Genomic DNA, 275,842 nt, shown 5'->3' on the forward strand with positions numbered 1-275,842 from the left:
GTTCGCTAATGTCCACTGGCCATTCGTTAATTCTGGCAGTCGGTGTCATTGTACAGACTCACAATAGCCCCCCTTTTTTTTTCTTTTCTGTCCACGTTTGCATGCAAAAAGAGAGAGGAGGGGCCCTCCTTCGCCTGACATGAAGTATCAGTTTTTCATTTCCCAGGCCTGCCACATCAACACGGGGAGTATACTTGGCCGTGATGCAAAGAGGAGGAACAGAAACAGTGTTGAGCCCAAAAAACAAGTAAGAGTCGACCACAGAGGAGAGAACTGGAAGGATGTGCCGGCCCATTTGACTAAATACGCTTCTTATGATGCTGCAGTGGCCTTTTGACTCCACGGACCCACAGTCGCTTTTCATAGTTTCTATAATATAATCGATTTGTTTAAGGTGTTTGTCATAAAGGTAAAAAACCTTTTGGGGGGGGCGGAGACTCATCTTTCCAGTGAGGTGAACCAGCTTTCGCTCCAAACAGATGGACAACTAAAGAATTAAAAGTTCCAACCAGAGAAGAATTTTCTCTGCCACATGCAGCAAATCCCTGAATTTGCTTTATTGTGTCATCAAGTGAGCACTTTCCAGCCTCCGTGTGCCACAGACTGGGTTTACTGGTTATACTTAAACTGATAATGGCAGTGACCGCCCACATCTGAGGCAGAATATGCCTTTCTCTGACCCCACAAACCCCCACTGACTCTACAAGACTACACATAAGATGCACCTGGGGGAATTGGAACCTGTTGGTGAACCACAAGTTAACCAAAAAGCAGATTAATGGTGTGATGATGCCATTTTTTCATCAGGAAATCATGAAGCTCAGCCAATCAGAGGCGATAATTCCCCAATCCGCACACCTCTCACGCTCCCTCAACATGTCAGGACACTAAAGAATCTGCATTCCTGCTCCAGGGCAAGAGACCAGCGCTAAAACCAGTCTGCTGCCTTTATTTCAGCCACAGCAGAACTTTCATTGAGCCCACAATGCAGAGATGATCATCACCCTCAGAACTGCTAACACAGTTTTCTATCTCCCTCTCCCTCTCCCTCTCACTTCATCCTGTCTCTACCTGCCTCCTGCATTGCTGAAGTTCTTTATTTGACTTTACTGCCCACCCCCACCACAGTTCTCCTTTTAACATCTTTAAGCAGCAGGAGGGAGCAGAGGTTCCCAGTTCGGAGCTATCACCCTTGGGCGTCCTTCAGTGGAGTTCAGGCATTAGGGTTGCAGCACTGGGGTCAGACTCCACCTTCTTCCACCCTCCAAACCCAGCCCAGTCCCACCCAGCATGTCCCTGCTTTTCTTTTAGCAACATTTTCTTTAAAAAAAAACAACAACTTTGTACCAAGACGTTCAGTTGCCACTGATGAAGCGCTGCTGAATAAATGCAGCATTGCTCTGAGTGTCAAATAAAAGCTAGAAACGTGAAATACTCCACCTACTTCTTTCATTCTAAAGCTCCAAATATGTAGCGGAGGGAATGCTCATGTTTTTTTAACATTACCAGATACTGTTGAGAAAGAAGTTAAAGTAAAAGCACAATGGCAGCAACAGAAAATCAGCTGTATAAATGAAGGAAAGTGGAATATCCTTTAGTTCGGTCCTCACACCAATTCTTGGAGCATCTGGATTCACTTAGAGCTCTACTGCTGGATGCATCATGTTCAGCTCTGCACTCCGACTTTGGCTTCCCAAACCAAACCTTATGAAGGAAGAATGAAAACTCTTCTGACGACTTCCACGTTGATGAAAAACGAGTTTATTCAAAATCTGGCATAAGCTTGGTTGGATGGTTTTTGTCACCAAACCCTAAATTGATATTTCAACCTTGTGATATTTTAAATCTTCAAAGTGAAGGCTTTGAGACAGTAATTCACATTATGTGTATCTTTTAGAAGAATCATCCTACAAAATGTTAAGCAGTAGGTACCATTTAAATCCTTCTACAGTGACATTTGAAACCTTCAGTTTTAGAGCAGACAAATCAAAATCCAGGAGGCTTGAGCAGCGTGTCAGGGGAAAAAGAGGGAGTGTTTAGTAGTGGGATGCAGCCCAGTGCCTTCTGGTTATTGTAGTTTTTAGCACTGATGTGCTGCTCATCTTTGAGATGCTTATTTAGGTACGATTTTTATTAAGTCTGTTACTAGTGCAACAAAGAGTGTGTGTGTGTGTGTGTGTGTGTGTGTGTGTGTGTGTGTGTGTGTGTGTGTGTGTGTGTGTGTGTGTGTGTGTGTGCGTGCGTGCGTGTGTGTGTGTGTGTGTGTGTGTGTGTGCCTGTTAAAAGGGAAAGTGGGAAAGGGAGCTTGTTGCTGTATAACCTCCAGGGCAGTACAGGCCAAAACAAGTACGCCACTCTTATCGTACCTAAAGGGTCGTACGTTTCTATATTTCCTCCACCTCCACAACCTACATGAGCTCTATCAGACAGTTGTATTAATGAGTGTGTGTCCACCTTTTGATACATTACCCTCACGACCTCTTTTTTTTTCATTCTAAATCTTGTTAAGACTTCCTCTTATTTATAAAGCAGCATAGTTGAAGCCTTAATTGATGTAGTTAGGAACATGCTACAATTTTGAATTCCTTCCAGCTGGAACACTTTGGAGGTTTCATCTGGGCAGTCGCAGCGCTGACACGGCCTCGCCGCTGACCTGGAGTGTGCGGGTACGACCCCTGAGGGAGCAACATGCCGTGAGGCTTGTCCTCAGACCCAGCAGAAGTCAGAAAAACCAACCTCTTCTGATGAGAGGCAGCGTTCACGGGAGGATCAGGAGAGAGCCAACGGATGACAACTCAAACCGTGTCCAGTACGTGTGGATCTGATTCTGCACCAGGCATCAGGAAGGGCTTCAGCCCACAGCCTTCTGGATGAATATTTCGCACATCTGCGTTAAGTGACTTAGTAAATATGTAACTTGTAAAGATCAGAACCCGACCAGGTCCCAACTAACGGTGGAACATTCATGCAACGCTGTGAGTGCTGCAATACGTGTGTGCTTCGAGCTGAAGCTGCCAGCAGCAGTCCCAGGAGGTGAAACCAACATTTCCCTTCTTGATCATTACTTGATCATACTACTGATCATATTATTGATCATGCTATTTAAAGGTTTGCCTCAAGAGCCTCACAGGTAAATCCGATATCTTTAACTCCCCCAGTCTTGATCTGTACAAGGGGAAAAAATGCCACATAAACACAACACCGTGCGATGAATATCCAAACCATGTGTTGAAGACTCAAATTCGTTGAGAGTTGGCTCCCCAGCCACAGAAGGGCCCCCTCTAGCGCCCCATTCGATAACACCCTCCAGCATTTAGGTTCAAACCAAACCTCCCAAGCTGACCGTCCATGTAAGCAGAGTGAGGTGATGACGAATGCGGATGCTTAGTCACTGAAAAGGGGGGGCATATTCCTACAGGAGAGGAGGGGGGCTGACTTTGAGATGAAATGTGAGAAGTGCGGATCATGTCTAAAGCATCCACTGGAGGAGGAGCTGCAGTGGGACCGAGCAGATGGGAGTGAAGGAGCAGACCTCAACTCTTTGAAACAAACACAATTCCTCTCAAAGAAAAGGCCAGATTTCCTCAGTCTTGGTTCTAAAACACGTAAATGGTGGAGCTTGTTCTGTCTCCCTTTCAGCCAGTCTGCTGCATTCAGAGTGTTGGACGAGGCGCGTCCTTCATGCCAGAGTTGAGATCTTTAAACCAGGAGGTCAGAGGTCAGCTGTTTACTGTTGCCAGGCGCAGACTGAAGTCGATCAGTCTCTCAGTGGGAGATTTCTTTATTTATTAATGAGAAAATGTGGCAGGGTTCCATTTTCTTCCCCTTTTTCTCTGAGCCTCTTTATTTATTCTGCCTCCGTCTCTCAGATCTTTCGCCTGTCTGTAATTGTAAATCACAGGTGCGAAACACACTCCCAGGAAGTATCAAAAAGGGAAAATGAAAGGGCTCGGTTGTGCACGTTCACTTTCCTTCAATCAAATAAAACACAAGATTTGTGCCTGAGCTTCTGTCTGTCTTCAGGAATGTCTCAACCTCCCTGATAGCTAAGCCAGAATTTAGCCACTGGAAGTGGCTTCAATACATATTTGTCTTAACAGGTGACAGTTTCCATTGGGAATATGTTGGGAATATGCAGACATGTGGAGCAGGTGACTTAGATTACAGCATATTTCAGGCAAAAGGTAGATGAGACTTGCTCCACTAATAGTTGAGGGCGGCAGGACAGAAGAGGAGTTCAAGCGAAAGGTGGATTTTTTCATTTCACCTGTAGGTGCATCTAAAACTGGGTGCTGTCTTCAGACTGGGACTTCCTCTCATCTGAGTTTTTGAGGGCCTCCAGATTAAGAGCAGCTGCGGCTGCTGGCTGGGCTGGATCTGTGGGAGGCTGCAGCAGGCCAGCAGGGAGGAGCTCCAACATCTGGAAAAAGCAAAAAGCTGGCTCAGACAGAGACGAGAATCTCTGAGCCAACCCTCTCGCTACAGCGCTTTATGCTTTATAAAAAAAAAAAAGAATTTCCAAAGTTGTCGGATTGGCCTGGAATCTCTAATGTAATGTCTCTGTAAAGTCTTCACTTGCTCTGAGACGCGGGGCAGAGCGGACGGCTGGTTCAGGACTCGACCCTCTGGGCCTCCCCTGATGTCAGAGCATGTCTAAACATGTGGGAGCCACGAAGAGGAAAAGATTGGGGGGAGGTTTGAGGTGGCGCTTTTGTTGGTCAAGTCATTCTGCCGCTCCATTCAGCCATTTTGCTTTCTTAAAAATAAGGTTAAACACTGAAAAACTCAAGATTGTGGTAAGGTGGCAGCTGACAGGTAAACAATGACACACTCTGTTTTATCCAAACAGCTAATTTTAGCTTACCTCAAATGAAACGTGTCAACCACCATATTTACCAGTTATTCAGAGGTTTTCTGATACTAAAGGGAAGTAATGGTGATTTGAGCAGAATCATTTTAGCGTCAACATCGTTCTCTGAACTTCCACTTATTCAAGAGTACTTTATTGATCCCTTTAGGGGGTGTCCATCAGGGAAAAAATTATTCTGATCAGGGCTGTGGGGATGCTGGGGCTGAACCCAGCAGTGACTGTGTGAGGTGCAGGAAACACCCTGGTCACATCCAACGACACACACACACACACACACTGAGCAGCAGTTAGGAGTCTCCAATCAAGCTAATGTGCATGTTTGGGAGGGACCTGGAGCCTGGAGAAAGCCTGTGTGGGTGCTGGGAAAACCCATTGACTCCACATAGAAGGACAAACCACATGTCCAGCAAATACATGCCGAGATTCGAGTCTATTTTTAGTCATTCTCTTCAAATTTAATTACCAAAATCCATGATCTGCGTGGCTGTTTGCACATCAGACCACCAGCAGCAGGCAGAGTTCAGGGTGAGCTTGTACAGCTCAGGGATGGAGCGCAGCAGACGGAGAGCTACTGGCATCCCACTGGCTGGCTGGACAGAAGGGGCATTCTTCTCCGAGGATCCCCTCGGCCCTCTCCGACAGACCTCAGTTTGTCAGTTAATCTGCCCAACGTTTGCTAAGGAAATGTTCACTTAGCACAGGAAGTCTGAGGTTTCACCGCACACATTTGATTTCAACAGTTACTCAAACAAATCTGAGGTTATTTGGGAGGTCAGAACAACATAGGTGGGAAGTACAGATCCCAGAGGGGATTTACAGTCAACCTGATAGAGAAACATCAATGAATCTCCTAATACACCTGATTCAAACCCCCCCAGAGTGGACTAAAGTTGCATTTCCTTTTAAGGAGATAACAGTTAAACAACTATATTGGGATATTATCCCTGTTAAAACTACATGTATCCATTCAAAAAGGTAGAGTGTTTAAAGAAAGACAATTTCCATTATTCATTTTACACAGTACAGTAAAATTAAACAGCAGAAAACTGAGCAATGTAATGTTTATTTTAAGCTTAATATATGGGTACAACTACAAAAGCATGCGCATATCACAAAAGTTAGATCAAGCACAACTCGTACGAGCGTAATATCTCCTCAGATGTGTCTTCAAAAGTGATGACGGGGAAGAATCCTGCTAATCTGAGCCTCTTCTGGGGTCTTTGGCACCACGCACGTGAGGTCGAGCTCACTCACTCCAGCTTCTTAGCCAACTGTGCCATTTCCTGGGCTTTCCTCCTCTTCAGCTTCTTCTTGAGGAAGAGCAGGTCGATGTAGACGATGTGATTCAAAACGGCGGAGGCGCAGAGGAGGCCGCCGTGCAGGGCGCCGGCGATGCCACAGCTGAACACGTCCTGACCTGGAAACAGACGCAGAAACACAAGCTGCTCAACCTGCTTCTTGCTCCAGAAGAAAGGAAGGCGACACCCACGAGCAGCTTCTCATACCTGACATGTAGAGGTTTTTGATGGGGGTGTTGCACCTGTTCCGAGCCACGGCCTCGGCGTGGAAGCGGTCCAGGTTGTGCTCGGCGGAGTACATGGCTCCGCGCTGGGCGCCCAGGTAGTGAGCGTTAGAGAGTGGAGTGGCCACATCCTGGAAAACCAACTAAAAATAAAGCAATATAAATGTTCAGTCCTTCCGTGATCACGCAGTGTTTTGCTGTGATACGTGCATTGACAGGTCAAGTGTCCCACCTTGTCTTTGATTTTAGGGAACACAGTACAGGCCCAGTCAAAGAGGTTTTTAGCAAATCTCATTTTGTAGTTGTAGTACTCGTCGCCCCTTTTGCGCACTGTGGTGTCCTTCCATTCCTCAAACCATTCATACTTCACCATGGTCAATATGGTCATGCAGGATTTCCCTGAGTCAGTCACAGGGCAACAGGTTTTGGAGTGGTACTGAGCACTTTTATAGATTGGTACTTTATTTTTGGTCATAAACTCCACTATGTAGCTGAGCATTAGTCTGGGGTTGTACCAGGGTGTCTTATCTTGGCCTCTGGGTCTTTGGAGGACGGCATTGTGATGAACATCATTGGGATATTGTCTGGTGCTTCCTCTTTGCTCAGGGAAAAGAAGTGTTCCATCCTAAAAATGACAAAGATATGCCTGGAAACTTTAGACTTGATTTTTTTTTTTGGTTGTTTTTTTTGAAGACTGCATTAGTTTGGAATTTAAACCGTGTAGCTTAAACCTGATCACGTGTGCCACCTAGAGGCCAGTGATACCATCTCCCAGTTGCTGGTTCAGTAAAGCACACATGCATGTTCATATATTCACATATTACATATTAAAGTGTAAAGAGTCAATCATTGCCGATTTAACACATTTATGTCTATTTCTGTTTAGGTTTTCCCTCCCGTTTTCAGATCTATGTTATTCCTCGAGCAATAGCACCCCCGTGTGGTATACAAACGCATCTGCTACTACTTACGACTTGTCCATGTCATTATTCTTGAACATCCAGAAGTTGGTGGACGTGAGGCCGAGCTCCTCTTCCGTTCCATCAAAGCCAGAGAAGATTAAAAATGACCCTCTGGCGTGTTTCATCATGTTCAGCCTTTCTTGAACGTCTGGGCATCAGAAGGTCCGTCATCAGTTTGAGACTAATTGACTGTTTAATGTTTTGAAGGATCTGTGTCTCACCTGGCCTGTCTTTAATCTCAGGGGGAAGAAGGGTCTGAAAGGTGGTGAAGATGCCACAGTTTGAAACGACCACGGGCGCATGAACCGCCACCTCCTCCGTACCTTTCCTCACTTTCACACCTGTCCAGAGGAAAGAGCCCAGTCAGGGAAGAAGCATCTTCATCAGCTATGAGATCAGCTATGGAGTCAGTTCTTACCATAAGCTGTTCCCTGCTCATTTACCAGGATCTGAGAGACGGGAGCCCTGACCAGACAGTTTCCTCCATATTTCTGAATGGTGCGGATGATGTGGAACGGGATCTCACTGGCCCCGCCTTTTGGGTAGTAGGCGCCTCGTTTGTAGTGATGAACCAGGAGAGCGTTAATCAGAATGCTGGAGTCCTTGGGTGGCACCCCTGAAAGAGCATATTTGTCATAATGAGGTCTGAAAACCTGATTTTTGGACTCAATCATGCAACACGCTCGAGGACCCACCATAGAACAAATAAGAGAACATGACTTGAAGGTCCTTGTTTGTGGTCAGGCTGTTCATTAGGTCTGTTGCACATGTGCCAGAGAGGCGGAAGACTGGGGAGAAGAAGTTGGCAATGCCGGACTTCAGCAGGAACAGAGACACCCACTGCGGGATGAGCTTCAGCGTTGCCAGGTAGTGGGTCTTCTTAGCTGAGGTCTGTTGGATTAGGAGGTCTTTATCAGACACTGATTCATCATCTCAGGCAGACCAGTCAGGGGCACCTTCATAATTTGGAAGAACGTCTCAATGGCTTCGGTGTCTTCGGGGAACTGCTTCAACAAATGCTGTTTCATCTCAGTTTTCCCCGAGAGGACGGTGTACTCGCGCATCTCCTCGCCGAGGCCGATCTGAATGGTGTCGAAGTGTTGCCGCAGCTTCTGGAACTCCAGCTGGCCCTCAGAGATCTGGTCGAAGGCGATCCGCAGCAGGCTGTTCTCGTGAAGCTGCCCGATGTAGTGGAGGCCTGGAGGGGAAAGAGAGACATAACCTAAATATCCAGTCTGTCTGGTTCTCAGGTGACTCACTTGGATTTAATCTCCAGCTGCCTCTTAACTCGGTTCCAACTTTAACGTTTATGGCGTTTTATTGTTCTTCCTGCAGAGGGCACTCGTGGCGAGTCGCGTTCCCTGGCAAACGCCCTTACCGACGTCAAACTCGAAGCCTTTCTCGATGAAGGTGTGGCAGCAGCCTCCCGCCTGGTCGTGCTGCTCCAGCAGCAGCACTCTCTTCCCCGCCTTGGCGAGCGTGGCCGCCGCCGTCAGCCCGCCGATGCCGCTGCCAATCACGATCACGTCCAAGTTCTGGGGCACCTTATCGAGGCTGAAGCCTGGAAGAGAAGCTCATAAAGCTGAGGCTTTATCTCGAGCAGGTCCAAAAGAGTTACATAAGACCGTTACGTGAAGGTTTGAAGGTCAGGTTGGCCCGACCTCTCCGCCGTCAATGTGCGGCCCCTGAACCAACTCCTGTGTCTCTGTCATGAAACTGACTTTATGTCATACCAATTAAGATAAGGTGCACAAATTAACAATTGCACAATTATTACTTCACACTGTCAATTTAGATAGGACCAAAACGGATTTACTGTTGACGTGTTGACAGTAAAGTGTCTGTTTTCTTCTGTTTTCTTTTGCTTTTCAACAACAGCTGCCTAAAAATGAAGTAAATTTGAAGATTAAAATCACACAGACTCTGTCATCTTACTTTGCTTTAGGACTTTATCCCTCTTCTTCTGGTCGAACTCTCGAGGTCCAGGAGGTCTCAGCGACTCCAGTGAAAACGGGCTCCGTTTCCCAAACAGGTACCAGTACGTCCCGCCGACCCATATCACCACGCAGGCCAAGAGAACCAAGAGCCACATTGTCGAGTCTTCTACTGCAGCTGCAAAACAGTAACGACCACGCCTTAAATACCATGCCAGGTGTCCAAGGTCGAGGGAAGAGGAGGCTGATCTAGATCACTTTCCTTGTCAGTGAAAGCTGTAAAGATAAAGTGACAAAAGAGCATTTTGATTCGGTTCACGTCTCAGCAGCAACGCTGACCAAATAACATCTTAACGCCTTTACAGTTGTTGATATCTCCTTTGAGATGCGCAATCTGTTCAGGTGACTCGAGTTCAGGTTTCGCGAGGGTTTTTTTTTTTTTTACTATTTGGGTCACAGCTGCGGGCAATCATGCCCGTGAGTCGCTTCGCCCCGCGCACCCGTTGCGCACCTGGACACTAATGAGCCCCCTTCTTAATCCCCGGAGGCACAGCTGCTCCCTGCCAGGTCGTTATTCGTGTTCCGGTGACTTTCCAGCGTATTCCTGTTTGCCTGCCTGCCCGGTTCCGACCTTGCCTGCTCCCCGGTGAATCCTGCCTGCTGTCGGTGTCTGACAATAAAGCGGTGTTCGGCCTAACTCTGGTCTCGCATTTGGGTTTTTGTCTGGTTCGTGACACTTTTGGCTCTCTTTTAGTCACCTGCAGAGGGGTGACGGGAGCAAGGGGACTTCTTCCTGTGGTCTATTTTAAAGATTTTGTGTGCAGAAGAACCGGATATTTGTGCAGACTCTCCCGCTGAGGACTATAATTCATTTAAGCAATGCCTCCGCGGCGAGCCGAACAACGCCTCAGCCACGGTGTGATTAGCATATAATGGCCTGAAGTGATTAAAATAATTAATGAGAATAGACGATATCAAGTCGTTTAATTTGAGCGGAAATAAAGTAATATATAAATTAAAGTTATATAATATTAAAGTCTTCAAGGTACTTTATTCCCATTTTCTCTCGTAATAAATGTAAAGTATCTTAATTAGGCAGCTCTGGCAGTTGAATCATAGCAACTTAATTAGACAGCATTATTTCATGCTCGGAGCTTGTTGTTGATTTGTCAACAGGCGCAACACAGAGAACCAATCAGATGGCTTGATTTCACCTTTTTAAACCTGCTTTGATGTGAATACCTGAGGCAGGTTCTTTCATCCCCCTTTTCACCGCGAACCTCCAACCATCGCCAGAAAAATCCCTTGTCTTTATTGAATGAAACATAAACAGAGGAAACGATACTGAACCAGTACTTTCATACGTCTGCAGGTCAGCTGATCTGCTCGTGTAGTAAATTGTATCCTGCAGGCATGGACTTTGTGCTCAAGGTAAATAATCTAGAATTAAATGTTTGTTTGGCAACGACACACAATGGATTATAAGCGTGAACATGACAATCACTTGATTTCATTTATGTGCTCTGAGTATAAAAGTTTGGAGACACCTGGATTAAATGAGGGTTTAATGACTGATAAAAAGGTTGGGGGCCATTTCAAAGTCCTAGTTTGTTGAGAAATGAAAACGGGAACACGTGGTGAACCTGATCAATCTTAAATAAAGACACATTTAATGTTTCATTCTGAATGAATCTAAATAATGCTGCACAGCCACGTGTTACCCCTTTTTCATTATCTGAAATGCGCAACAGCTTCATTTTCCCCTGTCGTAAAGGAACTTACTTAGATAAAGCAATTTGTGTTTATCTGATAAGACAATTAAGATAAAGACTAAACTATGGACATGCGTGTTTTTACAACAGTCCAGCTATACAAAATATTATTTTATGTCAAATGTGATAAATGAGCACTCTGTTAACATAATTGCATATAATTTATAGATATTTAATAAATTCTTAGATTTTCATCAGTAAATTTTCTATCTTGTAGTCATTGGACCTGCCCGAGGTTTCTTCCTGGTAAAAGTAAAAACCACCTCTCGCTGAATGAAAGACCTTAAGACACTATAAATGTGGGGTTTTTTTTGGTAAAGCTAACTATTGTGTAAATGAAATCCTGCACTTGCTATAATTTATTCCAATGCTTTCATGTCAGTCTCCAGTAGTCCGCTCAGATGTTTAAATGCTTTAAGAGTCCCTGAATTTTATATCTAATTCTTTTTTAACAGACTTGTGCTACAAAAGCTCAAACGACGTACGTTTGCTGTGGCACCACCTGAAAATGATTCTAATTGGATGCGGAGCTCAGAATGGACGCAAGGTTGAAGCTGCAGGAAGAAGCTTATAGATTTGGACGCAGGAAGCAGCTCTGTGCCAACAAGCCTCTGTGGCTTAAATCCTGTTAGGAATCAGGCTAAGCAGCTCCCGCACGACTCCTCTGACTTTGCCCGCCTTTGTTCATCTGCTGATGAGTCTGGAATACTTGATAACACGCTATGTGCAGGTAAATCCTGTAGATTATTGACCAGCCACGATGACACGAATACGCAGTCTCAGTGCAATAAAAGCATCATATGTTTATGTCTAACAAGAATGACAAAACACGATTCAGGCCAAAGCTCCATACCGCTAGTTTAATTTAATCGTTACAAATCCACAGGGTGAGGGGTTTGGGAAGAGGACTATGGTACATTTTCTTGCCGGGGAACTCCACAGGAACAGTGTAACTTCCTCCCATATAAAACCTTGTGCCTTTTCCAGGGGCGTCTCTCTGCTATGTTATTGTACAGCCTCCCTTGTCTCCTTTGTACGGGTTCTTGTCATCTGAAACACCTTTAATCAGAGGATCATTGGGTAACCGCTCCTCAACGAAAGCAATGGTTTCTGCACAGTTTGCAGCCACCTGTTGTTCAAGAAGAAGGCAGAAGCAAAGTCAACTCAAGCACATCTTAAATATGGAATTCAAACTTTTATGCTCAAACATTCAGCTTCCAGCAGCTGAGCCACTGACTGCTGTTCTTGGAGTGTTGACTTCTTTCTTCAACTGGTCCAGCTCCATTTTCAGGATTTCCTTATCTGACATATCCCGGGCCATCCTGGCTGCAGGTGGACATAAAGAATCGCTCTCATTGTGGTAAATGTCCAAAAGGCTTTCATTTTTAAACTCATTCTTTGAAATAATTCCTTCAACTCTTACCTGTTGAATGGCGGGACTCCCAGTAAGCAGAGAAAAAAGGTTGGCTATGAGCTCATCAACTGGTTTCCGTCTTCTTCACCTGCTTCCTGCACTGTTACCTGCACTGACTGATCTGTGGCGTCCTACTGCTCTTCATCCCCTGCTGATCCCTGCTGCTGGCTTTTGGGTGAGGTCGTCACAGGATTGGACCTGATGTCACCAATCCGCCGTGATGGGATTAAATGAGCAGGAGCCGTGACCCCTGAGCAGGAAGGAGGAAACCAGGGGACAGATTATTATAATGCTGCTGAGAACGTGAAGAGAAAGTGACCTATTCGGGCAGAAGTAGTACAAATGATCATTGCTTCTTGATTTAGTGACCTTAGAAAAGTTCTTCTGGCTCCAAGGTCGTACAAATTAGTTTTTCTTACAGTACAAGACTGGACAGGCCAGACGTCTTTTGAACCAGGGCTTCTTCATTTGAGTTTTTTTTTCCAAGTTCTAAATCTGTGAAAACATCAAAATGCAGGACTAACAGTAAATTATTTTTGTTGTTCTTTGTCTACTAAAGTGTCATGGAAGGAAGCGGAAGTAGTTTCATAAAACTGGGGCCAAGTCCTCTGCATTGATACCCACCAACTGACCTATAACTCATTACAAGCTCCTGATCCTTGACTAAACCACCTTCAGGGCTCACATTAAGCCATTTTCAGAATCTGGGCCATAGTCTCATCCAGTTAGGAGTAAACGTAGACAAGTCACATGGGGCTGACTTTAAGTTTAATATAATGACATTCTATTGGGTTCCTGTGTTCCATGCCAATCTCTTTTCATTAACATCCATCTCTGTCCAGCAAGCTATTTGTATTGAGGGTTGTCTCTTCAGTGATTATTGCCAGAGAAATAACCTTGAGAAATTTTACTATACATCCACAAAACTATTTAGGTTCCTGTAGTTTCTGAATAAGACCTACAGCCAAAATAGCCATTATCACCTAAATAATCATTCCATCCATATTTTTGTTTTTCGCTATAATTCTTCATCTTTTGTTATATTTTTTTACATAAAAATGTAAATAGGTGAAAAGGTAAAACAAAAAGTGCTGTATAAATTGTCATTTGTGACTGCTTAATTCATTCAACGGTGTGTAGTTCTATAAGTTGACCAGCAGATGGCAGTGTGAAATTAGTCATGCCTACAATAACGATCAACGTTCCCGCCCACTTGAAGCTGTCAGCCAATAGGACAACGTTACGCCGAAGCAGCATTTGATTTCAAAATAAGAGCATTTACATTTTCCTCATTGATACATTTTCTGTAAGCGAAGCACATTTAGTTTTATTTTGACAGGTGACGCGCGTTTTTAGCAGGAAGTTGTTAAACGTTGGACAAACCGTAGTCGTCGATTCACAATGGCAGCACCCAGTGGGAAGCGGGCTTTAAGGTTTCTCAGCCAGCTTGGAGCCTTTATTCTGACCCGGGTTGGATTTTGGAATTGTTTCAGTATGCTGATGCTGTTCGCTGAGCGAGCCGACTCAAAAAGGTGAAAATTAACATCGTCCGTGACAACATATTGAACGTTAGCTTGCGAGCTAGCAGCAGTAAAACGCAACGTCAACTTGTGCAAATACGGTCCAAAACTATGAAAGGATTTGATGCGTCGGTATCAGTTGGAATGTTGACATCAAGTGTGCCAGCAAGACTTTCATTTTAGTGCATAAATTAATTTGCAGTGAAGTGAGAAAAACTCTAAAAGTTTCAGCCATGTTGAGGCGAATTTGCAAAATCGCCTCAATTGGCTGGTTTTTAATCACATTCAGACACGAGTTGAGCTGTAATTTTCATTTCTGCTGCTCATCTTGTTTTAATCTCTTGTACTTGTCAGTCTCTTGTGGTTTGGTCAAACCTCCACACCCCTCTTATTCTGTAATTATACCAGCTGCAGAGAAAAAGGTTCCACCCAGCGTCTTAGATGCAACATTTAGGGGTTTTATTACATCTCGTTTTCTAAATGAAAACCTCAATAATTACTTCTTATAATCAGGGACCTGCTACTGAATGATTGTGCAAAACGTTTCGCTTCAGAAATAATCCTGATGGGGTACATTGATTAAAATGGTATACAACAGAAAACTAAAAATGTAACATTACTGTCCTGTATTAAATCTGCTTTATTTCATCTCCAGGAAGCCGGACATCCCAGTCCCATACCTGTACGTAGACATGGGGGCTGCGGTGCTCTGCTCCAGCTTCATGTCCTTTGGCGTGAAGAGAAGGTGGTTTGCCATGGCTGCAGCCATACAGCTGGCTCTCAGCACATATGCATCATACGTAGGAGAGCAAGTCCACTATGGGGAATGGCTGAAGGTGAGCCACCATTTGTGGCTTCAAAATGAGGTCTGTGTCTTTCGCGTAGGTAATTTGTGCCGCACCTCCCTGCAGGTACGGATGTATTCCAGAGCTCTGGCCATTATTGGAGGCTTCTTGATCCTGGCCAGTGGGGCAGGGGAGGTGTACAGACAGAAGGCTCGCAGCAGATCTCTGCAGTCCACGGGGCAGGTTTTCCTGGGGGTTTTCCTTATCTGCATGGTGAGTGTTTTCTTTTAACGCTTTATTAATCGACTAAATGAAAGATGATACGGAATCTTGGGAAACCTGGTGCCTTGCCTTTACAAATCAAACCAAGACATCGATTAATGCCAAACAAAGAGCATCCCAACTGCTGCTGTTCCAGTTTATGGTGCCGTTTTTATTAAAATTCAAACCTGTGCAGGGTGTTTGTGAGAGCCAGCCAGGTAAACAAGAGGAGCGATGATGAGGGGGGTTATTTAGGCAGACCAAAAAAGAGGCAGTGAGGTCGTGAAGTCGCATCTAAAATTCTCTGTACCGGGTGGTAGAGCAGTACATGCAGACGTGCCATTCTTCCTCATTAATAGTTGTAAAACTAGATAATGAAGTATGTAACAGCTCTGAAGAGGAGCAGAGAAAGAGCTCTCTATCTGATGGTCTGGGAGGGGATTTACCAACGTGAGAGCCTTTAAAACTGAAGTGAAATGAGTCCGTTTACCTTCGACCACACACGTCATCAGGTCTCAGATGCAGTCCCTCTTCCCCCCACTAGGTGTACTCCCTCCAGCACAGTAAGGAGGATCAGCTGGCCTACCTGAACCACATCATGGGAGGAGAGATCACCATAATGCTGCTGGAGGTGCTGTTTGGAGGGCTTGCTTTGGCGTTCCTCTCGGGGTGCTACGTCCGTCTGGCGGCTCAGATCCTGGCCGTCATGCTGCCCCTGGTCATCCTGCTCATCGACGGGAACCTGGGCTACTGGCACAACACCCGGAAGGTGGAGTTCTGGAACCAGATGAAGCTGATAGGACACAACGTGGGCATCTTCGGTGCTGTTCTGATTCTGGCCACCGACGGTTAAACTCTCTCACCTTTAAAGGCAACTTTGTTTTTAAAGACTGACGCGTGTGAGCAGGGTGAGATTGTTGGCCGCCGATCTCTCAGGATTCCAAACATTTAAAGTTGGCTGTTGGGTTTAGGCGCCGATGAAGGTTCTTCCTATAAGTTTGGCACCTTCGGAAATGGAAAGGCAGGAGCTTCGGTTCAAGCGCTTTAATTTATTCAGATTCGCGTTTACATTTTGTCTTGTTTTAATTTTTAAGTATTGATCTCGTGCAACGGCAGAAACGTGCTCTTCCAAATAGAACCTTAAATGGTCATTTTTACAGTGGGCTTTTGTAAATAAAGGGAACATACAACTCCTTAAGTGTTGCCTATTGAACTGAGCACTGGGGGAGTTTCAAGAAATGAAGCTTTTTTTCTTATCTGGAAATACTGTCACCATTTTTGAAACGCGACAGTGCGCAGATGTCAGATAATGCTTGAATATTTGAAACGATTCAAAGTGTAAGGCTGCGTTTGGACGCTTTGGAGGCTGCGTTTGGACTAATTAACAGGCGAAACAGCGCCACACAGAGACGGGAGTGGGTATTGCAGGCGGTAGCTGGGTGCAACGGCAATGAAAAAGTATTTTATCACATTCTCAACATTGTACATTTACAACTACGTTCACTTCATGAATGTTTGGGAGAAAAAAAACCTTTTATATGCAGTTGCTTGAATTGTGCCTGATTGCAGGTTAAATAAAGATGTTAATCTCGCTGAACTTGTCAGATGTGCGTCTGCCTCAACAGTGAAATCTTTCCAATAAGTTTCAATAAAACGTGCGCTCGGTGTCTGCTGGGACTGGATCCCAATGGCAGCATCAGTGGTACCCCTTCAGTCCTCCACCCCTGGATCTGAAGGAGCAGGGGTCGGGACAGGATTTTCCATGCTTTGCTGGATCCTGAGCGGCAATGGACCCGCCGAGTCTCGATCCAGGACCCGGGCAGCACCGAGGGTAAACAGGAAAATCTGTTCCGAACCTTAAGAGCTGGGCAAGAGAAGGAGCTGGGACACCGGTCAGACACAGCACCGCGGTGGCAGGAAGTCAGTCTGGACTGGATGTTTCTGCTCAGATACGTTTGGGAAATTTCAGACCAATTTGATCTTTTAGAAAAAAGGGAATGATTCCATTTTCAGCTAAAAAAAATGTTGAGATGATCAGACTATTGATCGGTCAATGAACGAGTCCAAACTGAACAAATTAAGACAAACTGGTGCTTTTGGACCTACTTTAATGAGTCATCACTGAACAAATTAACTCCAGATTTGGTTTAAACTAAATAGAAACCATTCTGTTTCAAAGTTTAAAAACTGCATAATTGAACAAAAAGAACCCCTCTTAATCGCAGGGCTTCAGCTGGATGCTCAAAGAGCGATGAAGCTCCTCAAAAATCAACAAAATGTCTCAAATAATAAATCCCCCATGATAGAAAATATACACACACACACACACACACACACACAGGTGGGCCAGAGGCGACCTACGAGTCCAGCTTTCCTTGCATCCGTTTGCTTTTGAGTCCTCCAAAAAGTTACAGTATTACAGTCAGAATTTTTGTTAATTTTATTTTAGAAAATGTCCTTAAAGTGTGGCATTTCAAGTCACATTTTGTTTTAAAATACAGAAAATACAGACAGTAGAACATGGATACAGCAAAAAAAGGAAACGAATGACAGAAAATAAAGCTAACAAGCTTTTCTGACTGCTCTAGTTTTCTCTTTCTGAAGGCAGAGGGAGGAGGGCGGAAAAAGAAAAGGTTTCGGGGATGGAGGGAGCGGGGGCAGAAGGAGACAAGTTAGTTAAGGAAACTATGGTTGCTTCAGGGTTCATGTTTAAATTATTCTTTATAAAGTCTAATTTAAGATTTAATCTTTCCTCTCTTTTTTTGTCTTTTTCATTAAATGGTATTTTGATCTTCGGGATCCGGGGCCCTCAGCTCCTCCTCGTGGTCTCAGTCTGAGGACAAGGAATGCCGACGTAAGTCTGGCAGTGGGAACGGAACCACCGTTGCCTTCCTGACCGGCCGACCCGCACCGCCAACTCAAGAAGATAAAGTGGAGTCCTTCTGTGTTTGCTGTGCTTGTGAACGTTGCATGGACTTCTGACTTTCCACATCTCTAAAATGTTTCTCAACCTGGAAGAGTCGAAACAACAACCATCAACCATCAGCGATCCACCATCAGGCCCCTCGCACACGGGCAAAAACGCTGCGCCCAATTAAATCACGCGTGCGGTGAAACCGTGGCGAGGAGTCGACGCCCACTCCGGTGTGATTGGGCGTCGTGGACCCAACCCTCCCGCTGCCAGCAGGCGTGCTTAAAGGGATAGTTCACCGCCGTCGTCCTCGGGGAAGCAGGAAGTCCGACCACAGGTGAGATAAGGCGCGAATGGTGGCGTTTTATGTCAAGGTCAGGAGCGGCGGGAGGCCTTTGGCGAATAAACGGCGACTTAAAACGACACGAACCTGCAGCCGTTCAGGGTTTTACAGCGAACGACGCCTTTAATTCAAGCGCCCGTCGGGAGAAGCTCGGGTCATTCCTGATGCAGCAGCCTCTCGCGGCGTTCCCCGTTAACAGCAGCGGATTCTGATCCGCCGGCGCCCGCTCCCGAGGTCGAAGGTCGACAAACAAAAACCAGCGACATTATTTCCGTGTGAGTCACGCCGTCCGCTGGCCCCCGTCCAAACATTCCTGACACGTGAGCGTGCGCGCAAATGTAAACTTTTAGGATCGCAGCTCGGAAGGCTGGAGTTCGGAACGCTCGCGCACGGATCGGTCGCCGCCACGGAGCGCATTAAAGCTGCTGGCGTCCGTACGGCTGCGCTCACGCTTCGCTCCTGTCAGCCTCGACGTTTAAAGGCCCCATTCCCGATCCGGCTCGGCTGTAAAATTCCGAGGAACCTCCGCCTGGTTTTCATCAGGATCAACGCAGACTAAAACCGTCAGTGTGATTAGTTACAAACACATCAGCGCATTTTTGCTGCTGCCGGACGGCGTCAAACGTTCCCGAGGTTCCTTCCTCCTCGCGTGGATTGTTAATAAATCATCGGAATATCATCCTTTACAAATGAAAATCTGACGAATCGGCATTTTGCAGGGACTTTGAACCCCGCCCGGGTGATTAAACTGCGTACTTACTATTTTGCGTACATGACTTAAAGCGCTTCCCTCTTTGCCTTTGCAGTTTTCAGCTTGGTAAGGCGGCGAGATGACGACGTCGTCCATCACAATAATGTTCTTCTCCTGCCATTTACAGTCTTTGATGCTGCGGAGAAGAAAAACAGAACCTCGTCTCATCCCCTGTGAGTTCATGAGCCGCGCACGTGCACGTGCGATGCAAACATCAACGGCTTTACGAGGACCCACTGGCTCCATGTGGGTCCCAGTTTGGAACCAGTTAACAGACTACAAACATGCAAAACTGGTTTAAAAAAAAAGACGACAGCTCGGAAAAACCTGGAACTGGTTTGGTGGCGAACCCGAGACCCGAGGGTGGCGTCGGGATCCGAGTCGTGTTTATGTTCCTTTGTCAACATAAATGTTGCCCGGTCGTCTTTTATTACGGGACGGTGGCACGAGGCTCTGGTGGAGTTGCAAGTGTTTGGCAGGTGTGGCAACAGATCATTCAACTCCACGCGAGACAAATCCGGTCCAGGTTTTATCGGCCCGCCATTTGCCTGCATGAGAGCATCTAAGCTCTCAGCTTTGGGCCCGAGGACCGACCCCAGCTCCCCGTCCGGGTCACAGCGTTACTCATCCAGGACTTTGGCTCAGCTTCACCTGTAGTGTTGCACCACCTCCTGACTCAACTGTAGGCTCACTCATCAAAGCATTCCTTTCCCACAGACGTGGCTGTGACTTAAATACCGACGTTCCCTCCTGGGGACGAGCGGCGACCCAACGAGGACGGATCACTCACGTTTTGTGGATGGTCTGGAATAGCTGCTGGCCCTCCACAGAAACCCCAGCACTGATTGCATAGGCTTGCGACAGCTTGTCCTCCTTTTCTGACCGTGCTCGATTGGCAAGCTGTTGAAGATGAAAGAAAACGGAAGGACGGTCGTCACATCAAGTGCTTTTGAAGTAGAAACCAGAGTTCTATCCTTTTAAAAACCTTTTAAAACTAGAATTCAAGGGGAATTTCAGGTTGATTACAGGGCCGACAACTGCTGGTTGATACCACCGTGTGTGTAAACTAGGGCGATTCAGACCCTTTTGAAGATGGAAACTGACATTAACCAGTAGTAACCAGGAGCGGATTATCGTATAATCACATTTACTTGTCTGAAAATCTAAGATATTGGCAGATTAAAGCATTTTTTTGGTTTTTAAGGATGACCGTAGCATTTAAGGGTTCACACCTTTAGGGGAGCCAGACCCATATTACACAGAACAACTGTGTTTCTGTTCCATACAGCAGCTTTATGTTTTAGACATACACACACATACACACACAGCGGGTTTACCTTGCTAACATTCAGTGATGCTAGTGGGGGTGGAGTCTCAGTGTGGTCATTTATTATGTCCACATCGGAAACATAGGCTAAGTTGATCAGGATGACGTCGTTGAGGTTTGGCTTACCACTGGAAGAAGCACATTCTTGGGAGGGTTAAGGAAGAAAAACAGGAAGGTGCAGCATTAAATGAGCAATTCCACCTGAACACCACGAGTTAGCCCGAGCAGAGAAGGCCATCGGGCCAGACACCGACACCCGATTCTGAATACACGCGCAGAAACTTGGACACGGTTACAGCAAGACCCCAGGTCTCAACCCTGCTGCTTCTCAGACATCATCTGTCATATTTGTAAGATTCTAAAGACCGTTCACACATCTGTAGGACAAATTATGATCTCTGCCCTAATTTTCCCTGAGTGACCTTTGACCTTTTGCCCTCATGGTGAGAAAATATTTAAGACCCAACACGGGATAAATGCTTACCTATTAATACAGTGGCAGCCGGTCTTTGTAACGGTACCAAAGCGGCAAAAATGACCACTTATTGGTGCTTGATACACTATTTCTAAAGGTCACTGTCATAAATTTCAAAGGCAAAGCCGGAGTAAAAATAAATACGTAAATTTAAACCTTTGCAAATGGAGTAAAATTATAAATCAGAATGGAAAGCTTCCAAAGCGACAGAGAGGCCTAGGATGCTACATAAATGACCCGTAATAGGACCTTTATCCACAGCCTTCAACCTTGTCACGGCGAGGTCAAAAAACCCATCGAGACACGAGCGGGTTTCGAACCCTCGCCCATCCGAGCCGCAACGTTCATAATCCCGATCACGAAGGGGTGCAGACGTCGGCCGTCACCATGCCACGATGCCGCTCCCGTCCCGTCCCAAACCAGGCCCAATTCCACCAAAACACCCCGCGTTTGTCGCCGAACCCGGGCGACGGACGCTGGATCGCGACCCAGCAGAGCCCCGGGGCGCCGACATCGTTGCCTGACCCGAAGCCGCAGAGTTGTTAGCATGTTAGCGGTTAGCAGCTCGGAGTAGCGTGGAAGGGCGCTGGGTGTCCATTCATCCCTCGGACGAACCCCCCCACCCCCCATCCCCGGGTCTTTTCGGTGGCCCCGCGAACCCGACTCAAGCAACGTATGGGAGCCACCCCGAAGGACCCGGAACCGGCCGAGCCGGAACACGCATCGGGTTTGTGGCTGCGAAGAGCGCACAGCCATGATGCCGTGCGGGCAGGCGCTGCAAGGTTGGGGTCCGGTACTACAATGAGCGGATTCAAAACACATGCACTTCCCTGCACGCGTAGCCGAGCCGACGAACTCCCCGCGACGCCGCCGAAACCCTCCACAAGCCATCGACGGCCGCGCATCTGCCCGACGAAGGGAAATATTTAAAGAGGCAACGATTTTTACCCCGGCTACAATCAATTACGCCTGCGCGGAGCACTGTTTGACATATTTTCGGTTACCCTACAGGCCCTTGCAACCAGGCAGGCCAGCGGGCCGCCTGCAGCGCCCAACGGACAAAGGATACTCAGAGTTAACATCTTAGACTGGTAGTCGAAGGCGACTACTTCTCCTTGCAGACGTTGGCCCAAGCATGTGAGGCAAGAGACATGGCTCCCGACGCTGAAATACTCCCCCGGTCCAGGAGCCGCCATCTTCTCCGCCAGGAAACCGGAGCGCCTGCCTTACGTAAAATGACGCGATGGCGTATTGACGAAAGCCGGGCGTGTCCCCAAATACGTCCCGATATTATAATTTATGCCGGCATAACAATTAACACAGGCGGAAAAAAAAGACACGACACACACCTGCATTACGCGCATTTGTGTTTAAATGAGTAATTAAGGTGGGCGCACGTTTTGGACATTGTCTTTTACGGCATCCTTCACAATGTACTGTCAAAGCCCGCCATCTAGTGGTCGCACGGCGTACTGCTCATTACCTGCAGCTCTTCTGAAGTTCATCACAAATCCGGATTTCATTTTGGCTTTTTTGTAGTGGGTCAGTCCGGAAAGAAAGGAGAATGGAGTCGGTGTACACCCAAGGCATCTGGTTCGCTGAGAGTCTGCAGCAGAGGACGATCGGCTATCAGAAACTGTGGCTAATAATCACCCAAATTGGAGATCCAAAAGCAGCCTTTTTGCTTGTCTTTCCTCTGACATATTTCATCAGCAAACGAACTGGGACTGCGGTGCTTTGGGTAGCAGCTGTATCAGAGTGGCTGAACCTGGTGTTTAAATGGTAAGTGTTCAAACAAATAAACGCAGTTTATAGATATATGCGTATAGTTTGTACACTCATAAAATGTTAATATTTGATAATGAAAACACATATGTCATGCAAAGCTTATTAGACTGCTGACGTTCAAAGTATATACATGTGTCATATTTGATTATTTGAATGTGATGTTCTCTGTTTTGTTTTGGTTCTTTTAATATTAATTGCCAAATAGTGACAATGGCTTTTCCTGTTGGCAATGATGACGTTGTGCCAAAGATACACCATTGAGGAAAGATGCTCTACTCTCCAACCTCGAAAACGTGTGTTCGCGTAAAAATATCTGCTAAAAATAACAGGAGCCAACAGAGCAAACTTTTGCAATCACGTTTTATTTATGTTTACATCATTTTTTCAGAAATGTGATTTTTCTTTTTTAAATTTAAAGCGTGAATAATAAAGCCATGAATGGAAACAAGGCCGGAAGCCTGACTCAGATCGTTCAAATATGTTTAGTGTGAGCCATCTTAACCTACCTTCAACAATCTTTGGTTACAGTCCAACGGCCAGCGCTGTCCGGGTTGAAAATTTAACACCGGAACTCTTTTCTGACATTATACATTATACTACATTATACCTGTACATTATACTACAAGTATTTTTTTATTATTATTTTAAACTATAAATGAAAGATGACGTATTAATGTATCTCTCAACCCAAAATTACCGTATTAAAAAAAAGCGAAGATAATGGTCCAAAAAATAAAAGAAAACACGGATTACTTTCATGTTGAAATTCCTCAGTACTGTTTATGGCTGATTCTAGTTGGGGTACAATTATGCATTGTATATATTACAGAAATGTACACCATTTAATGTTTTTTTTTCTTAATCTCAGGATGCTTTTTGGAGAAAGGCCATTTTGGTGGATGGGCGAATCACATTTATTTGACACCGTGCAACCTAAAGTTCAGCAGTTTCCATCCACTTGTGAAACAGGTCCTGGTGAGTAATTATGGCAGCAATCACTAATCCACAACCCATTATAGCAAATAAGGCTAATAAAAATGATATTTCTGTCTCAGGCAGCCCTTCGGGACATGCCATGGTGACGGCGGCAGCCTGGTGGGTGATGGTGTCCTCGCTGGGGTCATTTCTGTATTTGCGTACTCAGAGGTGTGCTCATCGAACACAACATATTTGCTCATTTGTCTTCAAAATTGTAGAATTAAAAATCCCCCCAAAAAATAGCAAAGCTCTATTTTTGGTGTCTCCTTCCCTCCGTCTCCAGTGTGGTGTTATCAGCTGTTCCCTACCTGCTCTATGTTGGCATGTTGGTGGCTGTTGGACTCTCCCGGATCTTCATCCTCGCACACTTTCCTCACCAGGTCATTGCGGGGTCCTTAGCAGGTCTCAACTTTGTAACATTATGCAAACATATCCACATATGTCGTGAGTTGGTGATTAAAACCATCATTATTCCAGGTTTCATCCTGGGGATTATCCTGAGCCGCAGGGTCCCACAAGGTCGCTCCCTGCTCTTCATCGGTATTGTTCTGCTGCTTGGTACCGTCACCCTGCATTCTGGACTCCAGTGGCTGGGAATCAAGCTCTCCTGGTGAGCTCCCTGTTTGATGACATTTGTTGTATGTCATAATATGTTCTGCAAGGTCAGAAAGTCCTTTAAACCGCTCCACAGGTCCATTCCTTTGGCCAAGAAATGGTGCAGTCGTGCAGAATGGATCCGAATGGAGACAGCCCCCTTCTCTGCCCTGACTCGAGACTGTGGGGCTCTACTGGGTTTGGGTCTGGCCCAGTGCTGGAGGCCTTGCGGATGGCCCTTGTCCAGGGCCCCACGAGCGTTGTCTCTGGCCATTTCGTCCATGGGGCTGTACCACATTAACCGCCTGCCACTCCCGCTTCAACCACAGGGCTTCTTCTACGGCTGTTTCTTGCTGAAGCATCTGCTGGTGCCTCAACTGGTCATGGTGCTGGTTCCGGGCCTTATTTACCTTTTCACCCCCAAAAGGAAACAGTGATGGACACCACAGTATTAGAGGGGGGGGGGGGGGGTTCAGTTGTCCCAGTTCACGCCGTATTGAATTTGATTCCTTTACATGCAGGTTTGGGAACTGAGGCCACACGTCCTCGTGCTTTAAATGTTTGCTTTGTTTTTCACACGATCACGTTTATGTCCAATGAGCAAAACTTTCGGTCAGAACTTAACAGGGGTTTAAGAGTTTGGGGTGGGAATGCAGCCTAAATGAGCTTTGAAAGGGCAAACCACTGATTTATGATGTTTTTGTGGCCATAACAACTGAAAAGGTCTCCGAATCTTCAGATTTATCTTCCCTTGTCTGCAGCACATATAAACACGGTGTCGTTTCATCAGTCTTAGTTTCTGCTTCGGTCGTCCATGTTGACAACTTCATGCTGTCTGATGTGAAAAAGTGATTTTTTAACTACAACTATTACCATCACTGCTGATTCTGAATATTCACCACAACCACCCTGAATGTGTCCAGCTTGTTACAATGTTGCATTGAGACTTGTTTATAATGATTGTATATGATTTTAAGGTGATCCTGGCATGTTTGAAAACAACCTATTGAATTAAATCTCTTATCAATTCTAAGTCAAACAGCATGAAAGGAAATGTAAAGATGTGACGTGGTTTAATTTAGAGACCAAAAAAAGGCAGGACAATTGAAATGATCTGAGGTGTAAAGTCAAAATGATGGTCTAGAGAGTGAAAATGAAAGATTTTTGATGTGTAAAACTGTCCTGATATCTAATAAACCAGCTGCTGTCTATTTTAGCATTTAAATGAACAAAATAAAACAACATGCAGGGTTGTTTTCTTTCCCATTTGGTAACCATTTATAAATAAGTTCTTTTATCCTTAATACACAGGTTTGGCTGTACAGATTACAATCAGTTATCATGAGATAAAAACACATTCTTTTTTATTGTTTTTAATTAAACTTTTTATCACAGCGATCTGAAAGCTCACATTTACAGACAAGAGAACTCCGCTCAGCAAGCAAACACGTTTAAAATCAACAAAAAGAACCTTTCGCTTTTGGGGAAAAAAGAAAAATCTGGGATGTGGGTCAGAACAAGCGTCTGGACCCTCCGAGTCAGAACACTTCTATACATGTTTCCACTGAAGCTCATGGAAAGAATAACAACATGCATCAGAATATTTACAGCAAACTAATATTTACACTCATTTTGGAACCATTCAGCCCCCCCCCAACCCCCCTCCAATAGCCTCCATATAGAAGTTTTCTTGAAATTAAGTATAATACAATTTATACCTTCATTTCTGTAAAGATAAGTGGGGCATCTCTCTGCTAGCGTCTGAAACGGAACCAAACAGAACCAAAAATTTAACGTTACAAAGAGTCTGTAACTGTCCCCACATATACAAAGAACCCGAATATTCTTTATTCCACCTGCTTTTTCCTCTCTGTTTTTTTTTTTTTTTTTTTGCAATGATATTTCGCAGCGTGTGCAAACCCAGTGGATCGGACTGGAACCACTCCACTTAATCGGCCTCGACTGACCCCCGAGCTGGACTGTTCTGTAATTACAGCTTGTGCTAGAAAGGCTCAACATCTTCAGCGGCGATTGCTCTTGGTGTCGTCATCCCTCATTTGTACAGCGAACCATTCAACAACAGCGTCGATGACAGCCTGCTCAGAGGTCTGACTGATGTCTCTCTCTCACACACACACACACGCACGCACACACACGCACAGTCCAGATTCAACAATTGTCGCAAGTGAAGTACATAAAGTGCACCCTCGTGAGAACTCAACAGGTGTTGTTTTTAGTGCAGATGGTGGAGTTGAAGAGCACAGAGCTGTGTGCAACAGTGTGATGCGTTTGCTTGCCTTTACCCCCCCCCCCCCCTCCCCCCGAGGAACGTGCGGCGGCACGGCCTGTGGAGGCGGGACAAAGGCGAGCTCCGATGTCCTGATATGGACTTCTCTGCATGAACGTAAAGTCCCTGTAGCCTGAGACCCAGGACGCGGCCGCTGGGACCTCTGGTTGCAGAAGGTGATGGTGGAGCGGAGTCAAGGTCGTCTACTGACCACAAGCAGCAGTGGCGTTTGGTTTTTGACATCGTACTAAGGCATATCATGAGGTCAGTGATACAGTAATGACTCTACAAAGAAATATATAAAGATCTGAATATACATGCCTGAGGTGACGTGTCTGGATTAACCGACAACAATTAAGCATAAATATGTGTATTTCTGCATGAACAACTTTGATTTGGGTTTTAGTTTCAGGCCATTTTGGGGGTTGAGTGGCAGAGAATAGTTACTAACCTTATTCTGTTGTGAGGAGGATGTGAGGAGGTGCAGCTTTTCTGCTTTGATCTCATCTGCATCTAGGAGCTGTTACCCTAGAACAGCATCGACTGTGTTAGCATTAGCAAAATAACTGTAACTACTGTCATGGTGTGTGTGATCTATAGATACAGTGTATTGTTCGGTCCCCTTTTAACGATGGAAAATGAATATTCAGTCCCCCCCAATCATCAACTTAAAGTTCTGCTGCATTTTGACGCAACGGGGGCAAATGTGTAGCTCAGAGTGGGGCATTTGTTCTCTTCCTTTCCCCTGATCATTCTTCCACATGTCTGACCGGCGGTGGGACACAAAGGCAAGTTAACAGAATACAATTCCAACACAAACTAGGCTTTGTTTTATTTCTATGTACAATATGGAACTTATTATATTATAAATATTGTTATTTTTCTCTAAGTACTGACTTGAGCCACCTGTGTTGTCTAAGCGATGTACAGTATCGAACATATAATATTGTCTTACATAGAATAGAGCCTACTAGCGACCTTGGTTAAGAGCACACTTTGAAGAAAGAGAAGGTGGATACGGAGTCCGCAGAGAGAGTCCGATGACTGGAACGCTCACTGTGTTCAGCGGTGGGAGCGTTGTGCCATCTTGGAAGTGCACTGGTCTCTGATTCCGTCCTCAGGACCCTCCTGTTGTCCCCGCGTGTGGAATATGAAAATGCCGTCTTCTTCTCGCTGTCAGTGGCTGGCGTTTGTCAGTAGCTCGTGGTGTGTCGGCGCAGGTGGGGTCCTCTCTGACTGGACTGGCGTCCCGCGAGCAGAAGCTGGTGGGCTCCGGGATGATTCCCGTCTCGCTTCCGCCAGCCAGTCAAAGGGCGTCCATCACACGTTTGACTCCACGAAGGGTCTCTTTGGTTTGATGGGGGAGGTGGGGCCCTGGGTCCGGGAGTCACGCGAGAGCTGGCGGTACATGTTGTCCTGGTAGGCCTGGGCCACGGGCAGAGTCCTCGCCACCTTCACGTCCTGGTAGGTGGGCACCTGGCTGACTCGCTCCAGGATGTCCCCACTTCCGCGGGATCCGTTTGTTAGCTTGCCCAGCGAGGGGGGTGGGGTCTGGGAGTAGTAGTCCTCTTCTATCAGGTGTCCATTTTGGGCGTTATTTGTCTTGTTGTAGTAGGCGATATTGCCCAGCGAAGCGGGGGGGCTGTAGGTGGATCCTTGCTGAACTAGCTGGCCGGGCGAGGTGGGGCTGATGGCGGAGTCCATGGAGGTCATGGCCCTGGACCGGGAGGGCTGATGCAGGTACTGCTGAGTCCGCGCGGTCTTGTCTATGACGCCCATGAACGGCGTGTTCCGAGAGCGCGTGGCCTCCCCCTGATACAGCCCCCCGCCGCCCTGGGAGGGAGAAATGGGGGAGATGTCATCGCAGGTGCGCTCGTAAGTGGCCTGGAGGGGGATCTCCATCTGCTGAATAGAAATGGAAGGCCTGAAACTTGGAGCTAAATTTGTGGTGGATCCAGTCGAGATGTTGTTGCTGGAGGGCGAGAACCGGAGGCCGACGCTCTGAGAATGGATGAGAGGTCTGGGGGCCGTCACGTGCTGCTTCATCTCAGTAGTATTGGCACTGATGGGGCGTCTCGCCATATGGGGGATCTCGGGGGAGCCCAGCTGGCAGGGGGGCACGGCGCCGCTGCGTTCCAGTACGTGCTCGGTGACGGGGTAGTAGGCGGCCGACTGGCTGCGGCTTATCTGAGGCGTCTGGCTGTAACGGATGCCCCCCGGGCCCCCGCTGCTGGCGCGGTAGGCTGAGGAGGGGCGTTGGGGTAGCTCATCCTTTAACAGGCTCGACTCCATAACCCCTCCTCGGCCACCGTGCTGACAGAGGGCCCCAGAACTGAGGCTGGCCTGGACCTGGGACATGGACCGTCCATCCAGCGATGGCTGGTACACGAGTCGGCTCTCCACATCCACCGACCCCCCTTGGTAGCGGCCCCCCATGGAGTGACCCATCTGGCCGCCGTAGATGCTATTGCCCATCACGCTGGGCTGGTTTGTGCGGACGATCTGGGCTATTGAAGGCTGAAGACGAAGGCCTTGGGCTTGGTGGTGTTGGGAGGACAGAGAAGGCTGTGAGCTCAGCTGAAAGGAACGCTGGCTGCTCATTTTAGAGAGGGGCGATTTGGGTCTCCCAGGAAGCTGCTCCGTCTGATAGCGGACTGGGGACCCAGACTGGGACCGATAGAGACAAACACTCTCCAGCGGAGGACTTGATCTGTACTGAGCGGCCCGACGTAAAGGGGATGGTGGTGGGCTCTGGTGATCCATCCCCGGACCCCCAGAGCCCAGGGGAGGTGGGCTGAAGCTGTAGGACTGCTGGTGCACGGGGGAGGTGTGAGGCGGGCTGTGTCGGTAGTGTGAATTCTGATGCGTCGGGGACAAGGAGGGCGACGTGGACTGGTACGTCCCCCGAGTTGGAGAGGACATGGAGGAGGACGTGGGATGGTATTCGTAAGGCGGACCCATGGGCGATCCTCCCGTTAGGTATATCTGATCCGGATGGGTGGGAGAGAGAGGCGGGCTCTGGATGATAGGGAGGCTGGAAGGATCCGAGAGAGATTCGGGTGGGGGAAGACCCACCGTCATGGCCTCCAACTCCTGCTCCAGGTAGTCCTCGTCCTCAAACAAGTCTTGGACGGGCTCCATGTCCTCTAGACGGGGTTCCGGGGGAGGGGGGAGAGGCATGGCCAAAGACAGCGACTCTTCCTCCTCGGGAGGAGGCGTAGGTGGGGGGGAAGGGGGAGGTTCCAGCTCCAGCTCCTGATGCTGGTGCTCCTGCTGGCTGAACTGGTGGCACTCCTCCTCCACCCGCTGGAGCAGCCTCTGGATCTCCCGGTTGTTGGGGCTATGCTTTATGGCCTCTTTTAGGTCCTCCAAGGCTTCAGGAAATTGTCTGAAAGCAGCAGGATGAAAGTGCAACGTTCAATCAGGTGCTACAAAGAAGGAGAACTCAGTTCCACACCTACTTCCTGTTTCCATTCTCTACTTTTAGCTTCATATTAAACTTGTGTCTTTACTTTTACCACGGTACTGTGACCAGAGTCTGAACTTACACTATAGTTTGGGATGGATCCGTGTTTTTAAAAACAAGCAAACGCTAAAAGCTTCCAAAGGTATTGAGATGAGCTTCCAGCTTTACCTGCTGCTACGCTTGGCTCGCGCCCTGGCGTAATAGGCCTCGTAACATTTTGGTTTCAGTTCCAGTGCCTTTGTAGCAAATTCCTCAGCCATCCCAAAGTCCTGCAGAACGCAAAGAAAACACCTAAACTCAACACCGCCAACGGTGCGTGGTTGCCATGGTAACCCAGGAGAATTAGACAAATCTCCGAAGGCGGCCCGGAGGACTTACGTTCATTTTCCTGCGACATCGGGACAGGTTGAGGAACAGCGATACTTTTAGTTCCCTGAACGTCTTGAGGTCCTCGCTGAAGCCTTCGCGTGGGAACTTTTTGAGAGCATACTGGTAACGTTGTGCCGCTTCCTTCACCTTCCCCTTCTGTTCCACAGGAAAAAGACTAATAAACATCCCACTAGATGACCCCCCCACGGTATATTGTCATAACTAGCAGCCCTAAAATAAAGACCAAGGTTATATTTGACATTTAATAGACAGTTAATACAGCAGATTTGTAGACGAATGTCTGCAGTCTGACCTTGTAAAAGCCGTCCCCCTCCTCGATGAGTTTGCTGAGTAAGATGATCATGATGTCGGGTTTGGAGGTGGCCATGGCCCATGTGGCCGGACCTGCATCAACACAGGAGGAGGAGGGATGAAAAGGGAGGATCCGAGAAACGAGAGACAGAAAGTCGGAGAAAGAAGAGAGCAACGCAGGAATCACCACACACACACACACACACACACGCACACACACACAGTAGAAACAGGGATGAGCACAACTGTTGGGATGAGTGATGGAGGAGAGATGAGCGATCCACTGCAGAAAAAATATTAGAAAACATTTTGACAGTATGGAAACACCGCTGTGCTTCATGTGTTTGGACCGAGTTTTGGAATCAAATGACCTTCTCAACTTATAACCACATTCTAAAAAAAATAAAAAATACCCGTTGAGTTTTAAAAATGAGAAATATTCGCTTTGGACTAAAATAATCATTAACTGCAACCAAAACACAGTTGAGAAATACAAATGGCCACATATCCCAGACCAAATTATGTGGCACAGAATTAGGAAGAGGACAAAAAGCAGAATTATGAGTTAGACTTTTGCATTTTTGAGACCAGAAATAGAAAAAAAATATCTGAAAATCGTTAGAAATGGTTGAATTTCAATTCACTCAACCTAGAGTGACCGCTGAGCCATAACATATATTTAGTAAAAGCATAATATTGTGGGAAGAGGAAGGGACCATGGTAACAATGAGGAGGGGACCTTGGTAACAATGAGGAGGGGACCATGGTAACAATGAGGAGGGGACCATGGTAACAATGAGGAGGGGACCTTGGTAACAATGAGGAGGGGACCATGGTAACAATGAGGAGGGGACCATGGTAACAATGAGGAGGGGACCTTGGTAACAATGAGGAGGGGACCATTGTAACAATGAGGAGGGGACCATGGTAACAATGAGGAGGGGACCTTGGTAACAATGAGGAGGGGACCATGGTAACAATGAGGAGGGGACCATGGTAACAATGAGGAGGGGACCTTGGTAACAATGAGGAGGGGACCATGGTAACAATGAGGAGGGGACCATGGTAACAATGAGGAGGGGACCTTGGTAACAATGAGGAGGGGACCATGGTAACAATGAGGAGGGGACCATGGTAACAATGAGGAGGGGACCATGGTAACAATGAGGAGGGGACCATGGTAACAATGAGGAGGGGACCTTGCACAGGGAGACACAAGATAAGTGCAAAACATAAAGAGAGAGAAAAGGGCAAGCAGGGGTGCAGATGTGGACTGTTCACTGAGCTGGTGGGGGTGCTGGGGGGGGGGGGGGGGGGGGGGTGGATGCTACTGTCTTATATGGCATGAGACATCTGAAGACGGTCGGTGCACAGCTGGGAGCGGTTGATCACCTCCGTCTGTGGTGGTGGTTGGACAGAAGAATCACAGACACATGCGATCGTATGCTAACTGACAACCATACAGCTGTTACTGGGGGGGGGGTTCCTCATGCATCTGTGGGATGGAAGGTACACACCTCTGAAGACAGGCTGGAGGCCGGGCATGCTCTTGTTAACCACTTGGATATTACAGTCCCGCCAGGAATTTGCAACATCATGATCACAGCAATTAAAGGAAATTGACGCAATCCCAGAGTGTCTCTGCACAAACTACGGTCCTCGTCTCAAAATGGGAGGAAGACGTTACCAAAGTCACATCTGTGTTGGTCGGTCCACCAAAACAAAAGACAGTTTTTGCAAGCAGCGATAAATCCACTGCATCTCAATTAGCCTGGGTTACCATGGCAACACGCAGATTTTCAACCACAAAATACACAAAGGGAGGCCAAAATGTCCAAACAACAGTCCGGACTAATCCCCCTGACAGAGGCGCCTGTGTCCACACGCGCCGACCTTCAAGGACGCCCATCAATGTTTGGTGCAAAGTTTAAAAAAAAGCAGCCACATCTAAAAAAAAAATCAGAGCATGTACGACCTGCTCAAGTGTTCCTGGGGCGATAAAGTTGGAGCAAAATATCACAATTATAAGAATTGTGTGCTCTGATCACGACGAGGCACGAGGCTGACACCCGCAACGCTCGAATCTGGCTTTTGGCAAAAAAAATAAAATAAATAAAAAAGAGTGCGAAACAATGCACCTTTCAGACTACAAAACTGCTTTAAAAAAAAAAAAGCAGCAAAAGTTTCTCCTGTGGGTTTGTCATTCTATAATGTGAAATGCATACATTTGTGACCACATTCATTACAAAAAAAATTGCAAAATCCTGGAGGGACTGACATTAGCATCTACTGCTACGCAATCGCAACCGAGTCGCTGTCTGTGCTAATACCTTTTGTGTGTTATTATTTGTCAGTGTGGGAAGGTTTTTGGTAGCTAAGCTGGCCTGCTGACACTTAGGACGACACATACAACACAGAGAGAGGAGATAGAGCTGTCAAAATGCCTGGTGGGGTGAGAAGTCGACAGCCTTGGCTTTACCTCGGGGCCGACTGGGCAGCGTCTGACATCCTGAGGCCGAAGAAAGAGGCGGAGGGGTGAGGGGGAGAAGGAGAAGGTGGCGGAAGATATATAAGTGGTGGGGGGCACAGGGAAGGGGGAGGAGGCCAGAGTTGTCAGAGAAGTTATGGCAGTAGTGATGAAGGAGAAGTGAAGAAAAAAGGAACACAAAAAGCAGCAGTGAGACGCGCAGATACAAAAGAAAAGGAAAAAAACTGTGAAAAAACTACTACGGGCACTAATAACAACCTGTCTCTGAGCAGAGGAACAGAGAGAGAGAGAGAGGGGGAGACAGAAGCAAACAGAAAGCAAAGCAGGATATTGCAGCAGTAGTACAATAAAAAGAAACACACATTGGAGCCATAAATAGCTGAGAAGAAGCAGCAGAATGCAGCATGAGAGGGGGTGGACGACATACTGGAGCAGGAAGCTGTGAGCTACATGGAGACACAAACCTGATTCCATGGCTGACTGCAGTAAAACGCTACAGTGCGCTGGGATGACTTAGAAGGAAGTGCCTATTCACCCCTTTTCTCCATTCACAGTCTATTTCATGCAGCTCATGCTTCAGCTCTAGTCTGTGACCTTTTAAGTACAATCTCACACCGAATCTCATTTCGCGGCGGGCAAATAACCTTTGATTACGACACAAAGGGACGTGAGGTTTGCATTCAGAAGAGGTCCTTCTGCGAGCCCAACAATAGCCTCTTCACTCTGTTGACCTGCAATCGTACCTATCTTGGCTCCTTTCTTGAGCAGCGCCACCACCACCGAAGTGTTTCTGCAGCCCACCGCCCTGTCCAGGGGACGCATCCCGCTGTAGTCCACGTGCTCGATCATGGCCCCGTGGTCAACCAAGAACTGGACCTGAGCAGACAAAGCATTGTGACAATGGCGTTCACCTGTCAGATGAAAGTTGGACCCACATTGTGGGTGGAGTTATTATTCCAGGATGGCGTTCCCACACCAAGAACTCACCACCTCAGAGTCCCCGTAGAACGCAGCCAGATCCAGAGGGGTGCGGCCGTTCTTGTCCGCGTGGTCGGTGGCAGCACCGCTCTCCACGAGGTAGCGGACGACGGGCAGGTGACCCTTCAGACAAGCCCAACTCAGAGCGGTGAGACCCTCCTTATCCATCAGAGACAGAGAGGCTTCTGGGAAAATCAACACAAAGCATGTCAAAACAACAAACCGCCCATCCGAGTATTGACTTTTCCAGTTTATTGACTCTGTTCCGACCTTGAGCCAGTAAAAACTCCACAGTCTCCAGGTGTCCCTCTGAGGCGGCCATCATCAGAGGAGACCGGCCCTGTTTGTCGGCCATGTTGACGTCTGCACCGTGCGATAGAAGCAGGTCCACGATCTGAAACCAGCAGTCGTGGTCGTCAGTGACATCTGATTTTATCCTCAGAGCATCCAAACAACGTCAGCTATAACCAGACTATTTGACAGGATCTCTGCATTTCCTGCCCGTGCGTTCACAGGAGCCATGTGACCGACCTGCCAGTGTCCCTGACGCACGGCGCTGAAGAGGGGGACGATGCCGCGCCTGTTGGTCTGCGCCACGGCCGCACCCTGCTCCAGCAACACGCGGCAAACCTCCAGCTTCCCCCGGCCCGACGCTGCGGTCAGAGCTGGACAGGTGGAAACACACCGGATCAGGAGACATTCGCTCATTTCATGCATCAAAAAAAAGTGTATCGATTAAAGCACGTGGATGCGTTTGGATTGTGATTATCATAAATACTGGAAAGAGCCAGAAAAATACGAGCCTTCCTTTTTCAAAGGCAAAGTGCCCCGTGATCCTTTTTCAAGTGATTCTTGAAAAGAGCAAAAGAGCGAAAAGAAAGGACGAGGAGAGGAGAGAAGGAGCTGCGCCCTTTAAACCGAGGAGCAAAGACCTTTCAAAAGACGTCTTCCTGAATGTTGTCATTAAAACGGGAATCGGGAAATGAAGAGAGATGTCAGATATCAGCCTCTGAGTGACTGAGGGGATTGCTCCCATGTCAGGGCTTTTCCCACTGACACTGGACATTTAGAGGCTGATATTGATCCCAATAGGTGGATATGTGTGAAGAAAGATATTGATATATGTGTCGACAGCACAATGAACACCGTCCACATCAACCACTATACATACTAAAATGGAAACCTCCATTCCTTCATTTGCTGTTTCCTGGCTTCCCAATTAAGGAGGAAGTTGTTCTGGTTTTTATGCTAATGCACCCGCTCCTCTAAGGGACAATTATTGATTATCCTCATCTATAACAGCGTGACTGAGCGCCAAAGTAAATACAAATAATGGATCAAACTTATTCAGCTGGCTGTCTAGTTAAAATGGCTCCCGTGACTTCACTTATTAAAAATATTTGTTTGACAAAGCTGTTATTAAAGGAGCATTTGCAAGATTGCTTCTCAACTCATTTAGCAAAATGTGAGGCTACATAATGATGTTACGTATAATGCGTTTACACTTAGCCAGACAAATTATTGTAGGAACTGGAAATACTCTATAATCATCTTCTGGTTTATTGAATAATTGAGCATTCAAAACTCCTCATACCTGCCTGCATCAAAATCGTTCTGTGCTTCTTTATTAGCACTGAGATGCACTCATCAAAACACTCTTTGGGCGCTCAAGCCGCCCAGGCTGAGCCTACAGGACAAAGACAGTGAACGCATCACGCCAACAGTCAGCAATCTGGACCACCACCAGAGAAACAGCTGCACACACACGTGCCGTTGGCGTCACAGCGCTGCAGAAACCACGTTGACAAGTTAAAAACTGGTTTTATCCCAACAGCAGCCGGGACCACATAAATACACAACGTATCCCCTCTGGCACAATAACCTCCGTTTATATGACCCATCCGATAAAACAGCTCATCTTCCAGAACATCCCTCCTCTCAGAGATGAAACCACGGCTGAGCGAGACTCCTCTTCTCCTGACAGCGAGAAGCAGCTTTTTTTTCCTACACCCTCCCTGCTTTAAACGAGGTTTCAGAGCATTAACTATAGTGATACATTACATTTCTCAACAGCAGCCCACAGGGCAATCAAACTTGTCATTTCCCTGAATCGCTCTCATCCCTCCCCCCACCCCCGGAGCGAGCCCAGCCCTGCGTGCGCGCTGATGACACCGCCGCACTGCCATCAGCACGTGACGCAGCAGTAGCTGCAGACACACGAGAACGGGCACTGAATCCGCACTGCAGGGCTCAGACTCGCCAAACAACCCACAGATTATCCACCGTCCGAGATTTCTGACACCTCCACGAGCCACCGAGCATCTCCCATCGTCTGTCAGTGTCTGTTTATCGGGCTTCTGGATAAACGAGCACTCCTACCTGTCTCCCCCCACAGGGTGTCAAAGTTATTGATCTGAATCCGCTCCACCTCCTCTTCATCTTTCTCAGGCAGGTTCAGCAGGTAAGACACAATCTGACAGAGGGGGGAAATCAGCACGGTAGAGATTAAACATGTCAAAAGCGAACAAGCCATCACATCCCATTACAAGTCATCTCTCGCGGCAAGTGGGATTTAATAATGTGATGTAAAAGGCTGAGCTTAAAATGATTGATGGTCTTCATTAACAACTACATCGACAGTCAGGAGTCAGTCAATCAGCTGTAAGAACAAACTGGCTAATTGCTTAAGCCTTCCCAGAGCCTAATTAGCATCATACATCATACACTGGTCTTCATTTCTCTTGCTTTTGCTTGTGACGAGCTTTCCCTATTCCATCCCTCTTTGCTCTAAACCTCCAACTTGTACAGACTTATTGGAGTTTTTACTCTCTCTTAAGAAAAAAATCTCAAAGAATGTTGAGCTTAAAAGCAGAAAACCACCAGTGTTGAAGCTGATATTAGATGATTCAATAGCATGGAGGCTACCTCTGTATATCCCATACTGGCAGCAGCGATGAATGCCTGCTGGGTCGCCTGGCCCTTGGTGAGGCCTGCCTGCTGCTGGGTTTGAGGTGACTGCTGCTGCTGTTGTCCCATTCCCCAGTCACAATGGATGAGGAACTTCACCACCTCCATGTGGCCCCTCAGGGCTGCGTGAACCAGCGCGCACTGGCGGTTCTTATCCAGGTGATCCACCTAGTGACGGCAACATGGTTCGTGAGAGAAAACAGACTTCTAGCTGCAGCTCCTCCCCTGTGCTCCACGCACCTTTGCTCTCCTGCGGTAGAGGGCGGACACGATGGCCATGTGCCCCCCCGCGGCGGCGTAGCACAGCGGCGTGAGACCGCTCTCGGACGGAGCGTCAACAGAGGCGCCGAACTCAAGCAGCAGAGACACCATGTCCATGTAGCCCAAGTGGGAGTGTACACACAGGACGGGGGCGTTGTTCAGCACCTCCGTACGGTAGTTCACATTAGCACCTCCGAGCATCAGCAGCCGGCTCACCTGACCACACACACAAACTGGGTTAGACTGGAAAGCACAGGTCATGGCTGAAGGGCGTATAGGCGGAAATCAATAATACTGGGGCAGCAGAGCAGGAGACACGTGAGGGTGTGGAAAACTCTGGCGCGGACTGGAGTCATAATAATGAATTTAGGTTTCCGACATCCTCCACCTGCTGGCCAACCCCAGCCAAGCTCAAATAGGATTTTCACTATTGTGCTGAAATGGAGGCTGAAAACGTAATTTTGACAAAGTGGACAACATAGTAAACGAAAGTGTATTATTTCCCAAGGCATTTAGGCTCGGAAATGGAGATGGAATTGGAAATATTGTTGATCACAAAAGAGGAAAACATCAGAGGAAGCAGAAAATGAAGGAAGTTCTTTTGATGCTCTCAAAATTCCCTGATATTCTCGATATCTCCGTCCCGAGAGAAGCTTCCTTAGAAAAACACGCTTCAGCAAGCAAAACACTTTCAGAAAATGTTGAAGTTTTACCTTGATGTTGGGAGTGTAGAGGTTCCGAAGTGAAGAGAGAGCCGCCGAGAGGCCCTCCGTGCAGTACGATACCCACAGGCCTTGCAAGATAGACGAGGAAACCCCGACTTTCTTACTGAGACCCTTGAACGGAGACAGCGTAAATATTCATTACTCTGCAGCCAGACCACAGCCGTGTGGGGGCGTGTGAGCGAGGACAAATCATGGTATACCTTGAAGATATGTGCTTTGAGGATGTGATGGCCCAGCTCAATCGTCTGCTGCCTGTTCAGCTTCTCCTGACGGGAGAACCAGAAGGCCAGTAGAGTGTGTCCGCTCCTGCGGAGGGGAGAAACGGGCAGCCTTTCAACGCTGGGGAATGACTCACCAGGCCGTTAAGTTGTGCTGCCGTCAGCACGCTCGGTGCAATCACATTTGCTTTTATTACGGGGAATAAAACATTTACAGGCTGAATAAACACAAATGCTGTCTGAAAGAGGAGTGCAGAAAAAGGATGGCCTCAGAATATGTAGCAGCAGGTGGCAGCAATAACAGCCATCATTTATTATAGCTGAAGTACTTCACTCTTAAAATGCGTACGTGGGTTTGGGAGGGTGACGATGTAATTGTATGTTATGGATGTAATGAGGTTTTCTTTCCCGTTATATCCGTATTTTCTTGACAACCACCAGAAATTTAAGAAATTTCAGCTATTACAGTGGATTGTTGCTGAGCTTTCTCATACGTCAGAGCCGCGCAGGAACAGAGGAACACAGCCTTTTGCGTGTTTATCCTCCACAAACTGTGTCTGAAATGGGAGATTCCCGCCCCCGCTCACCTGGGATCACACAGGAACTTTGTCTTTTCTCCTTCTTCTCTCCAGATCAGCCACTCCCTGAAGGAGGGGTGAACAAACATCCTGGTCCCATCCCTCCTCTTCACCAGGAAGACTGACAGGTTGTCGACGCGCTGCTGGAAATCCTCCCAGTCTAGAGTACCCTGCAGCCAGGAAAACAAGGATTCACATGTTTCCCAGCCTTCTGTCTCCTCCCTTCCTTCAGAACAATTAACCACCAAGGGCTCTCTTTATTCCACATAAACCTGCGATCTTGTTCTTATTTAATGCATGTAATAATTTCAGCTTGCACTAAATACATTAATCGCGACATCTTGGTAATCACTTTTATGTAATTTTGCTGATGTTACGCTGGCGTGTTGGTTCAGAGCTATAGTGTGCAGCCTTAAATATTTGAGATTTAACCATAAAAATGGAACAAATTTAATAACCTTTTCACTGATAGAAGTGCTCAATGGATAATATTTTCCCTGAACTGCTGTTTTAGCTCAAGGATAAGATTAGCATGGCACAACTTTAGCGGATATCTGATGCATAAATTGCTCTTTGCACCAGAGGCTTAACTCTGATTTTGGTTTTCTTAGACATTTTAGAATGGCTACCTGCAGTGAGCCAGCATTAATGGCCTGATAGATCTGCTCATCAGTCAGAGGATGAAGCGAGGCCACGGCCACGTTGAGCAGAGGCAGCGCCCTCTCGAATGAAGACTGGGTGGGAAAACGCATGTTGCACTGCAGCAGGTAGACTTCTGCCAGGTTGACTGGCACCACCTGAGGAGGGGGAGGGAGAGAAGAACGCAGTTCTGCTTCACATCCACTCAGAATATGAATGCGGCACATTTGTACAAGCGCCGGTGCCACGCGGCCTTCCTCGGGAATTCGAAGGTTTTCCGGACGCAAGGCTGAATTCATGAAATTAAATGAAGCAGCTGGTGTCAGGTAAAACGTTTCATTATGAAACGCACACTCCTACAGCATCGTAGCGGTGTTGAGTGTGACGGTCATGAAAGAGCCACCATACAAAGAATATCAGAATGATCAGAGTTGGCTTTCAAATGAGGCCTCTAGTTTCTGTTTATTTCCTCCCACATTTTAATTGCTGATTCACCACCATTTTAAAATATCTTTACCTTGTAGCTGGAACTTTTGAGGACCAGATAGCCCTTCTCGATGAGGTCAAAGGTGAGCTTGAGGTACAGGTAGGAGCCCTGGCTCAAGGCCTTCAGGTGGGCGCTGAGCTTCCCAAAGGTGGTGTTATCCATCTTGCCATTGAGAGAGATGTTGTTCTGGATCTCCGGGCTGCTGTGGATGCGGTGCAGGATGTAGCCCTGCAGATCCTGGTCTATGGCATCGTTCTCCTCCAGGCCGTCCAAAGAGATGCGGTGAAACGGCAGGTCGCTGGTGATGTCCTGAGCATGGACAAAGGATCCAGTCAGAAGCTGGTTTTTAAGCTCTACTGATACACACAACTGCTCCTAATGAATGACAGGTCAAAGGTCAAAGGGGTGACCTGTCTGAAACCTGTGTCCTCTACCTGTAATGTGGTTCTGACTGTGACCACCAGTTTGAGCCAGGGAGGGAACCTGTTGATGGTTTTGGTTAGGAAGGACACAATGGTGTCTCCGTAGTCTGGCTTGTGAAACTCAGCCTCATTCAGACCGTCAATTAGGATGATGAGGTCCTCCTCGGAGATGATCTTCCTCTCTGGAAGGGAAAGACGCTCTATTAACGAACACATATAATCAGCTACTATCTGCTCACCAAGAGGCAAATATACCTATTTTTTTATGGAGGGAGGTTTTTTTCCTCTTTGAAAAGAAAAATCACATGAAGCTCTAATCTTCATTAAAAATGAAAGCTTTTGGACTGTACGAGATGTATAGATGGAGGGTTGGGGGGGGGGGGGAGTACAGTGTTCTCAAAACTCCTCTAGGATGACCAAGGATTTGAGTGAAGGAATAAATTGGACAGTGAAGGTCTAAAAAGATATGAATAATATAGTAGGAAAAGCTTCATGGATGATTGTGGTGGATGAAAACCTCTAAATTTATAATGAAATTCTTTTTTTTCCCCTGGAGATGTTCCACTAGACACCTCTAATATAATCAAGGTTATGATCCTGACCAAAAGAATCGAAGGATACAGATGTGTGGGTGAAAATATCACTGTTTGCAATGGATGATTTTAAAATGCGCTCTATGTTTCACCTTTATAAAGTGCATCCAGTGGCTCAAGGACACCTCTCCTGAAGGAGGCCAAGGGGTCCTGGACGCAGGAGCGCAGACTAAGGATACTCTGCAGGTGTGGCTCCCTCAGCAGCTGCTCCCTGTAGGCAACGAGGTGTGGCGAGCGGCACAGCAGAGCCGCAACGTTGTGCACAAACTCTGGCACCAAGCAGGTGTAGGCGTTATCCGCCTGGCAGTAATGGTACGCCACCACCTGGGGGCGACAGAGAGTTGGTGGAGGTTTGGTTAGATAACCTTTTACCCATCTCGTCTTCACAAGCTAAATTAAATATGATGTAGTTTCAGACAGCATTGCTAAAAAAATATACTACAAACAAAGAAAATTGTATTAAGAAATTAAAAACAGGAAAACAAATTTACGCGACCCTGCAAGAACCTTCCTTTTCTGAAAAAACGACCTCTAAATCTAATTAAAATGAACCAATTTTGGTCTAGAGTCGAACATTGTGCAAAAAAAGACATTCATGCTAAAAAGTAGACAAACAAAGTAAAAATACAATGACAACAGAACATTTATGGTAAAAAGTCCCCAGTCAGATTAGGGCTGTAAGGAACTACAGCTACAACTCATTCGGGATTGAGTCAACTTCACGGTGGGTGATTGCAGTATAATGGAACATAATACTTCTCGTTTCACCGCATGCTTCAGCCATTAATAATTCATTGCTTCCGGTCGCCGGGAGACTCAGGTCATGCCTGCGCTTACGTGCTGCCACAAGAGTCAAACACGGTCTTGTGAAATGTTTCTAGAAACACCTGAGTGGATGAATGGAAAGTCTTCAGCTGCCCAAACTGTCGAGAGCAGGGACTTTTCTGAGGGGTTAGGCGACAAAACAAAAGCAGCAGGTGTGACCGAGCGCTCTGGGACTCAAAGATCACAAACTGTTTGACTTTTTAGAGGCGGTGGCAGCGATCAGAGGGCTCAAAGGAAAAAGGGGATGGGGAAAAGACCAATCAAAAATGGAATGCTAATTTTTGGTCACAGTAGAATAAGGGGCTTAAGAACAAAGGGGGGTGAGAAAGGGAGTGAGCTTAATTATTAATGCACAGAGTTAACAAGATCTAATAGCTTGGCTGGGAAATGGCTTTCTGGAGGTATAAATATTTCATAAGGCTCCCTGGCAAAGTTGTTTTTTCTTTTTTAAACACATCTGCATAATGCATCAGGCTGGGACCAGGGATGCAGATGGCTGAAGCAGCCGAGGGAAGCAGAGGGGTGAGGCGCGACAGCAGACATCCATAAGAGCAGGAGAGGGAAAAGCATTTAGGTTTACACCAAAGACTGATTGCAGGGTAATCCTTCCAGCAACGATGTTTTCACAGACGAGCAGAAAATATTGAAAGGACTTTCACTTATGTCATTTGTTTTGCCCATGCTCTGAGGCAATTCCACAGAAGCTAATTATGATCCTATCCCAGAACCTGTGTTGGAACTAACTGGGAAAAGAAGACACAAAGCGGAGCCATTAAAATTATCTGGCAGTTCCTCAGTTAAAGGAAGACTGAAATTTTCACACAACAGAGAAATTAACATCAGTAATGAAACGGTAAAAGGTCTATTTAACAGCTACTTATGCAAGTGGAGCACAAATGAGACCCTGAAAAGGTTCAACCTTTGATGTGATTGTCAGTCTTCACACGTTGGAACCAGTCTTCTCAGTGTTATCTACATATATATGTAAATTAACTCTTACTTCAATGATAAGATTTAGATTACAAATTATACCACAAAATGAATCTGCTTTGAGTCATTTGTGGGGGGGGGGGAAAACCACTCCAAGTTGAGTATCTCCAGACTTGTTTCTGCAGCAGGTGGTCGAAAGAATAAAATGACGTGATGAACATGTGAATTAGAGGGAACTTGAGCCATTAAAGCCTGGACACAGTCACAGGTGTATGTGGTACCTGAGATGCCAGCCTCCGCATGGCTTCTTCCTGGCGCCGCCTCATCTCCGGGGTCCCGGGACAGCTGCCTCCTCCCAGGGTGCCGTGAGTGGGCTGAGGCTGAGACAGGGGGAACCCCTCTCCATCTGGACATGGGACAACACAACGCGCTGGCTGTTTAGCGTCGCACACTCACAGAACTATTTCACCCTGTTCCTGCACGGCCTTTTTAAAAAATGTCTCCGGTTATTTTAAAGGAACTATAGAAAGATTGAAACCAGATACGGGAGTAAAAGACTGCTTACGTTTGGGTGAGGCCTGGGGGCTGTCGGAGGCAATCTGTCTCATACGGGTACCGTGGCAGCTGAGTGCCACAAGGCGGGAGATGATGGCGGTCTTGCCAAAACCAATATTGGCCACCACCGCCACCCCGCGGCTGGTGCTGCCGCTGGGCCGGTTGAGATGGGCATCGATCTCTTGGAAAAGCCACTCGCGGCCCGTGAAGACGGAGTCCATGGTGATGCTGGGCACCTCGAACAGCAGAGGTTTGAGGGCGATGTCTTGGGGCCGATAAGGTGCAAAACGCACTGGTGGGTGAGGAGAATGAAAGGTGATCAGAGGTGTTGCACAGAAAAACGCAGGGAAATGCCCCCGCACACTCCAGCAGGTGCATTAACCTGTCATTGGTGTGTGTGTGAGGGGGGTATTTCTCCCCGTGAGATATACCCTATCGAGGGGCTGCACATAAGATGACACAGATAGCCCCAGGAGAGTACTCATAGCTCTCGTTACGGTCACATTATAAAACTAGAAATGGAATAATAAATTTCCTATAATGCTGAGGGCAACAACATGCGGCTTCAAAAAGAGGGAGTGCTTAAAGAGTCCAGATTGTTGCGCTCAAGGCGCATTTGATTTCAAAAGAAAAGCAGGGGAGGGACTATTGCTGACTGTTTATTTTAGTCACTAGAGGGAGTCATTAAAGTGACGTTCTCTAGAGGTTGGGCATCTTTTCCGCACAACATATGGACTATTAAAGACTAATGGGGTTAAAATGAATCTGATGAGAACTTCTGAAGCTGTGTGATAAATTCACTGTAAATTGGAGTCCAGTTATTCTGGCTGTCATGTCCCTGGTGTCGTCTTTAAAACAGATTTTAGCTCTGAGAATAAAAAAAAACCCCTCTCTTTTATTCAGTTTGCAGTTTCTTCAAATGTTATATTAAGATCTGATAATTAGGCCTCATTTAGACTATGAGTGCGATGTGAATAATCCAAACACTATGCTGGCAAGGGTACGACCCACTGGGTTAGAGCACTATAACTTGCAGTCATGCAAGTGCAGCGGCTGCATGAAGGAGAACGAGCCTGTCTGGTGCAACAAAAGAAATTTAAAATAACTTACGTGACTGGGATTGCCAGGCATGGGTGTTATTAGCAGAAGCTGAAACAAACCAGCAAGCCAAAGACAGAGAGACAGAGAGGAAGAGTAATGAGGAAAGCAGTGAGAGCAGAAGCAAAATAAAACAGGCAGCAGTGTTTCAGAGCACAAGGCAGCGCACGGTGAAAGCAAAACCAGTCGGCAGCTAAAGCATAAGCACAATGTGATGTCGGGAATATGAGTGGATCCACCACCAATGACCGAACGATCCAGATAAACGCACACAATTTCATAGACTACTGTGTGTTCCAAAATACTCTTTCTACTCAAAGTCAGGACATTTTGGCTGGTCCTCAATGTCAAAGGACTGTTTGGGGGTCAAGGCAAGGTTTTAAGGTAGAGGTTTGGTTCGAGACAGGGGGTTAGTAGGGATAGTTAGGGTAGAGAGTTGGCTAATGTATTTCATCAATCAAAGTCCTCACAAAGATAGAAGTACAAGGAAGCATGTGTGGGTCTGGCTCTCGCAGAGACAGAATTCCTAGATTCAAGTTTTTGTGGACAGCCTGTGGAACCTTTAGCTTTAAACCTAAGATTTGGTTCTTTTAGAGCGGTTAAATTGAACCAGATTGGTGCAGTGAGTAATAGCTGCCGGTCAGATGCCGGCCAGTGCAAGAGTTCATTTCACACTCCGCAGCGTATGAGCAATAAGCACAAGGTGACTCAGAGCTTTAGGAAATCTGTATCATACATCAGTCCGGTCTGGCGTTTCGGTGCATGTGCGCTCATTTTGTGCAGGTAGCGTGTGCAGTAAAAAGCAATGGGGGCAGCAGGGAGGGGCTGTGAGCTCTACGTCTTCTGTAAGCGACTCCGGCGTGCTGATAAGAGCAGCGCCACGGAGCATAATGAGCTGATATTACTCTTTGAGCACCTTCCCACAAAGTGCTGCTGCAAGCAGGATTTCACTTCCTTTAATTTCTCCCATCTTGAATGCTAATTATAAGCAGTGAGCTAACAGGAACACAACAGTCTGGTTAAGAAAATGTCCTTTTTATGCAATCTGCAAATACCTGGAAGTGGATAAAAAAAGCATCCATCCTTTTAAACTAGAAGAAAATCCAGTATGTTACAGTGCTCAGTGCAATAAAAGTGTCATCCATATTCCCCGGTCGGATTATTCTAGTACTAAAACAACAAATGCTGTGAGCAGAGGGACACGGCGCAAGTGTCCTTCCTGTAAATTACAAACTGACTTTTGAGGGGGGAAAAAAAGAACCTGACGCAACAATGGTGAAGGGAAAGGAAAGAATTCCTTCCGCTAACAATAAAAAGAATAAAGCAGGAGAATAAAGACCCACAGCTAAATTCTTTTCAGCAACACTAAATTATATTTCGGAGTGGCAGAACGCCAAACATGTCTGAAATGTTCTATCCATCCTTGTGGAATTACTGAACACACCCTCGCATTAGTGGCTACATTCTCCAAATGACAGGAACCATTCTGCTGCGCCGTGTTTGGGATTACTGGAAAGAAAACATGGCAGCCATGTTGTCAACGACGGGCCAAGGGAGTTGTTTCCAGGAAGAATGAGGCGAGCGTGTGTGTAAAGGACGGATGGATGGATAGTTCCTCATAATCCGGCCCGTAACACCCCCCTCCCAGGCAATGCTGAGCCAGGTATCTTTCCAACTCCCCTCCCACCCTCACCTACTGCAATCCAAACGCAGCCAGACAGAGTGCGTCTCAAACGCTTTAATTATTCACCAGGTGAGGATGAGTCAGAGTGGCTGAACAGCCTTGAGAAGGTGGAGGAAGATGAGGAGGAGGAGGAGAGGAGAGAGTGTTGGCAACAGTGGTGGAGGGAGAGCGGTAATGATTGGGGGAGAGAAATGGTTTGGATGGAAATGTCTAAATTCCAAAATCTGTTCTTCTGAAAGTACAGAATATATGAAACAGCATCTTACGTAATTCCTGTTCTGAATATCTTATATAATTCGTACTGAAGGCTTAAAGCAACACAATAAAGCACAATATATGCAGATCTTCTAAAACCCCCTTATAACTGGAAGCTGTCATTAGACAAACTGTATTTACCGAGTTTGTGCCACAGCCAGGAAAAGGAAGCCAGCCAATGTTGAATGAAACGCAGAAAATCCACCCAAATGGAGCTATGTATCAAATCCTAAAGACCATCGGAACCAGATTAGGGCACTGGTTTCAAAAATGGGAGAAACGGCAGATAATGGCCAGATAATCATCTGAAACTCAGCGTTGTCGGCTGCTTTATTGCAAACATGTGGATGCACTGTCATCCACTTTGTGCCCTTATCTACCTCATTGGGCTGCTGCAATAAAGACTTCTGTTTGAGCCCACATTTGGAGATAATTGCTCCTATAAACACGACCCAATCATATCGATGCAGACGTTTTTTTAACCGACGTTTACTCAGGCTGCCTTTGTTTGCTATTGCCCATCTGAAAGATAGAGATCATTAATATGTTGCACTGCTACACTAACGGGCATAATTAATTCAATATCTCTGGGTAAACAAAGTAAAAGCATTTGTTCAATTGAAACAGAAGGACGAGGAGCCATATCTGACCTTTGACCTGAGAATTTCAGTCAGTCTAGTTCAATAATCCATCTTTCAGATTTAGTTTACATAGAATCACAATCCTAATCATCCATCTTGAACTATCCCCGTGGCTTTTTTAAAAGATTAATTTTACTTTTCACCCCTCTATTGCCAAGGGTGTGTCTGTACACACGGCCTAAAATGGTTGCACTTCCTGTTACCGTGTCCTGCAAACCATATTTGGACGAGTATCCTGTAGCCTTTAACGTAGGCGGATGGTGTGTTAGAGAAGCGAGTCGGTAAACCAGTGGAGACCTGCGGCGCCGTTTACAGGAGGATTTAAAAGACAATGAGTGGTAATACAATGACTTTATTTTCATGTGCATCATTTGGTGTCTTAACCAGGAAAAAAACCCATCGGATTCTGTAGGAACTGCCGGTCAAGGAGTGTATGCAGGAGTAATAAAACCCTGTGGAGGCCAGCAGAACACAATAAAGCAAAGAGGTAGGATGAGGGGAAAGAGAGTGAGAAAGACAAACGGTGGGAAAGTGAAGATAAACGAGACTTAAAATGTGTGTGAGCAGAGTGTGCGGTTGATTTTTTTTCCTGCCGAACGGATAAGGTGGGTGGTAAATCTTAGAGGTAGGCAGGCAGGAGCACAAGGAGGTCCATTACAGTCTGACTCACTCTCCTCAAAACAGCAGCACAGCTCGGGCCCCCGACGACCCACATCAAAACAGCTTTCAGCAGAACCAACAAAGATGGAGACCCAGGTATAGCCCACGGTCTTCCTGTCCTCCCCTCACCTGCCAGTCTGCATGCGGCAGTGCTTCATGTAAAGGCAGTGACTTCAAGTGTGGACTTTTTGTGGATTTACTTGGTTTCAATGTTGTAAGTACAGTCTTGTTCAGCACCAAAAGGGCCTTCAAAAGTACCGAACCTCTGCTTTTAGAGCCGCGCTAATGACAGAGAACATTTCACAGCTTATACAAGCTTACACTGAAGGCAGCAGTGCCACTGACTCTTTAGGCCTTTAAAAACAACCAACAATCCTGGAGGGATTTGCCACAAATGTGGCTTTTACTTCAGCGTCGAGCCATGAAAGGGTGACGCGTCTCCTCCTGTCATCAGCAAGGAAAAACCCTCTTCTCCCAGTTGGCCTGCTCCCATCCCGTCTTGCTCTCCTGGTGAATCTGCGGTGCACTCAGGGAGGCTGTGACGCTGATCCAAGGAGGCAGAACGCATGTTAGAATGTGGCGGGCTGCCGTGTAAACACACTCGGCTGCCCTTGACGGGGAAATGCTGAAACAAAGGGGCACTGACTTTCTGTTTCTTTCTGCTTCTCTTCCAATCACCCATCCAGTCTTTCACTCCGCTCCTGTCTGCCCCCGGCAGCTGACGCACACTACATGCCCTCGCAGTAAAGTGGGGTCAGGTGGTACATTTGCATTTACTTGCAAGTCGGAGGGCTACAATTACGGTGCTCATTACTGACTAAGTGACAAAGGAAGAAGCAGAAGGGGACGTTTACTGTTGTGACATAAAGCCATTTGGTGAGGAGGCCGAGGCATTTGCCGCGTCCCAGACTTGAACAGTGTTCAGCGGAGCGCACGTTTACAGTCAACCTCTGAGCATTCAGACAAAGTTTTGGCTGACAAAACACCCATTGTGTACTCCTCGGCTATCTCTCACTCCTCTATTTCACACTTGAGGACACAGCAGAGAGCAGCTGACAGTTTAGAACGTGGAACCACCAACAGCTCAGCAGCATCACCACGGTGACGTGGGAACATACTGAAGCTTTTGTGTACAGGCAGACCCGAGCCGGTAAAACACACACACTGCGTATTAGCCGCCGCTGATTTGCTGTGAGGTTTTAAAATAACCGCTCATGAGTTGTGTTGCTTGTGGGAGGAAATCAGAACAACGTCCTGTCGTTGCTCCTGCTCTGGGAAGCAGAACGTTTGAATCCAAAACACCCTTTTCAGGTCAAAGCAAACGTAAAATGTGTGTAGCAGATATCTGTGTGGAGCTTGTTTTGGTACTGCAGGCAGCAGCTCAGATTAGGTATGTAAGAAAAATCTGTCTGTCGTGGATAAACTGCGGAGAACTTTAAACCCATAAATAATCTGAATAGAAAAACAAGAGAAACTGTCTTTTAAGATTGACCCCAATCAGAAAGAAAAGTGGAAGTTTGGTAATTAAAAAGTTTTGTGTCTTTCTTGAAAGATGGTGAGAGGATGGTGGCCATGACTTGCAGCAGCTGAACAGTATCATAACCAAATAAATACAGTCTCACTCAACAGTGATAAAAAAAACGATTCAATAAACACGCAAACACACGACTGCGTCACCTGGCGCAGCTTGTGTCTCCGCGTGGGGAACTAACCTCTCAGGTCCTGCCCGGAGCGACACGGCCCACAGGTGGTGCTCTGTCTGGGCATGCGCAGTGAGGTGCGTAACGGTGTGTGTCTCTGCTCATCCAGGTACGCCAGGTCCTCCAGGTGGGCTGAACTGGTAGCTGCGCAGACAGAGAGCAGAAAACGAATGAATTGCCAACACGCGTGTATATGTTGAGGTTAAACACACAATACAACACACACACGACACGAACACACTCATTCTCTGGACTGGAGGCCGACGCTTTCATATTTGCCACTGGTCCTGTCCCAGAATTCCCTGTTCTCAGAGTCTGTCACCATCTCATCCGGGCCCATCTCAGGATTAATTCCGACAAATGTCTTATTCATGGAGCGAGCGCTGTCTGACGCTGGCTGCCGATTGTTCGCACCACGCTGCGTCTCCAGGGCCAACGCTCGCAACCCGTGAGTCATAGATGAGATCTGCCGCCACCAGTGCGTGTAAGTGGGGGAAGCGCTTGTTCCACACACCTGAAACTGGACGTTCATTGCAATTTACAATGAAAACAATGAAAACAAAGACGTACCCGTAGATAATGAAGACCAAAAAAAAGATCTATCTGCAACCTGTGATGGGCAGTTACAGGAGAAGCAACAACTTGGAACCCAACGTTTGCTTTTGTTCTCTTTCCAAATTGAGTTTTGGCTGTCTGAACATTTGGCTAATGGCATTTCTTGGTCCATCACCAATCTCTGAAACAGCAGCTGCGAGCACCAAGTTGTCATCGGTGGCAGAAATGAGCCATCATTCTATTTGTTAGATGTCACACTGATCTCGTCTGAAGCCGCTTTCTTTGAAGCGACGCTGGAATATTTCAAAGTCAAATTCATTTGTTTGCCGTTCGGTGCGCCTGGCCCGGCATGTCTCCGCTCACTTGGGTCCTGTTTTTCTTCAGTCACCCCTGGAATAAATGCATAGTGATGATGCTGCTGTCCTGCTACTGCGGGTCAAACAGTGCTGCAGTGCTGCTCAAGCCTTTCTGAGTCACACCAACCATCGAGACAAAAACAATCCACATGGGGTTCCGCAAAATGGAGGAAAAATGGCAGCTGGGAATGCCGCAGGCTCAGCCCTGATGGGACCGGGAGTAATGGTCATCCAACTGGGCTGAACGTAGAGAGTGCAGCAGCTTTAATCTGCTAATCTGACTCGAGCCTACGTGGTCTTCCCGCCTTAAGTTCTACTTTTCCTGCATGTAAAGACTCAAATCTTTGCCCTCATCATATCTGCAATGCAGCAGGCTGCCGGGGATCACGACAAACTCCGACTGCACACGTGGTGAAACAGCAAACAGGGAAAGGAAAACCTCCCTGGAAGAGTGGGAAAACGGACACATCGGGCTCTTCCTGCTCTTGACGCTGACAGCCACGCAGTTAAAGACTGGCTGGGCTGCCATCCAGACGCCGTCATACTATCAGCTCGGGAGCAGATATGAGGGGGCTGCTGATGCTCTAAATGCCTCTCACTTCTCTGCTCATGTCCCCCAGCGATGACTTGAGGTGATAAAGCGGAGGTGCTGCTATTTAAACAATACTATTTCCGGGTATTACACATGAGCAGAGGTGGGATTAAGGAGAAAACCAAATCAGGATCAAATGGAAATCAATTGCTCTTGTCCGCCCCGCAAATTGAAAAACGTTATCTCGGGTGAGCTCTTATCCAAGTCCTGCGAACTCAGACTCGCCGAATCTCTGGTTCTTTTATGCCTTTTTATACTTCATAGAGTTATTACAGTTTCAGCGGGGTTTGGTTCAAACACATTTAATCGCTCTCTGCCTGTTCTATGGAAGCAGAAAAGTTACTTTTGTTGCATGGTTGGGTTGTAAGTTTTGCTTTTGCGGTCAGCTCAACCTGTGTCGAACTGTAATGTGTTTCTCCGCATGATTTTCATGCTTTTAACAGTCCAGACTTTTTACTTGCAGTACACTCTGTGGCTTTACATGATTGCTGGTTTGCCCTCTGGATGTCAAAAGCAGAAAGCTTTTGCTTGATATTGTTGGTATTGAACCAACTAAATGGCAGAGCAGTGATGCCGCTGCGTCTGCATCTGCTTCCCAAGTCCCCCTCATTCACAGGGGCTAGACCACTTAAAATGGAATTTTTAGGTTTTAATTTGGATGAGTTATACTCATCAATATGCACTGTGTCATGTGTTGAGGAAGGTTTTCCTGCAGACTTCATACACTGGGCTGTTTGCGACCGCTTTTCATTGCACGTAAACCAAAGGACGTCTTCAGAAAAAACCCTTCATCAGGTGTTCCTCATTCTATCCGCGTTCTTCTTTTCAATCTGGTGAAATCTTACAGCTTGCTCTTGAAAAGGCTGGTGAAGCTGGTGAGCACGAAGCTGAAGGTCACAGCGACAATCCATTTATTTTCTCTAAAACAGCTAAACTGTAATATTTCTAAATGTTATCAGGCTCTAAATGTCAGTTACCCACCGTACCCAGAGTGACGTAACGCGCTATCAACGGAGTTATTACTCAGCAGCATCGGCACCGTGAAGAGAGCTCCTGGCGCTGGTTATCCCACCCTGAGCTCGACCAACACGGAGCTTCATTAAAGAGAGAAGCAGGCCTCTCTGCCCCTGCTCTCCCTCTCTCTCTGCACACATCAAAGCGCGTCTGGGTGACTCTGGGGGATGGAAACGGTGAACGCCTCGGGCTTTGATGTGCCACTGCTGCAGCCGATCCTCAGCCTGCACTCGCCTCCCACCCCTACATCGTCTAATACGTCTTTGCGGAAGAGAGACAGAGGGATTACGAAACTCTCTCACGTCCCTCTCTCTCCCCGCGCAGAATTCCCGTTCTCTAAATTCAGAAGCAGCGTTCCTTCACCCGTTGGTTGCGTCATCCGCGGCTCACGGTACGCCTTCAAAACAGGGCTGGGACCGTATCGGGAGTGAATCCAGACAGTGGAGTCAAACAGCAGAACATGACCAGCATAAAGAGAGGGTCAGAGCTGCAGCGACACGCCTTGTCAGGCATATAACAGCATTTAGGCCAGAGTGTGTGTCTACAACACAGTGCACACACACACACACACGCTTCTACTCGTGGGAGTGAGAGGAGTGCATAATAAAGCTCATTGTCTCTAACAGCCTCTCTGATGCTGAGAACAATAAAACAATCAGGCCCATTAGGACAGTCTCACTGTTCTAAAACTGACATTTTTTCCACTGATACTTTTAGTTGTACTTGTGGGAACATTTCTTTAGGCGTCTGTGGCCCACACTCTCAAATACCAGGTCTCCTCTGTGATATTTCTGAAGCCGCAATATAAAAGAAATGTATAATTATTATTATCACCATTCTGTTTGTGGGTTCGGTCTGCAGCAGAGGGCTTTGAGACTTTAACAAAATACCGCTGCAGATTTCCAGACATTGCATGTTTTTACTTTTTGTTTTTTTATGTAAAGACTTTTGCCTCTTTGCTGACCTTATATGACCTTCCTTACATGTCAGAGTGGTGGAAAATATGACAGAGTAGTTAAAGTCATAGAATTAGAATTAGAGGTAGTAAAAATCAAAGAGAAATAGTTCTTTAAAATAGCTCATTTGTAATACTTCCACTGCTGGTACAAAACCATTCCTGAGGTCTACAAGGAAAAACAGCATGAATGGAGGAAGGAGAAAACATTAAGGAATCAGAAATACAGTTTACATTTGCCAGGGAAATGAAAAAAGCTCAACTCTGACCGGAGAAGGAGGGACAGGAAGGACGGAGGGACTCACCAGCCACAGAGTTAGGGCGGGGCATGAGGTACAGAGGGATGGAGTGGGCAGAGTGGGAGGACATGCTCTCCAGGTTGCGCTCTGGGATTTTGTTGAGGCTGTAGGTGGAGGCGGTCATGTTTTCATCCACCCTGTACAGGAACGAGTCCATGCCTGATTTCTGCGAATGCCACTGCTTCAGGTTTCCCCGGGAGCCCTCGCCGTATTTCCCACCTCTCTCCATGTTCTCGGAGTAGCTGGTGAGTGTTGCTGCAACACATGAACAGCAACCATCATCCTCTCTCACTGGCTTTGGGAACTGATTGCTGACGTACTGGCGGAAGCGGAGCCTTTGTCTGGTTAAACTGTAGGTGTTGTTCCAAAAACAATTCATCAGGGTGTGTTTTATCACTCCTGGGTTCCTGCTAACAATGTGAGATCAGCAATCAGCTTTCAGGGGCACTAGAGGATTTTCATCAGATACATTTTCTCCTGCAAATCTTGCTGCGTTATTATCTTGACCTACAGAGAAACACATGGTCCTCCACACAAAATGCAATTCTATTAAAAGCTCAAAACTATTAATTTTTCCCAAAAGAATGGTCTGTCGGGGTCAATTCGTATTCATTAAATAGATAAAATTACAGCCGCAGATCACTTTTTAAATGAGAGAAACCAACAGGGAATAGGATCAGCCTGTATTAAATGTCTCACCGATGATCCCGCTGTCTCTGCTCTCCAGGGTCGAGGTGGGACTGGTGACAGAACCGTAGGCGCAGTCCTTGTTGCCAGTCTGGCCAGGCATGGTGGGGGGAAGGGTGGAGCAGGGGCTCCCTGCAGGGGGTGAGGCAGTGCTGCTGGTCAAGGTGGAGCAGGGGCTGATCCTCTGGTTCTGGCCCTGGCGCACAAACAGATCAACACAAACAGTTCAAAAAGAGCAGTTTCAACCCAGCAACGTGAATCATTTGACTGGCGGCTCACCAGTAATCCCAGTGGCCTTCAACCACCCCCATGACTGAATCTACACAACTGTCGAGTGTTTATGAAATATCTAACAAAGTTGTTTTTTATTGGTTGTTTTTGTAAAAGAAAAGACCAATAATCATCATTACATTCTTTTTGTATCCTAAAAGATGCAGCATTTTAAATGCTTTAGTTAGAAATGCTAAGCTTTAGACAGCGTATAATGATAGTTTAATTAATGCTGCCAGGCTCCAAGAGGTATAGACAAAGTATTTTCAGGTATCCACAGAGGCACTTCAACAAACACGGACACAAGCATCATACCTAAAGGACACATAGTATCTGAAGTGTGCAGAGGCAAACGAGACAAAGTGGCTGTGCTGCATATGTGGAAAACACGCATCAACCCGGTGACCCTCCTTAATGGTGATGTGGATGAGTTCAGGTTCAACATCGGGGTAAAAACAGCGAGTGAAGGAGGGGTGAAGTGGCGCTCAAGGCTAAATCTAGTCAGGTTTAATCTGTAGGAAGGAGACAGAAGGACACACCAAGCTAATACACACACCCACACAACTGCTCAGCGGGGAACGGTGCTGAATCTAGCAATTGTTTTTCATTATTGATTAATCTGTCGTTTATCTGTTGACAGCCTTCTGAGGCTCGCGCTCCGAAGATAGACTGAGCTGCCAATTAATCTTGGGATAGGGGGTTTGATCCCTGGGTCCTTGATCAAGACCATTGATCTCTAATTGCTCCCAGCAGCAAACACATCACAGCTCTACTGCCAATCCTGTGTGAGAGCTGATGGAGAAGGCACGTCGGGGAAGACTTGGTTAGAACAGGTCGGTGGTGAAAAATGCTGATCATAGCTGCAGGGAGAGCAGATAACATCTCCAACCTGTTTATTCTGAGTGAAAACAGCACACAGTCTGAGTGATGCTGTTAGATAATGTACACAGCGAATACGAGATAACTTCATACGACAGATCTCCTGCTTTGACCGCCAAATACAGCCCGTTGAAATGCTGATACTCACCTTGATCGAGCGCAGTTCATTCTACCTTTTCAATTAACGTGCTGACATTTGTTAACTAGTTCTAAATATGAAGCACCCAAGGACAAGACTTTTTTACATCACCTGTATCGACTACAAACTCAAATCAAGTTCTATTTCTGGTACCTTTTAACATAAAACTATGCAGGTTCTGTGAACATCAATGCAGGATATTTGCTTGTTTACTACATTGAGCACATATGAGAAATACCCTTCAAAACATGTATAATAAAGGGTCTGCAGAACACATTATAATCACAACAGGTTTGTTTGTGTGTTTGTTTGTTTGTTGAAGGCGTTCTAAAAAGGCAGTGTAGCTTTGTCACTGTTACCTTACAAACAGGAGAATAAAAGCAAAACAACTCACTATCCTCCACAGAATGTGACCTCTGCCCTCTATTTGTGAGTGAGTGAAAGAAAAAAAACAGCGTTTTGACAGGTATTCTCTCAGTCATCTTTGCCCTCTGCTCCTCTCTTCGCTGTCACGTTTGAAGGAACTGGAGCTAAACGGCAGCAAACGTCCACGACATTAAAACAAGGAGGCCGTGCAGCTTAGTCTGCCAGGGAAATGAACTTCAGCTCGTGTGGCCCAACTTAAATGTCACATGAGGATTTGGACGGAGCTCTAACATTGCGTCTACTGAGGGCAGTGAGAGCACGAGAGTATAAAAGGCAATTAACCGCACGCTCTGCTAGTTTAAGGTCACCTTGTTCTGTCAGCTGGCGAGGTCTGGCAGCAGCTAATATGGAGATTTAACCATGTGGGATGGAGGATGAATGGTACGGCTCTAAAAGACAGTCCCTGATGCTCGCTGGTAAGGACGGAAAGGACAAACTCTGAACCTTCTGTAAACATCGAGATGTGAATTTACTCCATTTTTGCAGTTTACTATATCAACTGCAACTGAGTCCTGAGGCAAGATTAGTCAAATTTGGTGGGTAATGAATCAGACAAATTAGTATTTGATGTTCTTATATCTAAGCAGAAAAGTATTTGGACTGTGAAATTACAACCTTTTTAACAACTGTCATACATGACACTTGTTGTTAGCTATTTGTTGCAATGAATGCCTTCAAACATATTTTCATTAAGGTAAGTCAATCATTTTTTTGTCCAAAAAGAGAGCTCAAATCACTGCCCAAACATGCCTGACTGTATCTAAAATAATAACTTTCCAGTGTGAGCACAGTGCAGCAGAATGTAACTATGATTCACGTACCTAAAAAAGAGGCGCTTGAATAGACCTCTCTCAATTTATACACCCCCTCTCCTCCAGAAGCACTCGTATCAAGCAGAAAGAGTCAGTTCGCTTTCAATGCTAACCTCATGCTAACTGCTCATCCATACAGCTCATATCCAGGCCTGCTTCAGCAACAGGTTTGCTAATCCCTCGGGTCCTCGCTTCCCCGTCTTTAGCGACTGCTGCTAACGGAGCTTTGATTTAGAAACCTCATACATGTCAAACGGAGACAGCGGGCCATCAGTGGAGCTTCACTTTGTTTCACAGTTGTCAAACTCGCAACTTAAAAATTGCTCAAACTGCCAAACATCAAGAAGAACCTGCGGCTGGGGCTTAAAGAAGATTCGCCAATAAATTAGACTGTTTGTTATATTTTTATTATATAGATGTTATATTTCTGTTTCTATGCCAACAGACTTCTCTTTTGATCTAGAGGTGAAGGTAAAATCAGAATCCAAAGGCACCGTGAAGGCAAATGTCAAAACAGATCAAAAGACATCAGAGGGTTTTTGTCTAAGATCTCTGGCGGTCGAAATGTGCAGAAATGACATAATAGCACAAGAGCAAAGAGAAAATGTTAATAAAACACCTACTACTGTTTTGGCAAATACATATAAGCACAGCTGAGCTCAAACGGAGGTAAATCGGATAAATCTGCCATTATCCTGTGAATGTTACAGTGGGAGGTTTGAAATAATGTCACGCTCCATTTATCTCCACACACACACACACACATATAGGAATCAACACTTAGATCAGCCTTGAGCGTTTTAGCACTATCGATGACATCACCGATATCCTGATAATCACACAGGATCAAGGTTTGTTTTAACGTGTGTCACTGTGTGTGTTTGTGGGGTGTTGCGCTAAATTGTCTGACTGAAGTAAACGCAGGGGTTGAGCTACAGACGTGACACAATAACGCAGATACCAACCTTCACAGCGTTATTCTTTTCACTCAGTAAGAAACTGGCTCAAAATGTGGAGAAATGGGACAATTAGCAGCATTTGCTGCGACCAGAACACATTTACTGGAACCCAAAAATGACCGTATTTATTTGGATATGATTTAAAATTGAATTGAATATAGAGGCAAATGTAGAAAGAGACATCACAGGATGAAAAAGCAACGTCAGGAGTGGCGGAGGGCACCATTACCTGTCTGGCCTCAGGTTCCTCCATGCTGTACTGGGTGCCGGCTGGCCCCTCACTCACTTTGTCTCCCAAAAGAAAACCGAGGCGCGTCATCAATGTGTTGGCTGCCTCATCCACAGACGGAGGGGGGCCCAACTCCTGGCTCGACTCCCCTGCAGGGGCAAAAAGAAAGGCGAGGGCAGGAGAAAGGGGAAGGCAGAAGATGTTAGCGCAGGGCAGAGGCAGGTAACGAAAACATCCTGTGAGCTTTGCTAAACACACAGCCTGTCGGCTCCACCACAGACGTCCCAACACACGCAGGCACGCCACCTGCACAGCATACCTGAACGTCCCAACACTCTTCTTTGCATCACACAAACATTCCAACCAAGCAGGTCACCTCTGCTGAGAAGCCTTCTAACACCACGGCAAAAATCCTTCAAAGCACAACGAGAAGATGTTTACAAAAGCCTCCTTCCACGGCGACGAGTAAAAGCCCTCCACGCTGATGACAGCTCCTTCCGCACCACTCATCTCCACTGCAGCTTGTGTGACGTAATGAGATACGCCCTTCACCTGGGTGTGTGTGTGTGTGTGTGAGTGTGTGTGAGAGAGAGAGAGAGAGAGAGAGAGAGAGAGAGAGTTCTCAAGATAAAATGCATGTGAGTCTATCTTTATGCAGTTTACAGAGACTTCCCAGAGAGAGTGTGAACGCCTGCATGCTAATCAGATGATAAAAACAACAGCGCAACACACAGAAACACACACCGCAGCGAGACACACAACAAAAATTCCCTTAAGGATGTCCTCCTTGAGCTGTGCTGCCTGGTTGCTACACGTTTAAAACAAGGCGTCGTTGCTGGCACTCTGTTTTCCAGTAGCACTCTGCAATTATTCCCCGGAGGAGCTTTCTGCCATATCAGGTTTAATTAATTTTCACTTTGTTTTTGGAGTGTCACTCTCAGCCAGGGCTGCCGATAACTCCCGTAGAAGGAGTACAAACAGCTGATTAGATGTATAAGCCTCTGAATTGGCCTGCTCATTAATGACATGGAGTGCACGAGATGGCTGGTGTTTAAATACACAGCAGTCAGGCAGATTATGGCAGTTTCGCCTCCCTATGCTGTTTTCCTGCAGGGCAGGTTGTACCAGAATGGCAGGTAGCCCTGACGGCAGCCATTAGACAAGAGCAGGCTCCACATCTCAGGACAGACAGCTTGTCTAAAGCCTGTGGCCGCTTACTCAGAGGGACAGACAATCTGAGGCTTGGAGTCCCCTCTCTGGGTAGGGCGCCGCACGGTTCCGTATTAGATTAGCTCCAAGTATTGGAGCCAGTAAAGAAGACGGACATTTCAAGATGCACAGCTAAATTGAGCCAAATGGGAATGACATGTTACTAAAGTGCTGCAGCAAACTATAATGAGGCAATCACTGGATAAATAAGGTCCAAAACAGCTAATTACACAGCAGATGTGATGAGATGGATATGGCAGCTCAGTAATGTAGACACAGTAAGGCAGCAGAGTATGAAAGCCCCAAGGTCAACAACACCCCCCCCCCCATCCCTTGAGGATAATTGTTCAATGCAGTAATGTAGAAGGTGTAGGTCAGAAATCCTGCTTCAGCTAACAGGAAAATTAATGAATGTGCACTTATTAGCGGGAGAAACTGACAGGAGAACAACGCTTAGACATCAATTCAACTTCAACCAGTCACCTAACGGCACATGCATACCAAAAACATGACCCCTAAATGGCTCTGAAGAATCCCAAACCAAACTAAACACAAAGGCAGATATCAATGGTATGTTTCTGTGCAGTGGGTTGACGCGAGCACACGCCACACAGTTCGGCCGCGCATTGGGAGAAAGTGGAAATTTGTTCATTTCGCTCTCTGTGAAAAGGACAAATGTCTCCGTGAAGACTTTTGCACCGTATGTGCGCTGCATGTGTTAGCGGTAGCGTCTGCAGGCCTGCTTGTCTGGGCACGCGGGCAGCGAAGGCTTCCCGGTCGACACGCTGGTGGTAGTAAGTGCTGAATACATTAGCGCTGATTAGTCAACAGCTCTTGAGGGGTTTTGTGGACGTGACCGTGCACCACTCTCCTTCCAGTCTGCCTGTTATTCATCTACTTAGTATTACTCTCTTGCTGGTCATCCTCAGAGCCGGTTACTGGACGGCTGGAGACGGACAGTTGCATTTTAACTTTGATCTGCACGCGGGAGTTACACACAATCTCCCAGTCATACATGGCGACCATTGTGGATGTGTCCAATAGACGCTTGTGTTTCGTCTGAATTAGTGGCATCTGTTTCAAACGTTCCGCAAGATGTACCCATAACTAACGAGGCCCTTTCAAAGGGGATGCATATATAACAATATTGCCAAGCTGTCCACTGATCATGTTACAGAATATGACAATCAGACACCAAAGCGATGCGGCAGATTGAGAAAAAACTCAGAAACACTTAGAGAGCCGCTGGGTAAATTTACAAGATAAAACTGAGGAAGATCAGCCCAAAAAAACCTCATTGTGGGTTTTTTTCCCCCCTCAACCAAGCCCAGACACTCTCTCTCTCGCTCTTCTACATCGGATTCCTGCACTGTGAGGGAGACAGATTGTTGCCATAGCAACTATATTTGCACGCAGCTAGGAATGCGTCTCTGTGCGAGCGCATCTGTTTCTCCCTGGCCGTCCACAGCTCAGACCCCGACGCTGCGAGAGGGGTCGGGAGAAGCATGTGCACTGCAGGCAGGGGACTGGACGCACCAGCGGACGGCGTCAGAGACGTCCAGGCGAGACAACACCAGCCATGTGCTGCCTTCCGTCCCCCACCTGCAACTGCACCATCACCATGACCCCAAAGGTCAACAACTGACTCCTGTGGACGGTATTTAAGAAGGTGAGGTAAAAAATTTTAAAGAACAATTTACAACAAACAATTTAAAACATGAGAAAACATAGTGAAGAATCAGCACACGCACGCACACGCACGCACAAGCAAAGCTTCGCACATCATCCAGAAACCAGACACCGGAAGGTCAATCAAGAGATAGGAAGAGAGCACATTCCTCATGAGCACAGCGGTGGTCTTATCTGTACCACAACATCCAGGGGTTTATAAATGAAAGCACACTGGGACTCACTCAGGACGCTGGGGCTGTGCGAGGAGGGGCTGATACGATAACAGGCTGGTGGATCCACGGCTGGGAACCATTAAAGACAGGCTTTAAGAGCGCTGCAGCATCACTTCCTTTCATCTTTGTTTTGTCATCTCCAACGGCTTTGATTTTTGGCATTTTCAGAGATCACAACTGGCCACCAGGTGGCGTTTCACAGAAATCTTCCTTTGATTTGTAAAGTTGGCTGTGTTCCGCTACAGATGAGGGCAGATTGCAAAGGTACTGTTTTAATGGTCTTAACTCTCAATGCTTTAATGGTCTTAACTCTCAATGCTGCAGCCTTAAAAAAACAAACAAAAAAGCACTCACATCCCACCTTTGTGCTACACGAGCTTTTAAAGCTTTCTCTCTAATTTTAGAGGCTCTCTCACAAGCGCCGTGGCCCATAAGAATCAGCTGATACCTGGTTCCCCGCAGGCAAACAGGCTCTGTCAGCAGCAGATCACCGACTGGCGTGTGATCAGATGTTTAAGTCACTGCCCCGCTGCTACTCATGCAAGTGAGGTCTCGTTAAAGGCTAAGATGTCCATCTGTCCACCACGGCGGTGCGAGTCCTCACCCGGAAAAACCTCATCTCTTCTTAATGCTGCATCTCCAGCTGAAGCTCTTACAGCACAGGCGGGATCGGGTCTGTCTGGAACCCCCTTTTCCTGCCTCAGTGGTGCAAGAGATCAGCACCTAAATGTTACATTTGGCTCATCATAACTCCTCATAACACTACTCTCTGTTTCACAGATGTCTAGCCTGATGAGAAAAGGAGGGTTTTTGTTCATCCATGAGACTGGCTAACAATGGCATGTGGCAAAAATATAGTCTACAAACTATCTGGAATTGGAGAAAAATAACCAAAAAGAAAACCCCATATTTCTGATATGAAATTCTATATATTCTAACGTTCTACACAACGAAGAAAGCGAAGACACGGCCACTGTAAACAATATATGAACTCTAAGAAAGAGTGACCCCGTAGTTTTTAACACCACGATTTACATTTGGCCAAGCAGACAATAGATCAATAAATATATATTTACATCGACAATATCTGTAGCAAGAATAGCAATAAACAGTCGGTGGAAGAAGGGAACCAAAGGACAAATATATGTTCATCCATTCAAGTTTGTGCTCAAACCTCTCACCATTACTGTGCAGCTATAATGAATCTATTAAGATACACGTTTCTCCACAGACATCACCTACTTAGGAGTCCCATTGAGCAGAAGCTCAGCAGAAGAGGCTGGCAGACGTACAGCGTTGGTAACACCCTGTCCCCCATTTTCATTGGACAACCGTCACCACATCGCTCGTGTCTTTAGCCGGCCTCCTCGGCGTGCAGCCTTGTCCTGTCCACCCAACCCCAGGGACACGCATGTAAACTGACACTGCACTTCTCAGTAGCAACAGGAACGGGAGCGGCAAGATCAGAAGGCAGATATACGAGAAAGAGAGTTTAAAAGCAGGACGGTAAAGAAGAGGATGTGAAATCTGGAAGGTCCACAGGATTACCGAGCAACTGCCAACTGAGGACAGAAAACAGAGACTGACAGAATCTGTGAAGAGCAGTGAGACAGCAGAGGAAGAGGATTAGAGACAGAGAGGGAGGAGGCAGCGAGGATGTGGGCACCGGGGTTTCAATAACGACCTCAGTGATGTCACACACACTACCCAAAACTCACCTCTGAGTCAAAGACATGGAAGCAACCCAGACAAAACAAGACAGAATTAAGAGAATATGCTAAATTGGTTGTAAGATCTTAATTCAGTAATCTCTTAAGTAATCCCCTGGATATAAATGCATCCTTACATGTTAATTTGATAACCACACGCATACGTGTGCAACAAAATCCAACTGTGCAAATTGTGGATTTTTTATTTTATAATCCACCTTCAGACATGACTTTATAGAAGTTTTTTTTATATAAGTTTAAATGCATAAATTGGGGGGTTGCAGTAGGCAGTTATTGAATGTTGTAAATGAATAAATATCCCGATGCTGAAACACGTAGCAGCGCACCACAGAACGAGGTTCTCCTTGATCTGACTCTTTCCTCTGTCAATGAACTCAAGAAGCGATGTGGCCGCCTGGAAGGAAAAAAAAAACTTACCCCGGCAGTGTGTGTCCAGGTCTGGATTCTTGGCAGTGGTGAAGGTGTGTGTAGGGGAGCCAAGCTCTGATTGTGGAATGCGAGGGCTCTCCACAAACTTTGCTTTCCGCAGAGGGGCTGGGAGCAGAGGACACACATGCACACACATAGAGAAGAAGACAACACACATATATATATATATATATATATATATATGTACACACACACACACACACACATGCGCACACACAGACAGGCCACAGAGTTGAAGGAAGAGAAAAGAGAGGGGCGACAGGGACAGGAGAGAAAGAGCTTGTGAACTTGCAGCAGCAGCAGACTAATAAAATGAAAACATCCATATGCCTTTCTGGGGCGGCTCAGTGTTTGGCCTGGGTGGAAACAGCGCTAAAGCACAGGTAAACATGCAGCACAGGTAATCAGGTGGGGGGTTAGAGCGGCGCAGGGCTGCGTCCGTGCTCGGCCACCGCCCGAAATGGAAAAATCGCCATCCTATTTCTGTCTGTCGGCGCCGAATCATCTCAGATCAACTCATTCACTGAAAACGAGGAAGTGTGATAACTAATCGTGTCATGTCGATGAGTCCGGTGTCATAATCGCCACCAAGAAATGCTAACGAGCTCCATTTTTGAACATTCTCGCGCCTTGACTCGAGCGCAAAGTCTGAGGCACCGGCAAACATTGGACAACACGTTTGGAGGGAGCTGCGTGTTGAAAAGCCGGGGGTTGGTGTTTGTGACAGGATCTTATTCTGGAAGCTCCGTCACAACGCGAAGATTTAAAGCACATTTGCCCAGATTGGCTTCCACAACCATGAGTGACTGAAGCGGTGCAGATGGGTCTTTTACAGATAAACACTCGAGCATGTGCCGACCTCATCCGCAGGAGCAACTTTGCAAGAACATTGCAGGAAAATCGGTCCCTGAAGCAGAAATACTGCTACCATGCTTCCCACACGCGGTCTTGCAGCCCACCTTTCATCTTTTCTCAGCAGCAGATGACTCCAAGTTACAACAATATTAGCACCCAATGCTAAGCGCACAGTTTAAAATTCCTGCTGTGACAGGCACAAAAAAAAAAAAAAAAATCGACTCAAACCCGATGCCCGTCTCATCAGTTTGAACTTTCATACTTGCAGCGGTCTAAGTTGTTTTTAATTGATTCATCGCTCTTTAAAAGGGTGCTTTAGCACTTTTATTACGGATGTCCGAATCCATCCAGGAAGCAGTCGGAGTGGGCCGAGCAGCGAGCGGCAAGCAGCCGTGGAAACATATGCTCAAGCAACAATGGCTGCACAAAGAACAGGCTGCTTACTACATTTGTTTGGGGTTCATGTTACAGCTAATTCAAGAACAGGGTGTGTATATGTGTGTGTGCAGAGAGTGGAAATGTCCATCTGTCTCCTCATTCTTTGTTCCAGTTGAGGTGAGAACAGACAGAAATAGATCATATGGCAGCAGCCGTATAGATGTTTTGGTCAAAGCTAAAGACAAGATAAAGCCTTTGAGTGGCTAATGGAAAACGCTAAAGAGTTTCTGCCTCAAGGGAGCCCTTTTTCTTTCTTTTTTAAGTTGCCATTTTAAAAATAATTTTCCCCATGTTTCATTCTTATCTGCAAAGGGACTAAAAAGTTCAGGCTTTCTCTTCAAAACGTAAACCTTTGAGGAACTAAGACTAAGTTCAAATTGAGAACCAGTGAATTCTGATCAAAATATTGGAATCACATGTGGTAACAAACATTCGAAGGTGTAGAGGGGATCTGGATCATAATGGAAAACCTTAATAAGCCCTGAACAGAAGTCTGTGTGAGTCTGGGTGGACATGAAATATCATAAAACAATAAAATGTCAATGATGAGGGGATTCCCAGCACCAGTCTCATGACATCACGAGAACAAAACTGCTCTACAGGATCCTGACAGAGACGTTAATTCTGTTAAAAAAATGCAAGATACGATATAAATAATGGATTTCGCAACTTGCCGACAACCTGAAGCAGATTTTAACATATTCTGTGCACAAACAGGAAGTAATCCACTTTGACATGAGGAACTACAGGATGCGAGTGTGTGTGTTGCGGTGTCTGGACGGTCTGGACACGTCTCCACTCACTGAGGACATGTAGGACGTGAGCCAGAGGACAACGTTACATCGGGAAACTTAGAATCTGAAGGAACCGCAGCGATCCTTCACTGGATGAATGTAACGAAGCCAAATATCTGTAAAGTTTGCCCGTTTGGTGTGTCGTCATGTGCAGGCAAGTAAAAATAGAGTCAAACAGAGTTGGAACCGAACATTTTGATCATATTTGAAGGAGTTGGTTTCATGCTGCATTCATCAGCTGACAGGACAATACTTACATCCCATGTAGCGACTGATCACAGAGTGCATTATAATTAGATGCTGCCTTTACTGCTCTTTTTCTAACTGCAAGACATCAATCACCATCTCATTGGCATTCAATGAAAATATATGGTTATTTACGATCAAAATGAACCCTAAACATATATAAAAACCCCATATTTCTTCCCATATCAGTAGTTTTACACACAACTATTGACACCTGTACTAAGAACAGTGCTTTAATGTCTACATATTTTACAGGTTTACTTTGCTGGCATGCTGCCGCGTGGGGGTTAATCCTCAGGATATCGGTTTTTGGATAGATGCGGCTGTGGTGAATTGGATTAGAGTTTATTTTCGGTTTTGGTCTCCCTGACCTCACCTCTGCGAAATGGTGAAGTGAGTCTCGGTCTATTGGAGTAAATCCTCTCCACAGTGCTGCCTGCAGGAGACTAAATCCCAGGGAGTTCTCTCCTGCAGCTCTGTTGTCACACGGTGCCAAGCCAGGCCTGGGCGGCAGTGTGATGGATGGCAGCAGGCAAATCCACTCGTCTAATGAGCTTATGAATAAATGTATCTAGTCTAGTGTGTGCAGATGCAGGCATTGTGACACAGATATGTGTTACATCCTCTGGTGTATGAATATGCATGCGGCTGTGCACGCGTGTACGCCTGAGATTAGTGTGAAGCGGATGCCTCGGAGCTGTGATGGTTAATAAGTCGGGGGGGGGGTGTTAAAATCTGAAAATGCTGATCTGTATTCCTGAGACTGTCAGCACGTACATACAAAGCCTTGGGTGAAATTGCCACCGCAAGCGTGGAAAGAAAGCAAGTCAATATTATGATTCAAATTCACGTATGGAGCTGGCTGCGCACATGAAAGAGGTGCCTCTTTTCAGGCCCCCCAGACACAACCTGAGCTTTCAACTACTAAATGACAAGATCTGAATATGAATTGGAGGCTGTACACATTCTCATTTCTCATTTGTTGCAGATTAGAGAGTGATAGACGGTACCAAGCATCGTCTGCGCCACTGTCTCAGTTACATACGACCTCAGGCGTGCGCTCAGACAAAGACACATACGCCCACGCATTAACACAAACATATACTGAAACATGATGTGGGTGAGCACATACATTCCTAGCTGTCTGCTGGCCGAGCCGAGCTCTACAGAAACCAAGCATGCATCCCCGGTCACTATGGAAACAGCAGAGCATCAGGAAACCATCAGTTTTGTCCACCTTCAGTGAAGGTGGCGAAAGCGCATGGAGAGAGACGAAGGTGATTTTGCTCAGAAACACCAGCTCAGAACAACCATGTTCACATAAAGATGACCGCCAGCGGCCTCACAGCCCTCCGCTTAGCATTCAATCCACAGAAGTTGACATTCAACGGATGGATGGAGCCGAAGGCCTTTGTCTGCAGAGGTCCAGAGGGCGACGAAGGAGCTTTTCAGATAGAATGTTCACAAGAACATACATTAGCCATATATGCAGAATAATCAACCCAGGATGAGCTCGGTGCCCCCCAGTTTTACTGAGCCTCACTGTGATGAATGTGCATTAACACTGTCTGATTCAACTGTGAAAAGGGACGAAAGGAGCCGAATTAATGTGAAAAAATCAGGACATCTATTTTTTACTGCTTTGAAGTCAATACTTTCTGTCCATGGGGAGCTTGGCAACGCTACAGAAGTAGAACCACCGATGTGAGTGAACATTAATGCCAGTCTGACAATGAATTCTTCTGACACGTTGCTTAATATTCATGTTGATAGTCTTTGTCTACAACCCAGAGTCTGTTCCCAGAGCGTATGCACCGAGCTGGATGATTCCGGGATGATTCCGTGCAGTCATCCGGCCGACTTGTTGGACAAAGCGACGCAGACCAGATGTTGCTGTGCAACAAAAGCGAGGCATTCAGTCACATCCTGACGGTCAGCAGCGAGTGCACGTCCATTAGCCAAACTGCTGCTGCTTCTTTTATGTATGTCAGCGAGGGCTTCCATCATTACAGGGTTGGGAGGATTATCTGGGGAAGGTGAGGCTCAGGCTCAATTTAAAGACCTGGAACGAGGACCTGATTTCAAACTGTTTGGTCTCTTCTGCTCTCCGATATTCTCATATGAAGTTACTGGGCCTGGATTGGACCTTTTGGACCTTTTCCCCGCAAGAAATCATATGTGGGAGAAGATTTGTACAATATCGACTGGAAAGAATAAACTAACAACAATTGCATTTTTTTTTTTTAAACCAAAAAATATACATTCAACGCCACATTCTTATGTCAAATCTTTTACCAAATCAACTTTATCTTCTACTCGCCCTCATATTTCCATGACATCATTGATGAAGCTCCTATACTGTTCACAAATGTTGCTCTCACAAGGAAAACAACAGATTATTCTAAAAATAAGCTCTCATGATTTCACTGCAACATCTTTGGGTTTTAATCCCAGTTGTGTGTGTCCTTATGTTGCCACTGCAAGCTTTTCTGTGCAGCTGTCTACTCCAGTGAAAAGCCCTCAACTCCCAGAGGAGCTCGTCTTCATGACTCAGCTCTACAGTGGAAGCACAACACATTCTAACCCGGAGCTGTTCAGACACTGCTAAAGTCCTTTTCCCCCAGTCGGGCCCTTTTTCCGGTAGAAGTGAAGTGACGGTGTGACTGTGAACATTTCAGGGAGACATGAGGGAGGGCCTGCACTCCGGAGGCCAGGGACTAATTAAATATGATACCACCACAGGAAAGTGAGAGCAGCATAATTGACACGATACAGTCCTCTAATAATATCAAAACTGGCTTGACCTCTGTCCTAAATGGAGTTTAGCTCTCTAGGGATATACATACAGACCCCCCCCCCCCACAAACTCTTATGAAAAAGGAGCAAGTTGAGGGGAAAAGTAAACAAACTTTGCTTCAAACTATACATTAAACAGACAATAGTGACACATGGCTTTTTCAATCACTTACAGTTTTAACATAGAATGAAAAAATGGCATAATTTTAGACACAAGTTGTAATCACATGATGCTGCATACTGTCATTGCTAGCAGAGTTGGGATGCGAACCAATACCTCACAGTGGTTCTGTGCCCAGAGATGACTGATCAAATGCGCTAACTGCAGGCTAACGAGAAGCAAACGCTAACGCTGGTGTTGCCGAGCAGTCGTGTAGTGTGTGTAAGGTTAACAATGCACACACACACACACACACACACACACACACACACACACAATACCACAAGTCCTACTGCTCCATGTATATCACGGAGAGAACTGTTAGCTCGGCTCTCCACTTGTGAAAAGTAGTGAGGTGTTATATGTAACCCACTGTTCTGTTTTGTAAGCAGATCATTATTGGGCTATTAATAGTGCACTGTGGATTTCACTTTTCAGCTCCCCCCACCCAGAAGGTACGGTAGGCCTACAAAGCACCAAGTAAAAACACATTGAGAAGCACTAACACAGAAAAAGTAACTATTGTTCATGAAAGGAGAATAGATTATTGTGCAGAATATATTGACCAGAATATAGCAACATAAATATATTCTATAGAGAAAGATATAACTTACTTATCTGCATTGATAGGAGACTGTATGTAATTAACTAGAAATGGACCAAACATTGTTCCCTGAGGGATGCCACAGCCCAAATCCTGCATTCTTTTAAAAATAAATTAAAACAAACAAAAGGCCAAAACGTCCACCCATTCCCCAAAAATGTCAGTTATGTTGGTGTTAAATACTGATCTGTCATTATATCAGAGCTCTTTTGTTGTTGTTTTTTAAAATTATTTTGACAAGCTAGCTCTTTATGAACCACAGAAAGGCTCATGCTTACAATAGATTCCTTTAGAAGAAACATAAGGAAGAAAATTAATGGTAAGCCTATAATTTTGGGGGTTGGCTCCTTCTGGAGCTCCTGATCAGGAATATAAGGCAGCCGCAGTTGTTTTGAAAAGGCTGGATATAAAGTTGAACAGCATATTGATGGCAAAGACAGCAGACTCAGATTTGGTAGGAGAGGGAATGAGCGTGGAATATTATTACACGTGGCCCACCGAGCACGGCCTCCCCGTTACATATCCAACCATAAAGTTAGCCAAGAAATAAGAGAGCGAGAGGGAAAAGAGAATTGTTGCTGCTGCCAAAAAGTTAAAAACACAAAGATTCTTCCTCTATCCTTTACGAAGACAGCAGTGCCATCAAAGCCTGATTTATAGCCACCTACCAGAGGGGACACCCACAGACCTGCAGCCATATTGTAACTAGTGCACCCAGACTATAATTTACTGGAAACTGAGATCATATTGATCTCCAGAGGCATCACCGCCACTCATACCTTTCGAAGGCCGCATTTTGGTTTTGGTGACACCTTAAAAACTGGCCAGACGAAGTGGAATTTGAGACCTCCTTTAATGTTGCTTTAATAACGTATCCGGAGCTCACGACTCAATTGTCTGACACACTGGAGAGATTGCATGGGAGACAAATTGGCCAATTATATGAATCAATATGACTTTGAACCATCTCAGAGTAAGTGGAGTCAGAGTTGGCCGAGTTTCAGGTAAGTGGGTCACATCAATTACTCTCCATTTAAATCCAGGCTTAACCGATGATTCTTGTGAAGACGTGTGAGATTTTGGGCAACGAGACGTTTCCAGAAACCTGGAACTTTGGGTTCAAAGTTATCACAAAAAAAAACAAGATTTGTTTCTTTATGCACACTGGAACATATGATGATGATGTTTTATTTACATTGTCAAATATTAATTTAATGAAGCCTGGCCTGACGCCCTGTCTGCCCTTAATTTTCGTCCATTGACTGATTCTTGCTGTGCAAAATTCAGCCAAAGACATATTTGTTTTTGGACTTAACTCCTCTACTTTAACCCAACCAGGAGGCTGGGATGTCTGCTGACCCTTATATCCTTGGTTGTGCTTAGTTTATTCAAAGATATTGAAGAAAATAAAGTCAATGAGGAGTTTCATTTTTAAATCAGCTTCATAGCTAATACGTAGAACACTTCTATCGGCTTTATTAGAAAATAAAGGGTCCCGTGGATCGGGAGAGACTTCATTCACTCTGGCCCATATCCCCCCAGGAGGGATCCTAAACTCTGTCACCTTGGGCACAATCAATGAGACTACCGAGCCACCCTGAAATCGAAGTACGTGGCGTCGCTGCCACATAGATTCTCAGAGGTAGCTCGCCAGACTGGTCTGCAGGTGCGAATGGTAAGTGGTGTGAAAAAGTGGCTCATCAAAAACCAGTCACCTGAGAACGGCAATAACAGCTGCTGATGAGATGCTTTTCTGGCAGACGGTGTTATTGAGACATTTTGTTCCCTTCGCACACCAGCTTGCCGTCCCCTGGGATAACGGCAGAGCGGCAGGCAGCCTGCAGCACAGAAACCGAGCAGAGGAACCACATCCCAGCGCATGAAGATTCTGGAACACAACAAGACACTGCTGCTGCCCCTGACTGCACCAAAAAACGCCACATACAGTCACTGTACTCTGAAAGTGTGGCACACAACAACAGGAACAAGCACCATTAGCCACCCACAGCCTGTGCTTAGACACACACTCAGAGACAACTGAACGCTCACCCACGCTGACGCATGAAAAACAGCAGCTCTGCACAAAAAACAACATAAAAATATATCAAAAAAACCAGAAGGCTTTATCGCACTGGTTGATTCACCGCCCATTGAGCCTACACTGCTTTTAGAGCAGCTTTTAGAGCAGCTTTAAAGCGTCATTCCGCGGAGACAAAACACTTTTCCTCGCACCTATACAAACATGACCCACAGCAGCCGCCGCAGCAGCAGCAGCAGCAGCGGCTCTGGCCGAACACGAGGTGAAGCAGCAGGTGAGAGGAAAGAGGTGGAGGGAGCACAGAGGCAGGGCAACGAAACAAGTGAAAGAGGGTGTGGCAGAGCTCACCATTCTCAAACCAAATCTTGCATTCCTGGCGGCTGGAATACTCCACCAGTTCCCCTCCTCCTTCCTCCTCCAGCACAAGCAGTCTGTCCTCACCGAGTGATGACCAGTTCATCAAAAAATGAAAGAAAAAAGAAAAAAGAAAACGGGACGCGAAAAAAAAAAAAAAAACACCCAAAAAGAAGACGTGGAGGACACAGTTGACCTGCGTCTCTCCTGCTTCTTGTTTTTCCTGGGAGGAAATCTCCACAGGTTTCGGGGCTGATGCTGCCCGCTCGGTTCAGTCGCAGTAACTGATACAGAGTCAGGACGATGGAGCAGCGACGGGAGGAGCGAGAGGAGGAGGAGGAGGAGGAGGAAAAGAGAGAGAGAAGAACGAAGAAGTCGCTGCGGGACACAGAAGAGGTGACACCTTTGCTTTGCCAAGAACTGAAGGTGACAGAAACCATTGACGGCAGCAGAACGAGAGTTGAAAGAATAGAAAACGTCCCCAGCGAGACGGAAGCGAGCGGCTCACTCGCCTGCGCGATTCTGCATTAGCGTTTAGCGTGTTATGTATAGATGTGAGAGGTGCTCTCTCTCTCCCTCTCTCTCTCCAGGAACAGGAGCCCAGGTCTCCAACAGATGAATGGTGCAGTGCTGCTGTTGTCATGGCAACGGTGGAGGAAAAAAAAAAAAGAGGGGGAGGAGAAGGGTGGGTACTGAGGGAGGAAAGAAAATGGCATAAAAAAGCGGAGGGGGAGGGAGGGAGGGCGATATCGGGGAGAGACTTTTGGCTGCATGTGGACGTTTCAGATCAAAAGTGTGGAAAGACGAGGTATCGCAGCAATTCCGATACTCTGCCTTCCTCCCGGGCTCTGGAATTCCCGCCTGTCCTTGTTTTACCCTTGAAACTGTATTTGTACAGCTGCAGCCATGTTTTACGGCTTTTTAGGGGTTCACACCCACGGGGGCTGGGGGGTTTATTGTGTGCCGTCTTTGTCGGGGGGTTGATATCTGTGGTCCCGCTGCTTCTAAAGTGCTTTTTATTAATCTCCTCCAGTCACACTTATTTCCCCAGGGTGATGTGTGCAAACGCCATTTACAGCCTGTTACCAACAAGCTGTAAATGACGTACAGACAGAGGTCAAGGTTTTTGAGCTGCGGGTGGCAGTCTGGCAGTGCTGGAACCTGGAAAGACTTGGAAAAAAAACTTTACATTTTCATCCGTCACGTGTCATCAGGCGCAAACGGCACCATCCTGCAGCATAATCTAGTGATGGCAAAGACGAGGTGGCTGCTCACATGCCTGCAGGGACCGTATCTTCTGGACTATATGTCGCTCCGGAGTTTAAGTCGCACTAGCCAAAAATGCATAATAAAGAAGAAAAATAGATATATAAGTCGCATTTTGGGGGAAAATTTATTTAATAAAATCCGAGACCAAAAACATACATTTCATCTTGAAAGGCAATTAGCAATCCATTTGCATGGATTAGCAATAGCGTTACGGTATGCTAACGTAACAAATTCAGCTACATGACCCACAACGAACTGAGTACGTGTCTGCTTTGTTAACGTAACATAATAACAGTTATTTAGATAACTATAGCATAAAGAACATCCGAGCAAGTTTACCAAACAATCAAGTCTAACTCCATAGACGAAGCACCGCTTCTTCTTCTGCGTCGCTAAAGGAACTCGTTCCTCAGTACACGCGCCTAGAGCGCCCTCTGGTGGTCGTCAGTGTGAAAATAACGAACATGTGAAATTCTGTAATAATGTATTTATATAAGTCGCTCCGGAGTACAAGTACCTCCTGACAAACTATGAAAAAAAAGTGCGACTTATAGTCCGGAAAATACAGTAACTGCAGGACAATAAGATCACGACAACAGGCAGACAAGCAGGAGGTATTTGTTGCTGACTTGTGTAAAACTCTAAAATAGTATTTTTGTTCAAGTGTGAACTGCCGTCTGAGCATTGTTATATACTTGCCTGAAGGTATAAAAATATCCTGATTCTCATTTGTGCTAAAGACAGTTTTAATAGGATTATGTGCAGTTTTATCATTCTGAGTGTGCCAGCTCTGTCGAACACAAACAATGTTGATTCTTTTTAAAATAATAAGCCAATGCTTATTATGTACCAAAAAATGTAGCATTAGACATAAAAATAACAAACAGCACATTGAACCCTTAAAATGAGTTTTGGAGCCTTTATTGTTGCTGTAGTTTTCCCTCTGTATGAACCCTCGACTAAAAAAATCCATTTTTGTCAATGACTTTAATTTCCAACACATTGATTTCCTCTTGTTCTATAGTCCATTCCCATAATGTTATTATTTAAAAACATGCAGGATTAGCAGAATTTTAATTAATTTCAATCAATGGATTTGCACATTGAAAGAAACACAGTTATAACAGTATGTTCAATAATAAATAGATATATAAGAGCCAAATCTCTTCAGGATGCTGCATGTCAGAACAGGTTAATGATGCTTTTACTGCCATTTTTGTGTAATTACTTACCGTTAAAAAATTAAAAACCTCCTGCTTAAACAGTTTCAATATTCTTGATAAAGAAAATATGCTAATCGAAGCAACAACTCTGAATTCTAAAGAGATGAGTGTAAACCAAACACAGGATCATGAAATATCAATTTAATTCTAACAAGAAAAATAAAGTGAAATAGTAATACAATTGTACTGCATATTTAGGGCGAACATGTGTTCACAAACAAACAAACAAAGCTCCAGCCTTTAGCTGGAGCACCATAAAAAGCTGAATTTATGTGTATTTTCTTTATTCTAGACCGGATATTGTCCAATTCAATTTCTTCTGACATAAAATAAGATATTTTTTTTAGCTGTTCTGCATGTGGCTCATCAATACTGTCAGCAGAATTTAATAAACCCAACAAGCCGCCTCACAGTCACATACTTTCACACACTTAATGAAGAAGGGCTGTGATGACTGGGGAGACTGAACTATGACAAGAATCTTTATTGCTGCTCTGTATCCACCTGCGTCGAGTGTTCCTCCTGAGAACATTTCACTTCTGTTTCAATGGCCTCTCTCCGCTTAACCTTCACTCTTTGTTTTTCACCTCTGACGCTGGAGCCACAAGTGTCAAATAAAGGCAGAATAATCCATAAAAGATTTTCAGTCTTCAACCCCGAGCATGGAATGGAAGCTGAGATGTTGTAAATGTCACCGTTCTTTCCAAACATGGCACGGAATCCGCACGAGCACGGCGAGACGGGATCAAGGAAAACAATTAAGACACAACGTGTCAACCTTTTTTTTGCAAAAACAGGCAGGGATCATTAAATCCCAAAGCACAATGCAGTCCTGGCTTGTTATTAAAGGTTAATTAGGTCAGTCAGTTCTTCAGCATGTGTATTTTAAAGTATTAAGGCTGGATTAGAAGCTCTTTTTTAATACTTAATGACGAGGAGGTTTCTTATGGGCTGGTCGTATTGCAGCATTTAGGGGAACAAATATAGAGTACAGCATTTCTGAAATGGAGTGCAGGAACATTTACTTGGAGCACATTTTGATGGATATTGTTATTTTGCTCCTTTTGCCGAATAACAACATTATTCACAGAAACTTATGAAATGTTTTGCTGTAATTTTTCCAGCCGATTCTCTTTCGGTAATAGCAGGTTTTATTTCCCCAAACCCCCACAGTAACAGCTCTCACCGAGGAAGAATAAATTCTTAATATGTACGCGCAAAACATTGTAACAAGTGGCCCTTTTGCTGCCACAAAAACACATAATATCCAACCCCAACACCAGCAGCAGGACTGAAATACCCACTCACAGCCAACTCTGCTAACTCTGTAGCTCAACTGTCTTAACGTAGATGCTTAAGAGCACCCACACGATGAGCTAGGAGACATGACAGAGCAGTGGTGCACCATGCTAAGTCCAAAGCATCCACAGTGCAGCTGATGAGCTTTGCTCAGGAACGATGTCGGCAACTCGTTGTTGTGTCAGCATGGAGGGAGAGAAATGAGGCAGCACAATTAAAGAAGCTTGTTCTTTGGAGTTTTTGTCTAAATATATAGAAGTTTCACCTTTACGTAAAGCTTGGAAACTGCAGTGAGACAGAAACCCAAAGAATAAGCTCGATTGATTGATTTCTACGATGAATTAGAGGAGTATCATTTGTGGAAAGACACTTGATGGGTGTTGATTGAGGAACAAATAAGCAAACGATGATCACGGCTCAGAACAATCAACCACTGAGAATATCGTGGTAAGGATGAGAACGGCACTTTGTATTCTCAGACACTGATGAGTTAAAAAAGATGGATGGAGATGAAAGAACAGAGCTGCTGAGAAAACCTGTTTAATGAGAGCAGGAGGCCGAGTATCCCGACGTGATGCAACCAACTGAGCGAGAAGTCGAAATGGAATGGAAATGTGTGGAACTTTGGAGTCAGACAGCGTGCTCTGAGCAGACCCAGGCTTGGCAAACACTCCGCGGAACAATCTCTGAACTGTGCTGTCTGACCTTTAGACAAGCGAGGAGATTAAAAAACAGACCTTCAGGGTTTACCACTGTCGAAATCTAAATCAATTTATCTACGGTAAACACAAGCCACACATCAGTTATTCAATATTCGATATTCAATCAATGGTAACCTGGTCTCAAGGCGGGTCCAGACTGATGTCATCGCAGCGCGCCCGCTGCCGTCTTCCCCGCTCTGTCTCGTGGATTCACCCCTCGAGCAACTGCGGCCCCTCGAGTGCCATCGTGCAGGCAGAGGGGATTAAATCAAAGACTCAATGATTCTCTAAAAAGGTCAATGCTTTCATCGCTGTTTTCATTCCACCACAACCTTGAGGTTGAATAACTCAGGTCCATACAAACACCCCCACTCTGCCTCCCCGAGGCCAAACAGAGGAGAGCAAAGAGACGCTGGCTGAAGGGATCAAAGGGCTGCAGCCTCTACCTGCTGCTGATGCTGCTGCTGGCTCTCTGAAGCCCTCTGCTATGGGAGGACTTCTGGCCTCTGATGCCAGCGCAAGCACACGAATGTGGTACCGTCAAGCTGTGCAGGAAGTGGTGCTGAGTTGAATTAATTAAGGGGTGAGAGCGCCTGGGTGTGCAGCACTGAGCGCAATCTGGCGTCCCAGGATTTGGAGAGGACACAGGTCTTCCAGGGCTGTAGGGCAAAGTCGTGGCCTGAGGAGCCCCCCCCGGAGGGTTGGGCCTTCTCTTGAGTTTGTTGCAAGTCATTTTTCACAAGAAGGAGGGCCTGTAATACAGAAGCTCCTGCAGAACACAGTTTCAGTCTGTCACTGTGAGTAACTTCATCACGCAAACGCAATCTTGACTTCAGGAAGTGTGACTAAAGACACTTATCAGGAAGTCTCGCCAAAATAAAGGGCGGATTCGTTCACCTCTGTGAGCACCAACACAAGTCAAGTGACATGATTATGAGCTTTAGCAGGAGGTATTGGGCCAATCAAAGACAGAGGGGGCAGAGCTGACAGGAGAAATGATAAACTGAGGTGACTGTGCCAATATAACTGAGCCAGTCATAGTGTGACAGATAGCAAATAGCGCAATGCTAATGAGGAGAGCGCTGTCCATCACCGTTATTATTTAACCATTAAGTGAGCGCTTTAAAGACCTGATCCACACACAGATTCATTTGATGATCTCACCATCTGACGCCACACCTGACCGCATCGAGGTTAAAATAACCCCAATGGAACAAAGCGTCCCAACAGACAGCAGAGAGAAAAACAGAACATGTGATTCTTGGTTCTGTAAGCTCCCCCAATAAGGCGCTCTGACTGTTGGATCCCAGCACCCACACAGAGCCACTTTTAGTACCACAGCTCACAATGAACAGGGAGAACGGAAACATTTTTGGTGGCTTTCCTCTTTAAAACCCACACTCTGGATGACCCGGCAGAGTGGATAAATCATTCTGTATGATGTAAAACACACACTCTCACACTCACACACACACACACACACAACAACCCAGAGATCCCACAGCATATCGGACATGGGTAATGATGTGAGCTACCGTAGCTGAAAGGCTGGTGCACCCTAGTGGTGGCTACCGAGTCAGGCTTGAAAATCCTTCACACCCACTCTGTGGAGGTTTGTATGGCTACCTGGCAAAGCTGCAGTGTCAATATTTCACTTTGCAATATGAGACGGAGCGCTAAGCCTCTGCTGTCGGCGCTACCGTGGACCAAACCGCATCTTCCCCCATAACAACAGCAGAGGGAACATGACACGAGACCTCTAATCCGGTTAATGGGGAGATGCGCCCATCTTCCACGTTCCTTGAATGTCTGAGATGAGTGTGGACGGATGTGGAGCAATTAAAGAGGGCAGAGACGACCACAGCTCACGGCCCTTCAGTTGTTCCTGGAACTGTCAATTAGGAATAGCGTGCAAACAGGAAACTAGACGGCGCTGACCCTGCTTCGCAGAACGCTTCTGATATCCACTCCCCCTCACTTTGTGCCAGAAAATTCTCTCTGTGCTCCCATTTCTCTGCCTACAGTAGTACAGTGAAGAGTTTCAGGAGGTGTTGGTACAGCAAGTGTTTGGGGGAGGACAGAGACAAGCAACGGAAGTTTGTACAGAACAAATCCAAACACGTCCAGCCCACAATATCTGCTGGCTTCCTGTCAGATGGTTCCTTGTGATATGTGATATTCGGCTAAATTGGACTCCTTCTACGTCACATGACCGCGGGGCGTCCTTACCTGTGAGTTTCTTGACAGGCTGCAGCCGCATGCTGATGGTTTGGTGGGTGAGCAGCGGAGAGGAGGGCAGCGAGCGCGACATGCCCTCCATAATGCGAATATGCTGCATACCCTCGGTCATGGAGAACGGGGGCACAGCGTAGTCCGGATCAAAGGCACAATCACTGTCTATGCTGCCACCTGCAGGATGGAATATGGGAAAGGACGTAGCATGAGATGCTTTCTCTCCTAAACTTTAGATGAGCATCATGCAACAGTGACATAATGCAGCGATATAAGTTCAAAGTTTCAGGCCTTTTTCATGTGGGGCGTGGCCAATAAATGTCAAGGCTATTCCTGACACACATGGGGCTTGGTTTTTGTTTCAATTTAGGATGACGCTATCAGAAAATCATCATTAAACATATTAATTACTTCCGTTATTGTCGGGAATATTGGTTTCTGTATGTGAAAATGGTGCAGGGGTGCACATTGGGGTGTCCCCGAGCTTGGTGCTTCAAAAAAACTTGGGAGAGAATCGACTTTACTTTATAAAATGTAATTTTTTTATTTCTCTAATCCAGGATGTTACTAAAGTTTCTCTGTTTTGATTGTGGGCAGTTTCTGTTGGCAGAAAGTGTGTGTTACATCCCAGTCTGGGTTCTGGATCCTGATACCAACAATATTGAGTGTAACAAGATTGGCCTGACCTAGAAGAGAGAACAGCCCTGGAGGCAACACGTGCTGTTTACTTCCATTGTTGTAAGCTATACCCAGCCCGACCTCTGGAAGTCAACAGGAACTCAACAACAAACCTTATTTTACAGTAATGGAGGTTCTTCTAAGCAGCTGTGCTTAAATAACTCAAACCCGGGATGAATCAAGACTACAATACATTGTGTTTTGTTTTGTTCTTTTTTAAAAAAGGGCTCAGAAACAATGGGCAGAAATTACAGATGCAGCAAAAACAGCCAACGCTCAGCACACAACCCCCACTTTTCCTTTTCCAAAAACCACAAATTATGACAACTGGAGGTTTTCTTTCCTGAGGACAACATCACACATGCTGAGCCAGATGTCTGTTAGCACACCATGCTGTCTCAGACTGACCACTTCCCCACAGACAGAGCTGCAAAATAAAGTGGCCAAGCAATAGCTTTGCAGAAGAAAGCTGGTTGAACATATAGACATAAATGAAATGATCAGCTTCCAGCCTGCGGCACACCCCAAGGAGCATCACCCAAAAAGCATCAACAAAGATCTTGAATGCATGTATAGTGCACCCTTCTGGTATTTTCTGAAAAACACTAGAGCAAAGTCCAAACCATTATACCTGCTGTTGGATGCAGGATGGAGTAGGAGTAACAAGGGAGAGATGATGGGGTTTATTATAAACGAGGTGACAGATGCGTATAAGAGCCACTCTTTACCTCAGAATAAGCAAGAACACCTACTCATCAAGGTGTTTGGATCAAAACAACCACAGGGAGGGAAAAACAAGGCAACGTGAAATTACAATTAGCCCAAATACTTCCTGCAGAACACTGGCGTTCCCGACCTTGACAAATATCTCCGGTTTTGTACAGCCTAGTTCCACTGGAAGTTACTCTGCCAGGCACAGCAGAGCGGCTCTCCTCCGCTGGCTACAATCATTACACGATATCTGTTCCCCTGTAAATGAGTCACCTGTGGCTTTGTGCTATGGCAAATCTAAGGTGAAGAAATGGAGTAAAAATCGAAAGAGGCAAATTTAAATTGGGACCACAGCGCTCACATGATCTTTCTCATCAAATGTCCACATGTTTACATGTGTAGAGCATTTCCATATTACATATATGTGAACAGTTCAGTCCCACTTCAGTACACTCACTGACCGCACGGTCCCAAAAGGCAAGAAAGTGCTTTGAAAACTTTTCTTACCTTGGCCGAAGTGGCTGAATTGAGGGTCTACACCGGGTGAGCGCGGGTCTGCCAGGTCCTCGCTCCCACCATCTGCGGAGGGAGAAAAGAAGGAGAAAGACAGAGAGTGAGCCCGGCGGTCCTGGCAGTGAGGCGGGGAGTCGTGTCCCAGCAGCAGCCCCACATCCTGTCCTCCCATCAGCCAGGTGTGAGACCGGAGGACCCCCAGCAGGCTGCTCACACACAGACCCTCCACACCCTTCCTCCTGTGGCCCAAGTGGCCCCTGATGGTTGCAAAAGGGTTCCGCGCCACCAGGCTCCACTTTCTATGCCTGCCCATGTTTAGACTGTGAGCCTCTATCTCTAGGGCAAGGCCCCGCAGATAAGGAAAGCGTTTACATTGCAACCGTTGTTGCATGCAGGAGGTCCTGGTTGGTATAGCTGACTGGTGCAGCGGTTCAGTGAGCGAGTGCTAAATCAGTGGGCGTGTCCCAGGAGAGATCCTCATACGTTAATGATATGAGGATCAATTACGCCCAGGGGAGCAGGCAGGCAAAATTAGCCACAGTAGATGGAGCTGTGAGGGGGGGGGGGGGGGCATCACTGGGCAGCACAGTGTCGCTGGGGGATGTTTTCATAATCCTGTTCTAATGTGAATCTATGAACAAGCAGAGGAGGAGAGGAGGAATGGAATAAATGATACACGCTCAGCCGAATTATCTTAGATGCTAATAAAATTAAAAGTACATTGCTGTATTAAATCAAGAATTCACTCAGGGACCCTCTGTGTTTGGACAGATCAAAGATTGTTGACTTGAGTACAAAGGCTAGAAGGAATTTTAAAGATGTTTTATGTTTTGGCAAGTCCCGCATTGTCTTTGATGATGGCGCTCACCCAAAGCCCAAACAGACTCTTCAGTACTATCTGAGGCATCGCCGGTTCAGACCGTGCTTGCTGCGGCCACACAGCGGGCCAGACCGGCTCACTGGCGAAAAGATCAAGCTTGTCGATGGATGGATGGCGTAAGCCGGGGGGCGTGATCTGGTGAGAACTGGGCCGGCCTCCGATTGACACTGATTGCGGGAGGGAGTCATCCTGCACTGGATTTTCACTGCTGCTTTTCTGACCTGAGCCACAGTGTCGGAGTGAGTAGATTAACGCCTGAACCAAAACAATAGGTGCAATTTATTGTAAAATAATCATTATTAATATTGCCAGTGTTTGCTGATGAAAATATAGACCCTGCCAACACTTCAACTCTGACGCTTCTTGTTATCTGAGTTAGCAGAAGCAACCAAGCCTCCAAAAATAGCTTCTCACTTCGTGTACCCGATGAGCTGTTTCTCTGAGTAAAATCAATGTCGTGACAATCAATAGAGGCTTTGAAGGCGCTGCTCTGCAGCTAAAGGTGCCGCTAGCGCGCTGTGCTGCGAGAACACGTATGTACATAAAGAGTGTGATGTGGGGTGCAGAGAGCTCAATGCTAATCTGAGCTGTGATGAATTGAACACACTTGTTATCCTGTGAAATATCTTATTAGCGCCTTGCGTGATACTTTCAGCAGCTTGAACGCATCAGACAAAATCTACATGCACTGTTCAGGGTTAATAAAATTGGTGAATTACAGATGGAGAAGGGAATAATTCCAAAAGTTGAAGGTACATGTGGATTTCTTTATGCATTAAACATTCATGAACAAGGAGAGAGTTTAGGGCTGCAGATTTTGCTGGACAGGAGGGAGCTTTTATTTCAGTGCCATAGATTGTTCCTGTCGTATAACCTTGGTGGTTTTATGGCTCTATCCCTTGAACCACATCTCTATTCTGCCTTTGAGAATGAGTCCAATTCTATTCTTCCATGTAAATTGCTTCCTTCTCTACATTGATGGCAGCAGAATATGATGCCACAAACATGAATGGCCTAACAGGCACAAAGTACAAGCACCTACGGCTGAAACGAGCACTCGCAATGGGAATAATACGGGACAGATTGAGCGTTTCGACTGTTAATATAGGTAGCAGACCTTCTCCGAAACGATAGACATCACAGTGCTCCTGTCCTGAGCTGTGCAGGGATGTCAAACCAGTTTCTCTGACAGCGATCTCAGGGAGGATGTCTGGTAACTCCTCCGTCATTACTGGTCAGACACTCAGGAACCTGCTGCCTGTGCTCACGCTGCTCGACCTGACATCCGCTCACAAATGGGGCTTCGGGTGACAACCAGTCGTCTTTGTGTGAGTGCTATTGTTCAAGTCAGCGGCTAAAAAGTATTCATCATTTAAGGTGATTCAACCAGAAATGATGGACCAGGAAGAAAAATGACGAGCAATTTTCATCTCTAGATAATTGATTTTGTCAGGAAGCGGGAAGTGACGGGCCGGACCTAGAAGTGCAATCCATGCCTGTCTTTCGCCTTTTCATCTCGGGGAGAAGAGACTGCGACGGAGCCATGTAACGGAGAACAATCCTGAATGTTAGGAGCCTGGAGAATTAGATCCTTCAGCTCAATGACTTCGCTCGGTGACAGCGCAGTGATTCAAAGTCTGGTTTAGTCAGATTCTGCCTTATTTCTAACCTCTGCTGATTACCTCTGCAGGGCCCTAACACTGTTGCCTTGCCAACGTGCTGCCACTCTTGTTTCTCACCAGGAAGCAAAACAGGACCCCTAATTAAACACCTCAAGTCCCCGATTCTGTCCAGCTCACAGCTAGAATTCAGAATTCAAATAAAAAGTGTGATACTGATTATAAGTACACCCATTTCTTATTAAATTTCCAGCGAGGTAAATTCTGTAGTATCTAAATTCACTATCAAATCTGAATCTAGGGTGAGGGAAAACATATAGTCAGTAGTCAACTTGCAGCCAAAGCAAGTGATGCCACTATGGATCAGATGGAGTCGTAACACGTGCACGGATTCTCCAGGGATAATTACCGAAAAGGGAGATTTCATTTCAGGACTGTTTGACAGAAAAGTTTTCAGATTGGGAAGAGTAAAATGCCAAGCAGTGAATCATGGCTGCGTCCTGTGGAGAGCAACAGTCGGGGCTGCCAAATTACAGCTCCCAAGGCTGCTGGGAGAAGAGGCTGAGATGTGACGGCTCCAGCACCTTTGAGCAAGGACACCTACTTAAACTGCAACTCAGAGATTACAGTTTGTCCACGTGTAAACTGCATCATCAAGTCACGCAAAGCGACTGAGTGCTTCACAAACTGTCCCCGAGCAAGCTGTAATTCCTATTAAAACTAATTTATGCAGATTTCAACGACATTTAGAGAAGAGTAAACACCTAATGAATGAACCAATGAACAGGATGTGACATTAGTGCAACACAAAGGTGTGTTTTAATCTCAGGTTGTTCCAAGAGAGCTTTCAGAGGTGAAGCCTGTGTGAGACTAACAGTCCACTTCTGGACTCTGGCTTTGACCTGCGGCAGCTCTGAGGGGAGATGTGGCGAGGGGAGCGTAGCAGGACGGACAAATCACTCAGAAAAACCAAAATGCAGCAATAGGTTCTACTAAATGATTAACTGGTCATTTCGATTTCAATCTGAAATGATTCTTGCCATAATCTCTGGCTAAAACCATCCTTTTTAAAGTGTTATTTGTGAGCTAAACTTTTGTTTTGTGATGGATTAAGCATCATAAAAAGAGTGAGGAGACTGTGGACTCTGTGGCTGGGAGTTTTACCTCCAGCTAAAAGCCACGTTACTCTGAGGAAGGATTAAGTGCAGCATTTATGAGCACTCCCAATAGAGGAAAGATTCTGTTACGGACGTCGGTTGTTCTGGGTCTGTGGGGAGAGCATAATGCCGGTTTACTGAGCAGAAAAGGAGGTTGCCTGGGAGTAGAAGATCCAGCCAAGACAGCAGTTTCACAAGCTGTTAACTGCATTTGGGACAGTGCCCATATTAGCTTTGATTTAATATATGTGCCCTAATATCTAAGAGTAGAGAAAGGGAACCAGAAAGAAAATGACCACTTCAGTATTAATGCCTAACACATTCTGCTCCAGTTGTTCACTACTAAAGTTTTAAACAAGTACATTTCTCCAAAGCAAGTTAACAAAGCAGTACAAGATATCCCGGCATGTTAGCAGGACACCAATCCATGAATCCTGCATCGACCGGTCAAATCTGAACAACTGCAACCAAAAGCATGTTAGCTACCTTTGACCAAAACCAACATTTAGCCATAATCTGTTTATGGTCATTAAATATATGGTTTTGTTTTCTGGCAATCATTTTAAACCCTTTTTTTATGATGCTTATCACATTATTTAAAATGTAAAATATAAAACAAATACAGAATAAATATAAAATATAGAAGCAGCACGTGGTGTTAATGCCACATAAACTACAAAAGGTGGGACTTTGTAGCATAATGCAGTCAGCCACTAGAGGGTGATCAAGATGCTTGGATCAAAGTTTGGGGAGGACTCCCATCATGCATCTGTACATACAGTCCACATATATAAGATCAAAAAAACTAACCACCAGATTAGCTATATTTGCAGAAAAACAAATAAAAACTGTCCTCCGATGTTAACACACAACGTAGATGAATGATGGCGTTCCACTTTAGCTCCTCCCACCTTTTAGAAAAAGCCAACTGCGTCTGACCCTGGCCACCGAGGTATACGTGGAGGACAAGGAGCAGCACGACGGCGGCGGCGGGCCAGCAAGGTGACGCATGTGTGAGCGGCCGAGTGCGTCAGGATCTGGCTGACAGCAGCGCTACTCAGCAGTGTCCTGGACGGACGGATGGATGGATGGAGGTGTTGGGATGGAGGAAGTAGGGAGAAGCGGAGAATGTGAGAAAGAAAAGAAGAAAAGAGCGACTCCCACACTGCCATCCGATGCCGAGAAAAGCTGTGTCGCAGCACCGAGTGGGTGGGCTTCATTTAAAGAATAAAGCAGTCGGTGAAAAATAGAGCCTGAGAGAGGGGGGGGGGGGGGAGAGAGGGGTCACACCAAGCATCTCCTACCTCCAGTCTGACACACCACTGGGGTTACATCACTACGCAGAGTGAAAAGCAGCAGCAGTAAAAATAACCAAACGGAAATGGAAGAGCTGTGGGGATGAAAGAGAGAAGGAATAAGAGCAAAGAAATAAAGAGCCTCTTCTGGTCTGTCTGAAGATGTACGCTTTAATGTTAAATCCTCAATTTCATGTATACTTGGGTCTCTCCCGAATGACCCAAAATATCATTTTTATTCAAGCAAACGGAGGTTCACAGGTAAACGCTGTCTAGCTGCCTATAGCTAACTCCTCACACAGCGCAGCCATTCATAGACCCCAAAAAGTCCGGTGAAAGAAACTAAAAACTAAAAGCCAGGATTAGGACAAAAGACCATTTTCATCTAGATCTTGTTCAGGTCTTGGTCCAATCTTGTTCAAAAACGTCTGTTTAGGTTGAGAATATGTGAAAGGCCACAGCAGGAAGCTGCATATTAAAATCATTATAAAGTCAACACGGAAATGGTGCTTAGGTTGATGTATTTAATATATTTTTTAGCTTGTTTGTCACACGTATTGAATATCAGTATCAGTAATACAATAGGAAAATCAGCGCAACTGTACAAACATGGGATTGGAAACAAAATGCCTCATTTGTGAACTGGCCTTCAGACAGTCAGCTGCTGATGAATTTCCTGCCGGCTGATTAATTAACTTTCCGAATAAGCACGCATTCTAAGTAAATCCCGGTTTGGGTTCTTCTGTTGCTTTATTTCAGCTAATCTCTAAAGCCCAGTCTGCAGAACCGGATCAGCTCCAGCTCTCTCCGACCTCTGGCTGTCTGCACCGAGCTGTGGACTCCTGCTAAGGTCGCAGATGCTTCGTTCTGTGCTAACATGTCTAATGACAAAAGATCAAAATCCTGAAAAATGCAGACAGGGAGGGGAAAAGACACAACATTGCTCATTAATTGGACAGTATTTATTTATATTTGTTTAGCAATGCAGTGAATGGCAGAGAAATCGTTTAAAATACAGCAGCTTTAATGGAAATTCTGCCGTATTTAAGTGTTTGTACAGCTCAGACATGTAAAAGATGTCGTCTGCGCCTCACCCTAGCCTTAAACTGGTTCCCAGAGGATTGTTAAAATGACATTATGGGACTTAAGAACGTTTCTGTCAATCATTGCTAACATACTAAAAAGCTATTAGGGCCCCATGAAGGAATACGTCACTGCTATTCTACTACAAACTCTGCAGCTAGTTAGTTCGCATTTTTTATCAGTTTCTCTCGGAAGCACAGATCATAATGTTATAAAATCCAAAGAAACCTGCCTAAAAACACAAAAGTCCACAGAAGCAACCACAGTCACAGGCTAAATTAGAAATTAGGCTTGTATAAAATGCTTTGTCCCTTTTGGGGTCACATGTGGGTCCACTATGAGCATTTGTGCCTTTGGTACCTTGCTCAAGGGGAACGCGGCAGCGCTCTGAAGGTGTTCTGGCACCTTCTCCTACTAACTGAGCACCTTCTGCTTCTCTGCCCAGTCCCCCAACAGTCTGAGCTTCCACCGCCTGTAAATTATCGTGTATGTATCGCAGAACTTATTTACCACTAATAACAGAGTGATTTTGCAGCTTTGGGGACAGAACTGGCTGAATGCCCTCATGCTGTGTCTGCCTGAAATCATCTTTAACTCCTCTATCAAAGAAACTCAAATTCTATCTGTGATGTTCTCCAAATGTCAGGAGAATATAGATTACGATAGAATCACAATCAGGACTTTTAGACGTTTAATCTGGCCATGAAAGAAAAAGAGGGAAGAGCCAAACACATGAAAAAAACATGTGTCCAAAATAGCCTAGAGCAAAAAAAGTGAATCACAAAATGAGCACAAGACAGAAACTGGCCCAGAGGCAGACAAGCCAAGCGTCATTTTGCTTTTCTCCTCATTCCAAAGCAAACAGAGCAGACCAACCCTGGTGTCCATAGTGACGGCGGTGGCAGGGTGAGCTGAAGCCTAAAGACGACAGAGGACGACCTCGCCGCCGTGCCCTCGATCGCGGCTGCCTCTTATTCTTACCCCGCGGTTGCCCACAGAAGTGAAATAATTCATTCTGTTCTGTGCCGTGAAAACACGAGAGTTGAAGCTGGAGTCACACGCACAACATGGCCACACACCCTCTCAACTGCAACAGAGACGGGCGAACAACACACACGCGGGCCTGAATTATGAAATCCACATTAAATATAAAGAGGAGACGGCAGCCGCACAGCAGACAGACACACGGACAGAGAGCAGTAGGCTACGCTACCTAGCTGCATATCTTTAGCATGAAGTAAACTGACCCTGTTCGCTCACAGACTAAAGGATTCTTTCAGAAATAAAAGAAAAAAAGAAAAAAACACAGCGACATTAAAGACAGAAGTGAAAAGAGTGAACAGAAACCGCTCTGACAAGCCAGCGGGATATGGGTCAGTGTGTGAAGGAGAGAAGAATATTGTTTTTCACAGATTCAGCACGATGTTCTTACTGTACATGAATTTTTCACGCGCACTTTTCACATGATTCCGTTGACACGTTCGTGTCAGCTGCACAGCTGCGAATGTGTGAAGATCAGAATCCAATTCCAATTATAACTTTACACATATATTATTTATTCTGCCAGCTCCGGGGAATATATAATGAGACATGCACATTATATGAATCCTCTCTCCAATCTGGTGATACGTGTGGCTAAGAAAGCAAAGTCAACACGAAATCTGAGAATCTGAAACACAGAAGAATGAAATCAGGCTGAAACAATCACATAAAAGCCAGAGAACCTGAGAACAAACAGATGCTAGAATCCAGTGACGACTACAGATGCACGTGCCTGCCTGCCTGCCTGCGTGTGTGTGTGTGTGTGTGTGTGTGTTTCAACACCACGTTGCTGCAGCTCTTGTGAAGTGAAGACACACGATCTTCAGCAGCAATAAGGAGAACATGAAGAGCTACAGTTTCTGGGCTGGCCGACGCACCAGAATGCCTCCGCAGATGGACCCACTGAGCCCTGCGTGGACTTAAAATTTAAAATTAAAAAAACGGGCCAACACCGAGTAACTTCACAGCTCACAGCCAAATGTGCAAACTTGCTGCGTTGTAAATGCATGATTCTTTTTGGGAGAGCTAATGTGTCGGTGTGTGTGGTAAGCAGGGGAAAGGACTCAATACAGATACATTGAAGTCTTTGAGAAGGAAAGACAAGTGATGTGAATTAGCACCCGTAAGATAAGAATAGGCTCGTGATGAATGGGAGGGATGAGTGTCCAACGACAACAGAAAGAGGATTTGAGGGTGATGAAAACATGGAAGCAAATGGACTAATGAAAAGAGATGAAGGAGGAGGAACGCTGCCCTCTGGAGACAGTCGTTTATGAGATGATGAGGAGAAAATGGACATGGGGGGATGTGGAATGAAAAAAATCAAGAGGATGGGGAAAGCGAGGGGGATGGAGTGATGAAGGCTCATTAGCCTACGCACAGCTACACCCAGCCTACCCTGATCTCCTGTTTTATCTCACTCTATTCTCTCCCTTCTTTTGTTCTCCAGAAATATCCGAGTGGGTGGGAGAGACAGAGAGTGCGAGAAAGTTACAGTAAGTGATGACAGAGTGAGGGGGAGAGCGACAGAGGAAGGAGCAGACTTGAAAACGTTCGACGTCATTTCAGATTTCTATCTGGTAAACTGATCTTCCTGAAAGCCCAGTAACTTTGTGTGGAGAGCGCGGACGAGGGAAATATACCTGCGGGGCTCCCTGCAGGCTGCAGGCTGGTGCCACGCCTCAGCGGCAACAGGGAGCTTCTTTTAGAAGATCAGAGCACTTGCAAGTCTGGATGCTAATGAAGCCTCAGTCTTCATCACGTTTCCAACCTCCACCCATCCATCTCACTTCTGTTACTCGGGGCGACGTCATTGTCATAACGAAAGTTAAAGAGTGGCAAGCAAAGACCTAACGGCGACGATTTGTAAAAAGGTAGAGCTCCAGGATAAGGTCTCAACGTTATACTGCACAATTTGGATCCTTCTTGTACACAAGAACACACGAGAGAAAAGGATGAGCAATTTAACGCTTATTTATTGAACCAGTGTATTGATTTAGACTGGACTTTCAAAGCTCACCCCCCAATCCCCAGTCACTGAAACAATGACGCTCTCCCTTCATGGAGCCTCACAACACTGGAAGATAATATTGGAGAAGGAGCAAAGAGACTTGGGACATTTAGTGAGATGTTATTACTATTCCCAGTTAAATTGTGTGAAGAAGATGACGACTCACTGAGAAACTTGATCTAGACTCACTTGTCTGCCCGACACACACTGACACACACACACACACACATCCAGAGCTTAAGGTGTGGCACCATGCTGCCAAGAAGCTGACTGCTGCGAGAGCACACTACCAGGGTCAAGGTGACTGAGCAGAGCAGCCACGGGGAAGCAGACGGAGGGATGGTGGGACTGCTGGGAGCAGTCCCAGGAAGGCAACAATGCTCTTAAATCACACACTTCAGGCTGCTTCCCGTTAAAAAACACACATGCTGCCCAGACAGCCCCCCTCCACAACACCAAAACACCTCCAACATTTAACGAAGGAAACCTTTAGGATTAATTAGCAGCGGAACTTTGATTCATCCACTCATCCATCCATCCATCCACGCACTCACCTCTGTCAGCAGAGCAGCTCGTCTGCCCTGGCGATAAAAATCCTGCACCATAGTAGGAGGAAAAAGGGTGGGCGAGAAGAAAAAATAAAGCAGGGAGGAAAAGCGGAGAGAAAGGGGCAAGAGATGGAGAGGGAGGATAAAAGGGAAAAAGGTGGAGAGAAAAAGAACGGCCCAGACGAGCAGAGAGCTCTCCACATATGAGCGGCGAGGGAGGGCGAGCGGCAGGTGTCAGTACACATACACCGACTGCACACACAGACACACAGGCAACTCTCTCTCTTCCTCCTCCTCCTCCTCCTCCTTCACTCTGACAGCAATAATTCTCTCTCATCCGTCTCCCTCCCTCTCCCCTTTCAGCTGGGGCAGAAGTCCTTAACTCTTTCACAGCCAGTGAAAAGGACGGATGTGCCTTCACACACGCTCTGCTCCGACGTCTCCTTTCCCCATCGCTGCTCCCCATTGTTGGGTTTTTTACTGCTCAGAGTGACTGTAAAATTGGAATTTCAGGGATTTGCACAAGTGAATATTTCAATCAGACAAAGCAATTGATCTGATTGCCTGTAGGGGAAAGGAAGTAAACACACTTTTGACACAATTGCCTCAGAAAAGAGTTGCTTCTAATAGATTAGGCAGATAGGAGTAACATGTATTTGGATCTGCCTGTCGGGCCTCCTGGTGGATTTGGCCGTCTCCTGGCCTACACAGAGCTGCCACCTTCTGCCCCTTCTTTTTGGGATGAGGATGATGCTATACAGTTTACTTTCTGTAGGAGCTGACACTTTTCAAATTAAGAAAAGCCTCTTTTTGTTCAGGCGCTCGAAGAGATCATTCTCATTTCCGTGCCAACGTTGCCGAGGTGTAATGGGGGTCCAGGTTGTTGCACCTCTGAGATGGCTTCGGGGTTAATGACAACGTTTCATTTTTCTGCTTGAATCCAGCCGAGCAGAACGATGCGACAAAGCTGGGATGTTTGGTGAAAGTGTCGCTCAAAATGGTGGATTTTTCTGCAGCTTGTAGTCTAAAGGTTAATATTTAAATTTGGACATCATTTCATCATGAAAGTGACAACTGAAGGGTGTAGATGTGTCTCTCCTTCCATCAAATTCAGCTTTGGTCGCTGCCCAGAATAAACAACAGTGGTCTATTAATAAGACAGATTTGAAAGATTCTCAAATAACTTTCGAGCAAATTAGAGCGTGTACATTTTCTGAATTCGAGGCATCAAATACAGGTGAATGAGTAAAGCTGACTTTGTCTACAGAAGCTACTTATTCGACTTTAATTTACAGATTATTCCACACAATCCAATGATCATTAATCATAAGACTGATTTAACAATAATGAATAAACATTCAGGGTTATCCAATAAACAGTCCAAAAATATCTTTTTCATTGATTTAAGGTGAACAGCTGTTTGGCCGTCATTACAGGTAGAGATACGGACAGGGAGCAACGTCTGTAGAGCTCACAGGGAAGTGAAACACCTCTGGAGAAGCTGCAGAGCAAGCGCATCTCTAAACCATCAATTACCCACCCAAGCAAACAGGGAAGGACGAGACCTCCATGAAAACCGACCTTTCCTAATTCTAATACACTAATGTACTGAAACATCACCAACGCACCAGGACGAAAAGCCCAAGATCTGTTCCCTCGCACAATTTTGTTAAAAGTTGCATTTTTAAAATTAACTTTTGGTTTTTACTCGATTAGCACGACCTTCAGAAATGCTCCTTAATCTGAACTGTAAAAAGCCTAATGGAAAGCGTGGCGATGTGCCATCCTGGTACAGTTTATAATCAAAAAGTGTATTTGGAAGTCCTTGGAGGAAAGAAAACTGACTTAAGCTATTTCTTTAAAAATTATTTCATCAAATATGAACGTCAACCCATTCTCCGTGGTGGATCGTTCCATGAAAAACTGGAATTATTTTGCAAAATTTGACTAAATAAATATTATTCCAGAACAATTTATAGAACTAAGGGAAGCAACCATTAAAAAAACTCTGTAAATATTCACTTATATTGTATCAGTTCATCAACGCTGCCAGCAAAAACAGTAAAAGCCACAACCATCCAAACAACTCTCACAATAATTTGCCCAACAACACGACCACTGGGGGCAGAAATCAGAGGAGGAAGATGGACACGCTGAGAAAAGAGACGTCTTAATATTGACGGCGTGGTCAGAGATTTCAGCAGAGATTAGAGCCGTACCACTGCTCAAAACCTGTTCTTGGCTTCATAAAAGAGCTTAATGGTAGAGACGGCGCCACGGGACGCGGGGACGCTTTCCATTTAAGTGTCGCTACTTATGCGCAGCGAGTGAAATTGGGACATCGGGAGAACAGTCAAAGCCCAGGACAATGCCAGTGTCATTGGGATATTAGAGCCCCTGCTGTGGGCAGCACGCAGCTGATGGAAGACGCTAACGTGTCGTGCTGGGTTCAGACACGCTTCATATTTATGATGGCGGTGGATCCAGGAGACGTACAGCGAGACCGGCTTCGCACCACCTTTTGGACATGGGAGCATCGGTGCACAAAGAAAAAAAAAAACTTATTGAGGAATTGGATTTGTCACTTTATACTTTGACATGGCAGGAGGGTTCCTTTGTTTGGATTGTAGCTAAAAGAAATCTACTGCCGCGTCGCTACAGCAACCATTACGAGCTGTTGTCATGGAAAAAGCACAGGTGAGGCTGATTAAGTCTTCCAGTAATTGTACTAAAGATGGCTGTGGTCCAAAGACAAAATGGAACGCAGCCCTTAATAAACACATCATTTACAGCTGTGGGTCTATATTAATAGCATCAAATGAAGATGCAGATGCTATTAAGTGTTCGTAATCCTGTTCCTCCCATCGTCCAAAAGCCAAAGCACCAGTCAAGCCAGCCACGTTTTTGAGGTCACCTGTTGCTATTAAAGAAGGCAACGAAGATTTGGGCTGGATACTGAAGGACTCAAAGGAGGTATTACAGTGAAGGCAGCATGGGCGGATGTGACAGGACTGGTGCGTGAAGTGGTGCTGCTGAAGCAGAATGATGGAGCCATAAGTGCCTCCCACACTTCCTGAGACAGAAGAGCACCTCAGCTGACTCTTGGAGCCATCATCGAGCAGCACTCTTGACACCAGATATGAATGGTCTTTGACCCTTGACACCTTTTTCGCAATGCTGCGGTTGCTCAGAGACCAGGCCACGGGAGCCTGCTGATTAGGTTGCTAACGTCTGGCTCCTTTAGCGCCACCTGATCAACGGATAGATGAACTCTGACCTCAGGCAAGACAGGGAAAAACTTCTATACTGTGTTGATTCCCTTGTAAGCTGATGAAACCACAGAAGAGATAAAGTCTTCGAAGCAGCGGCTGTTTTTAACTTTGTGGACCATCTGCACGCCGTGCTGTGGAGTCGACTTTATAAATGATAATAAGCTTTCCAGACAGGACTGGAGAATGCACAAGGCAACCCCCAGGGGAAGATGAAAAATCCTGCAACACCTGATCACTCAAGCCCTGATGAGGAAAACAGATCCTGCATTTATTTACACGACAAGACAGAAACTTCAGTACGACGAGTAGCTGTTGCCTCGGTCTGGGAAATAAATGTCTCCAGCTGAACGTAAATGATGCGTTACAACAAGGTTGTAGACATCACACTGTTGACCGCGTTAAACAAAGGTCGGCAGCTGTCGGCCATATTGATTCAGTGATTTACTGTGTGGTTTCCCGTCAATTTGCATGGACAACAACAACAGCGTACCGAGATGCTGAGAACTGGCACTGGAAAAGGAAACATTTGCACTGATGAACCTGAAAGGATTTGTATGCAGTCCACCGTCACTCTTCATTCCCCAATTCCTTCTAGCTTCTATATTATTATAGCTAAAGTGACCTTTGCTTTATAGGCTGTTTAACAGGCAAACGCTTATTGAAGTAAGATCCCGCAGTGCATGGAAACTGCCCAAAGGAAACTACGTAAGAATTGATTGTAAATTAATCTGCACCCAGATGAACAGTTATTAGCTGTTTCACACATCTAAAAACAAATTCTATTGAATTTAAGGAGTAAATAAGGAGCTCTTGGCACATTCCTCTGCAGGAGAGCAGCAATGTTCATTATCAAAAACCCGGTCAGCTCAAACATCCACGTTCATTCAGGTTTTCTCCTTCTGGGCTCATTAATACAGGGAGGAAGGGAACATTCTGTGGAGCAGGAGGTGCCAATCTGTCACATTGTGGAGATCAGCCAGGCTCCACTCATGTTTAGCTTCTGCTCTTCCTGCTTACATCACTCTCATTGGCGAAATGATGAATTTCTATGCAGTAAACGTGTGTGGCAAACATAAACGGCAATATATATGTAAATGTGCATAGGCTGTGCATGTGTTCCAATTACATGTATCAAACTGCAAACCCATCACAAATGGTGCATAAAGATCAAAAAAGACCCCAGACAAATAAATAAGAGCATTCAATAACCACTGATTGCTACAGATGTGCATTAATAAGTTTTGTAGTGGCTAAATTATTCCACATACAACACAGCGAAGTGATGACTTGTTAAACGAGCCACTTGAAAGCTCCACTGGCGGCCTATGCACAGAACTATGGATATTACGTGGTATTTCCACTTTCTTTATATACAGCATTGTGTGGGTGGTGGAAGCTAATCTAAGAGTGAGAGAAGGGCTGCGAGAGAAAAGAGACGCAACTACGAATGGTGTGGTCTGGAAAATCAGTCAAGAGTAATTTTAGCACATCAGTTATACAAACAAGTCGGATCAAACCTCCCACAGATAAATAAACATCACAGAGATAAATAAATAGACGATATATCGCATATATATCACTGCTGCTTGTGTCACTCCGCTATCGGTCCAGACTCAGCTTGAAGCGTGTTTGCTGATCTGATGATCTTTAATTAGATTTCTCACCACACTGGAAAATGAGCCATCAATTACTGTGTTGTGATTAGGGGCTTCAATTTGATTCCTGTCAAACACCTTCTGTCTTAAGACTCACCAAATTACCGGAATGTTATGGAGTCTGAAGGCTGGAATGTTGCTGCTGGTGGAGGAGATTTACATCTTGTGCAGCTCCTCAAACCTGTTTGAAAATGTACCGGCGATCACAAAAGTCTAGGGAGTGCCTTGTTTAATCTAAAACAATCTAATTGGGATCAGTTTAAAAACGAATCACCCGTAAACGGATCCAAATTTAGACCAGTTTAACTTGCAACCGAACGGATTTGGATTTTTCCCGTGCGAGTCCGCGCGGCACCAGTGTACTTTATTATATTTTACAACCAAGTCAGCCCAAATCTCCGAATGCATCTGAAGAGGAATGTGTGTAAGATGCATCTGCTCTGCTGCCCATCTTTCACGCTGCTCATTAGTCATGCAACAGCTCCCTGTCCACATTCCCACAAACCCTTTCAACCCCATTTCTCATTTTCCAATCAGCCACTGCCACAACGTGTAATTGCAGTGTCAACCTGCAACGCTGTTTCAAGTCAAGAAGCAGTGACTGTAGCAAAAAGAAGATGGCAGTCTGAATCTTTTTTTTTTTTTTTTCGGGAAAAACAAATGCCTTTAAACGCACCTAAATTGGTTAAGCTGGAAGGTTCACAGATGGGACGCTCTTTATCTCTGCTCTCCAGACAGGAGGAGGTTGCACATGGAATCGCCATGGGCAACCGTAGCAGTGAGGCTCAAACAAAAACCTTAAATACAAGCTGAAGTTCCATTTGAGTCTTAGCAAAAAGGCTTGTATCAAATATGTGAACGGCCAGAAGCTGGACCGCTTCACACATGTTCCTCCGGTCGACTCACTGCGGAGTGGCTGGATTCATGGCAGCAGACACTGAGGCTAATTCAACCATCATTCATTCTAAAAAAACAAGGCATAGTTTCCACACGATAATAAGATATTAAGATCAGGATAACACAACAGTTTGCCCTCTACGTTCCTCCACTGATGACCCAGGAACAATATTAGTAAATCTCTTTTGCACCATAGCAGGATATACTGTACAATAAGATGCACCTGTAAAAATATAGGAAATTCTAAATAGAAATCTAAAAAAGCCCCATCTGGTACTTGATATTGAATTATATTAGCTGATTATTTCCATACAAATAACACCCTGAGGACAAATTGCCTGAACAATGTACTTTCCTCAGATAAAACCAGCCAATTCCCTCAGTGCGCCACAGTCCAGATAAATCCATCCAGCACTGTCACAATCACAGCAGCTAATCTGCTACCTAATTTAAAAAATGTCCCATGCTACTTTAGGAACTTGGGGCCTCATGCAAATGTCCCCTGCACACATCAAGGGAGTCTGTGGTTCTAATCTGTGGTTGTCAGATTAGCGGGAATATTCCCAGTCAAGACGCTGGGATGCCTGAAGCGCCGCTGCATCGAATGCCAATGAGGAGGGCCTGATCTCACCAGCTCCCATCAGAACCAGACCAGATCCAGCGTTGCCAGTATGTGCACACAGAGGGAGCCTTGGAGCCAAACCAGCCCTCTCCTTTCTAGTGGAGGTCTGAAGCAGACAAGCTGGGCTTTCCTGAGCGGGCACAGCACCGGTGTGTTTAACCTGCATGTTTGCATCTCTGTGTGCTCCCTCTGGGTTCAAACGTGCATGTACGTGCACCACTTCACAAACCTTAAATAAGAAGGTCTTAAAATCTGCACATGCTATTGATAAAAATCCCCCTCAAAATGTCCCTGACTCAACACACAACGATATTGACACTTTCCAACAAAGCCCCCTTCACACTGGTAGGACGGGGGGGGGGGGGGTGTATTGTTATCCAGAAGGTACAAATGTGGTGTTTATTGATCATCCTGATTGTTTGCAGATGAAGGTTTTAAACAGTCAATACACACTGAAAAATAATTTGCAACCGTGATTGTTTTCATCTTTTTTTTGTTATTATTGAATCGCACTTTATTCAATAAGAATCCTCCAAAGCCTCTAGTACCGAAGTAGTTCCAGCAAAAACAGTTTATTCAGAAGAAAAGAATTCAGAATAAACCAATGATGTTTTTAGTCCACTGAGGAACAACGAATCTCTGAAGATCAAGCGGACTTTGTGAAAAAGAAAATAGGGTTTTTATAGAAGTGAAACATTATTTTCTCCTTAGAGATACATCAATAAATATCTATGTGGTGAGCGGAATAAAGGTAAGTTAATTGCCATTTTTAAACTGACAGAAGTTTTAAAATGATGACAAATCCCCCAATATATAATTATTTACAAATCCTTTCTTACGTTTCCATTAAATAAGAACAATACATTGATACACAAAGAGCTTAAAATGTGTTTCAGGGACGCTGATACAAAACATTCAGATATTTCAAGCTTTAAAAAGTTCATTCATCCTTTCAAATCAGGTTCTTGGCTGGACAAAGCAATGGGACGGCGCTTTGTCACGCTACAATGCAGCTTGGAGAAGCTTTGGGAGAGCGTTAGGAGAGCAGAGGTTGTCATAGTGGCCTGGCAATAACCTGAAAGTTATTACATTCAGCTAAACGAGAGCTGCGCTGTTACCAAATGAACACTTCAACCTCTCCCCAGCGACGCTCTTGGTGGTGACATCAATCAGCCCTGCTCCTCCGGGCCGATGCTTCATGAGGTCTGACTGGTTGTAATGTGACAGAACTACAGGTATCGTGTGGCTCAGGTGAACCAGTGACAGGATTTAACGGCGTAATGGCTTTTAATCCGCGCATCAAAAACGAAAATGCGTTTTAGAGGCGCGCACTCCTTCTGTTGTTGTGCCACGGCTCTTCCAAAAATAAACACTGAATGAATGAACCCCTCCTGTGCGTGGATAGGCGGTGCGTCACTGTTTGCAGGCGGCATCAGTAAACAGACTCACCACTGCTGCGACTCTTGCGGTTGGCCTTGCCCCCCGTCAGCAACATCTTCAAACTGTTCCTAAACATGACTGCAGCAGGCGTCCAGGACTTGTCTACAGAAAGATCTGTGGGGGGGGGGGGGGAGAAGAGAGAATTGCATCTCAATGTTTTGAGAGAGTGTCAGCTGTGATGTACAAATTACATTTCTAATAATAGACACCAGGAGTTAAAAGCACTGCCAAAGCAAAAAGCCAGAGGAAAAAAAACATTCTTAAATCTTGTAATTATCACCTCTAAAACGGTATTATCAACACATCTATGGCAAATTCATAAATCTCAATGTATGTGTGTAATAGTGGGGGTCAAACTAGCGCGCAGCATTGGAAACAAAGGTTGTACCAGCATTTCTGCCCATCATGATCCTAAACAGCACAGGTCTGTTTGCACTCCTCAGTCAAACACTGTCAATCCGGAGAATGTGGGGAGCAGGAAGCTGCCTCTGCCGGAGGGGAAGAGACAGTTGATATAGTAACACCGGTTGCCATGATACTAAACCAAACTCCGAGGTTCACAAAAGCTTTGATTGAGATGAATTGGCAGGAAGGTCAAAGAAACACACACAATATATTTCTGGCTTCGGTAAAGGCCTGGGTGACGTTGCAACGTTAGCTCCAGCTGTCCAAAGGCAGCAGGAACTGTGACGTGAGCAGAGAGTCTTTAAACTGTCAGGGCAGAACAACCACAGTCGCATTAGAAACCAGAGTTTGATGATGGCCGGCCGACTTCACTGCACAACAAAGTGTGTTGTTGGTGTCGTTGTTGCAGCCTGACGGAATCCTCGACTAGTTGTTGAAAGGCCCTTTAAATATTGATTCTTCACCATATAAATTCTGAATGAATAATCTTAATGATGTCTTCAGACACAAGCCAGTAGGTGAAGTTAGGTATTGACTAGTGTTCTGTATTGATCCATTAGCAACCCACCACTGTGATGCAGTAAAGGTTGCTTTGCCTGGACCTTCCCAGGGGTCCGGTCATTTCGCGTGTGGTCCTGAACTTTAATTAAAAAGTTTAACATTCAGATTCTGCACCACTGTTTTTCAATCTCGTACAGCAAACTGAAATAAAAAGGGGATGTTTGGAAGTCGTCTAAAAAGACCCACGCTAGCTAGCTAGCAGGCTAAAGCCCTTTGCTGTCAAGAGACTAAATGTAACTGGGAAAACTGTAATAAAACAAGCACAATGTGTCAGTTTTAGAAGTCCAAGGTCACATCAGAATGGCCCTTTTGGCGTGGATGATATACACATTGTTCTATAGAGCAACATTAAGTGGAGGATTTAGTCCACAAACGGATTTACTGCCAGCAGATAAGGACTTAAACCAAAAGACTGTCTTAATTATATTGAGCAGCTTGCTTTGTTCCGCTAATTCCTCCCCTCAATCTCCCCACCCTCCGACCCCCCCATTGTACACATATCTCTGCTGCCTGCTGTAGCTCCTAAAAAGCACGGCAGCAGATGTTCTCCATTTAATGATTCAGCAAAAAACCAAGGGATGAGCTCCAGCTGAGGACCCAAACAATAAAAAAACGGGGCGACGTGGAAAACGAATCCCTTAAATAAGGTCCAGAATAACACGGAAAACGGTGGAAACAAATGACACCAATCATTCACCAGCTATTAATAAGTTTTGCTTGTTTAATTTTGTTAATAAATCCACAGGGTCTGTAAAGCTTGAATGTAATGCAGCTAATAACAATGACCCCATTAGGCTGTTGGAAATGTGGCGTTACGTCATTTTTATTATTGTGTTGTTTGCCATAAACTCGGGGCGTATTTCATAATTCTACTGCTCATAAAAAGGACATCCTAGCTCGTCTGCCTTTACCGATCATTTTTGACCTTGTCTGCAGTCGTACCGCCGTTTTCGGGTTCACTCAATCACACACTATGAAAACGGCTCCTGATGCGAGTCCTTGAGGAAAGGCTGACATTTGTCCGCGAAAATTTAGCCCTGATCCTGAAATAATTGTTCTCTACACGAAGAGCCTCCAAGCAGTTCAAATCAGACACGTTACCAACTTCTGAAGTCACCGTCTTGGCAACTGAACAGAGCGTGTTAATTGACATTGCTATTGACGTCACACTGCTTTAACTTGGAGAAAATTAACCTAAAAATCCACCAATTATACATGAGGGCACAAAACTCAACGTGCAGCTTTACAATCCTAGAAGGAAACAGCTCGACGGACGCTGGTTTTCTCCCAACAAATGACGTCCCAGTAAATGTGAGACTCTAGTCTGGTTATTCTACTCACTCATTAAGTTGCATAGCTGAGGAACTCAATTATAGGGACGATTTTAACGGTCTATTTATCTGATCTTCATCCAGATCTGATCTTCATCCAGATCTCTACACCCCGTTTATGTGATTGTTTGTGTTTGTACCGGTAATGTGAACAACAGAACATAATTAGCTTACAGCTAAACATCAACAACTTTTTATCTTTGTCTAATTTTTTATTGGCCTGGGAAACACTGGCAGGTTTAAGAGGTTTATTAGGAGGTTTTCCATTCTGAAGAGGGAAGCTAAAGCTGTAAATCCTAAAAAAGTAAAAGTTTGCCTGCATTTTGTATCTTCAAAAGTCATGAGAAAGTGTCTGGACCAAAGAAAAGATGGAGCAGAGAGTTTAAAGTGGCAGAAAATTTAAATACCGGGTGAGGTCTCAAACAATTGTCCATAAATAAAGTACTTGGGGAAGTGAACAAGGACGTTCCATCACTGCCCATACGTGCGAACACTCCAGTGAACTTGTGATGGATCTGACTGGAACCTCTCAGATGTGGGACATCAGGAGTTAATAGCCAGATTAATCACAGCGATCGCTCCAGCTGCTTCGCACTATGATGACACAACTGATCTCTCCACCGGGTGGAGGGGGAGACGAAGCGCATTAGTCACCGCAGAAGCAGCGGCGCCGGTTCACGGTGGTTGAGCGATGACACACGCCAGGTGTGATTTGCTCGCAGCAGATTTTTCACAGGGCGAGCGCGCGGATTGTGGACGCTCGCTGATCATCACCATCGCCCAAGAAAAGTAGCGAGATTAAGGCAAACTGAATATATGGAGTAGCCAGCTGTTATGTAATTAAAGGCCACACTTCATAAACGCAGATGTTTGGCCACTACACCAAACAAAGGATCCTTAAAGGACAACGAAGGATGAGCGAACACAGTAGAATTCCCCCGTTATGGGATAAACAGTGTTTTATCTTATGGTATTTATTGATGGATACTGCAAATCTACACCTACAGCCATAACTGTGTTTGAACAATTGATTTAATATGTCGGGTTTGTACACTCGTATTTGCTTTAATGACTTCAAGAATACCTTTTAGCTACGTAAATCTTCATTCAAGAGCAGTAATGAGGAGCGGGCTTTCTGACGCAATATCATTGATATTAATCATCCAGCCTTTCTGTGACAGGATGTAGACAGAGGTAAGAGAGCGTCAGATGGCAGCGGGTCACTTCTATTTGCATGCGCAGACGTCTCGAGCGATTGAGTCAAGGCCATGCAAGAACATCTCCGCACAATTCACCATAGCATCACCTCGGTATAAATTATGAGCTGCGAGCATCTTATTATGTCTGTTCAGGTTTGCCCGGAGGCTAGGAGGCATTCTGTGCTTACAATGCTAAATCAAATTCATGATTCTAAAAGTCATGATTTTATAAGTAGGCACTGCAGCTGAGAATGAAGTACTGAGGACTCCACAGTCCGGGCCCATAAATCTTTTTCTATATGCATAGTGGTGCGCTAACCAGGCAAGGCCGGAGCAGTTTGCTAGCTGCTAGAGCAGAAAATAGGGGAAGAACATTACCATCCACTTGTAGGAGGCAATCAATGTATGCAATCTTAGAAAACAGGATACTGAGTAGGCAAGTAAGCACGCATGGACTGACAGGGTCGCCGTAGCAAGATAACCAAGCCCTCAGAAATCTCCCATAGACACACAGCAAAGGCAACGTTTCATCAGAGGGTGTACACGCACACACGCGCACACACAAACCTTTCATTCCCACTCTCTCTGACCCTGTGTACCGGCCTTTGTGAAGGGAAGCCAAGAACCAGCATGCTCTCACAGATAATGTGCGTAAGCGGATGCAGGCCTTCTCGGGCTTTTCCACAGCTTGGCCATAATGCTCCTCCACCATGTTAGGAAGCACTTAAAGGCACATTCACCAGCCCGGCGTGATGGCCGGCTTTTATCTGGGGGACCAAAACAGCGGCGCACTTGTTTGTTGTGATGACATACTAAAACAGGTTGCCAATTTCCTAAAGGGACACACAAAGGCGGCTTCAAGGTCTCAAAAGCGGGGCAGAGAACTTAATATTTATTTACTACAACTGCTTTAAGAGCCTCAGTCATTAAACCTTATGATCGGATGATAAAGGATTATCTTACCTTCCCCTTCTACGTTTAAAACCTTTCTATACGATGAAATAAATGATCAAATCAGAGCTCCATCCTGCTTTTCTCTCTTAAAAATACAATGAATCCAGCTGGGGGCAGGTGCTCTAAGCCTTGACTGAGAAGCACCATTAATTAGAGCTTTCTCTCCAATCAATAAAGTATCCTTTAATGGGGCCAGCGATGGCAAAGGCCAGTTTATCAGGGCAACCACTTGCATTTATCTCGTGTTACAACGGGCCTTCAAATTAGAACTCATGTGGGAGGAAACCATGCAGACCTACTCATGGAATTAGCAAGAATGCATGTTTCCCATGGGAGCGCTGTTACTGTGATTACCTGTAACACAGACTTATAGCAGCCATGGAGCCGACAGGGGAGCTTTAAACTGGCCATATAGTTTATGGAGTTGAAACATAACAGTCATAATATATATCAAATCAGCAATAAATATAAATGAAGTATGAAGGAAGTGAAGTAATATTGTTTTTTTCCCTTCTATTGGATGGCTGTAATTGCTAAGGGTCTGATAAAACCAGCATAGCAAAGGGCTTTGATCTCCTATGAGATTAAAAAGAAAGCCTTCCAAACTAATTATCTAACAAGGCACCATCTGAATAAATGCAAAATTATGAGAGCAGGAGTTACATTTGCAGTTTGGGGAAGGAGGGTTGTGTTAAAATGAATTAAATTAACAAAAATACAAAGAAATAGGTGGATGAGCAGCCTTAGGAGTCAGCTTGATATTAAAATGATAAATCTCTCATCAACCAAAGCATAATGAGTTGCCACAAAAGCAACAGCTGGAAAATGACAGATGAAATCCGCCTGGGAACAACTTTCTTGGAGCAATTACAGAGGAACTGGACGACGTGATTGCAGAACATGAATGTCAGCCTGTTATCAAAGCAGATGAAAGCTTCCATTGATTTCCTTACTTACTTCGACTTGCTTTTAGAGTTCATTAACATAAGTTACCAGAGTCGCCGGTGCAACTGTTCCCTCAAGTGAAAGAGGTTTTTCCTTCTTTTTGTCCAACCTCAACACTAAACAGGAACAGATCAAACACCTCTTTCCTGTTGGGGAACGTTCAGGGGAGCAGGATTCCATTAATCACCCAGATATCAATAACGGGAGGCGTCAGGTCACGGTTCAGCAGGTGAGAGTTCCACCAGGTGATCCAGAAACCATTAAAGGTTGCCATTTTAATCCTGCCAAGCAGATTATTTATTAATCTAGATTAATGTTCCTGGGTCTGCATACATCAGGAGGTAAATGATAATAGCTGTATCCTGATAGGGAACCATTATGTCACCATAGAACTAATTATTAAAATAGTCTCCCAAACAATAATTTGTAGGGTGTAAAATACATTTAACAATACACAATCTTTAAATGACTGAACTGTAGAACAGAACAGAACAGAACAGAACAGAACAGAACAGAACAGAACAGAATAGAATAGAATAGAATAGAACAGAACAGAACATCCACTTGCTTGACATTCAATGTGTGTCTGTTTCCCAGCCAATAGATGATTCAACAGTTTGGGACACAAAAGGCCAACTTTGTTCAAGACCAGCCAGCAACACCAGATGGTCATCCTCCAGTTTGGTGCCGTCCTGCTTCAGGAGATGCACAACAATCAGAATGTCTTGTTGCTTCTAAAGCACAATACCACAGTTAGGAAAATCCATCCAAAGTCTGCTGACAATAAGCAATTGACTCAATCTACTCGATTGCCAAACCTGGACCACTGCCTCAACGTGTGTAGGCAAAGCTTGTGCTCATCTAAACCTTCAACCACCAGCTGTCGATGCAGAAAATGAATGCGGCTTTAAATACCTCCTCCACTTCTGCAGGCTGCTGCTGTCGCACACTGAAATCCAGTAATTCACCCACTCCTCGCTGACACTTGAGCCGTCTCTACATCTAAAGTCATCGCACCATCTGCGACCTCAGGCCCCAACAGTCCGATGCTAAAAAGCACAGGAGACATTTGCTGCAGGTGTCAGGTTACCAGAGTCACACACCCGCGTAAAATAGCCAATTTCCACAAGCCTGACCGTGTCTAAAGTTTAAAAGTAACCATTATGCAAGTAGGGGCCATCAGGCTGTGGGGCTGAGTTCATGTCTTCCTTTGTACCGACGCAAAGTTGGAATTAATTTGCTTCTTCACGCCGACGTTGCCCACATACATCTGAGTAAATGATGTGATATGGTTATGTCATCTCCCTGTGGGGGACAGACGTCCTCCTACGCAGGCCAACTGGCACACACCTTCATTAGCAGACCTGTGACCAGTTTAATGCAGCTCCGGCAGCCCTCTCACATCCGTTCAGACCTTTTCCTTCAAAGGAAAATGACTGCAGTAATATGTCGGCCTCAATCAGAGTCTAGAGAGCCAAACGAAGGTGGACCTCGTTCATTGTTCCTTTATTTTCCCCCGTGTTCTGGCCAAGCCCGAATAATGGGATAAAACACCACGAGTCGTGTCGTCAGGTGAGGAAATTTCCCGACCATGGGTGGAAATTAATCAACAACGTGCACAAACACAATTTGGTCTCAAAGAGATGGATGGGCTTTTTTTTTTTTTTTTTTTAAAGTTCAGTTCAGTCTCTTTTCCAGAAAAACACATTTGTCAGTGATTATTAAAGAAGTATTTTTCCTTGCAGACAGAAAAACAACAACAGAAGCTGAGCAGTGATGTTAATACGTTGTGAATGTGCTACTTTGATGCTGCCTGGCTCTTATTTTGGCCACCGCTGTGAGAGGGAATATGGTGGAAAGCTTGTCGGGGTGGAGGTATTTGCAGTTTCCTCGTGTCATGAATTCCAATATAAGAAATACCCACATGCACTTGTTCAGAAACAACAACAATCAAGAGGAGCAGCCAAGTCAGGCATCAGTAAAGACTAGAAAAAGCTGAGAAAGAGCAGAGAAGACATCAGGATTCCTGTAGTGATGGAAGCTGTGACCCCCGAAGCAGATCAGTGCAACAGCATGTGAGATCTCTGTGCAGAAGAGTACAGTGCTGGGGCTCAGATCAGCTCCCAGGCATCTGGGAGAGGACCCGGAGCTTCAGGGATACGGAATGTGGATAAGTCCCGAGATAATTGCAGCCACACAGAAAGAACACACCGGCGAAGGAGGATATAACATTATTTATATATGACGATATAACATTAGCTCCATGCCGCGGAGGGGACTATTCTTATTGGTCTGCCATTTTAGCAACACATGAAGCTAAATGATGCTGCGAAAGGTCAAACGGTAAATATTGTGCACACAGAGAGGGATGTGGAAACAGTTCGATTCATTCTCTCTCCCTCCCTCCCTCTCTCCCTCCTTCATCCACAGACCTAAGTGCTACACCTGCTGGCCATTCGGAAGCGCTGCTGGTTAGAGAAAAGATGAGATGGATGGAAAGCCGGTCCAACACGCAGCCTTCCATCCCTGCGGCTGAGATATGACGCCAACATGGCTATCGTGTAGCGTGTCAAGTAACAGGGAGAAAAACATTTCTGCTGAAATCCTCGCAGAGCTCCTGTTATGCCAGCAGCTGCCTGATCCGCTTCGTACAAACAGACTGGTGCTTCAGGAAAAAGGGCTGTTTTTGACAGGCTGCTTAAAGGGCCAAGGAGAGTCATGACATAAGGAGGGAAGGTCACTCTGCCCGCGTGAGATAATTAAGGATGACACGTGTGCACTTTTGCTTTCGGACACAATCATTTTCAAACCAGCCAGCGTCTCCAGTCTAGACAGAGGATGAAATTAAATTCTCAAATATGAAAAGGCTTGGGCGGTATCTCCTCATTTCCTTCACTTTTCTTCTTCTAGGGCACTCAGTGGCAATTGGGAGGCTTGGGTTTTATTCTCTGGGCTCACTATTCCAGACAAAAAAAGTTCACAGCTCAGGTTGGGATCTAAAAGAGAATTACTGCACCTATAAAAAAGTATTTAACCCCGTTGCCTTTTATATTGTTTTAGGACGTGGTGTAAATTTAATCACACTGATTAAAAGTTAGGTTTGACCTACGAAGTGCACAGGGCGTGGCGTGTTGTTTTGTGAATCCTTCACCATGAAGTCTTTGTGTTCATGGGAGAAGATAAAAACTAGACTATATTTATCAGTGAGGCACATGTAATGATCCGAAAGGCAGATTCAGATTCCACGGCTTAATATTATAGTAACTCCGTGCTATTAAAACTTTGCTTTATATTGTGGTTGCTTTTATTGCTCAATAGGGTGTAACAGACAAAAAAAACGGGAATTGCCATCAAGTGAAGAGGACCTATTTAATTATTTTAAGTGTAGCTTTGGCCATTTCTGTGTGTGATCTTTTTGCACGTCCTCATTCTTTAATCATCAAACTGTTTGTGGAATTACAGTCTGCACATTTAAATGCAGACACAGCCGAAGAAGAGGAGCCATTTGGACAACATTGATGTTGGGGGGGCCCCTGTGCCACATTACCCGTCTCAATATGTTGCTGCCCAGATAGTATACAATAGAATGGACGTGTCACCAAGTCTGACACCAGATTTTTAATTTGAGGACAGCTTTCATCACAAGGGTTCCACTTGAAAATGATCAAAGACGTACATTATGAGCAGTAAACTGAAGATGAAGGATATAAAGGACCCTTTCTGTACAGCTGGTCTATGCCCGACACACGTTTTCATACATGTGGTCCAATTTAAGGGTCAACTGACTGATGCAACATCAGTCCACATTACAGCCGCAGTGGATGCAAGACAGAGTAAATGCTCTTGGATTACGTTGATCGTTATATGGAAGGCAGAAGCAGAATTACCGTATTATTACAGTTTAAAATTTGTTATCTTGGAGTATTCTCTTCAGTTTTGTATTTTTGCTTCTTCTCCCCAACACTAGAATATTGGCTTTGGCGAACGCTGGCTTTTTAATTTTCAGATCTTCATATAGTTTTTACGTGGTTGTGTGTAGGCTGATGAGAGATTAGTCATATTCCCTCAAGAGCTTGAGAAGAACGGTCCAGCTGAATTGCGCAATACCTGCATTAAAATATCACTGAACAGTAACATGGTTTTGTTTTAGCTACACATGCATGTGCCCACACATGAAAACATGGGACTGAACAGAGTTGAAGGCATCATTTGCCACATGTAGTGTATTTTTGAGCATATCTCCATTTCTATGGTTAATTTGCAACAACCTATTCTATAAATACAGCATTTTCTTGTATTATTTGAGCCCTCGCAAGCCTGGTTAGAGCTCACAGCATGTTCCTATCTATGTGCAGCGCTGTGTTTCCTTGCCCTTGGCTATTGTAAATCAAGACCAGACGAGTGAACAATAGGCTTAACGTGGCTGCTAAGTGAAGTGAAACCATAAGGGCATTCCTGTGTTGCTGTATTTCATAAACTTTGAGAGTTATAAAAGTTCTCATCTGAAATTATCTTCAGAAGGGCACTCGAGCGGGGAGTCTGGAGCTGCGTGAGATAAAATCCAGCCACACATTTGGAGCAGAAAGGCTCCCCATGAACCCTGAAGACTTCACCCAGAAAATAAGGCCGCACCATATGTTCTTGAGCACTTTTCGCTATAATGCATCGATTTTCTAACAACATCTTTGACAACGACGGATTCAGAATCAAGGTTTGTTGTTGTCTGGAAACTGAAAAGCTACAGTTGGGTAAAGTAAAGGAACACAGCTTAAGGGCAATGCTTTGTGGCTAATAGCTGCTAACCGATGACAATGGACCATACCAAGAAATGAACTAAAGCTAGCAAGAAGCAAAATGTAAGTGACGATGTAAGCTATATGTAGTTAGTAAAGGATGTCAGAGTGCCACTGAAATGAGGCTATACTTGTATTTATAGCCAACACATTGTTGTGTAGGTGAGAGATGCACGTCGACCACGTTGTTTATGTTGTAATGTGCTGTTAATGAGGCTGCACCCTTCTGTTCTGCTGCTCCTGTGATGCAAATATCAATACATATTTTATCAACCTTATTAAGCCCTTGAATGAGAAATAGAACTCAACCCTAAAAGAATGAATGAATAAAGTTCAATTTCCTTTCAGAGGTTCATGTGATGATGTTTTTAGTGCCTGTGACGTAAGGAAAACCACCAGACCTTCAGCAGCTGGATGCAGTTTCACCAGCACAGGACAGGAATAGAGCTGATCAATAAGGTGGTGTCATCCACACAGACCAAGGTGGAGATTGGAGATGGCGCATGGGTAGCTTGACTATGTCAAAATGTTACCCATGATGCCATTTGGGTCTGACCAAATGGGATTTTCCTCAACCCAGCCTTCATAAAGACGTTAGAATCTCACATCCGTACGAGAGCCACTGAGAACCTGCAGTTTTTTTCATGCCACCAGTAATTAGACAGGTATGAAAATGTACTTGAACCGGACTCGCTTCGCCTGCCACAGATTAATCTTTCTTTCTGAATGATGTATTGTTATTGGCCTGTATTACCATGTAAATCACCACATTCCCTCTGTGAAGAACATTATTGTTCCCTGCGGATTAACGTCACCTCTCCAATTTCCTTTTAGCTCATCCAGAGTCTGTTTCCATGGGAGATGTGAATGCCTTTAGGGTGGAAAGAACTGGATTTAAGAGTGGAAAAAGGAGCACCTGAGAGGTTTCAGGAACATGTATCATTTTTGAAAAAGCTTTTGCTTTGGGGGGGCCAGAAGAATCTTTGATCTATCCACAACGCTAATATTTCATTAGCGATTGGTTGCCTGCTTTAAATGTCCGTCATGTGTATCGTGTTATAAATAAAACTTTCTTTTTTGCCCAGACTCACTATTTATTCCAGAGAGCGTGCTACAATAACACAAGATAAGCCGGCAGTGTGACTTCCAAGGGCAACGATACCTTCGGGGTAGCTATGAACCTGGCTCTGAGGAGATGGAAGCTGCGTGGGCGGGAGAGAAAAACATCTTAAATTGCTTGCTCATCCAGTTCCACCACAAGATTGCTGTCAGTTTGGACAGACGTTTGATTGAAAGCACAGATGGGACGGTGGGAAATGGAGACCCAATTAGCTTGTTAGCTGGCCAATGACCTCTGCGAGCAATTGAAGGGTCCCAATAAAGCCTCTGACAGTCCAGCCATTGTCGCCGCGTGTGTCGATCCCGTGGCCCAGGCGCTGATATAAGGGCTAAGTGATGTGACCCTCGCAACTCGGAGCAGAGCACCCGTTCAAGCCTCGCCACAACGTGTCACACAAGCTTTTAATTGAAAGATACTTATCATAAATCATTCAATTAAAAGCCTTTTCACTGTTTTCATGGCACGTCGCTATTATTTTCCCTTTGTTATGGCGAGTAATCCAAGCGCTCAGTGGATGAGGCAGTAAATACTTTACAGTACACACAAAAGAAATTAATTATTTTATCTCAGTCTGGTCCCAATTAATTTCACTTAAAGAAGTCGTCTGCCCTAAAATGATGTCCCATTTGTATCAGTTAGAAATGAAACACATTTAATTTAGATGGTTGCTTTTAAAACGCTGGTGTACTTTACATTAACCTTGGAGTTTAATGTAATTTAAAGAAATAAAAATGCTATTATTATCATCTATGTATTCAGCAGTGATGTGACACAATTGACGTTTGTGCTGTGCACGTTTGTTTCCACGCATAAGATGAGGACGTATGATGCTGCACCTAAAGACCATCAGGAGATCCGTGAGGTCTGCCGGGTTCCTGAGTGTAAATAATACACAAACAGGAAGGATTTACGGGAAAATTGGATGAAATAAGAATGAAGGGGCTTTAAATTTGAACTAAGAGTGAACGCTGTAGGTGAATTACCCATGAAGTTAGCATCATTATTTGTGTAATAACCATCAGGAGTCAACAACGACTGCTGAGCCAAATTTGGCCCATTTTGCCTGAAACATCAGGCCACATGAGTTGAAGTCACTCTGTTTATCCATGTGGGGTTTTGGTGAAAGCTTTAATAGCATTAAAGGGATCTCTATCGCGTCTTTAGAACTGAAGAATGACCTGTTGATGACCCAAACAAAAGCTTGAGGTTAAATTTCAATTTTATAAGTAAAAAATAATCATTGTGCATCGTGCATGGTAAAAAATTGATATTTTGAGGGCCTGAATTTTAGGCGGAGAATCTCAATTTTTAACCCTAAAGTTAGTCTAGACCTCCCTGTCTTAGAAGCCACACTCTTTCAACTCTTTGTGTTTATTACTGCATTCAGTTTAGGGGGAGGGGGGCAGCTGTTAACTGGCCCAGCTGCCAATGACGGCTGGGCCAGTTTAAAGCAAAGGCGTTGAGCTCGTGCATTACTGATTCCTAAACGAATTCCCACAGAACCCCAGAGGATCAGCGCACATCAGTGTTTCCCTCTGCATCTGCAGCAGAGTTTTAATCCCATTAATTACGATAAATACTCTGATTCAGGCTAAAAGGAAAAATGAAATAGTAAAAATCAACTTCATTTGAGAAAAGTGGGGAAGTAGAAATATGCAAACTAAGTTTGATACAATAAAAATGTATGTTTTATTTTCAAAGTTATATTAATTTCTAAACTAACTTTCAGTGGGCAGTGTAATGATGCTTATAACTATATTAAGGTAGATTTTATTTTGGCAGCCATCATTGAACCACATATGTTTTGCCAGAATAATAGAAATAAAGACCTTATATGTGCCTGTAGATGAGTTTTTGGTTGTCAGAACCGATTCCTGGGGACATTTTCATTAACGTCTTTAGCTGTCTGAGACCGCGGTTGGTGTCTATTATAAACAAAACTCATGAGCAAAAGCTGGCGCGTGTGTGGTCATACACCCAAGATGACATTTTCAGTCTCACTAAAAATACATCTGTAACCCAAATGACAGGACGAATATAGAACTGCCCATAACTCAAACAGTTAAAACCTCTTGGCAATGTTGTTATGTATAATTTTCTATATTGGCAGCTTGAGTCTGGGTTTAAAGCCAATGCTGCTTCCTCAAACCACTGACTCCAGCGCTAATCGATACATCCAGCTTCAAAGCCTTGGAGTAGAAAAATGAGACCGAGCAGCATGACAATTAGACTAGCAAGAGGCTATTACACACGAGCTGGAAGACTGTCAAAGGTTTCCCCATGAAGGTGGGTTAACCCAGCAAGTCAAAAGTTGTTTTCCTTTTCTGCCGCTGCTATTCATCCTGAAGCCCACTGTGCTCGGTGCAGTGACCAGAACGAAATCCCTCGGTGGCTTCCCACTTGAAATCCCAACAGTGTTCAATGGAATGCATGACTAAGCCTGAGGTAGCCCTGCTAGGAATTGAGGCCACATCAATGTGGGCGAGAGTTCTGTGTGTGAAATGCATGCAGAAGACAGAGGGTCCACATGCATGGCATTCCTCTGTCTTCAACCAACCACCTTTAAAGTGTTAAGAGATCGAAGGGTGCGGCTTCTATTTCCGTACTAATGTGCCCCCGCCGACCTGATGGTACAAGTTTTTGGGTCCATTTCAGAAACTTGGAAAAACAAACCATCTTTCAATCCCGACATTTCTGACTGCATGTCAAAACACGGCCCGTAAAGAAAGCCGGGCAAACATGCAAGGATCACGAAACCCTGCAAACAGGAAAGCAGCGAGATCGGAGCAGGAAGGACAACACGCCCACAACTCAAACAGAATTCATCATCTGGCCTGTGAGCTGGATTTCGTCACAACTGGCTGTCAGTGCTGGCATCTGTGGGCTTAAGCATGTCACATTTGACACAGCTCCCCTCCAGCAGCTGAGGGCTGCTGCTACCCACCCACACCCTTCACTGGGGAGCAACCATTTCCCTCAGATCCCCTCCAACAACTTGACAACACTGATCACTCTCGTCAATATCGCCTCCAGCTCCCGGAGCCTGAAGCATCTGGCTGCTGCAGGCGTGAACGACAAACTCTCAGATAAAGGTATCAAAAACCTGACGCGTGCACGCTTTGTACACGCGTGCTGGGAACATGAGTGGTTGGACCACTAATGGACGGCTGCTAGATGCACGGCTGCACTCAGGACACTGCTGACGCTCGATCGTTTGGACCACGTTCAGAGGTGCAACGTTCCTCCAACACCAGAAGGCAACGGCGCGTCACAATTTGTCGCACGTACGCTTTGATACCTTAGAATAAGAACATTATACGCCCAAAGGCGCTGTCATGTTTCTGCATCCTCACACCAGTGACCAACACAGGAGCCCTGCCACGTCAAATGCACACGGCTGCACGCCGGAGGGGACAAGGCCGCCTCCGGTCGCTCCAGGAAATTAGTGAAGCGTCTCTGAAATGATGTCCGAGAAAATCCTCCATGGCAAGAGGGGAAGGAAAATGACAATTCACAGCTCAAACAAAACAAATTCCTCCATCACTCTCTGAAATGTCAGAGCTGCGGACCTTTGAACCAGTTTATGCTATAATTATAATTCACGCCACCTCTGAAGCGAAGGTCACAAACTGTGTCTCTATTGTGCAGCAGCAAATTGGTGCGAGTGGAATCTCAGAGGAAGAAAAGAGCCACTGTCGTGCGCTCAGAAGGCATTTTAGTCAAACCAAAAAATAATTAGAGTCCACACTTTGGGAGCACCAGCTCGCAAGCTGTTGGCCTCCTTTTCAGGAGACAGAGGGAGAGTTTAATGGGACTAATCATACAGAGTGTTGAATTGACATATGCAGCTCACAGCTACACACATGGGAGCCAGCGCCTGTCACTCTCACAGTGGCCCATCAGCCCTAAAACTGATCAACTGTGCTTAACTGAAGCAACAGGTTTGGGAGACTGAACAGGATGTTTAGGTATAACATATGTGGGTAGCACAATTCTAAATGCTGCTATTGAGGCTGTGAGCAACCTTTGGTCCATCATCCTATTAAATCTTTCTGCCTCCCTTCAGTTTACAGCAATATAGAAGACCCCCACTCCCCAAAAAAGTTCTTATGAAATAACTCTGGATCTATTTCAGAGCTAAACAACAATTTCATGGCTGGCCGGTCTCAGAGTAATTACAGATGGCCCCAAGCCAGCACATCGATCAGCGCTCGGGACATTTCTTAGAAATAAGACTTTTTCTCTGACAGACAGCTTCTTCTTGCAGACGCGATGACACCTTGGTAGAAGAAAGTTCCAAAGAAAAAGTTTGGCTCCTGGTGATAATTTCACTTTGACTGCACTCCACTTTCCCACAGCCTGAAAATGATTTGATTATATAATCTTAAACTTTTCGTTCTCCGGGGTGAACCTTTCCTGGTTTGTTAGAACATCTGCCACGCGGACAGAGTTATATTTAGCAATTCTGCTGAATAATAAACAATTGGAAGATTATTTTCAGAGATAGCAGAAGCTTTGTTCTTAGTTTCACATGCAGCACTCCTCACCAGCAGAGTGACGCATATTTTTAATGGTGTCATTTTAATAATCATCATCAATTACACTTCCTCAAAGACGGATGAATAAAAGATCAACATAATTCAGCTTTGAAAGCTTTTCAGGATTTGCTTGTGTTTGGATGATGGTCCTTCAAACGATGAGCTTCCGCTGATAAAACATTTACCAACTGTCATCGTGGCTTTGGAAAGGTCAAGAGACGACTCACCATGAGTAGACGGAGCTCAGGTCTTCGCGTCCACCTCTGACGGCAGCCAGGTGCTACATTTCGTTGGGCTGAACCTGGCTAACGTTCTCACTCCAGAGGGGGAAACCGACAGTTCTCTGCGAAGACAAGCACAGAGGGGAAAAAAGGTTAGCTGGAGACTCGCGGCCGGGAGAGCCCTGTGGTGACGCACAACAGAGGAGGTTTGGTGTCTGGCAAACTGAAGAGACTGTTGATCTTTATTTTCTGTCAGAGAATAACAAACGGGGGTCGATGATGCCCACAAGATTTTGGAGCGTGGACAAGGGCCGGTTGTCAAAGGGCAGACAGTAGACAGTTGTCACCCTCCTCAGGGGCGGACCTGACACAAAGCGCTGCTTTCAGAGATGCCAGTCCCGACTCAGTCTGACTAAATGTGTGATTTAGTGGCCAGTTAGGCACTGGAGCAGAGGCGGGACTGAATTCTGCTGTGTGGGGGACGCAGATCATGTGGTAAACACTGTGACAACGGGGCAGGGAGGGACGTACAGATGTTCAGCCTGAGAAATGTACACTGCTGTTTTCAAATCATTCGCAAACAAGGCCAGAAGATCAACAAAGCCTCCAAAATATTAATATTAATGGCCTAATGCCTTCAGAAACACATGTTGAGCTTATCTGGTAAGCACTTTAATAACCCCCAAATGGGGAAGCAGGAGTGTTTCAAGAGTCAAGAGTCGAGTCCTTTAAGTGTCAGCACTGAATACAAAGTCTCCCAACCCAATTTACCAAATTCATTTATGTTTTTCAGAGTCCCTGCACCATCCCTCAATTCTCCCAGACGAGCAGGCAGCTTTTTTCTCCGTATTCGTGGAGGACAGCCAGGGTCAATCTTCCAGAGTAAAAAAAAAAAAAGGTAGCGTAGTGTTAATTCTTTAGACAAAACTCAGCCACAACAATCAAGCTCCCTCAAGGGCATCACAAGCCTCATAATTTCTTTTCCATTTTCTAATTATAGTTTGCACAATGCTCTCTGCAGGGAATACTTTAAAGGACTTTATCTGAATTTCACATTGTGTTGCCAACACAATAATTAAGTTGCACGAGCCAACGGGAGTGTAAATAAGTTGCAGGAGCAATATGTTGGATAGTAACACCAGCGCATCTCAGTTTGATTACATTATATGTAGATGATATACAGAAATATTGTTCATAGCTCTGAAGGCTTGAGAAAGGAATTTAAATGAGTGATGATTACATTTGGGTTTGTTTTGTTTTTTCTTAATTTGAAGTAAAAAAAAATCTCACAGACCGACAAAACTTCTGAATAATTGTTTCTGCAACCATGTTACTACGGTTGTATGAGACGACAGTTTGTTTTCAGTGATGAAAAATTTAAATAAAGCAGCAATCATTTCCAACTCAATTTTAAAAAAAAACTAATTTCTTGTAGTTGTGACCAAAAGTGACCAAAGGGTGATGTTGGATTGGATTCCTCCCTGATTGATAATGTTGGGGAATATGATGCCGTTTGAGTTGAGAGCTCTATTCTGAGCTCTGTGAAGACCAGGAGTCCCCGACCTCCTTTAGCCAAAGAGGTCACCGAGCCAACGGCGCTGCCCCGCCCCCGCCGCCAATTTCCCAAAACAGATGATGATTCAAAAGAGGAGGAAAACAAAAAGCCTCCCTCTGCTGCTGGCCTGGCTAACAGCGATACGGAGCGCTGAAGCAAACAAAAAGCACCGAATTAGGAAAGAAAAACAAGCTCTTTCGAAACTCGGCAATGAGTCATAAAGTATAATTGCCGCTGGGCTCCTGAATTATAAACTCAAAAAGGCCACAGAAACGATGGAAACAAATTACTCCAGCAACATTATATGTCCCAATTTCCCAGATAGATGTGACATTTAAGCCTTGCCTCTCATCTCCTTCTCAGAGGCCAGGCGTGTTTAAGCTTTGCTGCAACACAAATGCTTCTGTGTGGAGACCGGAGCGAGAAGAAACAACTGCAGTGTCTGTTGGAGAAGTGGCTGCTCCAATAAATTGGCCTGCTCAGGCCAGACGGCACGACTGGAACAAGGTGACTGAGACCTCCTGTGGCAACATTTGCACAACAACTAATGGCGTAAATAAAAAAATAAAAAAAAGGGGCTTCTGCAATTTAATAGTTCTTACCAGTTATTCTGGGCTGCAGCAGATGATGAAATGGGATTATTAAAAAGAGGAAAAGTGACATTTGTTGCTGAAATTATTTAATAACTTCTAAATACTGAAAAACGACCTTTCACCCAGTCGTTGCAGACGCTGTAGTCATTTTATATCTTAATAAACTATGATGAGCCTGTTTTCTGTTTATTGTGCACTGTTGCTGTTTAACTCTCATAAATTTTGGGTTCAACTATAAAACATGATAGAATAATGCACGAATACTGCAATTTTTATGATTCTGCAGCTCCCATGAAGTCATAAGGCTTCGAAGGTTATTTAAGGCTATCTCTGTGTTCGTGCTGGGTCCCACATGGTATAGACTCGTCGTCTGTCAAAATTAATCCCACATCTCTGACTGCACCGCCCCTCATTTATCGGCAAGTCAGTCATCATTAGCAGATGTAATCCATTAGAAACTTACCAATTAAAAAGGCATTGAAGGAAGAAAGGCCTAGCAGCTCATTAATCAAGCCATCGCTGCATCACCAATAGCCAATGTTTTAATAAATTGGCTAAATTTTGTAGCTACTGTTTCATAAAGGCCAGTTTAACAGTAATCAGCCTTCAGTCCACAGCAGCCTTTGCCCAGTTTTCAGGGCCTACAGTTAAACGTTTAAGCGCTTCTTTTATTCATGCTGCTGGCCAGTCCTGCTGTACCTTTGAAGGCTGCTCCAGCTGCTTGTACCGGCCCATATTCAGCAGTTCCTCCATTACCTTGCCGAGCACTTCATCACCTGTTCACATTCAGCATATTGGAAATATATCCAGCAGTGGTGGCATGTCGAGCACGGCACACATCTAGTGCTGTGGAGCTTCTTCTGAAATGGATTTTTAGGTGCTGCCGAGTCATTTGTTCCTTCTGTCTCCAACCCAAATGAAATTTCTGTGCTGTGTCCTCCAAACACCCTCTTTTCCAAACGCTGCTGCGTCCTTTAAGCACATTTATGCCCTTTCCTACCAACCCCTCAAACACCTGTGGTACTCGGACCTTGACTGGTCAAAACAGGATGCTGAGAAACAACGTGCACCAGTCAAACCCAGCTTCTCTGAAGGGGTTTTAGTGTAAGCTGTAGAATAGCACCATCATCTCCAACACCTACTTGGAAATCTGAAATAATGATGAAATGCAGCAGTTCATCAAAAGGAAGAGAAATGAACATTGGAACGGCAGCCTGGCAGGTTTCTTTTCTCTAAGTGGCAGGTGCTAGTCTGAACAAAACAGGGGAAAAAAATGATTGTTGAGCCGATTGTCATCCGAGAACCTTCAATTAAGAGGGATTACATGAAACACGGGCTCCAACTCCCAGTCTAGTCCCAACAAAGCATGAAAGGTCTGTTACTGTTACAGCAACAGCTATTTTGGGCACCAGTTTGGTCTTTGCATATCAAGATGGATGAAACATTTTTGCAAATACAGTATGAAAGCTGCCCTGGCAGAGTGGCTAGAGGCTTGAAAAAGTGTGGAGAATGTGATCTGGTGAGGAAGCTGGATTAAAGCATTGCCAAAGATTAGACCCACTCTTCAGATCCATCTAATTCCAGCTGGTACATTCAATAAAGAAAATGTGGAATGATGAAAATTTCAACCTTTCAACTGACACCGAGGAAATAAATGGAAAGAGTTTCTTGCTTCATATTGAGGTCTGAGAAATTCGGAGCGAAATTAAGGGGGCTTTCAAAGCTACTATGTTTGAACTGGACCAACAGACAAAGACCCAAGTCAACTGCAATTTGGAGAATAATAACGATGCTTTGACTGAAATGACCCAGCTGAAAGAGCAACAGAGGATATATGAGGCTATATTGCGTGGCATGAAATGAAACGCCTCCTAAGAGTAAAGAAAAGGATGACTGCAGTGCATCCAGGTGCACCACACGATCCAAAAGTGGAGCAGGAAGCAGTGAGAAAGCTCCTTTTACCTGTTTCCCAACAAGCTCTCCCATTATAACAGCCTTGCTTATGGTTTCTGTAAACCACAGCCACGTCCATCACACAGAGGTGTTGGTGTGTGTAGCTGTTTAAAGATAAACATATAAAAGTGACTGGGACCTGGATTGTAGGTTGTGTTTAAATATCTGCTCCGAACAATGGAGGGCCTTGCATTAAAAAAAATGAAAAGCTTCTGTTATTCCTCCTGTCACTGTAAAAACACTGTCATTAACACTCATTACCTCCATGACTACATGATAAAATGCATGCTTCAGGGCCTTCTATGTTTTCCTGGCCAAATGAGAAGAGAACATAGTTTCCTTGGAACTGGCATTAACACAGTGGGATGTTCAGCTGGATATCAATTAGTGGCTCATTAGGCATTTACAGATGACAGACCCTCTGGCTTCCTGTCACCCACTGAGATACTGACTGACCCTGACCTTGACGGAAGGCTGGCCTCCTCAGCCTCAAGTCACCGGCGATCGAGCGGCCACATCTTGCACGCTTCCTTCAACGGTCGTCTACAACGGTGGAAAAGCTCGTACATGCGGGTCAGAGAGCAACACAAACGCAACAAAAACAGCAAAATAACAGTGCTGAAAGATGCCTGAGACCCAGATGGAGCAAACATGGGAGGACTCTTGCCACATTCCTCCAACGTTCTGGTGATATCTGACAGCAAAGGAAGCCGTCCAACATTTTGACTCCAATAACATCTGATCTGCTGTCTGTCTGCATGTGATTTCAGCATCAATATTATATGATACAGAAACTACCGTTTGATAAACGAGGGGCGCTACAAAACAGATTAAAAGCAGCATGATTAATTGACCAGCACAAAAAGGCAAATAATTCATTGCAACTGGTTCTTAATTATGATGGTGCGCTGCTGTAACCAGAGATGGTTTGACAGGAAGACTCCACTCAATACAAAGATGTTGCTTCTAATCAACATGAGCGAAGCTAACATTTCTAATAGAGTGTTCTTGGGGCTACAGCGGTTTCTTTTGGACATGTTTGCGTAACTACAACTTGATTTATTCACTCTAAAATTCTTTTTATGACATTTATCTTGTACATTTAGTCATCCAGCTCTATGCAGATCCTATTACCTCCTGCCCTTTGGTGTGTTTGGGGCAGAGGTGGTATGGAGTATTTTTAGCCAGACTCCATGGGGACTTCTGACCGCCAACATAATGGATTTCAATTAAATTAGGACTTGTTTTATTTTAATGAACAAAGGCTTGTTGGCAGTACTGCTGCATTAACAAACAGCATGGTGTTGTGTGGACAACAGGGTCGTTTTTATTCCCATTTGGGAAAGCATGGAAAGGCTTTTAGGTTAAAGTTATTATCCATTTTCAAGACTTATTTAGAAACACACACACGCACACACACACACACGTTGGCTCTCTGGGGCTAAACTGCTATAGATTCCACAGCTTCACAGTCATATTTGGACTTGCAATCCTTGCCACTGCAAACAATGTGGTCGGCGTTCCCCATTTGGTGAAACCAAGAAAACAACGTACATCTTTAATGTGCATATTTTCCTGAAACTTACAAGGAGCCAAGTCCTGGGTAAAGCACAATAGTTTGGCTGAAAGGAGCTCCAAAAATAGCCGCCGTGCTATGCCACGTAGCATTACAAGGCTCCGTGCTGACAGCATGCAGACCAAGCCCCATTCCACTTAACTTTGATTCATTCCATCAAAATGTATTGCTCTGTATTCAGCATATTTAGTCAAGCACTCCCTCTGCACTATTGCTGCTTTGTTTACTTCGCCATTCTGAATTCATATGCCCGGAAACAACAATTCTGAAAGTCTACTTTTGTAGCCTCACTAACCCAAGAATGTAAGGGTATTGTTAGGTCAGATAAAGCTAAAGCATCAAAAAGTGGTAAAGTGTTTTGGTGTACAACTGCACAACAACAAAGCTAATTATGACATTTTACGTTGAAAACATATTCAGTTGAAGTTCAGCTGTATGTATAGTGTGGTGAGAGTAACCACAGAAGGGGATTTCAGGGCTCCAAATTCGTTAGAAGCCTTACATATACTTAAATATGAAACTGTAAAAAGCAATTTGAGTGGAAAAGGTCATTTAATTTTCAGGTGAATATGGTAAACTATTCACAAAGAGCAAACATCTCTCCTTGATCTTTAGAGCCTTGAATTTATTGATAAAAAACTTTTCTACTTTTCATGAAATCATCTATGCTCCTGCCCTTGTCGCCATGCCATATATTAGCTCACAAAGCCAAAAGTAGTGGCTGGATGGGGAAAAGAATGAGCCATTTATAATCAAGTTATCCCATTGAAGGCACACGTCATATCACGGAGCTGAGGCCCATCGTGGACTGTTAACAGAGTTACACAAAGGAACAGTGTGGCTATTTAGATATGACAGAGCACCAGTGTTTCACTGGCAAACTCAGGCCGGCCTACAGATCACATTGCTGTGCCTTGGTGGCGGCACCATCAACGTCTCACCATCAGGAAGGTGGCGTGGCAGCAACCCCCATTTGTCTTGAGCTGAACCCATTATGGCGTGCAGTTAAAATGTGCTGCTTTGTCCCTGGTAATCCACTAATGGCGAGAGCAGATGTTGCGAGGACGAGTAGCACACTTGGATGATGACGGCTCCGGTGTGCACAGACGGAGACCAGCCAAGGAATTGTCTGGTGGCTGTAAACTGTGCACTTTCACCGCGGAAATACGAGCGGGGGGTGACTGCTTGCTCCTAAAGTGAGAGCAGTTGCTTCCAAAGCTGCTGTTCCAACTACGAGACACAGCTTTCAAGCCTGATGAATACTCTTCCACCCATCTGCCTTGTGCCAGCGAGGTTGGCTCAAGCAGCTGCCTAATAGGCTAAAAGGGATCTCAGGATCCCCTGAGGAAAGTTTGAGTGACAGGCTGACTGAATGGAGCAGCATCGCTAATCTTTGTTATCTCAAACCTGAGCTATTCTTGTCAGAATCAGGTAGCATCAAGCCATTTAAGCGGTAGCAAAGAATGCATGTAACTCCTCCTCTTGTCCAGACAGAGGTGATTAACATGATTTCATTTAAGCTGCAATGCAGCAATAAGCTCGGAGACTCCAGTCGCAGCAGGAACTGCCAATATGAAATACATCAGTGCAGACTTCAGGGGATACGTGTAGAAATGAGCTCTCATATTTCCCTCAGCAGAAACCAGCTTCTGATTTCAGGCCACATTCGCGCAACTGTGTAACTGATGATTTTAGCAGCTTTCTTTCAGATCTTAGCAGCGTTTTAGATGAGAGGTTTTTTCACATTTTACAGTAATATGCCAAACATAACACTACCTGAGATTAAATTCAGCAGGAGATTGACAGACCACTCATGGTCGGGAAGTCTCTTTCTACTGTTTTCTTTTGATTAGTGGTAATAGATGTAGTCAAGATGAGATAGCAATCTTAAGATTAGCTTTGACGGGGCTCTGCACATGGTTGAGAAGCCATATATGGACACATTTTGCTTTAGCAATGCATTACTGATCATGGCAACAACAGAAATTCAACAATATCAGTGAACACACACACACACACACACACCTTTAACACAACAATGGTGACCACAATCAGCAAAGGTTGGACAAAAGTGACCTCATGCTTCTAAATTCGTTGCTAAAAAACCAGAAGTGAAACTATAAATAGGCTCCAATATGATTAGAGGCTCTATGCAGGGGTGCAAAAGCACTTTGATTCTCTGCTCTAGTTTTACTGAAGTTGCTGTGTTTTCAGGTGTGCATCCAGCTCCTTTGTTGAGAGGCGGGCATACAAAAACGTCTCAGGCAGTTCTCTGAAAGGAATTCAGCTGGATTCTAATCACAGAGCTCCCATTGAAATTGTGGCATTGATGAAAGCATTTACCTGCAACGCAGATGCTTTTGAAAGGTGGAGAAAGATATTTTCCTCAGGATGAATGGCAGCAGCCGAGGGTCGATACTGAACGCTCGCTATAAAAATCTTCATCAGTCCTAAGCAGGATGGCACAAATGGGCGAGAAAACATGCCAAAAGTACATCACAACAAAATAAATGTCCCCAACAATACATTCTGTTGTAACTCTGTTTAAATTCCCCTAACAGGGTGGAGTGGCACACAAAGACAGCCCTCTCTTTCACATTATTATTACAAAGTCAAAATCCTGCACCAAAACGAGAAACCTACCTGGGGACAATCTGGCTCTCATTAGAGGTCTTTGGTGCACCATTATGTCCTGTAAATGAGGCAATTTCATAGAGTTTTACAGGCTATCAGGAATATATTTTCCCCAATATTGCAGCTGCAGATGATGTGTCTGTGGCAGCTTATTTTCTGATGGGGGGGTGGAATTTGCCAGTATGGCTTCTCTCCCTTCTGCTTTTCAGTTGAATTACTGGCCAAGTGAGGGATAAGTTATGAGCAAAATGTCAATTTCCATTCCATTTACACTGCATGTTTTTTTTCCTCCAAAAGTGATGATTAAGCTGCTGCGTACATGCTACACAAACATAGCAAAGTAGAAAGCCAAGCATCTTTTCCTGTCCCTCTTTTCCTTGACTGCTTTTTCCCCGATTAAATACTGCATAAAAGCGTCACGGCTTGATGAAATGAAACAAACCATCCCAGAGGATAACACCTTTACTCCTCGCACGGGAAATAATCTGGTATTTCTCAGAGCTGATACGATCGGGAAGGGTGACACGCTGTGATGTGCGGCTCAGCCATGGGCGTGCGTTGGAAAAGCACCGTTGGCTCATTAAGCAACAGACGTTTTCATATCTGAAGGAGTGATTAAAAACACTTGCGCCATTTTAATTAATGCTAACCACTTCAAAGAACACACAGCCATGAATAAATTGCATGAAAGTGCCCAAGAAAGCAGCTGGTGAAAGTTTTAACTTGAAACCAAGTTATATTTCAAGAAAAGCTGCATTTTGTGTGCTTCATTTTTGGGTTTATAGACTGAAAGATGGAAATCTGAGGTTTTAATAATATCATCTTGGGTATAAGTAAAGGTTAGGGAAATGCTGATGAAATTTATGTTCCTCAATCTTTCAACATGAAGAACGAAGACTCTTATGATGAAGCCATCTTAATTAAAACAGAAGAACAGAGCCTCCATCAGTGGAGTTGGATTCTATTCTAAACAAGCACCTTTGTAGATGAGACAGGTCTATTCACAAATATCCTGCTGAGCAAGAGAAACACACTAACAGTCCCTTGATGATCATTCTGAATTATCTGCCACAGATGCCATCATGAGAGTTCTGCAACAACAGCGGAATGAGACCAATCTGTGAATTAACAAAGCTAACAATTACACTCAAGTCCGCCATAGTAATCAGCCGTGAGTGCAGAGATTAGCTTTGGTCTGATGCTGGAAGGCTGAGTGCCTTCTTTTAAGATTTAAAGATTTGGAACATGATTTATTTATACGGGGAAACTGAAGGCTATTTTTTGTCAATGTAAGTTTCAGAGTAATCCCATTTGCAACAGCAGATTCTTTTTTGCTGTGACCTCTGGCCTCTCAGTGAGTGTGAGGAGCAGAGGCTGCATTGGCCTGGAGAGTGGAAAACAAGGCCCTGTCACCTCCCGACACACACACACACACACACACACAGCAGATAAGCACTGAAAGGACAAATGTTAGAGACAAGGAAGAAACTTTACAGCTGGTCATGTAAAAGCACACAGGCAAAAAAAAAAAAAAGTTAGATGTGTGAAAGATGGGGGTAGTAAGAGAGGAGCAGAAAGTAGCGCATGTCACTGATGTGATGAGAGAACACTTTGAGGATGAATGTCTTTTATCTGCGCCAAGCCGAGCTGACAACCGAGAACTTGAATAAGAAAGCACAGCGAGACGGCGGCAGCTCCAGTCTCATACAAAAACCATGAGAGCTGGGGCAAAAATCTCACCAGTCTGCGGCCCCATTTCTTCTGATAAATGCTTTATCACAGCAGCTCGGCGCCGCCGAACATAACAGCGAGTGGAAGCTTGCTTTGCCCTAAAATTACTTTTTTTTCTTGGTGCAGTTTATTTGTAACCACATAAAAAAAAAAAGACATTACGGGGTTAGAAAACATGAACAACAACTGCCAACGTCTCCCAAGGTTCCCCCGTTCAAAGACCCTGCAGGTTCCACCATGTGAAGTGCAGGATGGAAGCAGTGGGAAATGAGCGTTTTCCCTTCCATAACAACAGACATTACACAGATTAACAGCCTTTGTTGAAACATACTATTAGTACACAAGTTTCCGTCAAGGACCACCAGATGTTAGATGATAGGTTGTGCTGACTGAGGTGGGTGCTGGCCCGGAGCCACTGAGCAAGTAAGAACAGCTTCTCCCCCCCCCAACCTATAGTTCAGGATGTAGGTTAATCGCAGGTACCTTGACTGTAGTGACAATACAGGGTGGCAATTTAAAACTCCCACATTCAGAAGAGCCTCCAACAGTAACACACACAAATAGTGCTTCGCATCAAAGAAAATCATTGAAGGATCGAAGGTCAAATAGAATGTGCTGCAGTTCTTACATGTCATAAAATAAAATGAAGGCCATGTTGCAGACTGCTGAGAAAAGAGCTTCTCATTGTGTACAAAGGAGCCGCCAAGTCAATCTCATTAAACACAACTGCGGGTGTTTATTGGCTTAGCTCGTAGGTTGTGTTTTGAGCAGCAACTTCAGAGCCTTTATAAGCTGGTTCTGCAAGAGGCTGGTAACTTTCTTTCTTTCCTTTAAGGCGCGATTGAATTAGATATGAAATGCACCAAGTGGTGCGCGGGGAGGACAGGTTACCTTTCCTTGACTTGAACCTTTGTTATTTCTTCCTGGCATCACATCGGCGCCTCCGCTGCTGCTGCGGCGGCTGCTGCGGCTGTTGTTGCGGCTCCTCCGGGTGTCTGCTCTGCTGCAGCGCTCCGTGCGGCTCCTCGATCCAAAAATCACCCAACGGGTCAGCGCGTTTCCGAATCGCTGCCAAGCAGCTTTGACAAGAGAGCCCCTGGCACTGAGAGGCGAGCAGAGCTGTTAGACTTCGCTCCGAATGTGGGAGGCGTTCACGGACGCGGCTGGACGCTGGGACCGCAGCAGGTAGCGGGGTCCGCTCCCTGGCCGCTAAATGCGCAAAGTTGGGGGGAGGAAAGCGGCCGGGACAGGAGTCAGGAGTGCGGTGCCGTCAGTGCCAGAGGGTGCCCAGTGCCACGCAGCGCCGCAACATGGAGTGCTGACCTGCCTAGCGCTGCGTAAAGGTGGCGGAAGCTCTAAAACACCTGGCTTCCGCTACGGCCTTTCACAATAAAATGAACCTGCCCCCCCCTTCCTGTGAATTCACGAAGCGTGTTGAATTAACGCCGAAACCTCAATCATATGTGCCACATGTTGTTTTGCGTAATTGTTGAATATGCGGTCTAATTTTGTATTTTTTCTTGCTGATTTGTCACTGCTGGGTCCAACCATGTAAAACTATGCAGGGGGGGGGGGGGGGGGGGGGGGCACTGGGGATGGGGGTGGATTTAATAAATTATTTAGGATCTAGTTGAGAGCACCTACATCATTTATAATTATTAAAAAGAAACAAGGTCGATGTTAATCAAGGTTCACTTTTCCTCCCGTGCAGATCAGAGCATCTGACATCTGTAGATGACCGATGGTGAAGAGGGTTCCCAGTGTCAGACATTACCCTGACCCCCCCCCCCCCCCCCCCCACCCAGTCAATAATATTACAGGAACATCAGCCAGAATTACGACCAAGGGTGCTGTATAAGGTAAAAATCAAATATCCAGTGCTTTGCCAAACGGCCTTGAGTGAAATGGATGTTCTCTGAGGCACCGACGGAACGTATCATAATGAAATCAATACCTATTTACCGAAGGGGCCATTTAAAAGCAACTTGCAACATTTAAAGAGTGAAGTAACGTTTTATATCAATTAAATGCAGATTTTAATAACTGGTGGGGTTTTCCTCCTGCCAGTGCGTTGACAAAATGCATTTGGTTTAAGCGGTTTGACGGTGTTTAAAAGGAGACGGTTCTGTCCAGGAAAGAGATGCCAGCTTGACTGTAATGAAAGCTAATGCATCTTTCAGTTGACAGGCAAAACAAACACACAACAGGACAGATTTGTACAAGAAAAGGTTACCGCTTGACAAATGGGGCGAAGAAATACCTGAAGGAAGCCCTGGAAACCGGCTGTGCTGTGAGCTCAGAGCAGCGTGGACCTCATGACTGTGGTGGCGACGGATGGTTGGATCCCACAATCCTCCAGAAACACACTCTTCCTTCCTTGTTGTTCACCCACCGTCTGAATTCAAAGCCTAGAGAGAGTCGCGATTCAGCCGCCTCTCCCCAGAATGGACTGAGACGCCTAATCGGGATGCCTTACGCAAGACTGCGGAGAGATGGCAGGAGTTGTGAGGGGCCAGAGGAGTGTGAGTCAGTCGAGCCTGGCCCTGGATCTCCTGCTTATCTATTGGACCTCCTCTGACACCGACGGCTGCACGTGTCAGGCTGGAGGATCACAGTCGATCCTTGAACTGTGAACAAAGCAGAGTGGGTTTCCTCAGACATTGCTTACGCTCGTGTCTTAGTCGATAAAGTACTCTACTTACACATTTGCATCCTCTCTGTGGCCGTTCAGTGACATGTATGATATGAAACGTCCAAGAATACACGCGCACGCATGGATGAAGCTCACAGAAAAAGAGGTAGTTTGTGTTTGATAATTAAAGGTGTCCTACTGAAGAAATAGACTGCAGCTTCTCTCTTCTTTATCTCCCTTTTTTCTTGATAGCCAGCAGGTGTTTTGTTGTGGGGGGAAATATACACTCACCTCACATCTTCAGTCGGCGGCTGCACTGAAATATCACCCTGGCCTCCGGCTCATCCAACCACAATACACCTGACAGCAGATACAGGTGTTCCACTTGGCTGGAGCTTTGCTTTCTGCGAGATTATTTCACACCTGCAGTGATGATTCAGACAAATGCTCCACCATGCTGGGGAGGTGCCATCTGTTGTGATGCGGGAATCAATGTTACAGACATTAGGAATTCCTTTCAAACTCACTCTTGGGCCTCAAACCTCTGCAGGCCAACAGAAAAACTCCTGCAATTCACTGTCCAAATATCCGATGGACAAGATCGATTAACTGGGAACGTGGTCCTTGACGGCTCTGTTGAAGACCTTAAGGTTAATATATATGACATCACAGTAACAAATATACCATTATTACAGCCATTAATTACACCGGGATGCAGATACTGACCAGTTATTTGAGATCGATCAAAGCGGCACCAAACATCCAGTAATATATCTTCAAAAAGAGCCACTCTTCACCCACAGTTGATCACTTGCAGTAACGGGATCAATTGATCCTGAAGAGTCCGACTGAGGCCTAAACATCATGCCTTCAGAACGTCCACAGAGCTGCCGAGGAACTGGATCTTCTATTATAAGCTGTTCTCAGTTCCTGCGCTGTTTTTAGACTAAATGTCTGCTGTTGGTTGATACCTGCTTTGTTTTTATTAGTTTGACAATATCCCTGGCTTCTGGAGGAGCGCGGCGGTTGTGCGTCTCATTTTTTGAGGCAATAACGTAACCCCGCAGGGTATCAGGAGCAGCGCAGGTCTGAGCATGTGAAGGACGCAGCATGAAAGGGATCCACCCATGGGAGGACAAAAACATGAGAACAGAACACCCTGAAGAGGCAGAACACGATGACACACCTTTAAACAAACCTCCCGGGAGGCATCGACGCAGCACACGTCCCTACAAAGCTGATCCGCCGCTCCTGCAGGTGACAACCGTGTGCAGTAGTTTAGGAGGATCTGCATGCTAACGGTAGTGGTGATCACCAACATCTCCCTCTTCTACAGGGAGAACAACCTGCCAACATTGGCTGGATCACAGAAAAACCAAGGCAGCATCACTTATGAGTTTCTAGATGCACACACAGGAATATCAGGTGGCCCCCAAACACAAGGAGTCCAGCAGACAGTCAGAAAGAGGCACAGCGTGATGGTCATGTGACACAGTGAGCATGTGTGTTCAATTACTGCTCAAGCCTCCGGTGCTAACCTTTAACAAATCATCAGACTAATTAAGAAAAACCATGCAGCGTATAGTTGTGAAGGCAGGAAATAGGATGACTGTTAAATTACATAAGTATAGGTTGACAGAATATTACCTCCCTGGAATATTATTATTTAGCTATTTCTGTAGGTTACCAACTGAGTTTCATCACATTTCAAGGGATCAAAAGACAGAAACTCATTTCCCAAGAATGATAGATGTCCTTTTTTTAGTGACTACAGACTTAAAACAGGCAACTAAGCATCTTTATTGAATTGTGAGTAATAATTCTAGCCCTTAACACTGCTTCCAAATCTTAGAACAGTCTAAACTAACACTAACATACTTCTGCCAACAACAGACAGGTAGAAAAAAATGCAACCCTGCAAATAGTTTCTTCATCCCTCTCCCTAAATGAGGTATTTCCATTAACAGATTTTGTCCTGTTCTAATCCAATTGTCTCACAGTACACATGCTGCATCAGTATCTATTCATAGGAACAACATTAAAGATACACTAAGAGTATAAAGAAGCAGTCAGGGAAGGTGGTTACAGGAAGAAGGGTCTCTAACGATGTGCATCAGTGTCACACGAGCAAAATCGCTGATGCTTCTGCTTGAGATTCCCGTGATGTGACTCAGCTCTTCTACAATCTGCAATGCATTAAAATAAAGCTTACATCAACACAAAACGGTAAAGACTTGAAGTGTTGCAGAGTTACTGTGCATTAACAATGGCTCGGGGTAAGTTGCATGACCTTATGAACGCCTGCTTGTAATGTAAATGCGTTGCGGATGCATTTATTGGTGTTTTACCTGTTTCCATTTTTCCAACCAGTGAATGAATGAAGCCACAGCGATGACTCCAACACCAAGAAGCATGTAGTCTTCAGTCACAGCCACAAACTTCTCTCTGTTCAGAGTTGAGTTGGGTAATTTTCTTAAATTTGCTTTCTTTTTCAGCACCGCACACTCCAGTTCAGCCTCACGTTGACAGATGACAAAAAGAACTCTGATGTGCTTTGTGACAGCCGAATCTACAGACCAGCTAGTGAATATAGCAAAGCGTTTGTCAAGCAAGAAGAGGAATATCTCCCAAAGGAATCTGCAGAAATGACAACAGAGCTAAAGGACTATTTATAAAATAACAGTGCTGGTGCTCCCCAGTGTCTGAACGTGCTTCCCCTCAGCTACTTTAAAAGCTAACCAGGTTTTTGATGACAGGCTGTTTTCTACTGCCCCCAAGTGGTCAAAACCGGAACATAACCTGTTATTCTAAGTACTCTTTGTTATCAGGCGGTATAAAGATGTACCAATTAACAATTAATAGCCCTTTGTTGATGCGTAAAAACAACAATACCGACAGCTAACAGCTGTCTGGAGCGCCAACCCAGCTGCTCATCCACTCGGCCATGACAGCAACCACCTGTCCCGGAACAACAACGCCATACCTCTGTTCTTTGGATGGGCTGGCGCACTGAGTGGTAGACACTAACAAGGAGTCGAAGATGGCCTTTCTCTCCAGGCTGACAAACTGGAGGACGTGGTGGCACAGCTCATGGAGCCGCTCCACAGGGATGGACGGCTGATTGTTTCCTAGGAAAGTTTAGTCCCCTGAACACTATGTACCAGTTTGTCAAAGAGTGCACCAAACAATGTTTGGTAAAAGTAATTCAGGTCTCAATTCCAGTGTAAAAACACAGCAATTATGGGTAGAAGGCAAACTTTTCTTCATATTTGTGTATCTAAGTATCTTACCGAGCACCTCCAGAAGAACCTCCACATACGTCAGTGGGTTCGGGTCATTTATTCTGAACTCCAGCACTTTTAAAACCATCAGCTCTGATTCCAACAGTGCCTGCTTAGACACGCTGTGGCCCACTGAGTGCAGGAAGCGTACAGCAGTGTCATTGTCGATCCTCTGAAAAGACGTTTTTTTTAAATAATGAACACAGGGCTGCAATGGTTTAGCAGAACTTTGTCAAAGAAACTGCCTGCAGAACGTACCTGGGTGAGAAAAGAGAGTTTGCTTGAAAGCTGCACACAGGAGAAGATGAGGACGGGGAAGTTCTCCTTCAGCATGTCAAACATCCCACCCTCAGTTGCACCTTGAGGCGTCGGCTCAGTCAGCAGCTCTGAAAGGTGCTTCACAATGAATCTGTGGGAGATGTTTCACATCCAGCCACAGCTGAGCAAACATCACCAGTGGTGGGCCAAGAAAAGGCAGACGTGCCCCACTCACTTTTGCAGTATTTCAACGGCGTGGAATCCAGCCGCTGGGTCGAGCTTTAGCTCTTTGGTCATCAGGAAGATGTATTCTGAGTTAGAGGGGAAAGCGAAGGCAGGAAACCAAATCAAAGGTGTTTGTTTTGAACAGATTTATGCGTTCAGCAGAGAGGAATCTGTAAGGCAGTAAATAGAGACACAGTTATTCTGATAAACACCTCTCTGCTTCTTACTGACAGTCAGTTATTCCCTCTGAGCAACTCATGAGTTTTTAAATATAATATTTAAATATATGATGAATGACAGACATCTCACTTTTATATCCATTATCCCCCCATGAAACACACAATAGCTAATGGTATCCGCCATGTATTATTTTTGTGAATAAACGTCTATAAACATCTGGATGCTGACTGGAGGCCGTTCGCAGCTGCTTCCATCTGTCAGCAGAGGCGCTAACATCTGGAGGGATTCAGCCAAATTGGACATTTCTACTTAAGATTCAGCCTCAATCATAACAGCCCTAATTCCATGGTGTATTAATCCACATGCACTCCAGCTGGAATAATTAACACCGAATTTGATAATAAACCCCCACTGTTAAAGAAGAGAGGTTTTCCGGCTAGCTTACTGATACAACGTTTAAAAGATAGCAAAACAAAGTTACTTAGAAAAGGGTATTTTAAAAAATCATGTAATTTATGAAGCGCAAGATAGCGTTTGTTAGGAGTTTAAGGGTAAAGCGTTAGCTTTTTATGCGTTAGCCCTGTGGGCTAGGTGACGCACTTACCAGTGAGCCTCGCGTCTCGGAAGTTTTCGCTACAGTTCGATACATTTCTGAGTTTAAATTTGTTTATTTTGTTAAGATTAGTGAGGAAGTCAGAAAGCAGGTCGGCAGAAGCGTCTCGAAACTTCATGTTTCGACTTGATATGTAATGTGTATTTTTAATAATTTCATCGGGAATAATGTAAAATCTATCGAAATGTAGTTAGGTTGTTATAGAACCAGAGAGGTACTACTGTCAAGGGAACTTAAGTCGAAAAATTGCAGAATGTAATTTTTTGAAAGATTCCGTGTGGTTTTCCGAAAGATGGCGCCATGTGCACGGATTTATTCGAATTGAAAAACGCTCATCAGCGGCGCCCTCGGTAGGAACGTTTATGTTCTTTTATTCCTATCTGGGACTCTTTTGTAAGTTGCACCGTTCTTGGTGGCGCGCGTGACGCTCTGCGCAGATCTCACAGTGTATTGATGCACTTCCTTCCTCTGCTACGTGTATCCATATTGTTTGAAACTCTGCGGTAGCTATTGCGAAACGGACCTTCCTGTGTCACTGACAGCAGGCATGGCCGACAAGAAGCCGAAGGAAGGCAATGCTCCGTTTGCAACTAGGATAGACCCAACCAAAGAGGGTCTTTCTCAAGATCAGCTCCATTACATCCGCCAGGTAGAACTCGAACAATGGAAAAAGAAAACGCAGAAGTTGCGAACAAGAAATGTCGCAACAGGACTCGCCATCGGAGCACTCGTCCTGGGTATTTGTATCCTTGGCATGTATGCTAACATCAACGCAAGGTGAACTATGTAATTGTAGCCTAGCCTGCTACACTTACTTAACGCGCATATTATCGAATTAATAACAATTAGGCAATACGTTATCGTGTTAATCAATAGGGAATCGTTTAATACGCCGGCTAGATGGCATCTAAATTTCAAAAGGGAGTTAAAGTGTCTCATTGATGCTTATCCAACAAGTTAGTTGATATTGTTTTGTACCAACGTTTGCATAAATATGAGACAAGATCAGTATTGGCGACTAGTGCAGAGTAATTTTATATCATATCAGTTTTGTATAGGTGTAATGAGATTATTTAAAGTGTATCAAGACTTTGGTTAAAAAGACAAAAGACCTTTACCTCTTAGGATGTTTCAGTGAATGGGAATATAGGCATGTCACCAATGACGGACAAATCTGCTTTTACTCACCTGCTGATTTGCCGTTTGCGTCGCTTCCACGTGATGTAATTATATCCCTTCTTTACCAAACCTTGGCCTTGACCTTTTGCTCACCTGCCAGACGGCTACACATTTTATTCTGTGTCCCAGGAGCGAATCATGGATGAGATGGACGAGGAGGCCAAGCGTGCCAGAACACAAGGACCAAAGACTGGTGCCAACTGAGCTGCATTTCCTGACCATTGTTGGACTGTGTGTTGGTCTAGTACCCGACTAAGAAGGCACTAATGTGGATTATGTTGATTTATATTCCAACAGAGATTGAAGTTGGAGACATCATGTGACTTCTTCTTGGCTTTTATTGTAATGCGAGTTCTTCTGCTGACTGATACTAGACTTGGTTTGGATGTTTGTCTGTTTGTCTGTGGAAAGGACTAAATCACTGGCCTCCAAATAAGTGCACGTGCTACCCTGAAGGCCTCAACTGAATTTTCAGTCCTTAAGTGGTCTGAACTGAATGAGGATCTCAGTTAATAATGGTGATCTCAGCTAGTCATGTTAAATCTGCAGTGGCCTTTAACAACAGACAGAGTTAGCCAGTGGTAACATATTTGTGTTGGTTAAAATAAGGATTTGTAAAAATATATATATATTGTATTTCATTGGGGGGAAAAAATTACAAGAAACAACTAATGCAAGAAAGTGATTGTTGATGAAACAGTAAAGATTTCACAACTGGTATTTACCATCGTATTTATTTTGTCAAAATCTGATACACTGAGTCGGACCTTGCTATCAAATCTCGAGAATAAAAAATAAGACATTATAAGGGAAAGGCACAGATTCAGCATGGCAGAACAGCAGCAGCTTCAGAAAGCAATACGATGACTTATTTACATTCAAATGTTTGAAATGTGAATATATTATGACATTAGACAGAAGTCTTCTAGGGGCTCCACTGCCAGGACTATTCAGTGTGTGTTGGGAAGATTTCATAAGGCATTTTCTCAGCTTCACATTCACAGTTTGGACTGTTTTCTCCATCTCTCACAACGTTTTGGCTTTATAAGTGGGAGGGCAGAACAAATCTGAGGTGAAATACTGCAAAGATGAACTTGGGCAACATTCTCAACCTCCCTGGAGGACAAACGACAGGAAATATATTTCACTCACAAATGTGTTAAAGTAGATGTGACTAAAGTGCACGATGCGTTTGCTCAAAGGAACAAGCGCCGAAGAAAGCAAGATTTAAGGTCTAGTTTACTCCTGACTTGTAAACCTGATCTATAGATACACTCTACTATATACACACATGTACAGTCAACAGGAAAACCAGTAGTCTAAGTCCTAGGTGCATACAAAGAAATCATTTCTAATGTTACATCAGTCATGTTGAATGAAAGTCTGAACAATATAAACATTTTCCAAGCTAAATAACTGATTCTCCCTCAATTTGACGGTACTTGCTGAAACTCAACCATCATATGTAATGGTGTATATATATATATCTGCATTTGACTTCTGTACAGTGTGGGGGGTGGGGGAATCCTTTGGCTTGATCTAATAAAGTAAAAGTTGAGTCGAGGAACATCAACCATCTCAACACTTCCCGTGACTAAAGTAACCCAAGATGTAACAGAAACCTCGTCATCATACGCGTTTGAATGAATCAAACTATAGAATGAATCTAGATTGTTCTCGTCAGCCGCTGGAAGGCAGTGATCAAAGTAAATTCCCTGTGCAGTCAGCTGGTGCTGAGACATCATTTAACAACAGCTTGAGTTCCCAGATGGATTCTTTATGAGGAAAAGAACCGTCCATCAAGCTGTCACACGCCGAGTCACATTGTTAATACGTTAAAAATGGCAGCGAATCACACCAGCAGGAAAACGGCAGCGACCTGGTTCAGAGTCTGTAGCCTAAAAAACGTCACATTTGGTACCATCATTGGAAGGAATGAAATGTTTCCATTCACGTGTCTTCTCTTGGACAAAAGCATGAACCCGATTGTTCGATATTTCTTGTGCTTATTTACATCTATATGTGAACGCTCGTGTGTAAATTCTGTTATTTTTTTGACAACAGCTCTCTGGGAAGGTTGAGGTAAGTGACCACTGGTAGAAAGGAAGAAGCGGTTTTGCTGATCAGGTGCGTTGGGAGGGCACGTTGGCGTGATCCTCCCGTGTGGGGGGGGGGGGCCTGACCGCAGCAGCCTTGCTTCAGATGAGGTAGTCCTGATAAACAGCCTGCTTGGCTGGAGGTTTTCTCACTAGGAAAATGGAGGGAAATGTGTCATTTCTGTAGGTTTTATAAGTAGGTTTTGCTAATTTGACATTATCTCACCATTCTGATATCGCTGGAAAAGGTGACGCCTTTGCTTGGTTTATCCTGGGAGCCGCTGCTGCTGCCACCTAAAGAGTTTCTCCTGATGATACCTGGAAGGACGGAAATGACCACCATGTTCATTTCGAGTGAAATGAGGCGGTGATTATGTTTGAGGGATATTCTCTCTCACCCTGGAGCGGAAGGATGTCCAAGCGCTGCAGGCTGTTCCTGCGAGAGGAGGGGAAGCCGCCACCCTTTGACAGGCGACGCTGCCGTCTGGACAGCACGGCGGCGGGAGAGACGATACCCGCCGGAGGGACCTTCCCCATCTTCTCGTACAACTCCTCGATCTCTCTCTTCTGGGCAGCCTGCAGGGTCTGGACCTCCGTCAGATGTCTGTACGCAGAGATCATTAAAAAGTGAATATCGTGCAGTAGCCTGGCTCTTAAGGGTCATTCTATCCATGGACAGATTCATGGCCGGAACCCAGGTTCGATGTCAGCAGGCCTGAGTGTGTGCTGGACTTACTTCTCTCTGAGCTCCTGAAGCTCCTCCAGTATTTCCTCGCCATCGCTGTCGGATTCATCGCTGCTCAGGTACGGAGTGCTGCGACTGTAGGTCATCATCCATAAATGGTGAAGGGCGTTGCTGTACTGGGGGCTGCCGGCCGCTCCATCCCACAGTCGACCCTCCAGCTCAGCGGCCGTCACAGAGAGCCCACTGTCTGCCGACGTCCCCAGCAAACTCAGGCTGTAGGCCCTCCTGCGATTTCTCTTCCTCAGCCTCTGTCGGTCCCCCACTTCCTCCTCCTCCTCCTCTTCCTCTTCCACCTCCTCCTCCTCATCTTCCTCCTCTTCCACTCGGGCCTGTTCCTGCTCTGGGCTGCTAGCCCATCCAGACTGTGGGTCGACCTCCTGGAGGTGTCCGGCAGGCCCTCTGTGGGGGTGTGGATGAGGAGGGGACATGGTGAGGGAGGTGGCCAGGCTGGTCTCGGACTCGACCTGCTCCTCTGTGCTGCTCTCTGATGGGGTGCCACTGCTCTCTGCAGCCGCTGCGGACACGACAGGGGCAGGAGGCGCCAGGATGTCCATGCTGGGCGTCACCTGGAATCTCCCAACAGTGACTGGTGCAGGCTGGACTCCTGTCAAGCCAAAGAGAAAATATTCGCCAATCCCTTTCAAATCAAAAGCGTCGGTATCGGAAAAATCCCTGAAATGTGCGATGAAGATAAACTAAGGACTCGTACATCCTCCATCCATGATCACAAGTGGGACAAGATTGACTTATGAGTGGCAACAACAGTGATTGATCTGTGATCTGATCAGATCACAAATCATTAGAACAAAGGTTAGCCTTTCCTAACTGCCAAACATTGATTAAAATCTAATCAGCATGTCACTTTAGATTAGATGGCAGAAGCATGTTAGTGCTACAAAGGGTCTTCTTAATGACCCACATTAATTCACTCAAAACAGGCCTCGGGAGGAACCTTTAAAATACGGAGATTTACATAGAAAATTATACTCAGAAGGACCTGGATGGCTGAATGATTGTGCAGAGATTTATCTCGCGTTCAGAATTGTGTATGTTGACTGAGAAAGTACATTTTCCAATGTTGTTATGCAGCTTTTTAGTACATCGTCTTTATTTTCTTTGAGTTGAGCTTCTTTAGATGTGTCTGCAACTCATGATCAAATTTATGGTTAAAATGCAATCTCATATCAGCTCGTCTTCAACAATTAATTAGGTCAAAACATGTATATAAATTTCAGTGGAATTTCCAATCATATATGTAAAAACGTGACAGTTCTTTATCTACAGAACGATTTCAAATCATGCAGTTTCCCAATCTGGCCACTAGGGGTCTCCCTTACACCAAACGCAGCAAAATATGACGTCTGGGTCTGAGTAAACTAAAACAGAGGGTCTCTGTTGAATGTGGACATCCAGTAGAGTGTAAATACTGACAGGTGTGTGTGTGTGTGTGTGTGTGTGTGTGTGTGTGTGTGTGTGTGTGTGTGTGTGTGTGTGTGTGTGTGTGTGTGTGTGTTGGGGGCAGCATTAGGAGGAGGCCCTAATGAGCACAGCTACCCGCCGATTGGTCTTCAGCAGTGGGAAGGACCAGCATCACTCCTACGCTCGTGTTTGTTGCAAATGGAACATTATATCCAGACCTGTGGTTACGCAATGACTCCCAGGGTAATAAGTGATGATGTGACCAAAAATATGGCAGATAGGAGGTGGGTGTGGGGGGCTGAAAACAACCCCAATCCAAAAATGGCTGTGAAATAAACATCGGTTTCTGACTTCACAAAACACCAGAGAAAACGTGTAATATTTGGCTGTAGGTGGATATATAAGGGTAAGTGTGCGTGTGTTTGGGCTGCAAACATAAACCTCGTAAAATATCCCATTTTCCGGCTCTGCCCGACGTTCGACTAATTTGGTGTTTAAGACCCATGATGGAGGAACAACTGATTCAGAGAAGGCAAAAAAAACACATACAGAATTTCTTACCAGATTCCTTACAAGGTGTTTTTGGTTTGGGGGAACTGGTGGTCATCTCAGCTCCACTGGGGAGGAGCTGACTGGCAAAGGGTGACAACTAAAAAGGAAGTAAACAAGCGGACATGAGTTATAAAACACAAAGGTCAAAGAAAAGCAGTTTGATACTTGATGCTTTTTTAATAATCAGACTTTCAGTTTGTATGAGTGTGATGGATCGTCATCTACCAACATTTGCTCCAATGATTCCATATCATCACACATTTGATTGATTTTGATGACTGAATGTGACTCACGGTGCTTTTTGTGCTCTCTGGAGAAAGATCTGATAAAGAGTTTGGGCTGGAAACATCTGATCTGAGTTCAGTCTGGGTTTGGACCTGCGCTGTATGTGGGGGCGCATATCCATGGAGATGGTCCTCCTGGGTGAGTCTGGGGGAATTGGAAAATCCCGCCTGCTGCTCCTGGGGAACCAGGGGAGGGGTGGAAGCCATTGAGGGGGGTGAGACAGGATGCTGCCAGTTGAGGTTACTGGACTGGGGCAAAGTTTCCATCTGAGGCTCAGGCCTGTGGTAGACATTGTTCTGTGCTGGGATGCCTACTGAGGGGTAAGAGAACTCTCCTGGTGGGCTCTGGTAATGAGGTGGGTAGACGGAGGGGTAACCAGTCTGTGGGGGAATGGGACCAGACATCTGTGGGTGAAAGCCTGGATAGGTGACCATCCCCTGGGTGGGCAGGCCAGTGGGAGGGATGAAAGACTGGGCCATGCTCATGGCCATGGAGATCACGTTTGCTAAAGAAAAAAGGGGCTGCGTGTGGGGGGGCCACATGTTGGGATGCTGAGTCACAGGTGGGGACAGGGTGATACTGTCGTTGCTACCTGGATGCGGGGCCTCATTGAGGGAATTGGGCGAACCGGGGGCAGGGGAGTGAACGGAAGGGAAGGTGGGGTTACTGGCTACACGTGTGAGCGGTGGGTGGTGGGCCGGCTTGGGGGAGCCTGGAGAGCCGGGGTACGGGAATGGGAAGTTACTGTAAGGCAAGTGGTAATGCTGGTGGTGCGGCAGGGCAGGTGCAGGATGGTAGTGGTGGTGATGATGGAGAGGAGAACCTAAAGGATAACATCATATAACATTGATTAAAAACATCTTAAAAGTTCAAATTCTCTGCACAAACACAACAGATGAAACATTGTCTTTAAATCAAAACGGCTCTTTTGGAGTCCCTGTGCTGTGCCTGCTCTGCCCCTTTTACACATCTTATATTAAAGTAAATGTGGCTTAATGATGTTAGTGGATTATTTGGGTCCACGATCCATTAAAAATACCATATCAGCAGGTCAAAAAGATTAAAGACGTGCTTATTATCAGAAAAGGTTTAACCAAGACTAAAACAGTAAATTGCTAATCCAGATAATACGAGATGAAGGAATTATAGGTTTACATTCACTGAAAGGTTTGGTTGAGCCAATGTTCCTCTCTCCCCTGACTTTTATTTAGTTTTTCTTGCTAGAACTTGCAACACAGGAAGCTTAAACCTTTCCTCTACTAAATCAGGCTTTCCACAATGAACAAGGGCCCACTTTTGCTTTCAGCACCATCTGATTATAATTGCATTTGTAAGCGGGAGCAGTTGCGCCCGGGGTTGATTGAAGCTCTCATATATGACATTTTGGATTAGTTTAGTTCCTTACGGGAGCAATTCAGGGCACAAAATATTGATTACACATGTACCTAAACAATGGCGCTACAGTTAAAAAGCACACGTCCTGTTGCTGATGATGCAGACCAGCCTCTACATTTTTTTTTTCCACACGTGGAAACGTGTGTTAGGCAACGTTCTGAGATGGTGGCGAGTGGCCAAGAAATCATTGCATAAGCAAGCATGCGGAGGGCATCCAGCAGAGTGAGGGGACGTGGGACAGGAGGATGTTCAGATGGCTGCTGAGGCTAAAACAGGCCTCTCATGCAGGATGTGGGTTCTTTAAGTAACTTCAAATGCCCCCGTGGAGAGGGAGGGATCGGTAGTGGTGGGGGTGGGGGTGGATCTGGGCGGTTTTCTTGGAAATTCTGCAGTTTGTGCTGGCAAACAGATGTGGCCGACTATCGCAGCAGTTGAGTAAAAGCTCGCTCTCTACAGTGACAGTATTCACAGCTCACCAAAACCCAAACTCCCTTCGAGTGAGGTAATTACCCAAGAGGCCCTGCTGCAAGGCAGACACAGACGAGGGCTTTGAGGTGTGGGGATGGCGATGGCGCCATGCGAGCGTCTGAACAATACTAAGAGCCGGCCCTGAGTGCACGTAGAGACATTAATGAGGTAGTGAAACTTCCCTTGGATGCATTCTTTGCCAAATGAGTGAAACTATTCCTCAGTGTTCTGAAACAGTAAACAATGCGAGGCCTCTTCGTGGCCACAGCGAGAGGCCGAAGGGCCATTTACCTGGGCTGTTGTGGAAAGACTGTGAGCGTATTAAAGGTCGCTCAGGTGAAGTAATGTCTGCACCGAAGATGTCGCCACTGGGGCCACCCAGCCCAGCTCTTGGGTTAGCCACGCTAAAGTCTAAGACAAGACACACACACGCGCGCATATGCGCAGGTCAGTCACGTACTGCTCATGCAGGGTAAACATGCAAGTTCATGCTGTGAGAGCAGAGGGCACGCTGGTAAGACATTCATTCGAGACATTTCATCATCTTCAGCATCGCCACTTAGGATATCGTGTCTTACCAGGTAGAGATGAGGAGGAGCTGGTGCGAGGGCGGTTGTGGCTGTGCAGATTAGGCTGTAAGGAACAATGTGCAGGCACACGTTAGGACTCAGAGCAGGATTCTAGACAAGCAACCTTAATCACTGCAGTACAGTTGTATCAGTATTAGAGCTTCAGTCAATTTAACACGGATATGCTCATTAGACAAGGATGGACCGGCTTTGATACCAGGCGACACAGAAGCGTGAGCTCAGGAGCGTCTACTGTCTGCCAGACGAGCACAGCGTGCATAAACTGAAGAATAAAGTTAAACCAACACAGCTGTGGAGAATTTATTATTAACCTGAAACAGTCTGTTTCCATAGTAAATCCTTTGTTATTTGCCAGCTAATATTGCTGTTGTTGCATCTTTGTGAATTTCATGAAGTCATTTAACTCCGTAATCTGCATAATTTCCTGCCGTCCTCCGATTCCCTCAGAGATGCATGTTTATTGTTGGTGTTGTTGTTGGTAGTATTTGTAATATTTGATGTCGTTGTCGCATTATTGGTAAGTCTATTGTGTCTCTACTTGCATTGGTTTGACATACTGGTTGAACGGTGTTCAGCAGTGGTTGACGGGGGTGGCGCTACACCTCAGGAGGCAGAAATAATTTGTTTACAGTGTTTGGGGGTAATTATGTAGCCAGGGGTTCAAACTGTGGAGAAGCTCTGTCTCGCATTCCCCATGGTTTATGTTTTTTTTTCTCTTTTCTTTGACTAAGGAACAAAAACAGATGTTCATTTTGTTGTAAGGGAACATTGGAGAACATCATATGCAGTGCAGGGTGGCATCGCTTCCAATAACAGTCTCTATTTTCCAGGAAGGTTTCGCTGATGGTCACGTAGGTAAATATCTGGAGTAAGTAAACGTGCTCTGTGTTTCCATATATCACAGCAATTTATTGCATTGAGCGGTTTTAGTTTGATGATATTAAGCTCTAAATGAAAGTGTTGTCTCAGGTGGCTCATGAGACAATTAACCTTCAGCGCGAGTCTCAGGCGACATGATGGACAATGGTGAAAGTGTGAGTTCACAGCTTTCTGTTAACGGCAGATTTATGGGTCCTGATAAACGCAGCTCGGCTCTAAATCCAGCCTGATTTATGAGGTTCAGACAGCACGTTTGAACACTGCTGCTCGTTTCACAGTTACTTCCTTAATTCTCAGCTATGGGCACTGCGGTGTTGGACGACCGACCTGTGACGAAGACAGTGAATTAGCCCCACTGTGGAAAGCGGGCTGTGTGAGGCGGTGCACGCTGGCGTGGCCTGGCTGCCCTTTGGCCATCAGAGACTCTGCACGCTTGATGATGTCCCCCATACGGTGGATGAAGCCCTCTTTCTCCGACGGCAGGATGAACTCATTGTGCACCTTGAAAGAAAAGCAACAAGTCTAAATCTCCTTAAACAGGAAAACTTTGGATTTTCCATCTGATACACGGTGAAGATTGAGAAGAAAAATACACAGCGCAGAGAACACGGCAAGAATTCTGTTCCGTATCCAAATGAGTTCCAATTACAACTACCAACACACTTAAATCATCAGCTAATGCATTTCGCAGCGCTGCGCTTAACTGCAGTTGTGGGGTGAGGTGACTGTTTCCCTGTTCAGTCCATTTAAAAATGCTGGGCTGGACCAGGTTGGCCGTTGTGATGCCAGGCACCCCGCCGGTGCCAAGACTCAGTAAACAAAAGGACCTCTGTGTTTTAGCCCTAAGTTACGTCCAGCAAACGTGAAGTGCTTCTGCTTCATCATGTACAGCTTTTCTACGCTAAATAACAACAACACAAGGGGGTTGGTGGTGATTACCTGCGTCACAGTAGGTTAGCTAATCTATGAAAGCCTGATAAAGGACTGTAAATCATCTGTGCGTGCAGGAGAGATGGAGGATTATCTCACAGTTTATCAACTGTAATCATCCAGTCATCTAGATCCTGTCAACTTTAAATGTCCACAATTATTAACCCTTTGCCTCTTGTGGCTGCAGGACCAAAATAGCAATAACGACAATCCTGTATTACAAACTTAAATTATAGCATAGAGATGTTGCCGGTCATGTTGTTTAAGGTTTATCTCAAATATGTCAATAAGGTCAAACTTTATTAGGGGACATAGACACTAACGCATGTAAGAGAAGCAGTTTTATATGAACCATTATTCACTTTAAATGTAAAAAGCTGCATTACAGTAGGAAAGAATAAGATGAGAAGGGAGACGGCAATTATAGGATGCTGACGGCCGTCTCACCATGACAGTGGCGATGTCTTCGGGATTGTCTCCGTCCAGGTCGAACTTGAACGTCACCATCTTGTCGTTGTGCGTCTGCAGCTGGCACTCCACCACCCGGTCCACTTTATCAGAGAGCTGCAGAGAAACGGGATCAACAGTCACCACAGGCTTCTGTTTGTTCTCCAAACCACCCAGCAAAGCTGAACACAAACGGAACAATATGTTTCTGTGTGTGGGCAAACACATGAAAACGTCTTTGGGTCCCCTGTAAAGCACATGGTGTGTACTCTGTGTTAGATGTACCGGTACTCGTCGCGCTGCTGTTTTCCTTGGATTTATCTTTCATGTCTGCAAATTTAAAACACTCATTTAAAGAAAGTCAAGTGTTCTGATTAGAAACTGAGGCCTCCTGAAAAGGACAAACGCACCTCACATTGCTAATCAGACCTTACTGACTAATCAAGCTAAACTTCAGAGGGATCGTACCCCTGTGATGCGCAGCCTTGATCGCGCCCTCCTTCTGAACATCTTCCCAGCAGTTTTCCTGGCGGCCGTTTTCTCGCTCTTCTCCGATAGGCCCTCGTAGCCATCACTCAAACCCGAGGTCACGTCAGAGGCGTAACTGCAAGGACACATGGTTGTTTTTAGAAAAAAATGACCCCCAGAGTCATCTCTCATTTCATCACCTACAACATAAAGATACATAAAAGTAAATCAAGCATCCTTCATGGCCTTTGCTGTTAGCCCGCTAACGCGTCTAATAAAGCACTAATGTGCTCTCTGGGCTATAAATAACATTAAACCCAACGTGCTCACAGTCTTTAAGAAGCTGCTGTTCCTTCTAGGCTTTTGTATTTATACAATAAAAGAGTTTTTGATATGTTGGGTTATTTAAAACTCCTGTGTGAGCTAATTGCGCCTCATGGATCTTTTTGGATTACTGCACCCAGAGACTGCTTCCATCTACATTCTGCAAACATTAACAGGCCTTCTGTTTGGCACCATCTGCCCGTCTCTTTAAAAGAAAACTCCTCAACTCAGGAGTTACTGTAGCTGCAAGAAAACCAAGCTTTCACCAAATACATACTGATAAAATTAAATATTAGTCTTCAAAAAGGTTTGTGATTAAACATCTGCTCGTTAGTAATGAGAAAGAGCTGAGGGTGTGAATGTAGCCCATCACTGGTGGTGCCTTAATAGTCACCTTCTAAAATAGTAAGACTTTGGGATCCTGAGTGAAATGGCCACATTGTTTTAGGTGGTGTTTAGGTAAGGGTTTTATATGCTGCTCTCTCCTCAACATCCCACAAACATGGTAAACAGGGCCTTAGTTACAGCAGAGCGTGCAACCTGTGAGAGGCCACTGCAATAAAAACACAGACCCCTGAAAGCCCCGAGCTCGGTGTCACAGCCTCACAGATGTGGAGGAGGGAGGGAGAAAAAGAAGACATTTCTGCAATAGAAGCTGCAGAATGTTACCTGTCCACAGGTGAGTTGAGGCCACTCGGAGATCTCGAGTTTCCGTTCTCTATGCTGTTGGATACAGCGATGCTCTGTGAATACAAATGAGGGATCACAGAAGGGTAAAAATCGTGTTTTAAACTTAAACAAAGACTACGACTTCTTCCATCATCTGCTATCTTTGTAGAGGCGGCCAAATATTCCGCGCCACGTCTCCCTCCGCCCACCTTTCTATCTGCTGCCATAATTAGACGCTAATTTCTGATTCATAATTTGGTTTTGACTCAGATTCAATTAAAACTAATGACATTTCCATTAGCTTCAGCTGCGCCCAAGGTGAGCACAGCTCCAGATAAAAGAGGTTACACCGGCGACCTCTGACCACAAACACGTGCGTTTCAGTAAATACTAATAACATGCTGTTGCCAAGACTGATTAGCTTCAGCTGCTGGGAAAAGCCATTACTTTGAAAGGATCGGAGACACATAAAGTCTAAATGGCACGTCGTGGGCGGAGTCCAATCTTTCAGTGAGGTCTCTTTAATGTCAGTCATCCACCAATTTCACCATCAAGGTCACTCACTGAGGGGAAGCGCAGAGCCGCGATGGGGAAACCGTTTCCAGTTGGTGCGCCTTCGTTGTATGTGGCAGGAGGTGTGGCCTGCGAGTTAAAGCTGGCGGCCTCCAGTGGATCCTGAAGACCAGAGGAGCTCAGATAGCCGTCTGTCTCGCAGTCAGCTGTTTCAACAAAGTACAAAAGCCGTTGGCATGTGACCAGCTGAAGCCTGACCAGCGCAAATGTCTCTCTACTAATAGGCGCGACACAATAAAAGTTCCAGTGTGGAGTCGTACTGTTCTGGGGACACGTGAGGTTACCGTGGTCCAGCCGAAGAGATTATTTGGGGTGAAAAATCCTTCAGAAAAGCACGCACTACATGAGAGTGAAGGATTTTAATGTCCCACTCCGAATATCCCATCTTCATTTATGTTTAGTTGTCATAGTAAAGGACGGAACAAATGCACTTTAACCAGTTAATAATAAAGAGCAGAAATGATTCCAAATCTCTGGAACTGTATTTACTCATCACGCCTGGTGATATTCTCATATCTGACGTGACTGTCGGCATATTATCTTGCTACTTTCGTTTAAATGTTTCTGGGTTTTGGGGGGACAAAACATGAGTGTGATGTTAGACAGCTCACAGTTAGCAGATGACAGGCTGTTGTGGCGCATGTGGAAGTGCTGGTCGGCCTCAGGCTCCTCCGGCTCTGCGGGGTAGCTGGAGCTGACGCCAGAGTCCACGGAGCTGGTGACCGGGGACAGGATGGGAGCCAGCGGGGTTAGGGCTTGGGGTGGAGACTCCACCGGGACGGCGTCGAAAACTTTGGGCAAAACAGGCGGAGGTTCCGGCTCTTCTTCTATGGCTTCCTGCTGCTGCTTCTTCTTATGCTCCTCCGCCTGCTTCCTCATCTTCTCCCTTTGCCGCTTGATGGCTGTCACCCTGTCCCGTATGGCCTTGGCCACCATTTTGAAGTCGGCTTCGCACACGAACCCGAGCACCACCTGCATCACGGGTAACAGACAACACAGATATGATCAGAGTGCACCCTCAACGCCTCCACTGATCTGTGCCAAGCTTTTCAGGATCTAATAGAGTAAAATCTCCTCAGATTACACTGCTGACGGTTACATTAGTAGTGTGAATTTCTAAAAGAAATGTCCTTCAAACCTGTAATGGAGTACATGTACTCTCTTCCACAGCAGCGGGACACTCAGTCTGATCTGACCTCTCAGCACATAATTAGATTACACCAGATTACATCGGTGGGACTTGATTTCAACTGATACTAAATTTGATTTTGATGAAAACGTCGGCTAAGAAGTAAACGTGTGAGGCCTGGCCTTTTCATTAAAAGTGACCTCCACCGGGGGGGCTCTGGAGGACACGACAAGCCGTTTCGTAACGAGCGAGAGCACCATTATATTATTAAAGGCGCGACCTCGGCTGCTTCCTGAGACGCGCTCTCACATTTCGAGCGACTGATGATTAAATGTCCAGCCGCGACCTTGACACAGTCCGATCTGTGTATCTCAGAACGGAACCATTCGAGAGAACAAAGGGCAGCAGGGTGCATCGGTGAGGCTGTTTTTCACTGTAAAAACCATGAAATCAAAACACCCATAATGCTAAATAAATGACATCACTTGCTTTGATGTGATTTAAACCACAACAGAATCAGAATCTAAAGGCTAATGTCTTTCTTTTTTTTTAAAAAAGCCTCTTCACAGAGTTCAATATCTGACACTATTCTGCTCCCTTGAGAAATGACCAGAGTCTGACGTCACCTCCGTTTCATAATCTGGTACCGACGACTCTGTTTTCTGACTAATGTCTGCGTCAAACCGTGAGAGAAGACGGTGCTTCTGCGTCATCGTACCATCTCCTGAGCCACCTCCTCGGGCACGTCTTTGTAGAGCTCAAAGAGGAACTCGATGGCGTTGTTGTCCTTGTACTTCCCGTGGAGCTTCTTTGTGTCGTCCATGCGCAGCCACAGCTTCAGGCCTGGCTTCACCATGTCGTCCTCCTCCGCCAGCTCCACGTGCACGCCGTTGTTCTCCTGGAAGAAGGGGTGATCCAAGAGGTCCTGAATGGTGTACCTGCGGAGAAAATCATTATAGATGTGCACAAGCTGGTTGTTTAATGTTGCAGTTTAAGAATAGGGCGGAAAAAACCTTGTTGAATATTCAGTTGCAGTTAAAGTATGAATTTTGTTTTCTTTTTGTCAGCTCTTTCAATGTAAAGAAAGGAATAATATAAAACTGACATTCAATTAGATACTTTTAAAAGGGATTTTCAGCTGAAAAATAAAAGCTCTGGTTAGTTTAAATCAGAATTACTGGTGACGGCAGCCTGTTTTCTCTCCTACCTTTCATCGTTGTTCATGCGAATGCAGCCCCCGATGATCTCTTTGAGCTCCGGGACTTTGACTTTGTAGAAACTGTCTGGTTTAATTCCCTGTGAAGATGAAAAAGAGGTTTCACGTCACTTCAAGCAGAGGGCACGATTGGCAACACCATAAATTAGTCCACACTTCTCCCATCAGAGGATCTATTTCAAGCCCAATGGCCACTCCCGAACGGCGCTGTATGCTAACGCCATCCTCACATTTGTCGTGTTTACCACGAGCCAGCATGACATTCAGCTCTGCGATCATGTCAACACGAGAGAATAACACCAACTCTGGCCTGTGAAAACGAAAAAAAACCTCCACAGGATTCTCTCCTGCCTCATTTGTCTCTGCAGAGTTTACCTCAAAACAGAATCCTGCAGGGCTGCTTGCTTTACATGAAATGAGGGAATTTTCCTCAGCGCTATCATGAGAATATACAGAGATCACAGCAGAGCTGGCAGCCCTGTAAAAACACTGATATCAACACCGAGAGTCGAGGTCAAAGAGATGTTTGGCCCGCAGATACCCAAGCAACCAGCTTCTGTTGGGTCAAAACACTGAAGCAAGCAGAGGGAAAAGCAGATATGCTTTTATCATATTCACAGCCTGTCATGTTTCACAGTTAACTGACGTCTTGTGTTGTGAACGGAGATATCATTTTGTTAAGATTGTTCTGCTTCCTGTTTTGGAGGGACAAAGCTTTGCTTTGTGTTTCATACAAACTGTGCAGCTGCTTTAATGCCGCTACTTCTTGACTGTGATTCGGAGGCTTCTGAGGCTTTGTTGCGTCCTCGCCGACACCTCCAGAGCAAATTAGCTTTTTTCCTCAATCCAAATCTAATTTGGGACGCTGTCCTTCCCCAGGAGGAGCCCAGATAGGATCTGCAGAAACAATGCTTTTCATATTGGCTGTTCACTGTGTCCCAGTTTAAAGGGAGGAGCTTTATTTAATTAAATGCCAACACAGGAGCTTCCTGTCACTCAGTAGAACAACACATTTAGTGTATTTAGTGTGTACAAACTTAAACAATTTAGTTGCGAAATGCCACTCAGGTCAGAAAAAAAAGCCTTTTTTCCCGTAACTCCTCGTACTCACATTTATCAGATATGTTTATATACTGGAACCGACAGTTATTTTCTGTATTTTGCATCACAAATTAGCTGCAATGTTGTTTCACAACCAAACTGTATCGGCCCATTTTAAGGAAAAAGTGCCAAAAAAGTCAGAAAAAGTGACCATGCATTTCCTAATTTGTCACGTGCGCAGCAATTAAAAACAACAACTATTTATTATTATTAAATTATCGTATGTTATATTAAAAGACAGAACTCAGTAGCAGTGACCACCCAGGTGAAAACTAGTTCCATGTAGCCTCATAATATTGTTGAGTCTCCACTCTGCTTCCATAGGTGCAACTGTATGTTTTCCATCCTGGGGGATTTAATGGCGGCTGATGTCACACAGAAGTCAGTCATGCAAGTGAAAAGTTACAGTAGGTCAAGTTTATAGGTTACTCTTCAATGTCGTAAGAGATCTTAAAACCCTGCCAATAAACTGACAGATGCCATAAACCCGAGGCTTGAATAAATCGTGAAAGTGGCCAGGTTAGCTCGTGGGGCCGCGCACGGAAAATCAGTGCGTGTGGCGCCGTTGCGGAAGGAGCCAGGAGCACCGCGGCTTGTTGCCGTTGTCGCTTTCTCACTTTCCAGCCTCCGTCAGACGTTGTTTGGCTCGCACAGGTGACACGTGGGAAAGAAACTGCACTCTTTGTGGAGTCGGGGTTGAGACACGTTTTCCAAAACATATAATTCTACCATCACCTGCTTTTGACCAATGGTGGCGGCGTTCCCTGTGTTTTGACACCGGGAGAGACTTAAAATACAACTTTATAAAGCCACGACTGTAACGACCAACACAGCTACGAGGCGTCTGGTTCTTTTTTACAGTCACGTCGATAGTTTCTCCTCATTTCTTGACTTTATTTACTGATTCAAAACAAATTCCGACCTAAACATGCAGCTCCGAGCTACATGGGAATATTCGATTGATGATGGCAGACAGAACTAATCAAACTGGGCCTTTGAACTCAGTGGCAATCAGTGAGTTGCCCACGACTCTGGGCTGAAATGTGGTCAGTTTATGCTCGGGTTTCCCCCGGTTGGCCTTGTAAAGGGCAACAATGATCCTTTAATAAACAAAATGCGGCTTTCGTTACATACGGGCCCCATTTTTTTCCAAGAATTCCGGAAATCCAGATGTATACACGGCATATCCTGGATCCTCTGAACCTAATTCCAGCACGAGCGTGTGGATAATCACGTCTGTGTCTCTTTCCTTTACTCACACTGGTGACTTTGCGGTAGATCTGGGCGGCGTTTTGGCACTCGGAGTACGGATACTCAGAGGTGGCCATCTCCAGGATGCACATTCCGAAGGCGTAGACGTCCACCGCTTCGTCGTACTTCTCCTCGTACATCTCCGGGGCCATGAACTCTGGCGTTCCTGAAAGAGACGAGAGCTGAATCCAGCATCTATCATGGGAGAGTTTAAAATAACTACTTTCTTTCTTTTTTTTTGTTGAATTTTGTTTGCTTGTTTGTTGTCGCCTCCAAGGTGTAAAAAAAAAAAGAACTAAGGCTAAGGGTTGAAATTAAAACCACCAGATCCTTTTAAGTACAGTACATAAAACACTTCTGTAGAAAAGGTCATCTGAAAGGGATGGAAAATGCAACATTGGGCAGATGTTTGCATTTATTTACACTCACCAATGACACTTTTAGCAAAAGAGGCACTTTTAAGAGTGGCAAGTCCCAGATCTCCAATCTTGACAGAGCCAGTGGGGCCCGTGATGAAGATGTTGTCACACTTCAGGTCTCTGTGGATGATGGGAGGCGTTCGCGTGTGCAGGAAGTGAAGCCCTTTGAGGATTTGTCGACTCCAACGCTGGAGCAGCTTTAGCTTCATCTCCTTGAATCTCTTCAAGTACCTTTAAATAAACAAAGGAGGACAAGGCTAAATCAGACAGACGCTTCCTGAATCATCATCATCCTCTTTTCTCCAAACTATAAATTGAAGCATTAAAGACACGACAGGTTGACAGACAAGACACAGTTATCCTCTTTCTATGATAACCATGAAGAATTAACTTAGAAAATTAGATTTTTACCATGAAACAAATTTTTAAAAAAACCCAAAACCTAAATTTTAGGCCCAATCCCTGTAAATGACGTGTGGGGTTTTAGTCTAAACTACGGGCAGATGCTCACGTTTTGAGCGTGCCCGACGTCATCAGTTCCGTCACCAGGATGATGCATTTGAGGCCCTTCACCGTCGACTTCCAGGAGTCGTGGAAGCGGACGATGTTGGGGTGCTGCAGGCACTTCAGCATTTCCACCTCCTCGCTGAAACGCTGCCGCTCCGCCTTGGTCAGCTTCCGAGTCTGCGGAGAAAAGTCACACCTGTGTCAGCGTGTTCAGCTTCGAAACGTTTCCTCCAAATGGAAATAAAAGGCTTTCAAACTCGACCACGACAGCAAGATAAACCATTTATTCCAATTAATTGAATCCAGCCAGTTAGAGTCCATGTTATCTGATTTCAGACCAATTTTGCCCTGACAGATATTGATCTACATTTTTCACATATATACTTATAAATTGCACATCTTTGTCTCCCTCACATGCAGTTGTTGCTATTTTCTGTGCATATTTTGCCAGTGGGGAACAGAACATCCACCAAGGTCTGTTATTCTAGCTGTAAAGTTCTGAATGGCTGCCTTGTTTTTCCGAAGAAGGGAAGCATCAGTAAACACACTGATCAGATTCGACAGAAATTCCCCACAAGCGCTGCATCTGTTGAGACACTGACTTTTTTATTCCACCACGTTCTTCATCAGAACAACCGTTGCAACCACTCTGTTTTAAAATAATTGCTGGTAAAGTCACCTAAACTTTGGACAAGGAAGAACTTTTCTGTAATTGTTTTTTAACCTGTGATAAGAAGGATACAGATGTACTGTATGCATTTATATAGTAACATAAACAAAGCCCTTTTATTAGTTGGGCCTCATCAATCATGACGTTTCTCCTATTTCCCAGCATTAAAAAGGTGAACAGATTAAAACTTAAACGTAGAACAATCAAAGCTTATCGTGGGGTGTGGCAAAGCCAGTTTTGCTGGCTAGATGGCATAAAACTGAAACCTCAACAGGTTTATAGGCAGGACAAGGGTTGGATTTAATTACATAATCAAGCATTTCATCCTTTCACTGAGCTATACCAGTGTAATCGGGTTCCCAGTCCTCAGCTCCCAGGTGTTCTGCCTGCTCAGCAGAAAGCTAATATAATGTCTGCAGGGAGGACAGAAGAGTCGCCACTCTTGTGCACGCGAGCACATCCGTTACAGCCCAAACCTGGATATTCATCAGAACGGGAGATTTACAAGGTGTTGCATAGCAGAGGAGCCCCTGTCCCATCTCCACCGCGCACCAAAGCTACTGAAATGTCAACTTGCCAACTCTAGAAGGTTTATTTTAAGCTTACTTGCGTAATGTTGCACCGCCTGACGTTACGGAGATGCTAGGGGGGGCAAAATGGCCCTACAACACACCTTATTGACAGTGACACTCCAAAGTGCGTGCAAGTGTTTTTGCCATCTTGACATTTAGTCCTGTTTGCATCAGTAGCGAGATGGGAATTACAGCACTGACGGCAGACCAGTTGGGTGATACTGGGCGGAAGGGACAGCCCAGTAAAACGGCTAAATGGACCTTACAGCCAGGTTGTTTTGTCAACCAGAAAAGTGCAGGTGTGTTGACCGTCGAGTTTCAGAGCTGCGGTGCGATTACGTAAGCCGGCAACAATAAACACAACATATAAATCTACTGGAACCACTTGGATAAGTCACCATGACGGGCTCGCTAATGAGGCTGCTGCAGGTCTGGAAACCGCAGGTCCGTCCATCTGGGTGACCCTGCCATTACATAATCACATTTTCCTTTAAGGGGAGCTCTGACATTACAAACTAAAAGACGCTTCCAAAACTCACCGCAATCATGGAACAAAGACATTTTTGTGCTTCCTCTCGGATGAATAGCCCAATTTAGCTTCTGTTGGTCTAACTCTGCCAGTGGCCGCCGGTTAGTGGAAAACTCCTCGGAGTCGCCAAGACTGTGAATTCTGCATTGAGGCAGACTTCTGGGAAAAAATGCTGTACATATGTTAATGCCTACAAACAACCCGACCACCACGTTCTCCCCTTCCACTCGACTCTTTCCGTGTTAATACAAAGCTAATGCTAAAGCTTGGCAGCCACAGCAGGACAGAACGCGGACTGTTTACACGCCACGGGGCCCTTTTAGCCGCGTCAGTCACCTGCCATGTTACTCCAGCAACTCAAACATGAGGCAACAAACTCAAACACAAGACACTGTGGCCCCTTTGGAAAAAGGTGCTTTGCTTTTGGGTCGATAGCGATCGGTTGACGATGCAGTGAATACAGGCTACGGCTTATTCCTCATGAACCGTATTCAAAAAGGAAAAACATTTTAATCAAGAGGAAAAGCAAATGATGTAATTTGTCCAGGTAAGTCTTACTACATCTTCTGAATAAGCCGGTTCAGGTTTAATTTAATTTTTGGCTTCACGCGCTCAATTCACTGAAAAATATCCCTGCTACACAGTAGACCGCTGTAGCCGTGAGTGGTGGCTGTATACGCATGTTTAGTGTGTCTCAGGGTTAATGAGTCAGTGGGTTTAGGTGTGCATCTGGACATTTATGTTTTTAAGAGCGATAACATCAGACCCCCACGTGGAGAGCGTCATCTCATGTGGATAGCGGCCTGTTTTCAGGGGAAATCACATTCCCCGTGGCGTCCAGCCGAGCCACATGTTGGCCGGGATGCTTTAAGAGCCGCAGGACTTACTGGAGCAGCGGCGCGCTGGATGGCGGCCTTGTTAAATTTAAGGAGTGCTTGAGCTGCCGACCTTTGCCAGTTTCCAATGAGCAGGAGCAGAACATTAGAATCCTGTGGCTGCGGGAGCCACATTAAAGCCAAACGAGAAACAACAACAGAGAAGTGGAGGAACATTGAGTACAAGCAGGAACAACACAGCCTAATCTGTGCGATGCTGTCATTTGACTGTATTACAATATTAGTGCTGGCTGATTTCAGGCAGCGTAACCAAACACCTCCTCCCAGCAAACACATGCGCTTAATCTGTGACAGATGGTACAAGGATGAAAACCAGACCAACTATGATGCTTCAGAACCACTCTTTTAACATCAAAGCAGCCCGGCTTTCATAAAAGAACAGCACATTTTGCGGGTTACCACAATTATCGCGTCTGAATTACAGGGAATCTGCCTGGAACGTCAGCCAGGGGAGAACATCTCCACTTTTTCTGCGGTTTGGATGCTCCAAAGCAGTTTTTTTTTCTCCTACTGTCTCTCCTTTTTGTAAAACCAGGCCGCGAAATGTTGCGTAACAATGAAAAAGCTACGCAGGGGGGACCCACAAAAAACAAACTGTGCCTGTTTGGAAACGACGGGACGTGCATTCATCAAACCGAAAGGTCTGTGGAGGAGCCCCCGCCAGAGGTGCGTGCTCGCGTAGTGCGCGCTCGTGTTGGAGGTCTGCAGCGCACGGTGCTGGAAATACTCGGTGTCATATAAGTGGAGTTACATAATCGCTGCTGATGGTAGAGGAGCCCCTGGCATTACGGAGCCCCTGTCAACGCCCCTATTATGACAACCAGGACATGGACACCGCATATCAGCCAACACTAGACGGGGGGTGTACACCACTCCTTTAATACTGTACATTTAGCACACATGCACACACAACCTGAAGAAGTCTTAATAGACAGAGTGAGCATCTGCGTATATGTTGGTCACGTCGACACAGAGTGAGAAGTAGGTCAAATAAAATACTGAATCAGTCCTGTTTTGTTCTGCAGTGAGTGCGCGCCTGGGCCTGTGTGTGTGTGTGTGTGTGTGTGTGTGTGTGTGTGTGTTCAGGGGTACAAACAGAGCTTTCAGTCCATATCCTGCAACAATTTAATCGAGAGTGCAAATTCATGATAATTCCTCAGGCATTAAAGGAGACCGGGGTATCAGTGTGACGTGTTGCGTCTCTGCCGCAGCCTCGAAGCAAATAATGCTGGAGCAGGCCATAAATGTAGAGACCAGACCACAAATATGTCGTTTCATATGCTTAAAGAGGTGGTGAATTCCTGCTAAAGTGGATGATCACTGTCGTCTCTCCCAAACAAAAGGAAAACAAGATCCAGAGAGTCACACTAAATCAGTTTTATATTCCTATTTTCTTTTTCCTCGGCTTTGCTTTTGGGACGCTTTCTCCAGGGGTAAAACAACAAATACAAGGTTGTTAGAAATTGCGGTGTACATTAAACTGAACTTCCTGACTTCAAAGAGAGAATAAGAGCAGTGCTGCTCAGGGACAGACAACTTAAGTGGAATACTGTCATTGTGCGAGTTTACTTTTCCATTCTTCTTCACCTCTGTCCGAACCCTTTTAGGGACCAAAGTGGAAGCCTTCGCTCCACTTCATCCCATCAATCTGTTATTACAGTAGCTTTTAAAAGGACATACCCCCCACAACTCTCCAGATACTGACAGTGGGAAGCCCTGCAGATAACACAGGCAGCATCTGACCGAGCTCAGATCGAGGTGAAAGGCAAAGAGAAAGTTCTTTAAATAAGAACCAACACCCTGACCTCACCTCTCTACAGCATACCTGCCCTGACTGACGTGCACTTGGTATAAACAAGCACGTAGGCACCGACACTGGCACAGTGTTGCATTCAGATGTTTGCAGGTGAGAACTGAGGTGGCAGTGTGCTCTTTCCAAGGAAAGCCCGTCATGCTGTGTAAATGGAGCAGGCAGTGGGAGGTTAGCCATTAATCCCGTAAGGATTGAGGACTCAAACCTGCCTCTCACTGCTGCTATCACCTGATCCGACCTGTGGCGCCCAGCTAATTACCTGTCCAAGGAAAAGAGGCCTAGATGCGGGATTACACTATCTCTCATGTATCTGAGTGGTGAAAAGCGACTTGTCGAGAGAGCTCATTTGGGCTTTTCTAGCCTGATTAATCCTGTGTAGTTAAAGACGACACTCATAAATAGAAGGAAACTGTACTTGTTCACACCGAGATCACACAATAAATCCGAAAAGAGATTTACTTTTCGGCGAAACTAATAAATACTATCTGAATTTAGCGATTGTGAATTAAGACAAGAGCCTAACATCGAACTTAGCTCCAGACATAAGGGGGCAAATCTAAAATCAGTGACCAAGCAGCTAATATTGGTCAGCGTGTGGGCAGGTCAGCGTGTCGGGGCTGGGGTGTGTTTGCACAGGTAGAAGCTGCCCCCCCCCCACAGTGCCAGCCGTCTCCAGCTGCATTGCATCACACCGCTGGAGAGACTGGAGCTGGTTTGATCTCATATCTTTAGTCTGTTTACTCTGGTATTCTTAACATCTCTTAACCAGTCGAGTGTTTGCCTGTACGGGACATTCCTTTAAGACCACTCTCCTTAAATAATCCCTCCGCCTTTTCAAGCTGAGCTTCGTGTTGTGCAGTTTCAGCACCTGCTATGTTTGGGCCGCCCCCTCCGTCCACGCCGTCGAAGACAACGCCGAGCGTCGTTAAATGTAAATACCTCGGATGTTTGCGGCGCTACCGAGACCTCCCGGTCATTTCAAAACAATCCTCTCTCTATGCCTGCTTGTGTGAGGACCAGTTTGACCTCTGACACATCACATGTGACCTCTGATTCCTCCCTGCTCAGGTAAATACTGATAAGATGACACCAATCTGATCCCAATAACCCCTGAAAGAGCTCTGTTGCTCTTTTACAGTGAAGAATGTGTGTGAAACAAGCATTTTATTCCTTTAAAGGACAAACCACAGAATAATCACAAGATGCCGGCGCCAGTTTCCGCCGCAACAACACAGCAAAGCGGCCGAATCCACATGACCGGTTGGAGAAAAATAGAAAAAAGGGGAGTCAAGAGCTTAGAACACATCCAAATTGAATTGGAAACGCAATCAGACACGTACAGAGACGTCAGGCGTGAAGATCAAAGTTTAACCGAGACGTCAGGAGCCATTTTCGGCGCTGAAGAAGACAGCGGCTTGTTTGTTTTTTACGTCTTTGCTGCTCATGGATTTTCGAACCAGACTGATGTGACTTCTGCACTTATTGGAGGAATCTTTATGAAAATGTAATAAAGCAGTAATGGGTCACACGAGGGTCCTTTAGAGATAAACATATGTTGAACTGGGCCTCGTTCAGGGCGCCGAAGGACGTTTTGGTCATCTGAGGTTTTCAGTTTCCCGACCAAACTATGTGACACAGGACATAAATCACTGCTTTAAAGGACACCTAGAATGATGTCAAAAGGTTTTTTTCACAATTACCGCTGACATTTATCTTCCAGTCCACACATTTTTCAGTCATTTTCTCAGCCTTAATTACTTTAAGATGTTATTTCTCCCTCTTGAAGACAAAATGTGCAGCGGGTTTCAACAAGTTCTGTCCTTGTCATATTGGGTGGCTGTTGACAGGTACGTTCCTCATGAGATTGTCTGGCTGCGTTTCTTTCTTTTTATGGGAAGAACCTGCACTTAAACGTATTTGCACATTCTTTCTTTACAGCGTTGCACACAAGTGCAAGCTGAAGAGAAAACATGGCCAAATCATCCAATAAGCTTATTCCACATGGCTGACGTGTGACCACCACCATAATTATCCGTCCCAGCTGCAGCTGCATGAGGCGGCCCTCCTGTAAAGCCTCCTATTTTTGTTCCTGTATATAATGAGCATTAAAAATCAAGATCACATATATAAATAGATACAACTTTTGACAACAAATCCATCAAAACGAAGCTCAATTTTGATGTTATTTTTCAAAACACAGAGATACTTTGACCCGAGGAAGGGAGCCAGGTTTTTCTCTGGTTGATAACAAAGACTCCACGCAGCTCCGCACGTGGGCAGCGTGCAAAGATTTAAGGGTAAATCCCGCTGGAGAGAGATCTGACCCTTTGTGGTGTTACAGCGGAGCCCGTTTGGACCCCGGGCTCAGCAGCAGGCCCAGAAGGTGCCCTCCTCTCCACGCAGCATCGCGTCAGCTTTTAATAACGCCGAAAGAAATCCCCGAATATCGCTTGGAATTTCAAACATCTTTTGAATGAGTAGCTTTGATTCACTTGGTGATCACAAAAGGATTTATTTTTGCGCAGCTGTGTTCCAGCACATCGCAAAGAGCTCCCTCGATAAAATAATGAAAGTTGGGACTTCTCTTGGCTGCTAAACCAAACCAACTGGGGCTGAGCGGAAATGACGATGAGCAGGCACGTTTGGAAACCGACTTTCCAGTTTAGCCAGGTTAGAGCGTCCATTTTCTGTTGGTACGAGCATCCTGCCACCAGGACGGGACTCTGTTCCAGGTATGTGGAGATGTTGCACATGATATCTTTACCTGAAATGGAACATGAAGCGATGCATCACATGCTTGGACAGCATGATTGCCAGCTAGATTATTGGCGCTCCTCTTTAGCTCTCGCAGCGGGAGGCCTGCAGCCGGCCGCGTCGGGTTACGCTCACAAACAAGGATGTGCTATCAAGTGTGACCGGCAAACGGGACTGGATAGCGTTTACGGAGCGACGCACGTGGAGTCACAGGCAACGTTAAAGATTTAGGAGTCCTGGGCTGACGGCTCAACGCGGTGTGTCCCGCAAATAGTAAAAACGGAATATTTTTAGCGCGCTAATGTGAGCTTAGTTTAGAAACCCGCAGAGTTGGAAGGCACACTTTAACTTGGGCAAGGGTCAGATCTGGGAGGAACACGACTTATTAGCTTCTGTTGACTAAGAAAACACAAACAGCATTTTGTTGATGTCTATTGCGAGGCGCCGGACGCCAACGGGGCACAGGAGCGGCTGTGTGGTCGAGTCGTCCCACACGGCAGCTCGAGCTCGCGACACCTTCGTCCCGCACTTTCCCAACACGAGCTCGGTTCAGAAATGACCAAAGGTAACACCGTGGAGCTTTGCCCTCCAGCCGCTTCAGCAGGTATGAAAACACGGTGTTTGTTTAGGAAGCAGCAGTCAAGGAGGCAGAAAATGTAGGGCGAACATGCGCTTCCCTTGAAACCAGAACTGTAAAATTACCTTGAACTAATGATACTTACAACAAGTCTTGATATTATTTCTCCTCAAATTGATGCACTAAACATGTTGACACAATAAGGCATAGTTTTCTTTTCCAGACTGATATTCAATTAACCTACAAGGCTGCTCTAGTTGCAGTGTATTGATACACCTTAAGAGTGGATTATGTGCTAATCTGAGACCTTAAAGACAGGCCTCAGCACAGGTAGGCTGCAGCTTTATTTAGAACACTTGAAGCACAGAATTCTGTGAATGCTGAGTGGAGGGACTAATTCAGAAGGCCTAAGAATGAAGTAGCGGTAGCTTGAGACTGTGAAACACCAGAACATTCCTGGGAACTGGAAAACAGATTTTTGAAAGCTGTCATGGGAAAAGAATTGATCCACAGAAGGATTCTGTGTCAGGAGCGTCTATGCCAGCGTCAGGACTTCTGCAGCATAAAGGCTCAGTCATAACATCTGGCCGGTGGAACCGGTTCGTTCGATGGGTTTCCCACCTGGCGGGCCGTTGGGAATATTATAAACCCTTCATTTATCATTTGTCAGGGCATTAAGCCTAACGGCTTACGTTATAAAAGAATGAAATGTTGTTCATCAATCTGCCATTCTGCAGTCGCTAATGATCATTTGTGTTGACTCATTATTTCACGTCCAGCTGCATCAATATTGGAAATAATTTGGCCTCTAATCCAAACCAGCGATTGTGCTCGTCTTCCCTGAAGAAAATGGGGGTTTTGGCTTCCCTGAACCCTTAAAAGTGTCCTTCTGAATCCCTGGTTTAAAGCAAATGCACGCACCAACTTACTTGACCTTTTCAAACACGCCAAACAGCCCCGGGGGCTTCACCGCGCTGTACATTATCCACCCAAAACAAGACAGTAACGCATCAGCTGCAGCCAATGACGGCATTATCTCGCTCCAGTGCGGCGGCGCCCAGACCGGGCAATCACCAAACGGGTGCACATTCAGTACAGTACAAGTTTAATAGGTGGCATGGCGTGCCCTTCCAACCAAGCTGATGAAAACAAACAGCCCTCACGTCACAGTGTCATGTGTAAATGTAGGCTATCGGCGGGGGCCTCCATCAGTTCCTCCTCAGAACACTGGCAGGCTCAGATAAGACGGCCCTTCGAGTGAAGGCGCTGATATTGGCTGCAGGGGGGGCTGATAGGGAGCCTTCAGATGGCGTTACGTCACCGAACATGAGCCGCGCTCTGATGAAGGTGACACAGCGAGGCGTGGAGGGACCCAGGGGCCAGCGCAGATCTGCTCCGCGTCGCATCACGATGAGATGTTAGCGAGGTTTTACAGCTTCGACTTGATCCGCTCCAGTTATACGGTGCTGGTTCCCACCTCCCACCGCAGCAGGGGAGATTCATTTCCCCTTACTTTTGTCCTGAAACGTTCCCTTAAATGTTCCCTTAAGATAAATGAGACAGATGAGGCAGCTAAAATCGGTTGCTGTCAATAATATCGCAGCCAGTTGGAACATTTCTACTAATTCTTCACCGCTAACGTCATTTAAATTTAACGAGTCATTCAAACAGCGCTTGAGAAGGTCTCTTTCTGTAACATGTGGAAATAACTGATTCGTGTGTGAGAGAGCTTTTGATTTTGTGCTAATTTTTAATTAAGATAATATCTGTATCCTGGTGCCCATGTTGATTTGTTTGTCAAGCAGTAATTACCGTTTTCTTTATATTGTGTTATATTTAGACACATCAGAGCTTCATACAGTGACGGTGAAGCTGCTATTTTTGCTCGCTCTCGCTCGCTATCGTCAACTTCAGCCTGTCCTGATGCACCCGTGGTGATGGGTGCTGAGGTATTTTTATAATGCACACAAGCCGACCCGGGAGCGTGACCCTCGTAAACATCAGCCGCGCAGAACACACAGGTGAGTGTGGCGAGACGGCGGCGACGCCGTGTACACAGAGCTGGAGGAACAGATAAGTGGCGGTTGAGGGTTAAAAATGAAACACGGGTGCACAACTGTCTGCTGTCCGCCGCCCCTGAATAGAGGCGCTTATTGTGCAATCTATTCCCTATACGGGGGCTTGATACAGCGGCGTGCTAATGAGACAGCAGCAGAAATGGTGATTCACTGTTTCCTATTAATTGCACTTTCATAGTGGTGAAAATAATACAGAATTTAAAAGATTTGTTCTACGTTTGGAGACAGAAAGGGCAGAAGGGGACAAAACTGGGGGTAATCAAGCTTTTATTGCCTTTGCATTTCCTACAGAGCACAGTTTATATGGCCTATATGCCACCTAAATCACCCATGAGCCTGTGGGAGAAGGGTTGCTAGGTAACTGCCACCTGGGGAGGTTTTTTTTGTCTTGCTTACTCTAAAAACACCCCTGAACTTGTGTTACCTTTTTTGGGTACTGCTAAAAAAAAGTCTTTCACTTTACAAAACTGCTGCAAGATTTTGTGGAATCTTCAGATCTCCACCTTAGATGTATAGTCACAACAGGGGGCGGAACAATAAATGCAGCACTAGCTGCAAAAGACATTTAACTAAAGACATTTAATATCATCGAGACTTTTCTCCTTATATCTGAACCGAGGAGCAGCCCCTAACAAGTGGCCATGCTGACGTATTCTACAGCCTCTTGCATTTGCCGTGAACCCTTCTCAAGCGAGACGGCGAGGGTGTGTGCTTGACTCGACATATTGCAAATCAATTGGGGATCTGTGGACATCCGGAGCTTTTGATGAGGGCAGATGAGGAGCATGGAGCTATTAAATAAGGGTGAACTGGCAGAAGCCATGTCTTCTGATCCCTGTCCTGACGGCGGCCTCTGCATGTCATGGAAGATTTGAAGTGCAATGTTTACTCTGTGTGTGTGTTTGCGTATGTGCGGTTGTGTGTGTGTGCGAACATAAAAAGTTCCTGTGGCACCCGCCCAGACGGAGTGGCGATGACAGCGCAGACAATACACAGTTGGCAAGTGGATACCTGTGACTTTCTCAGTTAAAAAGTAACTAATTCACTCTTGTATAAGCAGGAATGAGGACAAACAGATGCTGTTTGACCATCTGAACTTCCTCCAGATTACAGCTCAGGCTCTGGAACACGCAGTTAGAAGAGATTAGGGGCACCTTTATTTTTTTCTATACCTGACTCGCAATGACGCACCTTTGACTGCTGCTCCGTCAACATGACCAGGGCAGTGGGGGGATGGGGGGGGGGTCTGTTTAGCCACCAACAGACAGATGCCGTGTTGATTAATGTGATCAAGGGCACGCGCGGAGGACGAGCCGCTGAAGCCAGATCAGAAGAAGCCACCGCAGCCATATCCGTGTCTTTGAGGTTAACCAACCACAACAGTAAGCACATCAACAATGGCCACCTTTAAGCTTATTAGGAGCGATTAGGCGAGTCCACTGGCTCGTGCTTCAAGGAAAGAGATGAAATGGCCTGCTGGTTTCGGCCGTGGCCTCGGGCCAGCGAGCTGCAGCACACACTGTGTATACTGTTCACACTACAAAACCTTAAAAACAAGGGTGTTGCCGCGGGCATTAATGGACCCCCTGCCGACGTTTGGAGAAGGAAGCATCTACACCGGCTTAGTGACGAAACCCCATTGACCGGGAGCCATTTTGTTTCTACTCAATCATCCCTTCTGGAACGATCGAACCGATCGGTTTAAAAAGGGAGGTTTCTGGTTCAGCGAGTTCAAACGGTAACCATAGGAAACAACATTATACCTGAGGCAGCTTCCGTGGCTGCCAGACTGTCACGCACATCGGCAAATATTAAGGGAGGACTTAATTCTTTAAATCCTCCGCTGCGTTATCAAACCATGTCAGCCGGAGACGAGGCAGCTGCTGCCCAGGCTGGTGCCTGCGTGTCAACACGTTGGCACACAAAAATTAAAAATAAAGGGACACATTTTTTAGAATTTGACCAAAGCACCAAAGGATCTCAAAGGTGTGTTCAAGTGGCAGGTGATGCGTCCAGGGCGCAGGCGAGGCGCGCTCTTCGGGCCAGTTGAAAGAGTTCTGGCACTCTAATGCCGAAAAGATCTCCCGATCGGGCTCATTTTGCACGCTAGGAGCTGTGAGAGCGAGCCTTGTTAATGAAAACAGAGATTAGAGGGATCACAGCAGGCAGTGTGGTTCACTTGCAGCTGACTGCTGACAGCATGACCCGGGTTGCCATGAGCGGACCCGGCACAGACTGGCTCAAGGTCAACAAGGAATAATGTGCACTAGATTAGCTGCTTGCCATCAACCCTGATAACCTGAGAGGAGAATTAGTGTCTAGTGGGGCAGGAAAGTAGGGAAAGCGTCAGCTCGTGTGGAGCGGAGCCTGACCTTAGTTTACTCCAGGAGGAACGTGAGGAGGAGGAGGAGGAGGAGAAGGAGGAGTTGGTTGGAAGAGAAAAGCACTTTGACGTGGGATTATACACACAGGAAATTACTTTAAATGGAATTTCAGAGGAATTATTTGTTTCTAATCTGATGCAAATTCAAAGTTATTAAAAGTGTTACGACAGTCAGCTCTGGTGTTCAAAAGGGAAACCTGAGAGGTGTCATCCTACCTGTAACTCACACCACGCCACTTCCACCGTCGTTTCAGTGTCCAGTCCCTTATAGACCGTCTTGAACGAGCCCCTCCCGATCTCAATGTTGAATTTGAGGTATCTTCCATCGGGCGAAGTCGCCACCGCTTTGGTCTCGACGTCTTCTTTCTCGTCCTGCTCCCACTGAGCATCGAACTTGACGCGAGAGAGGATCTTTTGCTGCTTATTCTGAACTTCGTTTTCAGACTCCGAACTCTGTGCGCTGGATCCCTGCGCGGCGGCGTCTGGCTCCTGGCTGCAGGGGGGCGTGATGGAGCCGGTGGCCGGGCTGGACACCGGCGACGGAGACGGCGGAGAGTAGTCGTTTTTTTCCTCCTCTACTCTGGACTCGGACAGTGTCAGAATGTTCTCAGCAGACCAAGACAAGGCTTTGGAAAGTGTGCCGCTGTACAGAGGAGAATCGATGTCCATGCTGATTTTATGCAGACCGTACGAGTTCCTCCGTGCGCCCAAACCGTGCGCCCTCAGCACGGATGGGACGGGGGATAAGCAGTCGTCGGTCATGTCCATAGGGTGTCCCGGGAAGCCGCGTCCTACTATCTCAAGCTGTGCGTGTGACATGGCAGCAGGTTGTTGGTTTAGAGCCTAAACGTGGAAATAGCAGGACGAGAGTACAATTACTGCGAGTTCCGAGTTACTTTCCCATGATGTCAGTGAAGGGTTCCAACAAATGACAGGACTGTTACCCCCACTATCGAGACGTGTTCTAACACGACTGTCTCAAGTTACGCTGCATTTACCTGCACATGTATCTAACTAAAAGAACAAACCGATGGGGCAAATCGATACTTACTCGTTCCGGCCGCTGCGTAAAATAATCACCGAGTTGAGGACAAAAGTGCTGAATGAGGCATGATTACAAGTTCTTTGAGAGAGAAAAAGAATCGTCCTGGTACCTTCTCTTTGCCAAGTCTTCTGCCATAATAACCTCCTCAGAGAGAACTGGGCTGTCTATATCAACAGAGCCTTGAGGGCTGTGCGTCCTGTGCGCGCTCCAAACTCCGCCCTGGGCGGCGCTGACGCACGGATCCTTCGCTCTGGATCCAGTGATCCAAAGGGAGCAATTGCGGCACGATTGGAAATGTTTGCAGACTCTTTCAAACATCCGTGTGTAAATAAGTTTTTCTAATTGTGGCTCGCGATTCGTAGGAAACCATTACTGATCCTGATAGATAGATAGATAGATAGATAGATAGATAGATAGATAGATAGATAGATAGATAGATAGATAGATAGATAGATAGATAGATAGATAGATAGATAGATAGATAGAGGCGAATATTAGGGCATTCATAACCTGTCTTTATCTTTCTTGGTATCGTGCACGCTGACAGGTGCACGGTCATGATTGCAGCCAGATGATCTTTTTCCTCCTAAATTTCTTTGAAACTGATGAGTGATGTCACTTCCAAGGAAGATGCCAGCATCAGTAGCTTTATCACTCCTTGACGGCTCTGTTGACGTTTCCATCCGCCCCCAGGGGTGTTGTGAGGGGGGCCGGCCTGTAGGGGGAGCCCCGCCACGGACACCTTCGTGCTGCTGCTGAAACAGGACACCTTTATCACGCAAGGCCACATTGGGGCCCCACCTGTTGCGCACGAGCACGCTGGGTGTTATCAGAACCACCCAGAAGTCCCTGGAGCTGTATCGCCCGCACAGGCAGGAACACACAGCCCACGATAGGAGCGGATCGTCCCGTCAGCTGCGGGGACAAAACGGAGTTTGACGGCTCCGAATATCTCTGCGGGCCTGGTTCGTATCACAGATCAGAAGCCCAAAAGGTGACTTATCACAGTAACAGAGGCACAAGCAGATTTAACAAACGCATTATTTATTTTCTTTTTACCCCCATTATATGAAAAGGAAGCATGGATATACATCTTTAAAAGACAGAGAGGAAAAACAGGAGTGTCACAGTAGCTACTGCACGAGAACCGGAAGTCCATCAAGTCCGGTATTATTACACTCTGCTGGTCAGTTCCTCTCCTGCAAGCGCATACTGCTGAAATAAAGAAGTCCCCCACCTGGTGTTGTGTCCTGGGATCTCTTTGGATTGGACTACTGGGACGACAGGTAATAACAGCCAAGCAAACTGTTCCAGAGCTAATTACACTGAGGATGTTTGTTGAGATAAAACTAGACGTATATACAAAAAAAAAGAAGAAAACTACAGCAGGCAGGGAGAGAGTTCCCCTGATGGTTACATGTTTAAATGGCAACAATTTCACCCTGAAAAAAGAGCGACAAGTTGTATCAGTTACTGCTGATAAATGACAATAGTTCCAACTATCAAAGGCTTTGAAATGGAACAAACCACCAGTTGCCTGACCAGCATCCTCTGAGCACTGAGGTGCCTCATATTTATCCTGCAACTCCAGCAGGTTTTAGAAGAATTTGACACCCTTTCCATCATCCATGGTGATGATTTCTGCTTTGCCTTCTGCCTGTAGTGCCTGCAATGAACGCAGCAGCATCCATTCTTCTAGACCGTGGAACTCTGGAAAGACAGGGGGTGGAAATAAAAACAAACCTATAAATTACAAAGCACCTCTTCACATAAAGCTCCATGCTGCTTCGCATTTATATCCACAGTCAGATTTTATTACTGGTGTGAGAAATAGGCATTAAAACACAGGTGCGTTACCTATGCCTCATGTAAATATGTAAAGAATGCAGCACACCTTCACCCTCCGTGTCATCCCCGTTGGACAACTCGTAAAGTGTAAAAACAGCGTTGACCATCCCATTTCTGGAAACCTAAAAAGAGGAGAACATCGGTCCATCTCAGGGTACGACTAAAGATGGTGCTTTAGTTCATCGAACCCATGAAAGTTTAACTAAGGCAGAAATCATAAAAATTAAGTCCTAACGTAATGGATCCATGTTTGGTGACAAGAACCTCATGGAGGCTTCTCGACTCACCCACTGGTACATTAACTTGCCCCATTCCTCCGGTCGTCTCCACATGACTAAACACCGCGACTTGTTCTTATCCAGCCACTCCAGGTTCCCTGATGTCAAAAAACACGCACCTGAACGCCCGATGTCATCAGCAAACCGACATATAAAGGGAATAAATTTACCTTTTTTCCTCAATTCCTCAAATACAACTTGAATTGCTTCCATTGATAGTTTTCCTGAAGTTCAGTTAAGATCAATAGACAGAAGTGCAACGTGTCTTGCGGTCTGGCCGTATGTACAGTATGTACAGTATGTACATAGGCCTTGTTAGGATACGTTCTATCTTCTTGTTGTTGAACACCGGGCTTTCCTGAGCCTCCAGCACATCCAGGGTGTAAAGTTTGTGATGCCGGCAGTAAGAAAGAGCCAGGGAACACCATGCTGCCAGCTGTTTCTGTCTCGTATCAACATTGGGCTGTAAACTGGAAAGAGATAAACATAGAATACAATGAAGAGTTCACAAAATGGAGCGCCCGCTCACAATATTCTGGTATTTTATCTTACATTCATCCATTTTATAGGTCTGCCAGCACCTACAATCAGTCCTAAAGATTTAAAAGATTTAAAGATTTAATTAATAGTTCTCATGGGTTACAAATGAGGTGTGCCTTTGGTGTTTAGTTTTATATGTGCGTCATTATTAATGACAAAATAAATAATGGATTGACTTTAGCAATATGAAAAACGGTGACACGTTTATAGCTCTGAACATTTCCATGATAACAGCAATAAACAACTGGGTTGAGATTAATATGTTGCATCTAATATCACAGTTAAAAAGTCGGTTTGGTTATGATTACATCATTCTAAAGCAGACTGTCTATATTTGATAGTTTTGTGTGTAATCCTTTTAAGTTAATGATGTTTGATTTTGGATAAATATGTAACCATCAGCGCTGCACGTCATTCGTGTCTAAATGTGGCACAAATGTCCCTTTGAACAGAGTCTATGACTTTTCTGTCAGGTACATGGTGGCCAATACACAGACAGTAGACAAATCAAAGGTCACAACATTGCACGTTTCTAGGAATCGTTTATAAAAATTAATCACTAAGCATGGCGAGCAACAGGCAGTCTGAAAATCTGACACGCATTTAGTGGGTTAATAACACTGGAATTAACATTTGCAGCAGGACACCTCAAACAGTTACAGGTCATGTATCCAGATTAAGAGGAGGTGAATATTAAGTAGTATGTGGACACAAGATCAACAGCTAAAGCTAACAATCAAACAGGTGAAGCCACATAATATTAAATCCATGCGAGACAACGTTGATGAACACCCGTCCATAGGTTTAATCTGTCGCAGAGTAAAAACGTTGGGAAAGTAGATGTTTAGAAAAACTTATGGTTAAGTGTGGATGTGCAAATTTACTTCCTTAGCAATCTGTAAGTTAGCTAGTTAGCCGCCGGAAACCAACAAGATAGCTCGTAAATGAAAACGCTTACTTTTCAGTAACATGGAAACAAGAGAGCTAATTGGTTTTTCAAGTTTTAATGCTGCTTGCATATACAAAAGGGACGATTACTTACGTAAAAAATGGTGGGAAATTATATTGCCAGGGCCACTCAAAACTCATTTCAGATGATGTAGCGTCCACAGCTGACCGGTTCCGGAAGCGTGTCCACCTCTCAAATGGCTCCGACAAGATACAAAAATAAAAAGATTTTACATTTGGTGAATGTGTTCATTCTTAAACTCATGTATTATACGGTATGATGTTTGGCTTTATATGTGGTCATTTCCTTGCAAGGATCCAGGCTCAATTCCGAATTTTGGCATAGCGTTTGTACGCCGGAGCGATACTTATCAGCATAGAAATTAACCATTAAAATGGGAAACCATGTAAATGTTCTTTAGCATAAACTATCATATGATACTGATACGAATCGCTTTCAATTTAAATTAATTCAATTGAGTATTTTTAAGCATTTTTACACACATAGCACATTATGTATCCAAATTAAATAAACAATACTTTTGGTTTGCAAAGTTATTTTATTACGAATAATCTGTGCTTTTTGACAATCGAAATAGCATCTATTTCTATGTACATGTCAAACCTTTTCTAGAATCCATTTTTATCGTTCAGTGTCCTTTTCTTTGACAGACGTCAAACAATTGTAGATTATATTTCTAAGAAAACACTATACAGCCTTTTCATTGAGAAAATTATGTTTTACCCTTTACTGGAAAATAATCTATAGATTGCACAAATACTCTATATCAAACTCTACTTCACAGCAAGATTCATAAGGCTTTTTATACATTACTATATTACAGTAAAAGTCATGAGTAAAACTGAAACCAAGAAATAAAAGCTCAATATTAGAATAAAATGACAGTTATTGCCATAAGTGACATATTGCAGTTTAAAAATGAAAACAATCAGAATCAGAATTAGATTTTCTAAAATAAAGACAGAAGCATTTACACTTAAAGACAGAATTAATACATTGGTCCAAGGGTTTTTCACGGTGATCTGAACAAACAATACAACCAGAATATGACTCGTGAGGTTAAATCGGCTACGTGAGCAAGTCACCCAGGCTTTCTCCGACAAAGTGATGAGCTTAAGCTGCGACACAGGAGGTAACACCTGGTTCCACGTATGTGGCGCCACTTCCTGTCACAAAACAATACTGCCAGGGATAACAACGTCCAGCTCCTTTGGAGTAAATCTGGGCACAGCAGTGGTTGAACGTGCTTCATATTTTCTACTTGAGGATCATTTTGTGAAATTTCTGTACATGGTTAGAACGTCGAAACACTCTGAGCAGAGAAAACTGGTAGAAACCTTTAACCAATTTCATGACAGGAGGTTTGTTTTCAGTGTAGCACTCAACCTGCGTGTAAACCCAAGAGAAACATCTAAACCTTGGAGCATGTTGACATTCATACAGGTCTGTGATTGTTGCCTCTTTAGCTGGAGTAGAAGAGGCGATCGTATTCATTCAAGATGAACTCTACAATCTGATTCTGGAAGACCATGTGCATAGCGATGTTTTGCGACTCCATCTCAGGCCGGAGGAGAGTCGGACCAAATACAATTGCCACGTTCTGCACAGTCATTCGATTGTCATCCCCGTACTGAATGACCCTGTCGGAGGGGAAAAAGAAGCAATCATTCTGGTTTCATAGTGTCAAGACAATGTTTTCCATTCATGTTTTAGAAGGGAAATTATGGACATTCTGGATTTGAAGTGTTAGACTGGCATCCGTCGGTCTGCTGGGAATGTTACAGGATGATAAATGTTTTAATGGAAGTGACCTAACCTTCGTAAATGCCCGAAAAGAAGCTTCATGGTATCGTGATTTGCCGAAGGAAGGGATTTGACCAGCTCGTAAATGCATGACAGCTTTTTGTTGTAATCAGGGTTCCCTGGAAAAACATAACATGTGAATATAACATCAATTACCCAGAGATAATCGCATCAAACCAGATGATAGTATCCGTTTGTTGGATTAAAAATAGGACACTGGTTTTGAAATGTGCTTACTGATGGCTGCGACGAACTTATTGAAGTGGCCGAAGGGGAAAAGGGGCTCGGGAAGCTCTCGAAAAAACAACTTGAGCGCTCCAGTGATGACGTGAACATCCTCCCACTGACCATCCTCCAGGTCCAGTTCCTCTGTGGGCACACAGCACATGCACCTCTCATTACAGCACAGCAGGGGGCAGTGTTGTCCACAACGTAGACTTGCACCGACTTAGAAATGTCCTCTACAGTATATCCTAAAATCACATGCGGGTTTTACCGTGATCGGCCTTGTAACGTAGCTTCTGAATGACAGCGAGATTTCCGCTCACTCTGTAAAGTCCATCAATGTCCAAACCTTAAAATCAAAAGAAAAGGAATGTTTACAAAGTAATCCGTGACCCACACCATAATTTTATTCATGTGTCAGGCAGAGAGTACCTCTTTTTTCCACTGCTTTGATGCATTTCTCCACAAAACGTGGGACCGTGGTCTTCTCTTGTGCACACAGTGTGGCCAAATGGCAGCCAAACACATTGTCTATGAGGAAAAAGTACATTATTATGAATAAGAATTTAGGTGTAGTAAGAGTGGGTGGGTACTTTTCAATCTAATGCACTATAAGTGCATGTGGAGCTGCAATCACCTCGAATGTATCCTTTCTCCTTGACGGACTGCAGCGTGGGGCGTTTCATGAGGAACTTCATCAGCTTGGTTCGAACCCTTTTTGGGTCCGTGTCCCCCGCAGAGCTGGACGAATGTGTGACACTCGGCCTATTGGCTGAAAAGTTTCAGACATTTATAGACACTCCGCCTGCCGTTCCAACTGGGTCGACACTGATGACGTCAACTGTTCAACCTACATCGACGCTTATCGGGGCCGCTTCCAAACCGGTCGTCCCGAGCCGCGTCGGTGCAGCCGATCTTGTCGTACAAGTCTCCGTCCTCCTCGTCAGAAGGGTGGTCCTGGTACTCCTGGAGGGCACCAATAAACACGCCAGTCATCATCATATCTATATTTTCTAATAAGGCTTCCATTTTAATTTTTTGCTATCATTATTTCATTTAAAGTTGGACAGATCTGACTGACTTCAGGGCAATGATGACAGGAATCTTGTCATCAGTTAGCCGTTAGCAACTACAGCTGCTAAACTTCTCACCAGTTGTCGTATGGTATCGGTCAGGACTCGGTGCCAGTCAACAATGATGCTTTCTGTGTCGTACTGTATCAGGAATTCCACCGCGTTCTTAGTTTTTAACTGGGGAGGAGATAAAGAGACGCGTTTCATCAAGCATTGGCAGTTTATGTTGATAAAAACTGAGTTTGGGTCCAGAAGAGGTGGCTCCCTTCTTGGATCTGGAGTTTAATCCGCCCACAAACCTCCAAAACATTCTTTTTGCTGGATTTGTCTTTTGTGGCCCAGCAAATAGTCGCTCCTTTCAGGTCCACTGTGACCTCTGGGACAATCTGATTGGTTTTGTTCTGCATGAAATAATAAAAAAAACTCAGTGTTTAGATTCCACAAAACAAAGAGGACTCTAACCTGACGGCTCACCAGTCTAACACACTTAAAATTCACCAAAAATGGAGTATTCCAATAAAATTATTTTAAATCTAACCTGCGGGCTCCTGAGATAATACTAATGGATAAAAGGCGTGTGTATTTATCTACACTTACAAAACACGAGAACATTCATGTGGATGAGCGCTTATATTATGTATTATTAACTATTACTATTATAACTATTGCAGCATACCGATGCTCCGGTGGCGGTGGATTTGGGGTCTTTGTGGAATGTGAGCACCCCTCCGTGGAGAACCGTCCACGTCTGGGTCCAGTTTTTCCTGAAACGTTGGAGTGACCACAGAAGAAGATGACACGTGACGCCGAACGCACCCAGGAACACGTGAGACCTGCGTCAAGTCCGAGCTCACCTTACTTTCTTGCCGTTTTCAGACACCTTTGTTTTATTGAGGATTCCGGCTTTTTCCAGGTTCTGCACCTGATAACGATGAAGATGTTTTAAATCGTTTATGTGTGATTCATGTACGAATGTTGATGAGCTCAGCTGGACACACACACACACACGCACACACGCACACACAATGAGACGTTTGAACAGAATATGGAATCTTTGTCTGATTAACGTTTCTAATTAATTAATCATAGTGAAAAATAAACACTAAAAACAGCTCATTGTCTCCAAATGACACCAATAAACGTGCGACTCCCTTCCTGTGAGCATAACTCTCTCTCCCTGAGTCACCGGTTAAATAAGGGCAGAGCAACGGGCTCTGATCATAATGTCACAATGATGAAACTGACCAACACTTCCACATTCTGTCCCATTACACTGTGGGAAATGTCGCTAGAATTATTTACAAGGTCCAGAGAGTGAAACATCAGACGCCGTCACATGACTGAGACAGAGAATTCCCCTGTTGCCGGGGTGATTTTAAAAACCTGGCCCGTCATAGATAGACGACGCTATCTATGAACTGAGCTCAGGTGAGCACTCGAACCAACAACCCACGTTATAGCGAAGCCACCTGGAGGTCAGGTAATAGGGCTTCCTCCAGCATCTGTACCCAAAAGCCTTTAGAGAGACAGAGTGGCGTTCAGAGGGGCACCGAGCTGAGTGGAGGGTCGTGATTTTGGTTCAGGATTGAGTGAAAACTCACATGATGCTGCGTCTCTGGAGAGTTTCCAGTGCTGGAGCTGTCGCTGCTGTAGTCTGACGTTTTCCTCCGGTGCGTCGGGAAGAACCTCTGCAGGGGGAAGACAGCAGATGCCAGAGAGGATCAGAACCAGGCAGAATTCCCCTCATCGGAGCACCACGTTCAGGCTGATTCATAACCTCCATAAATAGAGGAACAGTCACCAAAGTTACAGTTCTCATGGTGAGAACCTCCTCTGACCTTTTTATTCTGATTCTGATTCTATAGTGATAAAGTTTAGAATTTAAAAGGGCAGAGAGATGTGAAAACAGTTGTCCAGACTGCAGTTAAATAAAAGCCAACACGCAAAGGACCCAGAATTGAGAAGGCTGGGCGGACAACCTGAGTGGAAAACCTCACCTTCTCTTCGTCAAAAGTGTCCACATACTTGTGGCAGCGTGTTTATTTAAGCGGAGAATTACTGATAGCAAAAAAAAAAATAATTGAAAAAGGACCATATTTTTAGAAAGCGCCTGCCGAGTGTTTCTGCATCAAGAGTCGATCTTGCGCGTCCGCGTTGTGGAGCTCTGAACGCGCCAGACTGGATTTGCTTTGCTAAATAAGGGCTCAAAAACATGGGAGCGTCTGTCGTTAAACAGGGACCTGGCCCGACGGCTCCTGTCTGACTAAAGCATTCAGCTAAAGCCAGCAGACACACCCTGGATGTGTGACACCACGTGTACACGCAGGCCTGTGCATGTGTGTGTGTGTGTGTGTGTGTGTGTGTGTGTGTGTGTGTGTGTGTGTGTGTGTGTACCCCGTCATCCTGGGGTGAGCCCAGCTGTGCAGGTCCCACGGTCTGTCTCCAGTTTTTGATGACCGACGTGTTTTCGCCTTCGACGCCGTTCTCGGCCCTGGACTGGCCCGGAGCTACGGGAGCCTGGAAGAGTCAAAATAATTCCATTAACCAGCACAGACCCATATTTTTTTCATGCAGAATGGTAAAACCATTTTTTTTTTGTTCTTGTTTTGAAGATGCACAAACCTGTTTACCTCAGGTAGGTTCCAGAGAGACCTGCTTCCATCTCTTAGGTAATAGTAGGTGTGTCCTCTATCATCCACAGACTTGATCCACTGTTAAATAACAAACATGCAGGTAAAAAAATGACTCACAATAATTACCCCGCTAAGTGAATGCTGGATTATCTGCTATGTTATACAATATAACAAGTATTCCTGCTAACAAACGTTGAGCGTGTGTGCAGGTTCTCAATGCTGCTACGAGATGCTGCCAAGTTTCTTCTTAACTCAAGTCTCTGACCTGAGGATTTTCACTGTTTAACCCCCCCCCCCCCCTTTCACTCGGTCCTCCGTGCTACCTGCTCTGGAGAGTGCTCGCTGGTGAACACCCACGCCCCGGTAGGATCCACGCTGAGGCTCCAGCCTGCAGGGGTGCTGCGGTCCAGGCTGGCCCGGGGGATGATGGGCCGACCCACGTGACGCAGCATGTACTCTTTGGGCAGCGTGGGGGGGCCTGTGGCGAGGAGCTCCTCTGGCTCTTCTGCGTCTTGGTCCTCATCCTGAGGATAGTCCTCCTCAGGTAAAGGGGGCTGAGGGCGCACACAAATAAAACACCTGAAGGTGGTGGAATGACTAATGGAACACTTTATAACCCTTTAGCTTAGCATAACCACAAGCTAAAGCTTATTTTAACTAAATTCTTTCACTCTGAAACCTTTTTCAATTGCTGGACTTCTCTTAAGATCTAAAGATGTTTTGCTTTTGAGCTAAAGGCTTTGAGAAGCTCCACAGACGTATCTTTGAAGTAAAACAAAACGGTAATTTGTGGTGCTACCAGCGACTTCCTGCCTCAGAAGCATCCGAGACGCTTCCTCCAAGCATTGCGTCATTGCAGGCCATGTGCCAAACTTAGACTGTTTCATACACGCTTTGTGCATTTCTACCTTTTTAAACGTACAGCGTGAATGAAACCGTATGTTCTTCTAAAGTTGGACACTTTATCCTCTGTTGGGGATATTCTGCGCTGGTGCTGTGGGACGTTTCTGGGTGAAAATGAGTCTGGTTTGCTCTGTGGTTTCCATTAAACTAGACTGTATTTACAGCTTTCCCCTGGGTGAAGCTAAAAGCGGAGCCAGCCTAAGTGGAGCAGCCGGGTCGTCCTTACCGGGCCGTCCTCGTGAAACCTGTGCACGCTCATGGGCTCCATCAGTGGAGGGTACGGGCTCAGCTGCTCCGGAGGCTCCCAGGTCGTCTCCCCAGACATTGGGTTGTAGAAGTAGGGGCGACCGCTCGTCTCATCCACCAGCTGCTCCCAGTCTGAGCTCCACACAGGCGTAGGAGAGGCGGGGGATGGAGAGAAGGCAGGAGAAAGAGGAGGCGAAGGGGGCAGAGGATTCCCTGCTGTGAGGTGTTCAGAGTAAGTGGGGGATTCTAAGCAAGGCTTGTCCCAGGTGGTCTGCCCCGTGCTGGGGTGGTAATAATACTCCTGTCCACTTTCCTGGTCAACGTGCACCTCCCATCCAGTCAGATCCAGGTAGGAAGGAGAGCAGGAAGACGTAGACTCGGAAATGCTTTGGCGAAGCTGCTCTACGTTCACGTAAACAGCCGACGGGGACGTTTCATCCTCCACCTGCGATGAAACCAACAAAGAAATTGCTTAGAAGAAGCTGGAGCATAAACAGACTGCTCCCAGTTGTACAACCAATAAAAAAAAACATTCTTATTGCGCTCATAAACGCTTCTGCATCATCGCTTTTACAGTCGAGCGAAGCAAAAATACTTTGACCAGCCTGCAAACAGCTAGCCGCTAAAGCAAGAACAAGAAGAGCGAAACAGAAGGGACAGAAATGCCGTAGTTAGATGTTCCTGCTGCAGCTGCAGTGGTGACAGCAACAACCCAGAATCCACCGAGTCATTTAAGATGGCGCAGGGCCTGGAACAGAGGCGTGCACATTTTATCCTGTCAGATAGTTTAGAGTTGACCAGAAATCTCTGGTCCCCCCCACCTAAAAAACAAAATCCAGTTTTTGGAAAAGCGGAACTGTTTTTAGTCCACAATTTCAGCGGTGGTGGTGGTGGTGATGGTGGTGGTGGGGTGGTGGTGGTCTGTTTCATAGTAAACACAAGCTCAACACAGATGGCGTGCAACACTTCTTTATGTCCACAATACATCACAAGCTTTAACTAATAAACAGTGGGAGTTACCAAGTTACAACCCACAAAGTTCCACCATAAAATGCTCCAACACGCATGAGCGATTATATTTGAAACCGGGCCGATCGCTCGTGGACACGACTTCACCCCCCGTCACCCCTCTAGGCGGTGCGTTCAGGGTCCTCTATTGAACGATATCAGTGTGCCGACTTCCGCTGCCTCCACTTTGGTGGAGATATAACCCCGAGACAAATCGATGCGGACAGCTAGACGAGCGACCCAGAAGCCAGGGCAGGAAATGAAAGAATTGCTTCATTGATCTCTGACAGTGTGACACAGGAACGCCCCGACCCTGAAGGCAGCGGCAGCAGAGTGCTATCGAGAGTAAACAGTGCAAATGTGGCGTTTCGCTTGTAAATATTGCTCTTTGATTGATGCTTTTTTTGGTCATTTTGCAACTTCCTGCTGCTTTTTACATCAGCTGATTACTTCACTTACAGAGAAAAACACCACCTAACACCCCACCTTGGTTTTTTAACCAGCTTATCTGTGAGTTGGCCTCAGCCCTGGTCACTCTAAACATGTCAGTGAAGTTGCCTCCATTCTGAGGAATCTGAAACAACACTGTGATGCGTTCGTGCGTCATGCAGCTGTTCTCCATCCATTACCTGCACACTTCAAAAACCAGTGTTTGAGCACCAAGTTAGTGGTTTTAATCAGCACGACGTGGAGCCGCGTCTGTTTGTATTGTTCACAAAAGCAGAACATTTGAGAAGAAAGGAAGCATTCTATTTCCTTCTGAAATGTTTCCTATGTTTTGACTCAGAACGGCGTGAAAACAGAAGAGAACCGTGTTTGCTGCCGACAGACGACCATGTGATTCAAGGCCAAAAGCATCGATCTAACCCTCTTCACAAGACCGTTGTTGACATCTGTCAGTGGCACTTTTCTCAGTACAGGAAAACATGCGGGGACAAAAAAAAAAAACAGGAAGTACAAGAAAAGTTGGAAGCGTCCTGACGATACCCGCTGAAAAATCATAAAGAAAGCAAGTCTGATGGTGGCTTACCTGCGGACCCACCGGCAGACTCAAGCCCCGCTGGGCCCGGTGACCCGACCAAGCCCTCGAGTACATGTCCACCATGTTCATATCATGGTTACTTGATGATTGACGGGAGCCGTGATCCGACCGCGAGCACACAAATGTGTCGCACAAACTTGTGATGCCACAGAGACGAGACGCCCTCGGCCGCCTCTCAGCTACGACTGCTGCAGCCCAGACAGAAAGCAGAACTGTGGGCTGTGTTACAGAAGCAGCAGGAAGGGACTGTGTGTGTGTGTGTGTGTGTGTGTGTGTGTGTGTGTGTGTGTGTGTGTGTGTGTGTGTGTGTGTGTGTGTGTGTGAATTAATCCACGCAGGATGGAGTGTAGAGGGTAACCGTCTGCCAAAACAGAGTCAAAGGCAAAAGACAAAGCGCACTGCAATCTACTTCCTGCTTCTGTGCACCACCAGTAGAAAGGAAACGTTAGCTTAGCTCGGACTTATTTTAGGATCGCTCTCGAAAGAAGAACAACGGCAGGTTGCAGAATACCAAAGATATGATCAAAAGTCCGGATGTGCAGCACCTGTATCAGACCCTGACCTCCCAGAATGCCTTGACAGCTGCTTTGGGCTCTAAAGAGATCGCAGTAAAGGAAAATTAGAAATAGGAAGTTCTCGGAACCAAATATTCCGTTAGAGTGCCAGAACGTCCTTCTACATGTGGCAACATCTGGAAGACAGCTGGCACTTTTATGGCTGCTTTCTGTTGAGTGTTCTGGGGCAAAGGTTAATCTCAAATAGACTTTACTGTGTGTCTGTCGTGCTAATTGGTACATGTTTCGTGATTTTGTTAGCTAATATTTGTAATTGGTTGGGAAATACGAACCCAACGCATTAGCGATCCTCTGTGATGACTTTGCTTTAATATGACTTTATGGTGGTCAGAGACCTTTATGGCATAGATTTATAGATTGTGATCATGCGTTAGCATGTTTGTTGACCTCTTGGACTGGTGTCCAAGGTCGAGGTTTTGCTCAGAAAAGAAATGTACTAAAAAAAACAGGACAATAGCACGGGAAGTCATCAAGGCGGTTAAACGTCCTCTGGTGGCCAATCGGAATGTCAGAAAAGGCTAAAGAAATCTAACAAAGTCTAGATTACACTGCAAAAATAAGAAATTATTTCATTTTGTCGCTGGTGGAAATGCTTTTTTTTCTTCCAAAAACGACCTGTGTAATACGGAGACGTGGGAGTCAGAACATACGGAGGTCAGTGGGCCTTGAGTGTCCCCCTGGTTGCATAAGCTGTGCTCCTTTTACACTTGGAAGACGCTGCCAAATATATCATGTACATATTCAAACAATGAGGAACTACAACATCCTCCATAGAAACGGCGTTTCCTGAAATACTCAGACCATTTGGTTTTATTGCCCAAATATTTGACAGTCCCTCAGATGTACCAAGAATAAGGGTTAGGGCACAGATGCTTTGACCCTGGCGTCTTCTTCCAGCACAACCTAACCTAAACGCCGACCTTAGGCGAGATCGAGGCTGAAAGGCTCCCAGCAGGAAAACTCGCTGCCCTCTGCGAAGCCATGAAGCAGCAATATGCGTGATTACTTAACCACATTAGTGCTGATCCAGTCAAACAACGGAGAACCAAATTGAGCCCCAAATCACGCCACAAAGAAGACAGTTGGGCCATTGAATCTGCTAAGCTCCGCCCCCGTCTCTTACATCACATTCCTCCTGGCCCAAATACAGACGATTCCATCGTCCTTATCGGCGCATTAAAGGCAGAATTCCAACACATTTTGTGTGGGAGGGACATTATTAATTGCTCTTAGAGTCCTCGGATTCCAGAGCGTGTGTGGGTATCACCAGCACCACCACAGAACCTGACGGTCCATCTTTAAAGATTCCAGCTGACTGCGATACTCAGCGCTCAGGTAGTCGTCAGACTCTGAGACATTCTGCAAATGGGAGCGACACCGATACCATGTGACTCACGCAGCCGGGAACAAAAGCCCAGCTGAAGCTACCTCCACAATGGCTTTACAGGACTCTCAGCACAACCAGGCGTCTCAAGTCGCCTGGAGAAGAAAGTCAAAGTGAAAGTCTGGAAAAATGCAGGCGTTCTGCTTTCCAAGCCCGTGCTCCACGTGCTAGATGAACAAACTACTTTACAGTCCGGAACCCTGTAATTTATAGGCGCTCTAAAACATTCTCTTGAGATGTGCTGTAAAAATAAAGGCCTTCTGCTGTAACTTCTCATCTGGCTGAACAAATATCCCATTTATCTCACACACGAAGCTGCTCGAGCCGTTTTCAACTGTATTCCCAAATCCAAACAAAGATGGTGCCTGAACGGGAGGTTTATTTAGCCAAATTCATGCTCTCAGAGGGGTGGTTTATAGTGAATACTGCTGTTCCGTGGGCCTCCCCAGGTCTCATTCACCTTCCACTGCTTCATATATGACGTCTGTCTCATCCGTGTGAAAGAATCGGGAGCAGTACGAAAGCACTAGATCCATAAATATTACCAGTTTGCCCTAGTAGAGATATTTAAAAATCCAATGTTTGATACTGTAAATGATTGATTCCTCCTCATAAAACAGACAAATACTGAAGTTTCCGTTGGAGTCGGTTTCCAGGCTTCTTCGGAAATACGGCAGAACAACATTCTTGTGGCCCTGGAGGCGGAGCCACATCTGCATTTATATAATATTTCACTTCTACATGAATAAACAGGCAGCTAATAATATACTCAGGTGCTTGTCCACCTGGCTGCTCCTAAACTACATCTAACTGGCTGAGATTAAATCACAGTAGCACATTCAGGCCCCTCTCTAACCATCCATAAAGAGATGAGGCTCCTCCCCAGGGCAGCAACCCCCCACCTCATCTCTAAAGGTGCACGTGTGCTGTCACAGGGTTCAGCTCAAATATGTGTGTGAGGCGTTCAGCACGGGCAAAAATAAGACGTCTCCTTAAATACACAACAATTAAAAGAATATTTCAGATGGCTGGAATTTTAGTGGCAGCAAAATGCAAAGTTCCTTTAACCACAAACTGCTGATGGCTGCGTTTATCAGTGTGGAGTAAGATTTAAAGAGCACGTGTGTGTGTGTGTGTGTGTGTGTGTGTGTGAGGCACTGATGATGTACAGCGAGCCCTGATAACATTCTCACACTACCTGTTGGAGCAGTTCTTGTCTTGTTTTGGCATTAGATTTGTGTCGTAGAGCAGCTGGAATTACCTGCAGGCAAGCTGCTCTCCAGCAAGCTCACCTCCCAAATATCAAAATGCTCGTTTTGCTCAAGATGGAGAGCAGCACCAGTCCCCTGGACACCCGCTGACAGCAGCCTCCATCAGCCGTACCGGCGGTGCAGCCATCAAACAGAGAAAACCCACTCATCTTTATAACTACCTGCAACACGACCACAAAAAACCCTCCATAAACTAATAAAGGTTCCCAGCATTTCTGCTTTCATTATCCAACATAAATATCACATAAAGGGCGCCAGGGTTGCAGCAGCTCTTGCAGCAATTGAAGATTTTAGACTTATTGTTCATTAGAAGTTTGATTTCTTCGGCAGAATTCTGCAGAAAAAATGACATTCACACCCTATTAAAAGAAGAACGCAGGAAATAAGGGCACAGGCCAGCGTGTTAACGCTAATGGAGTTTGTGCACAACACAAAAAAACCCCGCAGAAGCCTCCAGTTGAGGCGACCTACATTTGAGCCAATTGCTTGGCCCATTATGCGCGCGCACGTACGTGCAGAGAGAGAGAAAGTTGGGCCAGGCTCCCCCTCACATCACCATGGAGATAGCTCCTCTATTGTGGGGTGAGAATAGAGGTTTTTGAGGGGTCCTGGCACGTCCGTGGCCTCGCTCCAACAGCCGGACCCCCCCCCCCCCCCCCCCCCCCAGTAAATCTCAGGCTATGAGCAGCGTTTATCTCACAATTGCTTGTTAAAGCGCTTCAGACCCCCCAGGAAAGAACCAAACGCGCCGGTTATGATGCGCACGGAGAGACTGGTTCTACTGGAGAGGCTGCAGCCATTACACGACTTTCTCCTCCACGGGCGGGCTGGAACTCTGCAACAGGTGTACGAAAGCGGACTTACCTGACAGCCACATTAAAGTGTCCTTAAATCTAACAGGTTACATCTCGGGTGGCACACGCGCGCATCTGAGCGCAAAAGCGTCGCGCGTTCTCCCAGTGGTGCTTTTAATCAGAATTCCCAGGATCTCCACCAAAGCCGGGAAAGCAGGTAGCAGCTGGAGGTTTGGGAGTGGCTGGCAGCTTTCGGACTTAACTCCTTCCTGCTCTCCGAAGACACCACCCAGCCGACGCGACCTGTTTGTTACCTGTTTTGCATCCGAGTGCGCGCCGAGCGGAGCCGATTCCTCAGACCTTCGATGTCGGGTCGAATCCCCGCACCGGAAAAGTTGAACTCTCTGCCGAAATAGTTCGGCTTCTACTAAATTTAGTCCGGATCCAACGCTGTAGGCGTACACACCCGTGAAAAGCTCCCGCCTGAGGGTGAATCAGCTGGTTTTACTGGGCTATTTCTCGAGAGAAAACACCTCTCTTCATCCACCGAGATGGTTCGGATGGACCGCTCATTCATATGCTGATGAGCTGGCACAGATAGCGTGAACTCAACTACCGTGGTGTTCCAAGTTAGGAGGCTCCTCGATGTGAAGGGGATCTTCAGTTTATTCTCTCTCTGTCAACTCTAATTCAATCAAGTTTATTCCTGATCAATGGCGCAAAGTCCACACTAAGTTATTTAGTGAGTGCCGTGAGGAATTCTGCTTAATAGCTGTAATTGTTGGACAGTATTTCAGTTTGAATACGTGCGTTTAAACACTGAGGGAGAACACTGAGAGAAAACCAGTTTCCAAATTTAAAAATACAAAAAAAGTTTTAGTTTTGTGCAGGAAGGGTTAATGAACTATAACATGGCCCGCCACTAGGGGGCGATCAGGAAACATATTTTAAATCAACACATTCTTATTCGCTCTAATATTTTTTTTTTATTATTTATATGATATGATATATTATTTAGCTGACGCCAATAAAAGCAAAGGGTTTCAAATTACGAAACAAGTAGCTTTAGTTGTGAAAGCAAAAAAGCCTTGACTGGGTTTAAAAGGCGACGCTGTTACGTGGACGTTTCTGACAATAATGGCGCCACAGCGACATCTGCCGGTGAATGTAATTACTACTTTTTAAAATCACAGAATGACAACGTAAAAGGCATCAATGGAAATGTTATTGCAGGCTGAAAACCTTACCTGACCAGTCGATGCTTCTGCAGAGAACGTTCCATCTGCTGCTTGTCTCCCTGGTTCTCCTTTAATCTCAGGCTCGGTCGGCTCAAACTGTTCACCACAATCTGGGAGGTTTTCCTCTGGCGCGGGGTCCAATGGAGGTAAATTCGGGGGTTGAGGGAAATCCTCGTCATCGTCGTGTTTTGAGTTATGATCCTGCAGTGAATCTTCCGACTGTTTTCTATATCGTGGCACAGGTTTCATATAAAGTTCTGAGATGTCAGGATGCTGAGAGTTAAGCAAGGACCCGGAGCGGTATTCCTTATCCATAATTTGTTCTGGTTTCTCTGTCTCTGGGACATCCCCCCAGAATACAAAATCCTCCCCCAAAGCACCCCGAGAGGACGGCTGAGTCGCCACTGCTGTTATTTTGTCGCCCCTCTCAGGTGACGCAGATCTGCTGGGCATCTCCTTCACATACTGGGCTGGGACGTAAAAGGGCCTGCTGCACTGGTCCCTGCGGACGCGCCACCAGTGCTCGTTGGTCTTGCAGACCAGGATGTAACTCTCATTGGGCTTGATGGACACGAGGCGACCATCCTTGGCTGTGTAGTGGAAGTCATACTGCACCAACACGAGCATCGTTGTTGAGGCCCTTCCTGTCAGTATGGATACAAGGTCCACATCTCAGTACCTGAAAATAAAGGAAATATGACTTCTGGTGGTTTCTAACATGTAGCTGTTGGAAATGTCACCACTTACATCTTTTTGCTCTGTGTGTGTGTGTGTGTGTGGGTGTGTTTCTATCTTTTCTTCTTTAATATTACTTGTATGTGTCCTGGTCATGCTGTGATTTTTGTGCTCATGTTTATTTTGTTGCAATAATAATTCTTGTTTTGTGTCGCTGTTTTCTTTCTGGGGGTATTTTGGGGAATCATTTGGTGCTTTTTCTTTCCTCTCTCCCATTTCACCGCCTGTTATTTAGGGGTCAGAGTGTCGATTTCTAAATCCATCCAGTGTTTGACATATTCAAGCTTTCTGCTTGCGTTTAGTAAAGACTTTGATGCTGATGCATTAGCTTAAACGTCTGCCTTGGGTAAAAGCTTCTGTGTTAAGGATGAGACAGGAAATAGTTTCCATTTGCAGCAGACCCACTTCAACCTGAGCGTGCACAGACAAGAGCAGCAGCCTCACAACCGGCTCTCCACAAAACAGGAAGCCTGCATAAAACCAGACACACATCACATCGATCGAGCTCACACTTACTTATCAGGCGCTGTTTCCCAGAAAACACTCACAACCTGGTGTCTTATAGCACCACAAATAAATGCAGATGTTCATTGTTTGATATGAAAAAGGTATGTCCCTGCAGACATTTAAATCTAAAGCTGTAGGCAAAAGTTGTACAAAGTACAATTTTAACGCATTATGCACTGAAAATAATTAATCAACATCAATTTCTTGTTAAACAGAGCACGTTTTAGTAGATGACGTTGACTGGTTTCATCCTAACTGCGCACAGTAGCGCAAATCAGTGCATTAAAACAATACAGACCACAATGACATCATACAGATCTGGGTGAAGACTTCATCTACTTGCCTGATGAGTTTTCCAGAGACTTTAATTGAATCTGTCTTCCCTGGAAGAGGGTTGAGTCCCGTTGGCTGCAGAGCCCAAACTGCTGCTGACTGTTGGACATCTGCTCGATTCAGGCTCTTGTTTCCTGTTCTGTGAGCAACGGGGTTTTCGTTTAAGTACGGTGCCCAGGCCCCCGCCCCCCTCGCAAAAGACAACACACACAAAAGGGGAAGTCTGAATTTAACCATACTTCCCAGTCTGGTCTTGTTGCGTGTGCATGTTTGCGAATCAGAAGTCTGGAAATAAACCATGATGATAACATTCCCAGTCTTGTGTCTCTTACTGGCATATTGCTTCTACCCCCGTTGATTTGCATTGCTTTGTGCCCCACTCGGCCCTCTGATGGAATTCAGGTGTTTAACACCGATTTCCCTTTATAGGTAGCCACTATAGTTCTGCTATATAGTAGTAGTGGATATTATACATTACAGGAATCAATTTTTTGTCAGTGCGAAATCGGAAAAAAGTTGAGGTAATTGCATTGAAATGGTTGTTTGCCAGATGTAAATAAAAAACTACTTTCACGTTTGTCAATAATCGCAATAGTTAAGTTAACTCCGTGGAGCGCTTACAACTTTTAGTTGGCATCATAGAGCGTTACCCCACAGAGAATTCTGGGTAATGTAGTTGGATTCACGTCTCTTTTTTTCAACAGTATTGGAAGCCCCGCACGAGGCAGGGCAGCAAAAAATTAATTCGAACTCATGTTGTTCCTCCCCACGGAAATCTTTAGTAAAAGGCGAAAGATTTATACGATCTGAAGAGAAACATGAGTGTACTACCTTCGCTACGTTGTCCAGACAGGTGTAACTCTCAGTCAAAGAATATACGATGATGGTTGTCACACGCAGTCAGTGCGTTATTGATCACATGTAACATAAATTAACATAATCATCATTTACAATTATATTTAAGCAAATTAACACAAAATTTAAGTATTTTACTCATAAATGTGCGCTTTAAAATTGCTTTGAATGGTGTACGCAAGGCATGATGGGTAATGCTACATGATTTCTGCCTCATATAGCTTTTGAAGGAACGACCCTGCGTTTAAAATAACACAAAACATAAGCTAATTTCCATTTAGGATTATTTTACAATCAAAATGTATTTGTGCGTTTAAAAGGCGATATAAAATGTTTTAGAAATTTACGCATGCGCTCTGTGGACGCGAGACTCAGACTATGGTCTTCCGCCCACGGACCGAAAATTCTTCCGGACTTTCCCAGCGTTGCATTACAGAACTGTCCAGTAAACGTTAACGTTTAAATTGCTGATAGATGCACCGTGTATGCAATTTATTTTCCTTGCCAAGAATCATTCATTCGTACTCCGATCCAAATTAATGATTTCCTTTATAATTGACACGAAGCCGCTGTGGGATTCAAGACATTCGGACAGATTAAACATCTGTCCTGACCATGAGCAGGTCAAAAGCGTTTATGCGCAAAATTATAATTTTATTGTTTTGCACAAAGTACATGCATTTTTAAACATGATTTAGTCGTGATTTGCCAAGGAGCAGACAGTTTGATGGGGTGGTCAACACACTCCGCAAAGTGAATCCAAACCAGCATGACTTCCATTCACTTCCACCTCCAACTTTGATGGTTAAAGTTATAAAATATTGATTTACAACCAATTTTAAAAGGTACATTCACAAAGATGTCACACTACAGACTTCAGAACATCATGGATGCGGTTTATTTCTGGAAATGCTTTACACTGTAATATTTAAAACATAAATTACATAACTGATCAATCTACCAGCACAATTCTAATAAGCAAAAAAAGAGCGCCACAATCCAAATTTTAAAGATACAAAAGACAAATGGCAGTTTTTGTGCAAATACATCGAATGTATCAGTTCTCAGCTTTTTAATGGCATCTGTGTAAATGTACAGTAAAACTCTCAACTCTGAAGTGCAGCTTCCACGCACTATCAGCAGCACTCTGAATTTAAGTTTTGAAGTTTTTTTAAATTCTAACATCAAATTGTGGCACTCATAATTTTAATCCACCCTTTAAAACCAGATCATGTTTTTAAAATACTGTTAATGATGGTGGCCTGTCTTTGAGACACACCGTTTTGGTCCACCTACAACCAAATATACAGATTAATTCTTCTTACATTTTTGGTCAACTGTTAAAATATAAATATAGATTAATATTTTAATAGAAAAATAAGGCAGATTCTTGTCTTAAAATCAGCTGTGTTATTTCCTATTTCCTATTCCTTTGTCCACAAAAGCCACAATTTTCGATGATTTCATGGAAGTCCATTTCGACCAATATGAATAACAAATAATAAATAACAAGTCCTTACAATGAGAAACTTTCATTACCATCTCTAAAGTTGTATCTCAGGATTTTGGCTTAGCATCTCATAATAAAGAGAAATGTCTCAATAATGTGAGGTAGTAACTAAGCAGTACGTATCTAATTCTGCTGAATTCAAAGTGTTTACAACGGCAGAAGTGGACTTCTACACAAACGAATGGTGAAGAGGACAATTTGAAAAGTGTCTGTGTGCAGCTTCAGACCATTTCCTTTAAGTTCATATGGCCTTGACATCAATGAGATGGCCCTGCTGGGAACCCTGCCTCAGGGTCTTGATCCCCTGCAGCTTGCGACTGTGAAGCGTGAAGCGGGACCAGGCGGCCAGCTGGAGAAGGGCACAGGTGATAGGCACAAACACCAACATGTAGAAGCAGCCCAGACGCAGAGGTGGAGTCCCTAAACCACTGGCGGTGTCAGGCACCGACACCAGGGAGTCCTTGACAGGCTGCCTCTCAAAAATATCGTAACCTAGGGAGACAAGAGGTAGCTCCTTTAGACACGACTAAACACAACAGCAATCTCATGTGTACGACTAAATCTGTTACTTAAGACAAACTGTGATTGGAACATGACAACTGTTTAGCACAAAAACATTGAGAGTACTCTGTTACACTGATGCCAATGTCCGTTCTGAGCATTTCTATTTCTACCTGTGTAAACACAGAGCAGCCAGGTGCCAATGAGAGGAGCAAATGTCTGGCCTGGTTTGGTCAACAAGGCAACCATCCCAAACAGAAGTGCCGACGCGGCCTGCTGCCGCCGATTGATGACAAAATCCTCATCTACGAGGTCAGAAATAACCAGTTTCAGCAGCTTGCACGTCCCCTCTGTGAACACCCGGTTACTGGAAGAAAGAGAAGGAGTTACATTCCCCAGTCAGCGCTGCGTGAGGACAAACACCTGACAAGAATCTGGACAATCATGCTTCAAAAACGTCTTTTTAAGTCAAGTGGGTTTGACTTAAAAAGATGCACTAGTGTGTCCAAACCACACTGTCATGTTGACACCTCAAACACTGCACCAGGGCTTGGCTGCTGATTGCATTGTAGCGTGCAATAAAGCTTTACAACGATAAAGCTCAAACCTCCACGATCATGCGAACTCAGGTTTTTCTATGCTGTACAAGGATGCTCCGTTTGGGCTCTGCTACTACAGCAGCGATGGTGATGATGAGGCTAAAACAAACCGAAGCAAAGCTTGTATTTTCCAAAAAAGTGAGGTTTGTTGGGTTAACCATGAAAACATGTCCTTGCTGCATGCTTCAATGTGTTTGTATATTCAGCGATGAAAATAATAAAACCTTGGAGAAAAAGGACAAACATAAAGGTCAAGCTGTCAAACATCAGACCCCACAAAGCAAGCGCTGATGTGTGTGCATTGCCGTACCTAGCAATGAAGATGCACAGCAGATAAATGTGGTCAGCCCCTGCCAGCAGCATAGCCACACTAAGTCCCAGTTTGAGAATAAATAACCAGCGGATAACCTGGTAAACTCCATAGCGTTGGCACAGCGTCAGGAAATATAAGTTATTTAGGTGAGGAGCAATAAAAGAGATGCCTGCAGGAGAGCACAACAAAAAAAAGAAATTAAATGATTAAAAATCTGAAAAGTAGCATAGAATATTATAGGCTGCCTTGTTTATGTGATCTAATTTATCTTTGACATTTATTGTTATATGACTTGTACACTTCAAAATGAAAGTTTAGATGATTTTTTTTTTTTTAAAGTTAAAAATATCACAACTATGAGTGCAGTTTGAATTTATATTGTAGTGGTTGGTGTCTTTTACCGAGTAGGACGGAACCTGTCGAGGCAGAAATGTTGTCCGACAAGAGATGTTCCAGGAAAAGAGGAAAGAAGTTGCTGTTAAAATGGCAGTGAAAAACCTGTTGGGGGAGCAGAGAACAGCGACGAACAGCTGTATTATAGGAGGGAACAAAACTAAGGAGGTCAGAAATGAAAGCACCAGTTACTCCAACATACAAGAAACAGTGTTTGTCTACTGATAAAGGCAGAATGTGAAAGAAAGAATCAACACGTGTAAGCTTAAAACAAGGTTAGAATACTCTAAAAACCACGCAGCTTATGTGATCAAGCACTACTGTGGTGCCAAACTCATCTGGGACCTTTTACATCTACTTATAGCACACCCAACAGGATATAGTCTATTTTACCTGGACAAGATTCATCGATGCAAACCACATAAAGTTCCTGTGTCTGGAGAGCTGCCTGAGGTACTGTGCTATTGTGACTGGCTTGTCTGAATGGGCAGGTGAACCAAGATCCACAGTCAATCTGGGGGAGGACAAAAGAAAGGGAGCAGTGAGATAAATGGGGAGAGGACAAACGCCACCGTCCAAGCGTACAGTTCTCTTACTCCTTAAGGGTCTGTGCTTCAGCCCGTCTCACAAGGACTTCCTTTTGGAAATGGTGCTGTAGCACATGAGACACAAATAAAAATCCCACGACGGAAAAAGCCGCCAAAGCGATGCAGAAAAGTCGGAAGGAGTAAAAGTCCTCCTTATTCCAGAAAGAGTAGGAGAGAAACACGGAAGCTGAGCCCAGAGCGCTGAACACGGAACAGTGGAAGTTGAGGCGCGTTCGATCGGAGGCCGACACAGCGAGGTCGGCCAACAGCGCGCTGTGGTGGAGGTCCACCAGAGTGAGGAACCCATCGTACAGACACAGGCACAACAGGAACTGAAGCCCCGGTCTGGCCCAGGACACCCAGAATGCCAGGAAGGACAGGGCAAAAAGAGGGCCACTTGTTGAGAGCGCTTTGAGGCGCCGCAGCACGACCTCTGAATTTGTGATCGGAGAGCCTGACCTGAAAAACAAAGTGGCAAAATGGGTCATTCTATTTCTTAGTAATTATGAAGATAAACTGTACAATCACGGGACTTCTTGAAATATCTGCTGTCCTCAACCTGGCGTAAATAAATGTCTAATATTGGACAAAAAAAAAACTGGTGGCAGGTGGATGACGATGTCAAGTCTCAGCTGCCTGCACCCTTCAACCACATATCGAGTAGATTTTAATCATTATCGCTGCATTTATTGACCAGGGTTCTTCTGTTTTGCATCTGTTGTTATATTAAATTACATTGAACCTTCATTCGCCAGTGTTGTTTCAGAGAAGAGAGAGAAAATAGCTGACGGAACTTACTGAGGAGAACTGAGAAAGGAGCGATCACTCAGCCAACCAAAGAGAGGGTCGTTGAAACTGTTCCAGATGAGGAACACCGTCTACCAAGCAGAAAGAAACAAAACTATCATTTAAGTTGCAAGTTGAAAACTTTACTAGCTTGTTAACCCTGGAAATCCCAAGGACATTTAACTAGACCTGTAAGAGGTTTCTATTAAAAAAATAATCATTTGGTATGGGCTTGGAGGGACCTCAGTAATAAAACCACTTAACATGAGACACCAAACTGGACAAACACCACCTGTGACTCCTGGTTATATTAGTTAGTGATTTCACACTTGTCAACAGGTAAAAATGTAGACTGCATTTTAAACAACTTATCCAAACCCACATACCTCGCCCACCCAGAACGACACTTTATCGATCTTGTAGACGGACACAAATGTCTCCACGTAGTAGAGGAGGAAAACATTGTGGAGGATGGAAGTAAAGAGAGCCAGAGAGCCATAGAGCACTGCAGTGGAGAAGGTGTGTTGCCAAAAGCCTAAAACACTCCTGCCCATTCTTCCTCAGTCACTCTGCTCCGTCTTTGTTCTGTGCCAATGTGGAATCATCTCAGGGCCTGGCGCAGCCAACGTTACCACCTCATGGTCACCTACGAGAAACAGGTAAATAAAGAGATTAAGGCCTGACAGAAATGTTCATGGCGTTTTGGGTTTAAGGCTTTCTTTATAACAAGTGGTGAAATGTGCCAAAAGGTGGTTGGTTGGTTTTACAGTGGAATCATAAACTAGTTTGCTCTTTACGGACTCTTTCTAATTTGCTGTCCTTGGGATTTCCAGCCTTTTGTAAAACAGTCCCGGAACATAAGTACCTGATGGGTTTAACAGCAGCCGCTGTTTCACTTCCCTTGTTCACAGACGCCATTCAATGTAGCAACCGTGAAACAATAGATCTTATTAGAAAACAACACCTGATTCTCACAGGTTCACACCTGTTGTGAATCTAAATCTATAATCAGTTGGAAAGAGTCGTACTTTTGCTTTATTATAACCGTATCTTAGGATGGTGGGATGGTGTAAAAAGAGCAAAACTATGTCGAATGCGCAATTAATGTGATCTCAGGGGACTTCAGGCAGGAAATCTGCGACATAATTATCAACGGCCCCATTTTACACCGTTTCTGACTCGCGTAAACAACAAATAAGCATCGTTTGGACTGAAAAGTGAACGATAAGACGCTTCAGATTCCTCATTTGAATGAAATCACTGCTGTGCTGCTACGAACCGAGATGATCCCAAGTGTTCGGTGACGACCAACTCGATCATCGTTTAAGACGTTTTCATTTTTGTGCAGCAGCAAAAAATAAATTAAAGGTCGATCTATAATTCAACAGGTAACCGTTCTTCATTACCGTTTGCGGTTAGCATTAGCTAGCATTAGCACGCTACTAATGGTAATTCCAGACATGCGATTACAACTAGATCAAAACACGGTCACGGTGGCGTTATTAAATGTTCGGTGGTACATACCGCCAATAGCGCTGTCAGTTGTTAGTATTAACCATAAATGTCTCCAAAAAACCAGGCTAAAGTGAAGCTTACTACGTTGCGTCTCCTCTTCCGGAAGACGGCTAATACGTCACGGCCACGCGAGCGCGTCTCACATCCGCAACAGCAGGATGTCACGGTATGACGTCATGTTAGCGTTTGTTAGCAACATTAGCGGTTGAACCTGTAGCCTCTCGTTATCGACAACCCAGTAGTTTAACCGAGGAAGCTGTAGATTCAAGTAAAGTTGCTGGAAACTAACTAATTTAATAAATGTGTTTTTAAAAAAAAAAACTAAAATTTTTTTTTAGAAATGTCTTGTAAAAGTCTCTGTGATAAGTGCATTTCACAAAATTTTCACAAAACAGCCCACCACAAATGTGATGGGAAAATACATTTCCCAATTACTGTGTTAAATCATTGCTTTAGATGTCAGAATAATACTTACTGAGATTGTCAGAGTTTGTCCTAAACGCTGCCCAATTTTTGGAGGTACAGTAGATATTCTGACTTCAAATCAGAATCACTCAGGTTAAGACCTCTAAAAACTTACAGACGCCTAATTATGGTGGATGGCTCTATCATATTTAACCGTCTTCAATACCAGGAAGCAACAGGTGTGTGTTGGCAGCCACCTATCATAAATTTGCAGTGTATTTTGAATATTTTAAAAATCCTGTTGATGGGTATTTAATTATAAGTGGGGTTTTTAGGATTTTTTGTTGTTTTGTGGGTACATTTTGATGGACTTTTTTCCCTGTACACTAGTGACTGCACTTCCAGCCCCCCTCCATCAAGCTGAGGTCACTGATGACATCAGGGTGCATCATGGACACCAATGAATGGGTCTAGAGAAGGACCCCAGGGTGCAACACAGTGATGGGGACAGAAACTACGACTTACCATTGAGACCTAAACACAAAGATGAGGGTTTCTGGGAAAGTGTTTCTCCTTAAAGTGCACTAACGTTAGTTTTAGTTGCATTATCGTCAGCATGTGTGTTCAGTTCATGCCCAGCAGGGGTCAGTCACAAGTCAGAACACAAACAGAAAACGCTCAAAAATTACGATATCTTTAAAAAAAAAAGATGTTGTTTGACCTCATCAGACGCAATTACAGCATTCAAAATTTATGAGATATGTTCCAGTCAGAGCTTATTCAAGAGTAAATTAATGATGTGGCTTTACTGACACAACTCCAGTTCATCCTGGGAAGTATTCTCTGTCAAAATAAATATTTATTTAATCTATTTAATGTGCATATTTGCAGTCAGGCAAGGGGAGACGGATGTTAGAAAGACACATTAGCATATACAGACACACACAATAATTGGGACTGGAGAAATGGGACGCTGTCATTCTATTAATAAAGTATCGCCCAAAAGGCGACGGAGGGCGTGCGCGAGTCCGTGCGTGTTTCTCTCGGGTGGAGGGAGGGAAGGAGAGGAGGGGGCACTGGGCTGTGCAGCGAGCGGGTCTGCAGCAGAGGAGATGTGTGTTGCGCTGCGGTGAGGTCGCCACGCAGGATTGTTGCGCGCTCCTGCAGGAAACATCAGGCAGGTGAGGTTGTGCCGCCGCCGCGTCCATTCTCAGGCTGTCTCCGCGGCCACGGAGGTGACTGAAACGCCTGCGCAGGACAGGTGCACACGCGTTCACGACTGCTGCCTTCGCGTCCTGCTCCGTGTCGGTTCGGCTCTGACGTGAATTTATGTCCTTAGAAGTTCACCTGCATCTGTGCGCGGTGGTGTTTGGGGGGGAAACAAAGACGTGGGGCCATTTGTACTTCTCTAATATTTAAAGCTCAAAGGTTTCTCGTTTTTTTAAAATTTAAATTACAGCGCAGCAACGTGAGGAGATAAAGAGTAATAAAAGAACGGGAGGTCATCGGAGTTTATTGTGACGAAAAGTTGGCCAAACTTCAATTCTTAGAACTCAGAAATGATTAAAACGTTCAGAGGAAAAAGAAGCATGATTATTCTGCCATTGGCTAAACGTGGGGGGATTATATACACCATAATTATAGAAACTATATTCCGATTTCTGAAGTTATTCTTTATTACTGGCTATTTGTCTTTGCTTATTTAGTGACTTTGCTTATTCTGTGACAGCTCACTAATCGTATTGGTGCACAAAGTGTCTGATATGTCTGCGTAACGGCAGAAACGAGCAGTTTATCCCTCTAAAACAATAAAAGAATGAATTCTTTGAAATTTGACTCCAGCACACAACTTATGGAGTTGTTATAGAGGAGGTTTTCTTCCAAAATGATCACGAAAAAGGTCTGTTCTTAAAGATCAGTTAATATACAATCAATAAATCAAACACCAGCCACTAATTTCACAGTCAATATATGTTGAATATTACTTAATTATCCATTTACAAGTCAATGCGTTTTATTCCATTAAACTGTAACAAATAAACACTAAATTTTTTAAAAGTCAAATCAGTTTCTACACTGACTGGCTAAACTAAGGACTTCCTTTAATGACTTAACCTCTGGGGAGACAAGGACAGTGCGCCTTCATCAGAATATTATGTAGGGGATGAATTTATTAGCTGTTAATGCTCAGAGCACAATAACGGCACGACATGACGCCACATTTTACACTTTTTTCCCCTGTAGTTTACTAAACTTCACAGGAATCACAGAATGAGGTCAATCACAGCTTGTTATTTACTGGCAAGAGCCGATATTGATTTTAAAACAAGAGGCATCTGTTTGTTAAAAGAAGCTGATATTTCAGTTTGATATAAGTAAATAAAAGTTGTTGGACAATAATTGCTGTAACAAGTTGGTAGCTTTGTTTTTGTTCTATCCATCTTCTTATTCAAATCAATAAAGGAGGATACTTTTCAACAAGAGACTTATCATAATTCTGCTGTTGATTTCATTATTTGGGTGTTTGATGAGCTCATGTAGGCAGAGGCCAATCAGTGAAACGAGGCTAACACGTCCCTAAAGATCTGATGCTAAACCAGCTCTGTGGGTCAATAAACAAGAACAAACTGAGACTCTCCGTTAAGTGAACGGTGCTTCAGAGGCCGCCTGCTGCTGCTGCTGCTGCTGCTGCTGCTGCTGCTGCTGCTGCTGCTGCTGCTGCTGCTGCTGCTGCTGCTGCTATGTTCGGGTTCTCTCCTCCTCCTCGGCCGTGCCACCGGCGAGGTTCAGCAGTTTACCTTTCCCCAGAGTTTCCAGGCTTTTGTCAGAGAGGCGACAGTGTTTCGACATGGCTGGAGCTCCTCAAAAGTTCAGATGTGTTCAACACTGTGGTGTTTGCTGCACGTTGGGTGAGGGCAGCAGCTGACGACGCCACATTAAAGGGCTACGCTCCAGCCGTTGTCCTGCGCGTTGCCACAGTTTTGTTGCTTTGATAAGTTGCTTTCCTCCTGCAATTGTGAAGGGCCGCTCCGCTGTCAAATTCGAAGGTTGGCAAATTTGCATGACTAAACTGTTGTGAGTCGGTGTGTCATGAGTTGAGTTACGTCACTGGAGTGATCTGAGTCACAGATCTGCTGGTTTGGAAAACAGGTATTCCAGAAAGAGAAAGACCTGAGTTTTTTAATGCATTTAACATCATTTCTGCTGGAGCGTTGTGGACATCAAGCTTTGAGTTGTTGTCCTGTTCTGCTACATTAGAATCAGCTTCTTTTAGAAACTTGGCATCATAACTCCAACATTGTTGTGGAATCCTCCCTAAAGATCACTTTATCATGGCGGTTCCCCTCGGTTCTGGTCATAATGAGCCCACTGTGAGCTTTCTGCTGTGTCGAGGTTGTAGGCCCAACACATTCAGTCCTGACCTTTGGAACAGTAGTGTGGTAGATGTTGAGTTTGCAGAGTACAGGTGACACACAAAAACACACCAGCCCCTCCAGCCCTTACCGTCAGAGGAAAACTACTAATCCTCGTGGCGACAGAGGCAACGGAGCGGCGTTCATTTTATCCAAGTTAGATCAGCTTTGATAAACGCAAGGTCAAAGAGGGGTCTTCAAAAATGCCAACTTTGCCCCTTTTATCTCTCGTTCTCATTCTATGGTTTGATTTCAGCGCTTGGCCCCCAAAACTGCTAACAGAGAAGCAATTAGCTCCACTGTGCTTCGTGCTGCCAGTGATTAACTGTGCCAGCAGTGAAGATTAAGTGGGGAGAATTCTGTGGCGTCACCATGTGGGGAGCGGGATTCTCAGTGTTGACCCTTTGATCAGTGATGGAGCCAGAGAACGGGCAGCCAGGCGAAGATTGTGCTGATGGCACGAGGCCTAATCTTCAGATTACCCGTCATGCTGCTCCAGTCTGCACACGGTTAATTAAGGGATGGAGCTGCTTTTCCAACTATCCTATGACAGGGCAGCGTTATTAAACTCTCCTAGCTTTTTTTTTAGGTTGTCTCTCCTTTGCATAGGCTAATTGGCTGTAATCCGAAGGTGATGATTCATATCTGTAATTAATTTCCTGGCCTTTCTGTCATGTTGACAGAGAATGGTCAAACATCTCTTTAGCAAGGTTAAAATGCTATTAGTGCCAACTTCTATGTGCCTGACTTAAACCCACTTTTGGCCCTCCTCCACACAGATTGAGCGATTTCTGCTCACGCTCAGAGAGACTGTATCTCCGCAGAGGTGCTGAGGTTCGCCGCCAGATTTGTGTGACAAGCATGGGAGGCCAGAGATCAGCCCCATCCTGTCTGCACCTGCTGCTGTCTCTGCTGCTCGCCGCCACCATGTCGCAGCTCTGGGCCTTCCCCTTCAGCGCCTCCCTGGACCTGGACGTCACTCCCAGGACTACAGTCCTCTCCAAAGGTGAGGAGGCGGACGGAATAATGTATCGGTGGCTGCCGATCAACTGGTGTCAAAATAAAAAAAATAGTCTAAATGATAAAATATACCTGATATACTGTTTACTGTATATGATAAAATGGCTTAAAAAGTTGTATATAACATTAGGTCCAGCAGTGTCCAGACAGGAACTGTTGATGTGCTTCCAAGGATTCCAATTTCTCAAACTCTCTCCCCAAAAGAACAACAACGCACTTCCTGTTTTTTGAGCTGTTAAACCGTGATGGGAACCGGAACATGAGTATCCCCCACAGAGATTAGGGTTACAGCACAACATCCACAATCCCATCACGGCCTATTGGATGCTGCTCTGACTCCTTCCAGCCCGTCCTTTAAAAAAAAAAATGGAGCAGTTTCTGTGACGCCGGACCAGACGACGGCTCCGTGCAGCCACTTATTAACGGCCTCTCGCTGCGCCTGTCCTAGATCACGCGGCTCAGCCAAGGCTCTAATGACACGATTGACAGGAGGCCCCCCATACAGGAACAAGAAAGCTGAGGATCTGATTAGTGTCGGAGCGGGAATTACTGCCGATTCATAGTATCTTGGCAGGCGTCATCAGCATCTTCTCCCTCTCACCTTCCTGCCTCTCCACTCACCTTTTCCTTCCCCCCCCCCCCCCCCCCTCACTGCAGCAGCTTCCTCTGCAGCTGCAGCCAGAAGTGAAGCCCAACTGGACTCAAAACTCCGAGGACAAGTACTATTAGAGGAAGGGTGGCGTGAACAAGGCCAGCGCTGGTTTTACCTGAGCTCAGCACGTGCGATATCACGAGAGCCGTCACCACGCACGTGAGGAGATTCTGCTGGAGCCACTGAATCCTTATAATAACATGAGCAGATGAGGAATCGGCTACTCGTGTTTGTTTGCTAATTTATTTGGACTTTTTCTTGCTCCGGTTTCAGAGGCTCCAAAAAAAATAACCTGCTTTTGTGGCAGAACGTGAAGAAATAAGTTAAATGTAATCAGGTACTGCAGAAATTTGATTCCAGTATTTTATTTCCACTTAGTTGATTATTAATATTCATGGTTTTAATAACTTACAGTAGACGTCACACATAAATCTGTACGCAGTCAATTTTCTTCTATACGAGTGGGGAATAATAGCCTAGAATAATGGTTGATCCGTGTAGATTAAGGGTTCCTTATAGGATTATAAGTGTATCATAGATGGAACCCGTAATCTCGCCTGAAAAATCATCTTGTAATTGTCGTGTTCCTGCATCTCCGAGTCAGATTATAAATCCTATGATTGAATGTTTTCTGTCTTTTCCATCCAAGGAAGCTGCCCTTGACCTACTTTTCCAATCATCGGGGGGGGGGCATGTGAGTGCACGTGTCAGCATGCGTTTCATCAGCCTTGCTGCGTGTTTACTTGCATGTGCTTGTAGTCACACCGTCCGACGATGTGTCTGTCTGGGCTTGATTTGGCGTACGTGGACGTGTACAGTGTCATGTGGGGGTGTCGGTACCCGTGGGAGGAATTACATTATACTCCTCAGCTGAGCATTTATTAATTTACCCAGTGCAGATGGGCTGCATAAATGGGAGTAGAGGAACATGTAGATCAGATTCAAATGGAAGAAAATGACCTGAGGTCCCACTTGTGCTTTGTGTAAATTGTAAATGTCGACCTGGTAAACACAATCTTCCGCGATGCTTTGACAAAAATCCATGATTCGGGAGGACTTTGTCTGGAACTGGTTGATCAATAATTGGCTTTTGTCGGTCAGAATGTTTGCTCTCTGTGCTCTGATATCTTGTTTTAGTTCAGAAGTGTTCCGTCGTGCAGGTATGAGATCGAGTTTTCTCTCCAGAAGTGAAATTGAAGCTTCTTGACTGCGTTGTGAACTCTACACGCTCTGCCCACGGGGGTTTCTTCCCTTTTCTGTGCCTCTGCCACCAGACCTGAAGTAATGGCCTTGTGCAATATTAATGCACAGTAAGTCATTTGTTGCTGTTATGACAAGCTGAGGCAGCAGGGTCGGGCTGGTGAGATTCTCTGGGGTCGGGATCATTATTAGACCCTGTTTGATTTGATGATTTGAATGGATGAAGTAATTATTGTGTGGTGGCGACGGGCCCCCGATGGTCACCGACTTACAGCACAGCTGAGTCTCTCTATCTTTGCGGAGCCGCAGTTTGGCTCTTTGACTAGAGTTTTAAAATCAGAATCACAGTTTTGTGATAAGAGTTTTATTTGCACTTTTATTTTTACCCTCCTGCTTCCTCAAACCCACAGAGACGTCCACGGTGCCTTGATCTCATTTCCATCTGGCAGTGGCGATGTCAGACCGACCGAGTCTTATTGGTGATTCACCGAAATAGACCTGAAGCGACACAGAAAGTATCGTGCGTGTTAATTGAGGCTGTCGCCTCATTCTGAAGCGTACCTGAGCTTAAAAGTCTAGCGAACGTATCTCCGGGACTCGCATTTTTAGCAGGTTGTTGTATTGAAGCATCTTAAATTTTCAAATTTGAAATGTGTGCCGATCAAACCGAACCTTCAATTTACCATCTAAAGCTCCGGTGATGATTGTTACCTTATTTCCCTTCAGCATTTGACTATTAGACAGTAACACGTCCATGTTGCACCATTTGGTTCCTATTCCCAGACTCCAAGGCGCTGAGTTGTGTATTACTTCTTATATAATCTACGGTCATTTTCATTGACTCCGGGCTGAGAGGGGAAGCGCGGGGGTGCTTATATAACGCAGAAAGTTGACAACAAGTCACAGTTCCGACACTGTCCAACGAAGTTAAGTCAGCCTCACCTTCCAGCAGTCGTTCCCAGGCACGTGTGTGTTGGTGTCACACGGCCTCCTCGTTGGATCTAGTGATCACTGAGTCACATAGGAAGTCACAAAGGAAATCCCGCAGTCAGATGACTTTGGCGGACACACGCGCGCACTCGCTGCTGACAAATGTGCAGTGGATCCAGCATCACGACGCTGAATCACAACACAAACACACCACACACACTTGTCAGATCCTCCGAACCGCTGACAGAATTGTCTTCATTCTTGAAAGCTGTGAACAAGCGCGTGGGTTCTTTCTATCCCCGGCGGCAAACCTGACGGATCTTTCCAGAAGGCCGGTTTGACCTGTTTCCTCATCAAATCATGCATTCTGAAATTTGCACAAAGAGGCAGAAAAACACACACTTGCGTGTGCACGTGGACGACAAGAGTAAATAGAGGCCGGTGTACAGGCGGGACAGTTTCTGGCACACCTCGGCTCTCTGTTGACATTCCTCATTGATCTTGCAGCACCGCTCGGGCTGTGTGTGCTTTGGCTACTCTGGCGGACACGTTTTAAACTCCGGGCCAGTTCATGGAAGCTGTTTTGGGGCAGAGCCGTGCTCCCAGTGGGTGTAAATCAAGAATAAATCAGATCTTAAATCAGATCGGAACAGCGTCCCTCAAATTTAGCGTTGCTTCTGTCGTCTTTGGTTTCTTTTTCCTCACTTTTATTTTAGCCGCACTGATCGATATTTTCCTTAACAATGGAAGCGATGACGGCGTGTGAAAGCGGTTGATGAGGCCCACGCGGGATCGAAAGCGCTGACTCTGCAGTTTTTTAGAGCCAGGTACTGTTACAAGTGTAGCAGCAGTGAGGTAAAAAGAGAGACCCGACTCCCGATGGCTTCTTATCTTCCGGACTGTTTGCTCACGTCAACCTAAAATGAACGAGGGGAGAGTCGATCTTGGATTATTTTTAGGCCGGCACTGTGCTTTTCTGGAAAGTTCGAGCTTGTTCCGCCAAGACCAAGGTCGTGGCCTCGGGCCCGGGACATTTTCGCGTCACAGTAGCCCTTCTCATTAACACGTCAGCGCTGTTATGTCACATCAACACTATTTTTATTAGGCAGAAACCAAGGCTTTTGCTCACTCTTTGATGATTCACATTGAGTGGGCCCATGATACGGCCCCGGGCTGCCATTGTGTTTACGTAACCTCTTCTTTGAATCCAATCTCGTGATCTTGTTCACGACGCAAGTGATGTTTCAGTGCATGAGATGTGGCCGTGTTTGTGCCCAGGACGCGCGTGTGTCTGTGCGCCCCCCGCTGTGTGGCTCCTGCCAGCAGAGTCCCCCCACCCTTCGGATGAATCGCACCCCCGGCGTGTCCTGACCTTTGGCTGCGTCAGGAGTTGCTCGTTGCCCGCTCAAATCTGAGGCAGACTGTCTGTGAAAAATAATATCTGACAATCACACTGGGCCGTCTTTAGCGTTACGTAAGGTTTCCCCAACATGGAAGGCAGCACTTCTTGGAAGGGTTGTATTTAAATCCATAAAAAGGCTGCGCCCTTTTTCTCCAAAGCTGATATGACAGCGGGATAATCTCAAGGATTATTTGAGCTATTACAAGATTGAGCTCACGTTTCGCCGGTGCTGATTTTAACTCCTCAAGTCCTTATTTTACTTGTCTCGATTGCTTAAACTTGGAATTCTGACGTCAGTCCGAATTTTTTAAACTTTCTTCTAAATTTTACATTTTGACACGATGGCATTTTAAATGCTTCTTTTAAACTTTAGATTCTTTACATTTTCTCAACTGGCTCAAATTCATTATTTTACATTTGCAGTATTTCCGTATAGACAGTATTCGTGTACTTTTTAAACTTTCTATGTGTTATAGTGTCAGTGTGTATGTCTGGTATTATATAATTAAAGAACTTTGCACTCTTTGTTCTGCTTTTAAAACAAGTCCAGATCTTGTCATCAGGATCATAAAAACCCGTCTGACTGCAGGAAATCACCATTTTACTTTGATCAAACCTCAAAGTTTGTTCAAAGATGTCAGATTGTCCTTTATTGGAAACACGAACACTTTTATCTATTTAATTTTCTTTCTACCTGATTGTATTTTATACGTTTTTGGTTGTGAATTTCTTGGTTGGCTTCCTCTGCCGGTCTCAAATTTTTGGAGCTGTCATGCATAACATCAGTCTGACGGCCATGACGGAGCTCGTACGAAAATAACCTAATTATTGACCAGTGAGGGTCCCTGCGGTTGCCTGGCTGTCAGTGATAAAACCAGTAAGAAAGGGCTAGCAGGGAGGAAGGTGGCCAGTGGGGGAGTCTGGCCTTCACGGGTGCTCCCAGAGTTTCTGTCATGCCCCCAGTGGGGGGGAGATGTGTGGGGGGATAACATGGCGTTGGGATGTTGCACGCTGTGGTATTATTGCGAGGTTGACACTGGCTGTCACCCGCTTCGCGATGGTGGGGAATCCTACCGTTAAAACGCCTCAGTAATGCTGTAGCTGCCGTCCCAGAGGGAACTCAAGGCCTCGAGGAAGGTTTCTGTTTGTCCTGTTCTGTTTCCACATTTGCATCAGGAGGGATTACGTCTTCCTCAACTGGTCTGACAGCTTTTACTGACTTAAACTAACATTTCCTCAGCTGTTTTTTCACTAAGTTTACTTTGAGGAAACTGTAAATCTTTGCACTTCGTCTTTAACAAGGCCTCTGCATAATAACCACTAGTTCTCATTTACCACCTAAAGTGGAGACTACGGCCTCAACAATAACAACGAGTTATTCAAAGCTAGACCACAACACTGTTCTGAAATTATAACAAGAACATCAACACTACTCCTACTCTCTCTGCTACAGTTGATAAGCCTCCAACCCCCCCTAAACAAATACCTTCATAAGTCCTTTTACCTGAAAAATACAACAAAGATAACTGGTAAGATTAGAGATAAAACCAGTCAGTCAGATGGCGGAATTATGCAAAACCAGCCAGAACAAAGTCAGCTACTACATCTAGTTTCACCGCAGTTGAAGCTGAAGTTGCTCTCCTGACGTAATGCCATCAGAACTGTCGTGATGTCGATCGAGACCAATTTTCAGCAGATAATAAATAGCTGACTTGTTCCCGAAGCCATTAAGGTAGCTTTGATTAAAATAGAGCGCCGGATGTTTCAATGTTCAGAACTATCAGAAATCCTCCTTTCAAACCCGAGAGCTGCAGAATAGATTGTGCTATTGTCTACAACCCTCAAAAATACATTAATGATATGCTGATACAGTATAATTCAGGATTTAGGAGTGTTGTCACCTTCCTGGGAGCTGGGACATGTTGGCCTCTGGTTTACAATTTAAAATGGAATGACGCCTCCCTGTGTCTGCCCCCCCCCCCTGTGTTGACGCCTTAATTTGCTCTCTGATGACAACTGCCGCCTTTGCATAAATGCAGGAATCACATTTATTCCATCGGACACGAGACTCTTCAGGCGTCCAACTCTCAGACCGGAGCTCTGTAAACCTGCTTCAGAGATCCTCCATATCCGCAGAAAAAAATGAAACAATGTCCTCATTTCTTATTGCCTCACAGCATCAGGCCAACCTGCCCCCATTTCTGAAGTGCTGGGGCGGTTTCAAATATTTAGTTCTGTGCACCAGGACGGCCACGTCGCACTGTGACCGATATAAAGCGTTTGTCTCCACTGAGGATGAAATAGATCACAAATCAAACATGGAGCAGCTGAACACCTAGAATTTGACTCACTCACAGGCGCAACGTCTCTGTGGCAGAGCTGCTGATGGGATTTGGCGTTACTGGGGCATGGTTAACACTGAATGCCCCAATATTTGTTCCTCCTAGTGCTCCCCCCCCCCCCCCCCTTTCTCAGCCTTCGCTCCAGGAACCACCCCCGTGTTGCTGCTCTCCACTGAGACTCAAACTCATGCATTTAGAGCAATCTTGGTGTTTGAGATCCAAATTTCCACGATCTCCGCAGGTCTGTTGGGCAGCTCCCATTTCTTTGGCTCGTCCCGGAACTACAGCGCCCTGCTGCTGGAAGAGGAGTCCGGGCTGCTGTACGTGGGCGGCAGAGGAGCTCTGTACGCTCTCAACACCTCCAACATCTCCACAGCCACGGGCCTCAGAGTGAGTCCACCACATTGTTGCATTAGACAGAGAAACTGGAAAAATAGCTGCACGCTCCCCCCCAGTTCTCTTCAAGGGGAGAAACCCCAAAGCGGATCTGGTAAATCCACCCTGTTATGGATTAAATGCGGCAGAAGTTTATTAATTTGTCTTCAAAGAAAGATGAAAATCTAATTATGCTCTCTTTCTAATTTCTTTTTTTTTTTTACCTTATTGTCACATCCAATTGTATTTTCCCTTTTATCTTCCCTTTCTTCCACTGATCATGGAATCAATGTCTGTTCCTTTTTTTGGCTTCGTATTGAGCTAATCACATCTTTCTTGCACTCCCCCCCCCCAATTGTTTGCAGATCGATTGGGATGCTTCCCCTGAACAAAAGAAGCTTTGCCTGAACAAAGGCAGAGACAATCAGGTACAAGGCTGCACCATCCCCGTCTATTATTATGATTATCGACAGCTACAACAGCTCCTGCTGTGTGTCGGCATGTTTCCTCCATCCCTCCTTATTATGAGGTCACATATATATATATATTTATTTTGTGGCGTCTCTCTTTGCAGACAGAGTGCTACAACCACATCCGCTTTCTGCAGAGATACAACGAGTCTCACTTATACACCTGTGGAACAAACGCCTTCAGACCGCTCTGCGCTTACGTAGTAAGAACCTTGAGACGCGATTTCGCTGCAGCTCTGCCGCCGTAAGATGATAAAAAAAATAAATTAATCCAGTCCCAACCGCTCTGACAGGACGCGGAGCGGTTCAGCCTGTTATCAGGCATTGAGGAAGGCAGGGACAGATGCCCGTATGATCCGGCGAAGGGCTACACTGGCCTTCTTGTCGGTATGTGTCCCGTACCAGCATTTAATCAGTTTTATCTTGCTTTAGTCAAAATTCAGGATCATATCCTGTATTTACACACAAGCTGCTTCAAATAAAGGCTAGCATCATCGTGCTGTGGGCCTGTCGTCATCCCACAAAGAACACCTCCATCATTTTAACACCATTTTCCCCCTTTTTTAAAAAATAAAGATGGAGAGATGTTCACTGCCACTCAGTACGAGTTTCGCAGCTCCCCAGACGTGCGCCGAAACTTCCCCTTCCCTACGCTCAGGACAGAGGAGGCCCCCACCCGATGGCTTCTGGGTAAATTCAAGGGAAATTGTGCAAGAGCAGGCGAAGTGTTTGCTAATCCAAACCTCTTTTTCAGTCTTGCTTCACATATAGTTTCCAAGGAAACCCTGTTCGTAAGACTGTTGTTGGTCCTGTGTGTTTCCCTGGTGTACAGAGGCAGATTTTGTGGGCTCAGTGCTGCTGAAGGAGAGCTTCAACAGCTCTGTAGGTGACGACGACAAGATTTATTTCTTTTTCACGGAGAGAAGCCAGGAGCAGATCGCCTACCCGAGCCAGACGAAGGTGTCCAGGATCGCCCGCGTCTGCAAGGTCAGAGACATCAACCAGCCTCAGTACTATTAACCATAATTGTCTTAATGGTTTCACTGGATTTGGAGAATTAGCAGGGTTAGTGTGGCTGCAAGGTCACGAGAAGAAAGGGCGGAAGGAGGCGGGAGAAAAATTACAAAATGGTGGGATTATTGAAGGCGTCACGTCTGCCGTAGCCACGATTTTCTTTGGATAATTTCCTCCCAGTGTCTCGCGTCTTGGTTTCTTCTTTCTGTGCCACTGTTGCCAGGGAAAACTGCAATTTTCACCAGGCTCCACCTCCAGTGGCGAACCATCTCTCCCGATGTAGTGCCATCTCGCCCTGCTTCGGTCCTCCTCCCCCTCTCTTTCCCTCTCACCTCATTTCACTTGCGATCAGTATTCCCAGGCTAGGCAGCGTCTCAAAGCAACTCTTCCTAGAGGTCCTGCTGTTTCTTATGGTTGTGCGTCTCACAATGCTCTAATTACTGCCGCTGTTTTGTGCTGCGCTGAATTTGTGTTGCAGTGATGTCAGAAACATCCCAACTAGCTTTAACTTCTTATGCTATATTAGTGATGCATTTAAGGCCCTTGTTGATGACAAGGCCCAGGGATGAAACAGTGCCCTTTTTTGCTGCCTGATTCTGTTTTTCCAAGATAAAATGAACATCCTTGTGCACGCATCTGCAGCCTGCAGCCGTGCCCGCTGAGTTCTTCTTTTAAATTTGCATGTTTGTCCCACTGTGACAGGCAGCTTTTTCACATCAGTCTGTCAACTCCTCAGCCACGTGTTGAAAATGTAAAAAAAAAAAACTGGCGGAGATGTCCATCATGACGTCTGAGTACACGTGACCCTGGTGCTTGTTCAGACACGACACAACCTGTGGAAATGCCGTCATGTTGGTGATGAATTCACCTGTGAATACAGTTAAAGTTATTTACGACAAGCTCTCGCTCCATCTGAAGACCTGCCGGAGATACACTTTGGCCTCCTTCCGCTGTAGTTGCAGAGAGTGTAATGAGAAGCAACTGTAATGGCTCAAAATGAAGTAGGCCACAGTGGCACGTGCGTATGACGTGCCGCCCCCAGCTGCCACATCCACAAGGCTCTGGCAGCAGCCATATGCCTCAAACCACAGAAGACCAGCTATTCTGTTAGCCGCGTAGCCCGTTGCCACTTTGTTTCTGTGTAAAGAGGGTTGCACAAGCTCTCTTTTTCTCTGCAGCACCTGATATAACAGTAGTAACACTTTTGCATCATCTAATCAAGGATTATGGTGCCCTCAGGCATATAGCGCTGGTGCCGCACCCTCACGTCCTGTTATATTCACAGATTCACGTCATGACAGCCTGCTGACCTGCACATCGCTTTGACTGACACAAATTGTAATCTGTCAGAACATCCCTTTAGCTGTTCCCATGTTAATATCACAGTAACAAACGCTTCTGTTTTTGATGCATTTGAACTCCGTTTCTCTCTCTTTTTCTCTTTTTCTCTTCCTCACATGCATAAAAATTACTTGCAGTTACTAATGCACTTTTTTCGTTTGCGTAAGCGTTTTATGACTTTGTTGTTTTTTGAGCGTAGGAGGCTGCAGGGAGACAAACAGCAGCACATCTGCAGAGGACATAAACAGAGAAATATGAGGCACTTTACTTCCAACAGAAGGAAAAGGATCCTTCATATTTTTTGCTCCGCTCCCTAAATGAGCTGTTCTAAATGACTCTTTTATGCTGAGATTTCGTGCGGCATCACCACCCACTGCTGCCATAACTCAATTTGAGCCAAAATGCCCAAGCAGCCACACTTTCTTCAGCCATACTCTTTTCCAACTACTCTTTAAATGTAGTGAAGGATCTGTTGTCTACTGTGTGCAGAATGACTGGGGGGGTCAGCGGACCCTGCAGAGGAAGTGGACCTCCTTCCTCAAGGCCAGAATGGTGTGCACCGTCCCAGAATATGAGCTGCACCTCAATATCCTGCGCAGCGTGTTTGTCCTACAGGGTCGAGACGCACGGAGCAGCATTTTCTACGGCATCTTTGGCCTGGAATGGTGAGACAGAATGTTGCTTTGCTCTGCTAAAAGCCTTATTTTACCTGTGGTCAATGAACATCGTGCAGACGCTGAATATTCTGCTCAACTTTACATGTGACAACAGGAAGTTTGTCAGCAGAAATATCAGGAGTGTCTTTGATCTCATGAGAAAGATTTAATATCTAAGATTGCTTTTCAACATGACTGGAGGGTTTTACAACACTGAACAACCCAATTAAAACTGCAGCGAGGAAACACACGGTGGACCATCCATTATTTAGATGTAAACACGTCGCTTTTATTTATGAAATCATCACCGCCGTCTTTTGCGATATGAAAAATAATGAATTCCCAGCTCGTGTGTCTGTGCAACAAGGCTGCTTGTCGAGCGGACGTGACGTTCTCGGAGGACGATGACAGACAGGAGAATAACTGGCAGCCGTGCGACTGTTCATGCGGAGTCACGCTTCATCCTGACAGGACCGCTTTTGTTCCCCAACGCCGCTTTTTTAAGGAAAAAAGCGTGCACCTGCGTGTGGCGTGTAGTCACCCCCAGTTAGTGCACGAATGATGAAGCCCCTGAGCAATACTACTCATCACGACTTGAAAACAGACTCTGGTTTCACTTCTGACTCATCTCTCTCACGTGAGTGCGTTTGAAGGCTGAGTTGGGTGCACAATGGGCGTAAGAATGTGACACGCCCACATCCCCCCCCATCACTAATTTCACCTTTAGGCTGTACATTTTGCGGTCAGCTGGATCCCAGCTCATGCTGTTGCTATGTTGGAGGAGCCTCTCTCTTTCACAGGTGCTGTGACAAAACCACAAATTAGGCTGACTCACCTTAAAAACCTGAAAAAACTCGGCAGGACAAATGATCCCCCCCTGGAGTAGATCCCAGGAGCAGCTACTGGAGATAAAGAGGGAAAATCACATGCCTGCCAGTGATGGCCCTCCCACGCATCCATACAAGAAGCACTGATAAGATCTAAGAGGGCCTAAAGATCATAACACCCACACTCTTAGCCACAAAGGTGCATTGTTTTCCCGAGAGTGGAAGTTTATGATCTGCGATGCGTTTGAAATGTGATCTGGGTGACAGATAATGACCTCCCGGTGAATCATTAATCCCCAGCTTGACCTCTGGATGTGCCTCTGTGGTGGCTGATTGTTTTTCCAGGAAGAATATCAAAGCCTCCGCTATCTGCCAGTATGCTTTCTCGGATGTACAGAAAGTTTTCGAGGGCCCCTACATGGAGGTTCAGGACTCGAAGTGGAGGGAGTACACGGGGAAAGTTCCAGAGCCGAGACCCGGATCGGTACGCTTCCAGCACTCCCCCGTCTGTCTCCTTCAGCGTCCCTCTTCCGTAATCCGCTGTGCTAATACGTTTCTCTGCAGTGTATTACAGATTTGCACAGGTCCCAGAGCATCAACACCTCTCGGGACCTCCCTGACAACGTCCTCACTTTCGCCAGAAGGCACCCGCTGATGGCCGGTCAGGTGCACCCCGTCGGGCTGCGCCCGCTCATGTTCAAGCGCAGCGTCAACTACGTGAGGATAGCGGTGCACAAGGAGCCGGCGCTGGACGGGAACCTTTACACCGTTCTGTTTTTGGGAACTGGTGAGCTTCACGACGAAACCCTAACGAGTTCATCTGCTTTCGACGGGCTTTCGCGTGAAATCTGAATTCTGAGCCGTGTCTCGTCATGTCTCGTCCTTCAGACGATGGCTGGCTGCATCGAGCCGTCGACGTCCAGGGGGAGATGCACATCATCGAGGAGCTGCAGTTGTTTGATAAACCCCAGCCTGTAGAGGGCCTGGTCATTTCCTCTGCTCTGGTAGGCGCCCCATCAGGCTTTTCTGACGCCCCAGTTCTGCGTGAATGATTCAATGTTCCCTTGCACAGAGGAGCATCTACATCAGCGCCGCCTCTGGACTCGTGCAGTTACCCATGTCGGCCTGCCAGAGGTACACCTCCTGCTACGACTGCGTCTTCTCCAGAGATCCCTTCTGTGGCTGGGACGGGAAGGTGTGCGTGGAAGTAGCCTCACGTGCACAGAGGTGAGGGAAGGGCGGCCCCTGCAGCGCACGCTGTCTCAGAGTACAAAGTACTTTGACACATATTTGGACAAACATCAACACTCTCGTCGTGACAGACACATTTGCAGAGTTTCCATTTCCTCCGCGGTTGGTTCTTTCACTTCCTCCTTAAATCCCTTTTTTCTTGTCTTTCTGCTGACAGCCGACGGATGTGAATCATTACGATGTGTTCATTTTTGAATTAGCTGACCTTTACAGCCCGGCGGAAATACCAGAGTCTCATAATCATAAATACAAGAAAAATGAAAACTTATTTTTCTTTGGTTTCTATGAAAACAGGTCTGAGTCAATGTCGGCGATCGTGGCGTTCATCTCCGCAGAGCCTCGTTTTAGTAGAATCAGAGTTAACGAATGGCCAGTAATCAGTAAATCAGCATCTGAATGAGGTTGAAAAGTGCAACTGCGTAATTCTTAATTAAAACTGCAACCACTGACATTTTGTTCTGAATCGATCACTTGTATTTATGACCAGTGGTATTAATGGAGCAGTCGGGAATTTTAGTTGCATATTATTTTACCAAAAGCATTTTTATTCTGTAATGCACCTCGTCTAATTTTGGTGTGAAAGTGAAATCTTTATTTATATAGGAGGATATAAAAATGAAAGTTCCCACATCCACGGAGGCTCAGATTAGTTGGGTCCACTCCAGAGACTGTTTGCGTCCCTCCGCCATCCCTCTGCCTGACTGAGCATCAGACATCTTAATCTCCATAATGGCTGCAGAAACATCAGCCTCGCCTGTTGGTTTTGTCAAAAGAGACATCGAGATTTTAATGCCACACAATATGCAGTTAAATTCTTTCTTAATTCAAAGCTGCATTCTGAGTAAATATGAGCGGTTCTCTCCTTTGAAATGGTCATTCAGTGGGTTTATTTTGCAGTTTTATGTGAAATACTTGCTGTTTTGTTCATTTGGGAGGTTTTTCTGATCCCAAATATGAACTCTAATGTTGAAGAGCCTTGGAGGATGTGAGTAGCAGTATGTTCTTGTTATATTCTGCAGCGGCTCTCACCCCGAATCTCTGTTATGCTTCAGGTCAAATCTAACCCAGGATGTCTTAAGAGGGATCAGGGGCTGCAGAGAAAACTCTGGAAACGGTACGTGCACACTCGCAAGCACAGGCTGTACATTTTGACTATGTCATATGAACCTTTGAAGTTTAAACGTACGTCCCATCCTTCCTTTCCGCCCCGTTTTCACACGCTTTGAGGTCAGACAGACTAACGCAAACGCCTTCCTCGTCCGGCTGAAAACTTAGCAGCTATTAAGGGATTTCACAGGTGTGCGCTCCTCGCTCATCCCTCAGGTCCCAGCGCACACATTTTAATCAGTATCTGTCCTGCTGAAGGTCAGCTGGTCATTCTAGCTATATTACAGGACTCATTGTGCTTAAATAGGCTTAAGAAATGCTGTGGGATATGATTCCAAACATCAGAGCTACACAGGTGGCTCACCTTCACCTTGCAAAGGTGACGCTGGTGACCTCCTGCTCCCTCCTGCTCTGCACCCTCCTGCTTTGCTCCAGCTCCTGCGGGTCTGTTAAATGTCTCCTCTTCTCTGTCTGATCAGTGATACACAGGAAGCGTTCCGTGATGGCGGGCGACGACGTGCTCCTCCAGTGTGAGTTGCGCTCCAACCTCGCGTCCCCTCGCTGGACCCTCAACGGAAGGGAGCTCATGGGATACGGCCTCAATTCGGGCTACCGCATCGGGACAGACGGCCTCCTCATAATCGGAGCTCGTGCGCAGCAGAGCGGCTCCTACCGCTGCTTCGCCGTGGAGAACTCTGTGTCTGTCCTGGTTTATCTTTACTCAGTCCGGGTGCACACAGACCCTTACTTCCCTGTGGAGCCAACAGCCGCCACTGAACCAACCGTAGTCCCCAGCACGACCGTCATGGCCACCAGCGTCCCCTCCGAGCAGCCCCTGCCTTCCCCTCCGGCCCCCTTGCCTCCGCAGTTCCAGACGTACAGACACATGGAGGCTGTGTACATCTCCCTGGTGGCGATTCTGGGGGGCCTCTGCTTGGTGTTAACCGTGGTGCTGCTGTATGTGAGCTTCTGCACCAGGCGGGCCGTGCAGGACAGGAAGTTCTCCCAGCAGGGGCTGCAGGTCTTGGGGGCCTCTGACAGAAAGCGAAGCTCGCACTTTGAACTTAAGACCATCGCTAGCCACTGTAACGGCCGCCAGGATCGCCGTTCCACCTCTGTGCCGACCTTTGGGGACCTGGGTGACGGCTTCCTGCAGATAGTACCGGGAGAGGGCCAGTTGTCTCCCGCCAAGACCCCTCCTCCAGCCCCACCGCTCCCCATGCCGCCACCGCTGCCCAACATGGACTACGCCAACGGTCTGTCGGCCACGCTGCCCAGCGTGCTGCGCAAGATGAACGGGAACAGCTACGTGTTGCTGCGGCAGGCCGACTCCGAGGGCATGTCCCCCCTTTATCATTCCTTCACAGAGGAGCTCAACAGGATCCTGGAGAAGAGGAAACACACACAGCTGAGCCTGCAGCCTGACGAGAGCTCAATTTAGACCTGCTTTTGTTGATTGTCACACTTATTTATTCATACCTAACCTGGAATTGTGGGAGGAGCCGAGTGTTTGTGTCAAATGCTGCCGTGATTCCAAACAGTCTCAGAAAAGTCTGCAGGTTGTTGCTAAGGCAAATGGCCCAGAATTTCACTCGAAAGGACAATGGAGCGAGCGGAGACGGTGTGAAGCTGTAAAATGTGCACGTGGCGCAACGCGTTGGGAGCAAAATGACGCTACCTCAGAGTAGACTGTTCTGGAAAGGCTGGCAACGTAACGTGTCAGGAACATCAGTATTAACTCTACGGAGGGTAAACTCCTCCTCTAAAACCATTTCAGGTGGCCGCGGGACGTTTTAAAAAACCAAGCAGCCACTTAATGTGTCCCAAACCTCCCGAGACTCTCAGCGAGGCCAGTGGCACTTGTGGCTCCTTAATGGGCCGGAAGGATGAAATAAATGCCAGCTCATGCTTTTAGATGACATCCCAGCTGCCGCGGTGAGGCTCCGGCTGTTTTGGATTTGAAGCCGCTGTCTCCCATAAAAGTTTCTGACAAATTTAAAAAAACCCAATTCATTTCTTTTTTGCAGTTTAAGATTCAGAATCAAAACCCGGTGAAATCAGTAAAATCGAGCTACAAGGCAGATTCAAGAACTGATTAATCGTTTGACCGCTTCTGTCATGAATAATATGAAATGTTATAGAATCTTTTAACCGATTTGATCGAATCTTGTCCATGTGAGGCTTCTGGGGGAGTTATTACAACCACATTAAATGCATATTATGTGTTTATTAATGTCGTTAGTAGTTCTGTTGTAGTTGCATGAGAGCTTCTGTGATAACACGGCTCATACTCGTAGTTTTTCCTGATTTTGTGGTGAAAATTGATAGAATTTCCATCAGTTTTGCGGGTCGCCTCGGCGAAGTGGCAGCTGTGTGGCAGAAACAAACGGTCGTTTCGGTTACGGTCGTTTCGGTTACGGTCTATCCGACCGACGTCACCGCTGCTGCGATTGTTTTTCTGTATGAAACTTGTGGTGACCTTGAAGAGGATGCTCCCAAAGGCATCTCTGATTCACCCCGTCAGAGCGCTGGCGCGCCCCAGACTGCGGCACCTACAGACGGCGTTTCCTCGGCAAGGTTAATAAGACTATGATTGAATAGCACAAGTGTCATTCAAAGGGAAGTGACCAAAATGAATCGCTGAATGGTGCAAAAATCTGTCGCCGACAGCTGTAAATAAAAGATCCATCTTTCCCCAAAGTGATGAATCAGCTCTTATGGCGGCGGCCGTGTCTGCGGCGTCTCCCTACGTGTGTCTGTCCGCTTGGCTTGGGTCCACGGGGGGGTGGGGGGGGGTCTGTTTGCACAGAACCTTGTCGCCTCTGTAGGTAGAAGCAGTAGACATTTGACCCGAGTGTCCTCAGTAGCCACGCAGGATGCAGATGATGGTACAAGAAGGCAGGAACGCTTTTGCACTTGCATGCCCCCCCCCCTTTTTTCCCCCGTGAGAATATGAGAAAATGCACTTTATGAGGTTTTAAGAATTCCCCAGGCCTGTTGGCGGAGATTCCCGCTTCAAAGGTTGCCGAGCTGCCCTGCTGCTGCACTTCCCCCGTATGTGCGCAACACCAGGAACGTTGCGCTACGCTCTCTCGTATACCAGCAGACCACTTTGGGTCAGTGAATGCATCACCTACTGAGTGTGCTAGTCACTCTTAAGCCTGGGATAATGTGTCCATTTATTGTGAGAGGAGAGATTTCCAACAAATGTGTTGGTTTTTTTCAGTAAAATTTATCCCGATGCTTCGTCTTGAATGCCAAATGGCATTTAAAGAAATTACACACAAGTTAATACACACGTTTGTTACAAAAAGCCATTAAAAGGGATGTTAGGAAATATTTTAGTAGATGCCAAAAAGCAATATCTCTGCTTGGAATACATTTGCCAAAAACCCTGAAGAAATGTTTTATAGCTTGGCTACATTCCTGATGATGGGGTAGCATCATCCTGGCGCTCAAACCGGTTCTTTCATTTTCCTTTTTGACTGTTTGTCTCTATGGTTGGACATGGAGGAAAATGGCATTATATGCAGACGATCCGCGTCTGTGCGTTTTAGATCTGGCGGAACAAAAAGCACCTTCACACCTTCCTAACCTCAATCCGATTGCTTGTTTTAACTTCCTCATGTATCACTAGCTTCACTGAAAATGTAACGTTTCTGTTTGGAACCGTGCAGCAAGGATGAACCTGCGACTTTTGGTTTTTTGATCCCTTAATTTCAAACTGAGGGAGGTTTTGGGCTCAGGCAGAGACGCGGGCACTACTGGAGACCTTTATATTTGCTAGCTGTTTTCTCGTTTATTGCTGAAAGGTTTCGGTGTGGTGTCAGCGCGCCCCCGCGTTTGACCCGGGTAATTATGTACAAAGCAGCTGATGTTCCAAGCGCACACATGTCAAAAGGCTTCCCGCCTTTATTTTGTGGTCCTACTGCTTGTTTTTCCTCCTTATCTCTATTCCTCCCATCCCTACAGCTTTGGTTCCATCACCACTCAGCGTTACTGTGTCCGTACACGTGCACATTATCTCCAGCAGCCTGCTGAGTTCACAAATGGCTGCGGTGGCTCCCTGAACAATTAGCTAGCGGTTTTGAAAGAGTCCTGGAGTTTCTGTTTGCATTAGCAGTTGAGCTTCCTGTCTTAGTTCTCACATTAAAGACGGCAAAACAGGGTTTTGTGTGTGTGCAGAAAATATTATGTTCTGTAAAAATGTGTCCCAGAATTAACAAGATGTCGACGGTTTTTTAATGCTATAGCGCTAAATCCAGGCTTGCTTCTGGTGGTGTATTAGCTACAGATACGTTAGCAGCTTCTGTGCCCCTGTGAGGTTGTGGACGACCTGTACGACATAAAGGAATCTGAATCTGTGAACATTGCTGCTGCTCTTGCTTCCTGCCCACAAGGACGTCTGTTTACTACTTTCACTGGCTCAGCTGATTAAACTGTATTGTACTTTTAGGCAAAATAGCTCTATTAGTTTAACATCCACAGTTGTGCACACATGGCCACAGTGAATTATTATACTTGTTTTTGTGAATTAATTTCATCCTATTGTGCCAACTTGCGAGGTATTTTCTGTGAAGTGAGACATTTGTGCCCCGTTCTGCTGTTAACAGTATGTACATGTACCATTGTAAACTGTGATGCTTTTCATCAAGTTAGTTTTTTTTAATTAATTTTGAGATTTTGTCATCTTAAGTGATGTCCTTGCTCCTCCGGCAACCACATCAGCTCTTCAGAAGGGGCCTTTTTAAAAAAAAATGTCGACTCTGATGTCTAATTTATTTGACTTTGTTGAATTATTTCCTGCTGATAATAAAACACACTGCGATGTTTAACCCTCGAGGACCAGAAAGACGAGTCTGGACAGCTCTGAGCGGACGTCGGCACGTTACAAGCAACACTTTCCTCTTCAGTTCTACTTCATGTCACACGCAGATCTGAAACTGTTTTAATATAAATCTGACAGTCTAAAGGTATAGCATATAGGTAGTGATTAAATGTAATTTTTAGGGCAGCAGTCAAGGTGGTAACTTAGCAACAGCATCTTTATATAGCCTTTACTGTCCTTGCTTTGGGTCTCGCTGTGCCAGGCCCCTTTGGGAATAGCAGGTCTGAAGAAAAACACAGAGATTTCTGCTGTTGCTGCCACAGATTAAACACAGGGGAGTGATTGAAAAAAACAAACCTTATTTTCACATCCACGTCAACTTTCTTTGATTTTTGACTGAAGCAAACTCCCAATCAAGGACTAGTTTGTCTACATTTAGTTGTTTCTCTTCATCATAAAACTGTGAAGGTGAATTAAAGTGCAGCAATATCCACATTCTTATTATAAATACATCTCCAGGGTTGATGTTGCAAAGAAATCTGGAGCAGCAGTTTAGCCGCCTCCCTTCTTAAAAATGGGAAACTCAGCAACTGAGGGAGTTGGGTATCTTTTTCCTACAGCCAACCCTGACCCTGAAGCTACCACACAACTATCTGTCATTTTGATTTAAGATATGGAGAGATCTAAAGAGCTACTGTAAATTCTAGGATATCCCCCCACAAGTGTGTACGTTAGCTAAACGCTGGGGATAAATCTGTTACACCTAACAACAAAGCAAAATGTATACACCTCTGCCCACATTTGCACAACTTTATTCAACAAAAATGCTGCAGTTTGTATGTATAATTTGTCAGCTGGGGAGTCTCTGGTGGCTTCTCGTACGGTCGATCCAGATGCTGCGGGAGCTCTGCTCCCACCATCCGACAGAGGGAAGTGCTGAAATATACCACTTTAGCTTCCTTCTAAAGATGCCAGACCATTCACTGGGTTTTACTGTCTATTTTCACTGGGCGGATGGGCCCGATCGATGGGGGCCGGTTGGTGAACGGGTGCCACTGACCCTGGATGCTGGGGTTGTTTGTGTGGAAAGGCTTGCGGATGCGGATGATGTCCAGGCCGGACTGGTTGGTCAGCTTGGTCAAGAGCTGTGAAATCTGCGAAGATGTTTTGTTTGTGACCGTTTCCTCTCTCACGTTGCCGTTGACTGTGGGAATAGAGAAGAAAAAGGATGGGGTAAGACTTGGTACTTGATTCCTGTTATCCGTAGATGCTCAAGAACATGAAAGTCTGCCCGAGAATCTCGGTGAATCCACCTGAAATCCCCCCCCCCAAAAAAATCCTTGCGTTGTAGCGCCCCCTGTTGAAACTAACCAATGATTACAGCGCTCTCATCCATCTCACAGATTTAATGTTTAAACTGAATAAACCTTTAAAAAAAGGGTTTTCACGTCAACAACATTCTGACAAATTAATGAATTAATCTTTGGTATTTTGATAAGTGGAACTGTAAAATGAAATTTGATTCGTCCAATGGAGGTGTTCACGACGTAATCACAAACAGCTTAACATCAGTCACAACCTTTCTATTTTTCATTATATCGATTTCATACAGCAGCTTTTCTGCAATGAATAAGTCTGGCGACCCCGAAGCGTAACAGCACACACACACACACACACACACACACACACACACACACAGAGTAAAATACACTTTTTAAAGCATAAAACACGAAGGAAAAACAAAGACAGACAGAAATCAAATGCAAATACGCTCCAAGACCATGGAGAATATGGGGAGTATCTGAACTCACATCAAAATCGGAAGTTACTTACGGTATTCTGCAACAATTTTGGGTATTCTGCATGCTTGAGGAGCCACATACACCACAGTTGAGGGGTTCTTGTTGGCGTAGTCTATCGCTCCGTTCTCAATAAATTCTCTAAACAAGAACATCGCAGTCAAATTTGAACCGTGGGCACCATGAATCTTAGTGGTTTCCACAACACATCAAGAATACTTTACTCGCTTATTACTGGTGTAATAACAAGAGTTTACGACAGCTTTAGCATTTTTGCTTTTAATGGCAAATTACATTAGACGTAGCGACGTATCATTCCCACAATATTTTTGTTTATTACCTGACTCCGAGGGAGCTTTGTGCGTTTTTGGAGAAGATGATTGAGATTCGTTTTAGCTGACAGACATACCGACCGATGCCGTTATGGAGAACGCTTTGAAGAAAGCGACTTGGCCCTGCTCTGGATCCCATTACAAAAGTAAAACGTTGACTGAATCGGGATTTTGTTTAAATTGTTCAAACTACCGCATCGAACGTGTTTTAAAAGCCACGACGGCGACAGAGGACAAGTTAGCGGACGTGCTTTTACGGCAGTCCGTCAGAAACTGGTTCCGGAATGAAACATGAACTATACGAGTTCCAAAGAGAATACGAAAGAAATAGGAACATATATTGAAATGATATGTTTTCCATTTTTTGGGGGCTATTAAAATTGTTATCGAAATAATTCACGTATTTTTATTCGGACTTCAGTCACGAGATTACGATTTGCACGATGGTGCGCTGCTCTTTGTTCCACACGGACTTGTTTTGAATGCGAACAGAAAAGCCCGGGTTGGGGTAACATGAGGGGAAAGGAGGACGAATAAGATGAGCCGTAAGTTTGGATTTTGTACACGTGTTTAATTGATAAACGTATCAGTATTCCCACTTATGGCTTTGGCAGAGGTGCGTTGCAAACACTGGGCCATTCGTTGCCCGTCTAAACGACGAGTTTTGCACCCCTTCACCTGACCGAATTCAGCACCCATGTATATTGATGCATATTGTTCCCTGCACTAAGTTAATGCTTCAGTTTGGTGTCTGACATTTTCTAATTTGCCTCATCTTTGTAGGGCCGTGGTTCTAACCAACCCATGTGGAGGAGCTTGCTGCTGAAGGGCACCGCCTGCATCTGGCAGGTGGCAGCCCCGAGGTTTCTCCATCACAGACACTTTCCAAACTTCTGGGCAACACTCCAAACTCGGGGCTTCTTTGCTCAGCAGACGCGGCGTGTTTTGCAAAATGAAGACCGTCACCTGACCGGCACACACAGGCGAGCCTATAAAAAGGATGCAAAGGCTACCCTTGAATTTCCTGTGAGCCCCATCACAGTCACAGACATAAAACATTATCTGCGTTCTAAAGACATTTCCTTCCACGATGGCTACAGTTGCCTCCACATCCAGAGCATCTTTGTCGAACCATCAGCCAGGAAGGACAACTTCTCCTTATTCATTGACAAAACAACTGGACAGTTTCTGTGTAAGGACACTTTAGTGGAAGGAAGCTGGGAGGATCTCCAGGATTGCCTGGAGGTGATGCCGACGGACGGGCAGGATTTTCTCAGGCCTCATGTGCTGCTGGGGTATTCAGAGAGTTTGGAGGAGCAGGAGGAGAGGGAGAGGGAGCTGAGGGAGGTGCAGAGGATCTGGTGCAGCTCTGAACCCTTCACTGACCTTCCTGAGGATGAAGCCCAGCTGGTTAAAACCATGTTCCAGGTATTTTTGCTGTTGTAGTTTGTTAGGAGCCTGAGCTAATAAACTAAAAACACCCTAAATGTTAATGGTTAACAGAAAAAAACAAAAAGGAACTTCACGTAAACTATTATCAACATGCAATGTTAAGGAAATTGTCAGAGCTCTCCTAGGCTGCATTTGATTGTTTTGGGTGTTTTTTTTCCAGATCTCAAAGATCTCAAACGCAACTCTAAAGAGATTTGGTGTGAGGCTCTTCAGGCCCACCAAAAGCCTGGTTCTCCCCTGGTTTGGTGGTCCTGACTCTTCGCTCAAGGGAGTGAAGCTTCTCTCTGCCCAAAGTACAGACTCCGGGAGTGTCGCGTATAACGAAGCTACTGTCCCAAAGAGTAATTCTTACTACAACTTGTTTGGTCTCCACCTGGTTGGACGCAAGGACACTGACGTGGTTCTAACTGGACATGAACTGGACACAATGGCTGTGAGTCAGGCCACTGGACTCCCCAGTGTTGCTCTCCCACGTGGGGTCAGCTGTCTTCCCCCCATCCTGCTGCCTTACCTGGAGCAGTTTAAGCGGGTGACGCTGTGGCTCGGAGGGGACATTCGTTCGTGGGAGGCCTCAAAGATCTTCTCACGCAAGCTGGGGCTGAGGCGCTGTTCGCTGGTGCGGCCCGGAGAGTATCGGCCGTGTCCCCTGGAGGCGTTCGCCATGGGGAAAAACTTTGGTCACATTATAAAATCATCTATTCCAGCAGCTCATAAGTCCATAGTGTCCTTCAAGCAGCTGAGGGACGACGTGTACGGGGAGCTGATGAATACGGACCAGGTGGCTGGAGTGAAGTGGATGAGGTTTCCAGAGCTCACCAGGATCCTCAAGGGTCACCGCAAAGGAGAACTAACTGTCTTTACAGGTATAGCTAACTAGGTGACCTCCAACTTCATGTAAATTGCACATTTTCACTGTAAACCATTACCCCATTTTAAAAACGACATTTTTTTTTTTCAAACATTGCGGGCAGCAGACATTACCCACAGCTTTTATGTATTACTTTTGTCATTAATAATCAGTTTTGATTAAAGCCCAATTTGATTTCTTTGTTATATTAAATTGCTTGATTTGGAGGGAAGTCCTAAAAGCCCTGACACTGAGGCGTGCGTCTGTGTTTAACAGGTCCTACAGGCAGTGGGAAGACAACATTTATCAGCGAGGTGGCCTTGGACCTTTGCATGCAGGGAGTCAACACGTTGTGGGGCAGCTTTGAGATCAACAACGTGCGCCTGGCCAAGATCATGTTGACGCAGTTTGCTATGCAGAGGCTGGAGGACAATCTGGAGCAGTACGACTTCTGGGCCGACAACTTTGAGGAGCTGCCCCTTTATTTCATGACCTTCCACGGGCAACAGAACATCAAGTATGTGCAATAAGAGTCTGGGGAACCTTGGCTGCACGCATAGGGCAGCCTCATTTCTCCATACGATTAAAGGCACAACGTGATGTAATTAATCTAAATCGCTGCTTTACATTTTTGTTATTATACCAAAGTTGGACTTTTAGTTTTCTCCCCCTACAACTTGCACCTTGTTGAGCATGTAATGAACTCAATCAATCTTTATTTATATAGCGTCTTATACAATCAAAATTGTTTCTAGGCCCTTTCCAGAATCCCAGGGCCTGACCCCCAACAAGCAACAGTAGCAGGAAAAACTCCCCGTTAACAGGAAGAAACCTAGAGCAGGACCAGGCCCATATAGGGGGACCCTCCTGTTTCTCCTGTATTCTGACCGTGAATAACAGGGAAGCATTTGGTCTAATAGAGATTTTTGCTGTAGCTACTTTAATATTTCTTAATTATTGCAGAATGTATTAAATGATACAAACACCTGCAGTTCACACCAACAGGTTTATGTTAAAATTGTGGGGTTTTTTTTTAAACAAAAACGCTTACATTTGTTCCTGTTGACAGGGCAGTTTTGGACACCATGCAACACGCTGTCTACATGTATGATATCAACCACGTCATCATAGATAACCTGCAGTTCATGATGGGCCAGGAAAACCTCTCAGTAGACAAGTGAGTGCGTGTAAATTCCGTCCTGTGTCGATTCGAACAACATCCCTCGTTTCGAAGCCTCTGAACGCGTCGTGACGTGTCGCCCGGTCCAGGTTTGCGGTGCAGGACCACATCATCGGAGCGTTCAGGAAGTTCGCCACCAGCAGCAGCTGCCACGTCACTCTGATCATCCACCCCAGAAAAGAGGAGGACGACCGAGAGCTGCAAATGGCGTCCATCTTTGGTTCTGCAAAGGTAACGAGGACGCTTCCTGTAGATTAGCATAAAAGCAGAATTTTGATTTTTTTTTTAAAACTGATGTTTAAGATCATAAAAACCCTTTTAACCTTTTCCAGGCCAGCCAGGAAGCCGACAACGTCCTCATCCTGCAGGAGAAGAAGCTGGTGACATGTCCTGGTCGCCGGTCGCTGCAGGTGACCAAGAACCGCTTCGACGGCGATGTGGGCATCTTCCCTCTGGATTTCATCAAATCGTCGCTCACCTTCTCGTCTCCCGTCAAAGGCAAGCACAAACTGAGGAAAGTGAACCACAAACAGGAGAACGAGGAGGCCGAGGAGGCCACGGCGAAGAAGGAAGAAGTGAAGAAGGAGAAAGCGGCCAAAACGACAAAGGCACCACGAGCGGTTAAAAACAACGTGACAGAAAAGGAAAACCCACCGAAATAAGAATGATGTGTTTAAGTGATCCAGATCATTTCTTGAGATTCAACATTTATATTTGAATGATTAAACTGAGGATAAGTGACATAAGAGATCTGACTGAGTTTGTCATTAGCAAATAAGGCAAATAAGTACTGTTGTGACTGTGAGAGCTGTATGCTTTGGAAAGCACTATTATGTTGACTGACACTGATGAACACCTTAAACTGGGTCCCGCTGCTGTATTTTTGATAATGTGAGTTCAGTTTTTAAAATAAAACCAAAAATGTCGACACGTCTGGTCCGCTCTGTGTTACAGTGGCCGGCAGGGGGCAGCATTACCCCTGCAGAATCTTTCACAAATGTTCTTTATATCCTTTCTGATGCGCCTCATCCAAATTTTATTTTACTGTAGTTGCTGGAAGAGTGAATTCAAGTGTGACTTGTTTTAGAACACGACCCTGAGTCCATTCACAGACTTTAAATTCGATCGAGTTTCTCTCTTTAACATTTCTCTGACACCTTCACTGTCTCTCAGATGTTTCTGCCCAGTGAACCCTCAGCCACCAGAGTCACTTTAAACCTGGTATGTGGACCCCCGTGCTCCCCAGAGGTGGTCGAGACGGTGAAACATCGCACATGCTGTTGGACGTTGCCTGGAGAACACAAATCACTGTGGATGAACAGCAGGAGACAGACAGATGTGCTGGACTCCAGGTTTTTGTTCCAAGCTCTTGTTTTGTCTTGAAACTGTGTTTTCAGATGTTTCCCTGTGAAGGTTTTCCTGGTGTGCAAAGATGCACGGCTCTGCGTAATGACTGCAGGCTGCTGGATGGCTCCCAGTGTCCTTTTGGCTGCGTGGGTGTGGTGGAGCTTCTAAGCCTTTGAATGAGCTCTTTGTATTCTGAGGTATGAGTGGACCCGGATGATGGTTGTGCCATCTGCCAGATCAACAAAATGGGGAAGAAACACACAAAATTGCAGTCAATGAGCCACATTATTAAATCCAGGAGCACGGTTTTCCAACGTTGACTGCCAGTCGTATTTTTGTCGAACATTTTTCAGCTTCCCAAGTAAAGTTTTGATGATAATACTTAAAGTTTTGCTCATTTTCATCCCCGGCTGGACGGCCGCACACTGAAAACAGAGGATGTATCAGAGCGCAGCGCCGCTCTCTGGGTTGAAATAACCTGTGCTGATTACAGGCCTATTTAAATAGCTGCCATCTGGAGAGGAGAGGAAGTGGAACTCCTCCGCTCTTGATCGTGATGGAAAAGTCACACAAAGAGAACAAACAAATTCCACAACATCAGAAGACCACTAAGTATTAGAGGACATCAAAGAGTCTTGAATTAATCGAGACCAAGAATAGAGCTGCAGACAAACAGCTACTTGACCTAAAGCCACCTCATGGAGGTTTTTATGAAGGGAAGGAAAACTGCGACTATCACGGCAGAATAAGGAACACAAAGAGGCCCTGAGCTACTTCTGGTGCTGATGATGGGATGCACATGCATGCATGGCTCTGCACCATTAGCTGCCCTTCATTAGGCCAAACATGTGACTGAGGTCTGGAGTTAGACAGCCTCTGGCTCTGCCTCTGCAACTTCCAAGATCCAGAAGGGATTCTTGTTGTTTCTGTTCACCCCATAACAACAGATCAACACTCCCCCCGCCCCCCTCAAATGTCACAAAAAACGCCCTTGAGCTGCCACCAAGGTTACATTTACAGTAATTCCCACTCGAGGAATGAGGAGTGAGGCTCAGGTATCCAGAACTAATTAAAACCAAAACAGTTCAAATCATTTTCAAATCAGGGTGAGGATAATTAGCAGAACTACAGAAAACTTTTGGACGAACCTGTCCGAGCTGTATTTTAAATGTATGGAAGATCCTGTCTGATCGGGTCGAGGTGTTTATGAACTATTCCAAATACCACCACTAGGGGGCGAACACTGACTTTTAAGAAGTTTTCGACAATAAAAGAGAACTTTCTTTTTTTTTTCCTTTGGCATGAAACCACAGAATTGCTCTCTGCCAATTATTTTTTCATATATTAAATTAAATCACCATCGTTATTTGGTCAATAATTCAGTTCAAGTGAACCACATCTTTAACATCTTCAAGAGGGAGCGAGCTGAATTAAACTGACATCCGAATAGGAAGCCTGACAGCTCCTGCTGGGAGAACATTAACCTGTAGAGCAGGTTCCCTGTGTGTTCTTTCACCTTTGAAAACAAGTAACTTTCCCTCTGAGATGAGCAGATTGGAAGATTCCGCCACACCGACGCACTGTTTTCCAGGACACATGCAGCTTGCAGACAATCCAGAGGCTGTTTCAGATGGAAGACGACCCACCCTGGCCTCATGTCGGGACGGTGGGGGATTCAGTCTGCATCGCTAGTGTGCACCCCACACGTCTGACCCACATTGTCTAACAATACACCCACTGCCGTGCACTGATTATTAACAAGCTTGTGCACATCTTTTCTGGTTTGTCTCTGGGCTCCCAGCCTTTATTTCAGGTCACTGTGAAGTATAAAGGCCCCACTTCTATACCTAAAAAAAGCATTTTGGATGATAGATGTCATCTATCTTCCAACATCTAGAAAAAAAATCAACATCAACTATCGATAAAAAGTTAATGGATAATAAATAAATAATAAACAAGTGGAATATTTGTCATTTTAAAGTGCCTTAGTGACTCAAGCTGCTAATGAACATACGGAGCACATCCAGGCCAAAAATAGACGTGAAAAAGAGTGACCTCACTGATTGAATTGGGTCTAATCTCGCTGTTGAAGCTCACGATTTAAACCGTTTTCTCAAAGTAAAATTCCCAGCTTTGAACTGCAGATCTGTAACTGAAGGAGCCTCTGAGGATGCAGCTGCTGCTGCTCTCTGATGGCGGAATGCAGATCTGATTTCTCCCAGAGTTCAAGCAGTGCGTGGTTGTGTCCTCGTCTGTTTTCCACCGGGTCGAGTCCTGATCCTCCTCACAACCTCTATCCCCTTCGAGGATACAGGGTGCCCGGGTCTTAAATGCTCAACTGTCATGTAGCATTAGCAATGGGCTTTTAGTCAACCATCTGCTCCAAGTGACGGAGCTCTACTGTGAACACCATCTCTTTATTCTCCCCCAGCCCTCTTCTGCTCATTGAACACGACGGGAAAAGCTTACGAGGGACAGCAGCATGCCTGAGACTTATGTAATGCTGAGATCTGGCAAAACAGAGCCTTGAGGGACTTAATCTGCTCTGGCACCATGGGTGTGGATGTTGTTCAGGAGGTCTGCAGAAGCAGAAGTGGGTCCGCCACAGCCAACTCTGCCGGTGATGGAAATTCCAGCTCCTTTGGCTGGAGCTTTTGTCTCAGCTCAGCAATAAAACCAAGCTTTTGAAACCAGTTGTAGTTGCTATATTTAACTAAATGCAGTTAGAATCCTGGTCCGTCGGCCCTTTTTAGCTCACGACAAATTGTATTTTGGCAAATGATGCGGTGCATTAACTTTGCCCTCTCGTTTAGGTTGTAAGTCAGGAAATTAGGTACTAGCACTTGCAGCCATTATGCCTCAGATGTGGACCAATTGGGACTTCATCGTGGCTTTCTTACATACAGAACACGGAACAGACCCATCGCTGTGCTGTCGAGTAGAAAACAACAGAACAATGTTGACTCTGAGTCGGGACACAGATCCACAGAGACGGCTCATTTAGGTTTGACCACTAATGAAACATCGAGGTTGGGGCGGATGGGCAGGATGGGGTGACAATAAGAGCTTAATTAGGGTACTTTAGTGATCAGGCAAATGATGTCTGAGTTAGCGGGACTTGGGGCTTTGGAGGAGCTCCCCACTAGAATGAGAGTCCTGGCGGAGCTTCAACGCCACGCCGGCTTCAATTCACCCCGAGCCAGAAAGGGAGACAGAGGCATGCTTTGCCCAGTCAACCAGGCAGCCTCCACGTCCAGTCCAAAGAAAATGCCCATTGAGCCTCAAATTAGCCGTCTGCACGGCCACCTTCAGAGGAGGCCCCTGTCTGGCTAATCTCCTCAGAGTGTGTGCACACACTGAGCGTCTGCTCCATGAAAGCGTGAGCACAGAGAAGCAGCAGCAGCACAGCAGTTAAGCGATGCATTATCAGCAGGAGCGCGGCCGCTTAAGCTGATTATCTGACAGCGCAACTCAGTTTTGGTGTAGAGGAGCTTCAAACCGACAAAGAGCTCATCGATTATATGTTCCTCTCACGCTGCGAAGGCAACACAATAGGGAATGACAGTCGGTGTGAGCGCGCTACGTAATTACTGACAGGGGAACAGAGACGACAGAAAAGGTGCAGGAACATCTAATGAAAACACCCAGAAAGGAACATTTTCCAGAATTTCAGGAAAAAGAAAAGCAGAAACCTAATTAAACTTCTACTAAAAGGAGTAGAAACAGTACACGTGCAGCACGTTAGACACACGGAAATGGGGTTAATAATCCACTTGTCTGTGATGAGGCAGCATCCAGAATCCATACGGTTGATCTGAGATAAACTCATAGATGTGAGTGCATCATAAACATCCGGGGGGGGGGGGGGGCAGACGGGCAGCTGTCGCCGTGCTCAATCTTTAAAACGCAAGATAATGAGGCTTTAATGAAACATCCTGTTTTGCTGTGACCAGACGCTGCTTCATTGTTCAAACAGAATCCCTCTGTGGTTTATTGGCTCTTTATTTTAAATAGATGTTATTAGGATTAAAAATACAAGCTAATAAAGAAAATGACCGTGTGCCCCAACGCTTAGGTGCATGACTGGGAATACCAAATGCTGTGTCCCATAAAAGGGCAGCTTAAAGCTGGATTCTCCAACATACCTGTAATGCATCATAATGGGAAGTACTACAGTTACACTTTCAGGAAATTGACTCTCAGAGGAGAACTGGGGGTTGTTTCAGAGCAAAATGAGCTGCAGCATCATCAGCTTACTTTCCAGCAATTATTTCCAGAAGGGTGGGCATTATCGGCGGCGTAATTGCAGGAGAGAGGCAGCGATAGGCATCTGGTGCAGGCACGCGGCGGGCAGCGCCAGGAAGAGAGGGCGCTGGAGCGCGATGTCTCTGCACTGGAGTGGTGACGTGCAGACTCTGGGTTCTGCTTTAGGCAATTGATTATCATTAGCACACGTCAGTCCTCTCGAAATATAGGAACAGTTGTTACGCATTTGCTGTCAGACTTTGTTGGAGACTTTGGGTGTTAGCGTTGCTCTGTCAGCATGTCAGTGTCAGCCCACTGAAGAGCTGGAGAACTCTCCCCTGCCTTCATCCACTGACATCCTCCTGTGACTTGTTGTAGGATGCATGTATAATGGGTCAATTGATTGCTTTGCAACACAGTATCAGCTACCTACAGCACCGACATCTGCATTAGCATTAGAAAGTTCGTAGGCCTGTATGTGGGATTCATGATTCAACATGCTTCAACACAGAATTTTAGATTATTCAAACCCTTTTCCATATTTAGCATAGTCACATACACGTTCTTATATGGATTAAATGATGTACAGCTGTCTTTGGGACTTTGCGTAGCCCTATTATGCCTCCTATAAGGCAAAAAGGCTTGCCGTAATCAGTTATGACCTTGCTCTACATAAAGAGAATGCCAAACTCAGAACTGGTCCTGCAAGAAAAGGCTACAGGAAACAGTGATATTTTGTCTACACTCAATTAGCCTCAGAGGTTTTTTGGCAGTACCTTTGTATTATGTAGCATTATTAAACATTTTATTTTAATACTACTGTGTTGGATTTATTATATGGATTTATTATATGGATTTATTATAACCAGTGCTTTTATTATAACCAGTGCTTTTATTTTGCCGTTCAATTAGATGTAAATTGTTGTTACCTTTTTCACCTTCGGGGCGTGTGTGTGTGCGTGCGTGCGTGCGTGCATGCGTGCGTGTGTGTGTTAGAGAGAGAGAGAGAGCACAGTCCCAAACGTCAAGTGAGTCACAATCCGGAAACGTGTTACACATCAGCGTTCAAAATAAGGTCAGGTAAACTTACAAACTGCTCCTCCTCCTCATTTCAGTAGTGATAATATTAATATTACTATTGTAATTCTAATTTTTGCTCCTAATTAAGAGCAACCTCTTCACGCTGTCGATAAATGTTTGCCCAAACTGTATTTTATTTTGAAATTCCGCCGGATGTAGATGTTACTCCACTAGCTAACTTGCTAGCCCAGCAGCAGTCCCCAAACATGAGCACGTCCTGTCCAGCTCCGCGGAATACAACGGCCGAGTTTTCCACAACGCGAAGGTAATCCGGAGAGAGACAGAAGGCGTTGTGTGTATTTAAGTAAACACATCTTGCAAAGTCACCTGTTTGCTGAACAAAGGCTTTAAAGGGGACAAAGAATACGTCTCATTCAGGTTGTCATAGCAGTTTGGTGCGTATCACCCGCCAGGACTGGCAACCCGCCGTACAAGGTAAGTTTCTCTGCAATTCGGACTGTAACACCTAAATAATAATGTCAGAAATTCCATTTATGGCTTTCCTCTCCGGACACACGCGTGTCCCGACAACTTTGTGGGTAGTAAACTTTGCTCCGCGTTCAGGTGTTAAGGTTTAATTAATTGTTCCAGGCGTGGTTGCCTGTAACGCTTGAAGCACACGTAGTATGGAAATCATGCGGGAATTCAAGAGTGGAGGTTTATACTCTGCGTTTCTAGCTTTTCAACGCACCCATTAGTCTGGAATCTTTACGGTTTTCCTGTAGATCAAGGGACCGACCTACTTTTTTATCAACATATGCATCAGACAGGACAGGTTGGCCGAGTTCAGACATAACAAAGAACTTCCTAAAATGACCACGTTCAGGCTTATTTCCTGTTCAGCTTCAGTCTGCAATCACAGAAAAACAACCTTGACGTTATAAGGGATTTATTTATTTGTGTCCACCATTTATCCCTCTGGTGTTGGGAATTAATTGTGGGTGAACTTTTAATTCTCTACAATAACCCCCTCCAACCTTTACTGTCCCCTATATCCATTATAGGGTCTTATCATCACAACACCCTGGTTGTCATTGTCATAGTTGCAGCCAGACTGTTAGTGTCTGTCTATGGGAACCACTTTTCCATTCAGGCGATGGACAACAACACTCAGCCTGTGTCCAGTTTGTGCGTTGGGGGAAAGTGTTAATTTTCTTGTCCGGACGGAGCCGACATGCCGTGCACGTGTGAGATGTAAATGGCGTTCCTTTTACCCCCACACAGATGCTGTTTTTATGGTATTTCTGCAATGCCAAGTGGGCACGTTGACAAAAACCCCGGACTTTCTATGAGAAACAACTAGTCTTTGTGTATTTAGGGTGCGTACAGTATTTACACTTTCTCCCCCATAAAGTCCCACTTGTGCTCGTTTCTCTAATGAGGTTTAAATGTAGTCTATTTTTACACGCGGCTGCCATTTCTGTGGACTCGGGCCAATCACGTGAAAGAAGATGAGGACCGGCGAAAGAAATCAGACAGCATATCAGCTCTGCCACCCTCCACCCCCCCCCCCCCCCCCCCCCAAACACTGCAGGATATTCTATTTAAATTCCTTTAGGGTAAATGCAGGGGGAGGCCAAGCGCTTACCTCAGCTCGCTTGCAAACTTGCACTGTGTGCGTGTGTGTGTGTGTCGGGGGGGGGGGTATTTACATTGATAATTTCTCAAGTGATTTTGTTGGAGAAGGTTCTCTCAGAGGAACTGCTCCATCAGCTTTATTTGGGTCAGGTAGTCAGCAAATGTGCGGAGCTCCCTGGTCAATCAAATCTGGGTCCCTTTGACCGTTTTGCTTTAAAAAGAAACCTTCAGTGCCTCAAACTCGTCGCAAACTGCACGACCGGTTGGACACAAAGAACAGGAACAGTCGTTTCCAACAGCGAGATGAAGGAAACGTTAATCTGAGGAGGTCCTGAATCTGCGCTAGATTCCACACAGCTCCTTGGAGGTCACATGCTAGTTTGATTTGTTCTACCTCCGAGCGATCCGTGTCGGCCGTAAAGCTGCCGTTAATAGGTTCTGTTTACGTCCTCAGACACTGAGACTGAACAGACCGGTTGTAAAATCATGGCTGAGAACATCCCCTCGACACGTCTGCTGGAGTCGCCGCTTCTCTACCTGCAGGAGGAGAAACTGGGCGTTGAGAATATTTACTGGGCAATTATTTCCAGATTATCCGAGCTGTGATTAGTTCCCTGATGCCGTGCTGATTATCGCTGACAGGCGCTGAATAGACCCTCCTACGTTTACTAGAACGCTCTTTCAGCTTTGGGTCGCGCTACGTTTTAATCAGCGTGTCGTGGGATCTCCTTCTGCACCGTCATGCTAATTACCCGTTTTAGAGCCAGGCCGACTCCTGCGGCGTCCTGAGCCACAACAACAGCGATCCCAACATCAGCGCTGGGTCTGGAGTGGACGTGCACCTGTGCACACACCACCTATTCACCTGTGCTCCTTTAATGGCAGCTGATTAACTGTCTGTCTGTGGTGTCCAGGTGAAATCTGTGGAACTGTATTAGCTCAAAAAGGCTTTTGTAGGAGATCCCTCCCTGTTTTGCTGTGGTGCGCGTTGCCCTTGAGGTCAAGAGCAACGGCGTGTTTGTATTTCAAACCGTCTCCTTGCCGAACAGGAAGTCGGAGCGCGGGGCAACAAAAGGAGCACAACCCTGAGGTGTTCCCTGCCATGAAATGCTGACTTGGTGTTTTGGCTGTTATTGTTGTGGAGGGCTGCTGGAATTATGGACGTCTCCTACACCAGCGTGTTTTAAAATGGTCTGAAAGGTTGAGACAATGAGAGGCAAAACACCGTCTGGGCTTGGACGTGTTCCTCCGTCCACCCCTGTCGGAGTTCCAGTTGAATAAATCTCCAGTGTCCTCACTTTAAAAGGTTCCTCGCCAGTCTCTGTGCAGATCCGATGCTGTAGGATTGGATCTGAGGTGGTGGTTTGGATCAGAGTAAATTGTCCCAGAAGTCCGTTTTGACCTGGTCCCGGAGCGATTCAGCCCCCTCTTGTCCACGCAATTTGCTGACTCGGCAGAGCTAATTAAAACCCAACGCTTTGGCTTCGATCATTTTCCATCAGATGAAGCGGAACCCTGCGGAACGCCGAGCGAACACGCTTCAGCTTTACTTACACGTCTGCTCGCATCACCCAGCCCAGGTCTTTTCTCGGCTTTTGCTGCCACGTTTCCAGGTGTCTCTGTTAATCTATAATCTCTTCAGGTTAATCTCGTAAATTGCTTTTAAAAACAGGAGAAGTGCTTATTAAATGCGTCTCGTGAATTCCTCTTTTCCTGGAAACGACGTCGTCTCCAACGGTTGTCAACATTACTTTGAGTTTTCTTTTTAATGGAGGTTATACAACAAATACAGTAAGATTTCTTTGGCAGTTAAAAGGGTATTGGGTTGAAAACTTTAGGTTTTTTTTTTTATAGGATGGTTTAAAATATGGCTAAATATGATTGGTCCAGATTCCTGGGCCATCATGGCTGACAGTGACGGTCAACCTTGGAATTCAGCGCTTCGCACAATGGCTATTGAATAAAAGGAACCGCTATCTGTGCATTTATTGGCTTTGGTCTCAGCGTTATGTAACGTGCTGACATGTTTATGTAGGTGGGAATATTCCTGTCATCGGCCTGCCCAAGTAGCCCTTCCCTGCTGTCAGAAATGGGATATTTCTCTGAGTTTTTAGAGAATATCGAAGGCTTCCGGGTCAGAATCCAGGGGTTTAGTTGGAGAACGTGGGTGCACTCCCTGTTCTTCCCACAGGGGGCAGCATTGAGTGTGGTGGTTCTGCGCTCTCACCGATACGGGCCGATGGTGCACAGCGAAGGCCGCCCTGCTCCTGTTCTCCAATGTCAAAATGTTGAGAGTTGGCAGATGCCGGCGCAAAAATGGGTTTGGTTTGTTAAAAGCAGGCGTCGCAGCGCCTCCGTGTTCTGGCGGGCGGCGTAAAAAAGGGCCAGTGTGCAACTGGGTCAAATCCTCCCCGAGGTTTGTTGTGTTTTGATATTTTTAAACACATTTCACCCCGATCTCAGCGTGATCCCTGGCCCGGTTGTCCGCTGCCGCGCGGCCATGTGACGGGCGCCGCGGGAGCACGTCCGCCATTATGTAACGCAGAAAAAACAGATACTTTCCATTTGTTCTGTCCACCCGGTGCTGTTGATCAGTGTCTCGTAATTACCAGCACAAAAACGGAGCCGAGGAGGCTTTTAAGTGGACTCGGTCACCTTCCGTTAGGAGTCGGACGCCAATATTGAAGCGGCGGTGGCCATAAGGGCCGCGGATGAGGCGGCGATCAGAAGCTTTGTGGGTGGTGGGATGCGTGGCCGCTGCATCACCGTGGTTGCATAAGGGCTTACGTGTGCATGGGGGGGGGCAAAGTAATTATGGTGTAGTCGCTTTTCCTGCTCAGATGGGGAGGGAAGCGCTTCAGCAGCACTTTCCTGAAATTATTCGGAATGATTAGCAATAACGATCAACACGGGGAGAGGATCCCGTGTCCCGGTGCCCGGCTCCACTCCAGTTGTTGGCTCCACCCGGCTACTTTTTTTTTGTTCCACGCTTGTTTTCACGATAGCAGGACTTCTGGTCCTCATTTTCTCTTGGTCTTGTCTTCCCTCGCAGAACGGACGGCGTTCCTCTGCCAGCTTGTGTAACGTGGGAGGATGTTTGAGGTTTGGCCGGGGTTATCCTAAAGGCCTGAGAAAATACAGATTTTTGTGCTGTTTACAATAGAAGGTGATGCTTTCCACGTGGAGGATCTTCTTAATATCCAGGCCAGGCAGATGTGCTCGTTTTCCCAGGAGAATGACGCCCAGGCCTCCACTTTTAAAAAATCCTTTGAAACGAACATATAGTTTAAAACACACACTTCCTCATTTCCCCCCGTATGTTGCGTTCACTGACACTCTCACCACGGCAGGTTCTTTGTTACAGGTTGCATAAACTGTAAGATCAACTCTGCATATTTATGGAGACCTTCGGGGTGTGTAGCTGCCGTCCTCTCTGGTGTGGTTCGTTCGGTTGCTTCCGACTTCGACTGAAAGGTTAAACATTAAAATAACAAACCTGAGAGCTGTAGGCTGGTGGTGTTTGTAGAGCAAAGCCACCTCCTTTTTTTAAAATAATACTTTCTTTGTACTCACCTGCTTTTGTGGATCGCTCTGTATGGACACCTGTGTTGCACTGGGCAAGGCAAATGGTTGTCGCATCTGTGTGACCTTTGAACCCCCCCCGATACAGGTAAACTGTACATTTTAGAGGCCACACATTTAGATAACATTCGAGAGAAACGGGCCTTTTGGGTGCACAGAAAAAGTCTTAAACTTTTGAGTTCAGCTCATGAAAAGGGGAGCAAAAGCAACAGGGTTAACACTTACATGTGTGTACTATTAATGAGCCACACACACACTCCTGCTGCCTTCTAAGAGTGTTTCTGTAGTTTTCAGCTGGTGGCTCTGGCGGTTCTGCTGGTTCTGGCCTGGTTCTGAAGCTCAGCCCGACGCTGGAGTTGATATTAAATCAAGAACGGGCCTGAATAAAAGGGAGAGGTATTGTTTGCTTTTGATAAAGTAATTTTCCCTTCAGAGGAACTTCCTGGGCGAGGTTAACGTCTGCAAATAAAACGCGACGAGCCGTGTTTGAGCTCATTTATGTGCGGTGCAACGTTAAAGTCGGGCTTATTGAGGTCTTTGTGGCTTTGAAGGTGTCTGTTGAGGCGCTTCCCTTTTATGACAGAATAGCCGGCGAAGAAACCAACAGAATTTCGGCGTTATTGCACCGTTCAACGTATAAAACTAAGGATCGTTTCAGCAAACGCGCCTGGTCCTGCTGATAAAATAGGGCTGACCCAGTCAGCAGCTGTTCCACCTTAACGTCTTCGTCTCCTTCATCCTCTCAGCTGGTGTAGGTGACGCTCGGATAAACAGCTCTCTTGAACATCTCCAGAGCATCTTGGCCCTCGCTCAAAATTCCTCCACCGTTTTCCCCTCCCAAGTCTTTTGCAACCACATCCGCTGCTTTTCTGCTCCACCGACGTCTCACCTGGTCGCCCACGAGGTCTCTACTTTATCGTGTGCGTCATCTTTCTTGTTGCTTCGGTCTTTTAACCCAGACATCCGCCTGTTGCTCGCTGGGGCTTCGGAGTTTTATCGACATCCGTGGAGATAAACTGAGATCTGAGCACATTTAGGTCAGTGCAGAATCCAGGTCATTGCACGCGCAGCCTATTGTGAACGTTGCACCTCTCTGTCAACCTCTGAACGCTCTGAATTATTCATGAACGCCGTAACTTGGACACAATGTCTCTGGAGGCAGAACCGGCAATTAGTCCAGCGCTCTGGTTCTGCAGAAATGTGGGAAATCCAGTTAAAGGTGGACACCAGAGAAAAGGGCAGAGCTGGGAAAAGTTTGTTTCCCCGCGACATCACGTCCGTTCTGTTGTCGTTTCTCAGTGTTGCGCTGTACGTTTCAAATAGAGGGTCCGTCTAATACAGCTGTGGAGGCATAATTTGAGCTCGGGAATGTTTTTTCACTTTAATTCCGAACCTTCGAAACAGGTTAGTTCACTTCCAGATTGCTCGGCGCACCGACGCTTGGGTGACCACAGAACATGACAAGAATTTCCTGGGAAACCACAACCCTTGATGATGCTCCGCAGCCTCCTTTAAAGTCAGGGGATGGATGTCGGCGAGCGGGGGGCTTGGGCTCGGACTTCGCTCTTGCCGATGTGGAAAATCCCCCAGTCCCAGCCTTCCTTCAGGAGAGGCGTCTTTGCCATCGTGACTCACATTTTCCTGTTTTTCTCCAACTTCTATAAACACTCCTGTCACATTTCAGGTTTTCCTCTTCTCCACAGTGATGTTGGTCTCACGGCTCCTCTTCTTTCTGTTATGTCCCCTCAGCCTGGAGACCAGAGGAGAGCAGATCTTCGCACCAGCATGAGTTCACGGATGCTTGACGGACCCGGATCCTGGTTTTTCTAAGGCATCCAGAAACTAAAGTGTCATCGAGAGGTAGGTAGAGCCTTTTCTTTAGTTGTTGTTGCGGTGTCTGATATGAAAGAGCACGTTCACGCACATCTTCACGCACATCTTCATCGTGGGTAGAGTTTTAATCCACCAATCTAGTCAAGTCAGTCGGCGTTCAGCTCTGTTTAAGCAGTCTAATAGTGTAGTTAGGGTTAATTACCGGGTTAATTACAGTACTTGTATTATCGACTCCACAGCTGCTCCCCGTTCTTCTCGTCTAAAACGCAGCACACCCCGCCGCCGTGTTAATCCTCCGCGCTGGTTTCATTTCCGGTGGGTGGGCGGATTGCTTTGTGGCGTGCTGGATTATTTTGGACGTACGCGGTCCAAAGGGTCGACTGATTGCGGCTGGTTTTAGCTGAAGTGTCCAGAGGGACTGATGTAGAGCGGGCGTTTGATGGATGGCCTAGCTTTCTGTCATATTCTCTCCTCACACGTGGGCCCTTGTTATGAAAATACCGATAGGAAGCAGGCTGAGGGCCTGTGATGGATGACCGTGTGCTGGGAAACATGACAGACACAGATAAGCCAGCACTTCCACCATACACTAGGAATCATCCCACAGAGGGGACTCCTAAACATTTGCCCCTTCATGCTCCGGATAAACCGCTAAACCCCAAACAGATGCGAAAAACCTCACTGGAATTATGCGTTTCAGCTACAATTTGTAATTTCCCTCTTGGGGTTTTTATTTATTTTTTTGCCATCTGTCCTCCAGACGCAGTAGGAAGGACATCATTTTATTTTGATGATTTGACTTGTAAATCGCCTCCATAGAAATGTGCTGAGTCATGCCGGTCCTCAGACGGGCCTGGAAACAAGCAGTGTTAATGGCGGCGCTCCGAGAGGTGATTTACGGAATTCTCTTTTGTCCCAGCACTGGTGGCCTGTCGTGGGGGGGGGGGCTGATTGATGGTGTTGTCGTCCACGCTTGGAGTCTAACAGCCTTTTCTGCTGGCCTGCACTTGGCTCGTGCCACTTTCTCCGTTCTCCAGACCTCCCAAAGCAATGTGCCCGAGCGTGACCTTGAACTCCCTCAAGGACATCTCACTGCCTGCCGGACAAACTTCAAGCCCACCAGTATGACCCAGTTGTAGGAGAGGTGGGAGAGAGGGAGCGTAGAAGAAAAGAGATCTGTGATTTGGTGTGTGTGTGTGTGTGTGTGTGTGTGTGTGAGAGCGTCTGAGGCTATGGCAGGGCATAGCCTACTTCTCGTACCCCATTTTTACATCTGGGAGCAGCTGAGCAACAGCGTCTCCATCTTGTCCTGTTAGTTCCTAATTTGTTTTGACCATCATTTGGAAATCCTGAATCCTGGACGGGTCTCTGCTCATCGACTCCTCGTTGCTGACCGTTCCCCTCCATTGTGGCCTTTCACACCAGGCCTCATCACCATCTGAAGGAGGCGTTTCACTTTTCGTGAATTAGCTGATTGCAGCTCCGGGACATTCCGAAGCACCAGGGAGGTCTCCCTGGAGATGGTGCAAGCCGGACCTGGAGGAAGGGTAAATAATGGATGTCATTTCAGGTGTCACAAAACACCAGTTGAACATTCAGCACGGCTCACATCTGCTGGTGTCCTTGCATGGTTATTCCTGTTTTTACTGAGCGTATGTGCGGCTCTGTCCATTCTAAATCCTTCTGAGCCCATATTCATTCATATTTCTTCTTAATTTACCCAATAAATGAGGTCAAATATTACACAGGCCCTGTTCTTCATCAGAAGGGGGCAACTTGTCAGAGTTTTGACTGACAGCTTGTCCCTGGTTTCCTTTTTCCTCCTTCCTTTTCTTCTTTTCTGTGGCCTGACAATGGCCGTTGGGCACTTTGTAGTGTTGTTTCTATGGTCAGAGCAAATGGAAGGAGGAGCAGGGAAGGAGAGGAGGTGTATCTGTCAGGGAGGCTGGGCTGTGCAGACGGAGAGGTGGGAGGAATGGGAGGGGACTGGGATCCGATTCACATTGGCGGCATTTGGCCTGAGAATGAGCTGGTCCCTTTTTTTTTTTTTTTGGAGGGGCGCTAGAGAAGTTTTCCTCTGGAGAAACAGTCAGAAACGGAGCCAAACATCCATGAGAATAGGAACACAGTGGATGTGGTGGTGACGGAGGCTGCAGAAGTGGAAATGCTGGGAGCAGACTGGGGTAAGGAACTCTGAGGCAAGGCAAGTTGGAGCAAAGAGGTTCATTTAAGCTCCATGTTTTCTGTTAATATGGAGGTAAACCCACCAAAGGCACATTCTGGGATGCCTACCTCTCAAATCTGATCAAAAGATCTCAACATTCTAAAGTCTTTAATGAAATAATGCCTTTTATAGATCGGCAGCAGTTCGTTAAGTATTAAGTAGGTGAACTAGGCATTTTGATGACACGTTTGAACATATCTGACGTGGGAGAGGGACTAATACCCACTCTGGGGGGCAGCGGGGGTGTCGCGTGTGTGCTTGGGACAAGGTGGGCTTTCTGCAAAACTAAAATAGTTCTGTCACAATTTTCTGTCTGCGTTCCAGTTTTGGGAAAGAACGGGGAGGGAAGACTGGAGAGGCTGGTGGTGGGGTGCTGCACAGAAAGAAGGAATGTGATACAGAAGTTTGGGCAGAGAAGGGGGGGGGGGGTCATCAGATTAATCTGTTTGGACCCTCATGCAGACGCTCCCGGCTGGAAACTGAGCCAACCTCCTCTTCCTTTACTCCCTCTGAGCTGTTGCTCAGAAAAGGCCCAGTATAACATAGACCCCCCCCCACCACCACCAGTCCTTGCACCTCACCTGGCGAAGCCTTGTTTTATTTTTAGCCTTCTACTACATCTTGAGTGCTTATGACTCCGACGAGGAGGGATTTAGTGAAGCGCTCGTTCAGTGAAAGCAGGTTTGTGTGACGTCGCGCTCCTCCAGGAGGCAGCCTGGGAACTGTGGATAGACTGTATTTTATCACAGGGCCTTTAGAAAAGGGCTTTTATACAGTTCATTCCTCCGATTGTAGCCCCGGTTATGCTTTTCCTGCTGTATGTGTTGTTGAACCAGACGTATTGCTCTGGTTCCCTGAATCCTCCCTGAATCTGTCAGCGAGGCTTCAAACACCAGCAGGAGCTTTTGAACGATGGTTCATCCGCTACAACCCTCCTTTCACCCCAGAAATGAGATGGTTCTATCAAATTACACGTATAAAAGCAGCTTTAGGCTGCAAATACATCATCTGATGGTTGATGTATTCAGTAGCATCTGTATTCCAGTAGCATCTCACGCCAAGACGTCGCTCCTGCTGCCGTTTGAACGTGTTGCTGGTAGATTATCCTCATGGTGTTTGAGCCAGTGGAGACCTTCTGTTACGGCTGAGGACAAATCTCGAAGCCTGGAGGTGACGGCACCGCTCAGGGCTGCAGCAAAGCCCCCCCCCCGTAAAAAAGTGCTTGGCGCTTGAGAATAGCTCCTTTCACTCGTCTTTGATGACGCATCAGAAAATGAAGAGACTTTCCGTCCACCCGCTGACCACCACCAATGCCGCCCTTGTTTACACTCTCCAGCCGACGTGACTGCACATTCCTCCTGCTGGAGGAGTGACGGTCAGACGGGACCGGTATGAAAACCTTCATGGGGTTTTTCCAGGCACGGACCCTTTGTTCACACAGTGGTCGTCAGCTGACACCAGATTGTACTTGCTTTTGTGTGTGAGGTGGAATTATTAAAAAAAAGAGGCAGTAGCTCCACTCCAGTACATGTGTGCTGACCCCATTCAGCCCCTGCGGGGCTGTTATTGGCCCTTCTTCCCACTTTAATGGCCAAGAGGAAGCGTGTGGAAAACAGCCATATCTGAAGAACAACTGAAGCATCAAGAGGGGTCGTTCCCTCCCTGCCGGCCGTCTGACTGCCTCCTCTTTCCTTCATGTCCTCCCCTTTTCATTGTCGGGGGCCCCTCGTCACATGGACGGCAAAAGCAAAACCGGGGCCTCACGATCATGACGGGGGCCTTAAAAACAGTTCTGGACCCGTTTGCTTTCCTTTCTAGCGTCTGTGTAGCGTCTCAGGCATCTCCTGCCCGGGGGGATTAAAGCTTATTCACTCATCTGAAGAGGATTGGAAGGCAACAAGGGGGCCCTGGGGGACTGATTAGAAGCCACCATAGCAGGAAGCCTGGAGACACACAAGTAAGGCCTTGGGCCTGGTCCGTGCACGTGCACGATTTAGAACTTGCAGTTAAAAAATGAATCCTTCCCAATCCCGCCCATTTCCTCCCAATTAACCAGCATAAAACACAATTACAGCATTGTAGGAGCAGCCGAGCCAACAGCTCAGAGCTCTTCTTACTAAATTAGCTACTTTGCTGCTAATGTGCTGACAAGGGTGCAGCCCCATCAACAAGGTTTGTATCCAGCAAAGCCCATCGTGGAGATAAAATGGTACATGGACAAGAATACTGCCTCATAAGACTGACTTTTAAGACTGAATTTTAAGCAGCTCTAGCTCTTTTTTTTGCCTGCGTGTGAGCTGCAGAGGAAACGGTGTTTTAGTTGGGTAAAGGACAAATCTAATCTGAGCTGTGGGGAGTTTTAGATAAGCACGTTCCTGTGAGTGTGTCGGAGACGTGGACGTTGTCAACACTGAGTATTTGGCTTCTTTAGGTCCACAACAATCCTACAGCGTCTGCCTATGAGGAAGGTTACAGGTCCAGTTTGTAAGATTGCTGATAATCTTTTTTGCTGTGTGGCTAAGATGAGAGCATTATCGTCACTAATCACGCTTATTAAGATGCTGATTACACTGCAATCACAGCAGTAGCTTTGTAGGCTCTCACTTTACGTGGCAGGTTGCTAATTGACTTGGCACGGTGGAGTCCACACTGTGTCCAGCCAACCTGCCCTCTGTCATCCCTCTTTAGTTTATTAGCCCTCTACACCTCCAATCACAGATAGTCTTTTCCTAAAGTTCTTTTCTTTGTGTGAACAGGAAGGTCAGGAAAGTCCCGGCATGGAGTCCTGGGCAGCAGTCTTCAGTCTCTCCGAGCCTTTAAAGAGTTCTTGTCACTCAAGTCCTCCAGAACTGGACACGCCTGCGTGTCGGATATCCTCAGATTCTGTGTCTGAATATTTTTAGAGAGCTGCCTCTGCTGTTGGTGACCTCATCCTCACACGTCCTGTCGGCTATTGTTCGGCTCACAACGCTCAACTGTTCAGTCCGCTGTTGACATCAGTTTAAAATGCCAATATTTACCATCGGACCTGTGGCTACGAGCGCTTTTGAAGGAGCACATTTACCTTCACGTTGGACCTTAATACAGGTCGAGTCGCTCGCCTTCTTTTTCCGGATACTTCAGATTTCAACTGCATGTTTTGCAGGAAGATATTTTAATCAACATTTATCAGATTTGTGTTTCATTAATAGTCATATTGTTAGTTTTAGATCGATGCTGGGTGTCTTTTATTGTATGAAGGTTGTTTTGGTATTTCTATGTCAGCTAATGCTATATTTGTGACGCCATCAGTAATCTTTCATTAGTATCTATCTGAGCAGTCTGCAGGCAGCATATATATTTTTATATATATATATATATCTATATCTCATCTCAGCCAACACCAGAATGCGTTGAAATGTTGGAGGCCACCTTCCTTCTGAAATGAAAAGAGACCTTTCTTCTTCTGCCTCATTCCTCACAAGCCTCGTAGCTCAGGCTTTGTTTGTGCTGCTTGAATAAGCACCATGAATGGCCTCTCCTGGCTCTCCGTGTGTGGGCCACCGAGGCCTTGTGGGACATTTCAGTACCACATTCTACTGTATTCCATCTCATGGGTCTCGGATGACGTTGCCCTGTTGTCGTTGTTGTTGATGGGAACGTTCCTTGTGAGCCCTCTGGTGTATTAATTAAGCTCAACTGGAGAAATGACTCCAGCAGAATTCTCACATACGTCATTGCTGGTTTTCTTTGTTTCAGAACACGTGACCCCCCTGAGCTGCCACCATGGCCCTGGTTCAGGCTCTGCCCATATCTGCTGAGCCCCACAACCCAGGCCTCAGCGTAGGGGCCCGCAGGAGACATCCTTCTGGTTCCTCACCCCCCATCAATGCCCTGCCCTCTACTCGGGAACCGATGGGCTCTGTCAGCAGTCTCATCGCCGCCCGGCCCGGCCCCTACCTGGACCACCACTCTGGTGCTGAGCTAGGAGCCAGGGTCAGGCGGCAGACCCCGGGTGCCCCGTGCCTGGGCTCCGAGTCTCCCCAGGACCCCTTACTGCACAACATCCTGCCCCTGAAGAAGCAAAGCTCTACAATGTCCAGCAGGGGGCCGGAGAGGGAGAACGCAAACGGGAACTACGCGTATGTGAGTGAGGACTATGTCGATGACTGGAATGACAACTATGTGACAGCGGCCAGCCTCGGAAACGACATGGATGAGATTAAAGGAGGATCAGGGATTAATGGGAATCTGGAAGGACCTCCACCTAAACTGATACCAGTGTCAGGAAAACTTGAAAAGGTAAGTCGATTAAAGTTTACTGATAAATATGAGGGTGAAATGAATGAATGAATATCGCTGGAATACTTAATTCAGCTGAACTGCACGACTTTAGATACAGGACTGACTGAGTTGTGCTCAGGGGTGATGGAGACACCCTTATCCGGTAGGACTTCAGGCCTCTAACCTCCCTGTGTTCTCATCATGCATCCAGAACATGGAGAAGACGGTGCTGCGGCCCACCGCCTTCAAGCCCATCGTTCCCAAGAGCCGTGCTTCCATGCAGTACCTGTCCCCCCGCCACTCTGCCAGCGTGTCAGAAAGCCAAAACAACCTGAACCTCCTGAGGGAGCTGTCGCCCTCCGCCTCTGAAAAAAGCCATTTGTACAGCAGGACCCGTAACAGCATTGGCGGGATGCAGCTGTCGGACTGTGAGCGCAGCTCCCTGTCCATCCTCCCGCCTTACAGCAGCGCCATCTACGGTCAGGCGCCAGGAGAGGCTCCCGCTGGCCCCCAGGAGCCCATCAAATGTGCTGCGCCCGTCGGCGGACACTCCAACTCTGACAGCGGCCGCTCGTCGTCTAAGAGCACCGGCTCCGGCTCGATCAGTGGCAGAGGACAACCTCTGTCTGACAGTGGGTCGAGTGGACGCTCCCCAGGCCCTGTTGAGGGCTACGAGGGGGTGGTGAGGGACCTGGAGGACAAGCTGAGGGAGAGGGAGCTGGAGCTGCAGCAACTCAGAAACAACCTGGATGATAACGAAGCCGCCATCTGTCAGGTGGGTCAGGGAAGCCGTCGGTCATCTGGAACGACCGCTGGTTCCCATTTCGGCTAGAAATCAGACTGTGGCGCTCGTTAAGTCGCGAACTCTCATTTTTGCAGGTTTATGAGGAGAAACAGAAGCGGTTTGAGCTGGAGCTGGAGGAGCTGAGGCAGGGCTGTGCCACCAGGATGCAGGTGGCCTCACAGAAAGCCCAGCGAGCACAGCAGGTTCTCCAGTTACAGGTCAGAGGTTCTCCATACACGGTCCAGAACCACAGTCCCGCGTGATGATCTCAACTCGTACCGTAAACAGTCGTTTTAATAAGAAATCTCAAGTCTTTAGCGTTCATCTTTAAGGTAAACTGTATCCGATTTGCTCCGGTCTCCAAACTTTACATTTTTGCTTGCAGATTTATCAGCTTCAGCAGGACAAGAAGAAGCTGCAGGAGGAGTTTGCGCAGCTTCTTAAGGAGCGGGAGCAGCTAGAGGAGCGCTGCACCTCCTATGAGCATGAGAAGATCCAGCTGGGGCCTCGATTGGAGGAGAGCAAGTGGGAGGTGAGCATAAGGAGCGCACAAAAGACGAGTAAATCACACGGAAATCCTCAATGATCATCTGGAATCTTTCTAAATCCTCAGGTCTGCCAGAAATCTGGGGAGATCTCGTTGCTGAAGCAACAGCTGAAGGAAGTGCAGGGTGAATTATCCCAGCGGGTCGGGGAGATTGTATCTCTTCGGGGTCAACTCAGGGACACTCGTGGTGAGCTGACAAACACCCAGGTCCTGCTCCAGGAGGCCCACGGTACAACCCGAACCCGGACCCTTGAGCTGGAGGTGTGTGAGAATGAGCTCCAGCGCCGCAAGAGCGAAGCCGAGCTGCTCAGAGAGAAGGTGGGGCGCCTGGAGACGGAGCTGTCTCACCTCAGAGACGCCCCGGCCGGTCAGGGCCCGGGACACAGGCAGTGCCAGGTGTTCCCTCAGGATGAGGAGCAGCGGCTCGCCTATCAGAGCGACGAGGCCAGAGCCCTGGAGCAGGCCAGCGGCGAGGTCCTGCAGAACATGACGGTGAAGATGGACCGGATGAGGGCCGAGCTGAGCTTCGAGCACCAGCGGGCGGAGCAGCAAATGAGCAGCTTCGAGGAGGAGCGGCAGATATGGCAGGAAGAGAAGGACAAAGTCATCCGCTACCAGAAGCAGCTGCAGCAGAACTACGTGCAGATGTACCGCCGGAACCGCGAGCTGGAGCAGCTCCTGCAGGAGCTCAGTCAGGAACTGGAGAGCAGAGAGGAGGACGAAGGAAGCGGCAATGAGATTAACTTCGATGAGATTGCTGCCACAGAAATCTGACGCTGGTGTCGCCCCCCCCCCCCCCCATCTTTGGATTTGCACTACCGTGAAGGCGGATTTCAAGGAATTCCCATGTTAAAAATCAGCCACTCTGTAAGGAATCTCGCTTGGATTTCGGCCTCCATTAGTGGTTCGGAGGACACCTCGGTCCCCTGCCCACGCCATCGACGCCTGCGTTAGCGTCAGCGCTAACGCGGACATTCCAGGCTTTCTCTCTTTGCGGGAGAGCGCATGAGTAACAGTCCTCAACCTTTCGCTCGTGCACTGTGTGGGTGATGACATCGCCTTCCCTGCTGGCACACGCCCACTCCGTCAGCAGTCATCTCACATTAGTCTGCTCAGAGGGAGCCCACGTCGGTGGACGATCAACGTGGGCTAGCGCGCATTCAGAATGTCAACACGCGTGAGTCAATCGCAGCGAGGTGTAAATAGCAACGTGGAGACATTCTCACGGTTTATACATCAGAACCACTAAATCACATCATGCGCAGGAAATACGCGCCGGGTGATGTCATCACTCCTCTGCCAGCCCGCTGATCGAGGTGATGGTGTGGGCTTAAACCCCCCCGGCACACCTGATGTTCACTGGTAAGGTTTGACAGTGTGAGCAAGGCGAGATCGTCCTGACCCGACTCACCTGTTGAGATGAGTTTCATAGTAGATTTTGAAGCGTGTACAGTGGGACAGGTAAGACGAGGCAGTAAACAGAATGCAGCCATTATTCATTTCAGCCTTTACAGCTGTGGGTTACCTGGGTGATTTAAAAGTAACGGCAAACAAATGAAGTCAAATCTGCAATTAACTTTTTTTTTATGGCTGAAAAATATAATTAAGTCTTGTGAGACAACCATAACTGTATATAAAGCTAAAGACAATGTGTGTTGGCTGGGAACATGGAGCCCTCGGACGAAGGGTTTTTTTTGGTGTGAACTCTGATCATGGCCTGAAGGTTTTTCTGACTTTAACCTTCCATCCCGACAGTCGTGTTGGGATAATAACTGCTGATAGAATAATCACCCGTTAATACTACCGCGGTTTGTCCTCTGCTTCGATGATTGAAGGATAGCCACTGTGAATAGACCAAAGCAATGTCACACATCAAGCTCCTATAGATTTACCTGTATGTTTGCGTTTGTTCTGGTTCCTGACAGTTTTGTAATCCACAATATTTGTATGAAGGCATTAACTGTATATTTCCATGCTGTACATTTCCTGAACAAACTATTTTTAATTAAAAGATTTAACAGCGGCGTGTCTGTACAGGTTTGACCTCGTGCAACTTCTCACAACTGCAGTAAATATCAAACACTACAGCCTGATGAAGGCTTGTAATTCATGGTTTCAAGAGTTTTCTGGAATGTCATTTAATGGTTGATTCCACAGTATTCAAGGGAACAGCGCGCGTCTGTCACGAGCTCACAAGTGACGGGACAGCTCGTGCCCGCCGCCTGCTGGTGGTCATGCAGAACAACACGCGGTCCGGTCGGTCCACAGGTGGCCTGAGCAGGACGTTTTTTCTGGAAAATCTTCATCTTTCAGAGGGCTTCCAGTAAAATGTGCTGACACAGCTGATCTCAGACCAGCATCAGGTCGTTTGGGCTCCTGATAGATGAGGTTCAAGCTCCTGTCAGGTTTTTGGGGACTTTGACCATGAACACCATGGGGTCCTTGGCCTTGTTGCTGAAGGCTCTCCGGATGATGTCCACAGCGTGCTGGTGAGTGACTCCTTGCAGGGAGATTCCATCCACAGACACCAACTCGAATCCAGCCTGTGGACGTGCGCATGTTTGCAGGCGTCATTGAGTGTTGCATTCAAAACACAAAGGTGCACCTCGTCATTAAGTTGTTTCAGGTCAGAGGCAGAGTCACCTTGAGCACTTCACAGGTGGAGGCAGCTCCTCCAGGGAAGATCTTCTCAATCTTCACCATCGGCTGAACCTTTGACTCCATCCCACCGGATATACTGATGCCTAAAGCATTAAAACGACACTATTTAGCTAAGCTAACCTTCCGGAAAACAAGGCAGGAGTAATGCAGCCTTCTGTGCACATTAATATTCATGAGTGCTGCTGAGGTCTAAAATACACACCTGCTTTTGAAGGAATTGAATAAGATTAGTGAACGTGGGCAATGGAAACAGGATTATTTAAGAATGGAATGAGATTTACCCAGTGACTGTTTGGTTTTGGAGATGGCGACAGCTTTGAGATGGTACTCCTCTTCAAGCACGGCGCCATTAAGTCCGTTCCTCTCAGACGCGCGCGGGTGTCCGTTCGTCTGTTCGCTCACTTCCTGTTGACCCGAGCTTACGTTAAACACCTGCAACACCGAGGGCCGACTCCTGCGAGCTGCACTCTGTAGCGTGAAGACGCCACCTTTAACCCCGTCGGTGCTTCTCTCTGTTCTGCTCCTGGAGGGGCTCCGTCTGAGAGGGGACCTTCCTCGATCTGAGGTGGAGCGCAGGGAGGCCTCATCAAAGTGGACAGAACGAACAGAGTCTATGTCCGTCCGGAGAGGTGGCGGAAGGTCGGCGTTCCCGGCCAGCAGCCAGTTGGGAAGCACGGTTCTGGCGGAGGAAGGGGTTCTGAGGTCTCTGGAATGTGTGCCGTGTCCATCCAGTGGTACGTCCAGCAGCGGTGTGAAGAACCTGGAGCTGTGCGGCCTCTCTCTGGACTCCTTCCACCCTGACAGACTGAGCTTCTCCAGCTCCCCCACTAGGTGGCTCTCTTTCTCTACCTCCTCAGCACTGTGGAGCTCAAAACCCCCTCTGTAGTCTGAAGGGTAACAAGGGATCAAACACCCCCCTGAGGCCCACTAAACAACTTTGAAACACAGTGAATTAGCCAGTAAATTACTATTAGATGAGATCAATCTCTGACACCGTATAAGATACAGTTTTTTTTTACATTGAAACGCTGTTGAACGTCTCATTCAAAGAGCGAGCAGCAGAGATGTTAAAGGGATCTCGAACCTGGGATGGGAGTGATAAGGCGCCGTCGGGGTGCCCGACCTGCCGTGGGAGAGCGAAGAGGGGGACTTCGGACTAAAAGAAGGGGAGACAACTTTTCAAACCTGCTCCAAATAGAAGATATTTTGGATGTATTCACTCAGCCATGGCGCACCGGAGCGATACTTCAGGATGTCATAGGCCTCCACTTCGACAGGGGTCACCATGTTATTGAAAACGCTCAGGTCCGAAGGAGGAAGCAGCATTCTGACCAAGAAGGAAACAGGCTGTCTTTACTTTGGATTATAAAACCTGGCGTTATTGTGGACTATTTGGATTTAAGAAGATTGAGAAAAAGCCTTAATCCCCTTCTGGCTGCATCGGCATTTGTATTTGGGTTTACGTAGGATGGGAGGACAAAGATCAGCCATTGTTATCATAAAAAGACTGGAGATAATTGTACCGTCCTCTACCTGACTTCCCTGAGCAGCAGCAGCTTTTCAGGGCGGTCCAGAACGACCAGCAGGTGGCGCACCAGGCTCTCCACCGACGCCTCCGCCACATACTGTACATCAGAGATTCACAGTGGAGTCCAGTTGGGCTTAATGGGAATGTTTCTGTCTGCAGTGGGAAACAAGGCGTCTCACCAGGCGGCACGTCTTCATCACGGCGGCTGCCTCCTCCTCGGTCAGCAGCCTGCGGGCCATGTCCTCCACCACGCCCAGCATCTCACAATTCGCCGTTATTCTCTCTGAATAACAGAAGGAAATTGTTACATTTTGGCTTGAATATCACAGCCACTCGTGGGGGGTCGGAAAAGATCGACGCTACCTTTGCCAGACTTGTCCCCGGGGGACTTGGAGCGGCCCCTGGACGCGTCCTTCTTGCGTCCACCCTTGAACAACAAGTTGACAAAGGTCTTGGAGCGCTGCAGGGTGCTCTTCTCCTCCGGGTCCTTCTTCTTCTTCTGCTGCTGCTTCTTTTCCTTCTGCTGCTCAATTTCTGTCATTCCAGAGCAACAGCAGGTTTATCCGAGAGCTGATTTACATCAAAGCATTAAAACCCGTCTTTTCCCAGTCAGACGAGCCAAAGCTCACTCCTAAATTTTATTAAATGAATTTAAAATTGAAATAAAGATGGCAAAAATGTATCTACATATGGACACCGACACTGGGACGTACGGACAACGCGAGACCAAAGGTCACGCTCGGACTACAGGAAGTGAACCGGCTCTTTAATCACCTGCTATGGTGACCTGGCTCTGAGACCTTGTGATTGGTCGGCTCGGCCGACTGAGCGCCAGCAGCACCGCCGTCTTTGGGGACTCCTTCCTCCCGCCGTCCTCCCCTACTCGGATCACAGAGTCCCTGAGCAGAGTGGTCGGTCCCAGGCTGCGCGTGGTGTCGGCACCAGCCCGCTGAGACGGCAGGTCCGTCTGGATCGCGGTCTCCGTTCGCTCAGACTCGGACCTGCAGATTGAAATGACCACGACACGCAAGATTTCAACATCCGTATCAGACGTCCGATTCTGGATCCTCCACCTGCGAGAAATCCCGACTGACCTCTGGTCCTCAGTGGAGATGCAAACGTCCACCATGTCGGAGCCAAAGGCCAGGCTGGGCGGGAACATGACCTGTGAAAGGCCACTCAAAGAGCTGACAGGGGTCCCGGACGAGAGAGAGGAGGCCGAGGAGGTGGACTCCGAGCCCTGGGAGGAAGATTTCTGACTTCCGTTGGCCACTTAGGAAGAAAACAACAGAACATCAAACCTAAAAAGCAGATGTTAGTTCCAGAGATGCGCAGATGAAGCGGAACTCTTGAGATACATACACTTATGAAGCCACCTGTATTCCGCCACCATCTCCTTATAGGCGGGGTATCGACCCGCCTCCTGTGGAGAGATCATGGATATGGAGTTCCAAATATTCACCGCTCGCTGTGCAGAAATAAAACCCCACAAATGCCCATTTTTGACTTGGCAGTAATGACGGCTGCTCTGCGCCCGCGTTTGTTTTCAGCCATGAAACGTGCGCGAAAACACAGCTGTAAGATTTGATCTGCACCTGATCCCAGCGGCCTGGTGAATAATGCACGCCGCCTGGCCTTTTTTTTTTTTTCTCCCCACAGGGGCGAAACCCAACCTCCGACAGGTAAAGTGAGCGAGGAGCATCGCGCGTGCGTGCCAGCTGTCGACCCCGCGGCCGCATCCGCCGAGCGGCGGCGTGGATCGGGCGGTTCCTGCTCGCTGCTCATGAGCCAGAGAGACTTACGGTGAACTGTCGGGTCATGTGGCAGGAAGGGTAATCAAGGGACAGGCGATCCGTGGCGCCTTCAGCGGAGACAAGGTTCATAAACGTAATACGGCTTCAGGCGCGTTGGTTCCTCTCACCTTGATGGTCAGCATCACGTGCGTGTGGCTCTTCAGCACCTCCACGGCGCTGCTGTGGCTGATGTCCTCGAAGCTCACGCCGTTGGCCGCCAGGATCTGGTCGCCCATCTTTATTCCATTCTGCTCCGCCAGACCGCCGGGATCCAGCCTGAAACAGGAGGGCTCGGCGAGGTCGTGTACGGCGACGCGGCGCGAGGTGGGGGGGGGGGACTTACTTGGAGACGTAGATGCCGAGGCCAAACTCCTTTCCTCCGCGGATGTTGAAGCCCAGGCAGTAATCGTCTGAGGTGGTGTAAAGATGGACGATCCTCTGGAGGGCGCTCCCCGAGCTCGTCTCTGAAGGCGTGCGTCCGCTCTCCTCCACCACCATTCGCCTGTGTATCAGGTCCACCCTGGGGGGGGGGGGGGGGGGCAGGAGGTCAGGATCGGAGACCCGTGACGAGCACGTTTGGTTTCCTTTCCTCACCAGGTCGTCTTCTCCTTGGAGTAGCGGATGCCGGGGACTTTGCCGACGCGCCTCACCACCATCCTCAGCCTGTTGTTGCCCGTCAGCACCTTGACGGCGCTGCTCATGGTGATGCTCTCCAGGCTGATGCCGTTCACCTCCACCAGCTTGTCACCTACCAGCAAGCCCGCCTCCTCTGTGGAGGCAAACAGACAGCAGGTCTGTAACCGCATCAGCTGCTGCGCCGGCGTGATCGCGGCGTGTGCGCTTCACCTGCCGTGCTGTTGTCCTCCACCTTACTAACAAAGATACTGAGACCATGTTCGGAGCCCCCCCTCACGCTGAAGCCCAGCCTGCCATCCACACTTTTGTCCACAGTGATGGTATGAAGATCCTCGCTGTCATCTCCACCTTACAGACAGACACTGAAAGTCAGCGCTCCTCAGGTTTAACGCGGATGAATGTAGGGAACAACTCGATTTTAATGGTTTCCCAATGCGGCCTCACCATCCACGGGAGAGTTGATGAGGATGACCCGGCCCATAGGTGAGGAGGATCGGATTCCATGGCGGCGCTGCTCCTTCTTCCTTAAGAGGTTGCGTGTGCCCGTGTGCGAACCGTGAGGCCCAGGGATCTTCTCCCGGCGGGACGGGTCCGATGAATGAGCCATGGAGGCGGGCAGGGTCCCCTTTCAGGCCCGGAGGGAAGCCTCTACAGCGGCATGCTGTGTTCCCTGCGTAGCGACACCGGATGACGTTCACGTCACGTCAAGCGCACGTTCCCTTTTTGAACAACCTGCAACTCACAGACGAAGGCTGCTTGGTGGCACGACCGCTGCGACTTCCACTTATTGTCCTTTGGTCCATTTCTGTCCATGTTGCATCGCTCTCACCTGTCTGGGTCTGAGGACATAATTCACGATGATATCACCAACACGAACAGGCATGAATCGCGTGAGCAACAATTAAGCCAAAAACGCCATGCAGGTTAGGAAATAAATTGGATTTAATGTTTAGTTAGCTCATCTTGACCCACTTGTGCGTCACGTGGTGTCGATACCATGGTTACAGTCCCTAACTTAACCCTTGTCCTCGTGCTTCGACACCGACACAGAACTCGTGCAAGTGACGTTCGCGTCAAAAACGTGCGATGGCCCAACGCGCAGACAGGTAGATACCTTCGACTCAAATTACAAACACGTCGAAATGTATTCCCCTATTTCACCTCATAACTGTGGAAACTGTTTGCGCCACATGAAAGCAAACAAACAAAAAAACAACAACTCACCGTACATTTTCAACACTTCAGCAAGACGCGTCTTCTGGGGTATTCAGTTAAAGTAACGTTTCGAGGGGGGTGAAGCACGGAAAGGCACTGGCTAATAACACAAACACATCCCAAACCGTGGAAATAAATAATAAAACTGAGCGTGCCGATTAATCTGAGGACAAACGGAATCAGCAAGCGCACCTGTTTGGGACGTCGGCTTCTGTGGCCCCGCCCCCAAGCCGTGTCGATTGGCTCAAGCTTCTCTTCAATGATTGGTCAAGAAATACGTCAATCACAGAGTGACTTGTCTTCCGGTTTGAAGTCGAGGCAATAAGACGCTGAAGTCATTTAGAATTTTACGTTTTATTGTGGCCTAAATCTAATGTGTGTAATATTTGAAGCAGGCAGGACGACAGGTAGAAGACACTGCTAATTCTGTGGGACATTAAAATATCAGTTTACGCAGGACGCAAGTTAAAACCGACGCGCAGATAAAGAGGATTTTTTTTAAAATAAGGTTAATCATGGAATTCCATCGTGAAAAGACATGTACAATCCAATTAGGAATTCCTCTTAATCTAAAGAAGCAAAACAAGCCCTGTTCTGACTTGCTTGTTTCCCCACCCCATTCTTAAGCCAGGTATTTTGCTTTTGCAGTGATAACCAAGAGCAGCTGAGCAAAAGCTTTGCTTTATTGGTCAAAAGTCCCAAGATAATCGCAACAGCACCACAGTGTATGAGCGATCGTAGTGTAAGATATCAGATCTGCCTTCTCGGCAGAGTTTAAAGCCAGACCATCATGAACACACCCAGATCGACACACCACAGAGTCGATACTGTAACAACATCTTGGTTTTCAAACACATTGATACATTTGCATTTATAGCATAATTTCACATTTTTCCTGCCGCACTGCAAGCCAAATGCAATATTTGTAAATCAGAGCACTTAATTCTGCGTTACAGGCATAAGTTCTTGCGCTATTCTGTCGACAGCTTGGATGACGTCTTCAATGTTGACTTTGTCTCCAAATTCTCTCTCTCTGTGCTCCAGAAGTATTCCCTGGGGGGGGGGGGCAAGAACAAACTGTTTTGGAGCACCTTAAATGACCTGCAGCATTAGAGAAACTTTACACAAGTGCACAGGTTTTTACCTGCTGTTCACGGCCGATGACAAAGACGCCCCCGAGGACGAAGCCTTCGCCGAGAACGTTGCCCATGAAGCCGCTCCTGAAGGCCCTGAGGCCGTTCATCCACACTCCGACCCGCAGGAAGCCCAGAAGACCCATCTTGCGCTCACGGGGCCCATAAAAACGCCTCTGCCAGCACAGAGATAAACAGATCAAACCCCTCAAAGCAGGCCCACACAAATTTCCCCACAGGTGCTGAACGCATTCCCCAGGTGTTCACGAGGATGCTCCGAGAAAACAGACCTTCTCATCCAAGAAGATCTCCCCCTGGAAGTACGGTCTGAAGTTTTGGATTTCGGTGCCAACATCTTCCTTGACCACAGCGTACAGAGGGACCCCGAGCTGATCCAGCCGGGGCTTCAGAGAGGACAGCTCCGCAGCCTCCTGCAGATTGACCAGTTCTCAGCTTTATCCTGCTGCCTTTTTAAAGCGTCAATGGATTTAACAGATAGCTGGAATTAAATACGTCATTCTTCCTTTGTGGTTCTTTCCAGTTGCCCAACAGCAAACTGCTGACCGAGACAATCCCCCATGACAGATTCAAAACTGGTTTTTACAAAACCTTTATTTGTGTATTGAAGGTGCGGCCTTGACAAGATCCCAGACGTTGTGTAACTTCAGATGGTTTTAAACCAACAGAATTCCAGGGATATCACATCTAACTCATGAAATCAGGCGAACACATCTTAAATTAAAGGCAGACGCTGAGACAGGGAATCAGGGAATCAGGAGATCGCTCACCTCTCTGCACAAAAATCATCCAGGTCGCCGCACGGCCATGACCACAGCCCCAGAGTTCTCCCACAGGGATTTGGCCTTAAAGGTCTTCGTTTCTGTGCGAGTTGGGATCAAACGGATCACGAGAGCTGCATAAACTGACCCCGTTCGATGTGAACACGCACAACAGCGCGACTCACCTCCCGACAGCGTTTTGAGATCCGTCTCCTCCAAATGTTCCAGAGTCGCCCGCAGCGGAGGCGTCAGGAACGCGTCCGTGACGGAGTTCATCACGGCGGTGACGAAGCCACCGACCGCGGCCAGAAGTTTGGCTAAGAGACCCATCTTTGCGCCTTCGTGCGCGTCTCCTTTACTGCATGTCCCCTTCGACTCCCCAAGTGCGTCAGTCCCTGCAGCAAGCGCGTTTAAATGCCAGTCCAGCAGATCCTCCCAGAGGCTCAAACCTCCAACCGGATGAGCTGATTGCGCGCAGCTGCGTCTGATAAGCGACGCCGCCTGGTCACCAGCTCGACACCCAAAAGGCCTGAAAAAAGGCGTTATGAAACCAACTTTTCTTTCTGCTCAAAGGTCACGTTGGTGGATAAAATCCCGCAGAGCGCTGATTATTCCGCACGTTTCAAAATAAAAGCCACAGAAGTTCGTTCTCATGGTGAAGGAAAAATGACTCCTCCCCAACAAAAGGTTTGAGAGAAGGACACCCTAAACTGTTCTATTTGACCCTCTGGAGCCGCCCTTATTTAGTGTCTTGAAGTCATCTTCAGAGTTCTGCAACCAGATCTTGTTTTTCATTCCTTTGATTAGACAAAACAAGCTAGAAGACTGTTGCACGCAAGGTTATCTTGCCCTGTTTGGGCCCCCTGAGGACAGCCTGGCGCCTCCCGGCAGGAACGGCTCCTCAAATCTGGTGCTGACTCTGCAAACATGAACCGTTGCTGTGTTGGCATCACTTCTCCTCATCTCCAGAACACATCTGCCGTCTCTTCCTGCTTGTTCTGAAGGCCCCACGCTGTCAGGCGAAGTGGATCATTTTAGACAAACCGACCAACGCCACACCTTTGATCGCCCGTTGTTTTTATTTTTGTTCATATTTGTCCCTCCACTAACACACGCGCCAAAGCTCCAAACACAACCTGGCTTTAAAGGGGTCCTGGTGACATCTGCCCTGCTTGGTCCTCCTCCCGTGACCCATCCTGCCTCTCGTCTGATACGTCTGCTGCTGCATCACTGTTGTCTGGAGCCGAGCTGGTGGCAGCGTGGCTTCCGTCTTCTGGCCCCTGAGAGGGAGGATCCAGAAAGCTCAAAGGAGACGCAAACCCCTGCTGAGTTGGTGCCACCTGTTGCTCGGCAGAAACTGCTTCTCCAGCTGGTGACGCCGCATCACCGGCTCCATCTCCATCCACCTGCTGATTAGAAACCGTAGAAATGAAATGAAATCTCAACGTTTCGACGTCTCTGACGTCTACAGCCGGGGTCTGGGGAGTGTTTCAGCGCCACCTTCTGTGTGGGGGAAGCAGGGCGGGGGCTCCGTTTGTCCTGGGGATCGTCGTTCTCAGCGGGTTTGGGGTCGGTCGTGTCTTGACTGGAGGCCGGGTGCGACGCTTCACTCCGTTCAGGTTCAGAGGTTCCAGCCTGTCCAACACGACCCAGACACAGACAATTATTAAATGTCATCGTGAAAAAAACCCTATACTCATTCTCCACTGGGTTTTACCTCCTCGCTGTGTCCATCTTGGTCGGCTTCTTCTATTGCGTCTCTCTGCGCCATCTCCGGTTTCTCTTCTCCAGTGACGTCCGTCAGCGTTCCTGCAGGATCTTCTCTGTTGGGAGCCTCAGTGGAGGAGCTACTGACCCCCCCAGGTTCCTCTTCAGGTCTGGTATCTGCAGCCTTTACCTGACATACACACAGTCTCCTTAAACCAGTATTGGTAGCTTAATATCTGCCCACCAGCATGACAGGTCCATTTTGATCACCTCTGGTTCTGTGCCAACTCCCTCAGGTTCACCTCGAGGGTGGACTGTCTCCTGTTGGTGTTCTGGATCAGGGCTGTTTGCTTTCTCTTCTGCCTTGGTCCTGTTGTCTTTAGCAGCTTCAGCTGGGTTTACGTTCCTCCCTGCAGGCTCCTTCTCACAGGTCTGTGTTAATGTTCAAATATTCTCATTTACACTGCTTGATTAATGAAGTTTCCCTTCGCCCTATTTTCTGGACCACTAAGCCTCTATAAGGAAGCACGGGTGACCCACAAAAGGAACTATTGATGTTTCTGTCATTTAATAAATCAAAATAAAATAAACGAGACCTCATCACCTCAGAACGCAGCGTTTTAGTCTCCTGCAGGGCCGGACTGATCTTCCTTTCCTCCTCCTGCAGCTTCTCCAGGTGAGCTTCCTTCGCTCTGGCCTCGGCCCGCTCCTGCTCCAGGACGGCCAGTTTGGCCTTTTTCTGCAAAAAAATGCTGGAAGATGCTATGAATTCTCGCAGGGTCCAGAATAATTGCAGACGGTCATTTCCCTTAGTTACACTGTGTCTATTTACATTCCGATTTCATACTCGTACACATAAACACACAAACATTCTCTCCGGAGACTAAACAGGAAGGGCCCATTACACACAGTGCGGTGTAACACCGCCCCCTAGTGGCCCGCGCCGGTGCGACTAATTACCTCTTTTTCGTACAGCGCATTTGCGTTGTATTTATAAAGCCAGTGCGCGAGGGACAGGACGGGGTCTGCGGGCTGCTGCTCCGCCACAACAGCTAGTCCCTCCGCCAGACAACTTCCCAGGTGTTTCTTTAAATATTCCGAGTCCATCTTTCTCCAGCTAATCAACAGCTGGTCCTAATTAACACATTCGTAATTGTTAATGGTTAATAAACGCGTTTCACTAAAACGTTTTATTACTTATCCAGTAAATATGCTGCTTCTCGAGAACGTACCTAAATTGCCAAGCCAGCGACGGATGCACCGGATGTAGTGGTAATGTTGCTATGGTAACCGCGTAACACATTTAATCTTCCCTCTATTTAAAAATGGTTCCAACTAGTTAAGTGAAATAAAGTGTAATTGTCTAGAGTAAAATATATATCAGCCACATAATTCGACATTTATATTTACCCACTCTATTTAATCACACTCACGTGCTTTGAATGTACAATTTATTGCTTATAATTTAATTTTAATACCTTTCAGAGTATTTTATGGATGTTTTCAGCTGCCATAAGTCAGTGTATCGATAACAGAAGGAAGGAAATTTCGCTGCAGGCACAATTTCCAAGCAACGGATTACATTTGTAATAACAGATATCATTTTCCGTGTATAATCATACTACGCACCTTTGGGCCAAATATAGCTTTGAGGATCAACTCTCAGAATCATGGCACTGATGCTCTGCTTTCCTTGACACTTCATGTGCAGATGGAATGAAATGTGCTGATATTTTCCACCAAGTCTTTCTCCTCCACTGATTCCACAGGGACGTATCGGAAGCAGGTGTTTGAGCATATTTAACGACCATCTGAGTTTTAACATTTTAAAGATATATAGTTGGGTTTTTTTTGCCTGCTTGTGGATTTTCCAGCAACAGCCACAGTTTTTGTTTTAAGGGGACATTATTCATTACATTATGGTTCTATTAGCAATCATCATGTTTGCACTCAACAGTTCAAAGCCAGTTTGAAAAATTAGATGTGAAAATTATATACAACTAATTAATGTTTTGCATAAATTACTTATGCTTCAAACACAATAATTTTTTTTTTTTGTGTGTTTAAACCACTATTGGTGCATAAAATTTAGGTACACATTCTTCCCATGCTTGTTCCCCAGAACATTAATTAACCAAAACCAGTAAGTTTCAGTTGGAGGATATTATTTATTTTAGAATCGCAATAGATTGGGTCAAAATTTGCCAACTATCAGACTAGCTGGTGATGCCGCAGTCCGGCTTTTGCACGTGTGATTTCCAAATAGGTGCGTGAATGATGGAAATGCTGTGCTGCAGTGGCCAGCTGTGTGGGAACGAGGACGGTGACGGGTTCCCCTCCTGAAGTGTCAAAGGTCCGCTCTGAAGCTACCTGGAGCGCCTCCTCCGGTTTCACTGCAGGACACCACTGCGTCAGCAACAGCTGTCCTGCAGCCCTGCACTGGCTCCCACAAGGGGAGAGTGACGCCCTCGGAGTGAGGCTTGACAGAAGACTGTTTTCACTCCTATTTTTGTGGGATTCTGTTGGAAATATTTGTGTTAACTTGCAAGGTACGTAACCCACCATCTGCTTTGTGTTGAGCCTGGAAATGAGTGACACCGGTGAAAGAAAGGGTTTCCAGTCCGTCTGCAGCCTGAAAGACTCACAGCTTCCGAATGGCTTATTGGAAGTACTGGTTTTCATGGTTGTCACTTTGCTGTTTATTCCTCATGCCAGATGGACTTGAGCAGGTTTGGCTTTTGGAATTATTTGTGCTTGTGTGGATTTCCAGAATATTTTGTTTGATAGAGAACAGTTTCCATTTCGAGCAGAGGTCAGAAAACATGTCAGATTGTTTTCTTGGCCCTCAGAATAGAAATCAAATCAAATCTCTCTTTTTTTTTTTTAAAGTTAGACCCCCCTTTGACTAATTATAAACGCGAGGCTGTAAGTGAGCTTGGGTCAGAGTTCATAGCTTCAAGGCTTTGCAGCAGTTTCTTTTCATTTGAGCCCGCGTGTGTGTCGCGGAGGTGACGAGCTCTTGCTATTTAACAACAGTAAGTGTTAGTGAAAACTGCGCACGAGCATCATAGCAGACCCAGGTGATGCCCTGGACACATGGCAGTAATGTCCAGTGTGGACACTTTGCAACCTTCAAAGTGCCCAGTGAGAGTTCTCCCTCCGGGGCCGAGCTGATATTTTTAGCCTGTGCCTTCATGACGAGTGGGAACGATACTGCGATGCTGTAGATGCTCGTATCTCAACATTTCACCGTCATTAATCCATGCTACTCAAATCAGAGGTCTGCAGAGACTGGTCCTGCTCAGAGCTTTGGAAGCGGTGGAGCCTGGCGCTCACATTATCTCTTCCTGAGGGTCTCTTATGTAACCGGATGGGCTCTGGTCCCAGCAAGAGAGCCAAGGCAGAGTTTAACATGGCGGAGGATTATCAGGTGGTGCTTTGAGAGCTCACACTCAGTTTCGGTTGCATTATTTCTCTTTAAATGTTGTCATTCACAGACTCTGTGCTGTTTCCATCCCATTGCGCTCATGTTGCGTAACCTGCACTTAGGTGCGCCGGTGATTTTCCTCCCCTTGTCAGTGTTGGTCTGCATCTTGCATCACATGCTCTTCTTGGACGGTGAAGGTGTTGGTTTTGAGTTTCTTTCATCAAGTGATACCATGAGACAGCCTGTCTTGGCTTCTGATTTTTTTTTTTTTTTTTCAATGTGTTTTTAAAAAAAACAAAAACGTTCCACTTTATTTTTTTTTTAATCCTAACTGCTCCGCAGTTTGACTTTGTTGCATTTTTATCCTCGGAGGCGAGCGGCAGACGTCGAGGATTGATCTTTCAACGTGAAAATAGCCGCTCCCCCCAGCTCGTGACGGAGCTGGGTAGAATATTCTCCATATCACTCTCACATGCAGTCTGCTCAGATTTCTGTGCACCCATCACAAAGGCCAAATAGGTCAATTAAACATGGCGCAACTCCTTGAACCACCTATATTGTTCCCAGCCCAGTGAAATCTGCAAGTACGTTGTCAACGTATATGACCATCCTGTGGTAATTCCATACAGTTATATTATATTACGTTCTCCTCCACTCCTCAGTATGTAGAAACTGCAAGTTACGGCAGCTGTTCCTTTCACTGTAACATCCCGCATGTCGGGGTTAAGCTACGGGCCCCTCACATCCGATAAAGACATCAGGCTTGAGTAGTTATTGAAGCCGCGAACGTCCCGAGCATTTACAGCCGTGTTTACCTCGGCGGACTGATTTTAAAGCGTGTAAATGGGCTCTGGTGGTGACGGGGAACGTTGCAGGAACTGGTGCAGAGGTGCGTTTTCATGAGCCTCCCTATAGGGTTTGAGGTTAACTGGTGGGTGACAGGGTGTTGAAGCCGAGGGAGGGAGAGGACGAACCGCGGCGTTGCGATTTGACCCCGTGAGAAAACAGCCAGCGTGGTGAAGTTCAAAGGACATAGGTATAAAAATACCTTCGCTCTGTGGGTTTGTTGTTTACAACCTGAACACATTCCAGACTCATCTCCACCACAGGTCACCCTCCAGTTAAATAAATGGGCCGTGCATAATAGCAGCTACGACAGCAGCAATATAACTTACAGCTCATTAGTGCTCTTAAATGTATTCGGCTACCTCACAGTGACTTTTATGCCCCAAATTGTGTAATTTTCCCTTTCTGTGCATTGATTTCACCTGGTTGTCAAAGTAATTTACTACCAACGCTTTAATCTTTTTTGAGCTCGCCTTAAGAGCTCTCAAAGCCCCTATTTCCATTTGAGTTCTTTGATCCAACATGTTCTCTTAGATCCTGTGGTCGCTGCCTGCTTGGCCCCCAGACGGTGGGATGCTTGGCCACTGTCTGCTCTTTTAGTTAGGGTGGCCGTCAGGAAATTATACAGAGGCATAAGAGGAAATAAGCAGCTTAGGAGCGGGCTCATTCCAGCAGAAGCTTGTGCTGTGGTGCACGGGGAGATTTGCAGATTGAATCAATGACTGCGTGAACGATTGTGTGAGGACGCCGCAGATTTATTTATTTGTTCCAAAAGTCAAGGTGCTGATTTTAGAAAACGGGAACACGGGTCCCGCTTTGTTGTGCTTGAGTGATTGGGGATCCAGGCTTTGATGAGTGATAGCGTTAACATGGAATGTTTGAAATCTGCTTCGCATGAACGAGGGCTTTATGGCCCCAGGTGTCATGTAGCGGTGGCAGGGGGCCAGGGTGCGGAGTCGGAAGCTTAGCGTGTTGAGGGGCCCCGTGTAAAAAAGAAGGTAGTAGAAGAGAGGAGTCAGTTTGGTAAGATAAGCCGGTGTGCTGTCCTGTTTATCGGAATGATGTGAGGCAAAGAGCGAAGGCTCGGCCAGGAAGGAATGAGCAGAGTCATCGGGCCCCTGTAACATGACGCTCCGTCTTGACGGCCTGGAGCAGCTGGGAGCCATCATATCTGTGCGAATGTGTGTCTCCTGACATGTGTGAATGCACCATTTTTCTGCTCAAGTCAGATTGTCTGAGAGGGTGAGAGCGCCCTATATTATCAGTCAATGGTCACGCTCACACCAGCAAACGCTGGGGCTGGTTTCGGCGCACACTCGCAGCTCTTCCATGTTATACTTGGCTTACATTCATCAGTTGAAGGGAATCTTGACTTAATTGCTTCATTTTTTACATTACTTATAACCGGAACCCCAAAGCGACAGTACCTAATCATAGATGGTGTTTTTGGTTGGTTTGAATTCTCCTGTAACGTTTGCTGTTTCAGTGGATTCTGCACAGGGCAGGAAAAGTGCGTTAGCTTACGACACCGATGATAGCGAAAGCCTAACTTTAGCTGTTCAAAATAAAACTGCTGCGGATGTTAAACGCATCAATAGATGTAAGCAAACGCCACCTGAACCCAATATAGAGCATCTGCTGAGCTAATAAGTAATCTGATGTGGATGAATAATATCACAGTCTCTTTAGAACGGTGGGAAAGTTTAGTGCAGCTTCTTATTTTTGTTCCATCTTGACAGTTCTGACTGTGAACTTACTTAAAACCTGGGAAAAGAGAGGGTACCATCTTCCAGACTGCCAAAGATGGTCTTAAAGAGTAAAACTACACCATATTTATCCAACTTCTCTCTCCAGAATCTTCAAGGGAAACCCTGAAGTGGTGACATCCCTTTGCGATGCGAAGATGGCGACCATTCTCCCTCCCCCAGGCACTGCTTTGTTCCGCCACTTCACCCGGCAATCACTGGCGACCATCGAAAGGCTCAAGGAGGAAACTCTGATTGCCCCTAAAGCAGGGGCCCATGAGGAGGAAGAGCCACCCACTCCCAACCCTGATCTGGAGGCAGGCAAAAGTCTGCCCATGATCTTTGGAGACCCTCCATCAGAGCTGCTCGGGACTCCTCTGGAGGACATTGACCCCTTCTACAAAGCACAGAAAGTCAGTCAGAGGCCACAAGGCTCTTCGGTTCTATCTGCAGCTGGTCAACCGCGAACAGAATTCCTGTATAACGTCCACTGTGTGTTTTTCAGACATTCGTTGTCGTCACCAAAGGAAACACAATCTACAGGTTCAATGCTGAGCCAGCGTGCTACATTCTGAGCCCTTTTAGTTTGGTGAGAAGAGGAGCCATAAAGATTCTCATACATTCATATCCTTTTGCCCAGCTTTTCGGGTATCAAGCGACGCCCGTAAGACAAAACAGTTCTTTCCTTAACCGTGTCTTAAATTATTTAGCACGCTCATCATGATTACGATCCTGTCAAACTGTGTATTCATGACGATGAGCAACCCTCCAGCATGGAGTAAAACAGTGGAGTGAGTATGGCCAGCATTTTGTGGTCACCTCAAATGCTTCACACCTCTTACTCGTGTTGTTTTGCCCTTTTTAGGTATGTTTTTACTGGCATCTACACCTTTGAGGCAACGGTCAAAGTGTTGTCTCGAGGTTTCTGTGTTGGACCTTTTACATTCCTACGAGACCCATGGAATTGGCTGGATTTCATGGTGATCAGTATGGCGTAAGTGCATCAATGAGCGCGTGTTCTTCTTATGTGCCGTGGTTTCATTTGACAACTGGGGTCCACGTCTCTGTCTGACAGGTACATCACCGAGTTCGTCGACCTGGGCAACGTCTCTGCCCTCAGGACATTTCGTGTGCTTCGCGCCCTTAAAACAATTACTGTGATTCCAGGTCAGTTTAGCAGAAACCGCAGTAGAGAACAGGTTCATCATCGTTTCAATCAACTGTATTTCGCCAGGTTTGAAGACCATTGTGGCCGCCTTGATCCAGTCCGTGAAGAAAATGGTGGACGTCATGATTCTGACCGTTTTCGCTCTGGCTGTTTTCGCCCTCGTCGGCCTCCAGCTGTTTATGGGAAATCTGCGGCACAAATGCATAAGGTGGCCGATCGCAAACGAAACCGCATCAGAACTTTTCAACGGCACCGTGTTTAACGACACGCTGTCATACAACGACACCACGTGGCTCAACGACACGCTGGACTCAAACAGCACCTTCGATTTTACTGAATATATTGAAAACGCCGGTAGGTCTGACATCTTTTGAGTTAGGTGACCCGGTCCAAGGAGTTCCACAGACATGCCGGGTTTTGTGTCCTACCAGGCAGACAGCTGCTGCCTAAGGAATCCATCTGGTACGACTGAAAACCCGTCACGGCTGTGGCACTCGCAGGATCGGGTAGCCTTCCCCTGCTTTAGGCAAAGGCTGTGAAATAGTGAAATAATATATATATTTTTTCATCTGGTTACAGAGAATCAGTATTTCCTGGAAGGCAGCAAAGACGCTCTGCTCTGTGGAAACAGCACGGATGCTGGGTAGGAATTGTGCTCATTTCCTGTTCACGCTGCACTGGAGTCCAAGTGAAATTATGAAGCCGTGTTGTCGCTTTAGTATTGATGTTTTGTTTGGTGGCAACTGTCCTACACTGACTGTCTGTTGATAGAAAGTGCCCAGAAGGATACTTGTGCATGAAGGCTGGGAGGAACCCCAACTATGGCTACACCAGCTTTGACTCTTTTGGCTGGGCCTTCCTTGCCCTCTTCAGACTCATGACCCAGGACAACTGGGAGAGCCTTTTCCAGCTGGTTGGCCCTTCTTTCATTGGTTACAATCACATATAGGACGCCACCTTAAAGTGAAAGTCATGTCACCGAATCTGTCCTTAGTTCTCGTAGTTTCTTCTTTGATCCACACAGACCTTGCGGGCAGCTGGTCAGACATACATGCTGTTTTTCGTGGTGGTCATCTTTCTGGGCTCTTTCTACCTCATCAACCTTATCCTCGCTGTGGTAGCCATGGCCTATGACGAACAGAACCAGGCAAGTCAGCAAGAGGCCAAAGAGAAAGAGGAGGAGTTCCAACGGCTACTGGAGCAACTCAAGAACCAGGAGCAGGTTAAAGTCGCTCGCTATAGTATTTCAAGAGACATTTTCGCCTGAGGCCACATCATGGTGGCTCCTTGTAGATTAAACGGAAGCATTTAAAATTACATCTTGTTTTTAATTCCCTGAAACAGGCTCAGGTTCTGGGGAGCAGGGCCAGTCTAACCAGCAAGAAGTCAGTTAGCCTCACCGGGTCTGATGTTGCAGATGATGAACAGAGCCTTGAAAATAATGAAGCTTTAAAGGACTGCAATGGCAGACCTATTCCACGCCTGATCATCAGAGCGCCCACCATGAAGGAGGTAAGTCTGTCACCCCGGGTTGGTTTTATCGTGAAGATCTTTCCCCACTGTGGGCCTGCAACTGGCAGATCACTCAAAATGTCCCCTAGTCTGCTGCAGATTATGAACTCAGAGAGAAAGAGGAAAGCTCCGTGCACAGTGTGCTTCATTTGGATGAACCAGGCCTGAGGGAGAGATCTGCCAGTGTGGCTACTGCAGCTGCCAGTGTGGCTACTGCAGCTGCCAGTGTGGCTACTGCAGCTGCCATGGAAGGTAAAGTTCCCATTAAGACAACCATTTCTAAAGGCTGTCATGAGGAACGTCCGGAAGTAGGATTTATTTAACAGTTAAAGCAAAAAGATGACACATCAACGCTCTCCTATTTTAAGATACTATTTGTACACTAAAGACCAGCATGCCAGTGTCAGTGTCAAGTTCCTTCAGGAAATGAAGAAATACACAAGGATTTAAGCAGAGATGCTCTAATCTGAGCTGCGATTCCTCAGATTATCGAGCTGCTGCTAACGCTAATCCACAGGCAGTACAGTAGCGTTTTTGTAGGCCTCCTCATAGTTGGGATAATCACATTCTGTGCTGAGAAGTCCCTGACAGCAGCCAGTGTTGTGACCTTGTGGTGTTAAGCTTTGGCTATTTCTGCTCAACCACAAATGGGCACTCTTGAACCTGGAAGTCTAACGGTGCTCTTTACTGCTTTCCGCTTACTCCATGTGACATATGCAAACCACTTTAAAGGGTTAAAGATTTCAAGTTATGCCAGGAATTTCTGTTTAATTCATCCTAACTAAAGATCAGGGTTCTGTTCATCTCTGTCTAGAGTTGGAGGAGGCCCAGAGGCCTTGCCCACCTATCTGGTACAGATTTGCTGACATCTTTCTAAAGTGGAACTGCTGCGAAAAGTGGGTGGTCTTCAAAAAGTGGGTGCACTTTGTGGTGATGGACCCCTTCGTGGACTTGGCCATCACCATCTGTATTGTGCTCAACACCTTGTTCATGGCCATGGAGCATTACCCCATGACCGAAGAGTTCGACTACATGCTTTCAGTGGGAAATCTGGTCAGTTTATCATCGGAAAACCACCAAATATCCCCACTGAATTAACGCTGCATGAAGATACATTTCTACAGGTTTTCACAGGAATCTTCGCGGCGGAAATGTTCTTCAAATTGATCGCCATGGATCCGTACTACTATTTCCAAGTTGGCTGGAACATTTTTGACAGCATCATCGTCACGCTCAGTCTGGTGGAGTTAGGGCTCGCAAACGTCCAGGGGCTGTCCGTCCTCAGGTCCTTCCGTCTGGTGAGAGGGATGTCCGTCCGTCTGCGTGCTTGTTCTCATTCACTACAATCCTGACGTTACTCACGCGCTTGCTCGCGTTCTGTTCTGTGTTGGAGATAGCTTCGGGTCTTCAAACTTGCCAAGTCCTGGCCCACGCTCAACATGCTGATCAAGATTATCGGTAATTCAGTTGGAGCTTTAGGGAATCTGACTTTGGTGCTGGCCATCATCGTCTTCATCTTCGCTGTGGTGGGGATGCAGCTCTTCGGCAAAAGCTACAAGGACTGCGTGTGCAAGATTTCCTCCGACTGCGAGCTGCCACGCTGGCACATGAACGACTTCTTCCACTCCTTCCTCATCGTGTTCCGCATCCTGTGCGGCGAGTGGATCGAGACCATGTGGGACTGCATGGAGGTGGCTGGAGCCGGGATGTGCTTGGTTGTCTTCATGATGGTCATGGTCATCGGGAACCTCGTGGTGAGTTATATATCTGTCACATTACCCAGACTGTACTTTGAGTTTAGATTGAATTTGTATTTTGACATGAAATCTGGCGGCTGCCATCATCCCAGAGCTGCCTCTCAGCTACATATACAACGTATATAAACATCAGAGCAACTGCTGCTGGTGTAAAGCCGACAAGCTGCTGTTAAATGTCTTGCTAATTCTAGCCGGGGTTGGTTTTTATGTCAAAAGTTAGGAGACGGTTTTATGAAAACCTGTTAACAGAATCGTACCTACAAGCAGAAGTATATATCAGACAAATGAATGTATGCAATTTTCCCGATGTCGGATCAATAAAGTCTTTTATCCTTATCCTGATCCTTATGCAGTAGTTTTTGGGGTGGTTAATAGATGGATTACAGCTCCAGGGAAACCCAGGGGGCTTTTATTTAGTTCACTTTTTTAATTCGGTGCCCCCAGACATGTTGCCTTGGCTTCGACGGGCACGTACGCGCGCACAATGCAGAGGCACAGTCTCAGGCATGACTTGAGTGCGGTGTTTAATCACAAGAACTAAAAGCATTTCCTGTGAGGTTATTCATAGATGTAAAAAAGGAAACGGCTCATCTGCAAGCTGACAAAAGTATGACGGCGGCGGCGCTGTGCCAGGATCCGCTCACCTTATACAATGTGTGCACCTACACGTTTAAATTACTAAACACTTAATTATATGCTGACAGTATACACTTACTGGTTGGGGGTTCTATTTAAATCCACGGTATGAGCCACCAAACAGTGTTTTTGACCTTGAGTATGTGCTAAGATCAAGCTCAAGTAATCATGTTGCCACTGATGGAACAAACACAGACAGCTGGGCGAGGGAAGCTCAGGTGGCAGCGGGACGGGGTGTTCAGGAAAAGTCATTTGATAGCAGTAATTAATGAAGAGGTCATTATACAGGGTCACCACAGCATATGGAGCAGGGTGGACATAACTGGCATGTATAGCGTGTAAAGGGATGAATGGAGGTCCTCTGGCATTGAGGCTAGAAAAATGGAGCCCAAATCTGTATTATGGTCAGTTATGACCTCATTTTAATATAAAAAATATCTACAAAGCACATTGTAGCAGGGTTATTTATGTCATTTTCTATTTCATATACGCAGAATCTGATCGACACTTTGTTGGTGACTGATGGACTCCCAATCCGCTCCTGGTTTTCTTTTGTCAGGTGTTGAATCTCTTCCTGGCCCTGCTGCTCAGCTCATTCAGCGGAGACAACCTCTCGGTCGGAGACGACGATGGAGAGCTGAACAATCTTCAGATCGCCATCGGAAGGATCACACGAGGCGGCAACTGGCTCAAAGCCTTCCTCATCGGAACGGTTCAACGGGTTCTTGGAAGGGAACCACAGAAGCCGGCCGAGGAGGACCCTGCGGATGAGGGGGAAGGGAAAACGGAGGGAATGGAAATGAATCACCTGGATGGTTTTAAATTGGCAGACGGGATCGCCCACTGTCTTGTGGGAGGCCAGCCATCGGGGGTGACTCTAGATGGAGAGTCCAGTATCACCGTCCCCATCGCCCTGGGAGAGTCGGACTCTGAAAACCCAAGCGAGGACGATGATGACCAAGAAGACGATGTCGACTCAGAGGTCACATGTGAGGAAAATGAACATCACTCCGTAAGTAACAGCACGCTTCCACGTCATTTCTGGGTTGTTTGTCCGGCTGCACGGTTGCCTGCGAACATCCATAGAAAACTTCAAAGTTGGTGGCAAACCTTCACAAGTTCTCTGCCCATGTGAGACCTTTGCATGACCCTTTACAATGTTTCTAAAACCTGTGGCGTATGTTTTTACCCTGGTCATCGATGTTTGTTCCTGCACTGCCGCAGGACGGTGTGGAGGATGAGTTTGGTGTGCTACAGCATGTCAAAGTGAGTCTCCTCTTACTCACATAAACACGATCCCCTGTTGTTGTGAGCCGACACCACACAACAGCTCTCATTCTAACTGAGCTTTAATTGTGATTTTTCTTTAGCTGATGGGCGCTTTGACTGATGGCGATTCTTCAGTGTGCAGCACAGTGGACTATCAGCCCCCAGAGCCTGAAGTCCAAGAGGAGGAAGAGGAAGAGCCGGACCTGGTGGAGCCAGAGGCCTGCTTCACTGACAGTATGAACCACCCCCACGTTGTTCTCGTTGTCACAAGCAAGATTGTCATTTACAGAAACCAGAAATTTAAGGTGAGGAAAGTGGTGCCGATGGCCAGCTGTGGAGACGGACAGAGGAGAAGAGCAAACACATGCATCATACATGTAGTTATGCACTAGGATGAGCTTGACTACACATTAAAGTAGCTAAAACTGGGGGTCCACCATGTTGGTGAGGTCTCACCCACAGTTTCCTGTCGCTCAGACTGTGTGAAGCGCTGGCCTTGTCTGAACGTGGACATCAGCCAGGGGAAAGGAAAGAAGTGGTGGAACCTCCGCAAGACCTGCTTCACTATTGTGGAGCATGACTGGTTTGAGACCTTCATCATTTTCATGATCCTCCTCAGCAGCGGAGCTCTGGTAAGTTGCCGTTAGCGTGGCGAGTCTTTTAGGAAAGACGTCAGTCTCCTTGAAGCCTCTTTGTCCTCCGGCAGGCCTTTGAAGACATATACATCGAAAGACGAAGAACCGTGAAAATTGTCCTGGAGTTTGCTGACAAAGTTTTCACCTTCATCTTTGTCATCGAGATGCTCCTGAAATGGGTCGCCTATGGCTTCAAGACCTACTTCACCAATGCCTGGTGCTGGCTGGACTTTTTCATTGTGGACGTGAGTTTCCTCTGCATTGACTCCATCACATTAAAGCTTGGCTTTGAAGGGACCTGTCGTGATTCCGCCACAGATTTCCCTGATCAGTCTATCTGCCAACTTGATGGGCTTCTCTGACCTCGGACCAATCAAATCGCTCAGAACTCTCAGGGCTCTGCGGCCTCTTCGGGCGCTGTCCAGATTTGAAGGGATGAGGGTGAGAATTCGGCGGCTCCTTGAATGTGCATGGCTAAAACTGATTTACAAGAAGGTAAAGATGTGACATCTGTGTTATTGTACTGACCTGACTGGGGTTTTTGTGTGTTGAATGCATGTTTACACCGCGGCTGTTGGCTCAGAGTTCCTTCAGGTAAGGCTAATGATTCAGTTTAAGAGCAAGTTTGGTGCTAACTTACTCCGAGTTTGGCATGCTAAGTTAGCATTATCTAAAAAGACAAAAACAGATTACTTGGTCAATTTTCCTCTAATCTAAAAAAGCCCCTCATTTGTCGAGCAGGTGGTGGTGAACGCTCTCATCGGAGCCATTCCCTCCATCTTCAACGTGCTCCTGGTGTGCCTGATCTTCTGGCTCATCTTCAGCATCATGGGAGTGAACCTGTTTGCGGGGAAGTTCTACCGCTGCATCAACACCACCACGGCGGAGCTCTTCCCCATCTCTGTGGTCAACAACAAGAGCGACTGCGTGGCGCTGCAGGAAGCCACGCAGGAGGCCCGCTGGGTCAACGTCAAAGTCAACTACGACAACGTGGCAAAAGGCTACCTGTCGCTGCTTCAAATCGTTAGTAAATTACTTTTGCTCCTAGAGTACCTGGAGGAACCGTTTATTGTGTTTCACAGGCAATTTTCTCTATTTTTAGGCAACTTTTAAAGGCTGGATGGATATTATGTATCCTGCGGTTGACTCAAGAGAGGTACTTTGAGAAAGAAATCTTTATCTATGGGATGATTTTGTCGGCCAGTAACTGGAGTGTTCCCTCGTGAAACATCACCACTTTTAGAGTTTACTGTGTTACTTTTAGGTGGAAGAGCAACCTTCTTATGAGATCAACCTCTACATGTACATCTACTTCGTCATCTTTATCATCTTTGGCTCTTTCTTCACGCTGAACCTCTTCATCGGCGTCATCATCGACAATTTCAACCAGCAGAAGAAAAAGATAAGTGTTGCTCTTTTTCTCAGATGCTAGCAACCAGAACGATGCGGCAGGTTAAACCCAGAATGACGGATTCTTTCGCGCTCATCTGCACTTAGGAGACAAAGACATCTTCATGACAGAGGAGCAGAAAAAGTACTATGAAGCCATGAAGAAACTCGGCTCAAAGAAGCCGCAGAAGCCGATCCCACGTCCAGCTGTAAGTCGGCCAGAATCTTTTAGTTGAAACGGGATCCGAAGGGGTCCAAAGTTGGGCCACGCTAACAGTAGAAATCAGTGGAACACAAAACAGGGGCTAGGCTATCATGCACAGAGGGAAGGGACAGTGAGGTGATTAGGAAGGTTGGGGAGGCCGTAGGAAGCACCCCAGGGGAAGACGGAACCCTCAAAACTCTGTTCATCAAGCTATAAAACCGGTAGTTGTGCTAGCTCAGCCGGCATGAACGGCATGTGGATGAAAAGAGTGACCACTGACCTTTACTGCTGGTGTGAACAGACCCAATGACCCTTCCCACCTTTTCCCTTTGACCCACAGAACCTAATCCAGGGGCTAGTGTTTGACTTCATCAGTCAGCAGTTCTTTGACATCTTCATCATGGTGCTCATCTGTCTCAACATGGTCACCATGATGGTGGAGACGGACGACCAGAGTCCGGCGAAGGAGGACTTCCTCTTCAAAGTGAACGTGGCTTTTATTGTGGTCTTCACCGGGGAGTGCACGTTAAAGCTCTTCGCCCTGCGACATTACTTCTTCACCAACGGCTGGAATATTTTTGATTTTATTGTGGTCATCCTGTCTATAGCTGGTGAGGATTTAGTTTGGGACGTCCACGGCCACGAAGGACTTTGGTCATTCACGAGGGTTTTTCTTCTCCTCTTTTTCAGGCACGATGCTCTCGGACATCATTGAAAAGTACTTTGTCTCGCCGACGCTGTTCAGAGTGATCAGACTGGCCAGAATCGGCAGGATTCTGCGTCTCATTAAAGGAGCGAGGGGCATCCGGACGCTTCTCTTCGCTCTGATGATGTCACTTCCTGCCCTCTTCAACATCGGGCTCCTGCTCTTCCTCATCATGTTCATTTTCTCCATATTCGGCATGTCGAACTTTGCTTACGTCAAAAAGGAGGCCGGGATCAATGACATGTTTAACTTTGAGACCTTCGGCAGCAGCATCATCTGCTTGTTCCAGATCACCACGTCAGCAGGCTGGGACACGCTTTTGCTTCCGATGCTGAACAAGGAGCCCCCGGACTGCGATCCGGCGTTCGAAAACCCGGGCACAGACGTGAAGGGCAACTGTGGCAACCCGATGATGGGCATGGTGTTCTTCTGCAGCTACATCATCATCTCATTCTTAGTGGTGGTTAACATGTACATCGCCATCATCTTAGAGAACTTCAACGTGGCGCAGGAGGAAAGCGGCGACGTGCTGTGCGAGGAAGACTTCGAGATGTTCAACGAGACTTGGGAGAAGTTCGACACGGGCGGAACTCAGTTCATCGAGTATAGCCAGCTGTCGGATTTCTGCGACGCCTTGCAGGAGCCGCTCAGGGTGGCCAAGCCCAACAGGCAACGTCTGATTGAAATGGATCTGCCGCTGGTCATTGGAGACCGCATCCACTGCGTGGACGTGCTGTTGGCGGTCACCCAGGAGGTGTTGGGAGACACGATTGAAATGGTGGCGATGCGGGAGAGCATCGAGGCCAAGTTCAACCTCAACAACCCCACCTCGGCCTCCTACGCACCCATTACCACAACAGTACGGCAGAAGGAAGAAGACATGGCCGCCGTGGTCATCCAGAGGGCTTACCGGAACCACCTGCACAAACGCGGCATCCACCACGCCGCTTACATCCAGCGCTCAAAAACGGGCCGAAAGGCCGCAAGCGAGGACGCGCCTGAAAAAGAGGGACTGCTGGCGAAGAAGATGGGAGCGCTCTACGGGAGCGACGCGGACCTCGCAGACGAGGTGGAGGGGCTCCGGCGGCGTCCCGATCCTCAGACGCGCTGCTCAGGGGCCCGGTGCAGCCCAGAACCCCCTGAGCCAAATATCATACTGGTTCCTGTAGAAATCACAAACGAGCTTTTATTACATTCTGCCCCCAGCCAACAGAGTTCCCCCACGCAGACGATCCTGAGAGAGACAAACGTATAACAGGAAGCTGAGATCAGTAATAAGGGGCTTTTTTGGGTCTTTATTCTTAAACAATACGCAGCAAATACAACCAGAACAACTGTATAATCTCAAAATCCTACACGTTGTGCTATTTTTTTTTTTTTTTTTTTTACAAATTGCATCGACTTCTCAAATAAATAGTTGGGGAAAAACGAAAGTCTTTACAAAATATCTGAACTTTTGATGCAGGGGGGGCAACCTCTTTCAAGCCAAATCTTTTCTCATTTCACTTGTCCTGTGTAGACACTGTTTCAGATTTGAAACCAGACCTTGCTCCAATTAGATCCTGATCTCCGTCGGATCAGTTAACAACAGGGGCCAGCGAACGCAGCGAACGTCCGTCCCCGTGCGTCTCCTTCAAAAAAGCCCAGTTTTTGCACTATTTATACCCCTTCCAGGTCAAACTAGAGCAGTTGACTGCATGAGACCTACCTGTTTTCTATCACGTCGTCTTTACACATAAATGCACGTCTTATTGCTGTTCCATGTCTGTTTCTGTCCTCCCGGGGATTTTCAACGTGCGCTTCGTGAACGCGGCCCCGCTCCATTCAAATCTCCCGTCCGTGTAATAAGGTGAATTTTCAAGTATCAGCGATTCTTTTGTCAGCTGCTTCAAATGTAAGTTTTACCTCAGGTTGCAGAGTTTTTCTTCCGAAATCACGTCGGCGTCGTGAAACGCTGCACAAACTGAAAGCACGTCTCTGGGGGGGTCCGAGGAGGCCCCTCCACCGTACAGACAAGATGGCAAAGATGAAAATGTGCATCTGCAACGACGTGTGAAACGCAGGCTTCACTGGCTGTTGCAAAAGTCTTAATGTACCGTGTCTTAGTCATGAACAACATAAGCGCTTTCACACTTCTCTGCTTTGTTTTTTTTCTGTTCTCGGTGGGGGTACAAAGGCGAGGATGGGGGGTACAAAGGCGTGGATGGGGGGTATAAAGGTGAGGATGTGTCCTTTACCCGGGGTCTCTCTCTGTCTTATCCTGTCATGGAAGTTTTTGGTTTTTTTTCCTATCAGGAGTTTGTTACTATTTAAATTGAGACTGTTATTGCTGAACCAGTACACCATACTGGGATGGTACAGTCAACATCACGAGGCAATCTCTTCCTTTTGTTTACATTTCTAGCGGGAATGGAGGGACAAATTGGGGCTTTACTGGCTCACCCATGATCAGCGTTGCTTGTAAACTCACTTTTTTTTTCTTTTCGTCTTCTCGATTGTATATTTTGTGTTTTGTTTTTGTAAAATAAATCCACGAAACTGCCCTGCCAATCTAAGCACTTTGTAGTTGTAGCCAGGCTAATGCTTGTTGCTGTGGCAAGTGCGCGGGACAATGACGCCCTCTAGCGGCCACGTTGCGCATTGCATGTTGCGTTAAACGAAAAGGTGAGTAAAGTCAGACGTTTTGACTCTTTCTGTATATTATCTGCTTTAAAAACTAAAGATTTATGCACAAAATACAGTAATCTGGAATCAGATAAGCCGCAGTGACTTATTTTAAAATAATTAATAATGGAGATCAGCGTGTGTTCATTAGTTTGTTCTTGAATTAATTACCCGTAAGGCTGCTGCAGAAAAAACAAACAAACAAAAAGAGATTGATTAGAGAAAAGAGAAGAAGATATTCAAATATTTTACTGGTAGAGTATCTGCTGCTCACATACCGTTAGAAGTACTGCTGTCATTTAAATATCTTGTGGCAGAAGTGAACACTGCAAAAACGCGTTTCACACGCAACAATGTGAATGTTTTACAGGAGAATGAAACTGCGGGATCTCTTTACACCAATATATCACATAATTAATTATTTTCTGCTCTTTTCATGTTTTTTGGATGGGGGGGGGGGGTGTCCTGTGTAGATTATAAGGTCTGGTAGCTCTGAAAACAGGTCGCTAGATGATCAGATATGTCACAATTTCTCTATCCGTCTGAGGGGCTGAGCGCGGTGTCGCTGGGTGTTAACTGTCTCAGCCTTGCGTGCATCCATGCGTGACACACATGCCCACTGGTGCGAGCGCGTCCTCAGCTCTGTCTCAGCAGGTCTGCGGGGATATTTAGACGTGTGTGCACGGTGAGGAGACTTTTCTTCTGCATCATGAGCTGGCTGCTGGCTGGATGCTACGGGCTTGTTTTGATGACCATCTCAGGTACTTTTGGACCGTTCTGTAACAGTGATGCAAATTAAGAGGGATCGCTTGCAGTGTTGGTTCGAAATGTGTGTTTTTGGTCGTAAATGTTGGCCGCTTGCGTGTTTTCTTCGACTTTATGCAGAAATCTGGCTCTTATTTTTAGGTTTAACTACAGCCTAGTGTTTTGCATACTATTTTTGATGCTATTGTACCATTACTTCCTGCCCATCTGTGAAGAAGAGGAAGTTTTCTTCAGAGAAAAAAGGGCCATTTTTGTTTAGTTTATTTTAACTGCACGTGAGTTATTTTGGTTATAAAGCAACGCATTCCCTCAATAAAATCTAATCATATTACAGACTATAAGAGGCTAACTGTGTTAATGAAAAGACGTGAATTTAAATAATTTTTAATGTAATTTTAATAGTCTGAAATAAGCTTTTACTGGTTTGCGTTTTCCATTAATGAAGCCTTATCTCTGCTGCTCTTGTCACTGTTTTCTGTGCCCTATCAGAGGTCACATATCTGCCAAATGGTCCAGACCTTTGACCTCACAAATTGTTTAGCCTTGAATGAGTTAAAGTGTAGACCTCATGATGGGATGGGTACGTCAGCATCGTCGAAGCTGGTGGGGAGGAGAAATCCTGCAGCGAAACGTGCAGTAAACGCAGCCTTAAATGTTCCTCCTCAGGGGCCCTGCAGATCCGCCAGTGTCCCCGCTTCATCGGTGTGGGAACCCGGCACCAAGTGAGGATCCACTGCTCGGTCTCATCAGGCCTGGTGCAGTGGTACAGGCTCAACAAGTACAACGAAGACCGGAACAAAGCGGAGGAGGTGAAGGCAGGAGGGAGGATTAGCGTTCCGAGCCCAGGCACCCAACTCTTCATCAGCGCTCTGCGTGTTGAGGACAAAGGGGTCTACTTCTGCAAGGTTAACGACACGTGGGGGTCTGGGACCGAGCTCCAGGTCTTCAGTAAGGGAACTGCTCAGAGAGCTCCTTCTCTGACATCCGGACATGTCACCACTAACGTGCGCTCTTCCTCTCCCAGGATCTGGCAACCGAATGAAGGCTCAGTACAGGACCAACATGAAGGACGGCCTCATCATGTTCCAGGCTCTGCTGCTGGCTGTGTGCATCGCCGCCCTGATGCTACGCAAGCACAAACTGGTGAGGGCAGAGGTCACCGCCTGGCGGTTGGGCAGGACATCTACTAGTCAGGTGTCATTTTAGACAAAAAAAAGCAACACACATTTTTATTTAAGACCCACACACACACACACACACACACACACACACCTTCCCCCCATTCATGAATAAAAATCATTCCAGCTCTTCCGAGTAAAGCAATAAATGAATGTGATGATCCTGCCAGTGCTAAATGTGTTCCGTATGGGGTTCCTTTCATTTTTACTGAGTAATTTTCTTTTAAACTTTGGAGCTTGAAGAAGAAAAAGCGCCGTAACTTAATGCTAATTTGCTCTTTCTCAGCAAGAAAACAGGGACAGCCTTTATGAGGAGCCTGAAACTGATCACATCTACGAGGTTTGTGCCTTCTGTGTGTGTGTGTGTGTGTGTGTGTGTGTGGGTGTGTGTGTGTGTGTGTGTGTGTGTGTGCGTGCAGGTCAAGAACGTCTGATTTTTCTACAGTGGAGTTATTGCTCCCTGAACGCACCACGAGCTTTCAGATGCGCATGTTGTTGTTTATTTTCTCTCATCACACCGAGCAGCAAATTCATGATCACATATTTGCATATTTGGCCAAAATGACCAAAGACGTGAACGTTTATCAGGAATTATTCAACCGGGTCTTGACAGCAGCATATTTACTGAAATATGGTTTTAGATATTTAAAGTTCAGGATGTTAAACTTTAGGCTGTTGTTCTGGTTCATTTGTTTGATGAAATTACCTCATTTAACATAAACTTTATTCACAATACAAGAATTTAGGTTTTGTGCATATGTTCTTTATCCGTTTCCGGAGAACCAAAAGGAGGCGGTTTCAGACTTTTACTGTTAATCTCCTAATCTTAAACTCAGATCAGTGATTAAAAACTAGACGAAAAATGTCAAATGTCAGTTTCTGTGCTTCGAAAATGCAAATAGGTGTCAGTCTGCTCACTTCCTGTTTACTCCTGTCTGTCAGGGTCTGGCGATCGAGACGTGTGATGGGGGTCTGTATGAGGAACTATCTGTGTACACCCGGCCAGATGAAGCCGAGGCCCCGTGGAAATGACCGGGGGCCAGCTCGCCACGGGGCTCCGACAGTCGGTCAAGAGCAGAGTTGGTTATTTTTCAGAACCAGGGGGATTTTTTTTTTGCTCATTATCTGCTTCAGTGTCTTTGCTGTTGATTGGGAACCTATTAGTGAAATAAGCTCAGTTACAACTCATCATTTATTCATGTAAATACTCACTTTCAGGAGTTTAAAGAAGGAAAACACCCATGTTGCTAAAATCATTTTTATTTGTTCCTCTGTTGTTTGATTTCAGCTATAATAAATAAACAGGCCAACACAATCGGACTGGTTTAAATAAATGCATGAATAAATAAATAAATAGGCAGCAGGGGGATGAAGGTGTCAGGGGGTGGAGAGCAGTGTGGAGACCAGCAGATGTGTTTGCATCAGGAGAGTTTCAATTTCCTCCCTGATCAGCTCCCAGGCTGCAGCACTGTAGTCCTGCACACAGAAGAATTCACCCTCAACTCTCTCGCTGATTCCTGGTATCAATAAAGCGGATTAAACAGGCCGGCCTACCATCTTCTTCAGGATGTGGTTGGACAGCCTGTTGAAATACCTCTCCACCTCCTCGCTGCGCTTGTGGCCGGGGCTCACCATCTAAACACAGCGAATGGGAAATGTTTCTGCCTTTTATTAGCGCTGACCTGTGGCTGCTGAGTCTTTAATCACCGTCCAGTCAACAGGACCCAACAGAACTCAGCCCCAGCAGCCTGATTCACGCAGGTCCTTCAGGCTTTTTTAACATGAACGAGTAAAACCAGGCTGAGACTTACGCAGGCCTGAAGATTGTCCGCCTGTTGGGTCAGAACATTGACCAAGTTTTCCACTTGCTTCTCGTCCCATGATGCACCGCTGTGATCCTCCATCAACAGAGCAACTGTCTCGTTCATGATCTGAGCTGCCAGGGCCAGTTTGTCCTCAGCCTGAGTGTGAAAATAGACGTCAGAGACTCACGTTTTTATCCCCCAACACACTCTTTGCTGCGGCCTCACAAAAACCAGCAGGACTCACCGATGCGTTGAAGGTTTGTCTGTAGAGCTCCTGAGGGAAGATCACCATCTCCTCAGGCTCCACTGAGCTGTTGGTGGAGTTATTCACCTGCACACACACACACACACACGGTCTTCATCTGTCCACACAATGAAAGTAATCCCATTCAATTAATCACCAGAGGAGACAGAGCAGTTAGTGAAGCTTCAGCCCTGTCTTAAAGACATAAAGTCTTGGATGTCAAATTTCCTTCTTAATTCAGGAAAAACTGAGGTCATGGTGTTTGGTCCTGAACCTCTCGGGAATAGATTAGATCACATGATCACTCTAGATGGTATCTCATTAACATCTAGTCTCTCTGTGAGCAATCTTGGAGAAACTTTTGACCAAAATCTCTCCTTCAACTCACACATTAAAAGTCTCTAGAAGTGCCTTTTTTCACCTGAGGAACATCACAAAGATCAGGAAGCTACTGACCCACCATGATGCTGAAAAGTTAGTCCAGCATTTGTTACTTCCAGGCTGGACTATTGTAATTCGTTATTATCAGGGTGTCCAAACAACTCTTTAAGAAGCCTCCAGGTCAGGGGTCAGCAACCCAAAATGTTGGAAGAGCCATATTGGACCAAAAAAAACAAGAAACAAATCTTTCTGGAGGCGCAAAAAATTAAAAGCCTTATATAGGGCTTATAGGCAACACATGCTGTGTCTATATTAGCTGTATTAGCCTGCTTTCCAAATGATAAGTAGGCTACAAATACATAATGAGCATTCATGATGATTACAGAAATTATATTAAAACAATTTCCATTTTCATATTTTTGAAAAAGCTCCAGGGAGCCACTAGGGCGGCGCCAAAGAGCCGCATGCGGCTCCAGAGCCATGGGTTGCCGACCCCTGCTCCAGGTGATCCAAAATGCTGCAGCTAGAGTTCTAACAGGTATTGACAAAAGAGATCACATGACTCCTGTACTGGCGTCTCTTCATTGGCTGCCCGTTAAATTTAGAATAACTTTTAAAACCCTTCTTTTGACCCACAAGGTCCTCAGAGGCCTAGCTCCATCCTACCTGGAGGAGCTAGTGACACCTTATCATCCCAATAGACCGCTCCGCTCTCAGAATGCTGGTCTACCTGTGGTAGAGTCTAGGCCTTAGAGACTCTGGGGACCCCATTCTACCCCTACAGTCTAGGAGTAGAATGGGGGGGCCGAGCATTTAGCTACCAGGCCCCCTGCTGTGGAACCAGCTCCCTGTCCAGGTACAGGAGGCTGACTCCATCTGTACTTTCAAGATCAGACTCAAAACCTACCTTATTGTTACTAATTTTGTAGTTCCAGTTACTATCATAGACAGACAAATGATCATACTTAGGGGGTCGTCTAATCGTTAGGTCACATCTTAGTTATGCTGCTATAGGCCAAGGCTGCCGGGGTCCGGAAACATGATCACCTGACAGGCCTCTGTCACCCCACTGGGTCATGGTTTCCTCCCCCGTCCTCTCCTCTCCTCTCCTGTCCTCTCCTCTCCTCCCCTCCCCTCCCCTCTCCTCTCCTCTCCTCTCCTCTCCTCTCCTCTCCTCTCCTCTCCTCTCCTCTCCTCTCCTCTCCTCTCCTCCTTTCTTCCTGTTAAAGGGGAGTTTTTCCTTCCGCTGTTGCTTGCTTGTCTGATTGTAACAGACCCTCTATAAATAAAGATTGATTGATTGACAATATTTACCATCGTGTCCAGCAGCTCCAGAGATTTGTGGCTGTACAGTCTGAATTTGTCATCCAGCCACCGGCAGCCCAGCGGGGAGCCCTGGCTGTACACGCAGAGAGAGAGGCACACAAGGAGGGGCAGCATCTTTCACTCAAGGAGGTCGCGGAGTCACTTCAGCTGTGTCCCGGTGTTGTGTTGGAGCAAACCTGCAGCCACTTTTTATATGCAGCGATTTCGTTTTCTACACACCTGAGGGGGAAACTGTGGCTGCGGGTCCCGCCTTTGCTTTTCAATTAGAGCGCGCGCCTGCATTCCATTAGAATATTTTCGGTTTTAAAAGACTGCATTTGCATTTACGAAGAGCTTCACTTCGCATTCGCACTTTATTTCGGAACATTTATGGCTATATTTTATTTAACTAGTTACTTATTCATCTCGACTGCTCCATAACAACAACAATTACAACTTGTGTTCGGTGTCTGGAGCTTTTCCAATTAAAAGCGAGGGAAACAGTGAACCAAGTGAAAGAGGAATTAAGGTTTGCTTCCTCCGATACGTCACAACGAAGGAAGCGTTTTATTGAAATAGCAGCGGTACTGAGTTCTCTGTCCGTCAATGAATGAATGAATGAATGAATGAATGAATGAATGAATGGAAGAATGAATTTAGGAATGGGCGGATTAAAAAAAAAAATATATATAGTTTATAGTATAGTAATTTCCTTAACCACATACAAATTAGTCAAAATAAGATAGTACAATTAAATTACAGTATAATTAAAATAATAACAAAAATCATGATAATTTTATTCTATTGTATTTTTTCTCTTGATTAAGGCCGAAAATCCTCCCCCGCACCCGCGGTTGAAGGTTGATTTCGATGCCTGTTCGCCAGTTTGCTGACTGACTGGTTTCCATTCAAGGAAAATGTCAATTAAGCAGAGAAGAATTCAAGACATCGGGTATTCAGGATCAGGAGCTGCTAAACATCATGAAATGCCTCCGCAGTTCCCCTGAATGCACGTCAGCAGTTTTCATTTCTCGCTTTAGGGAACTTCCGTTAGTGACACCTTCCGTCCACAATCCGCGCACCTTTACAACAAAAACAACACTAATTATTATTTATAATGACGGTACAGCACTATCTGACTATTGCCGATACCCATTCTATTGAAATATGTAATATTTTAACCGGTGCTTTAATTAATGAATGACCTTCTCACGTGCTCTAATTGAAAAGCAAAGGCGCGAACCGCAGCCACAATGCGTGTTTCCCCCTGTGTAGTAGGTGTGTAGAAAATGAAATCGCTGCATATAAAAAGTGGCTGCAGGTTTGCTCCAACACAACACCGGGACACAGCTGAAGTGACTCTGCGACCTCCTTGAGTGAAAGATGCTGCCCCTCCTTGTGTGCCTCTCTCTCTGCGTGTACAGCCAGGGCTCCCCGCTGGGCTGCCGGTGGCTGGATGCCAAATTCAGACAGTACAGCCACAAA

General features: G+C 46.0%; 24 protein-coding genes, 2 long non-coding RNA genes and 1 other non-coding gene across 58 annotated transcripts in view; 11 read left to right on the plus strand and 16 right to left on the minus strand.

Moving 5' to 3' along the window:
• Positions 1 to 5,914: 5,914 nt before the first annotated feature.
• On the minus strand, positions 5,915 to 9,693 carry LOC101062884 (inactive all-trans-retinol 13,14-reductase). 2 transcript variants are annotated; one of them, XM_011602629.2, is made up of 12 exons: positions 9,652 to 9,667; positions 9,290 to 9,564; positions 8,733 to 8,915; positions 8,311 to 8,552; positions 8,050 to 8,245; positions 7,773 to 7,970; positions 7,576 to 7,695; positions 7,364 to 7,502; positions 6,908 to 7,017; positions 6,625 to 6,791; positions 6,376 to 6,535; positions 5,915 to 6,287 (listed from the first exon to the last, which is right to left on the minus strand). In XM_011602629.2, exons 2-12 carry the CDS (start codon positions 9,444 to 9,446, stop codon positions 6,121 to 6,123), a joined length of 1,839 nt encoding a protein of 612 aa, XP_011600931.2. In that variant the 5' UTR covers positions 9,447 to 9,564; positions 9,652 to 9,667; the 3' UTR covers positions 5,915 to 6,120. The 2 variants fall into 2 exon arrangements, with proteins under 2 accessions (XP_011600931.2, XP_003961057.2); XM_003961008.3 differs by having other exon boundaries at positions 9,290 to 9,693.
• Positions 9,694 to 10,538: 845 nt separating this feature from the next.
• Positions 10,539 to 12,068, plus strand: LOC105416261 (uncharacterized). The gene is made up of 2 exons (XR_964457.2): positions 10,539 to 10,719; positions 11,516 to 12,068. It is a non-coding gene; the product is annotated as an uncharacterized lncRNA (long non-coding RNA).
• Positions 11,897 to 12,645, minus strand: gngt2b (guanine nucleotide binding protein (G protein), gamma transducing activity polypeptide 2b). The gene is made up of 3 exons (XM_003961007.3): positions 12,484 to 12,645; positions 12,298 to 12,386; positions 11,897 to 12,189 (listed from the first exon to the last, which is right to left on the minus strand). Exons 2-3 carry the CDS (start codon positions 12,379 to 12,381, stop codon positions 12,061 to 12,063), a joined length of 213 nt encoding a protein of 70 aa, XP_003961056.1. The 5' UTR covers positions 12,382 to 12,386; positions 12,484 to 12,645; the 3' UTR covers positions 11,897 to 12,060.
• Positions 12,646 to 13,875: 1,230 nt separating this feature from the next.
• On the plus strand, positions 13,876 to 16,644 carry tmem101 (transmembrane protein 101). The gene is made up of 4 exons (XM_003961006.3): positions 13,876 to 14,006; positions 14,650 to 14,830; positions 14,906 to 15,052; positions 15,585 to 16,644. Exons 1-4 carry the CDS (start codon positions 13,876 to 13,878, stop codon positions 15,891 to 15,893), a joined length of 768 nt encoding a protein of 255 aa, XP_003961055.1. The 3' UTR covers positions 15,894 to 16,644.
• Positions 16,645 to 17,456: 812 nt separating this feature from the next.
• lsm12b (LSM12 homolog b) lies at positions 17,457 to 22,089 on the minus strand. Its single transcript, XM_003961005.3, has 5 exons — positions 21,917 to 22,089; positions 20,383 to 20,516; positions 19,836 to 19,945; positions 19,055 to 19,181; positions 17,457 to 18,051 (listed from the first exon to the last, which is right to left on the minus strand). Exons 1-5 carry the CDS (start codon positions 22,041 to 22,043, stop codon positions 17,959 to 17,961), a joined length of 591 nt encoding a protein of 196 aa, XP_003961054.1. The 5' UTR covers positions 22,044 to 22,089; the 3' UTR covers positions 17,457 to 17,958.
• Positions 22,090 to 22,219: 130 nt separating this feature from the next.
• g6pc3 (glucose-6-phosphatase catalytic subunit 3) lies at positions 22,220 to 25,418 on the plus strand. Its single transcript, XM_003961004.3, has 6 exons — positions 22,220 to 22,629; positions 23,504 to 23,610; positions 23,691 to 23,781; positions 23,897 to 24,015; positions 24,091 to 24,223; positions 24,305 to 25,418. Exons 1-6 carry the CDS (start codon positions 22,412 to 22,414, stop codon positions 24,642 to 24,644), a joined length of 1,008 nt encoding a protein of 335 aa, XP_003961053.2. The 5' UTR covers positions 22,220 to 22,411; the 3' UTR covers positions 24,645 to 25,418.
• Positions 25,419 to 26,080: 662 nt separating this feature from the next.
• tanc2b (tetratricopeptide repeat, ankyrin repeat and coiled-coil containing 2b) lies at positions 26,081 to 124,674 on the minus strand. Of its 13 annotated transcripts, XM_029848825.1 has the most exons (33): positions 124,221 to 124,674; positions 113,294 to 113,409; positions 97,609 to 97,708; positions 97,230 to 97,334; positions 79,695 to 79,766; positions 77,796 to 77,975; positions 62,778 to 62,894; positions 57,518 to 57,666; positions 53,816 to 53,999; positions 53,123 to 53,371; positions 49,358 to 49,489; positions 44,418 to 44,456; positions 43,318 to 43,599; positions 43,034 to 43,158; positions 41,090 to 41,321; positions 40,417 to 40,586; positions 40,013 to 40,291; positions 39,486 to 39,653; positions 38,866 to 39,026; positions 38,261 to 38,366; positions 38,049 to 38,171; positions 37,315 to 37,551; positions 37,033 to 37,242; positions 36,487 to 36,580; positions 34,639 to 34,772; positions 34,378 to 34,501; positions 34,117 to 34,292; positions 33,873 to 34,005; positions 33,121 to 33,150; positions 30,643 to 30,734; positions 30,339 to 30,485; positions 30,129 to 30,229; positions 26,081 to 29,882 (listed from the first exon to the last, which is right to left on the minus strand). In XM_029848825.1, exons 3-33 carry the CDS (start codon positions 97,625 to 97,627, stop codon positions 27,815 to 27,817), a joined length of 6,438 nt encoding a protein of 2,145 aa, XP_029704685.1. In that variant the 5' UTR covers positions 97,628 to 97,708; positions 113,294 to 113,409; positions 124,221 to 124,674; the 3' UTR covers positions 26,081 to 27,814. The 13 variants fall into 13 exon arrangements, with proteins under 13 accessions (XP_029704685.1, XP_029704688.1, XP_029704689.1 ...); XM_029848828.1 differs by lacking the exon at positions 97,609 to 97,708; XM_029848829.1 differs by lacking the exon at positions 77,796 to 77,975.
• Positions 124,675 to 127,730: 3,056 nt separating this feature from the next.
• Positions 127,731 to 130,863, minus strand: cntd1 (cyclin N-terminal domain containing 1). The gene is made up of 7 exons (XM_011618085.2): positions 130,510 to 130,863; positions 129,736 to 129,811; positions 129,501 to 129,651; positions 129,252 to 129,414; positions 128,945 to 129,089; positions 128,310 to 128,406; positions 127,731 to 128,147 (listed from the first exon to the last, which is right to left on the minus strand). Exons 1-7 carry the CDS (start codon positions 130,634 to 130,636, stop codon positions 128,031 to 128,033), a joined length of 876 nt encoding a protein of 291 aa, XP_011616387.1. The 5' UTR covers positions 130,637 to 130,863; the 3' UTR covers positions 127,731 to 128,030.
• A 130-nt stretch (positions 130,864 to 130,993) lies between these two features.
• Positions 130,994 to 132,417, plus strand: coa3a (cytochrome C oxidase assembly factor 3a). The gene is made up of 2 exons (XM_003961003.3): positions 130,994 to 131,261; positions 131,798 to 132,417. Exons 1-2 carry the CDS (start codon positions 131,066 to 131,068, stop codon positions 131,899 to 131,901), a joined length of 300 nt encoding a protein of 99 aa, XP_003961052.1. The 5' UTR covers positions 130,994 to 131,065; the 3' UTR covers positions 131,902 to 132,417.
• On the minus strand, positions 132,413 to 162,680 carry wnk4a (WNK lysine deficient protein kinase 4a). Of its 4 annotated transcripts, none has more exons than XM_011616884.2 (21): positions 162,484 to 162,679; positions 161,649 to 162,275; positions 149,165 to 149,337; positions 148,664 to 148,884; positions 148,243 to 148,400; positions 145,874 to 145,962; positions 145,385 to 145,604; positions 144,149 to 144,509; positions 143,529 to 143,683; positions 142,965 to 143,038; positions 141,972 to 142,107; positions 141,504 to 141,620; positions 140,454 to 140,627; positions 139,236 to 139,290; positions 138,949 to 139,068; positions 136,803 to 137,617; positions 136,519 to 136,606; positions 134,530 to 135,142; positions 134,192 to 134,397; positions 134,020 to 134,111; positions 132,413 to 133,945 (listed from the first exon to the last, which is right to left on the minus strand). In XM_011616884.2, the coding sequence occupies exons 2-21, from the start codon at positions 162,249 to 162,251 to the stop codon at positions 133,943 to 133,945; spliced, it is 4,473 nt and encodes a 1,490-aa protein (XP_011615186.2). In that variant the 5' UTR covers positions 162,252 to 162,275; positions 162,484 to 162,679; the 3' UTR covers positions 132,413 to 133,942. The 4 variants fall into 4 exon arrangements, with proteins under 4 accessions (XP_011615186.2, XP_029706273.1, XP_029706270.1 ...); XM_029850413.1 differs by lacking the exon at positions 162,484 to 162,679 and adding an exon at positions 150,942 to 151,090 and having other exon boundaries at positions 161,649 to 161,773; XM_029850410.1 differs by lacking the exon at positions 162,484 to 162,679 and adding an exon at positions 150,942 to 151,103 and having other exon boundaries at positions 161,649 to 161,770.
• An 824-nt stretch (positions 162,681 to 163,504) lies between these two features.
• vps25 (vacuolar protein sorting 25 homolog) lies at positions 163,505 to 166,318 on the minus strand. The gene is made up of 6 exons (XM_003961002.3): positions 166,186 to 166,318; positions 164,928 to 165,073; positions 164,774 to 164,827; positions 164,613 to 164,701; positions 164,372 to 164,447; positions 163,505 to 164,187 (listed from the first exon to the last, which is right to left on the minus strand). The coding sequence occupies exons 1-6, from the start codon at positions 166,230 to 166,232 to the stop codon at positions 164,075 to 164,077; spliced, it is 525 nt and encodes a 174-aa protein (XP_003961051.1). The 5' UTR covers positions 166,233 to 166,318; the 3' UTR covers positions 163,505 to 164,074.
• A 313-nt stretch (positions 166,319 to 166,631) lies between these two features.
• arhgap27 (Rho GTPase activating protein 27) lies at positions 166,632 to 182,020 on the minus strand. Of its 3 annotated transcripts, none has more exons than XM_011614430.2 (18): positions 181,894 to 182,020; positions 180,318 to 180,987; positions 172,977 to 173,441; positions 172,171 to 172,401; positions 171,845 to 171,925; positions 171,609 to 171,731; positions 170,816 to 170,902; positions 170,069 to 170,136; positions 169,891 to 169,978; positions 169,514 to 169,615; positions 169,293 to 169,391; positions 168,996 to 169,107; positions 168,779 to 168,913; positions 168,574 to 168,672; positions 168,413 to 168,490; positions 168,154 to 168,285; positions 167,930 to 168,035; positions 166,632 to 167,753 (listed from the first exon to the last, which is right to left on the minus strand). In XM_011614430.2, exons 2-18 carry the CDS (start codon positions 180,933 to 180,935, stop codon positions 167,576 to 167,578), a joined length of 2,802 nt encoding a protein of 933 aa, XP_011612732.2. In that variant the 5' UTR covers positions 180,936 to 180,987; positions 181,894 to 182,020; the 3' UTR covers positions 166,632 to 167,575. The 3 variants fall into 3 exon arrangements, with proteins under 3 accessions (XP_011612732.2, XP_029706283.1, XP_003961073.3); XM_029850423.1 differs by having other exon boundaries at positions 180,318 to 180,952; positions 181,894 to 182,015; XM_003961024.3 differs by lacking the exons at positions 180,318 to 180,987; positions 181,894 to 182,020 and adding an exon at positions 175,035 to 176,148.
• A 574-nt stretch (positions 182,021 to 182,594) lies between these two features.
• On the minus strand, positions 182,595 to 182,709 carry LOC115246562 (U5 spliceosomal RNA). The gene has a single exon (XR_003885693.1). It is a non-coding gene; the product is annotated as a U5 spliceosomal RNA (small nuclear RNA).
• A 904-nt stretch (positions 182,710 to 183,613) lies between these two features.
• On the minus strand, positions 183,614 to 189,094 carry mfsd13a (major facilitator superfamily domain containing 13A). The gene is made up of 9 exons (XM_003961023.3): positions 188,952 to 189,094; positions 187,814 to 188,073; positions 187,440 to 187,519; positions 186,651 to 187,100; positions 186,448 to 186,568; positions 186,063 to 186,159; positions 185,659 to 185,830; positions 184,923 to 185,116; positions 183,614 to 184,740 (listed from the first exon to the last, which is right to left on the minus strand). Exons 2-9 carry the CDS (start codon positions 187,979 to 187,981, stop codon positions 184,490 to 184,492), a joined length of 1,533 nt encoding a protein of 510 aa, XP_003961072.2. The 5' UTR covers positions 187,982 to 188,073; positions 188,952 to 189,094; the 3' UTR covers positions 183,614 to 184,489.
• Positions 189,095 to 190,384: 1,290 nt separating this feature from the next.
• Positions 190,385 to 212,182, plus strand: sema4gb (sema domain, immunoglobulin domain (Ig), transmembrane domain (TM) and short cytoplasmic domain, (semaphorin) 4Gb). The gene is made up of 15 exons (XM_011612743.2): positions 190,385 to 190,528; positions 193,540 to 193,766; positions 200,548 to 200,696; positions 201,047 to 201,109; positions 201,256 to 201,354; positions 201,445 to 201,538; positions 201,728 to 201,841; positions 201,984 to 202,138; positions 203,996 to 204,171; positions 205,335 to 205,473; positions 205,554 to 205,776; positions 205,878 to 205,993; positions 206,062 to 206,216; positions 207,293 to 207,354; positions 207,827 to 212,182. Exons 2-15 carry the CDS (start codon positions 193,622 to 193,624, stop codon positions 208,786 to 208,788), a joined length of 2,652 nt encoding a protein of 883 aa, XP_011611045.2. The 5' UTR covers positions 190,385 to 190,528; positions 193,540 to 193,621; the 3' UTR covers positions 208,789 to 212,182.
• Positions 195,981 to 196,911, minus strand: LOC115247914 (uncharacterized). Its single transcript, XR_003886984.1, has 2 exons — positions 196,575 to 196,911; positions 195,981 to 196,130 (listed from the first exon to the last, which is right to left on the minus strand). It is a non-coding gene; the product is annotated as an uncharacterized lncRNA (long non-coding RNA).
• Positions 212,183 to 212,969: 787 nt separating the features above from the next.
• mrpl43 (mitochondrial ribosomal protein L43) lies at positions 212,970 to 214,601 on the minus strand. Its single transcript, XM_003961021.3, has 3 exons — positions 214,315 to 214,601; positions 214,009 to 214,115; positions 212,970 to 213,379 (listed from the first exon to the last, which is right to left on the minus strand). Exons 1-3 carry the CDS (start codon positions 214,443 to 214,445, stop codon positions 213,156 to 213,158), a joined length of 462 nt encoding a protein of 153 aa, XP_003961070.1. The 5' UTR covers positions 214,446 to 214,601; the 3' UTR covers positions 212,970 to 213,155.
• A 93-nt stretch (positions 214,602 to 214,694) lies between these two features.
• twnk (twinkle mtDNA helicase) lies at positions 214,695 to 218,713 on the plus strand. 2 transcript variants are annotated; one of them, XM_011609560.2, is made up of 7 exons: positions 214,695 to 214,851; positions 215,090 to 215,734; positions 215,919 to 216,621; positions 216,882 to 217,122; positions 217,675 to 217,782; positions 217,875 to 218,016; positions 218,118 to 218,713. In XM_011609560.2, the coding sequence occupies exons 2-7, from the start codon at positions 215,111 to 215,113 to the stop codon at positions 218,445 to 218,447; spliced, it is 2,148 nt and encodes a 715-aa protein (XP_011607862.1). In that variant the 5' UTR covers positions 214,695 to 214,851; positions 215,090 to 215,110; the 3' UTR covers positions 218,448 to 218,713. The 2 variants fall into 2 exon arrangements, with proteins under 2 accessions (XP_011607862.1, XP_003961069.2); XM_003961020.3 differs by having other exon boundaries at positions 214,826 to 214,922.
• Positions 218,714 to 224,632: 5,919 nt separating this feature from the next.
• LOC101065405 (leucine zipper tumor suppressor 2) lies at positions 224,633 to 241,291 on the plus strand. 4 transcript variants are annotated; one of them, XM_011605809.2, is made up of 7 exons: positions 224,633 to 224,892; positions 231,367 to 231,477; positions 237,413 to 237,955; positions 238,149 to 238,712; positions 238,817 to 238,939; positions 239,107 to 239,253; positions 239,335 to 241,291. In XM_011605809.2, exons 3-7 carry the CDS (start codon positions 237,440 to 237,442, stop codon positions 240,040 to 240,042), a joined length of 2,058 nt encoding a protein of 685 aa, XP_011604111.2. In that variant the 5' UTR covers positions 224,633 to 224,892; positions 231,367 to 231,477; positions 237,413 to 237,439; the 3' UTR covers positions 240,043 to 241,291. The 4 variants fall into 4 exon arrangements, with proteins under 4 accessions (XP_011604111.2, XP_011605157.2, XP_029699446.1 ...); XM_011606855.2 differs by having other exon boundaries at positions 224,640 to 224,722; XM_029843586.1 differs by lacking the exons at positions 224,633 to 224,892; positions 231,367 to 231,477 and adding an exon at positions 233,493 to 233,633.
• Positions 241,245 to 247,313, minus strand: LOC101065184 (PDZ domain-containing protein 7). 4 transcript variants are annotated; one of them, XM_029843325.1, is made up of 18 exons: positions 247,116 to 247,313; positions 246,630 to 246,725; positions 246,331 to 246,556; positions 246,097 to 246,234; positions 245,845 to 246,019; positions 245,594 to 245,770; positions 245,379 to 245,526; positions 244,820 to 244,880; positions 244,552 to 244,729; positions 244,232 to 244,458; positions 243,821 to 243,991; positions 243,637 to 243,740; positions 243,463 to 243,554; positions 243,165 to 243,256; positions 243,014 to 243,085; positions 242,211 to 242,816; positions 241,912 to 242,012; positions 241,245 to 241,811 (listed from the first exon to the last, which is right to left on the minus strand). In XM_029843325.1, the coding sequence occupies exons 3-18, from the start codon at positions 246,491 to 246,493 to the stop codon at positions 241,659 to 241,661; spliced, it is 2,658 nt and encodes an 885-aa protein (XP_029699185.1). In that variant the 5' UTR covers positions 246,494 to 246,556; positions 246,630 to 246,725; positions 247,116 to 247,313; the 3' UTR covers positions 241,245 to 241,658. The 4 variants fall into 4 exon arrangements, with proteins under 4 accessions (XP_029699185.1, XP_029699232.1, XP_029699130.1 ...); XM_029843372.1 differs by having other exon boundaries at positions 246,331 to 246,618; positions 246,716 to 246,725; positions 247,111 to 247,313; XM_029843270.1 differs by having other exon boundaries at positions 247,111 to 247,313.
• Positions 247,314 to 247,439: 126 nt separating this feature from the next.
• prxl2a (peroxiredoxin like 2A) lies at positions 247,440 to 249,545 on the minus strand. Its single transcript, XM_011605026.2, has 5 exons — positions 249,199 to 249,545; positions 249,023 to 249,114; positions 248,525 to 248,665; positions 248,246 to 248,410; positions 247,440 to 248,154 (listed from the first exon to the last, which is right to left on the minus strand). The coding sequence occupies exons 1-5, from the start codon at positions 249,341 to 249,343 to the stop codon at positions 248,041 to 248,043; spliced, it is 657 nt and encodes a 218-aa protein (XP_011603328.2). The 5' UTR covers positions 249,344 to 249,545; the 3' UTR covers positions 247,440 to 248,040.
• A 528-nt stretch (positions 249,546 to 250,073) lies between these two features.
• Positions 250,074 to 252,012, minus strand: LOC105416246 (translation initiation factor IF-2-like). Of its 5 annotated transcripts, none has more exons than XM_011603110.2 (7): positions 251,953 to 252,012; positions 251,681 to 251,854; positions 251,325 to 251,459; positions 250,991 to 251,152; positions 250,731 to 250,910; positions 250,514 to 250,648; positions 250,074 to 250,419 (listed from the first exon to the last, which is right to left on the minus strand). In XM_011603110.2, exons 2-7 carry the CDS (start codon positions 251,825 to 251,827, stop codon positions 250,156 to 250,158), a joined length of 1,023 nt encoding a protein of 340 aa, XP_011601412.2. In that variant the 5' UTR covers positions 251,828 to 251,854; positions 251,953 to 252,012; the 3' UTR covers positions 250,074 to 250,155. The 5 variants fall into 5 exon arrangements, 4 of the variants coding, with proteins under 4 accessions (XP_011601412.2, XP_011600905.2, XP_011601904.2 ...); XM_011602603.2 differs by having other exon boundaries at positions 250,074 to 250,422; XR_964582.2 differs by lacking the exons at positions 251,681 to 251,854; positions 251,953 to 252,012 and adding an exon at positions 251,553 to 251,627 and having other exon boundaries at positions 250,074 to 250,422.
• A 1,101-nt stretch (positions 252,013 to 253,113) lies between these two features.
• On the plus strand, positions 253,114 to 257,428 carry LOC115251409 (sodium channel protein type 4 subunit alpha A-like). Its single transcript, XM_029843567.1, has 4 exons — positions 253,114 to 253,269; positions 256,848 to 257,151; positions 257,244 to 257,372; positions 257,417 to 257,428. The coding sequence occupies exons 2-4, from the start codon at positions 256,897 to 256,899 to the stop codon at positions 257,426 to 257,428; spliced, it is 396 nt and encodes a 131-aa protein (XP_029699427.1). The 5' UTR covers positions 253,114 to 253,269; positions 256,848 to 256,896.
• A 15-nt stretch (positions 257,429 to 257,443) lies between these two features.
• scn4aa (sodium channel, voltage-gated, type IV, alpha, a) lies at positions 257,444 to 267,724 on the plus strand. Of its 3 annotated transcripts, XM_029843143.1 has the most exons (24): positions 257,444 to 257,529; positions 257,604 to 257,732; positions 257,814 to 257,905; positions 257,973 to 258,260; positions 258,486 to 258,549; positions 258,678 to 258,819; positions 258,931 to 259,128; positions 259,251 to 259,418; positions 259,508 to 259,670; positions 260,233 to 260,471; positions 260,543 to 260,716; positions 260,816 to 261,172; positions 262,371 to 262,823; positions 263,036 to 263,077; positions 263,182 to 263,314; positions 263,558 to 263,712; positions 263,787 to 263,960; positions 264,034 to 264,156; positions 264,457 to 264,738; positions 264,818 to 264,871; positions 264,980 to 265,117; positions 265,209 to 265,313; positions 265,650 to 265,920; positions 266,000 to 267,724. In XM_029843143.1, the coding sequence occupies exons 1-24, from the start codon at positions 257,459 to 257,461 to the stop codon at positions 267,268 to 267,270; spliced, it is 5,286 nt and encodes a 1,761-aa protein (XP_029699003.1). In that variant the 5' UTR covers positions 257,444 to 257,458; the 3' UTR covers positions 267,271 to 267,724. The 3 variants fall into 3 exon arrangements, with proteins under 3 accessions (XP_029699003.1, XP_029699047.1, XP_029699079.1); XM_029843187.1 differs by lacking the exon at positions 263,036 to 263,077; XM_029843219.1 differs by lacking the exons at positions 257,444 to 257,529; positions 257,604 to 257,732; positions 257,814 to 257,905; positions 257,973 to 258,260; positions 258,486 to 258,549 and having other exon boundaries at positions 258,712 to 258,819; positions 258,910 to 259,128.
• Positions 267,725 to 269,283: 1,559 nt separating this feature from the next.
• cd79b (CD79b molecule, immunoglobulin-associated beta) lies at positions 269,284 to 271,939 on the plus strand. Its single transcript, XM_003961017.3, has 5 exons — positions 269,284 to 269,440; positions 270,111 to 270,392; positions 270,469 to 270,587; positions 270,909 to 270,962; positions 271,565 to 271,939. The coding sequence occupies exons 1-5, from the start codon at positions 269,389 to 269,391 to the stop codon at positions 271,652 to 271,654; spliced, it is 597 nt and encodes a 198-aa protein (XP_003961066.2). The 5' UTR covers positions 269,284 to 269,388; the 3' UTR covers positions 271,655 to 271,939.
• A 46-nt stretch (positions 271,940 to 271,985) lies between these two features.
• Positions 271,986 to 274,641, minus strand: LOC115251511 (interferon a3). The gene is made up of 5 exons (XM_029844072.1): positions 274,367 to 274,641; positions 272,672 to 272,758; positions 272,434 to 272,583; positions 272,177 to 272,257; positions 271,986 to 272,098 (listed from the first exon to the last, which is right to left on the minus strand). Exons 1-5 carry the CDS (start codon positions 274,490 to 274,492, stop codon positions 272,000 to 272,002), a joined length of 543 nt encoding a protein of 180 aa, XP_029699932.1. The 5' UTR covers positions 274,493 to 274,641; the 3' UTR covers positions 271,986 to 271,999.
• A 1,093-nt stretch (positions 274,642 to 275,734) lies between these two features.
• Positions 275,735 to 275,842, plus strand: part of LOC101064747 (interferon a3) — a 1,017-nt gene continuing 909 nt past the window's right edge. Inside the window, exon 1 of the mRNA XM_003961016.3 lies at positions 275,735 to 275,842. This exon is cut by the window's right edge and continues 24 nt beyond it. Within this exon, the coding sequence (XP_003961065.2) occupies positions 275,741 to 275,842 (102 nt within the window). The 5' untranslated portion in view covers positions 275,735 to 275,740.

Source organism: Takifugu rubripes, chromosome 1 (assembly GCF_901000725.2).
Source record: "Takifugu rubripes chromosome 1, fTakRub1.2, whole genome shotgun sequence".
NCBI classification, from domain to species: Eukaryota; Metazoa; Chordata; class Actinopteri; order Tetraodontiformes; family Tetraodontidae; genus Takifugu; species Takifugu rubripes.

Bases quoted from the DNA above. Each gene is read 5' to 3' on its own strand.
- LOC101062884 (XM_003961008.3), bottom strand. From the start codon at position 9,446: ATGTGGCTCTTGGTTCTCTTGGCCTGCGTGGTGATATGGGTCGGCGGG. The intron at 8,916-9,289 runs GTAAGATGACAG...CTTCTCTTCCAG, and splicing joins GGATAAAGTCCTAAAGCAAA to GCTTCAGCCTCGATAAGGTG. The intron at 7,503-7,575 runs GTGAGACACAGA...TCTGATGCCCAG, and splicing joins TGAGATTAAAGACAGGCCAG to ACGTTCAAGAAAGGCTGAAC.
- gngt2b (XM_003961007.3), bottom strand. From the start codon at position 12,381: ATGGCCCGGGATATGTCAGATAAGGAAATCCTGAAAATGGAGCTGGAC. The intron at 12,190-12,297 runs GTCAGTGGCTCA...CTTGAACAACAG, and splicing joins TCAACACTCCAAGAACAGCA to GTGGCTGCAAACTGTGCAGA.
- tmem101 (XM_003961006.3), top strand. From the start codon at position 13,876: ATGGCAGCACCCAGTGGGAAGCGGGCTTTAAGGTTTCTCAGCCAGCTT. The intron at 14,831-14,905 runs GTGAGCCACCAT...ACCTCCCTGCAG, and splicing joins ACTATGGGGAATGGCTGAAG to GTACGGATGTATTCCAGAGC. The intron at 15,053-15,584 runs GTGAGTGTTTTC...TCCCCCCACTAG, and splicing joins GGGTTTTCCTTATCTGCATG to GTGTACTCCCTCCAGCACAG.
- lsm12b (XM_003961005.3), bottom strand. From the start codon at position 22,043: ATGGCGGCTCCTGGACCGGGGGAGTATTTCAGCGTCGGGAGCCATGTC. The intron at 20,517-21,916 runs GTATCCTTTGTC...AACCCTCCCAAG, and splicing joins GTCTAAGATGTTAACTCTGA to AATGTGCTTCTTCCAGTGGT. The intron at 19,946-20,382 runs GTAAACCCGCTG...CATCTTCAACAG, and splicing joins CATCACTGAATGTTAGCAAG to CTTGCCAATCGAGCACGGTC.
- g6pc3 (XM_003961004.3), top strand. From the start codon at position 22,412: ATGGAGTCGGTGTACACCCAAGGCATCTGGTTCGCTGAGAGTCTGCAG. The intron at 22,630-23,503 runs GTAAGTGTTCAA...TCTTAATCTCAG, and splicing joins CTGAACCTGGTGTTTAAATG to GATGCTTTTTGGAGAAAGGC. The intron at 24,016-24,090 runs GTCTCAACTTTG...TCATTATTCCAG, and splicing joins CATTGCGGGGTCCTTAGCAG to GTTTCATCCTGGGGATTATC.
- tanc2b (XM_029848788.1), bottom strand. From the start codon at position 89,671: ATGAGAGAGAATTATTGCTGTCAGAGTGAAGGAGGAGGAGGAGGAGGA. The intron at 44,457-49,357 runs GTTAGTTCCCCA...GGTTTGTTTCAG, and splicing joins CTCCGGGCAGGACCTGAGAG to CTTCTGCTAATAACACCCAT. The intron at 39,027-39,485 runs GTAGCCATTCTA...TCCTGGCTGCAG, and splicing joins TTAATGCTGGCTCACTGCAG to GGTACTCTAGACTGGGAGGA.
- cntd1 (XM_011618085.2), bottom strand. From the start codon at position 130,636: ATGAAGTTTCGAGACGCTTCTGCCGACCTGCTTTCTGACTTCCTCACT. The intron at 129,415-129,500 runs GTACGTTCTGCA...ACGTCTTTTCAG, and splicing joins AACTCTCTTTTCTCACCCAG to AGGATCGACAATGACACTGC. The intron at 128,407-128,944 runs GTATGGCGTTGT...AACTCTGAACAG, and splicing joins AGCCCATCCAAAGAACAGAG to AGAGAAGTTTGTGGCTGTGA.
- coa3a (XM_003961003.3), top strand. From the start codon at position 131,066: ATGGCCGACAAGAAGCCGAAGGAAGGCAATGCTCCGTTTGCAACTAGG. The intron at 131,262-131,797 runs GTATCCTTGGCA...CTCACCTGCCAG, and splicing joins AGCACTCGTCCTGGGTATTT to ACGGCTACACATTTTATTCT.
- wnk4a (XM_011616884.2), bottom strand. From the start codon at position 162,251: ATGTCACACGCACAGCTTGAGATAGTAGGACGCGGCTTCCCGGGACAC. The intron at 149,338-161,648 runs GTAGGATGACAC...TTTTCTCCGCAG, and splicing joins TGGCGTGGTGTGAGTTACAG to ACTCGGAAGCTGACCAAGGC. The intron at 140,628-141,503 runs GTGAGACGGCCG...TTTTCTTTCAAG, and splicing joins AAGACATCGCCACTGTCATG to GTGCACAATGAGTTCATCCT.
- vps25 (XM_003961002.3), bottom strand. From the start codon at position 166,232: ATGAGTTTTGAGTGGCCCTGGCAATATAATTTCCCACCATTTTTTAC. The intron at 164,702-164,773 runs GTAAATTTATTC...TTTTGACATCAG, and splicing joins TGAGGAATTGAGGAAAAAAG to GGAACCTGGAGTGGCTGGAT. The intron at 164,448-164,612 runs GTGAGTCGAGAA...TCCTCTTTTTAG, and splicing joins GCAAGTTAATGTACCAGTGG to GTTTCCAGAAATGGGATGGT.
- arhgap27 (XM_029850423.1), bottom strand. From the start codon at position 181,993: ATGTCCAACAGTCAGCAGCAGTTTGGGCTCTGCAGCCAACGGGACTCA. The intron at 169,979-170,068 runs GTGAGCTCGGAC...CCAACGTTTCAG, and splicing joins GAAAACGGCAAGAAAGTAAG to GAAAAACTGGACCCAGACGT. The intron at 167,754-167,929 runs GTTAGGTCACTT...CCCCTCCGACAG, and splicing joins CTTTTCGGGCATTTACGAAG to GGTCATTCAGTACGGGGATG.
- mfsd13a (XM_003961023.3), bottom strand. From the start codon at position 187,981: ATGGGCAGGAGTGTTTTAGGCTTTTGGCAACACACCTTCTCCACTGCA. The intron at 187,101-187,439 runs GTAAGTTCCGTC...TTTGTTTTTCAG, and splicing joins TCCTTTCTCAGTTCTCCTCA to GTCAGGCTCTCCGATCACAA. The intron at 186,160-186,447 runs GTAAAATAGACT...CTCCCCCAACAG, and splicing joins CATCGATGAATCTTGTCCAG to GTTTTTCACTGCCATTTTAA.
- sema4gb (XM_011612743.2), top strand. From the start codon at position 193,622: ATGGGAGGCCAGAGATCAGCCCCATCCTGTCTGCACCTGCTGCTGTCT. The intron at 193,767-200,547 runs GTGAGGAGGCGG...CGATCTCCGCAG, and splicing joins GACTACAGTCCTCTCCAAAG to GTCTGTTGGGCAGCTCCCAT. The intron at 204,172-205,334 runs GTGAGACAGAAT...TTGTTTTTCCAG, and splicing joins GGCATCTTTGGCCTGGAATG to GAAGAATATCAAAGCCTCCG.
- mrpl43 (XM_003961021.3), bottom strand. From the start codon at position 214,445: ATGGGATCCAGAGCAGGGCCAAGTCGCTTTCTTCAAAGCGTTCTCCAT. The intron at 214,116-214,314 runs GTAATAAACAAA...GTTCTTGTTTAG, and splicing joins CAAAGCTCCCTCGGAGTCAG to AGAATTTATTGAGAACGGAG. The intron at 213,380-214,008 runs GTAAGTAACTTC...CTATTCCCACAG, and splicing joins CAAAATTGTTGCAGAATACC to TCAACGGCAACGTGAGAGAG.
- twnk (XM_003961020.3), top strand. The intron at 216,622-216,881 runs GTATAGCTAACT...TGTGTTTAACAG, and splicing joins AGAACTAACTGTCTTTACAG to GTCCTACAGGCAGTGGGAAG. The intron at 218,017-218,117 runs GTAACGAGGACG...AACCTTTTCCAG, and splicing joins CCATCTTTGGTTCTGCAAAG to GCCAGCCAGGAAGCCGACAA.
- LOC101065405 (XM_011605809.2), top strand. From the start codon at position 237,440: ATGGCCCTGGTTCAGGCTCTGCCCATATCTGCTGAGCCCCACAACCCA. The intron at 238,713-238,816 runs GTGGGTCAGGGA...TCATTTTTGCAG, and splicing joins ACGAAGCCGCCATCTGTCAG to GTTTATGAGGAGAAACAGAA. The intron at 239,254-239,334 runs GTGAGCATAAGG...CTAAATCCTCAG, and splicing joins TGGAGGAGAGCAAGTGGGAG to GTCTGCCAGAAATCTGGGGA.
- LOC101065184 (XM_029843325.1), bottom strand. From the start codon at position 246,493: ATGGCTCATTCATCGGACCCGTCCCGCCGGGAGAAGATCCCTGGGCCT. The intron at 244,730-244,819 runs GTATGTATCTCA...TTTCTTCCTAAG, and splicing joins ATACAGGTGGCTTCATAAGT to TGGCCAACGGAAGTCAGAAA. The intron at 244,459-244,551 runs GTCAGTCGGGAT...TTCAATCTGCAG, and splicing joins ATCTCCACTGAGGACCAGAG to GTCCGAGTCTGAGCGAACGG.
- LOC105416246 (XM_011602603.2), bottom strand. From the start codon at position 251,827: ATGGACTCGGAATATTTAAAGAAACACCTGGGAAGTTGTCTGGCGGAG. The intron at 250,911-250,990 runs GTGATCAAAATG...TGTGTATGTCAG, and splicing joins GAGTTGGCACAGAACCAGAG to GTAAAGGCTGCAGATACCAG. The intron at 250,649-250,730 runs GTAAAACCCAGT...CGTGTTGGACAG, and splicing joins AAGATGGACACAGCGAGGAG to GCTGGAACCTCTGAACCTGA.
- LOC115251409 (XM_029843567.1), top strand. From the start codon at position 256,897: ATGGCGACCATTCTCCCTCCCCCAGGCACTGCTTTGTTCCGCCACTTC. The intron at 257,152-257,243 runs GTCAGTCAGAGG...TGTGTTTTTCAG, and splicing joins CCTTCTACAAAGCACAGAAA to ACATTCGTTGTCGTCACCAA.
- scn4aa (XM_029843143.1), top strand. From the start codon at position 257,459: ATGATTACGATCCTGTCAAACTGTGTATTCATGACGATGAGCAACCCT. The intron at 263,315-263,557 runs GTATGAACCACC...CCTGTCGCTCAG, and splicing joins AGAGGCCTGCTTCACTGACA to ACTGTGTGAAGCGCTGGCCT. The intron at 265,118-265,208 runs ATAAGTGTTGCT...GCTCATCTGCAC, and splicing joins TCAACCAGCAGAAGAAAAAG to TTAGGAGACAAAGACATCTT.
- cd79b (XM_003961017.3), top strand. From the start codon at position 269,389: ATGAGCTGGCTGCTGGCTGGATGCTACGGGCTTGTTTTGATGACCATC. The intron at 269,441-270,110 runs GTACTTTTGGAC...GTTCCTCCTCAG, and splicing joins TGTTTTGATGACCATCTCAG to GGGCCCTGCAGATCCGCCAG. The intron at 270,393-270,468 runs GTAAGGGAACTG...TTCCTCTCCCAG, and splicing joins GACCGAGCTCCAGGTCTTCA to GATCTGGCAACCGAATGAAG.
- LOC115251511 (XM_029844072.1), bottom strand. From the start codon at position 274,492: ATGCTGCCCCTCCTTGTGTGCCTCTCTCTCTGCGTGTACAGCCAGGGC. The intron at 272,258-272,433 runs GTAAGTCTCAGC...CGCTGTGTTTAG, and splicing joins CGGACAATCTTCAGGCCTGC to ATGGTGAGCCCCGGCCACAA. The intron at 272,099-272,176 runs GTAGGCCGGCCT...TTCTGTGTGCAG, and splicing joins ACCACATCCTGAAGAAGATG to GACTACAGTGCTGCAGCCTG.